A 288,358-nucleotide genomic window follows, 5' to 3' on the forward strand; every position below is an offset into this window, starting at 1 on the left:
ATTTGAATTTCCCGGAAATGTATTCTGTGCCAATTTGGATACAGAACATTCTGTAAATGATGCCACCACAGAGTCCCCTTGAGAACAATGCAAAACAGAGCTTCCTTCCTTAGTGCAGTCTTGAAGATTGCTCTACTCAAGGGAGTGTCTTAAAGAGATGTCCTAGTGCTGGCTGGGGTATCACATGTATTTCCTAGCCTGCTAGCTTGAGGACTAGAATAAAGTTGTTGACTTTCCATGTATAGTGCAAAAGTCTGGCTTCTCCCAGACATTCCTTGACTGGATCACTTGTGAGAGGAAACATGAAAAGCAAAGGGTGTAATAAAAAGAGAAGAGCCAGGAGACTCTTTAAGTCTTCTTTATGGTCTTACCATAATCCGGTAGGAGTCCCTACAGGACTTGCCTCTGGATGTACACAGGAGAAAAGTGAAATAATGTTTATGTAGTAATTATTATGTGATGAGCACGTGTTAGCTACCATATATCTGCTATTCATGTAATCCCTTACAAAGACCCTATAAGCTGTAATTCTCCCACAGTCTACCAGATTTACCAACAGAGATAGACATGAAATCTTTTACTCGGATCATACAGACAGGCAGTGGAGAAATCAAATTTTGAACGCAGTTATGCACGACTCCTAAAGTTATGTTCCGTCATGACACCTCACCAAGATCCCTAGGAGAGCCCAGTGAACCCCGAAAAGCCCATCGGATTGATGGTCCTTCTATTTCTTTGCCATCAGTGAGAACAGAGAAAGCCAGCAATGACCATGGTCTTTGAAATGGGAAAGATGACGAACAATTTTGATAAGACTTTGAACGCAGCTTGAATGTTTCAGGAATTGACAGACCTGTACCTACTGTTAGGACAAAATAAGCTGAAAATTCCCCACGTCTCTTCTTCCACCCTGCCCCCAGCCCCACATATGCATATACCACTCCTTTATTAGGAAAGAAATGTATGTTCCAGAAGGAAACTTGCCTTTGTTGCAGTGATGTCTTCATTGATCAAGGGAATAAGCCTTTTTAATGAAAATCAAGACAGGAAAAGAAAAATGTGTATTTACAGAGCAAGGTGAGCTTTGTCATCTTTGCAGGAAATATATATTAACAGAAAGAATATGGATTCGGCAGTCTTTGAAAGAAAATGAATTCTTGTGTTAACAAAGTGTGCTGCCTTTCTGTATTTCAGGAAGAAACATAGCCACTGAATAACTGAAAGTAAACAGTCAGTAAGAGAGGAACCACCCATGGGTTTACACCTTTCCCCCTTTCCAGGAGATCAGAACTCAAGCTACCCCAGTCCTATGAATCAGTAAAAAGGCTAAGCACAGGAAGACCCTATTATATCTAGCCCAAAATGGTAACAAAAGTGGGAGCCTACCATACTGATTTCATTTCAAAGAAGATAATTCACTTTAGAAATAACAAGATAGTGGTGGTTATGAAGAAAACAGAACTTGGAGTATTTTGAACATTATCTCAGTTTCTATGGACCTCACCTCTGCCCCATCCATAGCCATGTGACTTTTAGGCTGGAATTTAGTTTTTAACTGAGAAACAGGTAAAAAAGGGAGAATCTCTTTTTTTTTTAAGTTTATTTACTTATTTTGGGAGAGAGAGAGAGAGAGAGAGAGAGGACACAAGCAGGGTAGGGCCAGAGGGAAGGAGAGACAGAATCCCAAGCAGGCTCCACACCATCAGGGCTTAAACTCACAAACTGTGAGATCATGACCTGAGCCGAAATCAAGAGTCAGATGCTTAACTGTGCCACCCAGACACCCCTTCTTTTAATTTGTTTTTAAGTTTAGAAAGGGGAGAATCTTTAAGCACCCACTCCTTTTTGGAGGTCAAACTATGGATATGAAATCCTCTTAAGTGGAGTAGTGAGCCCTGGAGAAGAGGAGAATTACCTACTCAGTAGCATTTAAGGACTCCTGGATTTCCTGAGACTGGATAGAATTCCTATCAAGGTTGTTAAGACAGGACTAAAGGGATATTGATGAGTGTGTTGGGCGTTGCTGGTTGGTATCTGTGTTCATTTCAGGTCTCCTCCTTTGGCAGCCACTTTATGATTTGAGCAGTCTTAGATCCCAGTGCAAGCTTTGAGACTGAGAAGTGATATATTTTCATGGCATTTTGCTGTGAAAGGTAACAGGTAAAATACAATGTTTAATTAAGGGAGTCTAAGATTAAGAAGGGTTTTTAATTATTTATTTATTTATTTATTTTTAATTTTTTTAATGTTTATTTTTGAGAGAGAGAGACACACAGAGCACAAACGGGGGGAGTGGCAGAGAGAGAGGGAGACACAGAATCCAAAGCAGGCTCCAGCCTCTGAGCTGTCAGCACAGGGCCCGATGCCAGGCTCTAACTCACAAACCACAAGATCATAACATAAGCTGAAGTCAGATGCTCAACCAACTGAACCACCCAGGTGCCCCAAGAAGGCTTTTTTAATTTAGAAGGAGCATATCAGATTTATGGGAATGACCCAGTATACAGGAAGAAGTTAATGATGAAGGAAAGAGACATTTGTGTGGACAAATCTGTGTTCTTTAATGTGATGACTATCAGCTTTTAGAAAGATGAGTTATTGGGGTGCCTGGGTGGCTCAGTCAGTTGAGCGTGCAACTCCAGCTCAGGTCATGATCTCGTGATTTGTGAGTTCAAGCCCCGTGTTGGGCTCTGTGCTGACAGCTCGGAGCCTGGAGCCTGCTTCAGATTCTGTGTCTCCCTCTCTCTGACCCTCCCCTGCTTGTGCTCTGTCTCTCTATGTCTCTCAAAAATAAATAAACGTTATGGGGCGCCTGGGTGGCGCAGTCGGTTAAGCTTCCGACTTCAGCCAGGTCACGATCTCGCGGTCCGTGAGTTCGAGCCCCCCGTCAGGCTCTGGACTGATGGCTCGGAGCCTGGAGCCTGCTTCCGACTCTGTGTCTCCCTCTCTCTCTGCCCCTCCCCCATTCATGCTCTGTCTCTCTCTGTCCCAAAAATAAATAAACGTTGAAAAAAAAATTTTTTAAATAAACGTTAAAAAAAATATTAAAAAAACAAAGAAAGATGAGTTATCATTCACTGGGACAAGAGGGAAGGTGGGTACCATAGCAGGTTGTTTGGCATATATGATGGAGAAAGAATGTGGAAACTCTCTTCTGATTGTCTCTAATTTCTCAGTAAACTATCATCTGTGAATGAGAAAGTAGGTATTCAAGAGTTAACTAAAGAGGAATAAAGTGTTGCATAGTTGAAAGTCGACTGTATAACAACCATCCATACATATGTACCTAAAAATATGGCTAAAATGGATACAATCTCAATGAGAATGAGAGTTTAACAACTCCACAGCTGTTATCAGAGATATTGGCACACCGCTCTCAGAAACTGATAGAACAATCAGACAAAAGTGGTGAGAGTAACAAAGATTTGAGCAACACTATTAATAACTAATTGGTATCTATTAACCCAATAGGTATAGAGAGCCTCCTATACCATAACCCCGCCAAAAAAGTACTTCAACTCATTGACATGCAAGGTTGCTAATAATGTCTCAGCAAGGCCCAATAATTATTATCATATAGATTGTTCTCTGACCCATCCAAAGAAAATTAGAAGTTAACAATAAGCCACTTCCTCCTCCAAAAACATCCCAAACTAAAAAAGGAAAGGAAAGGAAAGGAAAGGAAAGGAAAGGAAAGGAAAGGAAAGGAAAGAAAAAAAAGAATGTGTGGGTTAAAGAGAAAATAACAATATACAGCACAAAATATTTAGAACTGAACAACACTGAAAGTGGTATATATTCAAAACAGGAGGATGTAGTAAAAAGCAAAACATGCTCCTTATAAAACAGTTTAGAAACAGAGAGAGATGTGAAGAAAAACACTCTTAATCCCATCATCCAAAAATAATCCATTAACATTTGTTGTACAGTCTTCCAGGCTTCTTCCACCCTCAGGAGCCTATTAGCTGGTCTCACTGTGCAGGCTCAACAGAGAAAGGGCTTCAGAGCACCCTCCAAGCAAAGATAAGTTTTTTCCTAAGGAGAATTTTATACAGTAAAAGATTTTTCATTTCATTACTTAGTCAAACATAATCTTTCTCATTATACTACTGTATAATTTACTTTTACTCACTATCCCACTGTAAGGTTGCATTTAGAAAGAATGTTCTCTGAAGTTCCAATATATTCGCTTCATCTCAAATTTAATATAGTTTCTAACAGGAGATGTGCTTCTAATTTGATTGATTGGATTGCCTCTTTATTTGCATCAACCTGTTATCACACATTAGATAATCAATCTCCCCCCCCCCACCACGAAGACCTAAAGTTGTGTCTTTTCTAATATATTAATCCATGTTTAAAATAGCCCTTGTTGTATGAGTAAATACCCCAAACTCAGTGACCTATAACACTAAGAAACGATTATTCCTTACAAGTCTTCAGGTCAGATACATTGCTTTCTGGTTGTGGCTGAGCTTAGTCATGCTGCCATAGTTAGCTTCTAAGTGGTAGAAGACTGGGATTGTAGCTGGACACTCTCACATATTTGGGGTCAGGTGGCTCTAGAATGGTTTGGTGTGGCCTTTGTTGGGACAATTGTGCTCTTCCAGTTGTCGCTCACATGCATATGTGTCTCACATCATTCATGCTGGCCGATGGATGTGTTCATAGCAATCACAGAGAAGCAACAGAGAAAGAGTAGTGATTCAAGAGGGCAAGTCCTCATGTAAGAGCCTCCTGAGTCTGTGCTAGTGTATCACATTGGCTAACTTCTTATTGGCTGAAATGAGACATATGGCTGAGCCAAGAATCAGGTACGCAGGGGACTACTAAATTATGGTGCAAAATACAATGTAGATACGGCGAAGCCATTGATAGGAGCCATTCTTGAAATCTGTCTACCACAATCTGTATTCAGTGATGAAAGCGCTATAAGCAGTTTAATAAAGAGTAGACAAATTTCTTTTAATTTTTTTTTTTACTGTTTATTTTTTATTTTTGAGACAGAGACAGAGCATGAACAGGGGAGGGGCAGAGAGAGGGAGGGAGACACAGAATGTGAAACAGGCTCCAGGCTCCGAGCTGTCAGAACAGAGCCCGATGTGGGGCTCGAACCCACGAACTGTAAGATCATGACCTGAGCTGAAGTCGGACGCTTAACCGACTGAGCCACCCAGGCACCCCAAGAGTAGACAAATTTCAACCTAGTACAAACTTCTTAAAACTTTTATTTCTAAGAAATATATAAAATAGATTGTATTGTGAACACCATCTCTTTCTTCATTCCACATTTTTACCGTTTAATGTTGTCTACAGTTGGCCTTTGAACAGCATGGGTTTGAACTGTGTGGGTTCACTTATATGCAGATTGTTTTCAATAAATACAGTACGGTATTTTCTCTGCCTTATGATTTTTCTTAATAGCATTTTCTTTAGCTTACTTTATTATAAGATCATGGCATATGAGACATGTAGCATACAAAATAGGTGTTTTTGAACTGTTTATCAATAAGGCTTCTGTCAACAGTAGCCTATTAGTTTGGGGAACTTGAAAGTTTTACATGGATTTTTGACTGTGCCGGGGCATAAGGGTTCAGTCCCCAACCCCCATGTTGTCCAAGGGTCAATTGTATTTTCTTTTATATATATCCCTTTTCCAATCAATCAATATTTTTTTGGTTTGGTTATTTTGTACTTTCCATCTATGTTACTATGTTCTCTGAAACTAACCATACTTATTCTCATCTTTTCTATTCTGGTTTTGTTTCCTTGTCTAATTCAATGTGCTATAATTTGTAAAAACATCTCTTGTTCCAAAACTGAATGTAAGCAGCTTCTAGATATCATACACTAAATATAAGAGTATCCATTAATTCAAGATACCTATTTCTTATAATGTGGAGATTTTCTCAGTCTATTTAATAAAGTTTTTTGCTCATTCAGAATGCAGTTGTATTTGACATAGCTTAGTTTATCAAGATGATTGAAAACTTTCCCCTTAGATATGAGTATGATGAACTACGTTAATAAGCTTTGAAGTGTGAAATTACTGAAAAAATCTATTAGAAGTGTTTGATTTACTAACATTTAATACTTTTGCCTATGTTCATAAGTGGGACTCATCTGTAATATGGTTTATATTTGGGGAAAACTGCAGAACTTTTGGTATTAAATCGAATTGGGAAGATTTCTATTTCCTCTTAAGTGTTTAAATAATATAAAAATGATCTATTTCTTTACAGTTTGGAGGATCTGGGACACTTGGGTAGCTCAGTCAGGTGAGCATCTGATTCTTGATTTCTGCTCAGGTCATGATTCCAGGATCATGGGATCCAGGCCCCCATCAGGCTCCATGCTGAGTATGGACCCTGCTTCATGTTCTCTGTTTCTCTCATAAAATAAAATAAAATAAAATAAAATAAAATAAAATAAAATAAAATAAAATAAAATAAAATAAAATAAAATAAAATAAAATAAAATAAAAATAAAAAAAATAAAATTTAAAGGATCTCACCTACCAATTTTTTTCAGCATTCTTTTAATTATCAGAAGCCAAATCTAAACTAGATTAAAAATATACAGACAAAAAGCAGTGTTGGCTTGGAGAACTGACAAGTTCAGGGTTACATATTGGTTTCACACTCTGCTGGCTTCAGGTGCTCAAATGTTGTCTGTAAGACTCTATGCCTTTCTTCACTCCTCAGGTCTACTTTCTCTTGTGATTACTTTTAGGCACATTTAATTCACATACTAGAATATATGGCCAACAGAGGCTCTAGACTTTGATCTTACAACCATAAAGAAAAAAATGAGCCTAATTTCATATACATACATGTAGTAACAGTTATTGGTCTTGTTTGAAGGATACACCAATCACCTATACAATCACCGTAGAAAAGGAAGTTGGGCACTGTAACTGGCCAGACTCAAGGCACAAATCCACTGGTAGACAGAGTTGTTAGTACATTACAGATGATTATAACTTAGTAAATGATGCTCTGCAATGTCCTCTTTATGGAATATTTTAGTTGCCACCATATAGATTATTGTATCTCTATTTTACATATTATTTTTTATCTCCTAGGCTATTATGTATTTTTAGGGAAAAAGATGAACAAATGTATTTAAAGGAAAACAAACCACTATGGTAAAACTAATATAGAAAATTTTAAGGGTGCGTGGGTGGTTCAGTTGGCTGGGCATCCGATTCTTGATTTTGGCTCAGGTCATGATCTCATAGTTGTGGGATCAGGCCCCACGTTGGGCTCTGCACTGACAGCATGGAACCTGCTTGGGATTCTCTCTCTCTCCCCTCTCTGGCTGCCCTCCCAAACTCTCTCTCTCTCTCTATCTCTCCAAATAAATAAATAAACTTAAGAGAAAAGAAAATTTAAAACTAGACTATAATAAACACTGAGAGGATCATCAAACATGTTTTTTAGGGGCGCCTGGGTGGCGCAGTCGGTTAAGCGTCCGACTTCAGCCAGGTCACGATCTCGCGGTCCGCGAGTTCGAGCCCCGCATCAGGCTCTGGGCTGATGGCTCAGAGCCTGGAGCCTGTTTCCGATTCTGTGTCTCCCTCTCTCTCTGCCCCTCCCCCGTTCATGCTCTGTCTCTCTCTGTCCCAAAAATAAATAAAAACGTGGAAAAAAAAAATTAAAAAAAAAAAAACATGTTTTTTAATCAATGATTATTAATGTTCTTATTACTTAGCTAATTCTATTAAGCCCCCTATCTGCTGTAATGCAGTATGCATATTTTATATTAGGCTAACATCATGTTTTATATTAGGCTAACATCATGTTTTACATTACAATATTCTCAAGAATAATCAGAATACTAGAAAATTTATTTTATTTCATAAGCATTTACACCGTGAAAATTCATATGAATGTATACGTTTTCAACAAAATAAAATTATAGGTTTAAAATATAATTTCTTAGGATATAAAATCTTCTGATTTTCTAAAATTCAATCATTGTTTAAGCCCAATGATGATAGAAAAATTTTAGAAACCTAACAATGCTGCTATTTTCTTATGTAAAATATATAAATAGTACATTATAAATATCCTAAATACAATAACTTCAGAACTATGTAGTCTATTGGCTTAATTTATGTCTGAGCAATACAAATTTAGCATAGTTATATGTAAAAATATGTGATTTTTAATTTGAAAATTTAAATCAACCATAACATAAATTGATATAAACTTTGGATGTGGGATAATTGGTAATTTCCCTTTATTTTTTTATAATTTTGTCCACTTTTCAAATTTTACACATGAACATATATTTCAGTTGCATTAGAAAAAAATAACGAAATTCTTTTTTAGCTCTGTACACCTACTAATAATGAAAAATTTCCCTTTCTTTTGTATTGAAAATTAAAATGTAAAAATACTAAATTATATTTTTACTTAAAAGTATTGTATCATTATTACTGCATATATAGAATTTGTTAGCACTGAGTTTATCCTTAATATAAACTTCTTCACTTTCTTATCCTTGATCAGAATTCCCTAATGAATACTCAGTTTTGAATACAGTAATTGTTTTTTAGCATAAATTGAATGTTGGAAAAAGCCCCAAGAGAAATTAGCTTCATGGTCATTTAATTAATTTTAATTGGTCAGGGACTTAGAATTAATTGCTAGGACTTTTAATTACTTTTGAATTTTCATATTTCAGGGCTTTTTCCCACAATTACATGGTAATTAGCCCAGGTTCTTAGAGTGTGTTTTCTTTACCTGAAATGTTTTCTTCTGCTCATGCTGTTTTCTTGGTTTACTCTTTATCTTTCATGGCCCCACCTAGCCATGACGTGGCAGACCTTGAACTGCTAGCCTAGCTAACATTTCCCTGATACATGTGGTCATTGGACTCGACAATTTTTCTCCTAGTATGTGTCTGTTTTTGTAATTTTATATCAACTAGAAATCAATCTTGAGACAGGGATATTACCGTTTTTTCTTTCACTGGTTTATCACTGGCGCCTAAACAGTAATGGATACATAGTAAATATTCAGTGAATATTTACTGAATGGGTTTAAAAAAACTGATTTAAATATTCAGTTAATGTTTCTATCCTCTGAGCTGTGAGTTCAATGAGGGCAGCACAGTGTCTGTCTTGCCTCTACCACAGTCTCAGTTTCACGGACAGTATCTGGCACAGAACAGCATTCAGGGCTCATCTGCTTAACGAAGGTTGGGAAACATCAGCAAAAGTAATTCATTTCTGAGATGGTGCACTGCAGAAGGTCTCGGTAGCATACCTCATGTGGGTGGTGGGCACAGAGGACAGCAGCTACTCTGTGGCCTGCCCTGGAGGCTGGATCAACCCCAGTAAAGAGAGGAGATGACAATTCCACTTGACTGAAGCTTAAACGCACAAGATGCAGGGAGTCCTTGAATGATAAAAGTGCAAATATAGGGCATTTTCTATCCATCCTTCTCATTCCAGCAAAGAAAGAAAAATCAGTGGCTAGAGATGAGAATATTTGCCTTGAAATATTTAATGTCTGTGCATAAATAATACAATGAGTATTTAATCTAAGGTTGAGCTTACCATATCCTATATAAAAGGTGCTAGGAAAATATGTAAAAGTCCCTAGTAACAGTCTGTATACTTAATTACCTGAAGAAATCCGTTTCAAAGTGAATTCGTTTTGGGGTGTCCAACTGGCTCAGTCAGTAGAGTGTGCGACTCTTGATCTCGGGTTGTGAGTTCCAGCCCCATGTTGGGTGTAAAGATTACTTAAAAATAAAATCTTATTGGGGCGCCTGGGTGGCGCAGTCGGTTAAGCGTCCGACTTCAGCCAGGTCACGATCTCGCGGTCCGGGAGTTCGAGCCCCGCGTCAGGCTCTGGGCTGATGGCTCGGAGCCTGGAGCCTGTTTCCGATTCTGTGTCTCCCTCTCTCTCTGCCCTTCCCCCGTTCATGCTCTGTCTCTCTCTGTCCCAAAAATAAATAAACGTTGAAAAAAAAAAATTTAAAAAAAATAAATAAATAAAATCTTATTTAAAAAGGTGACTCGATTCTGTTTGAATTGACTGCCTGGAATTTTGGTCCCTAACTACTGTTATGTGGAAGAAAACATTTCCTCATTATTTGTTTCTGATACCTGAAATGACTTCAAAACTTTGTAGACTAGCAAAGACTAGAATCTCTTATTGAGCAATCCAGATTTGTGTTAAATAGACTCTGTCCAACTTGACCAGGTATTCAAATAGTTTAGTCTATCATTGGTAAGGGAGTAGACTGATACATCGTCTTACTGGTCTTCTAAGTGATAAACTTTTGACTTTGTGGATGGGTGAAAGAGGTAAGTCCCCAGAAAGAAATGAACTGAATAGATATCATCCAAATGTGCCAACTTTAATTTGCTACTTTATTTTCGGACATATTTGTCAGATAGCAGCCTCAGGAGTTCCTTGGGTGAAATTCAAAACTGGCCCCCATACATTGAGGGCAAAAAGAGACAAAGAGGCAGATAACTCCAGATCAGTAGATGGAAGTTTTAAGAAGCCAAGAGAACTTACATTATGAGGCTTGTTTTGGTTAGCTGCAACATGAGTAGATCTTAAATCTATTTAAAATCTTAGAATCTTAAATTTTATATAGATGCTTTACCAGGGTTCAGTCACATACACAGTCCGGATGGTCCCAACAACACATTACTTTCTCAAGGCTGCATTCTTGAAATTAATTCTAATGTCGTGGGCAGAATGTATATTCCAAGGACAGGGGAGGGAGTGAAGAACCTCCAATTATCTGGGTCCAGCTCACAGGTCAACCAGTGGTCACATCCTTTTGATGATACCCTCCAACAATATTAAGGTCCAATCTTTATGAAAGAATATCAAAAGCAATTAAACAACAGCCCCTGATGTTTCCCTAGAGCATCAAGAAGCTTTATGGATTCAGGATTCTGCCAAACTAATCATCATATGGAGATGTGATCCAAATTTTTACTTGTCCAATTTGTCTCAGTCTTTTTTAGCTAAACTCCATAACCAAACTCCTTATGGTGAAATGTTGAAGAGTCCACCTAAGAGTCCTTTGCTTAATGCCTGAAAACTACTTATGTTAAATCTTAGTGAACTCTTGCCAAATACTCCAGCTATCAGGATTAAGCTCATTCACATTGAATTTCATACTTAGAGTCATAGTATTATCTCCTACTTCATAGTCAAACAACTCTTCTCCAACCCTTCCCTTATTCAGAGGGAATCATTTAGAAGGACAGAAATTCTTTCCCAATGAGGATTTAGTCAAGTAGGGTGTCTTAGTATAGATAAACCTGATTTATCAGGTTTACTGAAATCCAGTGATCTATGCAAATCAGAAGGCATGTAAATATAGAATCCAGAAATTGAAAAGTAATTATCTTCATTGACCTTGACTCTTATAACACTTTGGAACAACTTCATTGATAATAATTTTTTTCTTGAAATGTTGCAATAAAGAGACACAAATTCATAAACTTTTTATGGTTGAAAATCACGAGGATTTGGATTTCAGCTACCTCTTCATGTCTAATTATGCAGGTCTAATTCAGTCACCCTGAAGAATCATTTTGGCACATACAATAACAATTTTGCCACAATCATATTTATACAGTTGAGTCATGTGGCACAAGAAAACATATCAGCAATTCCACCCTAACCCCCCCCTCCCACCAAGAATCTGGACTATTGTTCATCCCCACAGCCCAGTAACTTATCTCACAGACTGAACTGAATACACATATCTACAACCAAGCCAATATCTCTTTTCCCATTCAACAACTACCTATAGTTACCAGTACATTGCCTGAAACATTGGATTAAAAAAATGCAAAATGTTTCTAAAAGCTAGAAAACGGGCTTTTCTACAAATGCATTGTTTATTACAATGGTTTTAATTATTTTAAGTAAAAATATTCTGTCACAGAACTATTCCAAACTTGCCTTAGAAAAATTAGAAAATACAGATAGGCAATTTTTTTAGATAGGCAAATTTTTAAAAATCTTACTCTTCTTCCACCCAGAGATAACTACTATTATCATTCTGAGGCATATCCTGATAGATATTTCTCTTTATAAAAATATGTATATTTATTTTCTTTTAGAAAAATGACATTATGCACATTTTTTAACCTAGTTTCTTATTTGGTAGTATATCAGGAACATAAAATGTCAAAAAATTTAATGGCTAATATTTCAGGATATGGATGTGTTAGGAGTTAAACTGAGTTCTCCCCCAACCCACCTCAAAAAACAGTTAAAGTTCTAACCCACTAATCCTCTGAATGTGACCTTATTTGTAAATAGAGTTCTTGTAGATGTAACTGATTCAATGAAGGCATATTGGAGTAGGGTGGGCCCCTAACCTGATGTGACTGGCATCCTTATAAGAAGATGGCCCCGTGAACAGAGACACATCATGTGATGAGGAAGGCAGAGATAAGAGTAATACTATCACAAGTCAAGGAACACCAATGATTTCTGACAAACCACCAGAAGCCAGGAGGAAGCAAGGAAGACTCCACTGCAGATTTGTCAGAGAGCATGGACCTGCCAACACCTCAATTTCAGACTTTTAGCCTCTAGAACTATGAGAGCATAAACTCCTGTTTTGGGGGTAATTTTTTAAATTGTTTTTAATTTGCTTATTTATTTTTGAGAGAGAGAGAGAGAGAGAGAGACTGAGCATGAGCAGGGGAGGGGCAGAGAGAGAGGGAGACAGAATCCGAAGCAGGCTCCAGGCTCTGAGCCATCAGTACAAAGCCTGATCAGGGCTCAAACCCATGAGCCATGAGATTATGACCTGAGCCGACATCACACGCTTAACCAACTGAGCCACCCAGGCGCCCCAATGCTGTTTTAAGTCACCTGGGTGTAAATTGTTATGGCAACCCTAGAAAATGGGTACCATAGGAAAAATTTTAAAACAGTAATGATAATAAATAGTGCCACAAATAGATGTGTGTAACAATATACACTGTAGTTCTTCAACTTTCCAAAAGGATTAGTTGAAATTGTGTAAGCCCAGAGAGTAGCAAGAGAGCTTCATTTAGTCCTAAACTTTAACTTAATAAATAATAAATGATATAAACTATTGTGTGAAGTTCTTATACAAAGAAACATTTTTTTAAAAAGTAATGAAGTTATATGCATCAGCCAGGACACAACTTAGGAGACCAAAGACTCATTCAAATTTGAATTGGGGAAGCAGATTTTCTAACTAGTTAAAATGTGGCTACTAAGGCATACAAGGATAGCATCTACGGGATGGTTGCAGGAGAAGGCAATGAGGGAAGAACTCAGGGACTTGAAGGGGCTGCAGGGCTGAGATTCAGAGCTGGGGGAGTGGATGGTGTAGTTGCTGCATGCCACCTGCCACTGCGATGAGGTCACTCATTGTGAAACAGGGAAACCACCAGAATATCTTCTCATTGTGGTGATCAAGAAGCTTGCTGGAGGATGCCACCACTGGACTGTACAAGCAGTCCATGGTCATAAACAAGCTTGCTAAGAGGTGCCCTCAGTAAGAGGCAAAGGGCATTCAGCTGTGGAACACATTTCTGTGCCCACCTCACACCAGTCTTCTCAGTGCCCTGTGGAAAATGGAACACAGAGGCAGCAAGTCTCTTCCTATTCTTCAGTCCGACAGTGTCCGTCCAGTGTCTTTTCAGGGGAACCTAATATCAAGCCAGATGACAAAGGGTACATATAACTTGCAGAGCCTAATTCCATCATCACAAAGCAGGGCAAACAAGGGTGTGTTTGGAGCTGAGAAGCAATAAATTAATAGCTGGCACAGTCCACCCCTTTGGCCATTCAGTAATCATACACATAGTTCAACCCAACTTTGAGCCTCCATACAATAACACACTTCCTTTCTACCTAACAAGATGGAAATTTCTTTCATACTAGTAAGGAAGCTTTCACTGTCTCCCCAAAATGGAAGTATACCCAGTCTCATCATTGGCTATTCTCATCATTCTACAAATTTAGTTACAGTTACATTAAATATTCTATTACCTAAAGACTACATTATAAAGTTCACTTCCAAGAAAATTCTTTACAACACCGTGAAGGAGACAGACAAAAAATAGGCACTATGTATAAATAGATGCACATAACAATCAAGGAGAAAATATGCAATGCTACTACAGTCTCTCTTTTTTTTTTCCAAAGAAGAAAAGCTTACTACTGTAGCAATAGCAGTAGCCAGATATCAACATGTTTGCACAAGTTTCTTGAGCCCCAATTCTGTAGGGCAACTTGTCTGTGTCCGTGTCCTGGAAACCTTGCATCTGTTCTGCACAGGCCATGTAGGTGACATACCGGCAGAATCTATTCCTCGGTGGAAGGGCTTGTCATCCTCTCAGAACATAAAAAGGGTAGGCAGTCTTTCCTTCTGTATGGCCCTACGGCCGTAGTTGATAGCCATGAGGTCCTCATGTCATTACCCAGTCCATCTTTATTTTGCCCTTAGTCAGTCCTAAGCTATTCTAGGTTCCTTACCCAGAGGAGTAACCACAAAGTTCATTTAAAGGATTTGAGCCTCAGCCAGCCTTTCTTGTTTTGTCTGTGGCAGTTAAGCGTCTGACTTTGGCTCACTCAGGCCATGATCTTGCACTTCATGAGTTCGGGCTCTGTGCTGACACCTCAGAACCTGGAGCCTGCTTCGGATTCCGTGTCTCCCTGTCCCTCTCTGCCCCTCCCCCCGCTCACACTCTGTCTCTCAAATATAAATAAAACATTTTTTAAAAATCTAAAAAAAATAAGAACCCCAGAAAATTCCTTGATTTCTAGATATCATCCTCTTTGCCTCTACTCTATAGTAATAAATAGATTTTCTTTCCCCTTGATAATTGAAATTAATAACTTTGGACATTAGAGGACCCACCCTCCTTATTTTGCCTGTTGTTTCACTGAGCTGAGGAGCCTATGATGATGGCAATCTCACCTTCCAATTCAGTTGAACTATTGTTGTGTCATCTAGTGGAACTTTGCTATATATTCATAAGATTATAAAAGTGTCAGGAACATAAATATTAAAATATATAAGATTATATATATTCAATATATATGCTATATTCGTGTGTGTCCCCCTCATTCATATGTTAAAACCTAATCCCCAGTGTGATACTATTAAGATGTGGAGTCTTTGGGAGATAATTAAGTCATGACAATAGAGCTCTCGTGAATGGGTTTAGTGATTTTACGTAAGAAAGATCCCAGAGAGCTCTCTTGCCCTTTCCACTATGTGAGGACAGAAGAAGTTGGCCATTTATGAACCAGGAAGACACCACATCTGCCAGTACCTTGATCTTGGACTTTCCAGCTTCTCAAACTGCAGGAAGTAAATATTTGTTGTTGAAGCCACCCAGTCTATGGTATTTTTACCTTAGCCTGAACAGACTCAGATAATATGTAATTCATATATTGTTCACTGTAATCTGTATATTCATGTACTGGTCAATGTAATATATGTTATACAGCTATTCCACTATGTTTTTTAACTGTATTTATTTTGAGAGAGTGAGAGGGCATGTGTGTGCAGGCACGCGCATGAACAGGGGAGAGTAGAGAGAGAGAAGGAGAAAGAAAATCCAAGCAGGCTCTGTGCGGTCAGTACAGATCCCAAAGCGGGGCTCACTCTTACAAGCTGTGAGATCATGACCTTAGCAGAAACCAAGAGTCAGAGGCTTAATGGACTGAGCCATACATCTTGATTCTGAGACCCATGTGTTCTGACTGTGAGAGAAAACATGACATGATGTTCTCCCATTGAAACTACACACTGTCTCCTGTAAAATAGAAGTTTCTTTTTTTCAAGGTGTGTTCTTCTAAGTAATACTGTAACTAACACCTCAATTAGCCTTTCCATTTTTGAAATAGACCAGCCACTTCTAGGTAAGGGGGGTGTGTCATCAGACCAGTTAATTCCTTCTGTGTGAGCCAACTACTTCACTTCGCCCTTTGCTACAAAACGAGCTCTTTGATCAGAAGCAATGCTGTGTGGGATATCAGAACTATAGAGAAGGCATTTTGTGAGTCTACAGATCATAGTGCCAGTAGTAGCATCACAGGTAGGGAAGACAAATTCATATCAAGAAAACGTCTTATTCAGTGAAAGTGACTCTTTGCCTCACCCTGTGATGGAAATAGTTTGATGTAACCAATCAGCCGCCATTGCCTCTGGCTGGTCCCTCCAAGCATTAGTGCCACACTGGAAACAGAGTTGTTGTCTGTTGTTGGGAGGTTGGGTACTAAGCAATAAGCAGCAGCAGATCATCTTATGATAAGGGGGAGGAGGGTAGCCCAAGGTGCAGAGTTCATAAAAAGCCTCAATCCTTACCATCATGGTTACTCTGTTCTGGAGCCACTGAACAAGTACCGGGCGTTGGGAAAGAGGCTGACTGGTCTCTACCTAATGGTCATTTTATCTATCTGATTATTGAAACTATTAGAGCTAGCTTCTCCAAAATTCTCTGTAAAATTCAGGATTCCAACTTTACCTCAATTCTAGAATGCTACCTCGGTAGTACCTTTGGACCATCTTTGTGCACTTCTATCATTTCAAGTGTTTCTATTTTCAAAGTGCAGACCTGTTTGCTAAGTGCGAATAGAGGAGAATAACTATTTGTAAGAAGAATAATTTTATTGTTGTTGCCCAACTTAAAATTCAATTTCTCCATTGTGGAAAAAGAAAAACCATAAATGCATGGCACATTATTAGGCATTTCCTATGCCTATAATCATTGAGTATGTATCTTTTTAATTGCGTATCTAAAGTTATGTGAATTATTTTATATGTATGTATACATATGTATGTATATGTATATGTATGTATGTATGTAAATATATATACACACACACCACTATTTTCATCTTTATCCCAATTCCACTTTCTCCTTAGCTTTCAAGATTTATAATCAAATTGAGTTTTCCAGTCGTGTGGTACTCTCCCTAACTTTAAACCTTGTGCCAGCAATATACTCCTCTGTTAATCACTTTCCCAACACTAAGGCTGGCCCGGAGTTAGAGTAGAATTTCTAGTACTTCCCAAACTTTTTTTTTTAAATGTTTATTTATTTATTTTGAGAGAGAGAGAACGTGAGCAGAGGAGAGGTGGAGAAAGAAGGAGAGACAGAATCCCAAGCAGGCGCCACACTGGCAGAGCCTGACATGGGGCTTGAGCTGGGGCTCGATCTCACAAACTGTGAGATCATGACCTGAGCCGAAATTAAGAGTCAGATGCTTAACTGACCAAGCCACCCAGCCACACCTTCCCAGTCTTTAACTTGAGTACAATTTACCCAATGATCTTGTTAAAATAAATAATCTGAGTTGGTAGGCCTGGGATGGGACCGGAGACTTCATTTCTAACAAGTCCCAAGGTGATGTGGATAGAATGCCAATCCATGGGACCGTATTTTTAAAACAAAGAAATAAATACACACAAAAAAATGCTGTGCTGGAGCCTGCTCTCACCAGCTCATGGGAGCCCATTGTTACATTCCGAGGAATTTTGCAAGCCAGTTACTAACATAACCATTGTTAAATTATGGAGATTTTCAATTAAATAAACTATACTAGGTGCCCCTGGGTGGCTCCGTTGGTTGTGCCTGGGACTCTTGATTTCAGCTCAGGTCATGATCTCACGGTTGTGAGATCAGGCTCTGCATGGGGCTCAGCACAGATACCGTGGAGCCTGCTTGGGATTTTCTCTCTCCCCTCTCTCTGCCTCTCTCTCTCTCTCTCTCTATTGCTCTCTCTCTCAAAATAAATAAATAATTTAAAAAAATTATACTTTGGGCTCCTGGGTGGCTCAGCCAGTTAAGCATCCAACTCTTGATCTCAGCTCAGGTTATGATCTCACAGTTGGTGAGATCAAGCCCCATGTCGGGCTCTGCACTGTCAGTGAAGATTCTCTCTCTCCCTCTCTCTCTGCTTGGGATTCTCTCTCTCCCTCTTTCTTTGCTCCTCCCCTACCTATGTTCTCTCTGTCTCGAATAAATAAACATTTAAAAAAATAAATAAACATTTAAAAAATAAATAAATACATAAGTAAAATAAAGGAAAAATAAATATCTAAAATTCACCACTTCATCATTAGTTTTTATCCATGCTCTGGAGGTTGTTCACATCTGTTATGACTATATAATGAAAATACTATAAATGGTGTGCTACTAAACATGCTGCTTTCAGTAGCTCCACACTGGTCACATGAAATGTCCATGGTGGTAGTATTGATAACATGGGAATTTGCAAACACTACAAATCAATTCCTACCCTCCCCCCCACACACTTTTTTTCTTTTTTTCCAAAAGAGCTGGTTGTTAAACACTGCCAGCACACCACTGGTCAATAATGAGATTTTGGTGTCTTTTATCTCAGATATCACCCAAAGCTTAGACCAGGCAGACTCAATGCTCTGTAACTGCACTCAAATCCCAGACTCGAAAGACAGAGAAATAGATATCACTTTACGTCTTTCATATCTGAAAAGAACTATACTCCAAGCACTAAAACACATACTGAAGAGAGCAGAAGGATGCATTTGGGAGTCAAATAAATTTGCAGTGATGAACATGTACTCAACCTGATTGCTAAAAGCAATCTAAGAGCAGTTTAGAGCTCAACATAAATACTTTGATGATTATATTATTTTTGTATCTACACCTTAGGAGAATATTTCTATTTGTTGTTTGTGATAATGTCCTTGCAACATTATAATAAGTCAAAGGGTTTTTGAAATATTTCTTTGAAATTTCTGGTTCTGTTGTTATACAAAGAAAATTATTTTTAGCTTAAAGATTCTTTCTGAAGTAAAATTTTGTGACTACATGGATTAGAATGAATGTAGGTTTTAGAAATCTATACTCATACTCAAAAAAGCTTTGGAGCAAACTAAAGTCCTTTCTAGAATGAGACTTTCCACACTTGCTGGCTTTATTTACACTGTAATTGGACACTTACTCATATATTTACCCTCACAAGGAGTTATCCAGCTTCCAATTTTGTCTTACAATATTTTTTAGCCTTGCTACATATAGAAACACCTAGGTGAAAACTGATATCTGATAAGTATGTAAGTATGTAAAATTTATTCTTCAATCTGTAAACAATTCACTCATTTAAGCTCAGTTCGAATATTTCCCCACTCCATTAGTCTCCATTGACCAGAAGAGGTAGAAATACTCTCTCCTACCTTACCTCTAAATTCCAAGAGTTTATTTCTTACTTGAGGAAGAAAATCAACCAGAGCACTATCTGGATGAGACTATTTGAAAATGCCTAGCATGAGTAGGCTCTGAAGGAGTTAAGGAAATTCTAAATTGGGGAAAGGGGTGGCATGTCTTATGAGGCTTTAGCAGGAGGAAAGAGGTTTGTCAAAGTTCAGCTAGTTCCGGATATGGGAAGAGAGGGATTTTTCACATTGATTAGCAGCCATTGTTTGGACAGCCTGGATTTTATCTAAAGAATGAAGAGGGATAGTTTGGGACTATGTCATTCGCAAGAGTGGGTGGAACGGTGCCAAGGACAAGTGCATGTGAAGACCACAGGGGAAAACTCAGGGGTTTTAAGTCCTTCAGGTTTTTCCACATATTTATCACTCATTTGACATTTTCAAAGTGCCTTGTAGGGAGGGCAATGATAAAAACTATCTTCAACACTAGAGAACTGGAAGAAATGCTACTAATAATTACTCCAGGCAACTGGGCATGAACCATATGGTCATCGTGCATTCAGTTATTTTCAACACTTTTTATTTATTTATTCCGCTCAATTAGATTTTTTTCCTTTTTTTTCTAATTGAAGTATAGTTGACACAGAATGTTACATTAGTTTCCGATGTACAACAGACTCATTCGACAAGTCTATGTGTTATGCTATGCTCACTGCAGCTGTAGCTACCATCTGTCACCATAGGACTCTATTACAATACTGCTGGCTATATTCGCCATGTTGTATCTTTCATCCCCATGACTTGTTCCTTTCATAACTGGAAGCCTACACCTCCCACTTTCCTTCACCTCTTTTGCCCATCCCCCACCCCCCTCCCCTCTGGCAACCATCAGTTTGTTCTCTGTATTTAAGGATCTGCTGTCCTCAGTTCGATTTTAAATCTACATGTATCACAACACAGTACCAAAAAAGCTTTTTAAAAAATCACTTGATTGACCGTAGTAAAATAATAAATAAAAGACTCTTCATGTAGAGGATTCACTAATTATAACTACAAAGCCCCTTCAGGCGGTTTTAATCTAGTTCATGTCTATAATACACTGCCCTAGGCATACCTGCCATATGTGTCCCTATGTCTCAAGGATACCACAGTGTTACTCAACCAGTTTCTATAATACACACTATCCTATTATGTCCCCGCTCTTAGAATTTCAAAGGGAGAAAAGATAATTTCTTTATGGAAAGGAGGAATGCAATATATATGAAAACTAGTAAGATGTACTGACTGTAGACACTTTAATTTGCGGAAATTCATTCATTACAGATTCTGTCAGAACAGTCCTCAACCCAAGCATGCTGGGATTTGAAATATGTGCCCGCAGTATTTGTTAAGTGTTATAAATGTATTCTAAATCTTGTATTTATTTAAAATGTGTTTATAAAAGGTTTCCTATTGGCTATTAAGAAATATATCAGTGGCTATGAAACATAAAAGAAGATTAACAAGATCAGAGCAAATTTCTTAAACACATGAATATTCAAGTTGTCAAGTTAAAAAGATACGAAATTAAAACATACACATTCAAAGTGTTTTTTATTATTGGATAATTTTGTAAAACACTTCCTACTCTTTCTGTAAGTTTCCATCTCTATAATCAAACTAGAGTAAATCCATTCAATAGATATTCAATAAGTATTATCAATATGTTAAAAATACCTTACTAGCTAGGCATTTTATGTTTTTAATGTTAATAAAATAGGATACCTATAACTGAGGGGCTTATAGTGTAAGAGATTTAAAAAAAAACATGTTTACAAAAATTTTAATGTATTTCTTTTATGGATGTCACATTAGAAGGATACATAATTCCTCTGGGGAATCAGAAATAAAATTTTGAAGTAGAAAAATATTCACATGATTCAAGCTAAAGGGGAAAAATTCCCAAATTACTTTTCTTCCAACAGTGCATGTTTTATATCATATTTTATTACACAATTAATGTATTACTATAGTTAATTTTGAAAATATATAAAACAGTAAACTGAAAATCACTGATAAGTCTACCATCCCAAAATACCATTGCTATTTTTTCCTTTTGTTCTCTTTTATTTTCATAAATATACTTTTAAAAAATAGAATTTGAGTAAAGAAACTTTATTAACCTGCTCTTTATTTAATATTGTAACATGGGAATTTTCTGTCATTAGATGTATTTCATAAATGTTAACTTTAATGTCTGCAAAGTATTCCACTCTAAGATTTGTCTTTAGTAAAATACGACAGGAAAAAATAATTTTAGAGCATAAGTACATCTGTGCCAAACCCTCATAACACATTGTTTTGTGAATACTTTTTCCCCTAGAATAAATTCTCAGGAGTGAAATTATTGAATCAAAGGAAATGAATATTTTAAGGCTTTTGATACAAGTTAACACATTGCCTTCAAGAAAGATGGCTAATTTAGATGCCAGAAAGATTGCTAATTTATATGCCAGTCAACAAAGTATGAGAATTTTCAATTACCAGAAAACTTAAAGATGTCATTATTATTTTTAAAACAAAATGGAAAAAAAAAAGACTACTTGTCAATTTAGTAGGTGAAAATCCATGGTTATTTTACTTTGCATTTCTTTTTTTTTTTTTTTTTTTTTTAAATTTTTTTTTTCAATGTTTATTTATTTTTGGGACAGAGAGAGACAGCGCATGAACGGGGGAGGGGCAGAGAGAGAGGGAGACACAGAATCGGAAACAGGCTCCAGGCTCTGAGCCATCAGCCCAGAGCCGGACGCGGGGCTCGAACTCACGGACCGCGAGATCGTGACCTGGCTGAAGTCGGACGCTTAACCGACTGCGCCACCCAGGCGCCCCTACTTTGCATTTCTTTGATCTCTAGTTGGGTTAAACTTTCTCATATTTATGTGCTGCTTCTATTTCTCTTATTCTTTGCCTCATTTTATGGATTTTTCCCTTGAGTTGTACAATTATTTTTATTACTTTTAAGAGTTTAATATTTTTATTAATTTAAATTAATTTAAAATAATTTATTATTGTAAGAGTTTAATATTTTTAAGAGTTTAAGATGCTTCCATCATTTGTCTGTCATTAACATTGCGAATATTTCCCGAGATTGGCTGTTACCTTTTCTTTAAATTTTTTTTAATGTTTTTATTTTATTTTTGAGAGAGACACAGCGCGAGCTAGAAAGGGATGGAGAGAGAGGGAGACGCAGAATCTGAAGCAGGCTCCAGGCTCTGAACTATCAGCACAGAGCCTGACGCAGGGCTGAACTCGCGGACGGTGAGATCGTGGCCTGAGCCGAAGTCTGATGCTCAAACGACTGAGCCAGCCAGGTGCCCCTGGCTGTCACCTTTTTTTTTCTTTTTTTTTAATTTTTTTTTTTTAACGTTTATTTATTTTTGAGACCGAGAGAGACAGAGCATGAACGGGGGAGGGGCAGAGAGAGAGGGAGACACAGAATCGGAAACAGGCTCCAGGCTCTGAGCCATCAGCCCAGAGCCCGACGCGGGGCTCGAACTCACGGACCGTGAGATCGTGACCTGAGCTGAAGTCCGACGCTTAATCGACTGAGCCACCCAGGCGCCCCTGTCACCTTTTAATTGTATTGTTGATTTATTTGTCTATCTCTTCAGACATGTAGAGGGTTGAAATTCTGAGCCTTAATGATCAATTTAGTTTTTCCTTTAAGGTTTTTGTCTTTGCCACAGGCCTAGAGAGGCGTTGCCCCCATTACATAATTGTCTAAAATTTTATTTTAGTACTTTACACTTTTATTTTTATGTTAAAGGCTTTAACTTTTCCTTGTCCCATCTAATGCTTTCCAGCCATTTAATGCTTTTTACCTGGAATTCTACATATGATTCCAATATTATAACTCCTCCATTTCCCTAATAAAACTGCCTGTTTTTTTTATTTGAACTGCTTGTATATGTTTTTATATGACATGTTTTTAATAAACTTGATTTTTGTCTTACCTCACCCAGGAGTTCCATTTTTAAACTTTTTTTTTTTTAATGTTTATTTATTTTTGAGAGAGACAGAGACAGAGTGTGAGCAGGGGAGGGGCAGAGAGAAAGGGAGACCGAATCCTGAGCAGGCTCCAGGCTCCAGGCTCTGAGTAAGCTGTCAACACGGAGCTTGTCGCGGGGCTCGAACTCACAAACCATGAGATCATGACCTGAGTTGAAGTCAGACACTTAACCAACTGAGCCACCCAGGTGCCCCCAGGAGCTCCATTTTTAAATTAAAACTTCCCTTCTCAGTTTTATATGGTTTTCAGATTTTTTTTCGTGATCTTTGTTACTTCAAAAATTGCCACAAGGGGTGCCTGGGTGGCTCAGTCTGTTAAGCGTACGACTTCAGCTCAGGTCATGATGTCACTGATTGTGAGTTTGAGACTTGCATTGGGCTCTGTCCTAACAGCTCAGAGCCTGGAGCCTGCTTAGGAGTCCATGTCTCCCTCCTCTCTCTCTCTCTCTGCCCCTTTCTCTCTCTCTCTCTCTCTCTCTCTCTCAAAAATAAATAAACATTACAAAAAAAAAGTTTAATTGCCACAAAATATCTAGAGCAATGTCATTTAATGATGCTGCTTGTAAAGGCTGATTTGTCTCAAACAGCATATACAAATCTTTTTTCTCATCTCAATTAGAGCTGCAAGGTTTGGTCTGGTTTCTATTATATTATGTTCTTGCTGTTTCCTTTGCTTTCTTAACTATGGACTTTTTAAAAACTTGTATTTTACTTACATAATCTGAAGTATGTTAGAAGACATATATTCCATTTACTAGTGCCAACCTTTTAAGTTTTCAAGTTTTCTCATTTAATATACTGGTCTTTTTCAATATATCTGAGATATTATACAGCAAGTGTTATGTGATCTTTAATATGACATATTTTAAATGCCTTTGTTTTTATTTTTGAATAGAAAATATTTTTACATTATTCTGCTTCCATATTCTTCCTCATTCCACCTAATATTACAATTTACTTACTTTTAGTCTTCTTTTTCTCCTCGACCTGTCATTCAGCTTATGACTTTATCTCATGTCTGTCAACTGGTGTGCTACTGAGGGATTCTTTTTTTCTCAAGAATATTATAGAGGGGTCATCTTTAAAGAATCATTTCTGTATTTCAATATCTTTTTATCTCCCTTTACAAACCAAGGACAAATTAGCTGATCATACAAGAATCACACCAAATTAAAATCATGCAAAATATGTTGAATATCTTTGGTGCTTTGTGTTGTGTTAGATATTTTGGTAGATGATGTCCTTTTTTCCGAGTGGATGTTTACAAAAGACTTGTGGTACTGGAGGGAGTTGTCCATTTTATTTTGTTGTTGTTTCCTTTTGGCGGACCCAGGATATGTTAAGATATAATATGTTCTCAGTGCCTGAAATGTGGTGTCTTCCAATCTGCACACGCAAGATAGATTTGATTGATTTGGGTTTTGATTATTGTCTCCTATTAATTTTTGGTATCTTGTATTCAGCAATGAGATTCGTTCTTTCGTTTCCATCTTTTTATCATTTATCCTTGCATTCTCAAAGAACCTCTGAATTTTCTCCTCAGATCCCTAATCCTGTTCCTTACCCTTTCAGCTCTGACCCTTGCTCAATTCAGGGTGAATTATTAATCAACTATTTTACTTTGAACCATCTCGCCATCCTTCTTTGTCTCAAATATCTCTTTAATCATATCTTATGTAACGACTGCCTAGTCTCTCTTTAGGACTTTCTGATCCTATTTTGTTGGAATGATGTCTTCTTGATTTTTAATGAGATTTTTTTTTTCATTCTCTGTGAGGTTTTCTTTTCAATGACTTAATAACTTCCAGATTTATCCTCTCCACATTTTCACGATGATGCTCCTTTTCCTTGTCCTGCACTGTTTGTCCCCATGACCCCATTCCTCTTCTCCTACTTGAATGAGGCAGAACATATAGAGATGGATGTCGTCCAGCAGACCCTTTTTGTGATTTGTCCACGATGCTCCCAGTCGTGCATGGATGATGGTCCAATTACTTGATTGCGTTTATGTCTAGAGAGCAGATTACTGTGCAGAATCCCATATCCACTCTCCAGTGGTAATTATTCTGGTGCAATTTTGCTTCACTGGGATTGATTCCTTTCTTCCACCCAAGTCTGCTTTCTCTGAGTTGAAAAAGTCCACATCCAAAACCCATTGTTGCTAGGGGTCCTCCAGGGTGCCTTTTGTGTCTTCTTTTCTCCTCTTGGTCTTCTTGATTGTTAGGTTGGTTTTTCACATTGTTTCAGTTTTCATATTTGTCTGTGTCTTCTTAGATAGTGGTAAGAAATTGAGAGATGCTATATTGGGAACTGCAAAGTATAGGTCATTTAAAGCTTAAATATAAATCCTCAAACTCTTAACCCCTGATTCTTCTGGCAGCATATCATACCATATTTCTCTAGTCCATTTCTCTGCATGGAATTGTGTCCCCCCAAAATGTGTATGTTGATGTCCTAACCCCAAGTATCCAGAATATTTGGAAATGGGGTCTTTACAGGGGTGACTAAGTTAAAATGGAGTCATTAAGAGTGGCCCTAATGTAATATTTCTGGAGTCAATATAAAAAGATGAAATTTGGGGGCACCTGGGTGGCTCATTTGGCTAAGCATCCGACTCTCGATCTTGGCTCAGATCATGATCTCACAGCTCATGAGTTCGAGTCCCATGTCAGCCTCTGCTGACTGCTCATAGCCTGGAGCCTGCTTCAGATTCTGTCTCTCTCTGTCTCTCTGTCTCTCTCTCTTTCTCTCTGCCCCTCCCCCACTTGTGTGCTCTCTCTGTCTCTCTCCCTCTCTCCCTCTCTCTCAAAAATAAAATGAAATAAAAGAGGAAATTTGGATACAGATGGTATAGAGGAAAGACCAGGGAGAAAACAGGCATCTCCAAGTCAAGCAGAGAGACCTCAGAAGAAACCAACCCTATCAACACTTAGATCTCAGACTTCTAGAGCCCAGAGCTGTGAGACAATACGTGTGTGTTTTTTAAACCCCGAGTCTGTGACACTTGTTTATGGAAGCTCTACCAAACCAATCCCTCCTTTTACTTTCTCACACCAACATGACTATTCTACCCACTCCCATTGTTCGTCAAGCCTCCTTGTCCTTTTTCATGTTCTCGCTTTCAGTTGATGACTCTGTTTCTTGTTTCACTGGGCAATATAAGCAATCGGAAAAAAAAAAAAACATCCACAGACACTCAGTACCCCTTCAGCCCTCAAGCTTACATGGCACATATGAAGAACAAATATAAAACACATAGAACACCTGAGACTTTGCATTGGATATTCCCACTGAAGAAGTCCTCTTCCCCCAGACACCTCCATGGCTAACTTACTCCCCTCCTTCAAATTATTGGTCAAATAACATCATTTTTCTATGAGTTCTAGCCTGACCAAGCTACTTAAAATGCACTTTCCAATCCTACACTCATCCTTACTCTGATTCTTTTCACAGCACCTACTAATAGCCTGTATGATTTATGAATTTATTACACATGTTATTTATTGCCTGTCCCTATCAGAAGACAGGTTCCAAATATGTAGGAATATATGTCTTTTTGTTTCTCATCTCCCTCAAGCACTTAGATCAGTGTCTGAACACAATAAGCACTGAATAAAAATGTATTAAATTCTTTAGTAAGCTGAATATCTTCAAACAATTACAACTATACTCACCACAACCTCCCTGTCTTGTTTTTGGCATACTTATAAAATTGAAAAAAAAAAAGATTTGATATAGTAGCATATTGTGTATACTGAAGAGTGACAAGTAAACCAGGGTTCTGGCTACACCAATTGATTATCAGGGTCCTAGGGCAATAATTAATGGATCTGGTATTTATAATGGTACCACTTTCTTTACTCATCAGAAGTGTCCTTTTTTTTTTTTTAAGTTATTTTAAGTTTGTTTGTTTGTTTGTTTTGTTTGCTTGTTTAGAGACTGAGCAGGGGAGGGGCAGAGAGAGAGAAGAGGAGAAAGAATCCCAAGCAGTTTCCAAACTATCAGCACGGACCCTGACACGGGGTTCAAACTCATGAACCGTGAGTTCATGACCTGAGGCAAAACCAAGAGCCAGATGCTTAACTGACTGAGCCACCCAGCTGTCCCCACAGAAGTGTCCTTCTGCCCTAACTGATGCCCAGGAGAAGGCAGAGTATTAAGTATCTACAAGAGGATCAAGCTACACTCTCCCCATAAATTCCTGTTCTTAATGAACATTTCCTGGTTTACTGGCTTTCCCCAGAAAGCTCCCCACTCTGCCAGACAAATTCCCCAAGGTGTGATTCTGCTGTAGCTCCCTTAATACTGCTCAGACTTCTCAGATATGAGGCACTGTTACTCAGAGGTCAAGGACATGAGATTTGGAGCCAAGTAGCCTGAGTCTGAGTACTCATTCTACTTCCTGGTGCACTTGGCTTGTCTTACCTACAGTTTTCTCATCTGTAAAATGTAGCAAATAACAGCACATATCTGAAAGAATTTGTGAGGACAGAAATAGCTAATGCATGCAGACTATTTAATAGAGTATCCTCAAAGAGTAAGCACTCAAAAAATGTTATCTATTGTTGTGGCTGTTGTTGTTAACTGGACCTGGCATCCATCTGTTACCAAGGATGATTTTTTTTTTTTTTTGGAAACTCTGCAGAAGCAATGTTTCACTCTGTTCCCTTTAATTCTCACACCAGAATTTTATTTTCTCTATTTCCTTAGGTGTTATCGCTTGGGCTGCAGAATGCAGACATATCTGTAAGTAAAGCTAATTTTTATCTAGCCCTTCCCTCCACTGAATCTCCTTGCTCCCTGTTCTTTGGAGCTTTCAATATACTATGTGGCTATGGATTCAGGGTTATCATGGTTCTCCTGCGATAAAGTGTCAGGCTATCTGGAATTCAGCCTCCCCAGGAGAAAGTTTTCCTGTCCTGTGGGTGCTCATATCTCTAAGACTCCAACGATCTGAATCTGCGCTCAGCTCTGGCTTACTGGAGTTTCATCGTTTTATCTCTAATATACATGCTTGTGAACTTGTAGCACCATACAAAAATTTCCTGAATTGGGGCTCCTGGGTGGCTCGGTCAGTTGAGCGTCCGAATCAGGCTCAGGTCATGATCTCGTGGTTCACGGGTTAAGGTCCCATATCAGACTCTGTGCTGAAGGCTCAGAACCTGGAGCCTGCTTCGGATTCTGTGTCTCCCTCTCTCTCCATCCCTCCCCTACTTCCACTCTGTCTCTCTCTCTCTCAAAAATAAACACTAAAAAAAATTTTACAAAAATTTCCTGACTTGTATAAATTGTCTGCTACTTACACACAAACCATTACTATCTATAGGAATAATACCAAGTCACAAACTAGTTTTCTCAATATATCCCAATGTTTGGTAACTTCACTTGATAAAATTTTACTGTACCTCCCCATTACATATCAGTTCTGACAAAACAATCGTATTTCCTGTGTCAGCATTCTCCGGTATAATAAGGAAACAGATCTTAATCAATTCTCAATGTTGACAAAGCAATGAACGCAATAGCCTGAGATATAACACAATAGGTTATTAGTTTCAGTGTATTAAGTTTAAGTATAGATACTGTTACATCCTAAGAATGCTTAATTGTTTTAATAAGCATTTCAGTGAAATCTGTTAAATGACTTTTTTGTAATCAAAGAAAATTGTGTGAAGGAACAAACCTGCAACTTTTTTTCAGAATTTCTGTTGAGAAATTCTTGTACATGGATAACATTTGATCGATCCATTTTACATGAACACATGTAGCTATATCTATTCTTTAATCAGAAAGAAAGAAACATCATAAACAATGGCTCAACGCTGGAGCTCAGCAGGAGACCCATTTTGAGGTAGCCTCACAATTTACTAGAAAAAAAATTCACTTTTTACCCTAGATATATGAATGTTTGGTCCAGAAACAATTCAGTATGTTTAAGAGTCTCTGTCCAGTACCTATGGCTTTTTGCCCAGTTTCAATCAAAGTAACATTTTTATTACCAGGTGATTTCTTTCTATCCCTTTGATGTAGCTTTAACTTGTTACACTTGTGCTCAGTCCACGCCTTTTCATCAAATTTTGTTCTCAGGTTGATTTCTAAAGGTAGAGAGTATTTTTAGGTTCTATACTAGCTCTTCCACTTGCCTTATCAAATCCCCTAATTACAAGCAGACATTCAGGTAACGATCAGAAGGGAAAAGGGGCCTGCAAGTGTTGATCAAAATCCACACGTTGATTCTGGAATCTGACCACACATTGATTCTGGAACAATGGCCACATTTCTATTTTCTCAGCTGGAAATGAAAAGAAGTTTATGTATCCCATCAAACTCCATGGTACCACTAAGCCTTCAAAAATTAATGGTAGTTTCTCGTTGCAAAATTTAGAGAACCAACGTTATTTATACCTGAATCTTGCTGAGAATGGTATATTACTCAGCTAATTTCTAATTGATGGTTTAGACTTACCATATTCTAATGTATTTATTTCAGGAATGCCAATATTTGTGTTTTTAAAATCTCATAAATTACTTAACTTTAATTGGCCTGGATGGAAACACTAGTCATGGCAAAAATCTGCTGACTTACCTTGATTTGCTTTGGCTCTAACTAAATTTTGGGAAAAACTATTGCCTTTTTAGTTGTCGGGATCTACTTAGATCGTAATGTCTCTATGAACAAAACCTAAATCTGAATTTTCCCCCATTAGATCCCCCGAATTCTCAGTGTAAGCAGCTTTATAGTTACCCAATAAATAGTGGAATTATTTAATAATTTAATGATTATTAACTTAATAATTATTTATTTAATAATGGAATCGTGGAATTAATAAATGGATTAAATAAGTAAATTAACAAATCAACTCTCAAGGAATAATTTTCAGTTTTTGACCCACATCTCCACATGATTTAGAAACATGAAATCTGCACTTGGTTTATTCAATAATGACTATAATCCTGAACCTCTGTATTTTGTTTCGCACCTATGAGTCCATCCCTAATTTGTATTTTTTAGAAATCTTTGCGTTCACACTCATTTTAAACCTTTTGCTGCTGAAGCCCTGCTCCCTCTTCCTCACCATGTAAACCGAGGTGGTAGCCTGGGCTCCATTCGCAACTCGTGGTCACATGACCGCTCTCAGAGACTTTTCCTCCTCTCAAAATCAGGCAGCAGAGAAGCAGGAGAAGCTGCATTTTCAAGATTTCCAGCGAGATACTTTCTTCAAGGCTGACTTTGATGTTTTGAATTTTTTTTAGGTTTTCTCAATTATTCTCTCCCCCCACCGCCACCACTGCACAGACAGAAACTATCAAGCAAACAAAAACAACCTTGGATTTGCCCATGGGAAATATCAGAATTTACTATAGGATCTAAATGTCCCCCTTACTCTGATCTTCCAGAAACTTGCAGGGATTCACATTTCAGAGAAAACGGATGCCTTAATTACATCAGGCTAGGATCTTGTTCTATGTCCTTGATGAAGAATATTAAAAATGTAAGTAGCTTCATGCATATTTCAAAGCACTATAAATATAGCATCCTCACTTCTTTTCTTTTTAATTTGAGGAGAGTTTGTGAGATCTTACCAAAGAGGTGCCAAAAAGTCACTGTCGGTTTTCTGATTCAAGAATACAGACCTAATCCGGTGTTCATCTCCACCCTTCCCAATATCCCCAATGAAACGATGATACATCAATAAAACCATTACATCTGAGAAAATGGTATATCCAAAGATAAGAGATTTTTAACAAATTTCCAAACAACAGAAACAGAATGGAAGCCTGTTGACGGATTAAAACCAGCAGTGCAAAATATGCGGGGGATTTATCTTTCAAGCCATGCTTCGGAGAGCTTCCAGACTCAAGATTGGCCAGGGCAAGATAGAGAAAGGAGTAGGGCATGGAAATATCTTCAGAACTGATGTATTTCTTTTTCGGTTTAATTGACATATAATTGACAAAAAGTGTAAGATATTTAAAGCGTTCAGTGTGATGATCTGATACGCATATACATTGTAAAAGGATTCTTCCATGGAGTTAACACAACGATCACTTCACATTTTTACTGGGGTTTTGTTTGTTTGTTTGGGTGAGAACATTTAAGTTCTACTGTCTTAGCAATTTTAATTATACAACACAATTTTATCAACTATGGTCACTATGTTACAGTTGATCCTCAGACCTTACTCATTTGTAACCAGAACTTTGTACCTTTTACCAGCCTCTTCCTATTTCCTGTGCCACCTTCCTCAGCAACCACTTTCCTACTTTCTGTTTCTATAAAAAAGAAATATTTTAAGCCTGAAATGTCCTTCATTCTCTACTCCCAGGAAGCTGGCAAACATTGGAGAACTTTAAATAAATTGACCAAACTACTGTGGAAATAGAGAGCTGACAGGGTGGCTTTTGGAACTCCAGAAGAAAGCCTTCCCCGTTCTGTATGTTGGGGACCCTAATTTAAAAACTAGCCTCTGTCTTTCTCATCCTCAAGTTGATAAGGGCAGTTGGTAAGCCCTTTCCAAACAGAAAGCTCAGAGTAATACATCCTACTCAGTGAAAAGACCTAGTGGGAAAATGCCTTACACACACAAGAGAGAAGCATAGACTAGTTCTCTTCAATCCTCAATTCATAAACATGAACAAACAACTGAAGATCACCAGACATGTGTAGAAAAACAGCAGGTTAAAGAAAACCTCCAAAGAAATGAACAGAACAGACTCACTAGTAGATTTTAAACTTTTTTGAATCAACCTATGTACACGTATGCAATCTTTCTTGTGGTTGCAGGACACAATATAAACATTATAATGTTAAGAATGTAAAAGAAAAGGAGAAACAGACACAAGGTGCGAGGGGTGAGAAGTAGGGACAAAGGCATGAGTAGAGGTGTCAGCAGCAGCATCTTTCAAGGTGACAGAGGCCATTAAGAGAAAGTGCTCATATTGGAAGGAGTAAGAAAGAACATATCCCTTAAAGACGTAAAGGTAACTAACAGAAGAACAGCATCAAAAATTATGACAAAAGGATAGGAAAAGAGAGTACAGTGTCAATTAAATCCTACTCTTTTAAATCTATGTGAGTAGATGTATCAATAAATAAAGTAATATAAGTAATCACAGAACAAATAAATACCGAAACCATTTCGATTCACTTCTTCTGGCAAATGAAACTGGGCACATGGACAGTGTACAGGAGACTAATGTTTTCCATGATAAGCCTTTCTGTTCCCTTCCATTTTTTATCTAGGTACGTAAATTAATTTTAAAAATCAAAGCTGGAGATTAGTGCAAAAAAGAATTATTTTCTCTCACTTCCAGGGTTTAGAGGTCATGTCCCATAACTTATTGAATTAGTTTCTCAACTAGTGCAGATGTCATCGGATTGGCTAAGTGGTCTTTACGCACACAGAAAGGGCTGGATACGTCTACCCAGAAACTCCTTGTCAGAATCTCACAGGGATTGTCCCAAAGTAATGTGTGTCCCAAAGCAGAGAATCGCCATCTTTGGCATCCAGGCATGGAGAAGGCCCAGATACACACCTCCCTGCCTCTACTGTTGTCTTATCCACTACTCTCCCCCCGTCGTCCTGCCTTTGATCTCCCCAGTTCTCATTTCTTCTTGACACAAGACTGTGGCTCCTTCATTCCTGACTTTACACTCAACTGTGGCTAGCATCTCTGGCTTAATGATTCAATTGTAATTCCTACTTACTCCCTGAATTTATGGTTTGGTTTGGCATTTTGGACCCTAAACTGCTTTGATAACCCCACCATCATCATCCAAGCCTATAGACCAAATCACTTCTACAAGATACCATACAAGCCTGGAGAAATTCTAATGTCACTCGCTGAAGTTCGTGAATCGACACAATAACTTTGGTAGTTCAGATTAAAGAAATATCCCATGGTCAGGAACCTGGGCCATTAAATTCATAGCATTCATCATTCTCTGAAGGGTATTTCAATAGTTTGCCTCTATTTATGCTATATTCTATAATAATTTTCTCTAGAACTTACTGTTAAATATTTAAATCATAGCTTATTTTTATCACTTAACTAAATCAATACTGTAAAGTGCCATCATTTACACTTCACCACTTAACCCTAATTGCACACATTATAATGTAGTTCAAAATTAATTTGTTTCACATCAAGCTTCGCACAACAGTGGGCATTCCAGATGAACAATGACAAACATCAAGATCATAATATTAGGCAGAGCATTTACCAATGAGCATTTACCCATGCCATTAAATATTTCAGGATTCAACTGGCAATTGCCTATGTTGTTCTAAAAAATTTTTTTAAACTTTCCTTTCAAATACCAAAACATTTATTAAACGAATTTATTGATCATTTGATAGAAGACTTAACAAAGCCATAGAGCAAGAATGTTCTATGCTGAATGTCTTTTCTACTGTTCCCTAGCTTCCAGAACGTAAGCAAGACCCATAATCCTTCTGAACCTTTTTCCTAAACATCCAAATGGGGATATGCTAGTCAGAGTTTTGGTTTACAAACAAAGACAAACTCAGACTAACTTACACAGAAAAAGAATGTATTCGAACGTTATTGGATGCTCAAAGCCCAAAGAGTAACTAGCCCATTATAGGCTCCTAAAATGATCAACCATTAGGGAAGGTGAAATAATGAACAGGAACATTCTACTCAAGACATCACTGGAAACTGTGCCATAAACATTTCAGAAGCAGGGAATCATTTCAGACAAATCCCCTGCACCACTGAGTTCCTCCCCAAGCAGAAATGTCTGATCAACTTCGCCTCTCCACCTACCTTGGGAATCCCTGAAAATAAAAATAATAGCTAATATTTTTATAGCATTTATTTTATGGCCGGTACTATTCTGAACCCCACAGGCAATAACACATTTAATCCTCGCAACAAACACATGGGGTTGTTCTTATTTTATCAATTAACTAAAAAGGTTGTTTATTTTTGTCAACCAGCTAAGAAGGTACATATGATAATTATCCCCTATTTCATAGATTAGGAAACTGAGGCACAGGGATGTTAAGTAACTTGCCGAGATCACACAGCTGGTAAGTGATAATAATTCTAGAATTTAAACTTTCTCTTCACACCAATTTGTGTGTCCTCTGTAGTGATTAATATGCCAACCCCATAGATCATCAGGAGCCTGATGTAGGTTCAATAATTATGTGATAATTATCTAATTGTGTGATTGTGCAATAATTCCTCTTTTTTTTTTTTTTTCAACGTTTATTTATTTTTGGGACAGAGAGAGACAGAGCATGAACGGGGGAGGGGCAGAGAGAGAGGGAGACACAGAATCAGAAACAGGCTCCAGGCTCCGAGCCATCAGCCCAGAGCCTGACGCGGGGCTCGAACTCACGGACCGCGAGATCGTGACCTGGCTGAAGTCGGACGCTTAACCGACTGCGCCACCCAGGCGCCCCAACCTCTTAAGTCTTCATGAAACAGCTATCACTAATAATGAAATCTTTTATAATGGCTTGCTAAAATACATATGTGTTAGAAGTAGGGACTGGCTTTCTAGATGGAGTGAGTATAGTCTCTCTTGAGTAGAAGACACATTGGTATCTGAAGATCAAAATTTCAGAGATAATGAGAAAAAACACTGACAATAAAGCCAAGACGAGCACCTCAGCCTAGTGCTTCCCATCCATTTCATGTTGTGACATTCAGAGAAAATGATAGTATTTGCACAGCACAATAGTGTGTGTGCACCACAGCCTGGAAGTTTGCAGCTGGAGAGTCCCTATATCCCACCTGGCCTCTCTTGAGAACAGAAGTGGGGATCTCAGGACACGAATAATGCATTCACAGCATATCAGTATGACTGATGAGCACTGCCTGTCTGCCATAGAGAATGTTCTTGGGATTCATAATTAATATTTGAGATTATGTTTTAATAGGATATTTCCCTTTTTAAAAAATCATTGAAAGATTCCTAACCAAACGTAAATCTTCCACTTACCTCATTTGTACAGACTTTCAAATTTGTGCAAGTAGTAATAGGCCTAAACTACTAAAAGGGTTAAAAAAAAAAGAGTGGGGACATTGCTTAGTTCCTGCTGACCCACTGGGGCGTTGATCTTTGTGGTCAAGTGTTTACCTCTGCCTCCCGTGAAACATCTTTATACGTGTGAAAGGGGCACAGTATTTCATAGAATGCAGCGTGGCAAATGCTGATTTACATAAAGTAGTCCTCTCTCTTCTCCTTACCTCTGAGTCCCACACATGCTGATGTATTTCTATTCCTCCAAATGTACCTTACTTTCTTCACCTCTGGTCTTTGTGTGTGATATTCACACAACCTAAAATGCCCTTCCCTCTTTTCCCCCCATCCCTTTACCTAGTCAGCAATCCCCTTTCAGCAAGATGCCACTGCTCTGACTTCCTGGGGAGTCACCCCCATCATGACCCTCTTTCCATGGCATACCGGTCGATTTTCTTAGTGGCCGCCCTGTAAGAAGAAATAGGGCTACGGTCTTGTTCATGGCTCCCTATACCTCTAGCACCAACCTTAATATTTAGCACCAAATGCTGATGCTTTTCTTCCTTCCTAAGTGGTTCACTGTTCATTTCATATCAATCTATGTCACCCTATATCCCAGGAACTATTGTCACTTTTCCTGATAGATAATGTCCTTTTACATTAATATCACCAATAGAGAAGGAGGGAGTGTGGTAACACTGCATGGCTTATTCTTCCCTCACATCTTTGCTCAAAGGTCACCTTCCCAGGGAGAGCTTCTATAAACAGCATATTTAAAATTGCACCTTCCAAAGAACACTCCTTACTTATTTCTCTCCTTCATACTTACTACCACCTGAAACACCATATGTCTTATTTATTAATGTTTGTTATCCATTTATGACCGCTGCAATACAGATCCCACAAGAGCAGTAATTTTTGTCTCTTTCGTTAGTTGCTGTGTCCCAGAACTTAGAGCAATACCTGCCCGTAGTAGATGCTCAGTAAATATTTGTTGACTATACAAGAATTGAGCAAGTTGATCCCGTAAGATCAACTCAATAATATATTATTGATTTGAGCATACAACAGGCAACTGTGAATGAGCATATGCCTAGGTTTCTATGGGATAAACTGATAGTTTTGGTGGAGAAATGAAGCGATGTTTAAGGAAGGGTGATCATAGAAAAAAATAAGTACACAACTATCCATGGGATACAGGTGTACTTATTTTTTTCTATGATCACCCCTTCCTTAAACAACTATCCATGGGTACAGGTGTACTTATTTTTTTCTATGATCACCCCTTCCTTAAACAACTATCCACGGGTACAGGTGTACTTATTTTTTTCTATGATCATCCCTTCCTTAAACAACTATCCACGGGTACAGGTGTACTTATTTTTTTCTATGATCACCCCTTCCTTAAACAACTATCCACGAGTACAGGTGTACTTATTTTTTTCTATGATCACCCCTTCCTTAAACATCATTTCTCCACCAAAACTATCTTAAACACAGCTTATTTCCACGGACACCCAATAGTTGTATGACAGTCATCTTAGGGTAGGATTGATTATTCTGTTTCCTTTTTTCTTTTAACAAAAAACCATCCACCCCTCATCATCTCATCTCTTCATTTCTGAACAGATTTGTTTAAGAAACACCGTACTAGGGTGTGCCATCTTTCCATATATGAAAGGTGTGTGTTACATTCTATGTGGGATTGGCTTTGAATCCTAGTTCTACATACAACCACTGTGCAACTTTTTAGAAAAATCACCCAATCCCCTTGAGTCTCAAATCCCTCTTCTGTGAAATAAAATAATGGTAACAACAGCAATAAATAATAATACCTGTTTTCCAAGGCCGTTGTAAAGAGCAGAGATAATGCACGTCAAGGATCTAGCACCGAGCCTGGCATATATTAAGTGGTCACTAAGTGGTAACTATTACAATTATTGTTATCACTATTATTTGGGGGGAGGGTGGAATGAATGAGAGACAAATGTCTTGGCAGTGCTTTCTACTTAGAAGCTCATTCTTAACCACTTGGAAACAAAAATAATTTGTCCCCACTTATTTTGTGTGAAATGGGAAAATGTACTCTCTGGAAGGATTTTTAATGTTTTGTGACCCAAAGCAACATTGAAGGTAGAGAGCCAGAACTTCATTTCAATCCTACGTTACACAGTCTGAATGGCAAGGGCAGTAATGGAGGACTGTTGACAATTCGTGTCTTTCTTTGTCACCTGGGGAACCCAATCCCCCTAGAAAACTGTCACACCTGAGAACCTAACCCCACTGAGACTCAGGCACATTCCTGCCCACATCTCCCTTATGGACATTTAAGGGCCCTTTATAATGGCAGAGTGTTCTCATGACTGAATAAAAGAGAGGCCAGGAGAATTAAGCCATACGTTATAAGAGGATACACTGCTCTTAAAGAGACTAGAGCGTGCCAAAATAAAATCATTTCCTAACAATGTAAAATATCACAAAGACAGAAGCAAGCCTGATGGCTTCAAAAATGTATCTCTGCCATTAGTTTGGATATTTTGGGCAAAACACTGAACTGACCTCTTCCAGAAGCTTCTCTTCATGAAAAACTGAAAACCACTGGTAAGTAAGTATTTTCTAATCTTGAGTGCTTTCTTAACACTAAGGGAGAGAGAGGATAGATGTCTAATAGGGAGTCAGCCATGTCTGAGGAGTCCTAAAATCACTTAAACATGCAAATGAAAATGCAAGTGTGTTCCGAAAAGCAAAACACACTGCTTTATTAGAGCCTCAGATGACCTGAGCACAATACTGATTAAATTAAAGTAAGATGCTTCTTTACCAAAGTAAGAGGATTATTAATAATGCAGCAAGAAACACCCTCTGGACAGTCCAGGCTTTCGAGATACAGTTTCTGTACTTGGCTGTGCTTGGAGCCATTTGGATTGACATTTTAGCACATGAGCAAGTGCAGGCCTCCCGATAGATCACAGGTGTGGCTCCTCAACAGAGGTTGTCCAGAGTCAGTGGACTGTGAGTCAGCCATCTGCGAGACATCTGTGTGGGAAGTTCATCCTCCACCCGTTAAGTGCCGAGAGGGAAACTTGCACTCGGTATGAGAAGATGTGAATAAAACAGTATTGATTGCGTGCGTTGCTGTCATTAACATTCACCATGACACCTTTTCTTATACCTTTAATAGGTGCTTTCAGGGATTCAACCCTGATTTAAAAAAATAATAATAATTAATTTAAGAGAGAAAGGTATAGTTGCAACAGCCAAAATTCTGTTGTCAGAACATTCCCCATTCTGGACTACCTCTACCAAAATCCCTGATTCTTCTGCCCCAAGTTCACCATCCCCAGTCTTGTTCAACACCTCACCTGCTGCAGCCACAGCTTCTGTCTCCCCCTCCCTCTCCCACCTCCTCTGCCATGGGACTTCACCCTCCTGGAGGGACCACTGGGTCCTAATATTCCCATTCACACCCGAGCCAGACAGAGTTCTGCTCCTACCAGAGCCCTGGGCTGAGGAGGATGTGAATGCCTTCTCCCACCATCTGCAGCTTGGCATCCTAGAAAGCTAGATTTATGATCCAGCCTTATTTTATAAGGCCAACGGTTCTCCTCCCCACCGACTTTCTACTGTGAACATTGAATTTAAAAGCAAGCAATCAAGTTGAAATTGCTTGTTGTCAAATGAAGCAATGTGCCTTTGGTTCTATAGGCACCACAGGCTCATCGACAGGTTGCTTGGGTTTATAGGACAAACCATATCACGTTTGTTAGAGACAGAGAGGTAGAGAATGATAGCAGATGTCACTCTGACATATGACAGCAATTTACAAACTTCACTAAAAATCATCTAATTTCTGTGTGTTTCTCTAGATGTTTATGTTCACATGCCTCCTCTGCATATGTGTATATGAGTATACATACATGTGCATATATGTGAACTGTACTTTCCTCACCATAAATTCTCTCTGAAAATTCCATCCACACTCATGGCTTCCATTATCATTCATAAAAGGGGACTCACAGGTATGTGTCCAGCCCAGACATCTCTGAACTCTGGCCCTGTCCATTTGATATCTTCTCAAGCTGAACACACATGATTTCATCATCTTGCTTCCCCCTCCCTTGGGACAAGGTGGGCTTAAGAGGAGACTTGGTCCTTTTCATGTGTTTTTTCTCTCACCACCATGCACTGAGCAGTACAAAATAGAAATGTGAGTCACCGTTTTCCCTTCCTTCTCCTTCACCCTGAATGTCCAATCTATCACCAAGTCCTGTGTATTTTATCCTGCATATTTCTGGACTAGCACATCATCTCCACCCCCTTAACTACCACTACAGTCCAAGCCATAGAGCATTCCAAGTATGATATTTCTCTTTGCAGTAGGTCAAAGCAGGAACTAAGTGAGGAATATAAAGTGAAGCCTACCTCACATTCTAAAGGCACCAGAAACATGGAGTGTCCAGATACCTCCTCAGGACTTGTTAAGAAGCATTAAAAACTCCTGGAGCCTCTAGCCCAGATCCTACTGTATCCCTCCAGTCTATAAAAGCATATAGTTAGCCATGAAGGAAGAGGGGTCAGGAGAATAGTAGAAATTACAATTAGAGGAGAGTTCTGTAGTTTGGGGAACCATAGATCATGCCCCCTACCACGGCACCATCATTATCCCCAGAAAGTCAGGTGAAGGGACTGGAGAATGGCTTCTCATTGGCTTCGTTTTTTCTGATAGACTTGTTTATCTGTTGCTTGTGACTATTTGAGTGGGAAAAAAAACAAAAAACAGGAAAGAGATGTCACTTCAGAGATGCAGCCACATTTGTTTTGAATTCCTGCATGTGTTTGAGTAAGGATGAGTAAGTGTCCCATGGGTCCAGCATACACCATGGAAGTTACTTGGGTGAGTCATCCAGCCAGCACCTGATGCAGGGATACTGGAAGCAGGGCAAGGACAAGTCAGCGGCAAGAAGGAAGGAGTGGGACGTGGGAGGTGGGGTAAGGGTAAAGAAGCAACTGGGCATGAAGAGACCCTTCAAAGGCCATGTAAAAAAGCCACATCCACCAATGACAGTGGCAGTTAGAAGTCTGCCACAAAAGGAATGTCTTCAGCCTGCTGAAATTCACCAAATAATGATGGTCAAGAGAGAAGGGCAAGGTCACCAAATAAAAGGAAAGGTATTTGATCCCTTTTCTCTATATCTCCTCTCCAGATCTCAATATACCAAAGGAAGAGGGGATCGCAGAAAGAAGAGAAGGCATGGAAGCACAGGCCACACCCCGTCATTACTGAAGTTTCTTCAGGTCAAAGCCTGGACCAATCTGAGAGGAAGGAGGAAGAGTCTGAAAGAGCGATGTGAGAGGGAAGTTTTAAATGGACCCAGTGTGAACTAGAGCAAGTGACTGAAAGGGTCCAGCAGATATGGGTCTGTTCAGACGTCACTAAAGGATGGAAAAACAAGATCTGATGGGGTATATTTGAAGAGCGTAAGAGGAGAAAACAAAACTGCTACAGTTCATATCTGTGCTTAATGAAGCATAGACCTTTCATTAACTAGATGTAAAAACTACCACCATTTCTCAACTAGACCAATATACTAAATCGCTGACAGGTCTACTGGCATCCACTTTGGTCTCTCTCAAATGTGATCTTGTAAAAAAAAGTATATCTAACCATGCCACACTCCCTTATCTAATTAAAACCTTTCCATTGTAATAGCTATTATTTTTAAGACCAAGACAAAATGTTTTATCTTGAGCTAGGAAGACTTGCAGTATTTGGATCCCACCTAAAATCCCATCATCGAGTTGTTCCAGACTCCCTTCTGTAGCTATTTACTCCAGCCTTCTTTTAATTCCTCCTACTTGCCATGCTACTTCATGCCACAGGACCTTTGTACCTGTTCATCTCTTTGAATTTGTCCCGCGTTTTGCCCAGGTAATGCATAATCTCCCTATAGATCTGAGTTCAAACATCATTTCCCAATGCATCCTTTCTTGTCCCTGCTAACTAGGTCACATCCCATGATTAAAATTCTCATGGTACTGTGGATAACTCCATCTGATATTTGTCAGAGGTGCATTTTTTTATTAGGATGTGTGGTTGTTTGAATTATGTCTCTTTCTGTCCTCTTCATTCTCCCCACCCTGCAACATTATGCTCCGTGATGGCAGAGACCATGTTTGTTAATGCTTGTTTCTGTATGTCCACTGTGTAACACAGTGTTGGACACCATAGTATAAAATAAGTCAATGTTTGATGAATTAATGGGTTATAGAATTTCTTTATATTGTCACAAAAATAATAGCTATTACATTTCAAATCCTGAAGTTCAACAGTGGCTTTTTCCTTAGTTAATCTGGATTGATGTTTTTAATACGCCAGGGGTCATCATCAGTTGGATCAGTTGGTCAAAAGCCATAATAATTTGAAAAGTTGACACTGAAACCCAAAATACAAACAAGATCTCAGGGTGTAAGCCTATGATCCATGTGTCCCAGGTCACGGAGATGCTACTTCCCAAGCATCCTTAGGTTAGAACCAGGAAACACTTGCATTCATCCACTAGGGAACAAAAAGTAGAGAACAGAAGATAAAAATATGCAGACCCACTGGCAGGATCTATCTCCCAGTACTAAATGAAAGGGAAATTATACTAGCAAAGGAAAACACTACAGCAGAGAGTATATAATCAGTCCCCAGTACATGCTAGGGAATTACTGTAATAATTATATATGCATAACATTTTTATTTGCCAATAAAGTATGACCATGTGCAAAGTTCACCTGCAATTTCTTTCATGTTTAATTTTTTAATATATTATAATTTTCAAAATTCAGACCAAACTAATTTCTTATACTTTCAATAGTAGGCTTTTCAAAGGTCCAACTTTCCTTACATTTTTATTTCTATTTTTCTTATATTTTTAAGGCCTTAACAGTACACTATTTTGCTAGAATTCAGAGACAAGGTTAAATTGGCTTAACACACTTAATATTTCAATCTGGACACAGTCGAATTTTATAGACACACAGCAGCCAACCTTCCCAGCACCAGACAACACATGGAAAACTACTTAGATTTCTCCAAAATCATTGGTTAATGGGAACGGGCTCAGTAGCCACGGCTCAATAGGACTTTGTGTTTCTGATACTGAAGCAATGTCAATCCTACAATGGTTATTCTTAATGGGAAATGGGCTGCTTACTTCTGGGAATACCATTTGAAAAATAACCTGATGTTTTTAAGGTTATCCTCAGAGTGATTAAATAATTTCCAAGTGCTGCTCCAGGCTGGAGAATTTTTTCTTTCTAGAAAAAAAAGTCACCATTTTCAACCTCAGAATGCCATCCTCAATCTACAAAACAGATCATAAACTAAAACATTAAAGTGGAAATGAAACCTTATATGTGCATCAAAGGTTCAGACTGGGCCAAATAGTGACAACCTTAAAAAGAAAAGAAAAGAAAAACCCAGCACTCTTTGGAATATAAGTGCTGTAATCCTTTACTAGAAACTCTTTGATTTAAACATGTGGCCTGAACACTGTAAACCCAGAGGTACCATATAATTAAAAACATATTTAAGGCAAGAGTTTCTAAAAGACATATTTATACAATCTCTTATTTTATTTAATCCAAAAAGAATGCATGTAATCTTATTTTAAATATTAATCATCAATATGAAAACTGTGGCTTAGAAATGGTAGCAACAGCTTTTCATTTATTTTTGTTGAGATGAACAAGCTTAATAATTAGGATTTAGCTTAAATGAAAACGCCTGATCCTTCTCAGTTTTTTTTCTTGAATTTCTGGGGGGAGCAATAATCCAAAATGACTATTCCATGTGATTACTCATGATTTTCTTATTTCATGAATTTACCGTTTCATATGTAAAATGAATAGTGTATTCTGTGTAAAAAGTATATACAATGCATAAAGTTGTTAAACATTACTGCAAGCAAAAAAAAAAAAAGATAAATGGCCTTCTTTTTTCTTTACAAGTGAAGTCTGTAAATTAATCCAGATAATATGGGGAGGGCTGAGACTCAGTGGATGGGCGAGAGGGTAGAGAAGTGGTTGAGACCTCTGCGCTTTGTGTAAGAATACGATGTTCATGACTCATTATCAGGAAGCCATGCTCTTTAAATTTCAACGATGGTGATGAGTTTGTCCTCAGTCATCCATGCTCTTGCCCGGATGTTTCTGTGACTAAGTGCTTTATTTTCAACAAGTGCATACCAGCAAAACAAACATATAGCACAAGATATTTATATTAATGTATAATATTCATAAAAATCAACAATGTATCAGGTCACTATAATTTCTAAGCCATCTCCTATAAATATGTACAGATTTTCTCCACATAATGATCGAAGCCATCAATATTTTTCAGCCCTAGTCACTAAAGACTCTCCAGCCGCTCAGCAGGGACACTGTCACCAGCAGTCTTAAAAGACAATTTTGTATTACCAGTCACTGGGGTCATTTTACTGATATTTCAATCTATTCTGGGCCATACAGGTTTTTTTTTTTCTTTTCTGCTTCATTCCACAAGACAGGAAGCAAAAAATATTTTTCAACTCTGCTGCACACTTAGAGAGAGTATGGGCATACAAAGCTTTCTTCTCATTAGGTTGCATGATTTCCTGTTAAAAGCAACCTATTCAAGGCAGCTGGGTGGCTCAGTTGGTTGAGCATCGACTTCAGCTCAGGTCATGATCTCACGGTTCATGAGTTCAAGCCCTGCATGAGGCTCACTGCTGTCAGCACAGAGCCGCTTCAGATCCTCTGTATCCCTCTCTCTCTGCCCCTCCCCTGCTCATGCTCTCTCTCGCAAAAATAAATAAAACATTTTTTTTAAAAAAAGGGTTCTAACCAGTGAAGCCAAGAGACCATGGATTAATTTTTAAATAATCCAAAAATTATAATACTATCTACATAAATCACGAATACAAATTTTATAAATAAAATACTACTTGAGAACAGAGACCAACCCTGTTTCCTTAGGGTGCCATGCAAAAGAACAGAAAGTGAAGTAACCGATCCTTTTTGGGGGAACTGAGGCTTAAGAACAGAGAACACAGTCAGTGCCATATTGTAATAGGATTCTGACCCTTGAATGATGTGGGAGTTAGGGGGGCCGACCCCTGCAATACATACTCAAAAATCTGTGTATAACTTTTGAACTTAACCACCTAATAGCCTACTGTTGACAGAAAGCTTTGTCGATAATATAAACAGTTGATTAACACATATTGTGGATGTGATATATATTGTATACTGTATTCTTACAATAAAGTAAGCTATAGAAAAAAAAATGTTATTAAGAAAGTCATAAGGAAGAGAAATACATTTCCAGTGCTGTATTTATTGAAAAACTCCACACATAAGCGGTGCTAAGTGGTGCTTCACATAAGGTGAACCTGCTAAGTTCAAACCCATGTTGTTCAAGGACCAACTGTATTAGGCAAAGTTAGGCCACATATTTTTGTGATAACCAAAAGAGACTGCCTCTTTTCTAAAAAGTACACCGGGGAAATCTTAGCAGCCTTCAATGTCTCTACAGATCTCACAGTTAGTAGAAGAGACCTACTCTGGAAGGAGAAAGCTAAAAATGACAACAGATGCGGCACCTGGGTGGCTCAGTCAGGTTAGCATCCGATTCTTAATCTTAGCTCAGGTCATGATCTCACAGTTCGCAGGATTGAGCCCCATGCCAGGCTCTGTGCTGACTGTGTGGAGCCTGCTTGGGATTCTCTCTCTCAGTCTTTCTCTCTCTGCCCCTCACCCACTAATGCTCTATTTCTCTCTCTCTCTCTCTCTCAAAATAGATAAACATTTTTAAAAAGTGACAACAGATGTCGAAAACCAAGTGAATCATTTCAGAAATCTTTGTGTTACAAAAAGACATGTATACATTTTAGTAGCCTTATTTGAGTCTCTTCTCTGGAAAGCATACAAGTATGTACAAAGCAAATGATTTTTATTAAAATCAAGTCTTCAGGGTTATAACATGAAATCCTCCTAAAAATTTAAGACCTTCCTCTTGTCCCGCTCTATTTACATTGATTGTCCAATAAGTAGAAGATAGAAATGAGGATAAGTTTAGCAGAGTTGATACTAGTTGTGGATTTATAATAACCTGCATTTCTACATAACTCTTCAGTATAATACGTTAGAAGCAGGAAAGAAAGTGGCTCTGTTTAAGCCACTTGTCGATGGTAAGCACATCGACAGATTAATAATAATAGTAATAGGAGGGGAGCCAAGATGGTGGAACAGCATGGAAGTTTTTTGTGTGTCTCGCGTCCATGAAATACAGCCAGACCAACACTAAACCATCCTACACACCTAGAAAACTGATTGGAGGATTAACACAACAATCTGCACAACCTGAACCACAGAATTCAGCAGGTACGTGGCGCTCAGAGGTGAACTTGGGGAGAGAGAAGCCAGTGGCATGCAGGGAGCTGCTTTTGCAGGCGGAGAGAGGACAGAGACTGGCGGGGGGGGGGGGTGGTCGGGGGGGGGGATGGGGGGGGGAGAATACGGGAAAAGCACTCCTCCCCAAAGCAGCTGGAGAGAAAGTGGAAAATTGGAAATAGCCACAGGGACTAAACTAAAAATGGAGAAAGGAGAAAGGAGAGGGTTTAAATTCCATTAAGACTGTAAACAAGGGGAGTGCAAAGGCTGCAACTCCACAGTTCCATACCTGGCAGTGCTCTGGTGGGAAGGGCAAATCCCCAGGAACAGAGTGGGGTCCAGGAGGTTGTCGGGCCACACGGGGAAAAGCCGTTCCATTGCTGGAAGGACATTTGGTAGAGACTGTTGAAGCCACCTGATCCCAGCAGACCCCAGAAGGCAGCCACATTCGCTGGTGCTGGGGCAAGGTTGTTGAGGGTGAAGCCTGGTGTCAGAGGTGTGTTGCAATTTTCCATGATCCCTGAAACGCTGAGGCTACACTGTCTCATGATTTGGGGGCAGGTGGGGGTGGCGGCGGGCTGGCACTGGCTGCAGTCTCAGGGCACCGGCAACAGCAGGATCCAGCGGGCCTTCCTGGGTGCAGTCGGCATTTGGCCATTGCTCAGTGAGACGCTCCTGCAGAGGGGCGGAGCCGGTCGAAGCAGCAGTCCTTTGGGAGCGAGGGGCCTGGGAAAACAGCTGCATCTGAGACAAAACTCGGGAGAGAGGTATTGCTTGGGGCCTGATCACAGGGAGAGGAAAAGCGGGGAGTGGACGAGAGCTGAAGACGGAGGAACGGGTGCGCCACTGCTGATCCGGGCGAACAGACTGGGTGCCTGGGTGGTGCCATTTTTCACCGCAGCTGCGCCTGCGCATGCGCTCCGACGAGCACCGCAACAATCCACCCCAGTAGGCTAGCAGCGCCATCTAGGGGACAGCGGAGGTGTGACACTGAGCCCTGCCCAACCGGGCCAACTTCGCTCTTCAAGAACACAAACCTCACTGACAGCTTAATCTATGGACTATAAAGAGCTACAGGGACTGACCTTTAGGGGAAAACAAAGCAATTTCAGTCCTACTTCAAACTGTTAGCAGGTTCATCTATTCAATTTTTTTTTCTCTCTTTCTCCTTTTTCTCTTTTACAATTCCTTTCTTTTTCTTGAATACAGGAAGAGAAAACACTCACTTGTATTTTCAATTTTTATTTAAAATATCTGTCTTTAATTTTTATTACTGTATTTTTTATTTTGTGAAAATTTTTGCAAATTCTACTTTACTTCCATCATTTTATTTTAGTCTACTTCAGTGTACTCACCTTTTCAAATTTTCAAACAATTTCCTTTTATTCTTTTTCTTTTTTCTCTTTTTCTTTTTTCTCTTTTTCAGTTCTTTTTCTTGAATGCAGAAAGAGAAAAACTTCATTTTTACTTTCAATTTCTTTTAAAAATATTTTTATTCAATTTTTATTACTATATTTTCTGCTTTATGTAAATTTTTCAAAATTCTATCTTACTCCCATCATTTTGTTTCAGTCTACTACAGTGTATTCACTTTTTCAAATTTTCAAACGATTTCTTTTTTTTGTCTTTTCCTTTTTTCTTTTTTTATCTGTTTCCTCTTTTTCATTTTTTTCTTTTTTCTTAAATACAGAAAATGAAAAAATTCATATTTCTTTTTAATTTTTATTTAAAATATTTTTCTATAATTTTTTCTACTATATTCTCTACTTTTGTGTATTTTAGTCTACTTTAGCGTATTCATTTTTTCAAATTGTCACACGATTTCCTTTTTTTTTCTCTCCCACCTTTTGTTTTGTTTGTTTCTCTAATCTGTCAAACCACTGTCTACACCCAGACCAAAACACACCTAGGATCTAGCATCATCTATTCGATTTTTGTGTGGGTGTGTTTTTAATTTTTAAATATTTTTTAATTTTAATTTTTTTAATTTCAATTTTTCTACCACATTAATTCCTTTTCTCCTTTCAAAATGACAAAACAAAGGAATTCACCCCCAAAAAAAGAGCAGGAAGAAACGACAGCCAGGAATTTAACCAACACAGACACAAGCAAGATGTCTGAACCAGAATTTAGAATCACGATAATAAGAATACTGGCTGGAGTCAAAAATAGATTAGAATCCCTTTCTGCAGAGATAAAAGAAGTAAAAAATAGAATGAAATTAAAAATGCTATAACTGAGCTGCAATCATGGATGGAGGCAGTGACAGCAAGAATGGGTGAGGCAAAACAGAGAATCAGTGATATAGAGGACAAACTTATAGAGAATAATGAAGCAGAAAAAAAGGGAGGTTAAGGCAAAAGAGCACAATTTAAGAATTAGATAAATCAGTGACTCATTAAAAAGGAACAACATCAGAATCATAGGGGTCCCAGAGGAGAAAGAGAGGGAAATAGGGGTAGAAGGGTTATGTGAGCAAATCATAGCGGAAAATTTTCCTAACCTGGGTAAAGACACAGACATCAAAATCCAGGAAGCACAGAGGACCCCCATTAGATTCAACAAAAACTGACCATACCAACAAGGCATATCATAGTCAAATTCACAAAATACTCAGGCAAGGAGAGAATCATGAAAGCAGCAAGGGAAAAAAAAAGGCCCTAACCTACAAGGGAAGACAGATCAGGTTTGCAGCAGACCTATCCAGGGAAACCTGGCAGGCCAGAAAGGAGTGGCAGAATATATTCAGAGTGCTGAATCAGAAAAATATGCAGCCAAGAATTCTTTATCCAGCAAGGCTGTCATTCAAAATAGAAGGAGAGATAAAAAGTTTCCCAGACAAACAAAAATTAAAGGAGTTTGCGACCACTAAACCAGCCCTGCAAGAAATATTAAGGGGGATTCTCTGATTCTCTGAGGGGACAAAAGATGAAAAAAAAAATATATATATATATATACCAAAAGCAACAAAAAATTAGAAAGGACCAGAGAACACGACCAGAAACTCCAACTCTACAGGCAATGAATTCAAATCTTTCAGTACTCACTCTAAACCTCAATGGACTCAATGCTCCAATCAAATGACATAGGGTAACAGAATGGATAAGAAAACAAGACCCATCTATATGCTGTTTACAAGAGACCCACTTTAGACCTAAAGACACCTTCAGATTGAAAATAAGGGGATAGAGAACCATCTATCATGCTAATGGTCAACAAAAGAAAGCTGGAGTAGCCATATTTATATCAGACAATCTAGACTTTAAAATAAAGACTGTATCAAGAGATGCAGAAGGGCATTATATCATAATCAAGGGCTCTATCCACCAAGAAGACCTAACAATTGTAAACATTTATGTGCCAAATGTGGGAGAACCCAAATATATAAATCAATTAATCACAAACAAAAAGAAATTCATCCATAGTAACACCATAATAGTAAGAGACTTCAACACCCCACTCACAACAATGGACAGATCATCTAATCAAAAAATCAACAGGGAAACAATGGCTTTGAATGACACATTGGACCAGGTGGACTTAACAGATATATTCAGAACATTTCATCCTAAAGCAGCAGAATATACATTCTTCTTCAGTGCACAGGGAGTGTTCTCCAGAATAGACCATATACTGGGACACAAATCAGCCCTAAAGTAAGTACAAAAAGATCGAGAACATACCATGCATATTTTCAGAACACAATGCTACGAAACTCGAAATCAACCACAAGAAAAAATTTGGAAAGGTAACAAATACTTGTAGACTGAAGGACATCCTACTAAAGAATGAATGGGCTGGGGCAACCTGGGTGGCTCAGTCGGTTAAGCGGCTGACTTCGGCTCAGGTCATGATCTCGCAGTCCGTGAGTTCGAGCCCCGCGTCGGGCTCTGTGCTGACAGCTCAGAGCCTGGAGCCTGTTTTGGATTCTGTGTCTCCCTCTCTCTGGCCCTCCCCCATTCATGCTCTGTCTCTCTCTGTCTCAAAAATAAATAAACGTTAAAAAAAATTTTTTTTTTTAAAAAGAGAATGAATGGGCTAACCAAGCAGTTAAAGAAGAAATTAAAAAGTATATGGAAGTCAATGAAAATGATAGCACCACAAACCAAAACCTCGGGGACACAGTAAAGGCAGTCGTAAGAGGAAAGTATATAGCAATCCAGGCCTTCCTAAAGAAGGAAGAAAGATCTCAGAGACACAACCTAACCTTACACCTTAAGAAGCTGGAAAAAGAACAGCAAATAAAACCCAAAACCAGCAGAAGACAGGATATAATAAAGATTAGAGCAGATATTAATGCTATCAAAACAAACAAACAAAAAAACACCGTAGAACAGATCAATGAAACCAGAAGCTGGTTCTTTGAAAGAATTAACAAAATTGATAAATCACTAGCCAGTTTGATCAAAAAGAAAAAGGAAAGGACCCAAATAAATAAAATCAAGAGTGAAAGAGGAGATATCACAACCAACAGAGCAGAAATGAAAACAATAATAAGAGAATATTATGAGCAATTATATGCCAACAAAATGGGCTATCTGGAAGAAACAGACAAATTCCTAGAAACATATGCACTACCAAAACTGAAACAGGAAGAAACAGAATATTTGAACAGACCCATAACCTGTAAGGAAATCGAATTAGTAATCAAAAATCTGCCAAAAGACAAGAGTTCAGGGCCAGATGGCTTTCCAGGGGAATTCTACCAAACATTTAAGGAAGAGTTATCACTTATTCTCTTGAAGCTGTTCCAAAAAATAGAAATGGAAGGAAAACTTCCAAACTCTTTCTATGAAGCCAGCATTACCTTGATTCCAAAACCAGACAGAAACTCCACTAAAAAAGGAGAACTATAGACAAATTTCCCCAATGAACATGGATGCAAAAATCCTCAACAAGATATTAGCCAACCGGCTCCAACAATACATTAAAAAAAATTATTCACCACGACCAAGTGGGATTTATACCTGGGATGCAGGGCTGGTTCAATATCCCCAAAACAATTAACGTGATTCATCACATCAATAAAAGAAAGGACAAGAACTATATGATCCTCTCAAAAGATGCAGAGAAAGCATTTGACAAAATACAGCATCCTTTCTTGATAAAAACCCTCAAGAACGTAAGGATAGAAGGAGCATACCTCGAGATGATAACAGCCATATATGAGTGACCCAATGCTAATATCATATCCTCAATGGGGAAAAACTGAGAGCTTTCCCCCTAAGGTCAGGAACAAGACAGGGATGTCCACTCTCGTCACTGTTATTCAACATAGTACTGGAAGTCTTAGCCTCTGCAATCAGGCAGCACAAAGAAATAAAAGCCATCCAAATCGGCCAGGAGGAGGTCAAACTTTCACTCTTCACAGATGACATGATACTCTATGGAAAACCCAAAAGATTCCACCAAAAAACTGCTAGAACTGATTCATGAATTCAGCAAAGTTGCAGGATATAAAATCAGTGCACAGAAATCGGTTGCGTTCCTATACACCAACAATGAAGCAACAGAAAGAGAAATCAAGGAATCGATCCCATTTACAGTTGCACAAAAAAACCATAAAATACCTAGGAATAAATCTAACCAAAGAGGTGGAAAATCTATACACTGAAAACTATAGAAAGCTTATGAAAGAAATTGAAGAAGACACCAAAAAAAATGGAAAAATGATTCCATGCTCCTGGATAGGAAGAACAAATATTGTTAAAATGTCAATACTACCCAAAGCAATCTACATATACGACGCGATCCCTATCAAAGTAACACCAGCATTCTTCACAGAGTTAGCACAAACAATCCTAAAATTTGTATGGAACGAGAAAAGACCCCAAATAACCAAAGTAGTCTTCAAAAAGAAAACCAAACCAGGAGGCATCACAATCCCAGACTTTAAACTATACTACAAAGCTGTAATCATCAAGACAGTATGGTACTGGCACAAGAATAGATACTCAAATCAATGGAACAGAATAGAGAACCCAGAATTGGACCCACAAACATATGGCCAACTAATCTCTGACAAAGCAGGAAACAATATCCAATGGAATAAAGACAGTCTCTTCAGCAAGTGGTGCTGGGCAAACTCGACAGCGACATGCAGAAGAATGAACCTGGACCACTTTCTTACACCAGACACAAAAATAAACTCAAAATGGATGAAAGACCTCAACGTAAGATAGGAATCCATCAAAATCCTCGAGGAGAAAGCAGGCAAAAACCTCTTTGATCTTGCCCGCAGCAGTTTCTTACTCAGTATGTCTCCAGAGGCAAGGGAAACAAAAGCAAAATGAACTATTGGGACCTCATCAAAATAAAAGGCTTCTGCACAGCAAAGGAAACAATCAGCAAAGTGAAAAGGCAACTGACGGAATGGGAGAAGATATTTGCAAATGACCTATCAGATAAAGGGTTGGTATCCAAATTCTATAAATAACTTCTCAAACTCAACACCCAAAAAACAAATAATCCAGTGAAGAAATGGGCAAAAGTCATGAATAGACACTTCTCCAAAGAAGACATCCAAATGGCCAACTGACACATGAAAAAATGCTCCACATCATTCATCATCTCATCATCAGGAAAATACAAATCAAAACCACAATGAGATACCACCTCACACCTGTCAGAATGGCTAACATTAACAATTCAGACAACAACAGATCTTGGCAAGGATGCAGAGAAAGAGGATCTCTTTTGCATTGTTGGTGGGAATGCAAACTGGTGCAGCCACTCTGGAAAACAGTATGGAGGTTCCTCAAAAACTAAAAATAGAACTACCCTATGACCCAGCAATTGCACTATTAGGTGTTTATCCAAGGGATACAGGTGTGCTGTTTCGAAGTGATACATGCACCCCCATGTTTATAGCAGCACTATCAACAATAGCCAAAGTATGGAAAGAGCCCAAATGTCCATCAATGAATGAATGGATAAAGAAAATGTGGTGTGTGTGTGTGTGTGTATATATATATACACACACACACACACACACACACACATACATACACAATGGAGTATTACTCGGCAATCATAAAGAATGAAATCTTGCCATTTGCAACTACATGGATGGAACCGGAGGGTATTATGTTAAGTGAAATTAGTCAGTCAGAGAAAGACAAATATCATATGACTTCACTCATATGAGGACTTTAAGAGACAAAACAGATGAACATAAGGGAAGGGAAACAAAAATAATATAAAAACAGGGAGGGGGACAAAACAGAAGAGACATAAATATGGAGAACAAACAGGGTTGCTGGAGGAGTTGTGGGTGGGGGGGATGGGCTAAATTGGTAAGGGGCATTAAGGAATCTACTGAAATCATTGCTTCAGTATATACTAACTAATTTGGATGTAAATTTTAAAAAATAAAAAATAAAGTTAAAAAAATCAACATTTACAGTGAGGTGCCTAGGTGGTTCAGTTGGTTAGGTGTCCAACTGATGACTGGCTCAGATCATGATCTCACAGTTTGTGGGTTCGAGCCTCCTGTCAGGCTCTGTGTTGACAGCTCAGAGCCTGGAGACTGTTTCAGATTCTGTTTCTCCCTCTCTCTCTGCCCCTCCCTGGCTCACACTGTCTCTCTCTCAAAAATAAATAAACATAAAAAAATTAAAAATAAATAAATAGTAAATAAAAATTAACATTTACAGAAACATTGTAAACATAAAGGTAGAATATACATATGTGCATATATATAGTAGTAAAATATAGCATAATATTTGCCATTCTAACCATTTTTAAACGTACAGTTCAGTGGCATTAATTACTTTCACAATGTTGTGTAACCATCACCACTATCTACTGTTCCCAGAACTTTTCTGTCACTCCATATAGTACTCATTAAACAATAATCCCTATGCTTTCCTCCTCCAACCCCTAGTAACTTCTAATCTACTTTCTGTCTCTATGCAGTTGCCCAATCTAGATATTTCATATAAATGGAATCAGATAATATTTTGTCATTTTGGGTCTGGTTTATTTCACTTAGTATAATGTTTCCAAGATTCACCCATGTTGCAGAATGTATCAAAATTTCATTCATTTTTATGACTGGATAATATTCCACCCTATGTATGTACTAAAATTTTGTTTACCCATTCATCTATTAAGAGACACTTGGCCTGTTTCCACCTTCTGGCTTTTGTGAATAATGCTGCAAATTATGTTGTCATACGAGTTTCTGAGCCCTTGTTTTCAAATCTTTGGGGTATATACACACAAGTGGAATTGCTGGGTCATTTGATAATTCTATATTTAACTTTTTGAGGAACCATCAAATGTTTCCATAGTGGCTGCCTCATTTTTTATTCCCATTAACAATGTATGTGGGTTCCAATTTCTTTATATACTTATCAATGCTTGTTAGTTTATTTATTTACTATTATTTACTCATCCTATTTGGTGTAGTGTTTCATTATGATTTTGATCTGCAATTCCCTAATGACTAATGCTGATTTATTTGTAAAGGCCACATTAAGTAAAAGTGTTAGCATTTCTGTTTCTAAATGCTCATTTCGGGTCTTTTATTTTCTAAAGTGATCTTTAAAACTTTGTATCCTTAGATCAATTTTTTAAATTTTCTTTATAGGAAAGAATAAATTTATTTGCATTTTTTTCCATTTGTAATACATTCTAGAGCTAAATTCAACAATATTTTGATGAAAATGTATGATTTTAATATTTCTTGATGTTTATTTATTTATTTTTAGAGACAGAGAGATAGAAAGAAAGCAGGGGAGGGGCAGAGAGAGAGGGAGACAGAGAATCCCAAGCAGGCCCCATGGCGTCAACACGTAACTCCATTCAGGGTTCAAACTCACATACCATGAGATCATGACCTAAGCCAAAATTAAGATTCAGAGGCTTAACAGACTGAGCCACCCAGGGGCCCCTGTTTTAATTTTTCTAGGTGTGCAAATATTCATGGAGCATTCCAAACCAAACTGGTAGCAGCAGAGAATACAATCAATGTCCAGATATTACAAAGCTCTATTTTTTTAACGAAAGAGAGCAGGGGATGGTAGGGAGAGAGGGAAGGAGAGAATCCCAAGCAGGCCCCATGCTGTCAGTGCAGAGCCCAACTGGGGGCTTGATCTTACGAACCTGGAAATCATGACCTGAGCCGAGATCAAGAGTCAGATGCTTAACAGATTGAACCACCCGGGTGCCCCTGCTAAGCAATTTAATAAAAACTTCTTATTCATCTAATTTAAATAATCTAAAACACTCTTCTAGTTCTATGAGAGACTCTTTAAAAGATTATATAAATTACTTTCTCTGTGTATTGCCTTCTTGATCAAGTACATGCCTGCTTATTAAAAATGTAGCTCTGCTTTAAAATACCTTACGGGGGGCACCTGGGTGGCTCAGTGGGTTAAGCGTCCGACTTCGGCTCAGGTCACGATCTCGCCGTCCGTGAGTTCGAGCCCCACGTCGGGCTCTGTGCTGACTGCTCAGAGCCTGGAGCCTGTTTCCAATTCTGTGTCTCCCTCTCTCTCTGACCCTCCCCCGTTCATGCTCTGTCTCTCTCTGTCTCAAAAATAAATAAACATTAAAAAAATATAAAAAATACCTTATGAATATCATCTGATCCACATAACTCTGTAAGATACAAATAAAAACATTTGTCTATCTTAATATTTAGTCCTTGTTCAAGCTCGTGCCTGTTTTCATATTATTATTTTATTCTTCTCAAAGTGTAAAACTTGGCATTTAATTTTTAAGAGCTGTTGGACATGACAAGAATTAATTATCATACTTTAAACATAAGTGCAGTGCTCTAAAAGTATGATATGTATAGTAGTTGGTAATTAAGCCATAAGTTAGACATCCAGTGGTTTTAAAGCATTAAATGTATTAAATTCTGTACATTGTTTGACATGCAGATTACCTGTTCCTAATAGGTAAAACTCCTTCCAAAGAATTTTTTATTTTCATAATTTATTCTTCATAAAAGTATATGTCAGTTTGGTATTTCCTAATTTAATAATTCATACTAGTATAGAGAGAAAAATAACTCATGTATAAATACACTATGACTAAATTATATTCAATAGTTCAAAGACTTACACAAATATTTCTCCTTTCAATATCATTCTATTAAATGTTCTAAATTTTTTTTTTAACGTTTTTTTTATTTATTTTTGGGACAGAGAGAGACAGAGCATGAACGGGGGAGGGGCAGAGAGAGAGGGAGACACAGAATCGGAAACAGGCTCCAGGCTCTGAGCCATCAGCCCAGAGCCCGACGCGGGGCTCGAACTCACGGACCGCGAGATCGTGACCTGGCTGAAGTCGGACGCCTAACCGACTGCGCCACCCAGGCGCCCCTCTATTAAATGTTCTAGAATTAATGTATGGAGTTGTCAAATCACTATGTAACTAGCATAACTTTTGGTGTCACCTATACTTCAGTTTAAGAAACAGTCTAAAATAAGGAGCAATGGAAGCTGTTCTGTTTTTTCTTCTTAAAATGAGCGTCACTTAGACAAAGGATCGCCACTTTAAGTTTTTTTCTCTTATCTGTTTCCCACAGACATGCTCACCAACAAACCTCTCCCACTCAGAAGCATGGAAATAGACAGGCTGAAGATGTGAAAAGGATGTATGTCTGCGATACGGAAACAGGAGTGGGCTGCTTCATTTCTGTCTCCTTCTGGAGGATCAAACTGATACTAATCCTGCAAAACACACAGAGAAAAATCTCATTTTCCAAAACACACTCACACACAAGTCACTGGAGTAATAGCGGGAGGGATTCTTGAACAGCTCTAACTTCAATAAAGGGGCGAGGAGTCTTAACTGCTAACAGAATAGTCTAAAACATAATCAGTTATCAGTAGGTTGTAAACATTCCTTGTCCAGGGGATCTTAATAATGCCCTTGACGAACAATTCTTCAAGGAATAAGGGGAAGTAACTGAGAGCACATTCACCATAAAGAAAAAAAAATAAGCGTAAATAGGTGACCTAAAGAATAAAATAGGGACAAGCATCGTGATTTTGTGTCAACCAGGCTTATTTCTACAAAAGAGGAGAAAGATGTCTTGAGGCTACGCAAACTTTTGAGTCCCTGGATAACAGGTATGGTCTCATTAACAACAATGTAAATAAAGAACCACAAAAAAACATGAACTTTGAGTAATGTTTGCCTAAAAGAAATGGTTAAATCACGTCTGGATCTGAGGGACCTCATCCACCAAAAGGAATGACAAAACAATCTACAACCAGCTCTTTGGGTTCTTTTAAAGTCTGAGCGCATGAAGCAGAGTGGAATGTACCTAACTGTGCCCAGGAGAACTGTAACACCTAATTGACCTCTAACTGACACTCAGGAAAGGGTGTTCGCAGTCAGGAAGCTCCATCTCAATTCTTTCTGTGAAGTGTGACCACAAGCCCTGCAGAGCAAAAGCAGGAACCTCTCAAGCAAGAGCTCTTCATAATTTACTGCCTGCTAGCTGCAAAGAAGAAAGCGTTTAAGTGATAAAGGGATTCTGCTCCTCAGCCAAGTGCGGTGGGTATCGGAGAAATCGTAAGAAATGTGTGGTTATGCGTGCACACACACACACACACACACACCACATCCTTCAAAAGCATATCTGACAGCAAGTGGCTGTGATAAGGAGTGGGCTGACTGCTAAATGTCTAAACCATTCTCTGCAAAGAGGAGTGCTTGGATTTTTTTTTTTTTATCAATCATAGGACATCTCCTGGAGTTCTCACTGGCCATAAAGAAAGTCAGAATAATGCTGTTTCTAAGCATCCATCATACACAGATACTTGTATCTTCTCTTGATAAATGGGCATAGGTATATTGAACAGGAATGTACCTAAATGTATTGTTGGGGTTTTTTAGATACAACATGAGTGGTAATGAATGTGCTAAGCTATATCTTTTACTGTATCTTATTTAATTTTATTATTTGATATTTCATATAAATACTCCTGGACCTACTATTCAAGGATCTGTTTTCATCCAGCTTCTCCAGCTTCTTGGAAAGAACCCCCCCCTCTTTAAAATATAAATAAAGTGGCTCCCGGGTGGCTCAGTCGGCTGAGCATCCAACTCTTGATTTCAGCTCAGGTCACGATCCCAGGGTGTAGGATTGAGCCTTGCGTTGGGCTACAATGAGCATGGAACCTGCTTAAGATTCACTCTCTTGGGGCAGCTGTGTGGCTCAGTTGGTCAAGCCTCAGACTTCTGCTCAGGTCAGGGTTGGTGGGGGTCCAGCCCCTCATGCTCTGCGGTGATGGCTCGGAACCTGCTTCGGATTCTCTGTCTCCTCTCTGCCCTCCCCCGCTTGTGCGCATGCTCTCCTGTCTCTCTCTCCTCTCTCTCTCTCCTCTCTCTCTCTCTCTCTCTCTCTCACACACACACACACACAAACATTAAAAAAAAAAAAGATTATCTCTCTCTCTGCCCCTTCCCCGCTCTTGCAATGACTCTCTAAAATAATAATAATAATAAATATAAATATAAATGAAAAATGTGTCAACGCTCCTTTCCCATCAGGACAGGAAATGTGATACTTCCACTAGGAATTCAGACTTCCTGGGACCCAAAAGGAAAATCTCACGTTGGTCTTCGTGGTGATTCTCGCTTGAGATGGTTGCTTAGTCACAGCGGCAGGTTTCTCAGCTCTTCATGGTGTCTCAACATAACTTTTTTCAGATTCTTGCATCTCCATTGAGCATAAACGGCTCTCTTAATTCTTCAGTGCAGAGTTAAAATAAGGCTGCGGTTTTAACAAAACCTTATTAATCTGATCCTCTAGCAGAGTCGGTGACCTCAAAACTCAGAGAAGAATGGCCCAGGGAACACTAAACAAATGCCTGGTAATCATTAAAAATGGAATTAATAGTGTACACCTGAAATTAGTATAACCCTGTATGGTAGATATACTGGAATTAAATTTTTAAAAAATTTTCATGTTTATTTTTTTGAGAGAGGGAGAGGGAGACAGAGCATGAGTAGGGGAGAGGCAGAGAATGAGGGAGACACAGAATCCGAAGCAGGCTCCAGGCTCTGAGCTGTCAGCACAGAGCCCGACGCGGGGCTCAAACTCACAAACCGTGAGATCATGACCGGAGCCGAAGTCGTATACTTAACCAACGGAGCCACCCAGGCGACCCTAGAATTAAATTAAGAAAAAAACTAAAAAATTTTAAATTTTAAAAAACAATGAGACTGTGTGTTCAGGAGGCTGAGCTGGAGAGGCTAAAAATAAATAAATAAATAAATTGAATTAAAAGCTGTGCTGCCTCAGGCTTCCCTCTGGATTTAGTTCAGAAAAGGGAATTGTCCTAGACCTCTATCCTTAGTGAAGGCTGAATTAACATTAAATAGTAACAACATAATGGCTATGAAAATCACCGTGGTCCTCTCTAGTTATGACATCAGCTGATGGGAGGAAGAAGCATATACCCCCTCAATAGCTCAGAAAGAGATATGCATGCCAGACGATACATGATGAAGTCTAGGAAAATTTAGGGATCTGCCACCACAGGTTTCTAGGTATCCAATGTTTGCAATACTTCTTTTGGGTCCAAAATGCAATACATGCTGCTTTTATCTTTTATCTCCTACCACTAAGAGAGTCACAACCGTTGGTGGCCTCTTTGGACTTTGGAAGAAACAGGCACTGCAATTTGGTGGCCTTCCCTGCTACGTTTGCCAAGTAACCCATAGAGCTGGCCATGTGGAGTGGGGTCAGTGCAGATGAAAACCCTAGAACTGGATTCAGCTGGGTCAGGCTTCTGGTCAGGCTTCTAAATGGTCTTTACGCGTCATTGTCCATTAACCTATTATGGCATAACCAACCATCCCAAGTCAAATTTGTACAATCACAGCGATCGTTTATTTAACTCACACATGGAAAATTTGAGCAGGACTCCATAGAGATAACGCATCTCTCTTCTTCAATGTCCAGGCCTAAGCTGACATGCCTGGAATGGCTGGGGGATTAGAACATCTGAGGACTCGCCAGGCCATCTCTCCGTGCGGCCTCTTTATAGAATCATTCTATGTAGCCTGAGCTTCCCCCACAGCATGGCAGATCTGGGGTGGCCAAATTTCATGCATGCCTGCTCAGGGTTCCAAGTAGAATCTGTGAGGCCTCCAAGAGGCAAAGCTCAGAGTAGGCTGTGTGTCACTTCCGTCATAGGTTATTGATCAAGCAAGTTACAGATTCAAGGGTAAAGGATTAGAACACTTTTCAGGAAGTGTAGTAAAAAAATATACAGCCATCTTTAACCTACGGCAGTCATGGATCTGACAGTACTCAGATTATCTGTGACTGAACAGATTGCTGAACCAGTCTTACCGTAGGCCTTAAATGTAAAAATCACAATGGGTAAAACCATGCCCCTCCTAACAAGTAACTGTTCACTTTTTGAGAAACAGTTTGGGGCTTGCTGCTAAGCTCTGATAGAGACTGACCACATGAATATGGGACACCAAGTAATCAAGAGACCCGAGCAGAACATCATCAAGTGAGTGACATCTGACCCACCAGCTGAAGAAAGTCATGCCCAACAGACATGCCAAGCAGAAGAGGTCTATACTTTATCAGGCATAGGCAGGTCCCGAGGACACAGTTAGTAACATGGCGGGGGATTCACATCCCAGGATGCCTGTTCTGCTACACATCACTTAGGCTCAGCAAACACCTGGGTCTCATTCAGAATTCCCTCTGACTTGAAAACTGAGAAGGAAAAACCCTAAGCCTGGTTTACAGATGGTTCCTCACGATATCCTGACGTCACACAAAATTGGATTATTATGGCTCTACGTTTTCCACTAAAGGTGGTCCTGAAGGACAGCGGGAATGAAAACTCATCCTCCGAGTGGGAAAAATTTCGAGCAACATATTCATTGTTGTGTGGTCTCAGGTGTGTGATTCTTACTATCAGAGGGAGATCAGAGTGCTGATGTATGGTTGGGGACAAGGAGAAGTATGCATTTTATTTAGGGAATCCTGCTGGATCCCTCCTATTGCACCCCCACGTGGTTGAACAAGAGAAAGAAATAATTCAGCAACCTAGTACAAGCAGGATCATCAAGAGTTCAATCTCCCAGGAACAAAGTTCAAGTCACCCTTCAACTAAAGAAACCATCCAGTGAGGGTATCGGTTAAAAGCAAAGGACATGCTGGGGCGCCTGGGTGGCGCAGTCGGTTAAGCGTCCGACTTCAGCCAGGTCACGATCTCGCGGTCCGGGAGTTCGAGCCCCGCGTCGGGCTCTGGGCTGATGGCTCAGAGCCTGGAGCCTGTTTCCGATTCTGTGTCTCCCTCTCTCTCTGCCCCTCCCCCGTTCATGCTCTGTCTCTCTCTGTCCCAAAAATAAATAAACGTTGAAAAAAAAGTTTAAAAAAAAAAAAGCAAAGGACATGTAAAACGAGCAGTTAAGAAAGAAATTATTATACATCATATATGACCTTGTGAACAGGTTTATAAACGAGGGCTAGTGATCACCCACATTTTTGCATCGTGCTATTATATTTGTATTTGTATCGGATTCTGTTTTTTCTTTCCACTCTCCACTCTCACCAGTGATATTATACAGGACGTGTGGGTAATGATATCTTAGTGCAGAGATTATAGGCTATCAAGATGCTACTGAGTTACGAACTAAAAGAAGAATGAACATAAATCAGAAGTTGATGCAGAAACTGATGAGACTTTATGCTATTGCTTTCAGAGAGAAGGTTGTTTTCGTCTGTGCAGGAATGGATCCATTATGTTAGACAGCAGCACTTTGAAGTTACTATGAGGTTATGTGGAACTTTAAATATCAAAAGATGGGGAGAGGTGAATGTTGAAAAGCCAAAGGGGTGAACCAGGGAGAGAACTTACACAGGCTCACACAACACGAATTCCAGCTCCGCTCCCCCCTGCTTGAGGGTATCTTCCTGCACTACAGTGTCTCGAAGTGAAAGTTGTATATTAACATACCAAAGGAAGAGAAACATTATTTCAATAGATGCAAAGTAACATTCTATAAAAATCAGCTTGTATTCATGATTGTTTCAAAGCTCTTAACAACAAGAAATAAAAGGTGATTCCCTTAACCAGATAAAAGAATTTTCCAGCCATGGTAGCAAAAGTCATCTCATATTGAAATATATGTGCATTTCCACTATCACTTATGATGCTCCAAGCTAACACAATGAAAAGAAAAAACAAATGAAATATAAATATGAAGTAAAACAGAAAAATGTGTCATTGTTTGCAGATAATACATTTGTGTACCAAAAAAAAAAAAGTAACAAAAAAATCCTACAATATATCTAACACTTATTAAGCCCTTACTGTATCAGGCACTTTTCTAAGTTGTTTATTTACAAAAAGTAACTTAATAAAGAAGTTATTAGCAAAAATTATATTCTTTACCAAAAAATAAATACTTTGGATAAAATATTAAAATTTTTAACAGTTCAGCAAGTAGATACATGCATACACAACATACACAATAAAATAATGGTCCTGTAGGGGCACCTGGGTGTCTCAGTCGGTTAAGCTGCTGACTTCGGCTCAGGTCATGATCTTGCAGTCTTGTTAGGTCAAGCCCCGCATCGGGGCTGTGCTGACAGCTCAGAGCCTAGAGCCTGCTTTGGATTCTGTGTCTCCCTCTCTCTGCGCCTCTCCCTTGTCTCGCACTCTGTCTCTGTCTCTCTCTCAAAAATAGTAAACATTAAAAAGATATATTTAAAATAATGGTCCTATAAATATTGGAATCTAAAAACAAAATATGAAATAAAAAAGTCTAGTTCCAATAGAAATAAATGTACAAGTAGACTAGGAATAACCAAATTAATAATGAATAACACTTATAAGGAGAAAATACAAACAGAAAGATATACAAATGTCCTAAAAGAGAAGATCCAATATGGCATATATTTCACGTCTCTCCAAATTTGTCTATAAATCAGTGTAATTAAAGTCAATGTACCAATAAGGTTTTTGCTAAAAATTGACAAGCATTTGATTTGCATTTGAATGCATATTTAAAAGTCGACATATGAAAACAACCAAGAAATTAAAGGATAAACAAAAAAATGAGGAATCGGGGGTTATTTTGAAACTATGGCAACTAAACAAGTATATCAGTGGAGATAGCTTTGGAAACAATAAGAACCAACCGACAAACAAAGAAGTAAATATGCACATAAAGGGAAACTTCATATATGACAGAAGTGGCATCACAAATTAGGTCAGGTAGAAAAATAAATAATATGATACCTAATGAATTTAAATAAGCAAGTATAAAAAAAGCAAAGTAAATACTTAAAAACTCTTTGAAAGAAATATAAGAGAGTATCTTTAGGATATCAAGACCAGAAGATTTTTTTTTTTTTAGAGAGAAAGAGAGAAGAGTGGGAGTGGGGGAGAGGGGCAGAGATAAAGAGAGAGAATCTTAAGCAGGCTCCATGCTCAGCATAGAGCCTGACCCAGGGCTCAGTCCCACAAACCTGGGATCATGGCCTGAGCCCAAATCAAGAGTTGGACACTCAACCAACTGAGCGACCCAGGTACCCCTGAGAAGAAATTTCTTAAACAGGATGTAGAAAGCTCAAATCATAAAGAAAAATACACTACAAAATTAATATATCTCATATGACAAAAGTAACTATAAACAAGGTTAAAAAGCAAGCAATGGACTGTGGAGACATTTGAAACATGTAGAGCATACAAAAAAATTACTAGAGTGTATAAAGAATTTCTACACAAAAAACAGTGAGCACACAGAAAAGTGTTCAAACAGGAATTCACTGAAAGAAAAATCACGTGGGCAGCAAATGAATCTTGCAGCTCATCTGCATTTGTGTTGGGTCCGTGTAACTGAGTTTTGGCAAATACGATGTGAAGAGAAGTGATGGATGGCACTTTCGATGCTAGGGAACAAAAAGAAAATGAAATGGAGAAGGAGGAGGAAAAGAAGCAGTGGAAGAAAAGGAAAGGCAGCGAGGAAAAGAAAAGGGCAGGCAACAGCACCTGTCACCACCCTGTGTGGTCCTCTCTTCCCCCTAACTCGGACGGAAGTGAAGGTAAAATACTCCTGATGGCAGGGCTACAGGATGAAGGAAGTCCGCTTGTTACCATGTTAATCATTATGGAAGAAATGGAGAGTTCAAGGCTTATTACTGCAGCATAGAGTAGCCCTAACCTGACTAATATGACACTCAGTCCGCTGTAGCCACGATTTCTCCATCCCAGTCAATGACAACTACATCCCTCAAAATATCCGACCTCCTCTTTTTAACACCCAATATCCAACCTATCAGTGGATCTCACGGCTCTGCCTTCAGAAAACATCCAGAGCTGAACTTTGATAATCACCACCCAAGTGATCTTCATCTATCACGTGGGTTACTGCAGTGGTCGAGAAATTACTCTCCCTGCGTCCTTATCGTTCTCTGAGAGTCTAGTAACTCTATGCAACACAGTAACTATAGTGGTTCTCTTGGAACTGCTCCTCAGGATTTTCCGTGACATGGTGTCGGCCGTGCAGCTGCTTTAAACTTCCCAAACACCTCCAGAAAACTGGATAGAAACACCAGTACAGGGGCGCCTGGGTGGCGCAGTCGGTTAAGCGTCCGACTTCAGCCAGGTCACGATCTCGCGGTCCGTGAGTTCGAGCCCCGCGTCAGGCTCTGGGCTGATGGCTCGGAGCCTGGAGCCTGTTTCCGATTCTGTGTCTCCCTCTCTCTCTGCCCCTCCCCCGTTCATGCTCTGTCTCTCGCTGTCCCAAAAATAAATAAACGTTGAAAAAAAAATTTTTTTTTAAATAAAAAAAATAAAAAAAAAAGAAACACCAGTACAACTAAAGACAATGGGGATGAGAGACCCAGAAAATGGACAGAAGCTGGGAACAAGCCAGCCCACAGCGGTGGCTGGAAGGCACAAGATAGCTGTGTAAAAGGAGCAAGAAGCTCAAGACAACTAAATAGCTTAAAAGTCATAGATACATACGTTCCCCAAAAGGGAAGGATGTATCCCGAGGGGAAATGTGGGATGGGAAAGATGGGAACAATACATGAAATTAAGAAAAGTCCCGGGGAGCCTGGGTGGCTCAGTCATTTAAGCGTCCTACTACAGCTCAGGTCATGATCTCACTGTTCTCCAGCTCAAGACCTGCTTTGGGCTCTGGGCTGACAGCTTAGATCCTGGAGCCTGTTTTGGATTCTGTGTCTCCCTCTCTGTCTCTGCCCCTCCCCTGCTTGTGCTCTGTCTCTATCTCTCTCTCTCTCAAAAACTAAATAAACATTTAAAAAATAGAAAAAAATAAAAGAGAGAGAAGAAAAGTCCTCACTGGCTCAGAGTTGCAGGTAAGTGCCAAAGCCACACAGGTGGAAAAAACTAAAATGGATGTGAGGATTCAATAAAACTCCACAAATATCCAGAAAAAACTTCCCTCCTCCAGAAAGACAGTGCCTCATTCTGCTGGAAACAACCAAATTGAGCAAGGAAAGAATCATGTGAATCAAAGAGAGAGAGGTGGGCAGTGGGAGGGAGGGATTTTTGAGGGACTCAGAGAAAGGAAAACCCAAGAAATATGAAGTATTTTGGAAAACAAGGCCTATGGACCTCAGGGACAAGAAGCACAAAATCTTTCTAAACCAGACATAGCTGTGCGAAACAAACAAGTGGCTAACAGAGAGGGTATATATTTAATCTTTGCTGGTAAAAACAGAAAGAAATTCTTAGACTGTGATTCAGAGAAAGCCACCCTGGCTGGCTCTTCTCCTAATATCCCAGGAAATCTCATCTTATTTTGTTCCTCATTCAAACATGGGGAATAACATGAACAGAAACTCTTTCTAACATCGTACAAAATCATTACAATCAAAAGATAAATGAGACCTTAACAAATTAAGATAAACAATGAGATCTCACCAGAAAAATGAGGTCACAGCAGATAAAGGCTGCAATGTAATGTTTCAATAGTAGACAACAATTAACGCCTTGATAAGAACACCACAAATGAGAAATAGAAAAGCTCAGAATAGATACCAGTAAAGAATTAAGAAAACAAAGTATATAAGAACACTAAGTAAGAAGAACACAGGAGTAAAGAGACACTATAAAGACACAGGGAAATAGGAATAAGAAAGAAGAAAATCGAGGGGGAAATCAAACAGAAATAAAGTCAACTATTTTTAAAAAGGACTTGAGAAATGTGTGTGCAGGAGACAGAAAAATGCCTCCTACCAACCTAATCCTAGAAACCTGTGAAAATATTGCCTTGCCTAGTAAAAGGATTCTGCAGGTGTGATTAAATTCAGGATGTCGAAATGGGGAGATTATCCTGGATTACTCAGATGGGTACAATACAATCGCAAAGGTAATTATAGGACTGAGGTAATAGTCAGAGTCAGAGGATGTGTGACAACAGAAACAGAAGTCACAGGGATGCGGGACCATGAGCCATAGAATCCAGACAGCTTCCAGAGGCTGGAAAAGGCAAGGAAATAGATTCTCTTTTATAGCTTCCAGATAGAACACAAACCAACCAACCTTGACCTCTGACTTCCAGAACTCTAAGACAATACATTTGTGTAGTTTTAATTCATAAAATTTGTGGTAACAAATATTTAAAAAAAAAATTGTTATAGCTACCATAGGAAACTGATAAAGAAAATGTGATAGACATTGAAGATGTAAAGTGAGAAAACCACATATATATCTTGGAAATCTTCAAAGAAGAAAACCAAAGTAATGGAAAAAGAAAAATACTTAAAAACATGATTGGAAAATATTTCCTGAAATAGAATAGTAAAGAGCAAATCACACTGTGTATCTGGGAAAATTGACCAGAAATGATCAGCCTTGGGCCATATTCTATTTTTTTTAAGGTTATTTTTGAGAGAGAGAGAAAGAGAGAGAGAGAGAGCAGAGAGATGGGCAGAGAGAGAGAGGGAGAGAGAGAATCTCAGGTAGGCTCTGCAACATTGGAGTGGAGTCTGATGTGGGGGCTCAAACCCACAAACCATGAAATCATGACCTGAGCCAAAACCAAGAGTTGGACACTTAACTGACTGAGCCACTCAGACCCCCGGCCGTAGGCCATATTCTAAGCCAAAATTACTATTTTTTTTAATAATGGGGGGGGTATTCCCTTTAGTTTACAGACAAGAAGTCAAAATCATTTATAACAACTATCAAATTAGCATGAGGATCCTTCAAAGCAACATTTATGTTAGAAAAAGCATGTAGCAACTTTTAAAAAGATGTTAAAGAAGAAAAAATGTGAGAAGAATTTTATGGACAGCCAAACTTGTCTTCAACATAAAAGCCACAGACAAGCAACTAAAAATATGGAAGACCTCAAGGAGTATCATTCCCTAATCGCTTTGTGACAAATCTACCAAAGAATGAGCTTCAAACAAAATGTTTGTAGAAAGTTTGGCAAATATTTAAGTTGGTGGAACTAAGGTTGAAAGACAGGGAAAAGGGTGAAAAATAATAGTAGTTTTCACATGTTCAGACATTAATATCAACACAACCTTACAAGTTAGGAATAGTGGACAATGAAATAAGCCTGTGGATTACCACAGATGAATTAATTATATTACCTGAAGCTAACAACTGAAGTAGTAGAAGGTTCAAGTGTATTGAAGACTTGAAATATATCTAAGACTCAACAGTATATTTAGAATAATAAATAAGGTGGTTGAAGCTTAAGTAATTTAGGAAGTAAAGATTAACACTAAAATAATGCTAGAGATCAAATTTAGAAGGTAGAGAGTAACTTTAGTCTCATTTGTGGTAGAAAATCAACAAATAGTATCTAAAAGAAGAGAAGATTAAGAGTAATATAAAAAAATAGTGTAAATAAGGGGCTCCTGGGTGGTTCAGTCAGTCAAGCGTCCAACTTTGGCTCAGGTCATGATCTCACAGTTCGTGGGTTCGAGCCCCTCATTGGGCTCTGTGCTGACAGCTCAGAGCCTGGAGCCTGCTTTGGATTTTGTGTCTCCCTCTCTCTCTGCCCCTCCCCCTGCTCACACTCTGTCTCTGTCTCAAAAATAAATAAACATTAAAAAGAAATTTAAAAAATAGTGCAAATAAAACTACTAGATTGAAGAGTCAAAATTTCCTAAATACCAAAAGAATTATCAACAGAAAAGGTTTAAAAGGACACTTAATTGAAATAATTTTCAATTGAAATGTTGAGCCATACAGAAAATAGACAAGATAGCAAACTGAAACCAAAATATCAGTAAGTAAATGTAAATGCGCTTAAATCACTTACTAAAAAATTCAGATTGCTTATATAGCAAAACCCAATTCTTTGTCATACCTGAAACAGAGGGATTTGGTAAAGTTAAATATTGAAGAATAAACAAAGATATGCAAAGCAATACAAAATAATGCCAAGAATAATATCTTGAGGTAGAATTAAGTAAAAAAAAAATATATTAAACGAGTCAAATAAAGGCCAATTTATAATGTGAAAAGCTACATTTCAAAAAAGAGCGTAACACTAATATGTATCTACTCAAAAAACACAATCTTCAAAATTTTCCAATTTGCTTCAGAGGTAACCACTGTTCTGGAAATTCACAAAAATATAATCACATGAGTCTGGCTTCTTTCATTTGATATGATACTTTTGGAGTTGTATGGTGTTGTATGTATTGCTGTTTTGTACTTAATTTATTAGTGTTCTAGTCTATGAATATACCATTTATCCACTTTTCTACTGAGGAAATATTTTTTCCAGTTTGTGATCATTATGAATAATTCTGCTATGGCATTCATGAAACTTCTTGTGATCACGTTTTTATTTCCCCTGGGTAAATACCCAATATGGAATTGTTGGCTCATAGGGAAGAAGTCTGTTTAACTTTACGAAGAACCATCAGTTTTCCAAAGTGGTTGTACCATTTTACATACAAACAATGTATGAGCGTCCCTATTAGTCAAAATCCTCTTCAAAATTAGATAATTTCAGAGTTGTCTATTTTACCTTAGCAATGATTGCATGGTGGTTTACACTGTGGTTTGTATTGTAAATCCTCTCGTTGTGGTTTCAATTTGCATTTTCCAGGTGACTATTGACATTGAGTACATTTTCATTTGCTTATTGACATTTGTAATATTTCTTTGTGAAGATTTTATTCAAATAACTTGCCCTTTTTTATTTTAAATTTTTTTTAACGTTTATTTATTTTTGAGACAGAGAGAGACAGAGCATGAACGGGGGAGGGTCAGAGAGAGGGAGACACAGAATCTGAAACAGGCTCCAGGCTCTGAGCTGTCAGCACAGAGCCCGACGCGGGGCTCGAACTCACAAACTGCGAGATCATGACCTGAACCGAAGTTGGCTGCTTAACCGACTGAGCCACCCAGGCACCCTTAATTTGCCCATTTTAATTGAGTTGTTCTTTTTACTATAGATTTGTAGGAGTTTTTAATAGATTCTAGATATAAATCTGTGCCAGATATATGTATTTAAATATTTTCTTCCCAACTGTAGCTTGAATTTTCATTTTTTTAACTGTGACTTTTGATAAAAAGTTTTGAGGATGTCCATCAATTTATAATTTCTTTTTTCATATAAAATATTATTAAGTTTTATAAATTCATTAAATTCTAGCAATTGTATAATTCTAAATCTATTTCAAGTAATTTTTTAAAATATGGAGTGATATGGTGGTAAATATTTTTTTTTTCAATATGAATACTTGGCACCACATATTAAAAATATCCCTTCCCCCCCTACTGAATTGCATTGGCAATTCTGTTGAAAATTGTTTGACTGTAAAAATGTGGATCTGTTTTTGATTGTTCGTTCTGTGTCATTGAGTGTTGACTATGCTTAAGCAAATAGCACACTGTCTTGATTATTATACCTTTACAAAAAATTTTAAATCAGGTATTATAAATCTTCTAACTCTTGTTTTTCAAGATTGGTTTGTCTATTCTAGGTTCTCTGTGTTTCCATATGAAATTTATAAAAATTGCACTCACAATACAGTTACTTTTCCAAAAGTGACTTTGTATACTCACACCTTGCTAAACATGCTTATTAATTCTAGTAGGTTTTTACTTTTTTTTCCTCTAGATTTACCACCTATACAATCATGTCATCAGCAAATAAACATAGTATTGTTTTTTCTTTCCAATCCTCCTGCCTTTAGTTTTTTTTTAAATCATTTATTGCCCTAAGTAGAACCTCTAGTGTAATAATGACTAGAACTGGTAGGAGTGAAATTCCTCACTTTATTCCTAGTCTTAGGGGAAAGCATTTGATATTTCATCATTACATATAATATTCACAGTGTTCGTCATAGACTCTCTTTACCAAGTTGAGGAAGTACTTTATTTTTCTTGTTTGCTAAGTTTTTATCATGAACAGGTGTTATATTTTGCCAAATACTTTTTCCCAACTTTTTTAGCTGATTATTTGGTTTTATTCGTCTTTATTCTGATAATATGATGAAATATATTTATTTTTATTTTTTTAATATTTATTTTTGAGAGACAGAGAGAGAGAGAGAGAGAGAGACAGAGAGAACATGGGGGAGGGGAAAGGAGAGCAGGAGACAGAGAATCCCAAGCAGGCTCTGAGCCATCATCACAAGCCTGATGTGGGGCTCAAACCCATGAACCATGAGATCATGACCTGAACTAAAATCAAGAGTCAGATGCTAAACTGACTGAGCCACCCAGGCTTCCCTATATTTATTTTTCTGATGCTAAACCAAACTTGCATTCCTGAGATAAACCCAACATATATTTACAAAAAAAAAAAATTTTAGTGTTTATTTATTTTTGAGAGACAGAGTGTGAGTAGGGGAGTGGCAGAAAGAGAGGGAGACACAGAATCTGAAGCAGGCTCCAGGCTCTGAACTGTTAGCACAGAGCCCGACGCAGGGCTCGAACTTGCAAACTGTGAGATCATGACCTGAGCAAAGTCAGATGTTTGACTGAGCCACCTGGGCACCCCAAACCCAATATTTATAATGTGTGCAATCCTTTTATGTGTTCATGGGTTAGATATATTAGTTACATTTTTAAGAATTTTATTTATGTTTAAATGAGTGCTATTGATATACAATTCTTTTTAATATAATTTTTCTTTTGTGTGGAAAACAGCATTATTCTAGCCTCATAAAAATAGGTGGGAAGTGCTTTGTCTTCCTCTATTTTCTGATAGCACTAATACAAGTTTGGAATTTTTTTTAATGTTTATAAAATTTCCCAATGAGCCATCTGGGCAAAGAGATTTTCTTATGGGAAATGTTTTAATTACAAATTAAATTTCTTCATATAATATTGGAAGATTCAGATTTTCTATTTCTTCTTATGCATGATTAGATATTTTGTGCCTTTCAATGATTTTGTCTATTTTATCTAAGCTATCAAATTTATTGGAAAAAAATCATTCATATTATTTTCTCATTATACTTTTAATTTCTGTAGGATCTGAAATGCTATCCCTGCTTTCTATCTTAATTTTTGTTACTGTGTTTCTTCTCAGTTTTCCTTGTTGAGACTTGGTAGTAGAGGTTTATCAATATTTTTGATGAATTCAAAATACTTGTCTTTGTAGGTCTTCTTTATTTGTTTTCTCTTTCCTAGATTTCCTCTTTAAACTTTATTATTTCTTTTCTCCTTGCTTTTGGTTTATTTTACTCTTCTTTTTCTAGCTTTTTTAAGGGAGAAGCTTATTTCATTGATTTTAAATTATATTTTTTCTTAATAATTTTCTTAACCTGCCAATTCTTCCTGATGACAAAGGAGGGGGGAAAGCTAGGCCTGAAAGGCTGAAAGAACACATGCAACTCTAGACATTTTCACAAAGTCTGGAAACTTGAGCAGTGCAGCACCAGAGTGTGGGCCAAATGACTCTGAATTATGACAAAATCAGCGAGATTTGCCTTTGGTGGAGGGTAGGGATTGGGCTAACAGGAGATAATTCCAATGTTATTAAAGTTAGCTATCCCTGGGAGGAGCCAAGATGGTGGAACAACATGGAAGTTTTTTGTGTGTCTCACATACATGAAATACAACCAGACCAACACTAAACCATCCTGCACACCTGATCTGAGGATTAACACAACAATCTGCACAACCTGAACCACAGAATTCAGCAGGTACATGGCATGGAGAGGTGAACATGGGGAGAGAGAAGCTGCAGAGGGCAGGGAGGTGCTTTTGCATGTGGAGACAGGTGGGGGGAGAATATGGTAAAAGCACCCCACCCAAAATCAGCTAGATAGAAAGTGGAAAATTGGAAACAGCCACAGGGACTGAACTAAAAAGGGAGAAAGGAGAAAGGAGAGGGTTTAAATTCCATTAAGACTGTAAAGAGGGGAAGCACAGAGTCTGAAACTCTGCAGCTCAATACCTGGCAGTACTCTGGTGGGAAGGGCAAATCCCCAGGAGCAGAGTGGGGTCTGGGAGGTTCTCGGGCCACACAGGGAGAAGTGGTTCCACTGCTGGAAGGACATTTGGTACAGGCTGTGAGGCCACCTGTGCCCAACAGACCCCAGAGAATGGCTACATTTGCTCGTGCTGGAACAAGGTCATTGGGAATGAAGGCTGGTGCCAGATGTGTTGTGATTTTCCACATTTCCAGAAGCAGTGCTTCTACACTGTCTCGCAAACTTTTTCTGGAGCAGACTGGCACCTGGTCATTGTCTCTGGGCATCAGCAGCAGCACGTTCCTGCAAGTGTTCCTGGGTGCAGCTGGCACCCAGACATTGATCAATGAGACCCTCTACAAAGGGGAAGAGTGGGTCAAAGCCGCAGTCCCTTAGAAGTGGGGGGCCAGGGAAGGCAGCCACATCTGAGACAAAACTCAGGAGGGTGGTGCTGCTTGGGGCTTGGTCATGGACAGTGTGGAAGCAGGGAGTGGACTGAAGCCCAAGAGGAAGGATGGGTGTGCAATTGCTGATCAGGGAGAAGAGAGTTCCCATACAAGAGACTGGGTAGCTGAGTGATGCCATTTTCTCTGCTCCTGCACATGCGCATACGCACCTACAAGCACCACAACAATCCACCCCAGTAGGCTAGAAGCGCCATCTAGTGGAGAACAGAAACGTTGCACTATGCCCCGCACAAGTGGAACAACCTCGCTCTTCAAGAACATAATTCTCACTGCCTACTTAATTTACGTACTATTAAGCACTTCATAGTCTGACTTCTAGAGAAAAACTAGTAATTTCATTCTGTTAGCCAGTCCATCTATTCCATTTTCTTTCCTTATTTTTTTTTCTCTTCTTCATTTCTTTTTCTTGAAAACAGAAATTAAAAAAAATTCATTTTTATTTTTAATTTTTATTAAAATATTTGTCTTTATTTTTTCTACTATATTTTTTACTTTTATGTAAATTTTTTCAAACTCTATTTTACTTCCATCATTTCATTTTAGTCTACTTCAGTGTATACATTTTTTCAAATTTTCAAATGATTTCCTTTTTTCCCCCTTTTTTCTACAATCTATCAAGCCACTTTCAACACAGACCAAACGCACCTAGGATCTAGCATCACTTATTCATTTGTGTGTGTGTGTTTAATTTTTAATTTTAATATTTTTTAACTTTAAATTGTTTAATTTTAATTTTTCTACCTCATTAATTCATTTTCTCTCTTCAAAATGACAAAACAAAAGAATTCACCCCAAAAGAAAGACACAGAGAAATGACAGTCAGGGACTTAACCAACACAGATACAAGCAAGTAGTCTGAACCAGAATTTAGAATCACAATAATAAAATACTAGCTAGAGTCGAAAACAGACTAGAATCCCTTTCTGCAGAGATAAAAGAAGTAAAAACTAGTCAGAATGAGATTAAAAAAATGCTATAACTGAGCTGCAATCACGGATGGAGGCCATGGCGGCAAGGATGGATGAGGCAGAGCAGAGCAGAGAAACAGTGATACAGAGGACAAACTTATGGAGAATAATGAAATGGAAAAAAAGAGGGAGATTAAGGCAAAAGAGCACGATTTAAGAATTAGAGAAATCAGTGACTCATTAAAAAGGAACAACATCAGAATCATAGGGGTCCCAGAAGAGGAAGAGAGAGAAATATGGGTAGAAGGATTATGTGAGCAAATCATAGAGGAAAACTTTCCTAACCTCGGGAGACACAGACATCAAAATCCAGGAAGTACAGAGGACTCCCATTAGATTCAACAAGAACTGACCATACCAACAAGGTATATCAGAGTCAAATTCACAAAATACTCAGGCAAGGAGAGAATCATGAAAGCAGCAAGGGGAAAAAAAGCCCCTAACCTACAAGAGAAGACAGATCAGGTTTGGAGCAGACCTATCCACAGAAACTTGGCAGGCCATAAAGGAGTGGCAGGATATATTCACTGTGCAGAATCAGAAAAATATGCAGCCAAGAATTCTTTATCCAGCAACGCTGTCATTCAAAATAGAAGGAGATATAAAAATTTTCCCAGACAAACAAAACTTAAGGGAGTTTGTGACCACTAAACCAGCCCTGCAAGAAATTTTAAGGTACACTCTCTGGGGGGAGAAAAGATGAAAAAATAAGTAAGTAAGTAAATAAATAAATAAATATCAAAAGCAACAAAGACTAGCGAGGACCAGAGAACACCACCAGACACTCCAACTCTACAAGCATGATAAAGGCAATAAATTCATATCTTTCAGTAGTCACTCTAAACCTCAATGGACTCAATGCTCCAATCAAATGACATAGGGTAACAGAATGGATAAGAAAACAAGATCCATCTATGTGGTGTTTACAAGAGACACACTTTAGACATAAAGACACCTTCAGATTGAAAACAAGGGGATAGAGAACCATCTATCATGCTAATGGTCAACAAAAGATAGCCAGAGTAGTCATACTTATATCAGACCATCTAGACTTAAGAATAAAGAGATGCATCAAGAGATGCAGAAGGGCATTATATCAAGGCGTCTATCCACCAAGAAGCCCTAACAATTGTAAACATTTATGTACCAAATGTGGAAGAACCCAAATATATAAATCAATTAATCACAAACAAAAAGAAACTCATCCATAGTAATACCATAATAGTAGGAGACTTCAACACCCCACTCACAACAATGGACAGATCATCTAATCAAAAAATCAACAAGGAAACAATGGCTTTGAATGACACACTGAACCAGATGGACTTAACAGATACGTTCAGAACATTTCATCCTAAAGCAGCAGAATATACATTCTTCCCCAGTGCACATGGAATGTTCTCCAGAATAGACCACATACTGGGACATAAATCAGGCCTCAGCAAGTACAAAAAGATCGAGATCCTACCGTGCATATTTTCAGACCGCGATGTTATGAAACTCGAAATCAACCACAAGAAAAAATTTGGAAAGGTAACAAATACGTGGAAACTAAAGAACATCCTACTAAAGAATGAATGGGCCAACCAAGAAATTAAAGAGGAAATTAAAAAAGTATACGGAAGCCAATGAAAATGATATCACCACAACCCAAAACCTCCAGAATGCAGTAAAGGCGGTCATAAGAGGGAAGTATATAGCAATCCAGGCCTTCCTAAAGAAGGAAGAAAGATCTCAGATACACAATCTACTCTTATGCCTTACGAAGCTGGAAAAAGAACAGCAAATAAAACCCAAAACTAGCAGAAGACAGGAAATAATAAAGATTAGAGCAGAAATTAATGCTATCGAAACCAAAAAAAAAACCAGTAGAACAGATCAATGAAACCAGAAGTTGGTTCTTTGAAAGAATTAATAAAATTGATAAACCACTAGCCAGTTTGATCAAGAATAAAAAGGTAAGGACCCAAATAAATAAAATCAAGAGTGAAAGAGGAGATATCACAACCAACACAACAGATATAAAAACAATAAGAGAATATTATGAGCAATTATATGCCAACAAAATGGGCAATCTAGAAGAAATGGACAAATTCCTAGAAACATATACACTACCAAAACTGAAACAAGAAGAAATAGAAAATTTGAATAGACCCATAATCAGTAAGGAAATCGAATTAGTAATCAAAAATCTGCCAAAAGACAAGAGTCCAGGGCCAGATGGCTTTCCAGGGGAATTCTACCAAACATTTAAGTAACAGTTAACACCTATTCTCTTGAAGCTGTTCCATATAATAGAAATGGAGGGAAAACTTCTAAACTCTTTCTATGAGGCCAGCATTACCTTGATTCCAAAACCAGACACAGACCCCACTAAAAGGAGAACTATAGACAAATTTCCCCAATGAACATGGATGCAAAAATCCTCAACAAGATATTAGCCAACCGGCTCCAACAATACATTAAAAAAAATTATTCACCACGACCAAGTGGGATTTATACCTGGGATGCAGGGCTGGTTCAATATCCCCAAAACAATTAACATGATTCGTCACATCAATAAAAGAAAGGACAAGAACTATATGATCCTCTCAAAAGATGCAGAGAAAGCATGTGACAAAATACAGCATCCTTTCTTGATAAAAACCCTCGAGAAAGTAGGGATAGAAAGAGCATACCTTGAGATCATAAAAGCCATACATGAATGACCCAACACTAATATCATCCTCAATGGGGGAAAAACTGAGAGCTTTCCCCCAAAGGTCAGGAACAAGACAGGGATGTCTACTCTCACAACTGTTATTCAACATACTATTGGAAGTCTTAGCCTCTGCAATCAGGCAGCACAAAGAAATAAAAGCCATCCAAATCGGCCAGGAGGAGGTCAAACTTTCACTCTTTGCAGATGATATGATACTCTATATGGAAAACCCAAAAGATCCCACCAAAAAACTGCTAGAACTGATTCATGAATTCAGCAAAGTTGCAGGATATAAAATCAATGCACAGAAATCAATTGCATTCCTATTCACCAACAATGAAGCAACAGAAAGAAAGAGAAATCAAGGAATCGATCCCATTTACAGTTGCACAAAAAAACCATAAAATACCTAGGAATAAAGCTAACCAAAGAGGTGAAAAATCTATACACTGAAAACTATAGAAAGCTTATGAAAGAAATTGAAGAAGACCCCAAAAAAGTGGAAAAAGATTCCATGCTCCTGGGTAGGATTAACAAATATTGTTAAAATGTCGATACTACCCAAAGCAATTTACATATTCAATGCAATCCCTATCAAAATAACACCAGCATTCTTCACAGAGCTAGCACAAACAATCTTAAAATTTGTATGGAACCAGAAAAGACCCCGTATAGCCAAAGCAATCTTGAGAAAGAAAACCAAAGCAGGAGGCATCACAATCCCAGACTTCAAACTATACTACAAAGCTGTAATCATCAAGATGGTATGATACTGGCACAAGAACAGACACTCAGATCAATGGAACAGAATAGAGAACCCAGAAATGGACCCACAAACATATGGCCAACTAATCTTTGACAAAGCAGGAAACAATATCCAATGGAATAAAGACAGTCTCTTCAGCAAGTGGTGCTGGGCAAACTCGACAGCGACATGCAGAAGAATGAACCTGGACCACTTTCTTACACCATACACAAAAATAAAATCAAAGTGGGTGAAAGACTTCAATGTAAGATAGGAAGCCATAAAAATCCTTGAGGAGAAAGCAGGCAAAAACCTCTTTGATCTTGCCCGCAGCAACTTCTTACTCAACACGTCTCAGGAAGCAAGGGAAACAAAAGCAAAAATGAACTACTGGGACCTCAATAAAATAAAAGGCTTCTGCACAGCAAAGGAAACTATCAGCAAAGCTAAAAGGCAACCGACAGAATGGGAGAAGATATTTGCAAACGACCTATCAGATAAAGGGTTGGCATCCAAATTCTATAAAGAACTTCTCAAACTCAACACCCAAAAAACAAATAATCCAGTGAAGAAATGGGCAAAAGACATGAATAGACTCTTCTTCAAAGAAGACATCCAGATGGCCAACCGACATATGAAAAAATGCTCAATGTCACTCATCATCTCATCATCAGGAAAATACAAATCAAAACCACAATGAGATACCACCTTACTCCTGTCAGAATGGCTAACATTAACAACTCAGGCAGCAACAGATGTTGGCAAGGATGCAGAGAAAGGGGATCTCTTTTGCATTGTTGGTGGGAATGCAAACTGGTGCAGCCACCCTGGAAAACAGTATGGAGGTTCCTCAAAAACTAAAAATAGAACTACCCTAGACCCAGCTATTGCACTACTAGGCATTTATACAAGGGATACAGGTGTGCTGTTTTGAAGGGACATATGCACCCCCATGTTTATGTATAGCAGCACTATCAACAATAGCCAAAGTATGGAAAGAGCCCAAGTGTCCATCAATGGATGAATGGATAAAGAAAAGGTGGTATACACACACACACACACACACACACACATACACACACACACACACACACACACACACACACACACACACACAATGGAGTATTACTCGGCAATCATAAAGAATGAAATCATGCCATTTGCAACTACATGGATGGAACTGGAGGGTATTATGCTAAGTGAAATTATTAGGTCAGGGAAAGACAAAAATCATATGACTTCACTCATATGAGGACTTTAAGAGACAAAACAGATGAACATAAGGGAAGGGAAACAAAAATAATATAAAAACAGGGAGGCGGACAAAACATAAGAGACTCTTAAATAGGGAGAACAAACAGAGGGTTACTGGAGGGGTTGTGGGAGGGCGGATGGGCCAAATGCTAAATGGGTAAGGGGCATTAAGGAATCTACTCCTGAAATCATTGTTGCACTATATGCTAACTAATTTGGATGTAAATTAATAAAAATAAAATTTAAAAAAGTTTTTTTTTTAATGTTTTATTTATTTATTTTTTTCAACGTTTATTTATTTTTGGGACAGCGAGAGACAGAGCATGAACGGGGGAGGGGCAGAGAGAGAGGGAGACACAGAATCGGAAACAGGCTCCAGGCTCTGAGCCATCAGCCCAGAGCCTGACGCGGGGCTCGAACTCACAGACCGCGAGATCGTGACCTGGCTGAAGTCGGACGCTCAACCGACTGCGCCACCCAGGCGCCCCTAAAAAAGTTTTTAAAAATATTAAAAAAAAAGTAAAGTTGGCTATCCCCTCACTTCATCTGCCAGATATAGGAAAGAGCTCTCACTGTCTGGAAAAAGTAGTATCAGAAAAAAGTATAACTTAATCTCCACTATTATCTTAAATACTTCTGATATGAAATTAAATATGAAAGTTACAAGGAAGTGAGGAAAAAGAACCCACAATATCAAAATACTGTATCTAGCAGACAGAGACCTTGAAAAAGCTAATACATATAAATTACAGTAAAAGGTAAAGAATGGGTAAAGATATGGTAAATCTCAGCAAGTAAGTGGAAACTACAAGAAAAAAGATACAAATGGAAATTCTGGAGCTGAAACATACACTATTTGAAATCAAAAGTACATTACATAGGCTTAATAGCCTAATGAACACTGCAGAAAAAATAGTGAATTTACAGACAGATTGACTGACATAAATTATCTGGGATAATGATAGAGGAAATAAAAGAATCAAAGAAACTAAAAGAAAATGTAAACAATGTTCACTAACTTTACATACATGAAATTGAGTTTTCAGGAGACTTGGGAAAAAATGAAGGGAGAAAAATTTAAAGAAAGAACAGAAGTTAATCTTTTGTGATTTTACAATCCCTCTGTTTTGTTGGATATTTCCTCCTTGTTATTCCTTATTTTGAGCATTTGCACTTTATTTATATTTATTAATTTTACTGATGGTTTGTTTCTTTTATCAACTTTTTAATTGTTCTATTTTACCATTTTATTTATTCTCTCTCAAATTCATTCTGCTTACATCTTTAGTAATTTCTTCCTCTGCTTGTCTTCAGATTATCTTGTTGGGTTTTCTTTCCCTAACTTTTTGAGGAAATAATTAAGATAACTGTTCTCAGTCTTTCTCAGCTTCATTAATCCAACAAATTCCAAGCATGTAAATAAAAAGAAATCAGTATCAGATCAGTATTGTAGTGAAATTGCAGGAAAACAAAGATAGGAAGAACAGCTTAAAAGGACTCAGAGAGAAAAGATAAGTAACATAAAAGAAAAATAATTACTAGATTGAAAACTGACTTCTCAGGAGCAAACATGGAGAATGAAATATATGAAATACCTTCAATATCACATTGAAATATAACCTAAAGAAATATGTGCTCACACAAATCAGAGGAAGCACTGACAAGAATATTCATATCAGCAATGTTCTTAATAGCCCAAAACTTGCAATGTCCAAAATGTCTATAAATAGTGAGAAGATGTCTAAATGGTACATTTATTCATTATATCACGGCACAGTATATTCATACAATAGAATACTATGGTAGTGATGAAAATAAATACAGCTCATGCATCAATATGGATAAATCAAAATCTAATAGTAAGTGAAAAAAAGCAGTTCACAAAAAGAATGCATACTATTTAATTCTGTTTATGTAAAATGTGAAAGCGAGCAAAGGTATAGAAAATATTTTTAGCAATACATCTGTGTGTTAGGTAGAATAATGCTCCCTCCAAAGATGTCCACATTGTAATCCTCAGACCCTGTGAATATGTTACCTTACATGGCAAGCACACACATATGCGCGCGCGCGCGCGCGCGCAGCGCGCGCGCGCGCGCGCACACACACACACACACACACACACACACACACACACACACAAACTTTGAGGATGTCATCACGGACCTTGAGATGGAAAGACTATCCAGGTGGGTCCAATCTAATTACATGGATCCTTAAAGGCAGAATCTCTTCCAGCTGTGACCAGAGGGAAACTGACAAAGTCACTTAGAAGAAGACAAAGTGTGACCAAAAAAGAAGGGTCAGAGATGTGTGGGGGTGGGGGGAAGTGCTGGGTAGCTCAGTCAGTTAAGCGTCCGACTCTTGATTTCAGCTCGGGTCATGATCTCACTGTTAGTGGGTTCAAGGGATCCTCTCTTTCCCTCCCTCTCTGCCCCTCCCTCACTTGCTCTCTCAAAATAAGTAAATAAGCATTAAAAATAAAAATAAAAAAGAAGGGTCAAATAAATGCAACATTGCTAGCTTTAAAGATGGAAAAACGTGAGCCAAGGAGTATGAGTGGCCTCTGGAAACTAGAAAATGTAAGAAATGGGCTCTCCCTGAGAGCATCTAGAAAGGAATGTAGCCCTGTCATCACCTTGATTTTATAGCTCAGTGACACCCGCGTCAGACTTCAAACCCACAGAACTGTAAGAATAATTCATTTGTATTGTTTTAAGCCACAAGATTGTGGTAATTTATTATGTCAGTAATGGAAAATGAATACAATATGCATGCACTAAAATTCTGTTTTTTAATGTATAAGAATAAATTCACACATAATCCAGAGTTGGAGTATACTCAGGGATTTCTTAGGTACTGGGAAATGTTTTCATTCTCAAAATGACAAATACCTGGTTGTTACTTTTTATTAGTGTTCATTAAACTGTATGTACACTCTTCATTATGAATATTTTATATATAAAATATTTTTAAGACAAAAGCAATAGACTAGGGATGCTTGCTATAAGAGGAGCATCTCCTTCAGTACCCTGAATAGGCATCCATTTGAGTTGTAGATTTACTTATCAGTGCCATGACTGGGTCGATGGAAGGATGGGTGGATGGATGGATGGATGGATGGGTGGGTGGATGGATGGCAGGGCAGAGAGATATGGGTGTCAGGATAGTCTCCTGCACTTTCTACCCTCTGGGATAGCAAGGTTCTGTGACTTTCTCATGACTATGTGAGAAATCATGAAATCTAACCTGTGTTGGAGCCAACTCGCTGGAGTCCCAGCCAAAAGGGCTGCCCACTTATTGAGAAGACTTTAGCAACAAGCGTCTGTGGTGAGACCGCCAGTGACAGAAACCAGTGTGACCACAGTGCTGGGGCAGTAGCTGGATCTCAGGTATAAGAGGCCATACAGTGGGAGTCCCTGCACAGCCATGCTAAGAACCCATGTGTGCGTGTGCTCACCGACAGCCAGCATCTGGATGGGTGCCATACAAATGAAAACGCCAGTCCATTTAGTGTCTGTTTCCAAAGCACAAACAGCCAATGAGGAAATAACTGTGGCCAAAACCAGTTAAATAAAAAGAGATTTGCCCTTTTCTCTACATTTCTCCTCCCCGGCTCCCTCTGACCCAGTGGAGCCAGGGCCTGGCTAGAGGAGGTGGGGGAATGAGTTAACAGAGTGTGCCCAATCTTCATTCCAAGCCCCTTGTGCCAAGAGCCTGTCCTGCAATGGAAAGAAAAAGAATTTTGAAAAAATAAAATAAAAAAATAAAAATAAATAAATAAATAAATAAATAAATAATTTAAACTGGGCTGGAGTGAGTTTAATAATGGAATGTGACCAAATAATTATGGAATCTGCCCAAGATATCATCAAGGAATGGGAAAAAGAGATTTGACACAGAAAGATTTCAAACTGTAACTGAAACATGAAAACTGTGTAATTTAATATTCTATCAGATTGATACTGCTAAAAAAAAGAAAAAAAAGAGTTACATAGACAAGGAAGGGTCATAGGACCCTGTCTAAGCAGTGAAGTGTAATTAATGTTCAAGTTCAAAGATAGTGGGGATTGTAGCCCTTACATTAGGTGTCATATCTCAGCCAGTCTTTAACCCTGGATCATTTAAGCTTTAGTTTGCTCATCTACAAAATGTAAAATAAACCCAAAATAAGAAAGTATATCTGTTTGCTCAATTTAAAAAAGGACAACAGTACCTATTTTATAGGGTTCTTGTAAGGATTAAATCAAATTATAGATACAAAGGGAACAGGGTGCTTGACACCCATTGGATGTGAACTCATTGGATGTGAACTTTAATGACTGGGGAAGCATCCTGCAAGCCAAAAGACTTTCTGGAGTTGGTGACTCTTGGGCCACAGCATGAATAATAAGAGACGGGGGCCCAGTGAGGGCTTTGGTAACAAGAGGGGATGGGAACATTCTAGACGGTGACACAGCATAAGCAAAGAAAGTAAGAAACAGAAGCATGTGATGTTGGAGGGGTGCGAGAGGGGTGGGGTGCAAAACATTTTGGTGCTGCTGGAGTGTAAATTGTTAGTCAAGGAGAGAAGTCTGAAAAGGGGGGTAAGGACCCGATCATGAAAAGCCTCGAGTGCCCTACCTCATAGCATTCTGTGCAGAGAAAGGTCTGAACTCTTGACTTATTATACATACAAAGTCCTTTTTGATCTAGCTCCTGCCCACCTTTCAGAATTCAAGAGCTCATGCGGTGCATAGACAGGCAGATCGATGACGCCAACAGACCTGAGGCTTCCTGAATACATTAAAGGTCTTACGCCTCAGCACACTGCTCACACTTTCCTGAATACTGGAAACGGTCTTATTCTTCCTTCATGTGATGAATTCCTCCTTTCAAGTTTAATTTAATAGGCACCACCACTGGGAAGCCTTGTCATTCTTCTTCTTCTTTTTTTTTTTTTAATATTTATTGGGCACTTCTTCCTACACAGCACTGTGTAAGATGCTGGGGCTGCAGGGTGAGCAGGCAAAGTCCCCGCCCACAAGAGACAATTCTCACGGGGTCGATGATCCAATACCTAGGCAATTATTAAACGATGTTATGACTCAAATCCGTGCGGGGGCTCTGAGAGCCCTGGACTCTGACCCGGGCCCCTGGGATCAGAAAAGTTTCCCCCTCATGCCAAGGATTCTCCTCCTGTGTTCCTGTTGCACCCACTTAGACTGCCAGGGAGGAAGGAGGAGGAAGAGAAGAAAATGAAGACGTGCTAAAACATTACGCCTTGGTATGTGTCAGCAGCAATGATAAAGCACTTTAGATGAATATCTTATGTAGCCCTCACAACAACCCTATAAGACATCTAGTTGTTATTCCCATTTCAAAGACGAAGAAACTGAAGTATCAGAGGTAAATTCACTTGCCAATGTCACTCAGCCAGTGAGTGGGAGAACAGAAACTCCAGCCTCGATCAGATTAATTCCACTTCCAGTCTGTAAAAACACTGCACCATGCTTTTTGTCTAGCCGTAAAATGTCTCCATTTTGAAAAGATGATTAGCGATTGAGAGCAATTATCACAACTCGCTGTAAATATTGTTTCCATGTCTGTGTCCCTCATTAGCCCATGTCCTTCCCCAGATTCTAGAAGCTTCTCTAGGACATGGAGAATAGAGTCTACATATTATTCACCTTTTATCTACAGTCTCAGATAGATGACTCAAAATTAGCACCCAGTAAATGTTCATTTGAATGCATTAATGCAGATAAGAATGAACGGGTCTTTAAATGAATGAATTATCTTAGGAGCTGGAAAGAACCAAACACATAGGAAAGGTCACAGAGCTCTCGGGGTTGATGACAGCCGGTAACAAGAAAAGGGCCAGGCCAAGGTGCAAGTTGTTAGCATTAGAGAGGTCCAACCCACGGCAACGGGCAGATGTCCTGGCCACCGGGCAGATCTCTGTCATCAATAGATTCGGCAACAGGAAAGAGACTGAAAACCCGATGGGCACGTGGCGGGCATCAAAGATTTGGGAAGTGGGTACCGGATAGTGCAGCACTGAAGCAGGACCTCATCACGCTGGAGTAATAGAGTGACAACAAAAGGAGGCATTCAGGGGCAAAGGGAATCAAAAAAAAGGAGGAGTTCTGAAGCATAGGTTCAGGATTCAAGGTTAGAGCTGCACCAGCGTTAAGAGGCTGGTCGATCTCTCTGCACTGCCCCTTTCTGGAATCCCTCTTGTTTTTTGGACCAAGAGGCCCTGCCCAAACTGTTGGTTAAGTCTGTTTATAGTAATTTATTAGTCTCAGCTGTGGGGATAGGCGGGCTCTGGAAGCAGGAAGTCAAGCACATCATTATTAAAGGAAAGTTTCTGTGATCAGGCCAAAACCAGTGGAGACATCCCTGATTTCTCAAATTCTTTTATACCACACATCCAAACAGTCAGCAAATCCTGCAAACTCTACTTTGAAGACGTATCAAGCATCTTTCTACTCGTTCATACTCTCACTGCTGTGACTCTGCTCCACACCCCAGTCATCCTTCCTCCTGGCTAACAGCAGTGGCCTCCAAATCCCACTCCTGGCTTCTGTTCTGCCCCCACTTGGTGTATCCTCAGGTGAGTAGCCAGAATGGGCCTATTTGGTTGTCGTCTTTTTCTTAGCGATCTTTAGCAGTCCTTTATAATCATTGCAAATAACCTTCTCAAAGACTAGAGCTTGTCTTCCATGGCACTCTGTTCAAAACCTTCCGATGGCTCTCCGATTCACCCAGAGTGCACACCAACATCCTGAGCTGCAAGGCAATGCACAAGTACCTTCTCTCCTCTCTCTCACGTCATCTCTTACAACTCCCTCCATTCGTTCACTGATGTCCATTTGTTCCCATGACATGCTCTCACTGAGGGCCCTGCCCATGCACTATCTTTTCCTCTGCTGGGATGTTCTGTCTCCAGATAGCCACGAACTCAACCTCTTGCTTCCTTCACAGATTGACTCACCTTCTCAGTGAGGCCTTCTTTCCTACCCTATGTATAATTTCAGAACCCCTTCCAGCTCACAAGCACACATACTATCCCCTTTTCCTACTTAGTTTTCCCCCTTAGCCCTTATAATGACCTAATTTACTATATTTTACTTATTTACTTTGATATTTGTCTCCATCACTAGACTATAGGCCCCCAATGGCTAGGGATTTCTGTTCGTTTTGTTTCTTGCTGTATCTCCAGTGCCTAGAACACAGCCTGTCAGATAGCCACATAATAGATGCCCAGTATATATTGGCCAAATGAATTAAAAAAATAAATAGAAGTTGGGTACATTTATGTGTGGAAAAGGTCCTGATTAAGACTTTATGACTAACTAGAACTAAAACTAAAGTTAACTTTATTTAAATTTTAGATCAGAGAATCAAAAAAGTTGAGATGACTGATACCACATGTATGTGTGTATGTGTGTAAATAACATGTGTGTGTGGGGGAGCTGTGAAAAAGAAAGAGAATCTTCTCATGTGTTTAGTCACCATTTTAGCTTTTTGTAATCCAGGAGCTTTACAGAGCCTTCAGTATGCCAGTGTATTTATCAAATCCCAAGGAAGAAATTTACAGATCAATTTCCATTATCCCAGTTTATTGACCAAGTGAATTCATTGTTCTCTGAATACCAATTTTGGAGAAAAAATAACAGTTTGAGGGTTCTTCAAGAACTATTATCCTGACTGTATACAACTCCTCTTTTTCAAAATCATTTGACTCCTTATTAACTAGATAGAGGTTTCAAATACTAGATAAATGTACCAACAGCATATCAGACAGTGTTGAAAATTACAATCATCTTTCTTGCTTATCTCAGATTTGGCCTCAGAATCCCGTGCAACACATTAGTAGCAAGTGACTAGACTGGAGATGAAACCAGTCGACCACACCCAACATCTTACCCCCTCCCCACACACCACAATGTAGCCTCGATCTACATTTAAAACTTAGTAACTTTATATAAGTAAGCGATACTAATCAAGTTTTCCCATACATAACCTGTTATTCTGAAACAACACACAATCATGATGCCATATTGATTTGCAACCCAAATGTCCTTCCACACATCTCAGTGTAGATACACAAATGGCTCTCATTCTTTGCCAATCACCCAAAGAGCCACAGTCAGCTATAACCACTGAGCTGAGCATGATCTCTCTAGACTCTGCGCTACTCACTACTTTATTCCTTATGTTCTGACTCATTTTGCAATCTCCCCAGAGCCCTGTACAATGCCGTGCACATTGAAGGTGCTTGGTATTTTCTAAGTGGCTGTCAACTTAAAGTTTAACAAGTAACTTCCTATTTGAATATTGTATTTTAAATCCCTCCTTCCTTGAATTCCTATTTCAAATCTGCAAAGCCATTCAAAATTAGTTCCATGTAATACAAAGAAAGTTTTCAGTGCGTACTTCAACGGGCTACTTTGATCATCTGCAATTTCTATGCTGTGCAGTTGAGAGTTCTGAATATAAAACATGCAATTTCTTTTTTCATCATTCTCTGCCCTACCTCCTGGAAAGAAATAAAATAATAATACCACATTATCTCAAGTGTTCTCATTGATTTCTTCTGGTTCCTTCATGTATGTAAAAGCCTATCTCACTTGGATTATAAATTCATGTCAAGGAGAGGAATATTATTTTCCACTGTATTTCTATTTCCCACAATGCCAGGACAGACATTTCCTAAGAGCCCTTTAAGTGAGTGGGTGAATGAATTAATAGATGGATGAGACTGAATGGGCAATCATGCACAGTATTAGGTAAATTCTACTTAAATTCAAATGTGAAGACTTAAGGTGACACCGTGAAAGACTTGTGTATACTATGAAACTAGTTCACAGGAAATCAAGAAACCATAGAGCCTTTAGCAAAAATTTGACAATGTGAGTACAGGTTTCTGATTTGCAATTTAAGTATGTTGCAATATGGAACTCAAAAATTAGTCACCTGGGCCCTTCTAGATTGTATACGTAATACTCATATACACAAAGATCTTCATTAACTTTCTGCATCTCTGAACTTGCTCTGCCATAAACCAGAACATAGTAAAGACCTGAGAAACTACCGTGAAATCAAACCACTGTCTCTCTCCCCCTGACTTCTGTCAGACCCTGGAGATAGGTCTGACAAAGCAAAAGTCTGTTCCACAATCCAGCTACCATCACCTAGGAGCCCTCAAAGATCTCAAGATAATATAACATAGACCACTAAATTCTGACCTTTTTCTCCATCCACAAAGAATCTGACTGTAATAATGGACCATTATTGTGCTCTCTAGGTGAAATAAACATTTTGTTATTTTTCCATGTAAGGCAGAGTAATATTGTCCAACATTATATGAGTGACCCGTTGAACCAAACAATCTGAACATGCAGGGCCCATCAAATGAGCACTTGTAAAGTACTTGGGGTGACTGACACTTGACTCTATGTTGAGTGAATTTATGATATACAAAATTGAGCATAACTAATAAAAAATGGTCTTTATATCTGCTTCCACAGACCCATCCAATTATGTTGAGGTGTAAATGCACGAATGCCATTCTAACAATAATATTGAGCCTTTTAAAGCTTAATTCTGATAAGTTAAACAATTAAAGAAATTTCAGTAACTCATGATTTATGTTTAAAAAAGTACATATAAAATGTAAAACTGTTAATTATATCTCATTTTACATATTTGGGAATCAGACTGCTTCCATCTAAATAAGTTCCCTGAGAAGAACCTGTCTCTGAGGTTTGATTAGAATCAATTGGAGAAACATGGTAAGTTCTGTTTACCAAAAAGAAAAAAGTGTGTTTGAGGAGTCATATTTTAACTCTCTTTCCAGCTCTACTCTGGAGAAGTTTGCCTAGATGGAGCAGTCAGTGTTTCCTAGATCCAAGCAAATTTCTTCCTTTTCCATCTGCTTTTCAAAGGTAGAACAGTTGATGTTAAATAAATTATCATGTTGGAAAAGAGAGAATAAAATGTAAATATGCTACATAATTTCTTACTGAAATAACCTTCTAAGGTTACCAAACTCACTGAGGTATATTTCAACTCTCCTAATGATGACAAGTACCCCTAATTATGAATAAATGTACTATAAACATTTTGATGCTCTGTCCTTTTCCAATATCTTCTGTCTGCAAATATCTTACTTGCAAATCTCCTGTCTCCCTTACTATGAAGTCATTATACCAAAATCTGCTGCTGTATCCAGATTCTACTTGAAAAATGCATTCGTAATGGTATGGAAATGATCATGATCAAAAAGTGCTTTTCATAGTTACCACACAGCTGCTTGATAATGATAAGCTCAAGGAGTTCTGAAATTCTGCACAAAGAGAAGGCATCCCCATGGCTAAAATAAACTGCAATCCATTTCTGACTCATATATAATAATTTTATATAACATTTACATTTTTTGCAAAAAAAAAAAAACCTCTTGAAGACATAATACCGGGCATATAGCAGACATTAATAAAGTTTATTGAATTGAATTATTCTCCTAGTCATTATTTGATGCATTGGTGTTGCAGGTATTTCCTAAGACCCAGATATGCACATAGACTGCAAGTGGTGAAACTCTGTGAGGTGAAGGTCATTAAACCTGTGGTCACTTCCACCCATCTCTTCAACATTCAGAGCATAGGCAACACATCCAGTTCCTAAAACACCGTCATTGAAGATTCTGGCTAATGCGTAAAGGATTGCACAATAAACTGCAACTGTGAAAGAAAGTCACCAAGAAGTTACATTTGACTTCAGCAAGTAAATTACTGACTGAATAGCCAGCTGGTCACAGGTGCAAAAAATTTCCCAAACAGCCATTATTACATTTTAGAGAAGTTCATGGAAGGAAAAGATCGCGCTCTCTCTCTCTCTCTCTCTCTCTCTCTCTCTCTCTCTCTTTTTGTTGTTGTTGTTGAGCTTGTTATAAAGTTGGTTCTGGGAACACTCCTCTGGCATCTAGTTTACATGTGTGACATTGCAAGGAGTGATCTTTGATAGAGCAGGCAGAGGAAACAAGGTAGACTGTGCACTCGGGGGAAACAACAGATTCTCATATGCAGCAATGAGGATTCAAGAAAAAGAAGCATCAGAAAAAAATACAGAATGCTTTTTTTTAAGCGTGTTATTTATTCATTCAATCATGAATTCATCCGCTAAATCCTGAGCATATACAATGTGCCAAATCTTGTTCTGAGCACTAGAGATAAAAGAGTGAAAAGTGCAGGCAAAGCTCTTGAGGTACATTATTCTAGAGGGGGGAGAAGGAGATAATAAACAAGTCAACATATGCAAGCTGACTCAGATAATGAAAAGTATTTGGAAGAAAATAAAGCAATAAAGCAAGAAGATACAAGAGAGAAGAACTCTGGGGAAGATTACATTGAGTGGCTAGGTAAAGCCTGAGTAGGTGATACCTAAACAGAGACCTGTAGGATATTAAGGAGTCTACTCTAAAGATTTGGGGGCAGAGGATTTCAGCAGAAAGAACAGCAAGTACTATAAGCTAAACTTATTCAAGAAAGTAAAAGAAATAGGCTGATGTGGCTACGCCACACATAGCCGTGGTGTATGGGAACATGGTCTGAGAGAACTAGGCTGGGACAAGATTACATAAAGCCTTCTCGGCAGTGGCAAGGGTTAGAGATTGTATTTAAAGTGCAATGAAAACTCGTTGGAGAGTTTTAAGCAGAAGCATGGCATGATGGGATTATGTTTTTAAAAGATCACTCGTCTGTTGTTCAGAGAATGTGTTGTTTTGGGTTGTGGAGGAGGAACTAATCGGTGGCTTTTGTGGTAGTTCCTGTGAGAGACGATAGAAGCTTGGACCATGGTTGTAGCAAAGGAGAGGGAGTGATGTGGATGAATTGGGGATATATTTTGGAGGTCAAGACGAGGCGACTTGCTAATTAATTAGATGTGGGGTAAAAGAGACAAAACAAAGATAACTTCTAATTTTTTGACAAGAGTAACTAGGTAGAACAATTAGGTACAGGTTTGGAGGGGGTCGATATCTGGAGTTCTGCTTCTAAGATGTCTGTTAAACATAATAATAGCATCTACCTTGTAGAGAAAATAAGAAGCGTATGTAAAACATTTAGGTCAGAACTTAACACACAGTAATGGTTCAATAAATATAAACTAGTATAATTATTCTTCAAATGGAGCCATAAAGGTAGTTAAGAACATAACAGAGTTCCGCAAGATCAGGACTGAAGATATAAATCTGGGAGGGACATAGAATTTGGGGCTGCTCAAACCATGACACTTTATTTTTTTCAACTTTTGTTTTGAAAACAACTTTGCATTTATCTTTTGCATCGTGGACCAATACTTTTGTAAAATCCAACAAAAATGAATTACTTTACAGATAAAATCAGACACAAAGGTACAACGGACTAATATGCTTGGATGCCAAGGCAATGTCAAATTATTGTGAAAGTTTCTAAATGTAACTCTCGATTTCTATACTCCTCTCTCATTACAGACCAATAAGGAACAGCTTGCAGACCAACCCCAGTGGAGGGAATACACTTTGAGAGCACTAACACTCAAAGCTATGATGTAGCTAGAGAAAGGAGGCCCTGGAGCAAACCCTGAGACCTATTTAACTCCTGTAGAGGTGAGGAGGGAGGAGGCCAGGAGGGTGTTCAGTATGGGAGCTTGAAATAACGCTAACACTGTTTGAATGTAGGAGAACACAAGTAATGGGAAATCATATATATTTACAAGTAATCAGTTTTAAGTAGGTATAAGAAAAAAGCCTAATCATTCCAGCCAGGAACTCACTCCTCTTCCCACAGATGTCACGTCTCAAGAGAGACACCCGCTTCCCTAATTCACCCTCACAAACACTTCAATTTAATCATCAGAGATGCAATCTAGCGCTCATGATGCATTAAGCATCCAAAGCTTCTTCACTACCGAGCTGGGCTCCGCTAGCGAATGGAACAATTATCAGACCTGATAGCTACCTAGCTGTCCCCAAAGGATATTCCAAGCCCCTAGCATCAACACCTCTGTTAGTAATTCACGACTCTTGCCTTGTCATCGCCTTCTCTCACTCAAAACTCTGGCTCCAGTGGTCCAGACGCCCGAGACAGAATACATGCCCCAGACCAGATCTGAAATAATTCTTAAAGGCAAAAGGGTCAGATTTCTGGGTGCCGATGTCAACAAAGAACTCTTCATACAGTCGACTCCTTTGGGGCGCAAAACTTCCTTAACCCCCCACTTTCTTGAACCCTCCCGCAGGGACTGCTTCCCCTGGGACCCCACCGTTGCAGCGCTTTTTTCCCCTCCTAAAAGACACGCTTCTGGTTTCCAGCAGTCTCCTAAAGCGCACGAGAAAATAACGCGGGCTGCGGGCGAACGTGAAGTTGAGGGAGCCCAGGAGGCTGAGCCTCTCCAATCAAGGAAGGCTCCCAGGTCCCCGAGGCTCCGGCGAAGCTCCGCGCAGACCCCCGCACCGTGGGCGCGGCGCCGAGGCGAGCGCGGGGGCCGGGCCGCCGGGAGGGGCGGGGCCGTGACTCACGCGGCCGCGCGCCGGGGGAAGAAGCGGCACCTCGGGCCGAGCCGGGCGAGGGGCTGCGCCCGCCCGCGGGGCGCATGCGCGCTGCCGAGCGGCGCCCGCTCCCTCCCCGCCCACCCTCCCTCCTCCCCTTCCCCTCTCCCCTCCATCCTCGCCTCTCTCCCTCTCTCCTCGCCCGCTGGGTGCTGAAGTTGGGCGGATGGCAGCAAACCCGCTCCGCTAGAGGACCGAGCAGCCCAGCCTTGCGCCCCCGGACCCATCGGTGCGCTGCCCACACCTCCAGGCGACGGGGTAAGATGTTGCTTCTGAAACCGAGCGGTGCTAAGTAAATGACATCAAAATGTCTGCTTTGCACCGAGGGATGAATGTTTTAAAAGGTGGAGGCTGGGGGAGGTGAAGGTAAGAGGGGGCGGCGAGTGCAACCGCCGGAGCCCCGGCGGGGGTGGCTGCGGGCGCGGGGGTCTCGGCGCCGGCCGCGGCGCCGCGGGAGGGAGCGGGGGCCGCGCCGCAGGTTTGGGAAGTTGAATCCCGCGTTGCTGCCACCGCGCGGTCCGCTCGCCGCCCTCCAGCTGCTGCGGAGGGGCTGGGCGAGCGTCCGGCCCGCCCGGGGAAGCCTCGGTCGGGTCCGCAGCGGAGGGCTGGGCGCCTTCGGGGAGCCGGCAGAGAGGGCCGGGGGCGGCAGAGACCCCGCGGGGGCGCGAGATCCTGCGGGATTTTTGTGGTCGTTTGTTAGAAAACCGAATGTGAAATTAACAGTGCCCGTTCGACCGATCACCTCGGGGTGGGTTTTTTTTTTTTTTCTTTCTTTCTTTGGGTAAATGCACTAACCAGGTGGGGAAGGTGTAAGCCTAAGGGATTGCAAAAATGCATACCTTGAGCGTCGGTCAGATATCTGAGTGGTGTGTGTGTGTGTGTGTGTATAGGGCGTGGGGGTCTCTTTTGTTCCTCCCCTCCCGTTAGTCGTAGGAAAGGGAGTTCTTGTGTGCACGGTTTAGGGTAGATTTCACAGGCACCGAGGGGACCAGGAGGAGGAACGCCCACCAACCCCTTCGCCTGTGTCCGGGTGGGTGTATCCGAGACTCCCCTGCTGGGGGTGATGGTGATTCTTTTTTTTGGGGATGGAATCACAGTTTAATAGCTATCTTCTCGCCAGCCTCCGTCCTCCTCTCCTCTTCTGGTGCTGCGGCAGAGACTGGATGCAGATACTCGGCCGTTTCCTCTTCTCCCTGCCTCCGGGTCTCCGTGAAAAATGTCGGAGGACTGGAGGATGGCGGAGGGACAGAGCTGGCCTCGGAAGCCGAGGAAGGGGGGATGCTCCCCGGGAGCGGGAGGCTCTTGGCAGTGCGTCCCGGGCAGCCCGCGCCAGCCTCGGGAGTCGCTGGGGTCCTGGAGACTGAGCGGGGGTCGCCTGGCCGAAAAGATGCCCGCTGCGCGGGGACCCGCCCTGCGTCCTCTGCCTCCATCCGGAGTCCCGGACGCTGCTCACCTGGGACGATCTTAGTCGCTCCGGGGAGACTGACCCTGGCTCCTTGGCAGAGTTTTCCTAAACCTCCCTGACCCTTCGAAAAATGCCTCCTTCTAAAAGAGTCTCTGGAAAGGTTTGTCTAGGGAACTTTGCAACCTTCCCATAGTTGTTGTTGTTGTTTTTTCCAATTTCCTTTTGGATTATTTTACAGGGAGATTATTTCCATCATGGGAAGCCTATCATAAATAATAGAGAGAAATCTAATAGTTTAGTTCCCGTTTAGAATAAACATTTCTGAGACTAGATATCATCTGCATTTCCGGCGTTCATACATACCGGTTTTCCGGGTAATGCATCCTTCCGAAATCATTTAATTGGAGAAAAGAGAAACAGTTTTTACTGTTGTAGTGGAAAATAATGTTTTCCTCCTGGTCGCATTATGGGTATTAAATAATTTTGGAAACTGAAACACTTTAATTTGTGTTGCTAAAGTCTCTAAGTAATAATAGCAGGTATCCATGAAATATACATTATAGCACTGATATCTAACACAAAGATGATTTGTACTCAGTTTAAATGAATGAGCAGTTCGACCTCCTTCAGTTAAGTTACTGTTATTAAGCCATTTCTTCTGTTAGCATGAACTAAAACAGTAATTAGTACACTCACTGGAGAGTAGATTTACTCAGTATTTTTGTAATCTTGAAAAACTGTAGTTAGAAAAACCATGGAAGGGTAGTTTACGATTTGTGGAGATGATAAAACAAGTGTTTATTATTATGAAAAGATTGGATGGTATCATGTATTAAATAGGATGAATCTCCATGGCAGTGACAGCTGATCTCAGAACTATGGACCCTTATCCTTCCTCCTAAATTTGTAGCCTTAAAGATTAAGAAAACCACCTAATATACAAACAACATAAGGAATCTATTGTACCAACTTAGACCTTTTTTACTCTGGTTTCTCAATGATTCCTTGGTGTTTAATCTCCATGGAAGAGAATTAACAAGGAGATTTAATTTGCTGTCTGTGTTCAATTCTAAGGCATCCCAGGTTTTCCTTCGCAAATAGGTATCTCTTTGCTTTTAGGGATCTTCGTATAGGGTCTAAATTTATTTGAACTCAGTGTTGAAAATCTAAATTATTGTCATTCCTATGGACTTCCTATACTTTTGCTTAATGACATTCCTTAACATTTCCTACCACTAGGGCTTGGGACTTTGTAGACAAGGAGATATATGTATTTAGTTATAATATATGTATTCTTACTCATTTGATCTTATTATAACAGTCACATAAAAGTAAATAACCTAAGTCTATATCGATAAAAATTCTGATTGACTCATAAATTAAAAAGTCAAAAAACATTTGCCTGTTAATCTACAACTGTAGAGACAGTGGCCTTCACATTAGAAGTCCATTTGCTGAAAGACATTTGCTTTTCCTGAAAAATGGAAGGTGGACATGGACAAAGAAGTATGGAGCCAAGAGGATGGAAATCCATCCAACTGCATTTCTGCTAAGAATCCTTCTGATGGTCCAACTCTGCTTCCTTAAAAATGAAAATACTGTACCACCCAGAAGGGCAAATGTGAGGACTAGTGTATAGCCTGTGGATGAGCATAGTGCTATGTGATATTAAAAACATTTTAGTTCAGGGGCGCCTGGGTGGCTCAGTTGGTTGAGCGTCCGACTTCGGCTCAGGTCACGATCTCGAGGTTTGTGAGTTCGAGCCCCGCGTTGGGCTCTGTGCTGACAGCTTGGAGCCTGGAGCCTGCTTCGGATTCTGTGTGTGTGTGTGTGTGTGTGTGTGTGTGTGTGTGTCCCTCCCCCACTCACACTCTGTCTCTCTCTTTTTCAAAAATAAACAAACATTAAAAACTATATATATATATATAAAACATTTTAGCTTATCTGACTAGTATAATTAGAGTAAAAGTATGAATGCATTGTAGAGCCTTCACATTTTATGACATTTATGGGGGGTGTCCTGGATCCTCAGGAATCCTATATGTTTTTAGGGAAAGATTAAAAAAAAAACCAAAAACCTTAGATGTATGTAGCCAGGACTTCCAGTGTTAAATTGACAGTCTTGCCACCTTCTCTATCTCTTCCCATCTCTACTTATCCCCCAAAGACTTTCCCAGTATCCAAAGAAAGTCCTTCAGCCTGGTCCTCCTACTATTGTGCCAACATCTAGCACAATACCTGGCAAAAGGTATGTGTTAAGCAAGTATTTCTTAAATGAATAAATTTTGCAGAATTGAGATGGCTCACAAAAGTCTTTGGGATTACACTTATTAAAAGGAGTGCTCATGCTCATTACCCCATTAGTTTGAGTTCCTAAAGATCCTGTTCGTGGTCCCACATCTTGGGAGGAAGGAATTTTTAGAATCGTCATTTGTGAATCTGCATCTTTTTAATACAGCAGTTAAACTATGGATTTATTTTCAGATTATAAAAGCATTGTATGCTTATTTTAGATCCCCTAGAACACAGAAAAATATGTGAAACAGAAAATTAAAATTACCTGTGGGCAGAGACATGGACGTGGTGAGCAGGAACTTTGGGTCAAGCTGACCTTAGTTTATGTTCTGGTTTCTCCATGGAAGAGCTTTGTCATTGTGGTAAAGTTGCTTACCTGATCGGGGTCTCGGTTTCCTCAGATATACAACAGGGATAAAACCCATCTCCTAAAATTTTTGCAAGCATAAATTTATTGCATTGTATATAAGGTGCTAAACATATGCCTGGCATGTAGTAAGAACTTATAATTATCCCAATGCCTAAAGAATTGCTGTTGAAAATACGCAGTAGTTTACCACTAGGCATAAGGTGTACTATTTTTTAAAGAAGTAGAATCACCTTGTAGAACTTCATACTTACTTTAAAAAAAAATAATATTACTTTGGTGTTTCCCAGGAAATTAAAAATGGTATTTAAAAAAAAAAACACTGGTATTTTTAATACAATTTAGTGACTCAAAATAATTCAACTTATGGATGTTTTAATTTATTTAGTCATTGTTTTACTTTTAGATTTTTATGTTATTTCCCATATTTTATTGTTGTAACTGAAGTACATCCTTATGCCTGGATTTTGTCTGTATATCTGTGTAGCATTTTTTTTTTTTTTTTGTCTAGGCTTGATGCTTAGAGCAACAACATACTATTACCAACATACTATCGTCTTTTGAAAAATCTTTGCTAACTTGATAAATGAAAATATTTTTCAAACTTTTATTTCTTTTGTTACTAATAATGCTAATAACTTTTTTAACATGTCAAAAAGAAATTATTTTTTTCTTTTGGTCTTTAAGGATAGCTTGTTCAAGTCTTTTGCCTGTTTTTTCTCTTGGTATTCTGGTACATTTTTCTTATTCATTTGAGTGCTAATGTTAATTTTTAAATGTGGCAGAAACACAAAAAAAAGGAAGTGCTTAGTAACCCAGAGGACATTTGGCAAAGACTACTGAGATGGTTGAGGCTGAACCAGACTTCAACTCAGCTTGAGTGGAGGAGACATCACCAAAATCTGGAGATGGATCAGCCACAGGATTCGGGCTGCTGTGGTGTCCATAATGTACGGTCACCTGCCACTGAACCTGGGCTTTCCAAAGTGTACAGTCCCTTTCAGAAGCCCAGAATCACTTAATAGTTAGGATCTGCTGTTTTTCTGCTTGGGCGCTATGCACGCGCGCACGCACACACACACACACATACACGTACACGTACGTACACACACCTTACTACATGATAAGTTCCTGGATTTTCATGCATTGTTTTTGTCAGTTGCCAATGCTGTAGAACTTTTGAGTTTTCCCGAGATAAAGGAAATTAAAGGGAAATATAAGCGTAGCTGGAGGTCATACAGGGCATTAATTGAAGTTTCTCATCAAAATGAAATCAATTAAGTTGAATTATACGACCATATCAGATTGGAATCTTATCTCAAATTTTCAGCTGGAGGTAAAATTTAAATATTTAAAAGGTGAGAATCTAATCTAGTCTCTTAATGAGTTCTATATAGTGTTTCACAAGATTCAGTGCTCTACTGAGCTCCTGGTTTTGACTTTTTAAATCCTATGACTTTTGACAAATTTGGTTTCAAAAACCTGAGTAGTTAGCTTGAAAAATCTGTGAAGTCCCTTAGATATGAAACTACCTGAAAAGGGTAAACTTTTATGTTACTGCTGGTGCCCCTTCATCAAATATAGTAAAACCTCAGTAAAAAAGATTCAACAAACTTGGAATTTATAGAATGGGAGGCCCCAATAGGAAAAGCAGTAAGTTGTGGTAGAACAGGAAATCTTGTTTCAAATAAAACTAGATTTGAATTCTTGCTCTACTCTTTACTAGATGTGCAAGTTTTTTCATGAAATTATATAAATGTTTCATACTTGAAATTCTAGCATGAGTAATAAACATCTAAAATCTCTCTGAATTTCTTAAACTTTGTGTTTGAGATTTTTTTAAAAATATCTGTGTCAATAAATATAATTTTATTACAGACAATGAATGTAGTTCACAAAGCAAATATTTACTTCCTTGTATTAGGTCACAGGCTTTTCATAGTACCGCTGATTGTCTATTGAAATACAAAGGTTAGAATTCAAGAGCCATGACATTACAATAAAACAGACACCACCCAGGGGAAATTATGACATAAATGAAATGAGCAGGTAAGTGTTTATTTCATTTCTTCAATTTTCTCAGGTCTTCCAAATGGTATCGTGAGTTAAATCCAGTGAAAACCCTTCTGTCGAAGTTGACAACACTGTCTCTGTTTCTAGTCTCAGTGAGAGGCTGGGGCTTGGTTTTGGTAAATTATGGAAGGCTATCTGATCTGGAGATTTTAGGAGTCAGTTTTGGTTCTAGGAAAACCAACCCATGTCTCCACCCCATTTCTCTCATGTCTTCCACTTTTTCAGGCTTCAGTTAGTCAAAATCAACAAATATTTGAAAGTCTGCTATCTGAAAAGTGGTAATCTGTGTGATTTAATTTAGAAGATGTAAAAAAGCATGTGGAAACTTGCCCTTGAAAGAAAAGAGACTTGTTTAAAGCAGAGAAGGTAATTCTTTTTGGAATGAGCCCGGATTTGGGATTCAAATAACCAGAGATTTAGCCTTAACCTTGTTGAGCCTTGGTATCATCATCTATAAAATTGAAGACCTGATAGTATATACCTCAGAAATGTGGAAGTATTAAGTGAAATAATGTCTGTAAAAACGTTTCCAATGTTGGCAATGACTATGCAAGTGTTAGATATTGTACTAGAGTTAGATAATTTAAACTAATCCAAGAAGCATCATGTAGATGATGAGTACTTGAAGGGATTTTAATTTCTTGCCAGTATTTGTCTTAACTACTGGGGTCCTTATTAACGTTGAAGTTATTCTCTGTGTTTGCTGTGTTATCCTTTCCTGACCAGCTTGTTTAACCAACCGGTTAAATGAACATCCATATTCATTCATAAACACTGTTGAGTACCTACTACATGCCACACTCTGTGATAAGACTTTTGGATGCAGAAATTAATTAAACATGGCCCCTTTCTATAAGGACTTTATATATAAAATTCTTCAGCTTACTGTTTTGCTTCTATCGAGTGAGCACTGACCATTGTGTTTACAAGGCACAACTAAATACAAGGTGGAAATAATGAGTAAGGATCTCCTTAGGATTTAGCAGTTTTAGGCTAATTGACCTCAAAGTGAAGATTTCTCTACCCCTGATGAAAGCAGAGACTCAGATAAGAGGAAGGGAAAGCAGGAAGTGGTTCTGGCTGGTGGATGATGTAACCACCACCTCCACAATCCAAACAACAAAAGACTGGAAGCTTAATACTCTTTGTGAATCCACCCCAACTCCCATTTCTCCCTCATTAACATAAAAAAATGTCTATACACATCTATACTGTGCCTTTTCCCCTCCTCACTTAAAAATTACCCCGGATGATCATCAAAATATAAATTAAGGTATATTAAAATGTTGGGGGAGGGGTGAGAAAAGGGAATCAGAGACAGTGATACCATAGATCCATATTTCCTGTGCAATAAAAATATCATAAAATTTCTCCTGATACTATTGACATTCCTTCTTTGATAAAATTTTTATAACATAGTTAATTGAAATGAAATCCAGAACACTCTTTTCAGATTAAAAAAAAAAGTTACATTTGATTTTGGAGAAAGAAAACCATCTTCAACACGTACTTACTGAAATTATTAGGGTAATCTCTTCATCTAGCAACTAGATGTATCCTGATCTAGGAAGATTTGATATCATTTATAACATCGGGGTAGAGACTTCAAATCCTCCCTAGAAAAAGATGAAAAGACAGTTAACTTGCCTATGCACAGTAATGAAAGACATTAACATTATGATGAATTAACTTGAAGGTAAGCTAAACCCTCATTTCAGCCACTGAATTTAACTTGCTTGTCACTAAACCTTCATCTGGGCTGCTAATAAGTAACTATATGTGATAATTTGAGATTTGAACTTATTTCTCTCTCAATTTATTTCTACTCAGCACTACCATACCATACACAATTTTCCTGTGCCCTATGAGTTTAGATGATCAAGACTTACCTAAAAGCAAAGGAAAATCCAGTGCTCTTTATGAGGGTATTAAGACAGAGACATGGTATAAAGCAATACAGTGACCTATATAACTCACAAACTTATCCCCAACTAAATGCTATATTTTGAATTGGAGTATTAAATACTCTGATGTAAATTAGAGTATTAGATATTCCAGTGTGAATTGCAGTATTATTTTTTTCCCTACCTACTGTGTGGGTGAAACGTGACGTTTGACTTCCCTTTTTCTCTCTTTTTATTATAATTGGTATGATTGGTAATATAAGTAGTATTTCTAAATAGATAAATTGAAGAGAAAGGAGTAGCAATTCTTTTTGTACACCTAACATTTTATAGAAAATAGGTGTGTACGTTATTTTATATAATTTTAGGATAGTTACATAATTTTTGCCTGAAACTTAAGACCTAGCAAGCACTCAAATATTAAATCTGTCAGGAAAATAAAATAAAACAAAGCCACCCTGCTGTTTTATTCTCTCCTGGTAGTGAGGAATAAACTGGCCTGATTTTCATATCTCTGTTAGTTTATGAGTAAATAATATTGGCAATTTTGATTCAAGCCACTAGAGCCCATGTTTTAACCTGCTCATGTCCAGTAATCTAAGTTTTTGCTGTTGAAGAAATATTTTAGACTAAATTATCTTTAGTAAATCCAATGCCTAATGACCCAACTATAGTTGTATAAATGCTGGATTTAGTTGAAGGTATACTTATATATCATTTTTTAATGCCAATAACCAAGAGGTAGAGAATCCTTACACACGGTATTGTCTTCACAGTTTAATACTTTGAAGAGGTAACTTTCTGTGTCAGTGTCTGACTGTATGTGTGTGTTTCCTCTTTTTGTCTGTGGGTTGATATGAGAAAACAATGGACCTGATGCCTTTGTAATCATAGCCAGGCATTTAGGAAGAAAATATGCACACTGTAGAATACCAAGGGAAGAACCAATGAGATAAGAAGGAAAGTCAGGTAAAAGGAAGACTGGGCTCAGCAAACAAGACTATTAGCTAAAAACTCATTATATCTTAAAGTATAATACCATTCAATACATTATTATGTAATTCCGCTATATTATGTAACCACTTCCAATTTTGTGAATTCATGTGACCTGATCTTAAGAAGGTAATTTTTTTTCATTAATTCAGTAATTTCATTGACTGAACATCTGAGTAATGCAAGTGGTGTTTTATGATGTAGAATTTCATTAAATAAATGTTAATTCCAGGAAGGAAAAAATGTGAAGCACTTTTCTTGACCTGATAAGAGGTTATGTTGAATAGTTAAAAATTCTTCTAGGTAATACCAAAATTCACTCACATTTATAAAAAAAAAAATCTCCAGATTTTTCTTTTTAAATATAGCTACTCCTAAGTCCATCTTATATAAAATCATTTTTATTTTTATGATATAAAGAGACCTTTGCATTTTGGTTGAAAATACCAGCAATGAATAAATACACATGTTCAGCTTTGTTTTATTGAGCAGTAGGGCAATGCAATGACTTCATGACCAAACTATTTAAGATTTTGAAGGGAGTGGCAAGTGTGCTTGGAGAAGATTCTCTGCTCATTATCATTGCAATTATTTTTAAGGGAATGTAGATTTTTTTATGGTTTAGTAGGATCACCAAAGGCGATCAGTGATGCTGCTGGTTACAAACAAAATCAACTTTGACACTTAGTGTGCTGGCCTCTGACCACCAGCCCTGGGAATTCTAGCCTGGTTAAATCTCAGGGAAGAGGAAAGAGTTCTTGTGCTTGAGGGTAGAGCCCACAATTTGAAAAATGTAATTAGAGGCAGGCGGGAATAATGGAGACTGCTCTTTTGGGGCATCTGTAAATATGACGGGTGTGGGTCTGATTTTCCAAGTGTTTGCATTAGATTGCCAAGTTTTCTTCAGGTTCAGCTAGTCATTAGTTTCAGTTTTTGTTGTTGTTTCCTGCCTCCTCATTTGTAATTACTGCAACTAAATTAGAGCCCTATTCTGTATCTGAGAATAGTAAAATGAAATAAGCCATAGCTAAGATGTAAGGAGCTTAAAGAGCAGTTGAAAAAAGAAATATGTATGCATATTGCTATTCCTCTTCTAGGAGAGACACAAAGTGCATGAGAACTCAGGAACTTTAGACTAACTTTTGATGGACAGACCCAGGATCTGGCACAAGTTTCATAGAGGTTGTGACATTTTCTCAAGTTACTGAAAGATAGAATTCTAACAAGCAAACAAAGGCCTTCCAGGCTCAAAGACAATGTAAATAAAGGTGCAGAACTTGAAAAATACTTTGTGGCACAGTTTCCCAGAAGTATATAGTACATGCAGGAAATCATAGGATGATAAGACCAGAAAGGAGACAGATACCGGTGGGCATTGACATCAGTGTGGGGAGGAATGCAGGGTCAGAGCTGTCTTCATCAGGTCTACACAGCGGGGAGCTGGAGGGAAGCAGCTATCCAGGTGAGAAAAGCTGAACCTAGACTGGGAAACAGAGAAAGGCCCAGCCTGAGGCAGTAGGAAGATGACATTGTGAGAACATGTTCAACTCCCAGCCTTCACGACTTGGTCACCAATGACATTTAGAAGATGTAAAAGGAACCTCAAGGCCAACGTGAAGGATTTGAGCCTATGTGTCTGGGTAGTACAGGTACAATTAAGAAATAGTTTGTTGTACCCATCAGAATTCTAGGAGCTGTTGAGTAGGCTGTTGGTTAAAAGCCTGGTTGATTCTGTAGGCAGGTCTCCTCTTAGGCTAGGTCAGCACAGGCCCATAGTATGTAGAATGAAGCTGGTGACAGTTCTGTTCTGCATATTCAAACCACAACTGGAATGTTATTTTGAATTTCTTTCCTCTGGACACCATAGTTAAAGGTTTGCAATACAGATGGTAAAATTAACAAAATCTGTTGTTCATGTGAGAAGTGATTGGAGGAGGGGCACCTGGGTAGCTCAGTTGGTTAAGCATCTGACTCTTGGTTTCAGCTCAGGTCTTGATCTCAGGGTCATGAGATCAAACCCTACATTGGGCTCAGCACAGAGTATGGAGGTTGCTTGGGATTCTCTCTCTCTCTGCCCCTCCCTGCTCATTCTTTCTCTTTTTCTCCCTCTCTCTCTCTTTCTCTCTCTCTCAAAATAAATAAATAAATAAATAATTTATTTATAATAAATAAATACACTTAAAAAGTGTATAAAAATAAATACACTTAAAAAGCCTGGGTGGCTTAGTCAGTTAAGCATCCAACTTTGGCTCAGGCCACAACCTCACGGCTCATGAGTTCAAGCCCTATGTCGGGCTCTGCATTGTGGAGCCTGCTTGGAATTCTCTCTCCTCTCTCCTCTCTCTCTCTCTCTCTCTCCCTCTCCCTCTCCCTCCCTCAAAATAAATGAATAAACTTAAAGAAAGTGATTGGAGGCACTTTTACTTTCTGAACCTGAAACAGAGTAGCTCCCCTAGAGAATATGTGTATGTCACCATTTGGAGGAGACTCATGTGAATAATTAGATTAATTAAAAATTGCCCCAGTGATATAATGTGAATAATAAAGCCACATGGCAGAGTTGTAAAGAGATAATATGTGCAGTGGCCCTGGCACATGTTTGGTATTCAGTCCATCTTAGCTCTTAATGTTACACTTAAGAATGGCATCAGCGGGGCACCTGGACGGCTCGGTCTGCTGAGCTTCTGACTCTTGGTTTCAGCTCAGGTCATGATCTCACAGTTCATGAGTTTGAGCCTCTCATTGGGCTCTCAGTGCAGAGCCTGCTTGGGATTTGCTCTCTCCCTGTCTCTTTCTGTTCCTCCCCCGCTTGTGCGTACTCTCTCTCTCTCTCTCCCTCAAAATGAGTAAATTTAAAATAAAGAATAGTATTAGAACCGGCAGGCACATGTCATAGAAATAGATTTTTCCATCCTACTGGAAACAATAAAAAAAAATTTATGTTTATTTATTTTGAGAGAGACAGAGAGAGAGCAGGAGAGGGGCAGAGAGAGAGGGAGAGAGAATCCAAGCAGGCTCTGCACTGTCAGTGTGGAGCCCAGAGCAGGGCTTGAACTCAGGAACTGTCAGATCATGACCTGAGCTGAAACCAAGAGTCGGACGCTCAACTGACCAAGCCACCCAGGCGTCCCTTGGAAACAACTTTTTAATGGTCAAAACCGGCTTAGTTAGATGGGCTGCTTTGAAAGGCGATAAGGTTGCCATCAAATGCTTGGTGGAAGCATTTGCAAAGATGGCAAATCTTGCCAAAGGTGGCGCCCTTGGCCTAGATGTTATGGAGGAGATTTAAGGGTTGGGAGGGTAAAAGAACCACAGGGCCTCCTTCTGACTCCGATGTTCAAGTGGTTCCAGGGAGTTTGGAATGTGAACTCAGGAGAGAGGCTGAGGCTAGAAGTACAATTTGAAAATCTTTTACTTAGAAGCAGCAATGGTAGGTGATTGCCAAGAAAAAAAGTGTAGACAGGAGTGAAAGCCTGGAGGAGAATCCTGAAGTATATCTGCATTGAGTGGGCAGGAGGGAAAAGGAGGAAACTGAAGTGCACACACATGTACACACACATACACATGTACACACACATGAACATACATACACGTGCACACATGCACACAAACACATTCATACATAAGATGGTCAGAATAAAAAAAAATGTGTTAAAAGGAAAATGAAGGCACTGTAGTCTGCCAGGAAACCAACTTTCTTTAACCAACTTTCTTCATATTTATAGTAATCTTCCCAAAAGAGATTGGAAAAGGGAGACAGGTTCATAAGGGACGAGCAACTGGGTTATGTCTTGTGGCAGAGACGGTAAGACTAGGACCAAGGCAACACGTGAGATTTTGCAATGAGGAAGTTGCTTGTGAGTGTCCAGAAGGCACTGGTGATTAATAACTTATACATCATCTATTTCCGAAAGGTCTGAGGCAGCTTAAATAAAAGCACTTTCACAAAGGGGAACGAAAATGAAACAAAATAAAGATAAGAGGCCACAAAGAGAAATAAATGGGGAGGGGGTGAACATGCCACAAAACACGGACAGGGCTGTTATTGTAACAGGGACACTAGGTTTTAACTCTGAGATTCCAGCAGCCAAAACGAAAGGGTTGAAGGACAGGTTACCTATAACTCATTGCTTAATGAAAGGAAACCATTATTCGGAAGAAGTTTTATTTCCTGGCATTAAATCCTATGAAGGGTATATATTCCACAATGAAGAGTATAATGTATGAAGAGTATATTCTTAGATAAGGAAAAGTGACACACTTCACTATGAGGTCATCAGTGTTTCTGCTCAAAGATGATGCAGGCTTGCTTTGAATTGCTGTTTCTCTTTTAAACCCTTGAAGGTCACATAGATAGCATTAAGTCTGTGAAAGACTAGTTGGACATCTAAATACTCCTGGGTCTGAAAACAGCATTTAGGACAGCATTCGAGAGGAGGACATCCTAGATGAGGGGAAGCAGAGTAGTTCCGGGGACGTGAGGGCAAAGAGGGCACTAAGCGCCTTACAACCTCACGTCCTTTGCATTTGCCATTCCCTCTGCCTGAAAAACTCTCCCCTGATCCTTCCCATCATTTAGGTTTCAGTTCACAGGTCAGCTCTCCAAAGAGACCTTTTCTGGACTCTGCCTGATGTTACTGTTCTCATAAATTATCAGTCTCCTTCGTCCCATATGGCAGAATCTAAGCTAGTACCCTGAACAATGCCAGTAACAGAACAGGTGCTCAGCATGTTGAAGGGATGAATGTTTTGTGGATGGGGAAATTCATTGATCAGGTTTCTAAGAGGTGGAGCCTAAGAGGGAAGAACACAGAGTTGTGGATAATTCCCTTTTCTCTCTCTTTGGATAAGATTATTTACTGTTGTTACCCATTTACATTATGAAGAGTGTCTTCCAAAAAGTGTCTTATGCTATGTTAGCATAAATAGTGTAGCAGGAATCTTTCAAAGAGTAATTAGCTATTAGGTACAATTCCTTCCATGATCCCTCCTGACAGCTGTCCTGTTAAATGTGTGTGTGTGCACGTGTGTAAGGAATGCATGGTGTGTGTGGCAAAAAGAATGCATCAAAATTGTCTAAAACGTAAATCAAGTCACAGACACACAAATAGAAAAGTAGAGGTGCCCAGTGAGAGAAGACCCTTAGTATTGGGGAGGAAATTGGAAGCAACTCTTGGGAGACTGGAACCAGCATAGGAGGGGAGCAGCGAATGCTTCCAGTCAGAACTAGTTGTTTGAGAGAACTGTGGAGAGAACTAAGTGGGGGAGGGGAGCAGCCTCAGGTGGGAAGCTGAGCCAACATTTATTTTGGCTATGGAGAGGACTACATTTGTTGGCAGTGAGAAGCAAAATTATCAATGGAGAAGTTTTTTTTTTTTTAAACATTTATTTATTTTTGAGACAGAGAGAGACAGAGCATGAATGGGGGAGGGTCAGAGAGAGAGGGAGACACAGAATCTGAAACAGGCTCCAGACTCTGAGCTGTCAGCACAGAGCCCGACGCGAGGCTCAAACTCACGGACTGCAAGATCATGACCTGAGCCGGAGTCGGATGCTTAACCGACGGAGCCACCCAGGTGCCCCATCAATGGAGAAGTTTGAGGGAAAAGGCCATAGACTTTTCTGGAGCACTAATTTCATTCGTTCTTGAGAAATTTAAAGTATTTCTATATCAAAATAAAAACAAATATATAATATTATTTATTCATTCAAGATCAACTATGGTGGTTGGAAGAAATTTTGATTATTTAGCCCTATTTTGAGCTTTGCCTCCAGAATCCAAGGTAAAGTTAGTAGTTCGAAGGTATAGTGGAATTTCCCCAAGGTTATGGGCAGGCAAGGGATTTTAGAACCGTGGAGCATCAAAGCTCAAAAGTCACCTTGAAACCACCTGAGTCTACAGAATTAATGGGTTCTTTTTCCCGTCTCCTCATCACTAATATTTTAACTCGTAGCCAGAAGAAAGATGTTGTGGGACAACGCTTACAAATTGGGTTTTCTCTAATGGCTTTACTGGAGGCATCCAAAATGACAAAAAAAAAAAAAAAAAAAAAATGTTTGCAGCCTAGAATAAAAAATTCTCCATCTAGTTTTCCTTCTATGCTGAATGAGGAGTTTTAATCGTAATATTGTGTATTAGTCAATTAATGAAATGTTTGGTTGTTAAAACAAGCAAGTAAACAGAGACTTTCCTAATTATTATTTGTTAAATCATTCCACATGGGGATGTCCAGTCTAGTAAGTATTGCCTTTGGGTAATGAGCAAAAGTAAATTCTCATAGTTTCAACTGAGTAAGAATGCAAGTTTAAAAAATGAAATTAGTGTTAAAAAAAAATAATCACCTCAAAACCTCGTTGGGAAAGCTAGTCTTTTGAATGCAAAATGAAATAAGGTGGGCTTTCATATATGTGCATTCTTTTATTTGAAGGCAGAACAGTGAACTGTCATTCAAAAGTAGGGAATAAACAGGAAATTGAAGCTCAGATAATAAAAATGAAAGGAAGAAATCATTGTTTAACTGCAAACCTTTCAAACTACAAAGCAGCAGCTATATTCATAATCTGAAATATATTGTTGTTTGTAACACTGCACTGCATTTGGCTTTTTATTTTTTTTTATAATTTGTTTTAATTTTAAAGAGAGAGAATGTGTGGGTGCATGGGGGAGGGGCAGAGGGAGAGAGGGAGAATCTTACACAGGGCTTGGTCTCAGGACCCTGAGATCATCACCTGAGCTGATCAAGAGCCAGATACTCAACCAATGGAGCCACCCAGGGACCCCTGCATGTTGGCTTTTATAGGAATAATCTGAGAATGAAGAATAAGTGATTTGGGGATAAAGGTTGTAAGTAAAAATATATCGTGAATGATTGAGAAGCAAATTTTGTGCATGGCGCCACCCAGTAAAGTTTCTCTTCTAACAAATACTTACTGAGCACGTACTATGTTCCAGGTACTGTTCTGGGAGATTCAGATTTGTTAGAGAACAAAGCATACAAAAAACTGCCTGCCTCCATGAGCCATATATGTTTGATCTTTGATTTTTTTTAATAGACTCAGAGGGAATCATTTGTAAAGCACTTGGGATCCTTTATAAAGCAGGGCTATCAAGAAATATATATGTATTTTCTTTACATGTATATATTCCTTATATATGTATATATTCTCTACATATATGTTCTTAACTCCTCTATTCTGTGCAAATGCTTGAGGCTAAATGGGGGTGTACCAAAGATTGGAATATAATGTGAATTTTCTAGACCTTAATTCTTTTGAAAATTAACATGACTTGATATCAGTTTATTTCAAACCAGTATATTGTACCACTACAAATGTCGTCATCGCAGGCCAGAAAATACTGGAACGAGAGGTCAGAGGAAGGAGATTGCGTTCTCTTGGCTTCTCTCATCCAAGGTAGTATATGATAGAACTGATAGCATCCAAAGTTCTGGCACAAGGGGGAGAAGTGAGCTCATTTTTCTTAGACTATCAATCTGACTTCCCTCCAGGATTTTCCCAGGAATGAGCTGCCAGTTTTGTCTTCATCCCTTAGCTGGTCCTTGCATTTGTCTGCCAAACTTGCTTCCCAATGCTCTATGCTCTGAGGTACATTTCAGAGACTTTAGAGCTTAATTAACTGAAGTAGAAGAATTCTGAGGTACGTCAGAAAATTCAGATCACATTTAACAGAGGTGGAAAGCCAAAAGGAATACGTTCCTGAAATCATATTTAGGCAATAAGATAGGAATGCAGTTTTATTGTGTCAAGCTCTTGGAAAAATTATGTATGGAAGCTGTATAATGTGTAGAGCCAGGATGGGAGTGAAATGAATGAAAATGAATAAAGCTGTAAAAGAGAAAAGGCGGAGGCAGCTTAAAATTTTAAGGAAGGATGTGGTCCTTTCTTTTTTTTTTTTTTTCCTCTGGATAGGTGTTATCCTATGACTGACATGTACTCAAAGTTTCCAGTTATGTTATAGGAGAAGCAGTATTTCCTAGAAGAAATGGTCTGGAGCAACCTGAGTGCCTGTGATTTGTCTCGGTTCATAAGGACACATACAGAATCACAGGATGGCTTTGTTTTCAAGGATGACACTGAAGCAAGAAATGATGAATTATCAGGAGCTGTTAGGGATTTGATTGTTGTCAGGGGGAAATGAAGGAAAGAAGTCTGAATGTGTTCCTGGAAGAATAAGTAAGTGTAGCTAATGCTCTGATTGCTATTTTATTTGTATTTCAATGATGGACTTGTGGAGACATTATGAATATTCCACTTGTGATAATTTAAGGCTAAACAAAGCGAGTGATATTTTTACAGCTGAGACTTTAAAAATATTTTTTTAAAGTTATGTGTTGTCTGGATGGGATGAAAATTTGATTATCCGAGTGCCTGATGATAGAAAATATAGACTTTAGGAAGCTTATTTTGTACTTGTAATTTGGCTTATGCAAATAGGACGAAAAATTCACTATAGAATTTATTTAGTTTCACTTCAAAGAACAATTAAAGGCTTCATGGTGAAATGAAATCAATTTAAATAAAGTGTTAAACTTGCTATTGACACTTCAAATATAATTATAATATCAGGTGTTGGGAGGAAAACATGGCACCCGTGACTCCGAACCATAAATTGCTACAATGTCCATTTAATCTTTAGATGGGATTCAGGAGAGCCAAGTTCTAACTAGAGCTACATAGGGGCTCAGTGAGCTCATGAATCCTAGCACGACAAAGAATTGTCACGTTCATGTAGGATCGCCATCGGTATCATCACGGTGTTTCTGGTGGCTACCGTTAATCATCTAGGATTGCTCATCCACTGTGGACCCGGATGTCTCCCACAATAGTAAATTCTCTCCCCTGAAAGGAGATTTTTGGATGCAGACTCCACATCATTTGAAGACCCACCTTTTCCTCCCCTTTCTCTTACCACTCTTCTACTCACAAAGACCAGTATACTTAACCTGCAGAAAAAGGCCTATGTTGCCACTTCTGTACCTTTGTTCCGACTTTTTTCTGTCTGGAATGCTGTACGTGTTTCCCTCCATTTTACTAAACCCTGACCATCTTTTAAGGTCTGTACAGGGGCGCCTGGGTGGCTCGGTCGGTTAAGCGTCTGACTTCGGTTCAGGTCATGATCTCACGGTCTGTGAGTTCAAGCCCCACGTCGGGCTCTGTGCTGACAGCTCGGAGGCTGGAGCCTGTTTCAGATTCTGTGTCTCCCTCTCTCTCTGCCCCTCCCCTGTTCACGCTCTGTCTCTCTCTGTCTCAAAAATAAATAAACGTTAAAAAAAAATTAAAAGAAAAAAAAAAAAAGGTCTGTACATGTTTCCCTCCACTTTACTAAATCCTGACCATCTGTTAAGGTCTAAGCTAAAGTCCTGAGACCTTCATGAATCCTTGTCTGGCCACCTCGTAGTGACTTGTGTCTCCACTGAAACTGCCTGCATCGTAACAGTGACACTTGTATTCTTATCTTCTCCATGAGCAACCTTTTTCCTTCCCATATTCTTTTTTTTTTTTTTTTTTTTTTTTTTTTTTGAGAGAGAGCAAGCAAGCAGGTGTGGGAGGGGCAGAGAGAGAGGGAGAGAGAGAATCTTATGCAGGCTCCATGCCCAGTGCAGGACCCGATGCAGGGCTCTATCTCATGACCATAAGATCATGAACTAAGCCAAAATTAAGAGTCAGATGCTTAACTGACAGAGCCACCAAGCACCCCTCCTTCCCATATTCTTATCAGAGTGTGGCATCTACACAGTCATCCATGCTGGTACAGCAGGAGTTGACCTTGAACCCCCTCTTACACCCTGCTCATGACTAATCTGGCCTCAAGCTAGGCTTAATTTACCTCGAGGGCTTCCTACCTGTGTCCCATTTCTCTATTTCTATTCTCCCCATTCACCATCATCATCTTGCCTGGACTGTTGCAATAGCCTCCTGTCTGCATTCTCACATCATTCCACGGTCCTGCACAATGGTGCCAGGATGACCAACATAGGCCTTCCGTTGCTACCTCACGCGCAGAAAGCATGCTGTGTCTCCCCATCACCTACGGATAAAATCCAAATACTACGCATGGCCCTCTCCATGATTCCTTCTGGCCTGTCTTTCCCCAATTGCTGTTAGTTCTCAGGTACCTTATTCCCCAGTCACACTGGATGAATGAATAGGTGGATGGATGAATGAATGAATGAATCCTTAAAAAATAAGCCATGCTATTATAAGCCTCCTTGTTTTTGCTCAGGCTGTTACCTCTGTACAAATGTTTTACCTGCCTTTATTTAGAAAACCTCACCTTACACACTGCTTTCAGTAAAACTGTCTCCGGCTATCCCTGGCATAATTCCACGCTTGCTCCTCCATAAGTGAACACTTGGTATAGACTTGAATCATCTCACAGCGTAGTGCTAAGCTTGCTGAAAGTGGGGACTAATTTTTTGTCGGGGTTAGAAAGGAGGAGGTGAGGAGAGCTTTTCTTTAAATGCCCAGCACAGATAATAGGTCTCTAATAAATATCTATTTATTAGCTATCCATAAAGCTGAAATCTTATCTGTCAACACTCTGTAGGATAGGCAATGCTCTATAATATAAGATGGAGCCAGAGTGACATCTGTTTGCCAGGTAGCCCAGGACATACTTGGGATGCCTCAGACAGAGTCATTGAAATTGACCAGACTCCAGATTCCGTGAGGCTACTCTGACTCAGGTTATCATTTTGCTCTGAGTAAAATCCCAAGTCCCTAAAATGCCCTGCAGGACCTATGTGATGTGTCCACGGTCCCCTCTCCACCTTCTGTCCCTCATCACCCCTCTGAACTCATCACCTACACTCCCCCCTTGCTACTATGCCCCAGCCATACAGCCTCTTCAGAACACTCTTAACTCAAGCCCTTTGTTCCTCCTGCCTGGAATCATCTTCCCACAGATATCCATATGGCTCACTTCTTTATCTCCCTTATCCTTGTCAGATGTCACCTTTTCAAGGACACCTTCCTTGACCACTATTTAAAATTGCAGGCTCCCCCTCCCTTGTTACCCTCCACCTTGTTTTTCTCAATAGCACTTAGAAGTCTTATGTGATTTTTATGCCTTTTATTCATTTCGGTATTCCCAGTACTAAAACAGCCTAGCTCAAAGTAGCCATTCAATAAATATTTGTTGAATAAATCAATGCGTCCATCTAACATGTGTGACAGCTCTTCTTGTACATTTCTCTTTGAATAATCTTTATGTCCATGAACTAATTTCAGGTCCAGTAGTTGGTTAATGTCTGATCTTAGTCAAACATGTTCTGGGTTAAGAGGCATTTATCTTAGGTTTCACGCCTGGCTCTGCCACTTACTAATTATGTGACCTTGAGTGAGTCATTCCATCTTTCTGGGTCTGGTTTTTCTCATTTGTAAAACAGGGCTAATGACACCTAGTGAATTACCAGAAGTATGACAAACACTTCAACAGCTATGAAGTTCCATAAGCATGTTGTTATTTTTATTTATTATCTATGCAAGGAACTTAAGAGGCAACCCGGCATAATGAATAGTCAAACAGATGTAGATTTGACGTCTGTCTCTACTGCTTATTAGCTATGATTCCAAGAAACTTCACTTCCTTTTCTGTGAATAAGGAGGATATTTTATCTCAGAATTGATTGAAATACCAAATGAAGTAATATACAATGTTTCAACAGTTCTATATACTGGTGGTTTTTTTGTTTTTCGTATTTTAACATTTTCAGAACCCAGTATGCATTTTATAATCAGTGATGTCTTAGGTTCAGTGAAATGTGGCATCTACTTGAAAACTCTTATATGTTAAACAGGATGGTAATTATAGTTCAGAATAGTTTAGGTCACTCTGACAATTTTAAAATATTTGTCTCTCTTCCCTTACTGGGAAGAAGTGGCTTTCAGTGAATAATGATAAAGCAGTGAATTTTGTCTTAAAATGTTTGGTGGCCATTATTTTGCAGGTTGTCTTTAAAATCTGTTAATTTTTTTTTCTGATTTTACCCAAAAGAAAATAAACTGCATATTTATCATTTTATGTTTGTTTTTCTGGGCCCCTCTCACCCGTATCTTCACCGTTCGTTTGGTTTACGCGTTGTCCTCCCTTTGGTTTGGTCATGGAGAACAAGAATAGAAGAATATCCTGGCAACCTCAGCAACCGTACTTTAACATAATACGGTTGCTAGGAGAAGAGGGTAGTAGCAGCACTTGAGAGGACAGGACGTGTGGTGCTGCTGGCCTGTAGGAGCCGGTGGGCTATGGCATACGCCAACAGCCGAAGCAGCCTTCTTCCCCCTGCCTTCTTCAGGAAGGCGTGGAAATACAACTGTCCTGTCAGGCCCTCCGTCAACGAGTGGTAATATTTTATGACCTGTTTTAAATAAAATATAAACCCAAAGGGAATTAAAAAAGTTATAACTACCAGTAAAGATGCTGTCGTAAAGCACTGCCATATTTCAGCCCATTATTCCTAAGACATTCTCCTGTTAACATGAGACTACTAACACAGTGTTCTGACGGACAGTAGGTCATTCCTCAGATGGCATAGCCTCCTGTCTGTTTTGTGGTTTGTTGTAATGCCCTGGCTTTCAGTTTACAGCACTGGAAGAGAATAACTGCCGAGTCCTACGTGCATGTACTGCAAGAAACTCTACACACGCTAACCATGCCCCTGGTTCTCCGGACTGTAACAATTCCGAGATGGGCATACTCTTCCACAATGACTTGCAGTGAGGAAGCTCATGGCACAGTTCGTTTTATTCATTCAGCAATTGTGGCTGAGATTCTACCAAGGGCCAGCCACTGAGTGTCAGGGCAGTGGCCAAAAATAAATATTTTAAGATAGAATACATAAAGCAAGACACGTGCACAATGAAAATAGAATGCCTAATGTTTGCATTGTGCTTTTGCTTTCTATGAGGAAGGCACCAAAATGTTTGAGGCTTAGCCCTCATTAGCATTTGAAAGAAAGTAAAATTGAGAAAAAGAAACATTTCTGGATCCATCCACATAGGCCAGCCCTCAGATAAGATTTCTCCATATGCACAGGGGGCCTGGAGGAACTCTCAGTAACCACCCCTGCCTATGCCATTGTCTATGTTGCAGCCACAATGAGGTGGGCTGACAAAAGCCAGTGAACTATCCCTGGATAATTTTAAGAAAACTCAGATAGTAGCCTCTCCTACCAGTTTTCATTATCTGCTTGGTGGGTTCTGGACAAAGTCTGACTCCAGTATACGTCTATTACATTCTGTGTCTGCGTTTCTTAGACTAAGGTACATGTGATTCAGTTCATTGGGTTGTAAGGCCTGTGTCATTCAGCTACCCTCATTTTTTCCTTCTCTGAAGAATTGATTAACCAGATTGGCATGTAAGAAATTCTTCGAACTCATGAGCCTATGCCAACTAATTCTTCGATTCTTTTTTCCCTTTGATCTGCACATTAAAAAATGAGAATGTTAGCTTCCATTTAGGTATGCTTCAATCCAAAATAAAACTGAAAATAGGTTACAGAGTGATGTGGCTATGACTTCAGTATGGAAACTTAGAAACATTTTTTTTTCTTTACAAAGACTAAAGATTTATATCAAAAAGAAGTTCTAGGACAGAGAATTATTCTATTCCTTTCTAGTCCAAATCACATTTCTGGGAATATAAGGACTCTAGAACTAGTCTTTCTGTATGTTCCCATATGTTTGTGTACATATACATGTTCTATCCATGATTTTACTTAACTTGAAAGATGTATGAGTTTTGCCAGTTTTACCCCTAGAGAAAACCAAAGACAAAGGACAAAGGCAGGCTGCTTGTCCTGTCCTTCCTACTGGGGTCCCATCTGACTGTCACAGCATCACCTGGTGTCTGCTGTTTGGACTTATGGATAGAGTGAGTGATAAAGGCTTATCACTTTCCTTAATAGAAGGCTGTGAAGGACCAAAAATGCCTTTGAAGTACAGAGACAGGTCACTACATCTGATGGAATGCCAGGCAATGAATCTGATATCTTGGTGGTAGGTACCACTGCATAACCACCTAACATAGTCACCCAGGGTAGCATATACTGTTAACTGCCAAGGTCAATCCTGCCAGCCTCCATTTTCATTTTATGAAGGAATTCTGCTTTAAACAGAAAAGGTATCTGTCGTAGCTTTGAATCAATAGGATATAATGTGGTCGCTAATAGAATACGGAGTAGTAGAATGATTGTGAACTTTGAAGTCTATCAGATTAGGTTCAAATCTTAATTCCAATGCTTAGAGTATAAGCAATTGCTTAAATTATTGAAAACTTGGGTTTTTACTTGTACTGTGAGAGGATATTTCCCTGACAGAATTCTAAAGAATAAACTAGGGTAAATTAAAACATCTAGCAATAATCTCTACTATATATATTAATACTTAAGCCATTATTCCCAGACTTCAACAATCCTTTGACCACTCAGGGACCTAAACTCCATTAACTGTCCCTCATCCCCTTGATGTCCTCTTATTCCTGGATGTGAAAACTTTTTAAAAGATTTCCAGATTGCTATTGGCTACACCCTTCTAGGCATAATAGTTGTTCAATAAACATTTGTTGGATTAAAGAATAAATGTGTGTAATGAATATTTAAACCCACAGGTCCTTTTTCCTTTTATTCTTAAGAAATATTTGCCCATTTTCTCATGCAGTCGCACTACATATTTTATCAAGAGCCACAAATTACAGCTGACTAGTTCACTGCTTTTTCCATTATTTGTCAAGGAACAAATAAGTCAAAGTGCTTAAGCTATTACATTTCATTCTTAAGTTACAATCTAATAAGACACTGAGTTAAAACATCTATAAAACAAATAGGTTCTAGGTCGTTCCACTATCACCAATGTTATTTTTAGAGGAAGAGGTCCTTTTATAAAGAAGGGGCAGTCTCTTGGGGGCACCTGGGTTGCAGTCAGTTAAGCGTCCGACTTTGGCCTAGATCATGAGGTCTCCATTCCAGACTTCGAGCCCCGCATCAGCCTCAGAGCCTGGAGCCCGCTTCAGATTCTGTGTCTCCCTCTCTCTCTGCCCCTCCCCCATTCACGCTCTGTCTCTCTCTGTCCCTCAGAAATAAACATTAAAGAAGGGGCAGTCTCTACCTTTGGCCATGTTTTTTATATGCTTTCTACCATCTTTCTGAAAACCTTCAAGAAAAGTTAATTTATCTGAAATAAACATGAAAATCAGAGATTTTCAGTTTATTTTTAATTTTATTTTTATTTTGAGAGAGAGATTGAGATTGAGATTGAGATTGAGATTGAGATTGAGATTGAGATTGAAGGAGCATGAGCAAAGGAGAGGTACAGAGGGAGAAAGAGAATCCCAAGTAGGCTCCATGCCAAACAGGGCTCGGTCCCACAACCCTGGGATCATGACCTGAGCTGAAACCAAGAGTCAGATGCTTAACTGACCGAGCCACCCAGGCACCCTGATATTTTCAGTTTTAAATGAGGCATTCAACCTGACGACACGAAGGCCAGTTCTGTGACCCCTTTGTTCATCAAATTTGACAGCTCAAGTTTTTTAATGGGACATTTTCCTTATGGAGAAAAAATACCCTACATTTTAGAGGTGAATATGAACTATTATTTATGTGGCAGTGGCCATATAGCTATAATATAATCTGTAAGCTGAAAGAGACTTGAGATCACTGTCTAGTTTGATGCTCCTCCTATTAGGGAAAAGGGAGAGCAAACTCAATGAGATTAAACGGCTGCCTTACTGTGATAAGGAAACGATCCCAGCTTGACACCCAGGATCTCTGTTTTGCAGCAGCTCTTGCTTACTGAGCATTTCAGAGTGGAGCAAACACACTGCCAGGCCTTTTACATGCATCACAGAGCCTCACAATAAGGAAGTGAGGGAAGTCTTATTATCATTCCTTATTTTTCTTTTTTTTCAGATGAGGAAACTGTCCAGAGAGGCTAAGTAATATTTCTACATTACACAGCAAGTAAGACTCAGAGCCTGTCTTCAGCCTCATTGAATCACCTTTCCCCAACACTTAATGGCCTTTCCTACCCTATGCCTTCGCTTATGATGCCTCCCTTACCTGTCAGACTTCTTCCCCATTCTTAACAGACAACAGAAATGTCACAACTTTGGGAGCCACTCCAACCCTGTCTTCTGGATTCCAGAAACGCTTTGTTCATTCCCCCATCAAAGTCCTTATATTGTAACATTATGAAGGATCTATTCCCATCCTCCTTCCCGTAGGATGTTACCTCCCTGAAGACTGTCTTATTTTTCCTTTACATTTCTTAGACTTAGCATTTATCCAGGACATGGAAGATGCTTATCAAGTGTTAGTTGGATGACTATATTATAAGACAGACTCTGTGTTGTAGAGAACTGAAACTGATACATTCACATTTTCAGAGCTGAAAACAGTGTGGCACCTAAGTATTATTTGTAATTATTTGCGAAGCAAGCTACAACTATTTCTTATAGGCTCTAAGTAATCAAGTGCCTTCCCATATGGAGAGTTATGCATCCTTTTTACGATTCAGCCAATATGAATAATATAGAATTAGATCATTTTTTCATAATCTGCCAAAACTTGGAGAAATGGCATTCTGGTACATGCCTTCCTCTTAAAATATTTATTTGAGAATTATTTGTGAAGTACTTTTAGAAATAGAATTCTGTGTCTCTATAGAATAGCATATATAATTCAAAACCCTGCTGTACCTCAGATTCAATGATTAAATGGATAGATTTTCCTAGAGTAAATACATCTGGCATTCAATTTCAAAAATAATTTATTAAATTGCAGCATTCTACCAAAACACAAAGTAGAAATATTTAAAATTGTGAACAGAACACGACCCCTTCAGAAATGTTTCTCCTGTTTTATTCTTGTATTCCCTTTGCTGCTGCTTTTTTTTTTTGTATCTGTCACATGGTGGCCAAGATGTACACCCTTAAATTACTTTTAACAGACTCTCTTTAATATCAAAGTATATTTCATTATGAAACATAATGATTTTGTCTCTCTGCTACTCAGAATCTTTGATTTGCCAGTGATTGGACAAAGCTGAATTTTGAAAATATTGTTTATGTACCCTTAGAAAATGGCACTTAAATTTGTATTTTCCCCAAATTATCTTTTTAATTTTTTTAATGTTTATTCATTTTTGACAGAGTGTGAGCAGGGGAGGGGCAGAGAGAGAAGAAGACACAGAATCGGAAGCAGGCACCAGGCCCTGAACTGTCAGCACAGAGCCCAACATGGGGCTCGAACTCACAAACTGCAAGATCATGACCTGAGCTGAAGTCAGACGCTTAACCGACTGAGCCACCCAGGCGCCCCTTCCCCAAATTATTTTAATTTTTCCCAAAAACAAATATATATATGAGGTTTACTAGTAGCCAGGATCAGAGAGGCCGAAAGTGGGATGGTGGTTGTCAGGGCCTGGGAGGAAAGGTAGAATCGGGCGTTGTTATTTAATGGGCATAGAGTTGCAGGTTTACAAGGTGAAAATAGTTCTAGAGATGGATGGTGGTGAGGGCAGCACATCCTGCATGTATTTCATACCACTGAACTCTACACTTGGAAAAATGGTTTAGGGTTGCCTGGGTAGCTCAGTCGGTTAAGCATCCAACTATTTTAAGTTCGTGTATTGATTTCGAGAGAGAGTGAGTGGGGAGGGGCAGAGAAAGAGGGAGAGAGAGAATCCCAAGCAGGCTCCATACTATCAATGCAGGGCTCAAACTCATGAACTGTGATTGCACAGACTGAGCCACAACCAAGAGTTGGGTGCTTAACTCAGCCACCCAGGCGCCCCAAGCAACCAGCCTTTGATTTCAGCTCAGGTCTTGATTTCACGGTTTGTGAGTTCAAACCCCACTTTGGGCTCTGCTGCACTGACAACACAAAGCCTGCTTGGGATTCTCTGTTTCCCTCTCTCTGCCCTACCGCTACTCACCCTCTCTCAAAAAGAAACATTTTAAAAAAAAGGTTTAGAATGGTAAATTTTTATGTTTGTATATTTTATCACAATAAAATTTTAGAAAAAAAAAGTTATGATAGTCACCTCAAAGTCTTTTTATCCTGGAAAAAAATGTTAATGTGAATGAAATAAGAGTTCAATGAAATTTTACCAAAATTTTGTCAGAAATCCATCAAAAACAATTCAAGAGCATGGTGCTCTAATTTCAGTACTGGCATCATTAACTCAATGTATTTATTGAGTAATTGATCCAGCTTTCAACTTAGATCTTCGATCATAGTGTAATCAAAAATAATTATTTTCACACTCCATGACAGACATATTAATATGAATGTAGAAATCCATACACACAAAAAAATAGCATATCCATGATGAATAAAAATGATAGGCATATTCTAGAAAAATATAATGACTCTTTCAGAAATTTTCACAAACCAGACCTAACAAATATTAAACTCTTAACGGATGCATCTGAGGTTTTGCATTATTATTAAAATTGTTTTTTGGATATAAGTGTTTATCTTATTTAGTTTATGAAGATTATGTTAGCTACAAGATTATACATGAATGTAGTAACTATAAAAATTACCTTTTGAATATGGTAATTATAAAAAAAGATTATTTTTTTAAATTGAACATTCTAATTCATAAATGTTTTATGGAGAATAAACTGATAGCAAAACGGGATATTCCATTTGGAAGAAGGTATAAAACTTCTCCACTGAAAATATATGCCTGGGGATGGATGAGGAGGGGAAAAGAAAAGGGGCTGGAAAATTATTTTGAGACTTTTGTCCTTCTCCCATTTGTTTGCTTGTGCAGTTTTCAGTTTATCGATATATTGAAAACATCTCAAAAAACTACAAGAAAACCAACCTGAGAATTAAAATTATTAAGTTGAAGCTCATCTATTTCCTCATGATACAGAACCAGACTTCCTAAAATTGTTCAGTGCTCTGAATTTTCTGTATTTTATTTTTTTTAATATTGATACTGACCAATATTTTTTGTAAGTTTATTTATTTATTGTGTGTGTGTGTGTGTGTGTGTGTGTGTGTGTGTGTGTGTGAGAGAGAGAGAGAGAGAGAGAGAGAGAGAGAGAGAGAGAGAATCTGAAGCAGGTTCCCTGCTGTCAGCACAGAGCCCGTTGGAGGGATCGAACTCACAGACTGTGAGAACATAAACTGAGCTGAAATCAAGAGTTGGACTCTTAACCAATTGAGCCACCCAGGTGTCCCAAGAGTACTACTGATCTTTTTGCTAGAACACTTTGAGTTTGTCTCCAGAAAGCTAAATGGAAACATGTTGTATATTTATCCTCTTATCTATTAGAACAAGATTGTGTTGAGTAGGTACCCTTTTAATGTTTATTTGTTTTTGAGAGAGACAGAGAGACAGAGCAGGGGAAGGCATAGAGAGAGGGAGACACAGATATCTGAAGCAGGCTCCAGGCTCTGAGCTGCCGACACAGAGCCCGAAGCAGGGCTCAAAGTCACAAACCGTGAGATCATGACCTGAGCCAAAGTCGGATGCTCAACCAACTGAGCCACCCAGGCATCCTGAGTAGGTGCACTTTTGGGCCTCTCTCTGTTCTCCCTATCTCTGTGGACTCTAAAAAATATGTAGCATTTATCCTATCATTTAATTATCTTACCCAGATGTGTTGCAGTATCCCCATCACCTGTCCCCTTGTTTACTCCTCATCCTTGAAGGAGGCAAGGAATGGTCATGATTAATCAAGAGTTAGGTCCCTTGCTGGTAGTTAAGGGGTTTGTGGAAGATAAAGTGAGCTTTCTCCTTGTGGAAAAAAAAAAGATGAACCAAACCAATACTAAAGTCACAAGTGCTTCACTGACTTACAGAAATGATCACAGTATTAGGTACCAGTGAAAAGAGATCCCTGGAAAACAGGGAGTTTCAGAGGCACAGAAAGAATCAGGTCGAATTACCCTGTGATCCAAAATGCAGTTCATCTGCCTGTAGACAGCATGAATGTACCATTAAAAATATCCGTGTTGAACAACACCAAGCTAAAATCTGGAATCAAGAGGCGCCTGGGTAGCTCAGTCAGTTAAGCGTCCAGCTTTGGCTCAGGTCATGATCTCACAGTTTGTGAGTTCATGACCCACATCAGTCTCTGTGCTGACAGCTCAGAGCCTAGAGCCTGCTTCGGATTCTGTGTCTCCCTCTCTCTTCCTACCCCGGTCACACTCCGTCTCTGTCTCTTATAAATAAGTAAATGTTAAATTTTAAAAAAATAAATAAATAAAATCTGGAATCAAATAAGACACCACATGTGCAATATTTTTTTTAATTAAAAAAAAAAAGGGGCGCCTGGGTGGCGCAGTCGGTTAAGCGTCCGACTTCAGCCAGGTCACGATCTCGCGGTCCGTGAGTTCGAGCCCCGCGTCAGGCTCTGGGCTGATGGCTCAGAGCCTGGAGCCTGCTTTCGATTCTGTGTCTCCCTCTCTCTCTGCCCCTCCCCCATTCATGCTCTGTCTCTCTCTGTCCCAAAAATAAATAAACGTTGAAAAAAAAATTAAAAAAAAAAAAGTTTCAAGTACACAGTACCTGGTTGTGAGACTAATTAATTGCTGCTGATGACAACATTTCCTGAGTAACATCTTCATAGGAGAATGAAAATTTAGTATTCTGAAGCCCTGATAATGTCAGGAATTAGTCAGTCCATGTCCCCCCTTTTACTGCTTTTCAAATGAAAGCAAATCATAGAAGGAAATTGAAACTATAACTGCTTCTGCAACACTTAGTTCCTCAGGGGGTACTTGGACTAAAAGGAGTGCACAACAGCAAAACACAGTTAAGGTACAAGTTCTATGAGTCATCAAATGCTGTTTGTATAATTCCAAAACATTCATAAGCTAAATTGTACTGGGATAATTTGTGAGCAATGTTCTGACCTCTAGCATTTCCAAGTCCCACTTGACTTTGTAGCTTAGGGGTATTTTTTTTTTTTTTAAGCAGACTGTGTCACTTTAATTTTGTGATTCCCAAGTCCATTCTGCTCCAAGCCATGTATAATTGTACATTCTTTATTCCAAAGGCAGAGCAACTAAAGATGGAGAGTTGGAGGTGGGTGAAGACAAGAAACACTGTATGACAAAACAGAACCAAATTAATGGATATTAATTTTTAGAATACATATACCAAAATATTCTGGTTTCCTAGAGAGATCTTAATAAAACAGATACTGATAAAAGCTTTAGCGTCAAAAACCAAACCTCAAGAACATTTTGGCTGTCCTAAAGAAATGCTACCTACGTCTTCAACTGCTTGCCATGAACATTATGAGGTTAAAATTGCACCTCAGTATTTAGGTATATCAACAAAACAGCACTTTCTTCAGGCAGAGAAGACTTCTCCAAAGTGGACAGTCATAAACCTTGTAAAATTCTAACATAGAGCTTATATAGATGGGTTAAAAGATTAAGTATGTCTACATTTTTTAAAAGAAAAGAGTACAAAAAGGTAAATTCAGTAATCTTTTGAAAAATGTTTAAATTAAGCTTTTCATGGAGTGGTAAATATCGGTCTCATGATATTCCCAGCTGAATCTGGACATCATATTTCCATCAATATCCCTCATGTACTGTTTTTCATGTAAGAAGCTCATGGTTTGATCTAAATATGTGTTTTGCCAAATACCTATTGAAAAGTGATTCAGGTTTTTAATTTCCCCAAATTTACAGAATATTATTCAGTGGAAACAGTATTTTGGACTCAAATATTTGTACTACAAACTTTATACTTAAATTATGGATTTTAAGTGTTGTATCTTTGCAGAATACATACCTATGGGAACATTAGCTCAACAACCATTAATATATTTCCTGTAAAATATTCAAGGGTTTACACTTGACAAAGTTATATGAGACAGTTCTCCAGAATAGCCACATTTTTCATGTTGAAGAGGTAAATTCAGTATCTCAATACACCAGTAGGAGACATTTACAATCAGTTGTGCTTTTAGACAGTTGTATTACTAGGCAGCCTCAACATGTGAATAACTAATTAGATTATTTTCATGCTGTTTCTAAACCAAGCTCCTTTTTCCTTATATCTTTCTGATCTATAGAATTAGGTAATTCTAAATACTGAAGTATCTTTAAAATATTTTTAAAATGTTTACATTATTTAATCTTCATAAATTCTTTTATCCTTGCCTAAATCTTGTATTTATTATTGTATTAATTGTTAAATGGTGTTATAACTTGGGGGTGAAATGTTTATTTTTACCTCTGTCTATTGTAGAGTAAATACCCTTAATAATGAAGTTTTCAGCATCCCGGTTTTTCCCTTTTTATAAATTGATAATAATTTTTCTTTTACCTAAATTAATTTCTCTTGCACTATAGGACAAATAATATTTGTGAAAAGGAAAATTTAAACTAGAAATAACATGATTATTCTGAAAGCTTCATATACTTTTCCATTCTTTTTTTTTTAATTTTTTTTAATGTTTATTTATTTTTGAGACAGAGAGAGACAGAGCATGAACAGGGGAGGGAGACACAGAATCTGAAACAGGCTCCAGGCTCTGAGCTGTCAGCACAGAGCCCGATGCGAGGCTCGAACTCACAGACCGCGAGATCATGACCTGAGCCGAAGTCGGCTGCTTAACCGACTGAGCCACCCAGGCGCCCCATATACTTTTCCATTCTTAAAGAAAAGGTCAGTGGTAGGATTGTACCTGCCAAGACAATCTTCTATTAAAGATTCTATGGGGGCAACCTGGGTGCCTAATAAGGCATCGGGCTCTTGATTTCGGCTCAGGCCATCATCTTGAGGTTTGTGAGATCAAGCCCTGCATTGGGCTCTGTGCTGATAGTGCAGAGTCTCCTTGGGATTCTCTGTCTCCTCTCTCTCTCTCTTCCCCTCATGCACACTCTTTCTGCCCCCCTCCCTCCCTCCCTCTCTCTCTGACTCTCAAAATAAACATTAAAAAAAAAAGATTGTGTGGACTATATATTGATATCTGGAAAAGATTTATTAACACTTTATCTTTTACCTGAAAAAAGGGTTTCATCACACATTTAATAGACTCAGCCTAGACATATTAACCAGAATGATATAAAAATTATAAAATGAATGCTTGAATTATATATACATATATATAATTATACATATATAAAATTATACATATATATATAAAATACTGAGATTTTTTTTCTTTAGCAGACTGTAGAATGGACAGCAAAAGAAAAACCAAGTTTAAACAGATCATTAATGTGGGTAATTGCCTTGAAAAAAAGATGGTGTAATCATCTGTATCAGTTTCAGAATCACACCTTTTTGTATGCATCTACCCAGATTTTCTTAATATCACTTTTTTACACAAAGGTACCATACCTCTTTAATGTGTTGATGGCAGAATCAACATTCACCAAATGGCTGGACCATTTCCAAACTGTTCCTTTCAACCACTTAATCACCAACATTATAGTTAGTTTAGACCCATTATTTTCAGTTTTATTAAAAATGGACTTTCTGTTTCTAGATGAAACCTTATTTAGAATTCTAATTTTGAGAATATAAATGTTTTTACTAATTGGATTCAGTTGGCAAGATGAGCACATAAATCTATTTCTGCCTACCCAGATCCCTTAAGAAAGAAATAGATGTATGCATATTTAAATATAAATATGTGTTTTATGATACATCCTTAACAATAATGAGGGAGGGGGAAAAAAAGGAGACAATTGGCCAGATCTCTGATTTTGAGGCATTCCTGAAGGAAATAAGACAAGAGGAAATCACAATCCAAAAAATGTTTGAGAAAACTCTTTCTAGGGGCGCCTGGGTGGTTCAGTCTGTGAAGCGTCCGACTTCGGTTCAGGTCCTGATCTCATGGCTCGTGGGTGCGAGCCCCGCGTCGGGCTCTGTGCTGACGGCTCAGAGCCTGGAGCCTGCTTTGGATTCTGTGTGTGTGTGTGTCTCTCTCTGCCCCTCCCTGGCTCGCGCTCTGTCTCTTTTTCTCCCTCAAAAATCAATACACATTAAAAAAAAATTAAAGAAAACTCTCTTATAGGTGGAAGTAGTTCTAGAGATTCTGTAAATACATAGTCAAAATACATAAGGTAGTACATGTTTCTGGGAAAATCACTGGATGAGCAGTGGGAACCATGTGTGGAACGGTTGAATTATTCCTCGTTCTTCTTCCCCTCACAGTAATCTGTGGGCAGCTGCAGTTTTTACCCCAGGCTAAAGTAGCAAATATGGCTTACAAAGACATGGTACTATCCCAGATGGCTTATAATCTGAAATAGAAATGGGTAAGCCACATACTCCGAAGAGAAGCTACCTGCAGGCACCTTACCCCAGCATGGCACCCTCTGCACCCCACAGTCAGCAGACGCACCTGCAGATGGGCAAGCAGATGGGAGTCTCACCTACCAAGATGAGTAGACAGCCAAGGAAGACCAAGAAAGACAGATATCGTGAAAGAAATTCAATAATGCCAAAATTGAAGGCCTAACAACTGAGAAAACAAAGTAAAAACTTTAAAATAAGAATAATGATGTCCTCAGGAGTTCATATACGACATGAAATATTCATAAAACAAAAATAAATGGATGAAAAGGAAACAATTAGAGATTGGAAATAAAAAATACCTTTACTTATAAACTTAATAAGAATGATAGGTCAGGTTTAATACATATGAAATGTTTACTGAAAACAATAAAACATGAGTTTAGTTTTATATTGTACTAGGCATCTGTACTAGTTATTTATTGTTACGTAAAACTTCTCTCCCCAAAACTTAGTAAAGAGTGCAACCAGCACGTATTATCTCATAGTTTCTGGAGGTCAGGAATCTGGGCACAGTTTATCTGAATGTTTCTGGCATAAATGCTCTCACAGGGCTGCAAAGGGGGCCACCTGGGGCTTCAGTCATCTCAAGGCTCAGCTTGGGAAAAATCTACTTCCAAACTCAGTCATGTGGGTGTTGGCAGAAGCCTTCTAGTCTTTTCTGGCTGTTGGCTGGACACATCAGTTCCTTACCACATGGGTGTGCCACAAATGGTAGAGTGAGGGATGAGAGAGAGGGCCAAGACAAGCCACAGTCTTTTCATAACCTAATCTCAGAAGTGACACCTCATCACTGTTGCCTTATTCTCTTCCTTAACGGTGAGTCAGTGAGTCCAACCCATATTCCAGAAGAGAGAATTGCACATTTGTGTGACTATAGGGAGGCAGGGCTCATTGGGGGCCATCTCAGGATTCTCAAAAGTGTCCTCCCCTCACATCATAGGCTCAAAGCTCAGAATCTCCTCTAAACCAGATCCAGGTGTGGTGCTGCTTAGGCATAGTTCCTTAATTAGAGCTCACTGAGTACTCCATCTGTAAGCTGAAGAGACAGGTTACCTATCTCCCATACATCCAACATCCAGTGGTGGGACAGGCAAAGGAGAACCACTGTAGACATCTCTCCTCAAAAGGTGTTGAGGAATGGGAAACTCAAAAAGTCACTCCTACACAGAAATTCTGGAAAATGTTGGAAGCTGGGAAAATGTTGGTAGTTTTTGCTTAAGTCTCAAGGGCTAGGACTAATTCCCCGTGCCTCTCAGCTCCGCATCTGGGTCATCTTTCCTTTTCTTTGAAAGGTAGCATGTGTTTGCTGCTGAGTAGCATGTGTGAATGTTTACATTATGAAAGACTAGAGGATACGCATATGTGTGGACACACACAAAAATAGTTAAGAGTTGTTTCTAGGTTATGGAATATTTTTCGTTACTGTGAATATCTGTGTTTCCTAAATTTTCTACAGTAAACATCTTCAATTTTTGTAACAGACACACACACATAAAACGTTTTTAAGCATGGAAGAAAATCACTTAATTCAATACCCAAAGGTAATCTAATGAATTCACTTTTACTACCAGATCACAAGACGCAAAATGTATAAATCACATTGCCGGTTTATTAATTCATGTTAAGAAATAGTAGCTAGCAAAAACTAAGTCAGAATGAGAGGGTTGCCTGGTGAACACTCAATCGGAGCAAAAGATAAAAGGAGTAACTATATCCACACGCTGTATGTTGATCGATGTTTCCACTGTGGTACAAACGGTGACACTGAGTCCGTCTGTCAAGTGATACATGGACTTGAGCTGAGCCGGGTTTGCCTTTCAAACCTGCTTCTATGGTGTGAAAAGATCATCCCTCTTCTGTTATCCCAGTTTTCCACACGGAGTACAATTCAGCAGCTTAGATTTCAGTCTTTTAAAACACAGTTGCATTTGTATTAAGTCTCCCAAACCACTCCAAACCAAATAAATCTCTGTATTTATAAAAAAAAAAAAAACAAAACTGGGGGGTCATTCTTGCAAATGATGAGCACCTTTATGTTTGAACTCTTGCTGATTTTACTCTCAGAGTTCTGAATTACTTCTTTATTACTTCAGGTACTGACTAAAAATATTTTGGGTGCACTTTCTAAATTAGTTTTTTAAGATGTAGTCACTTCAACACTGGTAGACTTTTCTTCTTCTAGAAACCTACCTACCACCTAAATAATAAATAGTGCCTGCCTCCCAATGAAATGATTTCACATATTTAGTGTGTTTAGCATATTGCCTGCAGGCATTAACTGTGGTAATAAGAATGCTGAAGCATTCTAAATTATTCTGGAAGGGGCATTCTAGGAGTTCACCCTCCTTCAGGGCAGCTAGAAATATGGTATCCATCACAGTGAATGTGGCATCGCCGCTTCTTCTGGAGCTCCTTCAAAACAGGATTCATAATTTCAGCATAATTGATGTGCAGGCTGATTTTTTGCAAAGTGAGAAATAAAATCAGTGACCGCTAGTGTTCTGTTTTACCCTGTTGATTCAGTGGCCATTTTTCTCATGCTTAGGATTAACTTTCAGATAGCTTGTAAATTATAGTGTATTTTTTAAAGCACTATGTCCAAATTTGTCATTTGTTCTGAAAATCAATCCATACTGAATATGATGAATCATGACATCGTGCTGTCATATTATATATACATAGTCATTTCCTCCTTTTTGGAAGTGGGGGTGGGGAGTAGCATGATCCTATTGCCATGGTGCATTTAGTGATTAAATCCATCAAAGAATTCTTGAAACAATTATTTTCGTGTAGTGGTCAGGAACAACTAAAGGCTGTGAGTTAGCAGGCATATAATTATCCTTCAGGGGTTGAATCTCTTAGACCAGCGCAGGAGAACATGGATCCCAAGAGCTCTACCGGATTATCAAACAATAAAATTGACCAGATGAAAAGGACAGCCCACCTCCTTACTCTCCATTTTCATGTGTGAATCCCTCTAAATAAAGTCATGTAAACCTGCACAGTAAGCATATAATTCTCATGCTTGCAGATTCAGTATGAGTGCCTTTTTTCAGAAGGTCGATCTCCTGGGCACTTATGTGATTTTGTTAGAGAAGGAAATGTAAGAGTAGTGAAGTAAACATGGCTATGAAAATCCAACATACTAATAACATAGCCATTGATAGGTAGAGAGAGAACCAGACATTTTGTGAGTGATTTTTTTTTTCTTTCACTTAGAGCGGTACTACTCAAAGCATAACCTGTGGACTGATGCCAATAGGTGAGCTGAAACTACTGATCAGTCACAGAATATAAATCAGCGCACTGTTTTCCTTATTCTTTTGCAAAACCTTGTCTCAGTGTGGACCGGTAATAAACATTTGAGACTAGAATTTTGAGAAGCAGTCAGCTAGAGTAGTAGTTCCAGTCAGTTCTGCTAGCCTGCTGCCCGTGTCATGGCCTAGGTGCGTGGTCTGGACTCTGCTGCTCATCTACTATGTGATTCTGATTGGTTTCACTTAGCTGTTTTGCCTCTGGGTTTTGCCCTCTTTGTGAAGGATGTGGCACCGATAATCCCTGAGCTCCTTGTCAGAGATGTAATTCAAATTTATGCAGTGATTGAGTTTGAGTATAGAGAAAAGGCTAGGTAAATAATGGCAATTAAAAATTATACTATTAAAATGGTGTCTGTGAATGCTGCGTAAGATAACATGATTATGAAAAGTGAAACAGTCTGCCCTATAGTATTTGCATACATACTGTATTTCAACTATGTAAAAACATACACAAAAAAGGATGAGCATTATTTAAAAAAAAAAAATTAAAGCATTGGGAAACTCTGAAGCCTAGGTATTTCTTTCTCTGTTACCTAAATTTTGATAACATGGTTATATCCTTCACAAATAGAAGTGAAGAAATAGCATACAAATGTATTCAGTTCAACAGAGTACACCTCCACTTTTGGGGCTTTTTCTATATTCCTTAATGAATGTAACTGCTCTGTTTCCACCATTTGGGATATCCATCCTATGGCATTTCTCAGTTCCTTCTTCCTACACCAGGCAAGGCTCTTCAGTGCAAATATTTGCATACTTCCAGCCAGTCTAGAGTCAAAGAAGCTGTTCATTGGACAGTACCTACGTAACCTATTACATTAAAAGAGACATAGCTTCTAGCTAAAGCATTCTCCACCTGTCCTTTGTATTACCTTCCAGTCTTCTCCGGAACCTTAAATCACTTCTGTCTTTAAAAATGAAAGTTTCCTCCCTTGACTCTACACCCTTTTCCAGCACTTCTTTACCATTCCTCTCCCTTTCACAACCAAACTTTTGAAAGAGTTGTTGGAGCTAGTTGGCCTTCTTGTCTCTCCTTTGTACCTCACCCCTTCCGATCAGTCTGATGTCTTAGACTATATATATGACCATCTTCTGATGGTCCTTGACCCCCATGTATTTAAATCCAGTAAATTTTCTTGATTTCTGTGTCAATCAGATACAGAATCCACTCTACAATAAAACAGAAAACAAATTTGCTAAGGGGTCTTACATAGCTCACAGAACTCTAAGAGTGCCCGTGAGACAGGCTCGGTGGCTAAATGTCGAGGAGCAAGGCTCACCTGGGACAGCTGGAGAGAAAATATCATTGCTGCTTCTGGTCAGCCTTGATAAGACTCCGGGCTGGATGACAGAACCTCTGCTGCTCCCCTCCATGAATAGCCAAACGCTTCTCCCACCTGACATGCAGAAAACTTACTCTCTGCAGTGTGGCCCTCTTTTCCCTCTTATACGTAAATAAATCTGTCATTCATCTAAATTCCAGTGAGTTATTCATCACTACATTCCCACAGCCTAAGATCATATATCATACCTGAATGTCATACATCAATATTATCAACATTCCTATTTCATGATAATGCGGTTTACAATGATATTTTCAATATTTGCATGTGTGTGTGTCTTTAAAAGTAACCCCTTAATCTGGAAAGCTATCTTATAGTTTTTAGTTATGGGAAAGCTAACATTGTCTCCTCAAGAAAAGCATGCCAGGGGCGCCTGGATGGCTCATTCGGTTAAGCGTCTGACTTTGGCTCAGGTCATGATCTCACAGTTGATGTGTTCGAGCCCCACGTCAGGCTCTGTGCTGACATCTCAGAGCCTGGAGCCTGCTTGGGATTCTGTGTCTCCCTCTCTCTCTGCCCTTCCCCACTCAAGCTCTCTCTCTGTCTCAAAAATAAATAAACATTTAAAAAAAAGTTTTAAAACAATTTAAAAAAAGAAAAGCATGCCATTTTATAGTTTGTAGCATTAACAAATTCAAGCAATTATAACTTAGGATCTTACAATGTTAGCTTAGAAGTCTTTAGGTTTTTGTTGAAATGCAGCTCTTTGGGCTTAAATTCAATTTATGTTGTAGCAGTTCTTACATTTCAATTCCAAGATCTAACCCTAGAGTAATATTTACTGGTTCTGTTTCTTGTTTGTTTCCCCTTCTCTGCTCCCTGATCAGTATTGTCCAAGAATTAATGAATCGTGTCCATCAAAGATTAGTACTAATGATCTTATTTCCATAAAAACAGACTCACCACTCTGCCAGCTTTTTCTTCTGCAAGCTTGCTTGTAGGAAATGATCCATTAGTTAACAATTTAAAATAAACTAGAAAATGTTTGTCTTCCATAAATCTATGACCTAGGCCTTAATGTGTTTCAGTATTTTCCTAAAAGATAAATTTTGTAAAAATCTGTAATGAAAGCTATAATGACTACTTTTTAATCTATGCTCTAAAAACTGATGAAGAAAACTAGCTTTCTTAGTTTCATGAGATACTCGCTATAAATGAGACAAGATATTTCCTCACCACCAGAATTCAGGTAAACATTTAATTAGAGATACAGTCCTTATCTTGGAGGAGATGCAGACGGAATTTGTGGGGGAGAGTCTAGAGAGGAGGTAAGTTTTCAGATAAAGAGCTGCGCAAATCGGCACAGGATCTACTTGAATTTTTGCTAGATGCTAGGCCATGAATGCATAATGTAAAATTCCACAAAGTCAAGCAAAGAAGAAGGCAAGAGCGCAAAAAGCAGTATGCAAAAAAAGCAGTATGCAAAACAGTTCCCAGGGCTCATAGTTAGGCGGGAACCATTCAAGCTCCAACTAGCCAGAGTAGATGGATAGTCCATGGTAATCACCTGGTGCATCTAGTGGGGATCCTGGTGGGGTCAGGCCCTAGTAGCAGAGCTGGACCGCATTTGGAGTGATGGCTACTCTAGACCCACACTAGCAAAGCTTGAAAAAGGGCCTTAAACGGATCATGCCAGTCTGCAGGTGGCTCAGTGGCCTGCCAGAACAAAGTCCAACTACCATGAAGAGAAGAAAACGAAATTTCTTATTTAAATATGTGAGTGGATTAAGCAGCTATTTGGGCCTTATTTGGGAGCAGTTTTAAAGTTATAAATTCAGGGGCACTTAGGTAGCTCAGTCAGTTAGGTGTCCTACTGTTGATTTTGGCTCAGGTCATGTTCTCAGGGTTGGTGAGATCAAGCCGCACCAGGCTCTGTGCTGACAGCTTGGAGCCTGCTTGGGATTCTCTCTTTCCTTCTCTCTGCCCCTCCCTCCTCCTCTCTCTCTCTCTCTCTCTCTCTCTCTCTCTCTCTCTCAAAATAAATAAAGAATCTTTAAAAAAAAAGTAAAAAATAAAGTTATGAATTCCATGCTTTCATAATTATGGGAACATTTAGATTTCCTGTTTCTTGTTCTTTTGAGGAATTAGTCCATTTGACCTGAGCTGTCCATCATTGGCATAAAGTTGGTGCTAACATTCCCTTATTCTTTTAATGTCTATAGGACCTGTCAGGGTACCCGTTTTTTTCATTCTTCATATTGGTTATTTGTCTTCTCTTTCTTCCTTGGCTTGAATTACTTCAGTTAACCATCCCCCACATTCATGGATGTTTGGGTCATGCCCAATTTTTTCTTACTATAAATTGTGTGTTACTGTATAACCATGTGCACATACCGTTGCATATTTGCAGAGCTGAATCTTCATGGTAGATACTTGGAAGTGAGATTGGCTAGATCCCAAAATACCTATATACTTCTATTAGATATTGCCAAATTCCCCTGCATCATGGTTGAACAATTTTGTTTCCCTTCCAGTAGTATATGGAAAGTAGCTCTTTCTCCACAGCTTTTCTGACAGGATATGTTGTCAAGCTTTTGATTCATAAATCTGATACTTGAATGATGGTATATCAGTGTAATGTAATTTGGGCTTATTTATGCATAAGGTTAAAACGTCTTCTTAAAGTGCAATTATGTGTTTCCTTTTAGTGAATCTGTATACATTTTTTGTCCATTTTTTATTAGGTTTTTGGTTTTTTCTTCTGTTTAAAAGAGCTCTTTAGATCAGCAAACTGTAGCCTTGCCCAGACTGAATACTCTGATCATCTTCACAACTCAGTATTTGTACCTTACATGTCCTCTTGGTACAGTTGTACCTTCCTGTGGAAATTAACCCTCTAAAGTTTAGCATTTGCTTAAACATTTGTCTAAACATTTGTCTGTTGACTCTGCTTATGCTTATTGATTATGATTGTTATTTTTGTTTTGTTCTGTTTCTCGCCATGCAAAGTCATTTATTTTTTCTAAAAGTTGATCGTGGCTGGCAAGATTTACCCTTCTCCCAGGTTATAAAGAAATCCACCCACATTGTCCTGTAATACTTGCATATTTTCAACATTTGCTTCTATGTCTGGAATGTGTTTAGAGTATATTCTGATGTATAATTGGAAGATTCGAGGAATATTATCCCTTTCTAAATAACTATTCATTTTTTATAACACTACCTTTTCATGTTTATTCTGTACTAAATTTCCATTCTTCTCCTCTGTAAATAGCATCAATATTGAATAGGTTCATCAAAGAAGAATGGAATTTGCAAAATAAGGAGTCAAATTATTTTCAGTTTATTTAAAGCTAGGTTACCTAATTTGAACTATGTAAATAACTTTTGGATTTTTTTTTGAACTGTGTAAATAATTTTTTTGTTTTTTTGGAACTACGTAAATAATTTTTAATACAGCACAGGGGTGCCTGAGTGGCTCAGTCAGTTAAGAGGCTGACTTTCGGCTCAGGTCGTGATCTCACAGTTTGTGAGTTCGAGCCCCGCGTCGGGCTCTGTGCTGACAGCCCAGAGCCTGGAGCCTGCTTCAGATTCTGTGTCTCCCTCTCTCTCTGCCCCTCCCCTGCTTGTGCTCTGTCTTTCTCTCTCAAAAATAAACATTAAAAAAAAAATTTAAATACAGCACAGAATAAAATGTATGAACTCATTTATTTATATTGTTACTTATTCATCGTTTTGTAAGTTCATGTTGTTGAAATAATCAGCCCAGTTTTGCTCTCTATTCTGTTCAGCACCCAGGTCAGGACAGGACGTGGTTTCCCACTAATGTGGGATCAGATGATGGCCCCTACCTCGCCAGGCTTCTTCTCTCTTAACTGTACTTCAAAATGAAAGCTCAAAGAATGGATTTTAGTTCTTTTCCCAAACTGAGGTTTCCTTATGAAAGGCAAACAATCAATCAACTAGTAAACAATCTATCTTTGATACCAACCATGGATTGCTGTATATACAAAAATCCTTTTTAAAGTATCACCAACCCAATTAGTGATAAGACTATAAATTGCTGACAACATCCAATTAACTAAGGCTAAGGAGGAATTTCTAATAAATTATATCCTGTTTGTAACATCTATACACCTAGACTGGGAAGGCAGCCTTTTTCCTGCCAATTACAGAACTAAGGAAACATTTTTTTTTGTTCCATTCTACTCTACAGTCATTTCAAAATGGTAACTGGAGAGTTCCAAATATTTCTGTAATCCATTCTGCTTTGACAGGGACTTCTGTAATGAGGAAGCTGTTGAGAATGAATAGTGTTCTGAATAACCTATTTTATGTGACCAGTTAAAACAAGGGGTGTAGAGCCAAACACAATGAAGGGGATGGGTTACCAGGAGAAATGCTCATGTGGAATCAATTTTGTCTGCCTGTTGAAACTCAGAAACACTGACTTGAGACCAACGGAACACTGCTGACTTCTGGTTGTGCTGACTTGTGTGTGAATGAACCGCCAAAAGTTAGTTATTATCCAACAAGCCCCAGAAAACATGATCGCTTGGGAAATGGAAGAGATTGTGTAAATTTGCATCACAAACAGGGACAGCTCTTTTCTTAAGGATAATAACATTCATTTCCTACTTAAGAATTCTTTTAAATGTTGAAAAAAAAGTCCTTCTGTTTATATTTCAGGAGTGACAAGAAACACTCATCTGAATAATCTTTTAAGCTATATTTTAATATATCTCAATTCTAACTCACCTCTTGAGGTGGGTCTGAGTTTCATCTCTGTCTTAGTTTAGGTCTGAATGTCGTCCTTAGCAATGTTCAGTAAGTGTCATTGAACGGAACGCCTTTCAGTACCTGTTGTCGTCAATCAGTGAGTATACAGAACACACATGAACACGGAGCAAGAGAACAGCCCTCGATGCTGGATGACTACCATTTGTCCCTCTAGAATATTCTCCTCTCTTCTTTAGCCTCTTTGTCCCAAGAGACTGATCTGTTTGGCCTACATTGATGAGTTTGGCCAACATGGAGCATGGCAGGAGGGCAGAGGGGGTGATTGGGATATTTGCTTCCTGCACAGTCACCTGAGCTGCCTGCCTCACTGGGTCTGCCTCAGATCACAGCTTTGCTCAGAAGACCTCTCCCCACATAACCCCCTGTGTCCCTACGTCCTGATGACCTGCATGACTAGGAGAGGTAGCATCACCTGTAATACCTACACCTATCACCTGTTCCTTAAGGTACCGCCTCGTGCCTTGGGGCTTCCCCACTTTCCCCCACACCCTTTTTAAACAGCCCATTGTGAAACACTCTTTAAACCTGACTGTGCCATCAGTTACCTCCCGGGACCCTGACTTCTAAAGCCTCTTTGGAAATTTTACGGAATATCCTCAAACTGTCACAGACATGCCTGGGGCACCTCAAGCTAAGTCTGGAAAAGTAGCAGATGCTAATAAGACTTTCTTAAGGGGAGTGAGCCTGTTTGGATAAAAAGCAAGTCACTGCCTTTTCTGGGCAGGGCTTGAGGAGGAACTGGAAAAGAGGTCTGGAGCAGAAGGAGATCGTTGCATAGGAGACTAGTGATACCTTTACTTATGGTAATTCTAGTAACATTTTAGTGAAGTATTTTAGAAGCCCCTTGGGCGATGTATTTGCAGTGAAGGGGATGCCCTTTTATTGCAAACCAACCTACAAACTTTCACTGCAAACCAATATAATGAAAACTGATGGGCCATTAAGATGAAAAACAAGACACTTATCTTTAGACTGATACATAACAGGAGCTGTACATAATAGGAATGTAATGTATGCATGTTCATTGATTTTTCTGGATTTGTAAACCTTCAGTTGCAAGTCACAATTTTATATATTTTAAATGTTTATTTATTTGAAATCGAGAGAGAGAGAGAGAGAGAGAGAGAATGTGTGCAAGTAGGGGAGAGGCAGAGAGAGAGAGAGAGAGAGAAAGAGACCTAAGGAGGCTCCATGCTGTCAGCACTGAGCCCAACGAGGGGCTCGATCTCACAAACCGTAAGGTCATGACCAGAGCTGAAATCAAGAGTTGGATGCTTAATCGACTGAGCCACCCAGGTGCCCCAATAATCTTTATATTTTAAATTTTGAATCAAATATTTCACAGCTCACATGAAATGGAAACCAAGTATTCTAAATGTATTTGTATAATGAACAGTATTCCAAACTGATATTTAAAATAAATGCTGACTTTTATAGGCTTTCTCACTGAATAAAACTGATTATTTCAAGTTAATGGGGAAAAAACAGAAGTCGAGATAATGACAAGAGATCGACAAAATCATGCATCATGGATGGACTGAGCTATCCAGCCTTTCTGGAACATCTGGGATATGCCCATGCCATAGGCTGGCAGAGAGATTGGCATGAGGGCTACTACTGCAGGTTATGATCACTTCTTGGGTCCTAACAGAGCTTTGCCCTAGAAGTCTGTGCTAGAGCACATTGCCAGGAATTATTAACAGAGAAAGAAGGAAAGACTCTGGAGATAGGCAGTCTTAAGTTTAGACCTTTACTGAGTATTAGGTGGATACCAGGGGCTAATCTCTCTGGTTTCAGTTTCCCTATATATAAAATGGCAGTATCTACATCATAGGTTTATTGTGAGGGTTGCATGAGAATGTACATAAAAGCTCAAAAATAATGATCTGATTGAGTGTATGATGGCACAGCCATTTTGGAAGATACTTCAGCAGCTTCTAAGTAAACTAAACATATTCTTACCCCATGATGCAGCAATCACACTTGGCATTTATCCAAAGGAGTTGAAAACTTATATATATATATATATATATATATATATATATATATATATATATATATGTAAAAACCTGCGCACAATGTTTAGAGTAGCTTTATTCATAATTGCCAAAACTTGGAAGCAACTGAGATGTCCTTCGGTAGGTGAATGGATAAACATTCACCTATCCATTCAGTAGGTGAATGTATAAATCCAGACAATGGAATATTATTCAGCTCTAAAAAGAAATGAGCCACTAAGCCATGAAAAGACATGGAGGAACCTTAAACGCATATCACTAAGTCAAAGAAGCCAATCTGAAAAGGCTACACACTGTATGATTTGCGCTATAAAACATACTGCAAGAGGCAAAACTATGGAGACGATAAGAAGAGTAGTAGAGGTTGCCAGAGGCGGGGGGTGAGGGGAGAGATGAATAGGCAAAGCACAGAGGATTTTAGGGTAATGAAAATTCTCTTACGATATTACAATGATGGATATATGTCATTCATTACACATTTGTCCAAATCCATAGAATGTGCAACACAGAGAGTAAACCCTGAAGGTAAACAATGGACTTTGAGTAACCATGATGTGTCGTCAGTGTAAGTTCATCATTCTGGTGGATGATGATGGTGGGAAAGATGTGCATGTGTATTGGGAGTGGTGGTATTTGGGAAGTCTCTGTACCTCCCTCTCAGTTCTGTTGTAAACCTAAAACTCCTCTCAAAAAAATAGTCATCTAGCAAATTAAAAAAAAAATAATAATTGTCTCATCCCACTTCTATCTAATTATATGATCCATTTCTCCCTAAGTCAGTAACACAATGTCAGAAGCCCTGTTTCATGAGGCTGACTTTTGCTGAGACCTGAAATGTGTGTTTTGTTTTGTTTTGTTTTTTTAGTATTTTAATGCCTTATGAATTGTATGGAATAGAGCAGTGTAGGAGCATTTTTTTTCCCAACAGTATGTGAATTGCTTCTACTTTTCACACTCCTACGTATACTAATATTTTCTGTTCCTACACGACGAATCATTATCATCAGTATTACCTGAGCAGCTAGTGACAGTCGAGCACTGCCTTAGATGCTGAAGATACATATAATAATTTGGCAGTTCCCTTATCTTCAAAACATTCGTATAGAAAGGACAAAAGCATACAAATCAGTTCAAGTACTGTAAATTGAATGCTCACCGTGTGCCCAGCACTTTGCTTATTACAAAGATCTTTTCATTTAATCTCACACCTTTTGGTAAATTATTAGGTAATGTTATTGATTTCATTGTTGCGTGACCTAGAGCTCAAAACAGTTAGGTAACTTGCTCATACAGTAAGAGAGCAGTAATCTGAATTTTCAGCTACTGCCATAGAGTATATACTCCCTGACAATGCTAATTCTGACATCGGGTACAGACAGTTAAGTTTTCGAACATTGTTACTCGATGTGTGATTGTGTGTGAAAACCTTTCTTATCGGTCCATAACAAGCTAAATAATGAAATCGAGAGTAAGCTTTTACAAAAGTTTACAGCAAATTTGACAGAGTGATTTTTTATGTCTATTAAATCTAATAGTAAAAACTAATTGGTGTTTTGTATTGCATCTTTCCTCCATCTTATTATTTATTTTTATTGTATTTGACCAAAGTACTGCTCCGTGGCTGATTGGAACGTTACAAACCAAAAAATAAAACAACAGCACCCTAGTCCTTTGCTACCAATAGTGTGAGTCACTCTTCTAATCCAGAGGATTAGTGGCATGGGAAAGGATCAGACATGAAGTAGAAATGATGATGACAGTGAGAACAGCTAATGATAATTGAGTACTTATTAGGTGCCAAAAATTGTGCTTCGTTTCTCTCTCTCTCCACGCTACATATGCACACAAACCATATAAACCACATGTATGCCATACACGTGATATATACATACCTGTGTGTAAACATATATATGCATACATGTATAAGTATGCGCATACAGTACCATATATAGGTACATGCATATATTTCTTTGTACAGAGAGAGTTCTCATTTAATACCTGCACAACAACCCTAAAACATGGAAGTAGATATCTACCATGGCCATTTTACTTGATTATGTTCTGGATATTACTGCAAACATCTGCTTCTCCCCCGAGTTATTCTTAGCTAAAACCAAATGAATGGAGTTCCTTTCATTACCAGTGCTTTTCTGTGAATATATGAGGATGGAGAATAATTATGCTTCCCCACCTCTCCTGTCCCCCTAAAAGTAAAACCAATCACTTTCCTTCTTATCTCTTTTCTATATTTCAGGGGGTACTTAGTGGGAGATTGGAAGGAGCTGTGTCAGGGGCTTCAGAAGAGCATGTATTCCTTCACCATGCTTAGCTTTTCTAGTAGCTGCTACTCACTCTTCCTGGAATGAGTAAGAATGTTCTGCTGTGTGAGTGAATGGTGCTGACTGAATTGATTCCATCACTCGTGTACTTCCTGGAGTTTGGTGTATTTGTTAAAAAAACAAAACCAGGGTGCCTGGGTGGCTCAGTTGGTCGAGTGTCTGACTTCGGCTCAGGTCATGATCTCACCGTTCCCGAGTTCGAGCCCCACATGGGGCTCTGTGCTGACAGCTCTCTCTGTGCTCTCTCTCCCTGTGCTGACAGGTTCTCAGAGCCTGGAACCTGCTTCGGATTATGCTCGCACCCTGACTCTCTGTCCCTCTCAAGAATAAATAAATGTTAAAAAGACCTTATAAAAAAACAAAACAAGAAGACTGAGGTGGTATGAACTTTATAATGGGACCAGTTTGCTGAAAATGGTTACATTAAAGGCAGAGTAGAAAACACACGGGCTTTTGAACATTTCCTGGTTACTAGATTGTGTCTTTTTTTTTTTTTAAGTTTTATTTATTTATTTTGAGAGACAGCATCAGTCGGGGAGAGGCAGAGAGAGAGAGAGAGAGAGAGAGAGAGAGAATCCCATGTAGGCTCTATAATGTCAGCGGCAACTCAAGGTGAGACTCAAACTCATGAACCATGAGATCATGACCTGAGTGGAAACCAGGAGTCGATGCTTAACCAGCTGAGCCACTCGGGTGCCCCTATATTGTGTCTTTAAATGTTCTTTGTTGGGGCGCCTGGGTGGCTCGGTCGGTTAAGCGTCCGACGTCGGCTCAGGTCATGATCTCACGGTCTGTGAGTTCGAGCCCCGCCTCAGGCTCTGGGCTGATGGCTCAGAGCCTGGAGCCTGTTTCCTATTCTGTGTCTCCCTCTCTCTCTGACCCTCCCCTGTTCATGCTCTGTCTCTCTCTGTCTCAAAAATAAATAAGCATTAAAAAAAAATGTTCTTTGTTTAGATGTCTATTAGTGTGAGACAATATACTGAATGTAACTTTGGAAAGAATAGATAGGATATTACCTCATATACTGAATATATCTGAGGAGGTGGCAGAGTTAAGCTGTTATACAATATAGAAAGTATTGGGAAATGCAAGAGAGAATCAGAGACAACCTACACTGGCTTAGTTGTAGAAAAAAGATTTGAGTAGCCTATAGGGATATTACATTAACAGAAATGTGGATGGGGTATATTTTGCATTGTAGCTGTCTTCTGGAGATGCTGGAACATAATATTAATCCCTTTATTCCCATTTAATGTGTTTATATAGACATTGATCTGTATTGAATTTCCATAGCAATTATCCCTGTTTGTGGAACTATCTCAAATAATCATTTGAGTAATTACAGTTAGGAGAAACGGTCTCTGGCATACCCTTTTTCAAATGTTGTGGTTTTGTTTTCTCTACTGACCTTTTTTCCCTATTTACAGTTTGTCTTTTTTTTTTCTTATGTTAACTTGCTTATCTTTTTTATATGAATTGAAATAATAAGTATATCTGCTCTCTGGAAAGCAGTTCAGTGATTCTCAAAATGAATATGCCACATACATTAAAGTGCTGTCTTTACTTCCCTAAGTCAACACATGATGATTCCATATTAATCAGTGGAATTTTCTAGAATGGCACGATGAAAGTAATAGAACCATGTGAAGGATTCTCCTTGTCACCATGTGGTGTTTAGGGCAAAGATTTAGTTCCATTTCTAAAACATTCACCCTAAGCTGATGCTGTTGTTCTAAACTAAGGCCAAGCCTGAATACGTCAGGTAAAGAGTGGAGTTTTTTTTTAAGGCTCTACTTTACTGTATTGGTATTTTAGCTTTCTGATATTGCCAGGTAATTGAATGACCTTCCTCTTCACCTTAACAGAGCAAATCTGGTTTCTGTTGGGGAACCTGTCTGCTCACCTATGCTAGAAGGACACCTTCTCCTTGTCTTGTGTCACTTACTTGACACACGCTGACTGAGCTCCCTGGTTCTCAAGCTTATTCATATGTGATGCAGTTCCTGGAAAACATGGTGCTTTTCACCACATATCATTCTGATGATGTTAACATTGAAATAATTAATTTTTAAATTCGTGTGTAAAGTTAAATACTGGCTTATATTAGATTCCATAACACACAAACATTAGTAGACACCAACATTTTAAGAAGGAAAAAAAAAGGGATAAACTTTATGAGACATTTCTCCTCCTTACATTAACTTTTCTCCTCTGACCAAAAGAAAGAGATGGTTGTCTGTGGTTGGAATAACTTTCTCCCGCTCACAAAATTTCAGTTCTTGGTGGGAGCTTAATTGAGACACATAATTACTGTTTCGTGTGTTTCGAAATTACTAAGATGAATGGCCCGGCCTCTGCCCTCAAAGAGCTCATACTCCCGTAGGAAAAACTCACAAAAGGCAAAACTATAAAACAGTATGAAATCTGAGCTACACTAGGTACTTTCCCGTAGGCTGGTCGGGCAAAGACGGCCAAGTTTAGGAAGCTCCTCTGCGAGGGGCTAGTGACACCTGAAGGGAATGAGACTCTTGAGGGTGTCAGAGTCCAGTAATGTACCAGACTTGGGCACAAATTACAAGTCAGAGGGGTAGGTTCACAGTACTGTGTCAGCACTGAGAGGGGAGTGCTTATTTCTGCCCCAAGGAGGTAGAAGGCAGAGGGCATAAGCGAGGTGAGCACCAAAGGGGTAGAACTTCAACAAGCTCTTTGTGATTCTTTCCTCCCACTTGGTAGTTAACTAGAACGTACCACGTCTTTCTGACTCGTGGACATAGCTCCTTTACATGCCAGTCACAATGCCCCACGTTCACAACTTAGTGTGGCCTGAGCCAGTGTTTCTCAGACTTTGCTAGTTATGCAGATAACCAAGGAATCTTGTTAAAATGCAAAATCAGATCCAGTGAGTCTGAGGTGGAGCCTGAGATCCTCATTTCTAAAGACCTCCCAGGGGATGTGGTTCTGCTGGTCCATGCACCACACTGTGAATGGCAAAGGCCTGAGTTTTAACTCTTTTAATTTTTTTAATGTTTATTTTTGAGAGAAAGAAAGAGACAGAGTGTGAGTGGAGAGGGGCAGAGAGCAAGGGAGACACAGAATCCGAAGCAAGCTCCAGGCTCCGAGCTGTCAGCACGGAGCCTGACGTGGGGCTTGAACTCACGGACCGCGAAACCGTGACCTGAGCTGAAGTCGGATGCTTAACCAACTGAGCCACCCAGGAGCCCCCTGAGTTTTAACTCTTAACGTGAGAACTGAAAAGTGGAAAGTTGGTAGAAGAGCAGAATCATAAGAGAAATTGTGATGTTCTGTGGAATAAAACGGCAGAATGCTCTGAGGACAGAAACTAGCAGCAAACTGTCCACGGTGCCCTTATCAAACAGCCCTGTTAAATAATGCTTTCACATGCGTCCAGTGGGTGCACATGAGCCAGAGCAAAAAGAGGGCCTGACTCTGATCCGCTTCTATACTTTAAAGGTAGAGGAAGACACAGCAGTAATTATATTTTAGTCTTACATATTTATATACTTATAAATATGCATGCAAATATTACCAACGTGAAGAGAGAACTGCAGCCTCAACATAGTGACATTTTAGCAAGCTTTATATATCACCTAGGAAAAGAAACACATGGACATATTCACTGATGGACTCAGACCTAACCATTCCAAGTATGCACCAGAATCACATTCTTAGCATTATTCATTCTGAGTGCACAGACATTATTTCTTGAGTTCTTCGTCGTTTTAATGTAATCATAAAAATGGTGTTTTTGAAAACAGCATGCTAAAAAATAGCCTCCCTCCCCCCCACACACACAAAAGGCAAAAACTAGTTTAGATGCAACTCCTTTTAGATAAACATGTCATGAGACGAGAAATGACTTTGAAAGCTTGCTCCATTACACAAATAAATGTAGGCTTAGCTGAAGCAGAGTGGTTATCAGAAATTTTAAATTGAAGAGTGAGTTGTTTTCCTTCACGGGGAAAATACATCACAACCAGGAATAAATGTCTGTCCATGTTGAATTGCTTCCTTGTCCACCCCAGTGCTAAAGAAGGCCTCATAACTTTGGCTTATTTAGCAAATACCTTTTTGGGGCTAAACACTGAATCAACAACTATATGGCAAATCTGAATGCTTTCACTAAACATGAGAAGATGGCTGCAATTATAATGAAGTTTGATTGTTGGATAAGGAGTTGATTGTGGGGACTCTGAGTCACTTGAGACTCCGTTCATTTACATGTGATAAAAATTACAGTGTTAATGGTGAAATGGAAAACTAGACTATTCGTCTTCTTTCTTCACTGAGTAAGCCTTTATGCAGATCCCTGAGATAGGAAGATTCTACCCAATGGATACAAAAACTTTACCACCCACCCTGTAAGAAATGATCTCTCAGCAAGAAGATAGTGATGGAAATCGTCAACATCTGTAGCCTGAAAACATCATACCACACCAGCTCTCTGGCAACACTGGAACAGCCCTCTCCAGTATTATCTTGAGAGTAGCTGTCACTTATTGAGTGCTGGCTATATGTATAAAAATTTGTTCCAAGTTATTTTACATAGTCAATCTGTTTGACCTTTACAGAATAATGATATACTATTCTATTATTGTCGATCCCGAAGGGATACTATGTGAAAGGATAAAGAGCACTGTTCAAGCATGACAGTATGTCTTAGAGCTATACGAATTGTATGTAAAAATGTGAAATCTCTGCTTTGGGAAAAATATTTTTTTAATCTGAGGAGTCTCCCATATTCACCATCAAAATATGCAATATTTTGCATGTACTATGGATAGAAATTACCGCTAGATTCCCAGGAAACCAATATATATGAGATTTTTTTTTCTCTTTCCTCTTAAGAGTTTTACAATTCTAAAGGGAAACAATATATAAATTAAAAAGATGAAGAATAATATTAATATAATATAATATTAATCAATGCTCATGGACAGTAGGATCTATAAGAGTGTAGAAATTGAAGGGGCGCCTGGGTGGCGCAGTCGGTTGAGCGTCCAACTTCAGCCAGGTCACGATCTCGCGGTCCGTGAGTTCGAGCCCCGCGTCAGGCTCTGGGCTGATGGCTCAGAGCCTGGAGCCTGTTTCCGATTCTGTGTCTCCCTCTCTCTCTGCCCCTCCCCCGTTCATGCTCTGTCTCTCTCTGTCCCAAAAATAAATAAACGTTGAAAAAAAAATTAAAAAAAAAAAGAAATTGATAACAACAAGGGCTCCCCTCTGTTTCCCAAATGTATTTTGAAGAGAGTAGTTAGCATGGGCAGCCCATTTCAGGAACAATAATCTCATAATTAAGATATCTTCTGTCTAACCATCCAGGTAAAATTGAAGCCTCTGTAAAGCAACCTCTTTCAAAGGATTCTCCAGCCTCCATTTGAATGCTGAAGAATACTTGGCTTGATACTAACCTCACAAGTAAATGAAGGTCTCATCTGACCATCAGACAGACTTTCCATATATGGAAGCAAGAGTCTCTTAATTGCTCGCATTCGTCAGTCCATCTTCTAACATTTGGGATCTTACAAAGCAGATCTATATTCTTTCCCACATGACGTCACTTTGGATATTCGAAAAGTGTGATTCTGATGGTCTTTTCTTCATTAGAGCAAACACCTTTGCTCTAAAAGTAGTATTCTTATGAGACATTTATGAGGGTTTTTATTTCTGTCCTCTTTCTAGTCTTCTGAGCATATTTCAATTTCTTTCTTAACTTCTGTTGATCAGAATTAAACATAACCATTTAACCAGCCCAGAGAAGACCTGTCACCAGCTTGTTTTAGAAAGCATGCTTCTATTAATACATTCTAAGTTTTCATTAACTATTTTGTTTACATAGTACTGTTGATTAATACCGAATTTATTGTCCAGTTGAAATCACCTGGAATTTTTCATAAGCTCCTTTTAAGCCATGTTTCTTCCCTCCTAGTCTTACGAAGTTTTTCTGTATCCAAGTTCATATCCTTATATTTACCTTTTAAATTCCATCTTGTTTTATTTTGTTCATTGCTCAAATTGTAAAGATTTTTTTTCCATTGAGCTATAATTGGTGTATATACATTGTGTAATTTTAAAGTGTACAAGTATTGGTTTGATATATTTACATACTGTACTATGATTAGCACCATGGCATTAGCTATCACCTCCATCATGTCACATAATTATCATTTCTTTTATATGGTGAGAATATTTAAGGTCTAGTCTCTTAGCGACTTTAAAGTATATAATACAGTGTTGTTAACTGTTAGCACAACACGATAGCCTCCAGATTTTATTCATCTTCTAACTGCAGGTTTTATCTTTGACTAGCATCTCCCCTGTCCCTCCAGCCTCAGCCCCTGAACCACCACTCTACGGTGTTTCTACAAGTTCAGCTTTTTAGATTCCACATATAAGTGATAGAATACAATATTTGTCTTTCTCTGTCTGCCTTGTCTCACTTATGTTGCCCTTGAGGTCCATCCATGCTGTTGCAAATGGCAGGATTTCCTTCTTTCTCATGGCTGAATAACATTCCATTTTATATATAAACCACAGCTCCTTTATCCATTCATTTGTTGACACATAGATTGTTTCCATATCTTGGCTAGTGTGAATAATGCAACTACAGTGACCATGGGAGTTCATATATCTTTCCTATATCCTTTTTTATTTGCTTTGGACATATACTCAGAAGGGAGATTGCTGGATCATATGGTAAGTCTATTTTTAATTTCTTGAGGAACCTCCACACTTGTTTTCCATAGTGGCTAAACCAGTTACGTTCCCACCTACAGTACATGAGTGTTCCCTTTTCTCCACATCCTCAACAATAGTTGTTATTTTCTTGTCCTTTTTTTAATAGACAGTCTAACAGTTGTGAGGTGATACCTCATTGTAGTTAAGATTTACATTTCCCTGATAATTAGTGATGTTGAGTATCTTTTCATGTACCTGCTGGCATTCAAATGAATCTCTTCTTAGGAAAAATGCCTATTCAGTTCCTCTGCCCATTTTTTTATTGGGTTGTTATTTTTTGTTATTCAGTTATATGAGATCTTTATATATTTTGGAAATTAACTCCTTATCAGATATATGGTTTGCAAATATTTTCTCCCATTTTGTAGGTTGCCTTTTCATTTTGGTGATTATTTCTATTGCTGTGCAGAAGCTTTTATAGTTGGATGTAATCCACTCATTGAGTTTTACTTTGTTTTGTAAAAATGGTTTTGATCACTGCATGTGATCCTGGAAAAGGGAAAAAGCAACATGAAGTAAAACTGTGATCAGGAGGAAATGAGATCAGAATTTCCTCCCTGTTTTTATTTATTTTTATTTATTTTATTATTGTTTTATAAAATTTTTCAATGTGTATTTATTTTCGAGAGAGAGAGAGACAGAGCTTGAGCAGGGGAGTGGCTCTGTATTTATTTTCGAGAGAGAGAGGGAGACACAGAATGTAAAGCAGCCTCTAGGCTCTGAGCTGTCGGCACAGAGCCTGACACGGGTCTCAAACCCTTGAACTGAGAGATCATGACCTGAGCCGAAGTCGGACGCTTAACTAACTGAACCACCTGGGCGTCTCTGTTCCTTGTTTTTAGAAGATACAAGTAATGCCCAACAACAACTCCAAAAAGCCTTCCTTCATCACTACCTCAGATTTATGGGTTTTCCTTGCTAGCAAATTTGCCTAAGCTTTGAGGGAGCATGAGCGTGATGTTCAAAGTTAATCTTTATTCATAACAGCTTTCCCAGAACCTCTAAGAACTAAATGAAGTGTTTTCCAAGGTGGCCACTGTGAGAGGAGCAGTCTGGGCTGCCACTGTACATGCTCCCAGCCCTCCAGGGCCTCACAGCTCAGTCTCAAGTCCCAATTTCAAGCACAGGTATGTGCTTCCCTGCAAAGGAGAAACCAATTTCCCCCATCTCATTCTCCTCTACCCTGTGAAATTAAATGGTTTCTTGACAGTCCCTGGGAGGTCGAGTGGAGGAAAAAAAAAATGGCCTCCAGATATTCAAAAGTATTTGAGAGTTTTCATCCTTGGTTATGCTCCCTGTGCAAAACTTTTTCTTCCCTTTTTTCCTTAATGCTATTAAGAAAATTTGTTTTGCTTAAAACTAGAATCAGCCGGGGGGCCTGGGTGGCTCAGCCTCTGACTTCGGCTCAGGTCATGATTTCGCCATTCCTGAGTTCAAGCCCCATGTCCGGGCTCTGTGCTGACAGCTCAGAGCCTGGAGACTGGTTCAGATGCTGTGTCTCCCTCTCTCTCTGCCCCTCCCCTGCTCATGCTCATGCTCTGTCTCTCAAAAATATATAAGCATTAAAAAAAACCCCAAAAACTAGAATCAGCAAACTCTAGAAAAGAAAAATGTAACAGTTATGCAGATTATCCCTTCTGTATGTACAGATAAACCCCCAGGGAATTCTCTTAAGCACCGCAGTTTAGAAGGGCCCACAGGAAGTAGATGAGAGGGTTCCAGGACGTGAGTGGTCACTATTTGCCTGTTCACCCAGAGAGAGCCCTGTCACTAAGTAGGTCTCTAGATTGTTTTTCTTCCCCTTCTCTGTGGTGTAATTCTTTGAACAATGCTGCTATGTAGCAAAATATGACAACAGACTGTTTTTCTTATATATAGCTGTATGCCAGGCAGCCCAGGAGAAGTTCAGACTCTGAACACAGTTGATATAATACTGAATATAAATACCAAACTGCTGATATTCAGGGACACATACAGACCGGTCAGAAAAAATAGAAGCCACCTGCTCCAAATAGTAGGGGTGCTTACACAAGAGAAATCAGTGAGTAGGAAATTTATTTTTGCCGGAAGGAAAATGTTTATGACACAACACACACAATTACCTCAGAAAAGCACAAAGAAGGCATTCACCTGTGATTTTTTTTTTCTAATGAACCAAAGGACTTAGAAGACAGTGAAAGGCTGTGCAAATCTAACATAATATTTGAACCTCTTTTCAGTGGTTTTAAACCACAACATTGCACCCAACATGGCATTTCTCTATGAAGTTTCCAAAATTAAATGTTTAACAGTGAGAAAATTAAGAATTAAATTAAATTAAATGTAAATTTGGGATAAGATGTAGGTAAGGACCTCTGGTATAAAGATGTATTGTGTTTATGTGTGTATGTGTGGGGGGTGTTTCTGAAGAAAACAGTTAAGTATAGATAAGTGCAAGAGATAATAAAATAAATACTCTTTTGCACAATACTCCAGTTAGACAAATATTATTATTTTGTTATTGCTTCACATCTTTGTAAAATAAATAATCAGATAAAATTAAAAACCTCTTCTTTTCCAATCACATTCCCATGCAAAGTCATGGATCTAGTTCATACTTTTATTACTTTACTATATATGTTACCCAGAAAAAAATAAAAGGTATTGCTTTCTATACTTATGAAAATTATGTTAATATTAATAAATATGCTAATAATATGTTACTATTAGGTCAATAATAGTTATATTAATAATAATACATAATAATAATATGTTAATATTTTGCAGCTATTTTTTCCATTCAGTGTTATTTTACGATCTCCCTGTTGAATCATATAGATCTAAGTTGTTCATTTTAAGTGTGGTTTTACAGATCATCATATAAGGAGATTGCCATTTTTATTCACTCCTGAAAAGATGAAAATGAATGTTTCCCATTTAAGGTACCAAAAATACTGTAATTAATGCCTTCATATGTGTGTGTGAAAGTTTCTCCAGTGTATTCACGTGAGACTAGAATTTGTTAGCTCTGTAGCCAATATTATTCTTCAACATGATTGTATGAGAGCTTCTGTTTACCACATCTTCTCTCAAAATTGGTGCCCTGTGACTTTTTAACTGTGGGAAAATTGATTAGGGAATCATTGAAATTTTATTTGAATTTCTCTGATTACTGCTTGTGAGCATTTGTTAATCTAATTCAGGATCTTTATATTTTCCTCTTCTGTAAACTGCCGGCACATCTCCTTTGCCCATTTTTCTCTTAGGTTATTAGTATTTTTCAATTGTGACATGTTACTTACATATTACAGACAATAATCCTTTGTATCCTCTAGTCTGGTTCTCATTTTTAACTCTATTTATGTTATCCTTATTTCTTCAAAGGTTTTTGATAAATTAGACTATATCAAAAATAATGTTTTCCTTTTTGCTTGGTCTTCTAAGAAATCCTTTTCTGGCCTGAAAACTATAAAAGCTATTTTTGATGTTTTCTTGTCATAGTTTTATCTTTGTGTGACACCTATTCATCTGAAGTTTATTTGTGTGTGTGTGCTCTAGCTTAGAAATGTAATTGTTTTTCATATGTAAATCTAAGTGTATCAACACTACATACTGAATTCTTTGCTGAATGGTGATGGAAGCATCCTTTAATCATGGAAGCCACGATTGCAAATATGCCTGAGTCTGTGTCTCAGCTGTGTACACATTCCATTCTCCTGGTCTACTTGTGTATTCCCATGCTAATGACATATTGTCATAATTATTGATTTATATTACTGATATGATACCCCCACTTGTTCTTGTTTTCAGAAATAGGTTGGTCGTTTTCAGCTCTTTATTCTTCCACATAAATTTCAGAGTCCCTATGTTGAGTTCTATGAATGATTAAATTAGAATTTGTATTACACTCATTGAATTTATAGAATAATTTGGGACAATTAACATTTTGAAGATATTCCATTTTCCTGCTTGAGAAAATAACCTATCTCTGTATCCAGGTTTATTTTCTGTTTTTTGATAAGGCTTTATAATATTTTCATAAAGTTCTTACACAACTTTTGTTAAAAATACTACCAGTTGCTTTTTCATTTTTTAACTCATTTGCAGGTTGCCTTTCTTTCTTTGATATATTATAATTAGTTATTGGTGGTGTAATCGAAGTATATTGATTTTTGAAGCTTAACCTGGTATTCGTCTTGAACTATCTCTAATAACTTTGTTGAATCTCTTGGAATTTCTTTGTAGACAACCATGTCACTTGTAAATATTAACACTTGTGGTTTCCTTTCCAATCCTTATTTGCTTTTTCTTATTGTATTGCATTGGCTAGGAAATGAATAATTTTCAGTGTTGGATGTGATAGAGTTTGTTGTCTTTTTCTTGTCACTAATGAAATTGCTTGTAAAATTCACCACTCAACAAACATTTCTCTGTTATCTACTGTGTGCCAGGCATTGTTACAACGAACAAAACAGACAAAAATCTCTACCTTTCTGGAAGTTATTTTCTAGTTAGTTAGACAAACAAGGGTGGATAGGTCATGCTGGGGGTGGAGTAAGGGAGGTGTAATTTTAAATAAAGAGCAAGGAAAGTTCCCCTGAAAACGTAATGTATGAGTAAGGATGAAGTTAAGCACTGAGTGCAGAACAGCCAGTGCAAAGGCCCTGACACAGGATTGTACCAGGCATGGTTGAGGGGCAGCAAGGAGGCCATTGTGGTTAAACAGAGTGAGTGAGGAGGAGAGAAAAGGACATTCACTCAGACAAGTGGTGAAGGACCAGATTGCAAAAATGCTGGCTTTTACTCTGAGTAAAATGGGAAGCACTGAAATATTTAGAGTGGATTAAGGTGGAAGAACCCTTGCTGAAATCATCTACTTAGGTTTTAAAAGACTCACTTTGGCTGCTGTGTTGAGACTAGAATGGATTGGAATAGGAAAAGAAAAGATGAGGAATAGTAAAAACAGAAGAGGGGTGGGTGGAAGGGAACAGTGAAGAGGGCTTACATTTGCTGATCTGCTGATGTGGGGGTCTGAATGAAAGAGAGGAGTCCAGGATGATTCCACAGGTCCCCCCCCCCCGACTCTTGGTCTGAATAATTAGAAAAATAAATCTTTTCATTTACTGAAAGTGGGAGAATTGTGGGAGGAACAGGTTGGTGGGGGAGGAAGGCGTCAGATTGGAACATGTTGTGACTGAGATGGCAAGTTGAGAAAACCAAGTGGAGACATCAGGTAGGTAGTTGGATATATGAGTCCTGAATTCAGGAAAGTCATCTTTACTGGACTTGTAAATTTGAGAATTCTGAACTGGAAACAGGTAGATCCTGTAAAAGTTCATCCCAAAAAATGACAGAGAAGAGTTCTAGGGACCGAATACTGTGGCCAACCAAAATTTGGAGGTGAGGGAGATGAAAAGGAAATAACAAAATAGACTGAGAAGTGACTAGTAAGATAGAAAGCAAACTGGTGAGGGGCGCTCAGTTGGTTGGGTGACCGACTTCGGCTCAGGTCACGATCTCACAGTTTGTGAGTTCGAGCCCTGCATTGGGCTCTGTGCTGACGGCTCAGAGCCTGGAGCCTATTTCAGATTCTGTGTCTCCCCCTCTTTCTGCCCCTCCCCTGCTTACACTCTGTGTCTCTGTCTCTCAATAATAAGTAAACGTTAAAAAAAATTAAAAAAAAAAAAGAAAAAAAAAGAAAGCCAACAGGTGAGTGTGGTACCCAAGAAGGCAAGAGAAGAAAGCATTCCAAAGAGGATGGAGTGGTCGCTGTGTCACAGGTGCTGATAGGCCCAGAGATTATTATAAAAGGACTCTTAGATTGAACAATTTGGGGACATTATTACACATATAAAAACAGTGTTAGTGGAGGGAAGAGCAACCCTTCCATTTCCCTAGTTTATGTAGTCTTAAATTTAGTTCTTGACTATTCTAAACAGAGAAACATGGGTTTTTTTTTACTTGAGATAGTCAATAAGTTCAACATCAGAGTTTATCAATTTCAGTACTTAATTGCTTCTTATATTTCATTCCTTCCCTCTGACTTTGTTCTCTTCTGACCGAAGTAGATTATATACCTGTTAACCGTTTAACTGGAAATGCTATAAGAATACATAAGCATTGACCCATGAAAATTTTTTAGCTCCACCTCTTACATGAACATAGAAAAACATTTTTAATATGTATTTTATTCTCCAATTTAAAAAAAAATCAATGCATGAAAACATAATTTTGAATGCATAAGCTCACAATGCCAAAATAAAGTACATTATGGTTTTAATAAGTATTGCTGTCAGTCATACATGACATTGTATGTATATGATTTACATACACTGCATATTATGAATAACATCATGCATCTTTTCTTTTTCTATTAGTTCATGCTATATTTGATATTATTCTACTAAAACAAAGCTTTATTTTTTTTATTTTTTTATACTCAACAAAGTGGTAGGTCAGGATTGGTCTTATAAATAGGTGACAAGCAATTTGGCCTGCTCTGTAAGGTCACAGGTAGTGTGCATCCTGTATCCTGATGTTTTTCTCATTCGACATGATATATACATTCCACCAAAGTAATTTCCCTGGATTTGAGGACTTTTCATCTTTCCACAGTTGTCTACTGACTGAACACAAATCTAGGTGGTGGAGGAAAGGGTGGTGTTGCCTTTGCAACATGGACTCCTAACAGAGAAAAAGGCACTTTGCCAATATTATCAAGATTAGGCCCCCACAGGGTGAGTCAGATGTATCAAAAAGGAAAGGAGATGCAGTGTTCTGTTTTTTGTTTTTTTTTTTTAAGTTTATTTATTTATTTTGAGAGAGCGCAAGCACGGGAGGGGCAGAGAGAGAGGGAGACAGAGCATCTAAAGCAAGCTCTGTATTGACAGCAGAGAGCCCGATGCAGGGCTCCAACTCACTGACTGTGAGATCATGACCTGAGCTGAAGTCGGATGCTTAACTGCCTGACCAACTGAGCCACCCAGGCGCCTGCCCCCAGATTCAGTGTTTTAGAAGAAGCTGAGAGAAGACCAAAAACAAACTTGATCTTCCTCACAATGTTACATAGTTAGAAACCCCGCAACCTGATTTGGAAATCTCAGTTAACCTTACTGTAAACATCAGTGGAGAAACAAGTTATGTACACCTGCCACAATCATTTAAAGGTGTTCAGGAAGGGAAGCAGATGAAATCATTCTTTAGTAAAAAAAGAAGTTGAATTTTCAAACTTTATCATATTTACCTTACCAGTTGATTTTGATTATGTGGCAACATTGTGATAATAATTTATGTAGCAGACAACAGTGGGTAGAAGTTTGTCCCAAAAAGTGTTTAAGATATTCTCTTAAAAATGTGTTCTTGGGAATTTTTATTTGACTGCTAAAGCTTATTCATTTTTACCTTTTCTTTTTTTTTTTTTTTGAGTTTATTCATTTATTTTGAGAGAGAGAGAGAGAGCAAGCACGAGTAGGGGACGGGCAGAGACAGAGAGGGAGAGAGAGAGAATCTCAAGCTGGCTCCATGCCAGGCTCCAGCGCAAAGCCTGATGCGGGGCTTGAACTCACAAACCATGAGATGTGACCTGAGCCGAAACCAAGAGTCAGATGCTTAATCAACTGAGCCACCCAGACGCCCTGTTTTTATCTTTCCTTATCTGCTCCCCCTAATTAAATTATGTTCCCTTCAGCATAGGCAACTTCTCTTTCCCTTACGTATTTCATACCTTAATGTCTTCTCTCTTCTTTCAGCCAGTTGGGTACTGAAGCAGCTGAAATGCGAAAAAGACAGCAGTCACAAAATGAAGGAACACCTGCTGTGTCTCAAGCGCCTGGAAACCAGAGGCCCAACAACACATGTTGCTTTTGCTGGTGCTGTTGCTGCAGCTGCTCCTGGTATGTGGCTTTCTCTGTATGACACTCCCCTGAGCTGGGTCCTAACTGGAATGGATACGCATGTTCATTCTTGGTGTCATAGAAACTTCTCAGTCTGTCTCCTTTTCCTCCTTTACAAGTAGGGATTACTGGAGACCATCACTGGAAATAGAATATTTCCCCAGAACCTGCACTTAAGTTGATAGTAAGGTAAAGAATGAAAACTTATTTTATATCCTGTTTTTCTCCATCCATGCTTCTTAAAGATGTGGGTAAAAATAAGATTATGGGTATGTATTTGTTTAACCGTAAAGAATGTTCTCCAGTGTTCCAGAAGGTGCGAGACTGTTAAGACAGTACCTAGCAGTACTGTACATCATATTCGATGTTGTGTTTTAGTTATATGGTATGTCACAGAGTGTTGATCATTCATTCACAGAGCCACAAAACCATGAGTCAGTGTGGCACTCGCAGCTACAGACTCCTGATACAGGACAGAGTATGAAGTCTAAGTCAGTCAACTAAAAGCCAGAGAACCTGCTTTCCTTTGTGATTTTATCACTGACAGGTTCTGTGACCTCATACAAATGTTTCATTTCTGCTTTTTGGTTTCTTCATTGGCAAAATGATGGAGAGTTAGCCAAACTGATTCCCAGAGTCCTGTCTAGTGCTAAATTTCCATGATTCAGGCACCTCAAAACACCTGCTCCAGTTCCAAATTCTCAAAGTGCCTTCAAACAAGAAACTCAGCAAGACCCAGAGTCCTAAGATTTAAGCACATGAGACTCCCCAGGGGATGCTAGACTTAATGGAACTTTCCATAGAACTGTAAGTTTTGGGGCCCTTAAGATCCAATTTACAAGTGGATCTTCTGGATCTCCCTGCTTATTTCAAAACTCTGAAGAAATGCCCAAATGCTTGTACCATCTTCTTGTGTATGATTACTACAGTTTCCTGACATCCATTGAGGTTATTGTTATGATATGGTGGCATAATATTCAGTCATTATGGCCAAAATAGAAGATGAAATGTATTAAACTTCACTAGTAGCCATGGTGTTGAAAAAGCTCTGTCCCCTCTACTAAACTTCATTTCCAGAAAACCATCAGACATTTCAGTAATTTGGAAGGTTTTAAAGTAGTTTTTATAAATATCAAAATTGCTCCGCAGATGATGATTCTTTGTTAGGGAAAGTCCTATCTGACTCCTTCCCTTTCATTTTTAAGCCTTAACTATTTCAGATGGAGGAAATAGAGTTCTAGAGGAGGGAGCTATTTCAATAAAATTGTATATATTTTTTTCCTTTATTACTCCTAAAAAATATTTTTTTTCCCTTTATTACTCTTAAAGAGATCATCTAGCTCTGGCCTGAATCCATGAAGTAAAGGGTAGTGATTTAATATGGTGTTTCAGAAGTCAGACTGCCTGGGTTCAAATCTTATCCTCATCATCACTGTCTGTTGACCTTCAACAAGTTACATTATTAATGTCCTAAATTCTTCATACATCAAATTACAGTAATAAGAATCCCTACTTCATAAGGTTGTTGTAAACATTGAATGAAAGAACAGTGCCTAACACATAAGTATGTGCTTAAGAATTAGCTTGCTGGGTTATAGCACACTTCATATTGGAAGACTAATATTTGAAATAATGTATACATGTCTTTAAAAGATCAGCTTATGGATATAATATAAAAAATAATCTTGGAAAAGGAAAGGAATTTTATTGTAGATTCTGCATAAGACATCACAAATACATTGTTACGTAGTGTTGACGATTATACTTATATTTCTTATTTATACTATGCTGTGTTCTAGAAATCATATATGATTTTATTTGCCTGATAAAACTTATTTCTGAATTGTTTCAGGATTAAAACACCAAAACAGATAAGAGTACTGAAGTTTTGTTGTGCTATATTTGTTTGCTGCCAAACATATTTGGTTATATTTGCTTTTATCTGGCTTACATATATTTAGTGAGACTTGCTTTTCTTCATTCTTAAAGGGCACATTGAATAACAAAACATTCAATATGAGCTTATGAACATCAAATTGTCACAGACCACAGACTATGGATGGAGAACAAAACAGCTTTTGGAAGCTGCCTTAACTCTCCGCACCTCTAAGGTGACGTGTATTTCAAGTCATGCACTTGGCGCATTGGATGAGCGCTCCGTGAGGCTCTATGAGTTCTGGACTAACGTGTAATTGTCAAGAATTGTGTTTGTGAGTAATAAGTCGCGGATGCCTCAGTCTAAGCCATAAAACACACAGTCTACAAATTTATAAGTCTTCCGTATGTGATAAATGATAGGTAATTTCTAACATAAACAACTTGAAAAAAATGAAAGTTAAATTGCTTTGAATTATGAGTTTTAATTGTGACAATGTTATCTCATTGCAAATGAGAATTTCCTTAATATGTGCATTTAAAAAATATCATTATTTTTATATTTTGAGTTTAAGGAAAGAAAATGTTAAAGCCTTCTTAGAGTGGAAAACAAAAGAAAGAAATGTTCTTCAAAATTTCCAGGCTAGGTCAGAGGAGCAGAACAGAAAGAAACACTAAAAAATGTTAATTTAGGGACCAAAATAAAGTTAGAAATCAAAATATGAAGGAACTGTCGTTTGTAAATAGGAGCAGTTGTCATGTAGCTGGTTTTACCTCCTTTTAAGGAAATAGAATGCTAGGAAAATAAATTTCTGCATCTAGTAATAAATACAAATACCTCACCCTAGCCTTACATATTATGAGTTTTTTAAGCAACACAGTATTTCCCTCAAATTTGTATTTCTCTTTCATATGTCAGTGTCAGCTCCTCTCCCATTTTTAAACTTATTCCTGTCTTAATAAAATTACCACTGTGCTTTATGTTGGGGGATGATACAGAGATCAAGTACAACATTGATGAATATTTCCAGTTTCCTTCCAAAACCTAAAAAGTTGGGACTTAATTCATAATGACTTGTTAAGCTGATCTGTTCTCTGTCGCTTTTAAGAAACCACTTCTGTCCCCAAATCAGTCTGTTTCCCTTCTCTCCCCACGGCCTTACATTGCAAGAGGAGAAAACAAGGGAATGTGGTTTAGAGCATGTAAGCTGTGTTACGTAAAGAATCATGGACGTCTAGTCTTGGCCATAAAATGAACAGCATATAAATTTGCAAGTCTTTCCATGCATGGGACTAAGTTGTTCCTGACCAGGAGGAGAGAGAGTTTTGTCAAGACTTCCTGTCTAAAGGTTCAAGGCTACCACTGTGAAAACTGAATTTATATCAAGATTCAGACAGAGGTCGTTTACTCTCTTCCCTTTTCTTGATGGGAAAGAAACCTTTGAAAGATATGGGCTCCTCCCCCACAGAACTGCTGTCTCCAGGACAGTAGGGGGCAGTGAGGGCTTTCACACACATATGCACTGGAGACAACACCTGTGAAGGTGCATTGCAAAGTACAACCTGCTGTGGGCTCACGAAAGCAAGGTGCCTCAAGAAGGAGATGGAAAGGTAGAGCTTTCAAAATGTATTTTGAGCTTAAAGCTAATGTCCAAATTGTCCCACAGACCCTCTCCTAACATCAGAGGTTATGGTAAAATAACCTCGACTGTTTTTTCCAAAGAAGTCTTTAATTTTTTTTTAACATTTATTCATTTTTGAGAGACAGAGAGAAACAGAGTGTGTGAGTGGGGGAGAGATAGAGAGAGAGGGAGACACAGAATCCGAGGCAGGCTCCAGGGTCTGAGCTGTCAGCACAGAGCCCGATGCAGGGCTTGAACTCACGGACCGCAAGATCATGACCTGAGCTGAAGTCAGACACTTAACCGACTGAGCCACCCAGGTGCCCCGCAAAGAAGTCTTTAGGTGTGAATCCATCCCTGTTTTAATTCCTTGTTGCTCCTGGTGGTGTCCTATCAAGCAGGACAGATTTCCATGTTCAATCATAAAAAATCAGAACTCAAGAGACTTCAGCTCTTATCTCTCCAAAGTTTCCTAATGACTTCTCATGCTGTTTGGTAGAAGTAAGGGGATAGCTCCAGGGGAGTTGGCGGCCACAGTATTTCTGGCCACAGCCCTGGGCTCCCCTCTTGGCAGTTTCCAAGGGGATGGTTCTGTCTTTAGCTGTTTTACATATTAGACTTAGGTATAAGCTTTTGTTTGAAAGAAAAAAACGGCCGTGTTAAAAAAAAAAAAAACTGTCTGGAAAATGCTGTCTCTAAGGTTCCACCTAAGGAAACTGAAGGCTTGCCTACTCTCACAAAGCTCATTAGTTAACGAAAGGCTAAAATTCAAGTCATTTAACATCCAGTCTGTTGTTTCGTCCACTTGAAGCTGACACTTCCAAACTTTTCATTTCCAGGTTTGATATGAACCGTTTCCAAAGCTTTTTAGTTTCCAAGTCGAATTCAGAATCTCATGCACTACTGTCAAAATCAAATTCACAATCTCATGCACTACTATGTATTGCCTACAAGATTTGGGCCACTGCATCAGATACTCTTCATTCTTCTCAGGAGAAACTGTCCCTCAGACTGAAATTAGTGAGCCCTGTGAAAGCTAAAATCATCTTCCTTTTGGACACGTGATTTCCCAGAGTTCCCAGACCATGGGCTACATCTAAGCAAATGTTAAGCACTTCATAAACATGTTTTCAGTTGCCCCTCCCTCCATTTTTAGCTAGTACCACAGTCTCTGTAATTCAGAACGGTCCAAAAATAATGTCCTGTTTTATACTCTGTTGCTGTCACACGTTAGCTCTCTGCAATGAAAATACTACGGTGCATGCTTTAAAAGCCAGAGGTTATTTTTCAAAAGGAAAAACAAAATCCATGTCTGCTCCATGGTAAAGAAACCACCCCCTGGAAATAAATCTGCTAACACATGTAAGGTGAATCATTTCATCTGAGGCACCAGTGAATAAACACTTTTACCTGTCACCCTCGCAGACCTGATTCATGGTACGTGGGAGCTTGAGTTATGTGCCTAGGATTTCCAAAGTACTTGTAACCAGTCCCCAAAGTATCGCTTACAAACACTTCTACAGTTTTGAAACTCCATCTCCCCATGGCGTAGTGAATTTCCTCAACAGTTTCTAGACTTACATAAACCTTAAACTTGCACCATCAAAAGATATCTACTGAAATGAACCCAGGTTTCCCAGGCCATAGCCACAAAAAACCCAAAAGTGGACATTAGGACCATGGACCATCTATATGTCACACATTTGTGAATTCTCTCATTTACAATTTAGTGAATGCCTATTATTGCCCCGTACAGTTGTACTTCTTTAAATTTTTTTTTCAACGTTTTTTATTTATTTTTGGGACAGAGAGAGACAGAGCATGAACAGGGGAGGGGCAGAGAGAGAGGGACACAGAATCGGAAACAGGCTCCAGGCTCTGAGCCATCAGCCCAGAGCCCGACGCGGGGCTCGAACCCACGGACCGCGAGATCGTGACCTGGCTGAAGTCGGACGCCTAACCGACTGCGCCACCCAGGCGCCCCACAGTTGCACTTCTTTAGCTTTCGCCACATTCTCCCTGCCTCTTCATCAACAGAGAATAAATTCTCAAGAAGCAGTTGAACCTGGAAGGTCACCCTCTAGAAAGCTTGGTATTCAAACTGCCTCCGCCAGGTCTGTGTGACATATGACCAGAAGGCTACGTATTGGAAAAGTGCCAGAATTAGAATACCTCGATCCTTTTCCATTGAAGGCATACCATTGGTACTCTTTTTGACTCTGTGTTTACTATAAAGGCATATTTTTTGAGTATCACATAGCAGTGTTTAGATCAGCAGTGGAAAGATGGATGTGTATAAGACAAAATAATAGATGACAATGTTATGCCCAGTCTCATTTAGAAGAATAGAAAGAATGAGCCAGAAAAGGGCTGGAGAAAGGTTAAATTAAGTCAGAAGGAGGCAAGAGCCAGCTTAAAAGGATAGCCGATTCAGTGAGGAACAAAGGAAGTGTCCTCCTGAGTGCTGGGGACACCTGTGAGGACACCTGTGGCATGATTTCCCTGAAGGGGTGGGTAAGTAAGAAGGAGAGTCTATGGTGTGAGGAGCCTGGTAAGGAACCACAGAGCTTTTAAGAGGATACAGACAGGTGAGGAAGGGGAAAGTCAGGTGGCATAAACCTCAGAGAATGCAGAAGAGGAATGCCAGCACCCCCCACACCGCGTCTTGCCCTGTGGGAAATGGGCTACGGAAGGAGAACACAGGAGAGTGTGTGGGACATGGAAAGGAAGTTCCAAAGAAAACAAGTATCCTCAGAATGAGAGAGAGAGAAGCCTCACTCTGGTGAAGAAACCCAGGGGCTGACAGGAGAAAAGATACTCTAGGTACAGAGGTTGGGAGTGCGTTCTGGGACAGGGCCCTGCAAGGACATGAGTGGGGTACGCTGGCCCAGATACCCCAGTTGACTTCAAGTCGTTTTAGGTTCAGACTCGGGGAGAATCTCTTGAATCTCAGCTGACTTACTATATATATGTGGTGATGTGGTGAGAGCCATCTGGGTCTGGATGGGCCAGGATGTGGCAGACTTCTGGGATGACCTTGGCATTGGGTCAGTGCTGTTAATACCTATGGCCATGCCTCCCACCGCCCTGAACAAAGCTGAACACACGGAGGGCCAGGTAGACTCCCCAGCTCATTCTGCTGGTTTTCCTACTAGTGATTCTCCTGTTTAACATGTGTTTTGTTGTTGTTGTTGTTTTAGGTTAATAACTTTAAAATTTATTATGTGGATATATATAGTTGAATTCATAAAAGCTCACATTAGTCAGTTGGCACGGAACATTTTTGTAAACATATACACTGTTTCATACTTGAAAACAGCCAAAAATAAATTGGCTTGTAGCATGTTATTTGACACATAGTAGGTGTTTAATTAATACTAGGATGTGAAATGCAGGATTGAATTTGGACTTATGAAAATGTGTCACAAAAATTATTTTTAAAAACTATAGGCATAATCTCTCAGGCCTTTGTGTAATCGTGGGGCAGGTAATGCTTATTAGATTTCTATCACGTTTCTTCTTACGCACCATTTTCCTTCATTCTCTCTTGCACACGTGCATGTGTGTGTTAGGAGTAATAGTGGTAGCATACTAGTAGTAATTGGTAGTAGAGAGGGGTAAGGGTTCTGGAACAGAGCATGAATACTCTAGTATTCCTAGGGTCTAAAGTGAAGAGGACAAAACAGAAGGCTGAAGCGATAGGCAGTGACAAGCAATAAAATGCCTTTAGTGTCATATTAAGGAGTTAGGACTTGATACTTTTTTGGATATAAGACGTGATTGAAGTTTATTAAGTAAGGAGGAGACGCAGTCTATTGCATGTGTTAAGTATACCCTTCCGGAGGCAGTGGAAATATATGGAAGAACAAGACAAAAAAACCAAGGAGAATATTAGGAGATTTTGTAATAGCCTCAGTGAGAGATGTTGGGAGCCCAAAATAAAGAGATGATTTTAAAAAGGGACACCTGGGTGGGTCTGTTGGTTAAGCCTCAGACTCTTTTTTGTTTTTTAATTTTATTTAAATCCAAGTTAGTTAACATATAGTGTAATAATGATTTCAGGGGTAGAATTTAGTGATTCATCCCTTATATATAAGCCCCGTGCTCATCCCAACAAGTGCCCTCCTTAATGTCCATCACCAGTTTAGCCCTTCCCCCCACCCGACACCCCTGCAGCCAACCTCAGTTTGTTCTCTGTATTCAAGGGAATCACCATCTCTCTTTTTCTCTTACAGCCTCCGATTCTTGATTTCAGCTCAGGTCATGATTTCAGGGTCGTGAGATGGAGTCCCACATCAGGCTCCCTGTTGAATGTGGAGCCTGCTTGGGATTCTCTCTCTCCCCTCTGCCCCTTCCACACTTGCATGTGCATTCTCTGTCTCTCTCAGAAATAATAATAATGATGATGATAATAATAATAATAATAATAATATAAAGTAAAAGGACTGGAGAGCTTACCAATTCAAGAGACACTGGATGTACTGCCAAGAATTTACACTAGACGAGGGGCACCTGGTTGACTCAGTCCGTTAAGTGTCCAGCTACAGCCTAGGTTATGATCTCAAGATTCACAAGTTCGAGGCCCGTGTTGAGCTCTGTGCTGACAGCTCAGAGCCTGGAGCCTGCTTCAGATTCTGTGTCTCCCTCTCTCTCTCTGCCTTTCCGCTGCTCATGCTCTCTCTCTCTCTCTCTCTCTCAAAAATAAATAAACATAAAAAAAAAAGAATTTGCAATAGATGAGAAACAGGAGGGACAGATAACTCCACTTGCTCCAGGGGCTGGGTTGATGGGGGCCCCATCAGATGAGAGGACACACGAATAGGAGGGTGGTTAGGGCAGGGCATGTGATGAGCGAGCCCAGCTCTGTGTAAGGCACCCCAGGAGTTGGCTGTGGAATGAAGCTGTGAGGTAGGGAGGGCCACCTCGGGGAGTTCCAACACTGAAAGAGAAAGCAGTGGCACTCTGCATGCACAGAGCGCAGAGAAGAGACTGTCTGAGGGTGGCACAAAACACACAGCTCTAAGCTGGCACAGAAGCCACGAGACGAGTCGCACAGACAAGACACTGACCGATGTTGCTGATGCACAGCACACCGGGGAGGTCCAGTGGGATAAGACTCGTGGAGTATCTTGTCACCTGGCCAGCTGGGAGTGGGTCCGTGAGCTCTGTGAGGATCCTGCTTCTCTTGAAGGTGCACGAGGAGGAAGGATTTAGAGAGAAGAGCTGCAGACGGAGAAAGGAGTACACTCCTCTTCAAAGGCCCGGAGGCACCTTCATCTTTCAAGGTGAAGGTTCAATTTGAAGGAAGCTGGGATTCCCTTCTTGACTCAAAGCACAATTATTCAGTTTCTAAAACATTAGGGAATTCAGCACTTTCAAATCCAGACAAAATTTATTAACTCTCTGGACAATATTTAAGAATTCCCCCTCCAGGGGCGCCTGAGTGGCTCAGTCGGTTGGGCGTCTGACTTTGGCTCAGGTCATGATCTCGCGGTCTGTGAGTTCGAGCCCCGCGTCGGGCTCTGTGCTGACAGCTCAGAGCCTGGAGCCTATTTCAGATTCTGTTCTCCCCCTCTCTCTACCCCTCCCCTGCTCACGCTCTGTGTCTCTCAATAATAATAAATAAACGTTAAAAAAATTTTTTTAAAGAACTTCTCCTCCAGCCTCCCCAGAGCAATAATACAAAACACACAGTTACATGTTTGCTACCCCTACCCTATCCACAAAATGCGGTAGCTATTACATCTGATTGAAATAAGTATTCACTCTTTATTTTTGTTCCTCTCATTAAAACCCTTTATTATTTCTTGTAGATCTGGTTCACTTTTTCATGGTGTTGGCATGGTAGACCTATTAAAATATGCCTGCTATTTTAGGATGTCATTCAGGAATTACTTGTTCCTTGTCAGATACAACAATAAAATCCACTTCTTGTGAATATGAAATTTATTGTATCATAGTCTGCTTAATTGGGTTATATAAATATTATAAGTTCCAATGCTATGAAATTCATATCTCTGTATCAGATGTCAGTACACTATGTATCAATGTTCACTTCATGCCTGGAAGCATGGATTCCTAACTAGAAAGCAAATTTCTGCCATTGCTACTTTTTCTATAAAGCAACATAGATTATTTAAAAGTACAGGGCTATTTTAATCGACTAATTCTGTAAGAGTGGAAAGATAATTCCATGTGTTTTTTTCTAAACAGATGTTGTCTTGCCATATTTAAAGATTACATACAAATTCTAACGTGTCTTCCTCATATGAAGCCTACTAACAAGAGACCGCATGGGGTAGGGAAGCAACGAGCAATGCTGGAATTAGACCGAGATGGGTCCTGGTTCCATGACATACAACTGTGAAACCTTTGGCAAGTGACTTGTCTGAGCCTCAGTTTCTTCATCTGTAAGATGTAATGAATAACACACATAAATCAGTGAGTTTAGGTTTCAGTACGTTCTAGGGGCCTCCTGAATAATCCTTTATTGATATGTTTTACTTCTGTCCCCCTTGCAAGTCTCAGTCTGAAAGGAAATTAACAGACTTTGTAGGATTTGAACGCTGTATGCCTCGTGACTTCTATTCACATACTGTCAGCAAATGTAAGAGAACCTGTTCCTGCATTCTGTATCCCTGGTTCTTTTTCCCCAAATGTCACTCACATTCACCAGCACAGGTACAACTCAGCATTCCTGGAGCATGCACTACACAGCCATAGGATTCCCAGACAGTGGGATATCCTATTCTGGAGCTAAATTTCCCCACAGATCAGGATTATTGCCTTCAGTCATAATTGTTCTCAAGGATGCTTCCCACCTCATCCCATACATATTCATGCACACAGTAACTAGAACATACCAGGGGAGGGATGAATGGAGGATTGTAAGTGACCCTCTCAGCCATCAGATGTCTTTCTGAGTAGCAACTACTAGAGTTCTAACTCTTTCACTCTTCTTTGGATGACAGGCACACAAGTTAACTAAAACCAGAAGCTTGAGCTCCAACTCAACTGATGCTTTCAAGGACTTAGATGACTGCGTGCCATTTTAATAACAGCGTCTACTAACTAAATAGGGGTCCATTTGGCCTTTTCACACCCAAGACTATTTGCTTTACCACAGAAGCATCAACTAACTTAATTGTGGCTTACAGGAAAAATTACAGTGGGTGGAAGGAAGAGCTTAAAATAGGATTTCAATCAACCTGAGAACTGAAATGGAAGAGAGATATTATATAAAGAACATCTAAATATTCGGTGCTGTACTTCTCATTTTTTTATAAAGCAAAGTGCCTTTTTTTTTTAAGTTTATTTATTTATCATAAGAGAGACAGAGACAGTGTGAGTGGGGGAGGGACAGAGAGAGGAAAACAGAAAATTCCAACCAGGCTCCATGCTGCCAGTACAGAGCCTGACGTGGGGCTTGCTCATGAACTGCAAGATCACAACCTGAGCCAAAACCAAGAGTTGGATGCTTAACCTACTGAGCTACCCAGGTGCCCCAGTCCTGTACTTCTCTTAATTTTAAGGCGGGGGGGGGGGGGGGAGCGGGGAGAGACCTGTTTATACCAAATAAGAAACTTTGGTTATTTAAGCTGAACGCAAACTTTATGTAATGGATCCAGACTTTAACCATGTAATAGCTTGTCAGCAGTCGGCCTTCTAAATCAAACTGGTGTGTCAATGAACCTAAAAATAATTGGCTTGGAGTTTGAAATAAAAATTTAATACCAAAGGAAAAAGGGGATCTTTCAAACCCATTTTCAAACAGAAGCATGTATAGTGAGAAATTGGTAGCAAAGAGAGAGGGGATGAGTAGATAAAGAGATTTCTCTTCAGTTTCCATGCATCAAAAGAAGAAATGATTGTTTACATATAACCCAAACTTGAAATAAAATAGTTTGGAGAGTCTTCTCTCACAATGGCTCCTTTAAAGAATATTAAATTAAAAAAAAAAAAAAAAGAAAGAAAGAAATTTCCTGCCTGTTGCTAGTTAGAAACCTTGTCACGTTAATTTGTTCCAAGAATGTATGACCTCAGTTCCATATTACTGCAGCCAGAGACATTAGAGTTTCAAACAATTTATTGGGATGGATATCTATAATGTTAATAGGATTATGCCTGCCTTTTTTTTTTTTTTTTTTAAGACTAAAGTGTTCCTAAGTCAAATGACTTAAGGCTGGGGAATATCCAGAACGTTTTCTAAATGCCAAAAAGGAAAACTTGGTGCCATTATGCACACCTCCCGAGATTAAATTTATCCCCTTCAAGTTTGATTATTTCACTCCCAGAAAACTTGAATGACTCTTCTCCAATTCCTTAGAAATATATAATTATCAAAACTCCATCAACTCCTTTTTTTTTCCCAAATAAGGGGTAATTACTCCCAGAAACTTTTTTCATTTTCTTTTATTCAGATTTGATTAAAAATTACATTTATAAAGGCAACACAGCCATCTAGTGGACAGATTTTTAACAGCTGATTATTTTACCTTTGAGAGGTTTAAGTTTGTGAAAGAAAAACTTAAGCCAAATAAAATACTTGTTTTATGACACATGATTATATTTCTCATGTGTCATAGGATTTATAGACATGATTATAAGAAGCAGGGGGGATATTTATAGAGGCAATGGTGTTTTTTTAGACAACTGTTGTATAACATTTCCAGACACAAATTTTTAACCACCATTGCCATCCCCACATACCCATTCAAAAAACCAACTTGTTTTACCAAAATGTATACATAAAAGTGATAAGGTTGAAGTCAAGGGTTTGACTCTAACTGGATTTTTCTATGTGAGAAATTATGCATGGCATATGGTTGCTTCCCCACCTTCTGGGGCCTTTTTTTCTTCCGTTTCTTGTCTTTTCTAAGCAACGCATCACTGCTCTTCTCCTTTCTGCACTCCCTTCTCAAAGTTTCTCTGCCGATGTGAGCAAGGTGTAGCCCCAGGGGGCTCTTTGCAATAGCAAACCTAGTTCGCGGTCATGAGTGGAATCTCCTCATGGAGATTCTCCTCGTGGAGGCTTTGCTGTGAAAATGCTCTGTAACAACTCCTTCCTGGTAATCTCCAATTCCAGGGAATTGAGAAGTTGCTTCCTGCCAGTATCTACCATATATTTAGCCCTCTGGGCAATAACCCCGACAGCCCGATAGCGGTGGACGGTGCTTATGGAGGAGGCGTGTGAACTCAGTCAACTGGTTTGTGATAAGAGTTCTACCTTTTCCAAACACGTAAGAGCAAACAGTCTTTGTAAATAACTAAAAAGGCAAAAATACCACAATTAATTCTTTTATATAAAGAGAAGTGGCATTGAATAGTGAAGACGAACATGAGAGACCAGAAGTCAAAAGACATGAGTTCAACGCCAGCCCTGATGTGGCTTACTCGTGGGAATGGTGTAAATCAACCCTGGGGACTGTTTGCTCTTAAATAAGATGGGAATGATTAATAACAAATCCCCTGCTTACCTTACAGGACTATTGTGAGGAAGAAGTAGTCAGGTCATGTATGAGGAAGTGTTTTACAATAATGGCAAAGTATAAGGCTTTATTTCCTCAAGTTGAAATTAAAAGCTCTTGGTAAACTTGGGTTTGTCATTTTAATATGCAGCTAATTTGCCCTTCCATTTAATAATTAAGCACGTGTGATAATTTGCCTTTTTGTCTCAAGTTTTTAGTCTTTGCTGTACAACCTTGTATAGTGGCTCTTAACCCTATCCCCATTACGAGTGAAGGAAAATAAAGCATGGAAAACCAAAATCATTGTAAAGGAGGTATAGCCTACATTCGGAGAGCACGTCATTGCCTTCTTGCCCCATTCCATAAGCACACCTCACTGCCTGTTCTGATTTATCACTCCCACCCTGAAACATCTAATCTGCCCATTTGGGCCCTTCATCCATATCATGACTTTTTTACAGCTCTCAGCCTCGCAGGTGTGACAGTCCTCCTCTGGTTGGAATTAATTCCCTTTGCCCAGGTCTCCCTCTGAAACACCTGCTCTTTGGTCAGCTCAGTCTAATCATTACCTCCTCTGCAAAGCCTCTCTGCATTCTCTCCTGCAGGAGTGTGCAGATACTGTAACTACCTAAGGACCAGTGGATGCATACCACTATTTTAGCTCTCACTGCAGCGCTGTGTTGCTTATTTACCTGTCAGAACCTTTCAGTTTCAGAGACTCTGTCTTATTCATCTTGAATTTCCAACCCAGGCAACATTGCATGGACCAGCTGTCTCATACATATTTATAAATTGTTGTTGATTCCCAAATAGAGCTGTACTATTATTTTACCATGGTATTTTTATGGAGAGAGAAAAAAAATGAAGCATTTAAAGAATAACCTACCAATTCTTTTTCAGAGTCCAAAGGATATTGGTTCCATTTTGCACTGGCAAATGTGAGGCAGAAGCTGTTAAATAAAAAAGAAAAATGGATTTAATGTAAGAATATTAAAATATTGAGTAGTATCTGCAGTTACCAATTACACTGGATCTTTCTTGAGCCTTGATGTCATAGTGAATTAAATTCAAGCATCAAATTGATTGCTCAGTTGAGTTTTTGTGTAAATATATGTGGTTTTGTGATCAGCCTCTATCCTAGAGTTACCATGGCTACTGCAAAGTTTTCATCTTATTTGCAGTCATTTCAAGGGCTCTCCCTAAGAACCAATTGTTTTTCTTACAAAAGTAGACTGTCTTCCAAAATAGGCCCTGCACATATCCATGATGATGAATCAGTAGGTAGGCTCTACAATGGGCAGCTGGTAATGTTTTCTGCACCCCACTAGCCCAACTCCCCTGGAAACAAAAACCCCACACACAAAGAAGGTATACATCCTTATTTTCTGAAATATACCACATGTATTTCTCGCTTCTCAAAAATCACCATTCTAGAAAATTTCTAATGGGATTTTAAATGCTTATTTTAGTGGGGTGTCTGGGTGGCTCAGTCGGTTAAGTGTCCGACTTGCGCTCAGATCATGATCTTGTGGATCCTGAGTTCCAGCCCTGCATCGGTGTCTGTGCTGAGCGCTCAGAGCCCGGAGCCTGCTTTGGATTCTGTGTCTCCCTCTCTCTCTGCCCCTCCTCTGCTTGCATCTCTCTCAAAAATAAACATTAAAAAATTTTTTTAATTCAATGCTAATTTTAGTATACTTAGCCTAGATTATTGGCACTATCTTCTATAAAATACTTCAACTTTGACCAAGACCCCCCCCCCCCGGTGAGCATTGTACATGCATTCTGTTATCTTTATGGCTTTAGTTGTTTAAAAAGCTGAAATGTTAGTTAAGAATGTTACAGACATTGTCAAAGTGAAAAAAACATGTCTCCACATGACCCCTCACAACTGTTAAGCTTGATTTACTTTTAGAGCTTTTCTCAAGCACATGTACTATATGTTGATGTAGAGCAAATATTTCCTGTCCTTTATCACCTTAAAAAAAAAACCCTCTACTATGCTACTTAGAGCAAGATCAAGTAAGTCAGGACAGACGTTAGTCATTCCTAAGGCATAGATGGTAAACAGTCTAGTACCTGCTCCTTTATCATTTTATCCATTTCTCTTCATCATAAAGTGGCATTATCAGTGGTTCTTGATAACTGGGACTTTGAAGCCAACTTTTTTTTTTTTTTTCAACGATTATTTTTATTTTTGACAGAGAGAGACAGAGCATGAACGGGGGAGGGGCAGAGAGAGAGGGAGACACAGAATCGGAAACAGGCTCCAGGCTCTGAGCCATCAGCCCAGAGCCTGACGCGGGGCTCGAACTCACGGACCGCGAGATCGTGACCTGGCTGAAGTCGGACGCTTAACCGACTGCGCCACCCAGGCGCCCCGAAGCCAACTTTTTAAGAATGGTTGTAAAGCAAAGTCAATTAAAAGGACACGTGACGATTGCTAAATGTCAGTTTCTTTCTCCAGGGCAGTGTTGTATCCGATATCAGATCAAGAAACAGAGCAAACAGTGAACAGTTAAGCACTTATTGAATATCTATTATAAGCAGTTTTAGTACAAATGTGTGTCCATATTTTACCATCTGCAGAAATGAAAAATGTAAACAACCCAATATTTCAGGATGATCACTCTAATATGGTGGCATTTGGGATGTTTGTAAATATCACAGAAACAGATAGAAGAGCCAGAATTCATGTTCAGAAACTTGTGAGTCATGCATGCAGATTCCAGATTTGTTACTCTTACAGCAAAGAGACCATGGAGAACATTTTTTTTTCCCCTGAGATGTTGTGTCAAGTATAGCTGCATTTGTGTGGCACACTCTGTGGGACACTGTGGAAATGTAACAGAAATACATTCTCAGGTGGGTTATTATTGAATCAGTGAAAGCATGCTCATTTTCTGGTCTGTTTATGGTGTGTGTACGCATACATATATAAGCTCAGTAAAGCTTGGCAGAATGAGTATTAATCTATTTAAATACGGTCTTTTTAGAATTTACAAAAATCTTGTATATTTTATATATTTGGCATCATGAATTTCTCCCAGGAAATTTCACAGGATATTGTCAAGTGTATTCCTACCTCCTCCCACCCAATTTCCCATAATTACTAGAAGTATGTCAAATTCCAGAGAAGCAAAGATGCTTTGAGAAGTTAATGGATTTCCTCTCAAATGCATCCCTGACCTACGCATGTTGCCACATGGAGGGCTGAGGGTTCTAGGCTACCTCAAGCTGCAGACACATTCACAGATCCCACAGGCAGAGACCTAAATGACTGTGCCGCTCTCTCTGATTCCCACCTCACTGTTTTCTCCGTGGCTGCTCCACACTGAAGGCTTTGAGGGTTCTAACCCTGGCACCGCTTCCTCCCTGTGGAGCACTAGTCAGTTTGCTGTGTGTTTAAGTAACAATCAGCTCTAGTTTCTGCTCCCCAGAATCCTTTGCAGTTCCCACTGCATTCTCTTTTCTCCAGGTAGTCCGCTTTCCCCTTCCCATCTAGTCTCTTTCAGTTCCACATTGGCCCCTCTGCCATAGATTCTGCCCTTTGCAACATTCTCTCTTTCCTTACCCTTGCCCAGGCAGAATGAATGAATTAATGAGACAATGTCTCCACTTCTGTTACCAGACTTTCCAGATTAAGACTAACGGTTTGTTGTAATCCTTCTCCCACGAACCTCCTTATTTCCACCACAACCATATTTAGTGCCCCTTTTCTGCATTCACACAAATAGTATATTGCCTCAGTGCCTATCAGAAAGCATGTTTTTAAAAAAAAGTTTTAAATGTTTATTTTTGAGAGAGAGCGAGAGCGAGCACAAGTGGGGGAGGGGCAGAGAGAGAGGGAGACACAGAATCTGAAGCAGGCTCCAGGCTCTGAGCTGTCAGCTTAGAGCCCCATGTGGGGCTTGAACTCACGAACCGCGAGACCATGACCTGAGCCAAAGTCGGATGCTTAATCATGACCTGAGTCAGAGTCCAACGCTTAACCAACTGAGCCACGCAGGCATCCCGAGCATGGTTTTTAATAGGTACTCAATAAGGATTACAGAGTTGTGTGTGGGAATTGGGTTCAAATCCCAACCATACAACATATTTAGTGTCCGACGTTGAGCCAACCTAGGAGACAGTTCTGTGGCTCACTTTGCTCATCTATAAAATGGGGACAATAAAACCAAAGAGACAAAGACAGTGCCTGGCACATAATAGGCACTAGGAAATAATAGTTCCCATTACTCCTCGTGGAATAAATGTATGAACAAATGAAAGACCTATTGTCTGAACTTTTACTCTCTGACGGGCTCCCATGAGGCTTCCTGGGTTTCAGACAGAGGGATCAGTTTAATTCAGTGGGTTGACTTTCCGAGGACTCTGAGTCATCCCAACCATCCTGCCTCTTAGTATCACCGATAACCTCCCTTGTTATGTCTGGTCTACACCAAGAACCTTGAGTGTTCTACCCTATAGTGCTGCTTAGCTGCAGTTTATCTGAATCCTCTTGTTCTGGGTTACTAAAGCCCATGGGATTATCCTAGCTCCTGCAATCCTGCAATATTTTCAAATTGACATCCCAGAGACCCAGAGGCCCAGTGCTCTCTGGCCCAAACCCTCAGAGTGACTGCCCTGTCCCTCCCAAGACATTGAAGATTGACTAAATGGGAGGAAAGGGCAAAGACAAAGTCAAATACAAACCCAGTGGTTCAAACTTGAGTGGATAGAGGATTGACAGTGTCAGGGACAGAAAACCCGGGGTGCAGAAAATGACAATGTGATTTTAGCAAATTTTGTTTTAGAATCTGAAACATTTTATATTTTTAGCTATCAGTGGGGGAAAATAAATGGAAAACAAACTAGGAATAGAACCAAGCAAAAGTCAAAATGATGTTACTCCAAAGAGTAACATCATGATATCTATCGAATATTAAAGCATATAATCACGTGAGTACCTTAGAGATGTTAAGTAATTCAAATTATGTAAGGATGAAGTCAGAATGTAGAACAGAATCCATTTTTGAGATTATTATTTACTTCATTATTTTATTAAATCATTTTGATTCCTTTCGTCGACATAGGCTCACCCATCATTTCAAAATGGTATCACTCTTCTTGTGCTTTATATATTCTCACATTGTTGAGGATAAAATTCTGCAAAATCCTTTCCTGGAATTGTTTTTTCTTTTCTTTAACTAACTGGTTTTCCCTAGACACACTAAAGTGTTATACTACCTTGCAGCCTCACTGTTAGGAATGAAGAAAGAGGAGAAAATGCAGGAAGACCCACACATACCACCAAAATGGAGAGCATCCAGGTCCTAGAGGAAAGGTGAGTGGGGTTCACCTGGTAATTGTGTCTTGTTTTGGTACACTGTACACATCTACTCAGTGCTGAGGTGTGAGCTCTTGAGTCCTGGTACTCCTCCAGATGGTTTTGTGGAATGCACACCATCTCAGCCTGGGAGATCTTATTTTGTGATGGTAATTGCTTTTAATCAGGTTTTTCTATTATCAGTGTTAAGCTATCAGTGAACACACTGCCTCAGTTTATCTTTCTCTTTCAAAAAGTAATGATTATTAACATGCAATAGCCCCCGTTGGCCCTAATTCTTTACCTGCCTTTTCTACGGATATTTTTTCTAAGTTTTTCTCTCTATCAGGGAAGAGTCTAAAACAGACACAAAAACATATGTAACTACCTAAGTTGGTCAGAAAGGGCACCCAGTTAGTCCCTGGTCCCATTTCCATCAGAACAGACTCTAACCAAGTATTTTCTCCAAAATGAGAATCAACTTCTCATTGCAGTATCTACAGAATAAAATTAAAATCTAAGCAGATTAGTCATATAATTATAGGTGCTTTCTTTTTCTGCTTCTTAGAAAATTTTAATGTTGATGCTCCATGGTAATTTTAACACCTTTAAATTAAAAAAATAATTTTTTTAATGTTTATTTATTCTTGAGAGAGAGAGAAAGAGAGACACAGCATGAGTGGAGGAGAGTCAGAGAGAGAGAGAGAGAAGGAGACACAGAATCCAAAGCAGACTCCAGGCTCTGAGCTGTCAGCACAGAGCCTGACGCGGGGCTCAAACCCTGGAACTGTGAGATCATGGCCTGAGCCGAAGTCGGATGCCCAACCAACTGAGCCACCCAGGCGCGCCCCCACCTTTAAATTTCTTTTAAATAAAAGAGGAACTTCAGACATTTTGGAATAGTAGCAAATCTACTTAAAATACTTGATCAGAAAAAAATAAGAAAAAATAAAATACAGGTACTTCTCTGACCAAATTATTTCAGGTTGGAAAATTCTTTTTTTTTTTCTTTTTTTTCCTTGAAGTTTTTATTTAAATTCCAGTTGGTTAACATATAGTGTAATATTAGTTTCAGGTATACAATATAATGCCCATCATGATTAGTGCATTCCTTAATCCCACCACCTACTTAAGCCATCCCCCCGCCACCAACCTTCCTTCTGGTAACCATCAATTCGTTCTCCATAGTTAAGAGTCTGTGTCTTAGTTTGCCTGTCTCTCCCCCCCCCTTTCTCATTTGTTTTGTTTCTTAAATTCCATATTATGAGTTGAATTATATCATTTTTATATTTCTCTGACTTATTTCACTTAGCATAATACTCTCTAGCTCTGTCCATGTCATTGCAGAATGGCAAGATTTCATCCTTTTTATGGCTGAGTCAAATTCCATTATATATATGTATACCACATCTTCCTTACCCATTCTTCAGGTGATGGACAGTTGGGTTGTTTCCATAACTTGGCCATTGTAGATAATCCTGCTATAAATATCAGGGTGCATGTATCCCTTTGAATTAGTATTTTTGTATTCTTTGGGTAAATACCTAGTAGTGCAATTGCTGGATCTTAGGGTAGTTCTATTTCTAACTTTCTGAGGTTAGAAAATTCTTAAATAAACCAATGGATAAGAAAGCAAGATCAGGATCAAGTTAACCATAAGAATCTCCCAAGCTGCTTCTTTCCATTTCTTTGATGTATACCAAAGGAGTGATAAGTGGTGGTTTCTGAATGAACACGGCCACTGAAAACTTGAATATAAATATCTAGAAAGCCCTCAGTGTCATTATAAAGGCCCTGTCCTTTTTAACTCTAATAACTCCATTCATGGTAATAATTCATTCATAACATTTCATAGAGTAACTATTAAAGCTTAGGAAAATGTGTGACTAGTGCACACGATATATTCTTACTTTAGATTTAGTGACAAATGAAAAAGTAGCTACCAGAAGGGAAAAGAGAAACTATACCTTATGGCTTTAAAATTAAAATCTATTATCAGATGCAAACAAAAAATTCAACTTGCCCTTCAAAGTAACACATAGGCTGTCTTTATCAATTTGTAATGCATTAAGATTTGAACATTTCCAGGCTTCCTTAGGAATTTATGATGATAATGTGCATAGTGTGTGTTGCCCCTTGCTATTTAAATGCTTAGCTCCCTAACACACACTTGTGCCTAAATGAATTTTTCTTAATACCCAGAAATAACTAGCCTAGTCCTGGCGGGTGATTCCCAGACCAGGCCGAACTGATGGGAAATGAGCACTAGATGGCAGCAAGTGAATAGTAATTTCTATCTTCCTAGGCTAAGCATTCTTCGGTCAAAGCTGCCTTTGATAATGGCCCAATTCTGTCTTTGCAGCCAAAACCCCACTTCAGATGAAGTGTTGTCCTGGTCTCAAAATTTTGACAAGATGATGAAGGCCCCAGCAGGAAGAAACCTTTTCAGAGAGTTCCTCCGAACAGAATACAGCGAAGAGAACCTACTTTTCTGGCTTGCGTGTGAAGACTTAAAGAAAGAGCAGAACAAAAAAGTAATTGAAGAAAAGGCCAGAATGATATATGAAGATTACATTTCTATACTATCACCAAAAGAGGTAAACATCTGGAAAATAATTGATGTGGGCTTCCTAAAACCAAGGATGAACCCGAGGGGACCTCTGTCCAAGTTGGGTGATGCATGGGGTGTGGACAGGCTCCAAGGCTTCCCTGGACACATAATTTAGATTCCACTCCGAGAATCTACCTGAATAGGTTTGAAGACTATGTTTCCCCTCTATGCTTTGATCATTTATCTCTGGCTGAATCGTGTGGTAGGCTACTTGCTTTTCAGAACTAACATTAGGAAGCCTGTCAGACACAATTTGCTTTATATAGTGACTTATGCTAAAGTGGAAAAGAAGAGTTTACTGTGGGGAAGTCTTTCTCAAAGTGTGGTCCCCAGATCTCCTGTATGAGAATCACCTGGAGCATTTGTTTGAAAAGCAAATAACTCGAGGCCTACCCAGGTCTATATTTTTGGATATAGAGCCCAGGAATCTGGACTTTTAACAAGCTTTCCACACGCATACTAGTTTGAAGACTTCTGTAATAGGAGCTGTAAAAACAAAACAAAACAAAAGCTGCCATGTTTGTTGATGTTTATGATAGAATTGTTGCAGAATTGAAGAATGGGCCTTTATGACCCTTTAATATTCTTAGGGGAGAGATGGTAATAGCAATTCTTTTACTTATTCTAGTTATCCTAGTTTTGCCATTGCCAAAATGTACCTAATAGAGGGGACATTTCAGGCAACCAAATGAACACTTTTCCGTTAACTCTGTAAAAAATCAATTTGCTCCTGAGAAATGTTCCAGCTTCCAGAGTTTAAAGCAGGGAGGGATTGATGAGGGAGGGGTTAGTAGTGTAGCCAGGCCTCAGGAGTATGGGGTGACAGACTTCCGAGGTGCGCATTTGAATTGAGAGGTTCCCAGAAGGCCTTCTTTTCTCCACACCACCTTCTGTCTTTTCTGTCTCTGTGCATTTAAACATCCTGACCTGGTACCTTCTGCTCCACACTCCTCTCCTATGCACACAGACATTTATAGAGTCCCCTAGAAATTGTGCTTATCGATGCCTCACCCAACCTGGGATGTGGCCCCCACCTGCCTTCCACTCCTCACCTTGAAATCTATAAAATGAATCAGTGTCTACTTTATAATCTCTATGTTTGGAGTGCTATATAAACCATTTCACTTCTAATGAGGTATATACCTAAGTCAGTTTTAAAAATTTGTTAGTTAGGTTATAATTGCCATTGGTATTCCAGACTACTCCAATAGTATTGTCTCTATAAAATGAGGAACCTGGAATTGGATACACAAAGATTTTCCTACATTTTTTCTTTATTTCCTGCATCAACATAGAAAAAGTATTCAGAGAAACAAGGTGGCGAGAATTTTTTCTGTAGCCTCAATACATTTATTACTGATGCCACATTGTGGTTCTAACACCATTATACTTCTATATCCCAGAAGTACATTCTTCAGGTTTCTGGTCTATCTAGAACCTCAGCATCTAACCAGTTCTATGTGGATTTTATTAGCATATTAATTTCATTCTCATTTTTATTTTAATATTGCATTACATGGCAGATATATCAAAGGATCCAAATGTGCCTGAAAATGTGCTTCTCTTGCCTGTAATTAGTGTTTGGGAAGATTATCTAGCCCATTTCTCTCCCCAAAATATATAATATGTATCATCTGAAAATGCTAAATGTCTTGATTATCTGGTTCATTCTTTGCACTATCTATGATGGTGTTCTATTTTTTGTTTAAAATTTTTTTGAATATTTATTCATTTTTGAGAGAGAGAGACAGAGCACAAGCAGGGGAGGGGCAGAGAGAGAGGGAGACACAGAATCCAAAGCAGGCTCCAGGCTCCGAGCTGTCAGCACAGAGCCCGACATGGGGCTTGAACTCACGAGCCATGAGATCATGACCTGAGCTGAAGTCAGACGCTCAACCGACTGAGCCACCCAGGCGCCCCCAATGGTGTTCTATTTTAAAATAATGTTGGTAGAAAAAAATATTCTCAGTTATTAAGTACATATAATTCCTTTACTTTACAGTCTCAATTGGCTAGCTTTTAATTTTTATAGGAAACACTTGCCCATTGTCTTCACAGTCCTGATTTTCAGATGTCACTGATTAATGGAGTTTTGTAAAATACACAATTTTCACAAAATTAATTCTTCTTTGGGCTATAGTTTAAAGCTATCTTAGTTGTTGATTACTCACATATAAACTATTCAGTTTTCATTCTTTTTTCAAAAATAATGGAATTTTGTTTAACCCTAGTATCTTCATTTTAAATATGAGTTTCACAAAAGTCATTAAAATATTATTTCCTGATCAAGATAATTTTCCTAAATTACATGGACTAATATTTAGTATAACAGCCATGTATTTTTTTCTCCTTTGTCTATCTATATTTGGGCCATTATCCACTCTTGAATATCCCCTAAACACTACACAGAAAGGCAGAAGCGAAATTCAAATTTTTATCATTTTGGTACTTATGTGCTGACTTCTAAATGACTCTTGACACAGGATCTAAATTATTGGAGAGTGTGCAGTACCTCATTTAGCCAACAGACTGTTCTTCTCTCGACATAATAATTACACTTGATCATTGTTTAGCAGCAAAAACAAACCAAAAGTAGGTATTTGCAGTTATAAAAGATAATTGTTTAAAGGTTATATTTCAAGCCAAGGTATAGATATATTTATTCTTGAACCATGACCTGAGTCACTGATACACTTAGAGTATGACGTGCACTTTCTAGCTACTGCAGAACCATTTCTAAACTCTTATGTCTCACTGACCTTTCTGTGCAAAAACTTCTCAATCTCTAATCAGCCACAATACATTAATAACTGATGATACTGAGCTATCACCCTTTGAGTTTTGTTTTCCAACCCTGGAGAGAACACATGCCACATCAAGGGAGCCCTGACTATATAGCAGTAAGGACACTGAACTCCTCATTCAAGTGCATGGGATTCTGGTTCTGACTCTGCTTCATCCTAATTGTGCGGCCTGGGATAAATTAGTTCACTTCAATGATTCATTAATCAGTTGATTTGTTTACAAAAATAAAAATAAAAAGGGACACAGAGAATAGTAAACCAAATCCAGAATGACAGCTGGGAAGCTCTTACACCACTACTTCATTCTCTCCACCAAATGACACGGCTAATCGATCCTGGTTCTTACTGTTAAAGCCAGATTCAACCTGAGAATCCCCTCAACACAATATTCAAAGCAGCCATAACTGACCAATTGGAGTTGGGATCTATTTCCCATTTGGGGGCTAGATAACCAGGCTGTTCCACCTCTGGAATTCTGTAACTGTTTGTACTTATTCAAACTATGTTTTTTATTTATTTTGAGAGCGAGAGAGACATCACATGTGAGGGGGGAAGGGAGCAGAGGAGACAGAATCCCAAGCAGGCTCCGTGCTGTCAGCGCAGAGCTCAATGCCGGGCTCGATCCCACGAACGGCACGCGAGATCATGTCCTGAGCAGAAATTGAATTGGATGCTTAACCGACTGAGCTACACCCAAGCGCCCCTCAAAATATTCTTAAATAACATGAATATTTGAATCATTTATAAAATAATGACTAAATAACTAAAAATTGTTAGGATTCGATTCTTAACTAGAAACTCATTTTTCTTCACTAGACTCTCATTTAACCTTAATTTGATTGAGTTATCATGCTCCTCTTTGTTAAATGTAGAGAAATCTACATTCTTCGGGGGGGGGGATATATATATATATATTTTTTTCTTAAGCCAGTGTGCTTGAAATTACATTTTTTATTTTAATAAAAATTACATTTTTATGCATTTTTAATGATTTGAGCATTATGTTTTAAGTAGACGTTTGCAATCAGGAGACAATATAACTCCCATTTCTTGGTATAGCATACATCTCAAGAGGGGAAAGGGCTAAATTTTTAAATTAAAAAAAATGAGTAAATAGCATTTTTCAACAGTAAATTTTTAATGTGATGTTCTCAAAGAAAAAATAAATGGGAGCAGTAAGGAAGAATTTAATATTAACCTTGCTGCAGATTGCAGATACTTATAGCAGCTTATATTTATTAAACATCAAACCCAGCAAAATAAACAACTTTAATAAAAAGTCTATTTGGGGTGCCTGGCTTGCTCAGTTGGTAGATACACCTGCAACTCTTGATCTCGAGGTTATGAGTTTGAGCCCCATATTGGGTGTGGATGTTACTCAAAAAATAAAATCTTTTTTTAAAAGTCTATTTGAAAGCTATTACCTACCATAAACAGCATTGAGCTATTGAATGAGTACATAACTATAAATCGTCAACACATGTAAGACATCTGAACTGAAGAAAACTATGTGCCATCAGTTTTTTACCAATCTCTTTAGTGATGGCATTATCCTTAACCTGGGCCGTAATCCAGGTCTGCTACTACTTACCATCCTTGTGACACTAAGCAACTCACTTCAGTGATCTCTGACCTCATCTTCCTCATTTTGTAGAAAAATGGCATAGAAAAAGTTCAGAAACTGGCTAAATCTCTGACTTTCTGGCTCTCTCCCACGGGCATCTGACTAGTGGTAGGGGTTATTTGCTGCTTCTGATTTCATCCTGAATTTCCAGTTGCTCTCTGAGAGAAAAAAAGCAGTAAACCTATTTAAATTCCTAAACTATCTAAAAATGATGCACATGTGATAGATATGTGGATTCTCTGTGTGCAGGTATATGCCTCTTCAAGCAAAATTATGTGAATTTAGAACTTTTCAGTGAATTAGTTTTTCTAAACAGGACTCATTTTGTATTTTCCTAGATTCATTTCTTTGGGCATGAATATTATCATTCAGAACATATTTAACTTTTCCCTATGAGCCAGGTACTGGGCTAGATGTTGGGAATATGTTAGTGAATGAGGAAAACATTGGCCTGTCCTATATATGGAGCTTACATTTTAGGAAGACAGACAGACAAATCATGTCAAAAGCAAGTAACTAAAAACTGTAATAAACATTATGATGGGTGTGGAGGTCAATAGTATAGTTTAGAATAGGGGTTGTAAGGTAAGGTCACTCTGAGGAGGTAAAATTCAAGTTGATACAAAGTCTGAAGACACTGATCAAAAAAGTGCCATGATATGGTCCATTATTATTATTACTAATATCACTTTACATTGGGCTTACATTTTGTTATTGACAAAATGGTCTCACATACATAATTGAATGAGTCTCACAAGAATCCTTTAGCCCCTAGGACAGAGGGTGCCATCTTACCGCAAAAGAAATGGACTCTCAAAGAGAGGAACAACTGTTGTAGGGCATCAGAACTATATCTATCTGATCCCAAAGGTCTTCTGATCCCAAAGGTGTTGCCCTTTCAACTGTAATATGCTGACTAGTAGTCCCATTGCTTAGTATTTTCTTCATGACACTAACTGTAGATTTCTATAAACCCAGCTAGAGAATTTGAGACAGAATGAGAAACAGTAACCATTACCATATGCCTGAATTTTCCCCCAGAAAAGCAAGATAACTTCCCCATCATTTGGGCCCTACCAGGAATATGGTTTTTGCACTGTATCCTACCAATGATCTTTGTTCCAAGAACAAAATTCCAGTAGTCTTATTTGCAACTTATAACCATTTTCAGTAGAAACAGTCAACACAAAATAATATGACTAAAAGTACACATGGTTTTAATTTATTAAAACTGATGGGAAAACAGATATTCTTTATAAAATTTGATACGAGAAAACCAAATTTAGTTAAAATTAAAAAGAACATTTCCAGTAGCAGAAGCTATCACTGGTAAAATTTAATACGAATTTATAAGGTAAAAAGAAAAAAATCAGAATTATACTTAGAAAAGTATCCTAAATAAAGCAGCTTTGGTAAAATTAAAAATAAAATGGGGGAAAAAATGGAGGAAAAAACTTAATCATGATATCTAAAAAACTGTTCAAGGAATTAACCTGATTGATATAAGCGGGGTCTCCGCAAGGGAAAAAGACTTCAGTGAAAATTCATCATTTTCAGTATGATTCTGCCCAAAACTTCCACAGAGTCAAAATTTCCATTGCATCTTGATGTCTGGAACGGAAAGGCAGGGTCAAAAGTTAGTATGCAATCTTCTGGCAATATTCACCTGCCTCGATGCTCTCCTCCACTGGGTAGGAAATCTGGCAAGATTAAGCAGGTATATATATATCACTGAGTTGGGTCCAGGTTTTCCCAGACTACACTGGCAAGATTTCTGTCTTAACTCTCTCCGCTTTACCTCCACACTCTTGTGGAACCTGTAGCTCTCATGGCATTTTCCTCCCAACTGATTTGTGGAGTTGCCAGCAGACATTTTTCTGTTTGCCAGCCACTTGCTTTTCCTCTTCCTGTCTCCTGCTCCCAGTGCGAGCGAATGCCTCCAAGTTCCCCCAGGCCTATCACCAAGTTACCTAACCTCTGTAACTGCAGTTGCCACCTCTCAACACTGCCAGTGTTTCAGCTAAAACTGCTGGTTGAATGTCGCCAAGTCCATAGGTGCCGTCCTGTGCCCCAGCCACAGGAGTAGTTCTTTTTAACTCCATTACTGCTGCACTGCACCCTTCCTTCCCCTACCTACACGTGAGTCTGTGAGGACTGAGTAACAAAAGACTTCCCGTTGCCTTCGGGTAGCTCTCGTCTTGTGCTACTCAACTTTCTCTTCCCTTAGGTTGAGTTCTTTACAGGAAACTCCTCAATCCCTTAGACTTTGGACCCCAGAGTAGATGGGATCACGAGCCATCCAGTTGTGCCTGAATCCTAGGGTGACTATGGCTCGGGCCCATGCTGGGATCCACCTCCACTAACTTGTATTATAGATGTTCCACAATCTGAAGCACAAAGATGCCACCAGATGAAACTATAGATTGTTATACCTGTGGGGTTTATCCTTGTTATTTGACCTCTCTACACCTCTTTTGACTGACAACCTTTCCAAACAAGCACATATCAAGGTAAATATTTTATTTTTTAAATAGAAATAGCAAATGAGTTTTTGTTACCGATTACTAAATGTTGAATGTATGGTACTACTTTCTCTATGATCTTTCACTACTGTTTTCAGTTTGCAAAAAAATAAAACGATGCAACGAAAACTTAAGACCTTTAATAATTCAAGGTATTTTATTTCTCTGTCTTAAGATTAATGTTTCCAGCTGCAATCAAACTATATTTAATTATGCTGTTATTTAAGAAATAAATGATCTTCTTTATCACTAATATTTCCCTCTCCATTGAAACAAAAAGTTCTTAAGTTTGAAAGGAAGAGCAAAAACATTTACAAAACCAGTTGAGTGTATTTGGTTAAGATTTCACCTTACCATAACACCACTTTTCAGTATAAGATCAGTTTAAATAGTGTCAACATATTACTATTGAGTAGAAAGACCAACGATATTTTTAAACAAAAGCTTAGAAAAAAAAATCTATTTTTTATTACTCTGTACTTGATGATAACCTTAGAAGGCAATAACACAGAGAATAAAACCTAAATGATCCATTTCCAGAACATTTTTTTTTTAAGAATTCCTTTAAGACAATAAATATAGTTCAGCCAAGAGATGTCTAATTTTTTTCTGTAATGCCACCGAAATTATACCGGATCACCATTTCCTGACAAATCCTCCCATAGCAACCATTTTTGGGGTGTATCAATCAACCCAATTTCACATGGGCCATAGAGCTCAAGAATCTGAGGACACCAGATGGAAATATAAGTTACTTCAGTCACCAGGACTATCTCAGACCGCAGGCTTAATCCCAAGAGTGGGTGGGAAAAGAAGCCTGACCAAAAAGTCTTTTGCAAAATGCTTGGGACAAAACATTTAAATATCATTATAAAAGGTTTGTATAGACTTGTCACGAGACAAGTAATATGGATCACAATGTTCTAGTCCGTGTACAACTATGAGGACTGAGGAAACCAATCAGGACAAGTCTATGATGGTTTGCCTCTCAGATTTTGCTAATGTCATTTCAGAGCAGAGTTTACTTCTATTCCCCAAACATGCCCTTATTGCCATTTATTTGTCCTCAGTTCCCTTTCCAGCACATCCTACCAGCTCCAACAGACAGGATCAGCATATAGTGAGGAAAAATAACAACAACCACCACAACAACTATCATTTGCAGAATTTAATTTATTTACACTTCAAAAACAATGCTGTACTGATTACTTGTATGGGTATTCCGAATCCTACTTGTGTTTCTCCTTTTAAAGACTCTATTTCAAGCAATTGTTCTACTTAATCTTTAGTAAAGAGATCTTCAGATGTATTTCTACATAAGGACTATATAGTTCCCTGTGCCTTGCCAGGTACACTAAGACATGAAGAATACTTGGTGTAGTTTTGCTCCACTACAGCCTTCCACATTCCGGGTTTCTTACTTTGCCACAGTAGGACTTGTTGGGATGTAATACGATCAGGAATCAGCACTCGATATACATGCTAATATTTGCCAGAGAACTACTCTCTGCCAGATTTTTACCTTGTCCCATTAAGAGAGTTACCCCCGGCAGTCACATAGTAGGAGATAAATCCTTGTTCTGGCTAGAGAATTCTCCAGGGCCTCAACAATGAATAGAAATGGTCAAAAAAACCCAGAGTGAAATGCATAGAAAAGATAAATCCAAGTAAGCCAAGATATCTGTGAACTAAATTTCTGGTTTAAAGACAAGTTGTTTTTTGTTTGTTTGTTTTAGTTCAACTTTTGAAGAAAAGTATGTGAGGTGATGTAGCCTTTGAGAAGGTAACCTCAAGATTTTAGGTAGTTAGATTTAACTCTTTGAAGTTTCTCTGAAATGTCACACACCTGTATTTACTTAATTGAGATCTTTTGAAAAAAATTTTTATTTAATGTATCTGCTCTTATTTCTTTTTAGGTCAGTCTCGATTCTCGAGTTAGAGAGGTGATCAATAGAAATCTGTTGGATCCTAATCCTCACATGTATGAAGATGCCCAACTTCAGATATATACCTTAATGCACAGAGATTCTTTTCCAAGGTTTTTGAACTCTCAAATTTATAAGTCATTTGTTGAAAGTACTGCCAGTTCTACTTCTGAATCTTAATTTTCATTAAAAAAAAAAATCATTTTGGAGGGCTGGGATGGGAAATAAAAGTAGTTCACTAACACCAGAAGCTGAGTTCCTGGAGAACTACAGTTTAGCATTCCTCAGGCTACTGTGAAAATACAACCATATGGTCTTTGTCTCCATTTTTATCAAGGTTATCCATGGTTAAGTTTGGAGAAAATACCACATAAGACAATGAATTGCCAAATTGTTTGTTTTATTCAACACTCATTCTACTTGCAAGCAAACTGTATTTGTAGTCCTGTGAACAGTCTCCTAGTGTATCCCCCGAGGCTGCATGTACAAAGTAGAGCTGCTTCATTTGCCACGTAGCTGTTGTAATATTTAATCCAATGGCATAACTTATATCCGTGTTTAAGGACTTTTGTGCAATATGGTCTTATAGAAATAATTGCCAAAAAATTGGCTGTGGTTTGCATTTTTAAATATAATCTAAGACAGAAAAAGCCAATTTTTTAGTTGTAACAATGGTATTAAACATGCTCTATACTGTGTTCAGTACACTCATTTTGAAGCCAATATTTCTGTACTTGGAAAAAGAGCTATTTATCTATGTTTGTTGGGAAATCCTGATGGGGGATTCCTCTGGTTGTTCACTGCCAAAACTGTGGCATTTTCTTTACAGAATAGTTTGCTATGTAAACAAAACAAAACAAAACAAAACAAAAATTTAAAAAAACCCAACAAACAACAAATAATAAGAAGAAAAGAGAAAAAAGCACAAAACAATTTGAAGATATTCTATCTCAATGACAAATCAGAGTGATAATTGTTTTTAATTGTAATAGAACACAATCTATGTATATATCAGATGTCCAATACTGTAATTAATTTATTAAAGACTGGCTCTCCAGTTCTAAAATGGTTGTGTAAAGTATGTACTTCAGCAAGAAAAAAAATACTAAGCTCAATAACTTAGTTTTGGAATATAAAAAAAAGATTTAATAAAGGAATGCCTACATGTAGCATCATAAAATATTTTGATGAGTAGCATCTGTCCTGTGGCATATTTTCCTTGAAAGCAAAGTCTAATGAAAAGCTAAGTTTTTAACTGAGAAAAGTTTTGTAAGGGTTACGCAGAAGATAATTCTCTACTTCAGACCTTAACTGTTTTCATAGTATCTTCAGAATGACTTATTTTAAAAATGTTAAAACCAAACTATTAATACTCATCCATAATTGAAAGGCAGGACAGTGCTCAAATCTTCTAGCTGCCATATTATTTTTTATAAGTACCACTAAATCTTTAAGACAAAATACTTGCCTGACATTGGCATATACTTTTGACATTCAAGAAAACAGTATCCTATCATGCACACACACAAAAAGTCAGTGTCATATTTATATCAAGGTGTTACATTTGAATATTAATATCCCCTGGAGGCTATTTTTTTAATCTTAAACTTAATAAATATAATATTGAGTAACCTAACATGAAAGTTTTAAAAATATTTATATCCACTGAGAATACTGGGCCTTATATTAAGGATGATATTAAAATTATAGGTTTTCTTTGCCATTTTTTAACTACCTCTCATTTTTTAATTTATTAAACATTTTTAAAATAAACAAGTTTGGGGTTTTCTTTTTAAATTTTATTTTACTTGAAAAGCTGGCATCGTAAGTTTCTTTTTCCATAAACTTAAAACATTTCAAGAATTGTTTTTTTAAGTGAATTTGATTTTCTAATTTATATAGAATTCAGGAGATATGGTTAAAAGGGCTATTATCTATTCCCTATGCAAATATTTTAACTGTTGCAGTGTTTGACAAAATGGGATTAAAAAAAAAGTTTGCAGAGTAGAAAACAAAATGTTCTGTTTACACTGGCGTTGCTGACTATCCTATCATATTCAGCACTTTTAAATACATTATTTATGAAAATGTAGTTAAAATACAAGATAGGAAATATTTATAATAATCATTTCTTTTAACAAATGCCTGTTTTTGTCTGAAAGTGTTAGTGTGTTAAGACATACTTTATCAATGTCAGTAGATATTTACTATTTGAATAGTTTTCAGTAATATGTTAAAGAAAGATAGCTATGAAGATGTTTACAAAAAGTCCTATTTTTTCCAAAAGAGTGAAGAAAAACCTAAAAGAATCATCACTTCTATTGTGAAGTTCTATTGTTCCTAAATTATTTAATTTTTTCTTGATTAGAATTGAGTTTATTATGCTTCTATGATGTATACACATATATGTTGTAATATCATACTTGTTGCTATGTTTGAGGCACAATAAATTGGTGCACATGACTAGAAAATATGTAATATACTATGATACACAGCATGCGTCAATCTTTTTAAATGTAGACTTTATATTCTTGTTGTTACTATATATGATGGTGACCTGCTAGTCATAAGTTATCTTTATAAGATACTTTGGACTATTAGATGAATTGTCTGTTTGACAATACCTTTAATATTTTACCAAATGTAAAAGATAAGGACCCTTCTAAAGAGTCCTAATCTCTAACCTGGGCATTTGTAGAATACAGACTTTGAAGTTAGTGTATCCTTTTGAAACCTGATTAGGAAGTTGCATTGAGAATGATTCTAGACGAGATTTACACATTGGATATTGGTAACCATGTTATGTGAGCATTTCTGCGCTAAATTCCTATGGAGGGGGGACGGTTTCTCATTTAATTTCAAATCGTTCAAAGTTTCTATCTAAGAGTATGTGTATTTGCAACTCTACCAATTTTTAAAATATGGTATAACTCCTTCTGTTTTAAATACAGAGCTATAATAAACAAAAATCCCCCAACTGGTGTCTATGCTACCATTCCAAGAGCACAATATTTGTTATGGTAGAATTTGATTTTTCCTAGTGAATATATTCCTCCCAGGGGAAAAATTAGCACTTTAGAAGGTACACTTTGTGTTTCAGATCGTCAGGACATCTTTGTGTACTGTTAAAATCTGCTAATGCACACAGAAAGAGCTTAATGCTCTTTCTATAGTGCCTAAATTCAGATGTGTCTATAATGGAAAGAAAAGTAGAGGATATAGATCATATATAAATACATGTAACTAAATTGGAGAGCCAGACTTCTTCAGAGATGGATCTTGTAACATAGATCACACTAATAATGGCCAGATGACGCTTCTTCTTTACTCTGGATAATTGTTATTATGTTACCCGAAGGTAATAAAGATGCCCCGACAGAGTTAGAGGGCAGCTCTAAGCACAATGGGTGCGCTGGCATATGAACAATAGCAAAACACAATTTTGATATCAACGTTATGGAGCGCAAAAATCAAGACCATAATATGGTCTTTTTTTTTTTTATCTTAAAATATGTACATAGGATGACCAGTTCTGATATTTGGTCATGGTGCATGGGTGTTTATTAGTATCCTTTAATGCTGCCTAGGTTCTTACTTACAGAATGAAATGTATATCATATATTCACCTGATAGTTCAGTTTTGCAAAAGGACTATAGAAATAGGTAAATAATATTTATATATTAGGGGCAAAAATACATTTTCACCCCATTAAGCTGATTTAAAATAAAACCCAATTCTTAATTTTGAACTTACCCATTTGTTTCTATACACTTTTAACATATTGAAAAAATGTCATATCATAACTGTGACAAATTATATTTGCAAAAAATACAACATATCAGATGCTTTGAGGAATAAATATACAAGAAAGAAATTTTAAATACAATCAGAAATAGGAAAATAAGAACTCTTTCAAAAGCCACCTACAGTTTCTTAGATCTTAAAATGCCTATATAGAACCCTATCAAACATTAATTTTAAAAACTTTGCACTGGATACATTGGCAAATTATTTTGAAAGGTAGTAAAGATTATTTTCTTGTCTGTGTATTTATATTGACAGCTTATGACCGTAATTTTCAAAATAATATTAAGCATTTATATTTGCATGCTCTTTTCAATTCTTTTTAAATTTCTGACCAATATAAAATGCTTATTCTTCTGAGAAAACAGTATTTAATCTGTAGAAATTTTAGTTATTCCTCACTTGCTACAACTGCAAATATTTATCAATAAAACTGATAACCAAAAACTTGACTTCTCATCTCCCTGTAACATTCTTAATAGTATCCTTGCAACACACGATTGTGCACAGATTGATCTTTTTGTTCCCAAATGCCAGACTTTAATTTTAAATTTGATTTCGAGTGACATGTCTGTGTCATATGACTTTGGGCAAATATTCTATTGAACCTCTCTGAGCCTGTTCCCTCATCTTCAAATGAGAAACAGAATACTTTATTTACAGGGTAGGCATGAGAATTAAATAATGTAAACATGGAAAGAATGAAGTGTTACATATAACATTATTATTTTATCAGTGTTCTCCAGCTCAATAATTATTCCTATTTCAAGAATGTTATGAATTAGATGCCACTGTAATGCACTTTTCCCATATTCTTTTGAAACCATACTTTAAAATCTGATTTAATTATTCATCCAAAAAAAACACAAAAAACCAACCTGGACGCCTGGGTGGCTCAGTCAGTTAAGCGTCCGACTTTGGCTCAAGTCATGATCTTGTGGTTCATGAATGTAAGCCCCGCTTCGGGCTGTGTGCTGACAGCTCAGAGCCTGGAGCCTGCTTCAGATTCTATGTCTCCTCTCTCTCTGCCCCTCCCTTGCTCACACTATCTCTCTCTCTCTCTCTCAAAAATAAGTAGACATTAAAAAAAAAAAATCACAAAGAAAGAAAAAAATGCAACCAAGCTGATTTTAAGATGGAAGATTATATGAATTTGTTCCTGCTTTTTTCAATAATATGATTCACGCTCAGTTTTCAGTTCATGAACATCACACTGAATCTACAATCAAGAAGTAGGTTTCTTTCAATGATACACATACACAGATACATGTATGTAGATGTGTGTATGTGTATAAATTGTATGCTTAAAATAAATGCTTAAATAAATCATTTGAAAATTTTATTTCCAAAGGGAAAAAACAGTATTCCCAAGGACAGGAAGAATATAAACATCAAATAATTCGCCAAATAAATATGTGGAAGTAAAGCTAAAAACTAAGTTATGAGAGATGGGCCATTAGAAAACATAGATACTGTCACTGGAATAGAAAGCATTCTAGTATGATTTTGTAACTAATTTTACCATGAAAATATGAAAATTAAAAAAATGGTTGTGTGTTCATAAAATTTTTCATTAAACCTTTTATTTTAGAATAGTTTTAGAGTCACTGAAAAGTTGCAAAGATAGCACAGAGAAGTTCTATATACTGCACATCTATTGAGACCTTTGTCACACCTCATGAAATATTGATGCATTAAGTCACGCTTATTCAGATTTCCTTAGCTTTTACCTAATATCTTCTTTCTGTTCCAAGATCTCATTCAATATACCCATTTACTTATCATGTCTCCTTAAATTCCTCTAAGCTCAAACATTTTTTGTTGTTGACCTTGACAGTAGTGAAGAGTACTGGTCTAGTACTTTGTAAAATGTCCCTTAACTGGAATTTGTTGATGTTTTTCCCATGATTAGACAGGTGTTACCAGTTTTTGCAAGACCACAGAAGTAAAATGCCATATTACTATCATCAAGACTCATCACTGTTCATATTGACCTTGATCATTCAGTTGAGGTAGTGTTTGTTAGGTTTCACTGCCACAGAGCAATACATTATTTAATAAGTTATGTTAGAGGTAATTTCACTGGACATTAACGCTGAGCTTAAAAAAAATTCTGAGCAGATTTTTCAGCACTGCTATTAGGTTCCATTAAATACTATGAAGAAATTATAATAACCTGGAAAGTGAAATGGAAAAATGAAACTCTGAAACTGTTAGCTTGAACATTCACTTAATGGAGGTGAAAGTGATTTTTTTCCCTTGAACTACCTTCACCTTATCCTCTACATCTTTGGGTAGTAAAGATTTTAGTTTAATCTTCAGAAGAGGTAATTTAAATTAATAATCATTTTGCTGAGTGTTTTTCTATATTGCCCTGAGTTGAATAATGAACACTGATTATTGAAACATTGTAAAAGACTTGATTTTTTCCCCCTTTGCTTTAACCGATTTGTCACACAGTTTCTTGTATATGGTTTTAGGATGTTTGCTAAATATAAAAAAAAAAAATTCAGTGTGCTTGGTTCTGTAAAATTTATCATATCGAATGTGTGCAATTTTTTACTACCATGTTCATTGTACTTAATAATTTATATCCACATTTTGTACTTCACTAATATTAGTGGACCATGAAGAAGTTTTGAATGCATGAATGCAACTTGAGACACCATACTTGGTTATTTTGCAATGTCAGAATAATTGTAGGTACTTATAAATTGAATAGATAATCCAGATTATTTTCCTCCAATTTAAGTTGTTTTGGGTTTTTATTCCCCCCGTCTTTGAATTTATTTTATCATTTTACCTATGTACAAATAATAGACTTCCTGAAAATGCTAGAATCTTCAACATGTAATAATAGAATTTGAGCATGACAATAATGTAAGAAAATTCAAAAGTTTCAACCTTTTCTTTTTGAGTTTTCTAAGTAAATCAAACTACAGCTGTTTTCATTTGATTATTATTGTGGAAACCTATGGATATTATTGTAAAATACACATGCATCACACTTTTTAAAAATGTTTTGAATTAATAAAGAATTCACCAATGTATCCTTAGACAAGTTACTGTTTCCTCATTGGTGTAACACTATAGGAGTAAAAGGTACACTTATTTATATTACCTAAATTGCTTATGCTTATGAGGGAATATAATAATTTCGGGCTGGATTCTTTACAGTGTTCCATAAGGTTATTGCTTATTACATTTTTTCACCTTTTATAAATAATAAAGTATATTCTTGAAATGACTTGTTTCGAGAATTCAGCTGAGAGATTTATCACATTGAGTTCAAATGACTTCCACCATTTGTGTTTTTTTTTTTTTAATTCAAAGTTGAGTTTAGATTTGGGAAATAATTATTTCTAATAAAGATTAAAAAATGACCTGATCGGTCCTGTTCTATACTCGGATCAGAATTAAAATAAAATGGGTTTCAACCCACTATCTTAAAGAACACTTTTATAAAGTAATGTGGCTTGAATACACCAAGTGAAACGAATAACTGAGATGATTAGTTGGAGTTTTTAAGTAGCAAAACCTATTTCTGGTCTGTATTATTTGGAGAGACATCTCATCCCTCCACTTCACTTTATATTTGTATGTGGAGCTCCGGAATGAATAGAGGCAATGCAAACGCATTCTACAAAAATTTTATACTTCATCTCAGTAGTGTTGAGTAGACGACTTAAGAATGACTTAACCTTGTCAAGGGCTCCTGTATTTACCTTTTTTTTTTTTTTTATAAATCAATTGCAATTTTCAGTATTTCAGCTCTCTCAACAGTGAACACAGTAGACCCTGAGCAAGCCAGTTAGTGGGAATTCCCAGTGAGTCAGCCCTTGTATCCCTAGGACTGTCTTGATTATACTTATTCCCTCATATCCATCCCACTGGTGGGTTGTAAAAAGATCTTTAGAGAAATGCAGAGCATTACGCCAATAAACCTCAGTATCCCTGGCACCAATCCGCTATCTTAAGGTTTTTGGAGAGAGAGAGATGGAGGCTGGGCTATCGAAGGTGGGACTATTAAGGCTTTGCTGCGCTGTGGTTTATAGGAACGTAGAATCGCTCAATCTCTTTTAAAAGTAGCTAGCGATAACTAGGAGTGAGACCGGACTGGCAGGAGACTCCGGTGAGGAAGGAAGTTGTTTGAAAGCAAGTTACATGGCAGATAGAGGACAGGAAAGCAGATTTTGAGAAATCACTCTCACAGGTTGCTTTTGAGTACACTGTCCTCATTAATACGAGCCTTTACCCACCGCCGGAAAGAGAAACTTAAGCAGAAACGAAGGAAGAGGAGTAAGCACACATACACACACCGATGCCCATCCTACAATTCACTCTTGGAGACGAAAGGCCTGTGTTCTCAGCCCCGGTAGCGGACTACACTGCCCTCCGCTGCGGTACTCGAAATCCTCATTCAGTGCTTGGAAAATAAATCCTCGACGTCAGAAAACCGGGTGGCAACCTGCAACATCCCCCTTCCTGTCCAACACACCGCCCTGGTACATCCGAGACAATTCCGACCGCGCTTCTTGGAGGGGTCTCCCAGACTCACTCCGATCGCACCCCGCCCTGCCCCCTTCCGGCCGGCGCGCGCCTGGCGACATTTAAACGCTTGCCTGGAAGTTCCCACCGAGGCTTTCGGGAGGCCCTTTAAAACTGGCGCGTGCGCTGGGGTAGGTACGATCAGTTCTCGCCGGGTTTCCAAACTCCGTGCAGTGTCGCGAGATTCGCTATCCGAAACTTCCGGTTCTGGTCCGCCTCGGTGATTGCAACTTGGCTATGCGGTCTCGGCTTCTGCTTAGTGCTGCCCGGTGTCTTCGGGCGCTCCGGGCTATTAGCCCAGCCCGTCGGCACCTAAAGTGCGGCAGCCTGCCGCTGGAGGAGCTGTTCGCCCCCGGCGGACCTTTGCGGACCTTCCTGGAGCGCCGGGCAAGGTGTGAAGCCCAGTTGCAGTTCGGGGGGTCTGAGCTGCTGGCGGTGGCCAAACTGCTGAGCGAGAAGGAGCAGGAGCTGCAGGAGACCGAGCATTTGCTACACGGTGAGGGCCGGGCCTAGGGGAACGGGATTCAAAGCCGATTCTTGACTCTTAGTTTGCCTCGTCAACTAAGCCGCTGGTCAGGTGTCCATACCTCCCCAAGTTAGAAGTTCTTTACTCCGTTGCAACCCTTTTTGGCTTGGGTCGGAGGTCAAGGCATCACTGTGTGCGCTCTGACTCCATCCTCTCCCTTTTGAGCCCCTGTGCTCCCTGGACAGGATGCTCCGCCCCCTTTTACAAAATTTAAATTTATCGATTGTCTACTGGCCGAAGATCTTTAGCTTACCAGGGACAAATAAGGGACCATCCCTGTTACGTGCTTGACAGCAGGGTTTCTCAAAGGGACCAACTGGGATAGTGTCAAGAGAGGTGCATGCTAAAACTAGACTTTGGACTCAGAATCTGAGACCTAGAAATATGCGGTTTTTTTTTTAATTTTTTTTCAACGTTTATTTATTTTTGGGACAGAGAGAGACAGAGCATGAACGGGGGAGGGGCAGAGAGAGAGGGAGACACAGAATCGGAAACAGGCTCCAGGCTCTAAGCCATCAGCCCAGAGCCTGACGCGGGGCTCGAACTCACAGACCGCGAGATCGTGACCTGGCTGAAGTCGGACGCTTAACCGACTGCGCCACCCAGGCGTCCCGAAATATGCGTTTTTAACAAGTTTCCCAAGTGATTAGTGTGCATTCGAATCTGGATGGGTCCTAAGTTTCTGCATTTCTACAAGCCCCCCCCCCCCCCCGCCATGAACCACACTTTGGCTAGCTTGACTCTAGAGAAGATGTATTCAAGGAGAGAAAATTAATACTACAGCTGAAAAGTGAGAACAGATAACTGAATAAACACCTAGGGAAAGCAAGGAGAACTTGTTGGGAAGGTCTTGTGCAGTGATAAAGTTCCACCCTTAGAATCCTCTAAGGTTAATAATGGTTTAACCTTTATCATTTTACCGTACTTCAGGCTTTGCTTAACTATTTTTATGTATTAAATCACCCAGTTCACATATCAAACTGTGAAGTAGGTACTGTTAGCCTCATGTGACATAAGAGGAACATGAGGCATGGAGGTAAAATAACTGCTCAGGCTAAACAGCTTTTAAGGAATGGAGTTTGGATTGGACTGACTCCAGATCTCATGTTTTTAATCCCTGTACTCTTTGTTAACCAAGAAAAAAGAGAAGTTACGGGGAGTGGCAGGTTGAAACATTTTGTAAAGGTATGAAATACTAACCTAAAAAGGTTGATTTTTATCCTGTTGGCAGAAGGGAGCCAGCTGAAGCTTTTAGATTGGGGAGTGAATGCCAGAAATGGCTTACTTGCTTAGAAAGTTTTCTGTCTGGTAATCTGGAAGTCAGCCTGGAACGAGATTGCAGATGCTTGGAAAACAGAAGACTGAAGTCTAGTTGAGACTTAAGGAGAGTCTAAATCAGGTGATTTAAGAGAAAATGTGGCTTCCCAGAGTGGGGTTAAAAAAAGGATTACTTAACCATACTAGGAAAAATACTTTGCAAGAAAAATAAAATTGATTTCATAGCTTAAGCCAAGCTTAAAAACCAAATGGATATACGGGTTAAATATTTTAAAAACCTAGCTGTAAAGAAGTAAACAGAATGTTAGAAAATTGTTACTGGCAGAACACAACTCAGCTTAATGATAGAAAATATCATTTAGCAACTCCTGAATTCTTACTTTATGTCAGACACTACTAATTACCCAGAAAATACAGAACTAGTTTTTAGGAGCTTGCAGTCTAGTGAAGAAGTAAAAATATATGTGAACAAGTGCTCGTTTTAATTTCTGCAATAAAGAGCAGTTATAAAAAGCAAAAGGAGGCATTTAAGTGGATTTCAAAGAGAATGCAGGAGGTTGCCAAACAGTACGAGAAGGGGATTGAAGGCAGAGGTGGCCAGCAAGAAGAAGAAAGTACCAAATTGGAAGACATGATATAGCAGGAGCATAGAGTAGGCATGGGAGTTGATAATGTAACAGAAACTTGAAACCAGAAACACAGTTCAGAACGCTGCATGACAAAGAAACTGGATTTGTTCCTACAGACTGTGAGAAGTTAGCACGTTTTTAAGCAGAGAAGTGACTTTTTTTTTTTATATCATTTTTGAGAGAGAGAGACAGCACGAGTTGGGAGGGGCAGAGAGAAAGGGGGACACAGGATCTGAGCAGGCTCCAAGCTTTCAGCACAGAGCCCGATGTAGGGCTCGAACTCACGAACTATAAGAGCATGACCTAAGCTGAAGTGGGATGCTAAACCGACAGAGCCACCCAGGCACTGCGAGAAATGACATCTTTTGAAAGATTAATGTTGGTGTCAGTGTTTGAGAATGAACTGGAGTATTCTCCAGGGACCCTGGTGGCTGAAAGGCCAGTGAGAAGGTAGTTGAAACCGTGCAAGAAAGAGGTGGTGATAGGCATGGGCCACACTCACAAGACATTCTAATAATAGTCAGGATTTGGTGGCTTACGTCCCGAGAAGAGTGAAGGAGAGAATTCTAAGAAAAGTCCTAGGCTTCTGGGTTCAGAACATGAATGGTACTGTTAACTAAGATGAAAATATAAAAGCTGGATAAATTTTAGGAAAAAAAGATGTTTTGTGCCAAACAGGCAGCCATATTAAGCCAGGAGTACCTGTAAGGACATTCAGATGAAGAAATTCAGATAAAGATAATGGTCTAGAGAAAACACTACTGGCAGAGGAGAAAAACTGAGCCTGAATAATCGTATGAGAACTCAGCATGTATTTGACAAAGTAAAGCTTAGAAGCAGATGAGAATACTCAGGAAGAAGTGGTTGAGAAAGAAACCAGACACTAACAAAGGTAGAAATACACAGTATTGGAGGAGCAGGCAGGACAAAGCTATAAAAGATCGAGAAAGAAAAGGCAGAGCTTTGGGACCCTGAACAAGATAAATGAAGCTGTAAACACCAATTAAAATGTCAAGGGATTGTTGATACTGGACTTAGAAAGGGCTCACCTTTTCAGCTCACACTGAAATAAGCCTTTATGTTTGGCAATTTTATCATGGGTGATTTTAATAAAAACGATGTCGGGGCACCTGGGTGGCTCAGTCAGTTAAGTGTCCGATTCTTGGTTTGGGCTCAAGTCATGATCTCATGGTTTGTGAGTTCAAGCCCTGCATCAGGCTCTGTACTGACAGCCTGGAACCTGCTTTGGATTCTGTGTTTCTCTCTCTCTCTCCCCCTCCCTAACTCATGCTGTCTTTGTCTCTCTCAAAATAAATAAATAAAACGTAAAAACAAGATGTTATTAATATGATTATGAAATCCAGTGTGACAACTAGAGAACTAAATGAGAATTAACATGAGAAATCGTAAACCTGGCATTGAATCTCCAGGAGTTTGGGACGGAAAAGCGGGGGATGACAAGTGTTCACTTGAAGGGTTGAAGAGAACAAGAACCTTTACAGCAGGGAAAACATAAACATATTGGTAGACAGAGGAGAAGGCAGGCATGTGATAGGTGCCGAGTGAACATGTTGATTAATAACAGTGAATGAGAAAGAACTAGTATATTTCCACTGCCTATGAATAACCCCAGTCTAAACCCTCCAGAGCTATGCTGTCTGGTAATAGTAGCCAGTGGCCACACAAGGCTACTAAGCACCAGTAATGTAGTTAGTCTGAATTGAGATATGCTGTTAAGGATAACAGATTTCAAACACCTAATATAAAAAATAATTTTTGATATTTTAAGGTACATGTTGAAATGATAATGTTTTACACATACTGGGTTAAATAAAATGTAGTATTAAAATTAAATTACTTCAAGACCTTATTTCTAATCCCCTTAGCCTTACAGAAGATGCAGAACTGAAAGTCACCTTAGAGGTCATCCAGCCTAGCTCCTTCACTGTTGCTGAGATAATGGAGATTCAGAGAAGTTGGATATGTTGCCCTGAGAGAATCCTAGCAGTTGAACTAGGACTAGAATTCATTTTTCCTTTGTGTAATTCAACACATTTGCCATTCCACCACATTTTTCTGTGCAGAATTCCTGCCAAAATAATTTCCTGCCTTTCCACCAACACTCCGAATAGTTGCTTATCTCATTATTGCTGTTGCCATTTTCTCTCCTTGAGTTAATGCTTCTTTCCTTTTTCTGCCCATCCCAAAAATAAATGCAAAAACAGTCCTTTAGTGTGCTACCATTTTAATATTTAATCACAAAGTGTTTTAGATTGTAATTCTGTGTGAGTTTTCTCCCCTAGAAAAATATAAAGAAACTAAAATTATCTAAAATCCTGCCTTGAGGGCAGGTCTTACATATTATTATCTCCACTTCCTAGTATAGCTGGTACTTAATCAGTGAACAAACATACAAACTGATACTTTGGAAGAGCCTGATCTTTCAACAAAGAAAGCTATTTGTAATAACTAAAGAAATTTCCCTTCTCTCCTTTCTATAGGTCGCATATTGTCCATAGGATAGAGAAATGAGAAAATATATTTTGTAAGGTAAAAATGAAAACTCAGACAAAATAAGAAAGTAAAAGCAAGTTGGGTGGGGGAGTACTTCATATAAACCTTCTGTAAACATTAGGGAAGATCTAAATGTTTGGTGGATATTTTATATTAATGAAATATTAGGTAAAGAGATAATAAATTTCTATTTTTTTATACAATTTTTTAATGTTTATTTTCAAGAGAGAGAGCGAGCATGAGCAGGGGAAGGGAAGAGAGAGAAGGAGACACAGAATCCAAAGCAGGCTCCATCCAGGCTCTGAGCTGTCAGCACAGAGCCCGACATGGGGCTCAAACTCATGAACCATGAGCTCATGACCTGAGCCAAAGTCGGACGCTTAAGTGACTGAGCCACCCAGGCACTCCTCTATTTTTTAATTCAGTTTGGTTTAACTGATGGAAACTTTAATTCCCCTTCTGGTCTGACGACTCAGTGAATTTGTTGTTGTGTAGTCTAAGTTGGAAAACTAAAACCATATTTGTTAACATGAATATTTCATGGGGGTAGAATTATAGGATAGTTCAATAGGTTCTTTATATTTTTCTGTAGATTCTTTTTTTTTTTTTTTAACGTTTATTTAACATTAGAAAGAGCATGAACGGGGGAGGGTCAGAGAGAGAGGGAGACACAGAATTTGAAACAGGCTCCAGGCTCTGAGCTGTCAGCACAGAGCCTGATGCGGGGCTTGATCTCACGGACCGCGAGATCATGACCTGAGCCGAAGTCAGATGCTTAACCAACTGAGCCACCCAGGCGCCCCATCTGTAGATTCTTTTTAATCTTATGCTTCTGTCATCAGCAAAAAAGTTTGTTGTTTTTTCTTTTAAGCTACATGCTAATGAAAACTAATGCATACAGTGCTACTTTTAATTAATGGCAGTTATGAAAAGGACAAGAAAGACATTTTTCCCTTTGGCTACAATAATAAAATGAAGACCTTGAATTCTGTTTAATTCCTTAATTAAGAAAAACTTAACCTACTGCCTTATTTCCATAGATGAAAATGAAGACTTAAGGAAACTTGCAGAGAACGAAATAACTTTATGCCAAAAACAAATAACTCAGCTGAAGCATCAGGTATGGTATCTGCAAAGAATAAAGATTTTGTGCTATTACTTCTAATGAATTTTATTGTAAGTTGGTAAAAACAACTCAAGAAGTAACTAGCTTGTTAGTACTTAGAATTATAAACTTTTCTAAAGCAGGAAAAAGTATACTCCGGGTGGTGCTATTTTTATCATAATAAAAGGATCGGACAGCTGTGGAAAGAAAGGTGACTGCCATATTGATACGAGTTTTCCAAAAAGCAGTGGGATAAATATCAGTATTCTACTTCCCCTCTTTTGGTTTCTTAAAAGAGGTGAGGGGTAGATGGTGAGTAGAAACAGTTACAGAGCGGTGGTAGATTGTGAGCTCCTTGGCAGCAGAAATATTTTTCCTATCTTTGGCGCTATGAAAGTGCCAGACCTAGGATCGACCCTCAGCTTTTAGAATTGAATTATACTGCTTTGGTTTTACATATGGGAGAATATATAGGCATTAGATGAAGAGTAATCATTATTTTAATGTTTATGTATTTTGAGAGAGTATGAGCAGGTGAGGGGCAGAGAGAGAGAGAGACACAGAATCTGAAGCAGGCTCCAGGCTCCGAGCTGTCAGCACAGAGCCCGTCTCAAACTGGGGAACAGTGAGATCATGACCTGAGTGAAGTCAACGCTTAACCAACTGAGCCACCCAGGCGCCCCAATGTAATCATTATTTTAAATTAGACCTAGTCTTTTATGCAGATTCTGTAAAGCAGAGCTTAAAGATTTATAGTAGTTATCTCTGAGGATGTAAGTAAAAGAGCATGCTATGGTGAGGAAGGAGCCCAGGAAAAGGGGGTGCTTCATTTAAAGATTACATTTCTTCTCTAGTCAAAAGTGGAACTCATCAAAAGTTAATGTCCTTACCACCCATTCCAGAGGGAAAGTTCCACCATGAAGTGAAGTCTCATATAATTTGCCTTCTTCCCATTTTCTAATATTTTTGTGAAATACAAGGGCATATGTATTAAAGGTTTCTGTTCATTGACTAGTAGTTAACAAACACATAAATTCAACTAGTTACTCAAGATTTGAATGACCATGATGTACTGGCATAGGCTAGAGAGATGGAAAAGTAGTAACAACTATAGCTCCCAACCAACACAAAGTATGATACTTTACAATTCAGGCAGATCTGGGTTCAAATTCTAGTTCTTCCACTTTCTAGTTGTATGTTCTTGGGCAATGAGATTATTCAACTAAATTAAGCTTAAACTTAGTTTTAACATCTTAACTAGAGCAAGAAACTATCTTCCCAAGACTGATTTCAGAATTAAAGTATATAAAGTGCTTAACAGAGTGCTTGTCACATACTAAGAGACCAGTAATTGTTGGTAGCTTTTCTTATTTAACTCACCTAACGAAAGAAGCTTTTATTCTGCGTCCTCTTAATTAGTACATACTGAAGTGTGAAAGGTATATTGTCAGGGAAGGAGGACTGATCTAGGCACCCTGATTTGAGTTCTTCTGCCTGCTCTGCCAGAAGCTAACCTTTTTCTGTTTTGCAAGTCATTTAGTCTCTACAGCCTCACTTTACTTTACATGCAAAAGGACCAGATCACACATCATCTCTAAGGGCCTTTTCAGTTCCAAAATTACAAATTTCTCTTCCAAAGTAAAGAAACTTAAAAAAATAGAAACATACAATTTTAGTCTTTTTTTTTTCTTTTCTGCCATACTAGGCTATAGATTTCAAAATGATAAGAGTTAGGATCTTCTTTTGCATCCTGCACACAGTATAGTGTCCCACTCACAACAAGCTCTGAATTATTTTTTTTTTTTTAATTTTTTTTTTTTCAACATTTATTTATTTTTGGGACAGAGAGAGACAGAGCATGAACGGGGGAGGGGCAGAGAGAGAGGGAGACACAGAATCGGAAACCAGACTCCAGGCTCTGAGCCATCAGCCCAGAGCCCGACGCGGGGCTCGAACTCACGGACCGCGAGATCGTGACCTGGCTGAAGTCGGACGCTTAACCGACTGCGCCATCCAGGCGCCCCAACAAGCTCTGAATTATTAACCAGACAGAACTGACATAAAGTTTTACATAAACACCCAAAATAAACAAATTAGACCCATAAGTTTTATCTGGACCTTATAGCATTTATAATATAGTTGTAACATTATATTTTTTAGAAGTTATGCATTACTATATGGTTCTAATTGGCAAGATGGTTGAAGAGTAATCAGCAATATTTGTTTAGAGAAACTTTAAGTAATTCACTATTTAAATCCTGTTGCATCTTGGGGCGCCTGGGTGCCTCAGTCGGTTGAGCATCTGACTTTGGCTCAGGTCATGACTTCACGGTTCGGGAGTTCGAGCCCTGCATCGGGCTCTGCTGAAAGCTCAGAGCCTGGAGCCTGCTTTGGATTCTGCGTCTCCCTCTCTCTCTCTCTCAAAAATAAACATTAAAAAAAATTTTTTTAAATCCTGCATCTAATCATTTAGTGTTGTTTTTTTTTTAAGTTTTAAATAATTCCTAATTATAGGAGGGGTGATATTTTTGTATTTACAGATTATCTTACTTTTGGTTCCCTCAGAAGAAACAGATGAAAATGATTTGATCCTGGAGGTAACTGCAGGAGTTGGGGGTCAGGAGGCAATGTTGTTTACATCAGAGATGTTCGATATGTATCAGCAATATGCTGCATTTAAAAGATGGCATTTTGAAACCCTGGAATATTTTCCAAGTGAAATAGGTAAGTACACTGTTTAATTGATTTGGGGGAAAGAACAGATTTAATCTATCTACATGTGTCATATGATGATGTTTGGAGAGACCATAACTAAGCTTTAGAATTTATTGGTAAGGAAGCTTACCTGATTTTATGTTTACCATTCACTTAATAATTTTGAATGCAAATATACCTGTTTTCAGTGGGCCTATAAAATACTAGTCATTCACTACTCACCACTGAATGATTAATGATCTTTTAAAAGTGCTCTTTTACATGTTATTGAATCAATTCATTAATACCATAAATACTTTATGTTTAGTGATTATTAGCAATAAAGGTATTAAGTGTTAAAACACTGGATATCTAGACTTGCTAAAGTATTTCAATGCTTTTATATTCTGTATGCTTATATTGGTTTGTAGCTCTTTTAAGTATATTTCAAGATGGTGGAAATGATGATCAGTTGTTTATAAATGGCAATAATAATTGTTCATATTTTCAATATTTTCAAGGTGGCCTTAGACATGCGTCTGCCAGCATTGGGGGTGTAGAGGCCTATAAGCACCTGAAATTTGAAGGTGGTGTACACAGAGTACAAAGAGTGCCAAAAACAGAGAAGCAAGGTCGCATCCATACCAGCACCATGACTGTGGCAATCTTACCCCAACCGACCGAGGTAAGGCATCAGTCTCCTCTCCTTGGAATCCTGCGCTCAGCACAGTGCCTTGCCCCCAGAGTAACAACTCACTTCACTGAACTGAATAACTCCTTTGCTCATCTTTGGCCTTTATCATGTATTTTGAGGGTTTAATAATCTCTTATCTCAGTCCAAAAAAATATCTTACAATAGATAGTAACAGTTAAAGATATATAAATGATCTAATGTTGCACTATTTATTAATTTTTGTCCGCCACTAAGTTAAGACCATCTCAGTAGGAGAAACAGTATTACCCTACTTTAAATAGGATTTAATACTGATTACCCTTCATAATGATTTTTGTTTTGTCTGACTTTCCCAGAGTGTAAATAGAAGAATTCTATTTTAACAAGGGTTAACAGAACTGCTACTTCATAACCCAGTTGCATTAAAATGCAAATACAATGGTCTGTAGTTCATGAAATAGAGCTTTTTAAAATCTGGTGCTTCTAATGGCAACTTCCAGGACAGAGCATTATGCTGATGTCAGATCCCAGCTATGTATGACTTCTTGGCTTTTTTGCCTTTTGCTGTTTCCATCTGCCTGTCCTAAGTCCCCCTTTATTTAAAATTAAACAAAATAAGCCTTCCCATAATTCTTAAGCTAGCAGTGGTTTTTTTTTCCTGTGTTAAAGTCTTTTTTAACTCAGAAATAACCCACAGAAGCTCACTTTAATTCCTATATTCACATTTCTAGTATTAGCTAAGTTCTTCTGTTCATGTATTAAGGAAGAGGGTAATTAACAGAGAAGTCCAGTTTTTGAGGATTAGGGAGGGTTTGTTTTTGTTTTGTATTATATTTTGATCTACTTTTCCAAAAAAGAGATGTTTTAAAAAATGGTATCCTTCCAACTTTTCTATCCTTAAAATTAAAACTTCTCAATCTTATAATTCTATGACATGTAATTATACACATAAATGGATAGTTCTTGCCCTTGAACAGTTCACATACATGTGATATTTTTAAATCCCAACTTTGCCTCTTATGTATAGATCAATCTGGTAATTAATCCCAAAGATTTGAGAATTGATACTAAACGAGCCAGTGGAGCTGGAGGACAGCATGTAAATACCACGGACAGTGCTGTCCGGATAGTTCATCTTCCAACAGGTATGTCCTTATTTCTTCAACATAAAACTTTGAAGAAAGAAAACAAATTCTGATTAACTTGACTGATTTTCCATTGTAATAGATCCTCAGTTACCAGAATATATACTACTCAAGATTATTATTAAATACTTTATTTAGATTAGAATCCTTAGATGAAACTCTGCAGGATAATTGCAAAAGCCAGGAAGACGGAGGGGCCTAAGCCCAGAGAATTTCCGTACAGGTGACGATGAGGAAAAGGTGTGGACAGTCTTGCAGGTAGCTTCCTCATTAAAAGAAAATCCAGGGTGCTTGGCTGGCTCCATCTGTAGAGCATGCGACTCTTGATAGCAGGGTCATGTGTTCAAGCCCCATATTGGGTGTGGAGCCTATTTAAAATTTTTAAAATTTAAATAAATAAAAAAAATCCTCAGAATGAAGTCACTGTCATGGGTTCTTCTTTATCAGAAAATGCTCAAAATCACTAGTTCCTAGCTTTCTTTGAAGAGAGGAGGACATGGACTTCCTTGCGAAAATGAAAGCTTGGACTTGCTTTCTCAGAAACATGCTCACATGCAGAGTTCTGCCCATAACTTCCAGGGCTGCTGCTCCATGAAGTCCATCCACAAACCTCCAGCAGTTCTACTGGAGATACACAGGGGAATTGTGTCTAAATATTTCTTAAGTCTTCAATATACTCTTAAGTGGAACTAAATGTGATTTACAATTATTACTGCAGTGATTTACATGTGATAAAGAGCAGATGGATAGCAAACTTCAGATACCTAGAAAGAATACACTGTGACTGATCTCAAATAGGCATAATTCCCATGGATCAGTAGTGTTGAACAGGAGTGATTGGTAGGTTTTTCCTTTTTAAAATTTGAGGAAGGCCTCAAGTTAAACTTTAAGATGATGTCTTATATAATATATACTATATAAACAGGAATAGGAAAACTAGATGAAACTCCTCACAAAAATATTAATTGTGCCTATCTCTATTAGGACTAACTTTTTTTTGTTTTGGTGATGACAAATAGCTACTTAAAAAAACATATGGTTGCTAGTTAAGGGTGTGGAAAAACAATCCTTATTAAATGAGTAATGATTTTTGTTTAGTATGTATGCCTTCAATATGAATGTATTTGCACTATAGCTCAAGCTTCAATTTTTAGTTTTCTGAGAACTCTGTAAAAGTTATTTGTTTAGTTTATAGTCTTCCTTTATTAGAGTTGTTTTTTTTCCTCATAAAGGAAGAAGAAAAAGAAGGAAAAAGTATTTCTTGATAATAAATGAAGAAGATTTTCCTATTAAAACTGTTCAATTCTCATGACACTATTCAGGTGTTGTTTCTGAATGCCAACAAGAGAGATCTCAACTGAAAAATAGAGAGATGGCTATGAAAAAGCTACGTGCAAAACTGTACAGCATGCATCTAGAAGAAGAAACAAATAAAAGATACAGTGCTAGAAAGATTCAGGTAAAACTTAATTTAAAACATGCTCTGAAGGGGGTGCCTAGGTGGCTCAGTCTATTGAGCGTCTCTTGATTTAAGCTCAGGTCATGAACCCAGGGTTTTGGGATTGAGCCCTGTGTCGAGCTCTGCACTGAGCTTGGAGCCTGCTTCGGATTCTCTCCCTCTGCCTCTTGCCCCTTCCCCGCTTGCACACTCTCATGTGCTCTCCCTAAAATAATTTTAAAAATGCTCTGAAGGATAAAAATATAAAAATAAGATAACCCAGTTTTTATATATGCTGAAATTGTTTCAGTGTATTTGTTAAAATAAGGAAAGAATTCAAGTAGCTCAACAGAGGGTTATAGGTGTTTCATAATAATCTTAAACCTCTGCCCTCGTTTCTATATTCAAGGGCTTTGTTTCCTCAGATTTTTTTTTAATGTTTTATTATTTATTTTTGAGAGAGACAGAGTGAGAGTGGGGGAGGGGCGAAGAGAGAGGAAAACACAGAATCTGAAGCAGGCTCTAGGCCCTGAGCTGTCAGCACAGAGCATGACCTGGGGCTCGAACTCACGAACTGCAAGATCATGACCTGAGCCGAAGTCAGACACTTAAATGACTGAGCCACCTACCCAGGCGCCTCTGTTTTTCTCACATTTTTAACCAAAGTTACTAAAAGAGGATATATGGAATCCCCATTTTGAATCCTTTGAAAATTATGGGAGTTGGAAAGCAAACTGAATTTATTTTCTTCCTGTTTGGCATTTAATTTTACAACCACCTTGCCCTTTATTAATTCCTTTTTCTGGGAATTCATCACTGTCCTCATTGAAAATGACCAGATTAATTCACAGATATATATGGCTACCATTTGAATGCTAACTCTGTGCTAGGCTGTATGTATATATCATCACTGTGTTGTAGGTATTATTTGTATTTTATGGATGGGGAAACTAAAGTTTAAAGTTTAAATAAATGTCTGAAGTAGTAAGGCACTGAAATGGCAGAGAGAAGATCAAATGCTATAAATCTGTCTCACTTTAAAGCCAGTACTCTTTTCTTTTTCTATTACGTCCCATGTTATTTGAGGATTCAAAATGTTTGAAACTTGGTTCTTATATTGTGTTTCAGATTATAAACAAAGAGCTTAATCTCCAGGTAACTTAAATTTGTAGGTTTAGTTGCTTCGAATCTAACTGTATCTTATGTCTTCATATATATCTGTATAGGTTGGAACCAAAGGAAGGTCAGAGAAAATAAGAACATATAATTTTCCACAGAACCGGGTCACAGATCACAGAATAAATAAGTCACTTCATGATCTTGAAACTTTTATGCAAGGGGAATATCTACTGGATGAACTTGTAAGGTCACTGAAGGACTACGCTGATTATGAATCTTTAGTAGAAATTATTTCCAAAATGTAAATTAATTTATTATTAAAGACTTATAGCTTATAAAAATTCTACCACAGCAGATTACATTGTGTGTAAATACTAGTATTCTCTTAAAAAACATGAGTTAATACATTTGGAAGTAATGTGTGTATTTTAAAGACATAATTTATATAAATCTCTCAATATATTAGTAAAAAAATGTACAATACAATCATGACTCTGCTTATATATTTTGGACTCTTATGTGAAGTATACAAACAAAGCAAAAACAGTATTTTGTTTTCTTCAGTGTAAAATGTTTAGCAAATGATCAAACATAAAAGAAATATAATAAATATTGTATTAGTCAAAGTCCAGTTAAGAGACAGAAACCAGACCATGATTTGAACAGGGATAATTTGGGTACAAAGAATTTTTAACTGGTAATAGGATAAGTTATAAGGGGATAAGCGAGAACTCATGCACTGTGAATGAGAGAGAGTCCCCAAGGAAAGAACACCCTTCGAAGGAGCTTCCCTTCCCCCAGGGTAGAGTCAGGACTACTGGAGAGAGCATGGCTTTGGCCTACTTGATGACAGAAAGGTTCCCTGGGCTGCCCTGAGCCAGAGCTGGTCTGCAGGTGGTGGTGGATCAGGCCTTGAAAACAGGACCTCAAACCCTCTAGAATGATAAACAAGCAGTCTCCCACCAAGGTGTCAGAGAAACTTGTTGGACGGTTAAGTATCAGTTTGTGTCTGCATTAGTCGGGGTTCTCCAGAGAAACCGAACCAGTAGGATGTGGGAGATTTATTAGGAGGAACTGGCTCATGTGATTATGGCAGGTGGCAAGTCCAAAACCTGCAATGTGACTTAGCAGGCTGCAGACAGCCACAGGAACTGATGCTGTGTTCCAGTCCAAAAGCAGTCTGCTGGAGAAGTCTCTCTTGCCCAAGGGAGGCCAGTCTTTTTTTTCTTTTCAGGCCTTCAACTGATTGGATGCAGCCATCCACCTTATGGAGGACATTCTGCTTTGCTCAAAGTTCATTGATTTAAATGTTAATTTCATGTAAAAACACCTTACAGAAACCCAGGGTAATGTGGACTAAGTATCCTGGCACCCTGTTGACACATGGGCCAAGAGCACCCCCCCCGCCCCCCGCTGGCAGCTGTGCCCTAGATGAGAAACGAGAGAAGCCTGTCCCTCCACCACCCCCTAGTGACAAAACTTGGTACCAAACAGGTCCAGCTGCAGTATTCGGAAGTGGGGTGATGAAGGGTAAATTTGTTGCTGAGAGGCAACAATTTGGTAACTGACCTAAATACCCATATGCATTACCTAGTTTCAACAATTGATACGTTTTCATATATTCTTGGTGTTAGAAGTTACAAGTATTGTTACATAGTTAAATATTTCCACTTGGATTGTTAAAAATAAGGATATTATATTCTATTATTAATATGTATTCTATAATATATTCTACTTAATCATTTATTATCACATGTAACAAAATTCTCAGTAGTTCCCTAAAATCTTCAAATACCCAATTCAAATCCTCCCAATTTTCCCCCAAATGCCTTAACTGGCTTCTTCAGACCAGGATCCAACTAAGGATCCCACATGGAATCTGCTGGTTACATTGTCTAAGTTTAGAATAGCCCTGCCAACTGCTGCCCCCTCTTTTTTTCATGACATTGCAATGAATTTGCATTTGAGAAGATCAGGCTACTACAGTGTCATTTAACTAATTCCTCAAGTCACAGTATTTCCTACAAACTGGAAGTTGGAGCTTAACACTCAGCTAGTTTTGCATACTCTCTCCCTTTCCTCTGATTTAGCATTTTTGTCATTAAAATATATACCAAATAAGCCAAGTTTGAATGCTCTGATGTGCTGAGATGTATTTGATTCTCTAAAATACATGGACAGATGAGAAAAATGACTTCACCCTTGTGAAAGGAGAAGAATTTATTGTTGAAAGTGAGCTTAAAGCTAAATCAGTATAATATTTTTTTTATAATTAAAGTTTATTTACTGTGAGTGAGCACATGTGCAAGCAGGGGAGGGGCAGAGAAAGAAGGAGAGAGAGAATCCCAAGCAGGCTCTGTGCTGTTAGCCTGACTCTCGAGGCTCGATCTCAAGAACCATGAGATCATGATGTGAGCCAAACAGTCCAGTGCTCAACCAACCGACTGAGCCACCCAGGTGTCCCTAAATCAGTAGAATCTTTATCAGTATTTTTTCACATAAGATTTAAAAGAAGTTTAGTGGCTCTTATTTTCCATAGGAGTCCTGGTTATGATCAGCTCTTTTCTGAGAAGACAGACTCCAGAGAATTGGGGTCTAAAAGGGAAGAAAGCCTGGGAATGTCTGTTTGAGGCTACACAGCTGTGAAAGACCTCCTGGTGTTGAGGGCAACAGAGATTAAAAAGTGCTTACTGTGCTTGATAAAGAAATACGAGGGGTGCCTGGGTGGCTCAGTCGGTTAAGCGTCCGACTTTGGCTCAGGTCATTATCTCACAGTTCGCAGGCTCGAGCCCCACATCGGGCTCTGTGCTGACAGTTCAGATTCTGTATCTCCCCCTCTCTCCACCCCTCCCCAGCTCATGCTCTTTCTCTGTCTCAAATATAAATAAATGTTAAAAAAAAGAAACAAACAAACAGGAGGGGCGCCTGAGTGACTCGGTCGGTTAAGCATCTGACTTCAGCTCAGGTCATGATCCCACAGTTCGTGGGTTCAAGCTCTGTGCGTCGGGCTCTGTGCTGACAGTGTGGAGCCTGGAGCCTGCTTCAGATTCTTTGTCTCCCTCCCTCTCTCTTGTGTGCACATGCTCACTCTCTCCCTGAAAAATAAACATTAAAAAAAAAACAAAAAACAGGAGACATCCCCATGGTTCTTCCATGGTGTATGTGCTCCTTATTGCAAGGAAGAGTAGTAAATTCAATGTGTTTAACTACAAGGAGTGGAAGGGAGAGTAGGGGAGGGGAAAGAACTACAGGAAAGGTCAGTTATCCATAAAGAGAGAAGGCTGGAAATGCTGATTCTAGTTTTTGAAAACATGAAATTAACTAAGGAGTACAATTATGAGAATAGCTCTATCTTGTAGATAATGTTAATTTTATAGTAGTTACAACAAAGTAGAATTTCCAGAGAAATAAAATGACTTAATTATTAAGGTTATATGATGAAAGGGTTAAAGAATTAGAAGACATTCCATTAATTCCCAAACTGCAAGCTTTTCTCTATTTGTTGAACCTACAGTAATCTAAATTCTTATAAGCATATGTTCTACACAAATTTAAAAGTATATCATTGTGAGGTAATGTGTTTCCTCTTTCTTAAGTCAACCTGTATTAATTAGCCAGATTTCCTCTAGAGCCCTAGCTTGTACTATCCTTCAGAGTAATTTGTTTCACCTTATTCTTTAAGAAATAGCAGGTTTACTATTTACTGAGAAAACTCAGTAAAGACAGGTATTAATTTTAAAACTGGCCAAAGGTTATCAAAATACATCAGAGAATTTGAATTTTCCTTGTAACATTCTGTTCATGAAGGACACTCTACCTTCCCAAGCACATTTGATGAAAATAGCTTTCCATGACCTATGCAACTCAAGAATACACCAAGACTTGTTAATTAGACCACAGGCAATTCCTGCATAAGGTCCATGTAAGATGTGTTTCCCAGTTTGTGTCTTTTAGGTCTTTCAGGTTTCCTTTTTGAATGAAAGGGATATATCTATGTTAACTGAATATTACAACATATTATTACTTAATTTCTCTTTACCTCTTCTAATAGGCGATAATTAGAAAAGTTGGACTGAGATTGTGAAGAGTCTTGACTATTGAATTTCATTCTGTAAACAAGAGAAGCTCTGAAAAGTTTAGTTATCCGCACCCCCCCATCCCACTCCACTTCCTCACTCCCTGCCCCATGGGAAAAGGTCTGATAGCTGTATTAATGAAGGTGGAAAAGAACTTTTGATCAATTTTTAAACTTCCTGTCCATTAGAACATCACGGTTGGTTGGTTAGAGAAGAAATCATAATACCTAGGTAATTCTAACAATGTTACGTTTAATACATGCATCAGTAGGTGTATTATAAACACATGCAGATTAATTGACAAATTCTGGTATGAATGGACACTGGCTTCCACTTCACTCACTAAGATAGCTACTACCAGAATAACAAATGTAATTTTTGGAACCCAAGGAAGGATCAGGGTAGAGCAACAGTCGTGGCATGAGGCCAACTGGAACCCTAAGTCTAATATTTAAGGGCTTCCAAATCTGTAGCTGTTCGTATAAACAATGCATCTATACAGCTATCTTCACTATAAACCATGCATTTTGTTGCTCCCTCTCCCTTTGCATGTGCTGTGCTCTCCACCTGGAACAGACTCTTGGCTTACCTCAGCAGAAAGATTTCGAAGTCCAACCTAAAGGGCACCTTAGCCTCTAGGAATTGCCTTCATTGGCAATTCCACAGTACTTTACCATACCAGGATGACAACATTTATGGCAAGGTAATACCAGTCTCAGGACTGTGTGTTTAATAAGGACACGGGAAAGAGTGGGTCAGGGACTAGAATAAGCGTGTGTCGCTAGACCTCTCACATTGTCTCATGAATGGACAAAAATATGTTTTCTTCATTCTTGTCTCCTCAGGACCAAACATTACGCTACAACAGGCACGAAACAGGTGTGTAAAAGGCAGTTATAGCGAAAATATTTGTCCAGAAATCTGATGTGTTATTCAGAAAAAAAACAATTTCAGAGTGGCCTAGAAGAGCAGTTAATCAAAACTTACTCAGCTGTAATAGCAATTTTGAAGATGCATAACCAATCACTATGTTTAAAATTCAACGTCATATTCCTCCATAACCCATTTCTCAGTTTTTTTAATGGCACTACCATTCTCCCTCTCTCTCAAATTTAAAATGTAGTCATCTTTGATTCCTCTTCCTCACATACACTTCATTGCTAAATCCTACTCTCCTCAACGCTCTAATCCTCACGGATTCTATTACCACTGCTCTTGCCCACAATTACTTTTCTCCTGGACTACTTTTATGGTCCCCTGACTTCTCCCTCCATCCTAGCTGCTCTCTAGTTCAGGTAACACAACAGCCAGATTCATCTTCCTAAAAAACAAGGCTCTGATTTTGTCACTCTTTGGCTCAAATGCACTGCTTTTGCTTATTAAGTAGGAACTTAGTAAGTTCCTACTGCCTTCCAAATAAAACTCCATGTCTTAAGTGTGTATACAATACATCCATATCCACATCCAGCGTTATTTCATATTGGCCCGTTTTACTCACTACCCCCATTAGGTCACATCAAATTCATTTTTTCTGATAACTGCACTTGCATTTAAGTTTTCCCCCATCATGTTCTTTATGCCAGGCCACCCTCCTCCCCAGTCCTTCAAAAGACATCCCCAGCAGCAGTGGTTTTCACCTAGAGGCAAGCTTGCCCATAGGGGACATTTGGCAGTATTTGGAGGCTAAAGATGCTACAGTGCACAGGACAGCCCCCAAGAAATAAGTACCTGGGCCAAAAAGTAAACAGTGCTGAGGTTGAGAAACCTGTCTAACAGATTACTCCCTATCTTAGTATATAAAAGTAAATTCTCTGTCCTCTAAAAATTCTCAGTGTAACCAGATGTATCTGACTTATCCAGTGTTGCATTATAGCTATATCTTATACACCTTATCTCCTTCCCTCCATGCTCATGATGCTTTTAATCATTTACTGAGCATCTGTTATGTCTATTAGGTGGCAGGCCCAGATAATAAGAACAAGGGCAGGTACCATGTCCCAATTATTTCCAGATACTCCATAATATCTTGCATGTTGTAGGTCTGCAAATAAGAATTTGCTGAGGGGCACCTCAGTGGCTCAGTTGGTTAAGCTTCAGCTCAGGTCATGATCTAATGGTTCTTGAGTTCAAGCCCCACGCTGGGCTCTGTGCTGACAGTGTGGAGCCTGCTTGGGATTCATATTCTCTCTCTCTCTCTCTCCCTCTCCCTCTCTCTGTCCCTCCCCCATGTGCATGCACATGCTCTCTCTCAAATAAACTTAAAAAAAAAAAAAAATTGCTGAAAGAGGGCAACTCTCTCTATGCTTCATTTTGTACCTAAAACCTCAATAATTCTGAAATTGAAGTGCAGGAAGAAAGAGGTACATACATCTGTTGATATCTAGTAAAATTCAAAATGGCCCTTCCTACGTTTCTCACTAAAAATGAAATTAACAGATGCTCATGAACCTACTGAACAAATTATTTGTCAGTTAAAAATATTTCAAAATAATCAATATTTCAGTAGTAGTCTAATAGTTCAAATCAACATTAAATAATAGGCTGAGAAAGAATGTAATAAACTATTCCAGTATACAATAAAATATGCTTAGCTATGTATATTGCTTTTTATTGCTACAGTAATTTTAATTTTCCTAATAACAGATCTTAGCCTTTTCCTGAAAAGATCAATAACTGCTGGAGAATACCTTTTAAACAGTAGTTAAGGTCCAATATAGTACAGGTGCTCAATTAATTTAATGAAAACCCTTTCTCCCCTCAAATTTCATACATTTGTCCACATCTGAAAACAAAACAGGAGTAAAGATCTCAAAGGTCAAATGGGGAAGTAATGTGAAAATGTACTATAAAATCAGGCCTACCCAGCAAAGGAGTAAAGTACAAGGACTTATCCAGCAGAACAGGATTGCAGGGGCACCTCAGTGGTTCAGCTGGTTGAGGGTCTGACTTCGGCTCAGGTCATGACCTCACGGTTCATGAGTTCAAACTCATCGGGCTAGCTGTTGTCAGCCAAGAGTCCGCTTCTGATTCTCTATCCCCTTCTCTCTACCCCTGCTCCACTTGTGCCTTCTGAAAAATAAACGTTAAAAAAAGACAGAAAAAGAACAGGATCGGAATTTTTGCTTATGAGCTGTGTAGTTCTCTGAGAATTAACTTCCACTTCCGAAAAATTAAATAGTGCCAAGGTTATTGTCAGAATTAAAGACTAACATTTACAAAATGCCTAGAAGACAAAAAGCTACTATAGTTTTAACACCCATTCAACAAATAACTCACTCCCCTGCTGAAATCCCTCCAACAACTACCACTGCAATCGGAAGAAACTCTAAAGTCCACATGTAAACCTACAAAATCCTACAGGATCTGGCTGCCACCTCTCTGACCTAATCTCCTCTAGCACTTGCTCAATGTGCTCTAGACATCCTTATCTCCTTGGAACAGCCACGCACTTTCCATCTCTACCCTCTGCTTATTAAGCCGATCTTTGCAGTGCCTACCCAACAGATCTTGGTCCAAAGCCTCCCAAACCCTCCTGACCACCCAGAGTCATTAATCTATGCCCCTACTGCCCACTCCCTGCCCCATAATCTAGTTTTATATTGCTCTTTCCTGAACTACAATTGTTAACTGTCAGTTTCTTTCCCATTAGCATGAAAACTCCTTGAAAATCAGGGCTTTTGTTTTTCCAACCATGTATCTCCAGGACCTAGCTCCAAGACGGGGCTAAGGCAGGCGAGTGGGACACATCACTCAGATGCAAAATTTAAGAGGATGCCCAAATGCCAGTAATCCAGAAAAATATGAATTTAAAGCAACATTCTTAAAGATGAAAAGTAATGTAAAACACCATGACGAACTATCATAATTATGCATAACGACGGGATCCAACCAGCCTGTGCAAAATTCACCCCAGTCCCCGCCCTGCCTCACTAGGACTTGCCACCGATATAACTGAGCGATTACCGTAAATCGAGTATTAACTCTCTCTAAAGCTGCAGAAAAGCAAGAGGGAGAACCCAGAAGAACCAGAAGGCAAGGAATTGGACTTTTTGGAGCTTACACCCTGTAGCTTCACCGCGCTGTGGCCAAAAGGCTGACGGCAAGGCACGCACTGTCACCAGTTAAATGCACACTCGGGCTGAAAAGTTCAGCAGGGCTAATACTGTGGTGCCAGTTGTCAACGAAAGCTTAATAAATACTTCAACCCATTCCTGACATCACTAGAAAATCATTCCCTTGGCCCGAGGCTTCCAGCCCTAGAGTGTGGGGACTGAAGCTCTCACGGCAAGACGTTTTATAAACATCTATTTTTGGAGGAGGACTGCTGTCTCTCGCGCTTGGCCCCTGAGGTAAATAAACAAAAACCCAGGAAAGCGTAGATACAAGTCTAATAAACTTAACGTCCGTACAAAGTAGCGGTGGCTGGAGCACTCTGGTTGAAAAGACAAATAAATACGCTTACAAGAAAGAAGCGACTGTCCCACCGCGGGAAGGCCACGAGGACACGCAGCCCCAGGTCTTCAGCCAGGGCAGGTGCGAGACCGACGGTGCGCGCGCCACCGCGGCCCGCCCCTGCGCCTGAGAGAATCGCGCAAGCGCCAACCCGCCAACTCTGCAGCTACCGCCCGCCAAAGGCGCCTGCGCAAACACTGAGGGCAGAGGGAGGGGCGAAAGTGAGAGGGAGAGAGGAGCGCGCCTAAATCCTAGAGAGGCGGGCTAAGCGGCTACGGAGGGCTGGGGGCAGGGCTTGTCTTCCGGAAAGTCTGGATTCCCGGACGACCGGAGTCGCCGCTCACCAAACACCCACTTGTGTGCTGCTCGAAGAAAGTCGGCCACGCTATATAACCATGGGAAATCTTCGGACAGAAGCCGGAGCTGCCTTCAGGATGAAATTAGGACTCGGAGAAGACCCGCTCGCAAGACGGAAGGAAGCGTGGCGGGTGCACGCATGCGTGGTAGGCTACCTCCACGTGCGGCCGGGCCCGGGCCTCCCCGCGCTCAGAGGCCCCGCCCCCAAGCCCGTCCCCAGCCGGAGCATCTTTCCGGACGCGCGGAGCCGGCTGGAAGGAGGAAGGTTGGGCCTCGGAGCTCGGCCCCGCCTCTGCCGCCTCTAATTGGGCGTGGGTGAGGGCGCCCCCTCCCACCGCCTTCCTACTGGAGCGCGCGTGCGAGCAACGCACCCCATTGGGCCGTACGGATTTGGGCACCAAATTCAAAGATTTTAAAAGTACCAGCTGGCGCCTTTTAGGAGATACAGCTCTGTGAAGCGGGCGGCCTGGTCCTCTCCTGCGGCAGCTGTTCCCTCACCTGAGGCAGGCCCCCGACTTCCACTGGCATGAGCCAGCGCCCCTGCCGCTGCTCTCCACGGCCCCCCTGCAGCTCCTGCCGCTGCAGCTACAGCGACCTGACAGCCGCCGGGCGCCCTCGGCCCTCAGACAGTGAGTGTGAGGAGAGGGTGCGGGAGCCCGCCTTCCAGGAAGGGTATGCGGGGTTAGGGGGCGGCTGCTTCCGAACCCGACACCCTCCCGAGTCCGAGCGTGCGCCTCACGCCAGGCCGTGCCGGGCCCGGCCGGGGCGGGCGGCGGCGGCGGTTCCTGCGGCCCCGGGGAAAGAAGCCTGGGGCTCGGGGAGGGGAGGCCAGATGTGCCGAGGCGGGTGGCGGGCCCGGGTCCCGCCTTCTTGGACGCCAGCGCCCAGGGAGGTGAAGGTCTCGGCCTTTGAGGGCGCCCTTCTCCTCTTGCAGGATCTACCTATTCTCGTCCCCACCCGGCATGAAGAGGCGCCAAATGCCCCTCCCCTCCCCCACCCCGGGGCCCGGGGGCTCTGACAGGGCTCGCGAGCCGGCGGCCCCCGGGGTCTGGCCGGGCGCCTCAGCCCCACTTCCTGCGCCCCTTTTCCGTATTCAGCCCGTAGCCTCGGGGCCGCAGTCCAGTGCCCCGGATTTTCGCCGCCTCACCCTTGCTGGCGGGCGCGGGAGATCCTGCTGGCTTATCTCCCGCCTCCGCACGGCCCGCGCCCTGAGGGGCCACCTCCCGACCCCCCAAGGCTTCGCCTGGGCTTCCCCCCTGCCCGCTCCCGCCAAATGTAGGGACCCCCTCGCCGGGCCGGGCTGTACCGGGACGTCCGAACAAAACCTTTTTCTTTTTGTCTCGGTTTTCCCCTCTGCCCGGTAACCCGTTCCCCAGGCCTGGCTGGGGTCCGGGCGGGAAGCACTTTTTACTGCAAAACCGTGAATTTGCCCTCCGGTACCTGATTACCTGAGAAATGAAGAATTGGTTCTTTTTTCTTTTTTTTTTCTGCGCTCCTGAAGCCCTGGACAGCCCTTGATTCCAAAATTCGGATAGAGTGGAAGGCCCTCGAACGGTTATTTTTACCCTCTTTGTGGCTATCTGAAAAGAGATCCAAAGGCATTTATTTTTGCCTCAGAAATTACCCCCAATTTTTTTTTAATTGGTTCGACTTTGTGAGATTGGGCAATCCCTGCAAGATGCCGCTTTCATTAGAAAAGGAACTTAGAAGACTGGAAGAAAAAATAATACCTGGCTTTTAACAGGGTTAGGTCTATTTCTAGAAGATCCTCCCTCCTCCGTCTCCCTGTGAACTTCTGAAGCTTGATGGCTTTAAGAAGTGTTTTTTTGTTTCTTCCAGTTTGCCTGGTATTATCACTTGGCTCCTCAGAATATTTGCCGTCTCCAAGAGTTTGATCTCCTGTTTACAGATTTGAGAAAATGAGATTAAAAATTTAACGCAGCCAAGTATTTTTGAAGGCAGGCTTTTCTAAAATTTTCTTTTAGAGATTACGGCTGATTCCCCGTTTGTGGCTGCAAGCCTTGGGGGTCTCAGATTCTTAAGGAATAGCCATGCTTAACATCGCGCACGTGTGATTATTTTCTAGGTATTGGGATCGTAGAACTTAATCATTTAACGTTGGGATAGTTGTAAAACTTTTTAAGCATTGTAGCCTATTTATGGTATTTTCGTATGGAGTGTCACTTCTGCCTTAGAAAGTTAAAACGGAAGGTCAAACTTTGTGCAGTTAACTACAATACCACCTTTGCACGATTGGACAGTGAGTGAGTAAATGATGTTTAAAAAATGCAGTATATCGAGTCTTCAACGACATGAGGCAGATATTAGTACCTCCATTTTAGAAAAAAATGAAATGTCACAAATCTAGTCAAGGCTGAGGAAGTATTTTTACTTGAAGATGGATCTGATTCCTAGGAAAAGTATGTAATCTGTAATACATAGTGTGGAACGTATTTTGCTACTTTTAAAACATTCATGATTTTCAATAAAAGGATTACAAAGGGATTTGGCTTAAAAATGTGATAAGAATACCATATGTGATGGGACTCTGCCATACATGTAGTCCAGTTTTACATTCTTAACCCCATTTTATAGATGAGAATACAGAGGCTTTAGAAGTTAACTGCCTCCCTTTTCACCAATTCAGCAAATGATACTTTATAGCTTAGATGCTCAAGACTTAAACCCCAGGGTACTTTTTTACTCCACTTTCCTTCATTCACATCCAAAGCATCCACAATTTCTGTTGACTGTATTCTCCTAAATACATCTCACATCCACCCAATTATCTTCATTTCCACTGCAGTCATCCCAGTATCAGTTACCCAAACTGCCTGGACTCCTGTGATCTACACTTCTAACTAGCTTTCCTCTTTCCGCTTGTACCTTCCTACAGTCCATTCTCTACAGCTGCCAATCTTTTGACAATGTAAACCAGATATCTGAACTCAGAACCCCTCAGTGCTCTTTATTACACAATGAATAAGATCCGGTCTGCCCTAAAATTGTACAGGCCATTCTACTCTCCCAACCTTACAGTATATTATATGATTTCACATTTTAAAACTAAACCTACAACCAGCATCCAGATTTTGGAACCAATAAAAGGAACTAGAGTTCCGTGGAGAAACAAGTGATTCTATGGCTGGAACAGGGAAAATAGAAGATGAGCCTGGAGCATCTTGTGCCAGAAAGTAAGAAATGCTCCAAAAACAAAATAATGGAAGTATTTCAAGTGGGTATGAACTTACACAGTGGTGAAAGCTGAAACAATTTGAGCAATAACCTAATGTAGTATTTGGATTATAACCCAAAGTCTATGAGCCTATATGTATACTTTATTTATACACACACACACACTTTTATCTCACTTTCCAGGATAAGGTAATGGAATGAACACTAAATTTATAGTCAGGAATGGTAATCTGTCTCTCTTAACTACCTGCGAAATTGTGGGCAAGCTACTTAGCTGAGCTTCAGTTGTCCTTATTTGTAAAACTAAGATAATAACCTCTTCACCCTACATCAGAAGGTTGTGAGGATTGAATGTTTGAAAACAAATTGGAATTGTAAACCTCTAAACAACTATAAGATGCTTGGTACCTGGGTGGCTCAGTCAGTTGAGCCTGAGGCTTTGGCTTAGATCATGATCTCATGGTTCCTGAGTTCAAGTCCCGTGTCCAGCTTTGTGCTGACAGCGCAGAGCCTGCTTTGGATTCTCTGTCTCTCTCTTCCCTTCCCCCACTTGGGCTCTCTCAAAAGTAAATAAGCATTTAAAAACAATTGGAGTGCCTGGGTGGCTCAGTCGCTTGAGCATCTGGCTCTTTGTTTTGGCTTAGGTCATGATCTCACAGTTTGTGCGTTGTAGCCCCACATCGGGCTTTGCGCTGATAGCTTGCAGCCTGCTTGGGATTCTCTCTTCTCTCTCAAGTAAATAAACTTAAAAAAAAATTTAAAACAATTAGAAGATGAGTGAATCATCATTAGCTCTAAATTTTAAAGAACTTCATGTTCAAACAGTGGTGTGGAATGAAGGGTTCTATGGGATAGTTCAGTAACAACTCTGCTAAGTAAAATGAACACGAAGAATGCTTTTGAAAAGAATTAAGAGTTTCTGACGTACGTTTTTCAGGCCTCTTCCTTTTAGGCAGCTAAACAAAATAAAAGGTTTGTCTTTGTAGGTGTCTTTGCCCTCAGATAAAATGTGGTCCTATGTAAATCATACTTCATTCTTGAGGCAAAATTTAAAACAATCTGTCTTGGAATATTTTAATCTTCCAGGTGAAAGAGAACCCCTCAATAATTTATTCTAGCATTATGATTAATGTTGGTGTTAGTAAATGTCGTTTATTCTTTATTTGCTTTTTGTATACTTGAACTTAGTTTGAAATGAGTTTTTAGGGCTAGTCCAAGTTTTAGTGGTGTTCTGAAGTATATACTGTGTGTCCTTCACTGTGTTAAACATTGGGAATTTCAAGAGACTACCTCCCTACAGGTGTTCTTTTAGTACTTAAAGGTTTTGCTCTAAATAAAAGCTGTAAAATTTAACATGGACAGATTACCAATACTTAGTACAGACTAAACAATCTGACTGGTACATACACTTAAAAGATAGATTGTTACCTACCTATGATTGGTTTGCAGGGGTAATATTAGGTGTAGAATACATTTGAAGCATAATACTATTCATATACTCAGACTTCAATAATGTTAAGTAATGTTCCTGAATCAATCTAGTGTATTCCTTCCCAGAATTGTGCTTTTGTTCAGGTTACCTTCAGTGAATGCTTTCTCCAGCCTCTACTGCCTGACAGAATCCTAGCTATCCTTTAAAGCAGTAGTTCTCAACTGAGAAATCAGACATTTTGACACCACTGCCTCTCCCCACCCAATATTTGTCAGCAACTGGTGATTGGAGACATTTTTTATTGTGCCACAGGGAGTAGAGGCTGCTAATGACATCAAATGGGTAAAGCCTGCTAAACATCCTAAAATGTAGAGGGCAGCCCCCAACAACAGAACTATCCAATCCAAAATGTTAGTAATGCAGAGATTGAGAAATGCTGATGTAAAGATATTAAGTGCTGCCTGTTCATTTGTAGCTTAGCTGGTTTCTTAGTTGAACAATTAGTTGAACTAATTGCATAGTTTGTTAATAGTATCATAATTTGTTGTTTTTCCCTCTTATGCTACTTATAAATAACAAGCACATTGTCTTCTCCAGTTATTTAAGACAGCTGAACAGTAGTGCACACCTGGTTCCCTACCACCCTCACATTCTTATATCTTGTCTTACACCAATTATAGTGTCACTCTTATTTACCAGATCTTCTGATTGGTAGCTGAACTATTAATTCTTCTGACTCTTTGGTTAATTAGTTATGAGAAATTTTCATTCAATAATTGAAGATTGCAGTCTCTAGTACATACTAGGCAAGATAAAGGGAGATGTCCCTGTGCGTGAGTTCACTATCCAGTAGGGCGGACAAACATCTTAAATATATCAGACTGTCACCCTTACCACTGATCCAAATAAAACTTAAGAGATGAGAGCTCTGGGACTTCAAGGAGATTTTAAATTAAGGGTATTTAAATTTATTGACTTTAGTTCTTTCTTGAGTAATTATTGTAAGGCTTATAATAATTGCTAGTGTTTCACTCTTTTTTTTTTTTTTTAATTTTTTTTTTCAACGTTTATTTATTTTTGGGACAGAGAGAGACAGAGCATGAACGGGGGAGGGGCAGAGAGAGAGGGAGACACAGAATCGGAAACAGGCTCCAGGCTCTGAGCCATCAGCCCAGAGCCCGACGCGGGGCTCGAACTCACGGACCGCGAGATTGTGACCTGGCTGAAGTCGGATGCTTAACCGACTGCGCCACCCAGGCGCCCCTAGTGTTTCACTCTTATATAAAATTATTTTGATTCTTACACACTTCCCCTCTCCATTGGTCTTAAACATATTTACTGTCATTGGTTTGGGTTATGCTTAAGTCAGAGCTGATTTTAATGCCATTTCAAGTTCAGGGATTGTAGAAGTGTTTGTGATTACTATAAGGATTTCTCTGACTTCAGACCCCACTCGATGCATCACATTTCCTTATTTGTTCCATAAGCACAGATACTTATTAAATAGTCCCCTTTTCCAGTATTTTTTACTCAGATAACAGACTCGAAAAGCCAAATATTACAATTATACAATTGTACAATTATACTGCTTTTAGCAGTCTTCCGAGGTACCCTTTTAAGAATAAAATACATGTACTTACTAAAAGATTTAAGTAGTATTCATTGTCACATCTCAGTAATTAAACTTGGATTCCTTCACAGGTATATAGTGCTGAGAGAATGCAAAGTAATTAAACCTCTGTATATCCCAATATAAGAAGTAGAAATGTATGAAAATTTTGTCATTTAGTAAGTGCTTTGTTTTGTTTCTTGTAGGTTGTAAAGAAGAAAGTTCCACTCTTTCTGTCAAAATGAAATGTGATTTTAGCTATAACCATATTCATTCTGGACTTAAGTTAGTGAAGCCTGATGATAGTGGAAGACAAGGTTCCTGTACTCCTGCATATTTGGAAGGTTCTTATAAAGATTGCATTAAAGACTATGTGAGGTTATCAGATATTGGGTCACCAATCGTGAGCCCCAGGATTGTAGAACTTGAATCTGAAAACGAAAACAAGCTCTTTCATAACAAGGAAAATCAGCATGTGCAACAAATCCTTGATAGTTCAAATGAGATCGAAGAACTAGAGACCAGTGGACCTTATGAAGACAGTGGCTATACTTCATTTTCCCAGCAAAGTGGCTTCAATGAACATGAAGAGAGTAGCCTTCCCTTGGAAAATTTCAGTGACAGTCCACAGTCCTGCCTGCTTCAGATGCAAAGCCCAGAGCAATATCCCAGCAAAAACTTGCTGCCGGCTCTTCACTTTGCCAAAATGGTTTGTTCAACGTTAAAAAAGAATGCCAAACGAAATCCTAAAATAGATTGGGAGAAACTGAAAGAATTTATATTCAGTGGAAATTTTGGACTGCAGAACATAATTGGAAGGAAAATGGGCCTAGAATATGTAGATATTCTCAGTGAACTCTTTCGAAGGGGACTCAGACATCTCCTAGCAAACATTTTAACACAGCTCAATGATATGGACTTAATCAAGTAAGTATGGTTGCTTTGAGTGTTAGTATAATCCACTGAACATTTTTGTTAAGATGGCTCAGCACTACCAGCTCATACAAAGACATAAGAGGGAAGTCTTTTACGTTGTTTGAGGTAATGACTGCCTGATAGCTGGTATTTGACCACTTGTATGCCACTAAGATGAAAGAAGATTTTTAAAGTAAGCATTTAATCCAGTTATTTCAAATTTCATATTTATACTATTAGCAAACTATTTTTGTTAAATTGGGATTTTTGTTTCTGAAAATTACTAATACTTAAACTACATCATACCTACTTAACTATAAAACAACAGCCTAGTTCTGGTGTATAGATCCAGTAGGCTTTATGAGTTCTGTCACACTTGAAAATATGAAATAGTTCCTGGTGTTTTTAGGCCATTTTTAATGTAGGGCTCCCCTAGGTTTGACAGTGATAAAAATAGGGAAACCCACAAGTAGATCTGATTGTGACTGTTTCCTTAGAAACCTCATATTTCCCTTTCTTCCTCATTCTACCAAATATGAGTTAGGATGAGGTGACAGAATTAAGATAATTATAATATAGACTATTGGATTAGATCCCACTCAAACAGGTGTGTTTTTGGCATTTTTGGAAAAGTTGTTAGAGGTACTTATCACTGGTCTTTATGAAAAATAGCTAAAGCAAAATAGAAGTATTAATTTTTATAGTTGGCTACCTTCTTGAGGGATAATTGGCATCACAGCTTCTTTGTTAACAAAAATGGATTTTTGAAATTGATGTCTACTAATAGCAATATGTCCTAGAATACTTTGAAATTTGTCTACAACTTTTATTGATATCGAATAGCTAACATAGTGTCATATATATATACTAGGGGCTACTTATTTGATGTTTGCAGATATTGTGAAAAAATGAAGTATCAAGGAATGATTGCATTGGTTCTTAAGCCCAGATGTACTTAGAATGACTTGATAGGGAGCTTTTAAAAACAGGGCTCTGGCCCCCATTTTAAGCCAGTTAAACCCAAATGCCTAGGCATGGGACATCCTTAAATCTTAAGTGCTGTAGGCAATTCTAATGTATAACCAAGTTTGAGAAGCGCTGCTAATAGAAATTTCTTTTTTGCATTGTTAGTATTTCTGTAGTATGTTCATTCCTCTTACCTCTTTGTGATGCCTTGTTTCCTTTATAACCTTTTACTTTTCCAGTGTGTCTAAAGTGAGCACAACTTGGAAGAAGATCCTAGATGATGATAAGAGAGCATTGCAGTTGTACAATAAAGCAATAGAGAGAGTTAATGTAAGTCTTTGCAGTTGATGTTTTCATTTTAAAAATATCTTAGAACATTACATTAAAATATAAAAGCTCGTGCTCTTTACCTTTACAAATGGGGGAAATAGGACAGATAACAGGTAATCTGGAAATCCTTTACATTCACAAGGCATTTCAGCTTTTCACTAGAACTCATTAAGCAAAATTCAAAGACAAGGGAAAAGGAATTCCACGTAAGCCATTATTTCTTGGATTCTTTCTAGAAATGGAATGTCCAAAAAGGGAAAATTGGTCACTTCTCTAATGAGAGTTGACCATATAGCTAATTTTCATTGCCATTTGTATTTTTTCAGTTATCAACATATTGAGCATTCTTAATGCAGAAGAGAATTTATCTGCCTTCCAAAATACTTGGTAAATTTCAAGATGTTTCTGAGAAAATCTGTACATGATTGAAATTTCAGGCCTAGCAGTTGGCAGACTTGGGTCTAAATTTTGGTGCTGCTACTTACTAGCTGTATAACTTTAGACAAGTATTGCTTAAATTCTCCAAGTTCAGTTTCTTTATTGATAAGGTTAGTATTAATGAGAAGTTTTCTAATCTAAAAGGTTGTTTTGAATCCATGCATGACATTGAAGTGATACTTAAACATGACTATTGTCATTTATTGATGATAAAAGCAATGACTTTTTGTTTTGGCATCAGTACTTTATAAATCATGTATCTGGGGTACCTGGGTGGCGCAGTCGTTCAAGTGTCTGACCTTGGCTCAGGCCATGATCTCGCGGTTCATGAGTTCCAGCCCCGAGTCATCAGGCTGTGTGCTGACAACTCAGAGCCTAGAGCCTGCTCCAGATTCTGTATCTCCCCTTCTCTCTTCCCCACCCCTGCTCACTAGCTCGCATGCTCTCTCGCTCAAAAATAAACATTAAAAAAATTTAAATACATCATGTATTAAATGCTATATAGACTCTAAGTAGTGCTTTCTCACAATTTCTGGTTTGCAGTTTCTGTCAGTATTATCTGTGCGAATAGTTGTATGTGGCTATATTTAAGCATATGCAGGTAAATTGGGTATAGGGATAAATCTTTTACATTCTCATTTGCCCTTTTTTTTTACATGTACAAACAATAAAAATGCCTGATTGTTAAGAATATAGGAGGATATTTTTAAGTCCTATTAAAATATTTTTTTTAATTAGGAAAAGAACATTAAGTTTTCACCACATGCTTCAACCAGAGAATATGTTATGTTCAGAACCGCTTTAGCTTCTGTTCAAAAATCAGCAGCCCAGGCTCACCCCAAAAAAGATGCTCAAACCAAGTTATCCCATCCAGGTGATCAGAAAGGTTCTACTTACAGTCGACACAATGAATTCTCTGAGGTAATTTTTTGTTTTGTCAATAAACTAGAAACTTATGGGGCCTTTATTGTTAAAAGGATTTAGAGTAAGAAATGGAGAACTTTAAATTTAATTATAGCGTAAGTAGAACTAGGGAATTATTAATGGAGATGTTATCTTCTGTCCCCCTTCATTCTGGTCTCAAAAATGTTAGAAACTGAAACAATTTATAACTCAAGTAATCAAGTTAGGAAAGTACACAGAGATGTCTTTCTATGCAAAAAGTAATAGCTACCATTTGACATTGTTTATGACCACTCAGTGATGTTGAGATCTAATTTGGAAATGCTAAGGAAACGTTGATTTTCAAATTTCTTACCAAACTTGTTCAATACTACATTTTGCAATTGCTGCCTTTTATATCTACGGACCAGAACTAAACTGGAAAAGACCAGCTTTCAGAAATTGAAGCCCTCCTATTGTACCTTCAAATCATTGGGTAATGTGTATTGTAAGTTCTACTGAACACATGGAAAATATGGCAAGCTTAATTTAAAAAACCATAACGTCACCTAAGTGCATCTTTGAAATGTTGACTGCCTTCATGCTGGTCAATAAGTATAAATTATAGTTAAGTTTAATTTTCTAAGTGTTCGTTACATAATGACTAATACAACGTGTAACGATTCAAACAGCAGTTATTGAGCATCTGCCATCAGGTAATCCATGGATAAGAAAACATGGTACCCTTCATAGCCTTGTAATCTAGAATGGAAAATGGCTACATAAAAATAAATGCCATATAACGTGATAGGTGCCTTAAAAAAGCTAGAAGTGAAAGAGCAACCAACTCCTAGTAACACTAGAAAGACTTCACAGTAAAGGTGACATTTAAGTCAGGCATTGACATGTAAGTAGCATTCATGAAATAAAAGGACATGTTTAAAGGTAGGATTAGGAAATAGCCACTGGACCAGTTGACAAGTGATATTATCTCATTGAACAGTGAGCTCCTTAAAGGCAGGAATTGACTTATGTGTGACATTGGTCCTTTATTCATGTTTTGGGGAAGCCTCAGAAATGCCCTTCTTGTTTTTACCAACTAAATTACATTCAATTCTTAACTAAAATTTGTTTATGGATTTTCTTCTTTCTAGGTTGCCAAAACTTTGAAAGAGAATGAAAGCCTCAAAGCCTGTATTCGCTGTAATTCACCTGCGAAATATGATTGCTATTTACAACGGGCAATCTGCAAACGAGAAGGCTGTGGGTTTGATTATTGTACAAGGTGTCTGTGTAACTATCATACCACCAACGAATGTTCAAATGGCAAACCCCTAAAAGCCAATTATAAAACAGGTCCTCTGCCCGGTACCAAAACAAGCAAGAAGAATTTACGACGATTGTGATCTCTTGTTAACAATCAGTTGTACCTGATTATGAAGGTTAGTTAGAAAATGTTAGGTTTTAATTTAAGAAAAGTAAAATGTATTGTAATTTCCAATTTTGTGTTGAAATCAATGTAGTACGTGGGATTTTCTCCCCTTGAGTAAAGACAATATACAACTTAAAATATTTTACAATTTAATTTGAAAAAGTTTAAAATTATCAGTATAAATCAGAAAATTTAACTATTTTAAGAAAAAAGGAAAAGTGGCTATCTGATGTTTGTAATTCAGGGATAAAATAAAATTGATTCAATTTTATGGTAAAGGAAGACCATGTAATTTTACCTAGATAATCTTAAATAGATATCTTGTTTACCATCTATTAGCATTTGAGACATTTTATTTGCCCTACCAAATTAATTCCTATTGCAGTAACTTCTGGAGTCTGTTAATTTAAGTGTTTTGTCATCTTTCTTTAACCTCTTTTTCAGTGTGTACATTTCCCAAAAAAGTACCCTTTGTGAAATCTTGCTTTTTCCTATTTGTGAAGTCTGTATGTTTTAATATTTTTGTACATAATGTAAATATTTCTGTATTTTTTATGTCAAAGTAAAAAAATAAAGATCTCTTTTGTATACATATACATCTAAATGTAAATTTTGTACCTGTTATGAATAAAATTGTTATAAGCTTAATAAATAATGTGAACCTTTTATTTTGATAAACATTTTAATCTTAGAAACAGCTAAATTAGGAAGCTATAGGAGACTGCATTGTAAAGTAAAAATGTTATCTTTGACTGCATTCAGAACACTTGTTCTAATAAGAGCCCAAGATAAAGATACATATTTTTTTATTCCTTAATTCTAAAGTTGAATATATTTTGGTTTCAGTTATGGATATGGTGAAATCTAGGAGTTTGAACTCAGACAAAAAGTCCTAAAGATTTAAGGGTGGGCCTCAGATTCTCAATAGAGCTTCAAAGACCCTCAAGGCCTTTGCCTTGCATCTCTGCAGAAGCCTAAGGTAGAGGATTTATCTTAAATGGGTTTATGGGTGTGTCTTCTCTAATAAAATAAAGCCTCCAATGAAATTAGCAGTGACTTAAGCAGCTTTATTGAGGAAAATTGACAAAATAGACAACATTCAAAGTATAATTTGACATTTTGATATATGTATATAAATGTGTGTGTATGTATATACATATATTTGACATATGTCTATACACACATGAAGCCATCACTACAATTAATGAATGTAAGTATAACCAAATTTCTTTCTGCCTATTTTTTTTTAATGTTCATGTTTTGAGAGAGCACAAGCAGGGGAGGGGCAGAGACAGGAGACAGAATCTGAAGCAGGCTCTAGGCTCTGATCTGTCAGCACAGAGCCCAAGGCAAGGGTCAAAATGAACCCTGAGAGTCTACAGTCATACCATCCTGAACGTGCCCGATCTCGTCGGAAATGAGCCCTGAGATCATGAGACCTGAGCTGAGGTCAGATGCTTAACCAACTGAGCCACTAGGCACCCCCTCTTTCTGCACATTTGTAATCCCTCCTGTCAGTCCCCAGGTAATCGCTGATCTGTCAATGTTGATTAGTTTGCCTTTCCTAGCATTTTATATAAATGGAGTCAAAGTGTGTACTCTAATTTCACCAGACATTAGAGATTCATCCATTTCGTGTGTACCAGTAGTTAATTCATTTTTCTTACTAAGCAGTATCCTGTTGGATATACCAGTTTGTTCATACGTTCACCTTTTAATGGACATTAGCTTCCAACCACCCCCCACCCCCTTGTTTTTTTGCTATTAGAAATGAAGATCTCGGGGCCCCTGGGTGGCTCAGTCAGTTAAGCATCCGACTTCTGCTCAGGTCATGATCTCGCAGTTCATGAATTCCAGCCCCGTGTCGGGCTGTGTGACGACAGCTCAGAGCCTGGAGCCTGCTTTGGCTTCTGTGTCTCCCTCTCTGCCCCTCCCCTGCTCATACTCTCTGTCTCTCTCTCAAAAATAAACATTAAAGATCTTGTAAACGGTATACAAGTCTTTGTAAGATAGGTAGTATGCTTTCATTAAATAGTGAAATGCTTGGATTATATAAGTAAGTGTATGTTTAACTTTTTAAGAAAATATCAGAATGCTTTCCAAAGTAGCTATAGCATTTTACCTTCACCAGCAGTGTATGGGAGTTCCATTTACTTCATGTTCTCAGTAATACTTGGTATAATCAGTCTTTGTAGCTTTAGCCATTGTAATACAGGTGTAGTAGTATATCATGGTTTTAATTTACATTTCCCTCATAACTAATTATGTTTAACATCTTTTCATGTTATTTGCTAACCATAAACTTTCTTTGGTAAACAAATGACTTGAGTTTATATTAATATTGGTATTTGAGGGTATATATTCTGGATAGGAGTGCTATATCAGGGTATAGCTTATCTTTCATTTTCTTAGCTGTGTCTTAGAGTTTTTATTTTGATGAAGTCCAAGTTATCAATTATTTGTCTTTTATGGATCATATTTTCGGTGTTATATCTAAAACCTGCCTAACCTAAGAGCATACCGATCTCCTATACTCTCTTCTAAAAGTTTATAGTTTTTAATTTCACATTTAGGTCTATGATCCACTTGAGTTAAATTTTGAATATGGTATAAGAGGTATGGACCAAAGTAAGTATCCATTTGTTGACAAGACTATCCTTTCTCTACTGAAATGCCTTACGTCTTGGTAGCAATCCATTTTACATAAATATGAACTATTTCAGGACTCTCTTCTGTTTAATTGAGCTTTGTCTTTTGAGTTCCAATCCACACTGCCTTGATAACTAGCTTTAAAATAAGTTTGAAATCAGGTAGTGACATTATTTTTTTTCTTTCTCAAAAAAAATTAATTTTTAAGTTGTCTATTCTAGGGTCCTTTGCATTCCTACATATATTTTATAATTAGCCTGCCAGTTTCTACAAAAATACCTAATGGAATTTTTACTGGGATTGTAATGAATATTATTCTATTGGGTTAGATAAGGAGAGAATTGACATCTTAACATTGAGTTTTTCAGCCCTTGAACATAGTACTATTTATATCTTTAAAACCTCTCTTAGCAGTGTTTTATCTTTTAATTATGTATGTCTTTCACATCTTGTGTCATATTTATTACTGGGTATTTTATATTTTAATACTGTTATGAGTATTTGTTTTTTAAGTTTATTTACTTATTTTGAGAGAGAGCAGGGGAGGAGCAGAGAGAGAGAATCCCAAGCAGGCTCTGTACTGACAGCAGGTCTCAGTCTTCATGAACTGAGATCATGACCTGAGCCAAAATAAAGAATCAGACACTTAACCGACTGAGCCACCCAGGAGCCCTGTAAGTGGTATTTTTAATTTCAGTTTTCAGTTGTTCATTGTTAATATACTGAGATGCAGTTGGTTGATTTTGTAGCCTACAACCTTGATAAACTCAGTTATAACTGAGAGTCCATTAGATTTGCAATGTAGATGATTTTGTCTTCTGAATATAGTCTGTACTGTAGACTTCCATTATTATCTATAGGTTTTTTATTTCTTTTTCTTGCCATATTATATTATACTGGCTAAAACCTCCAGTAAAATATTCAATAGAAATAAAGGAGACATCCTTAACCTTGTTCCAGATGTTAGGGGAAAAGCATTCATTCAGACTGATGTTAGTTGTAGGGTTTTTATAGGTCTTCCTTAGTAAGTTGAGGAAGTTCCTTTCTATTCCTAATTTGTTGAAAGTTTTTAGGAAGATTGGATGTTGGATTTTGCCAAATGTTTTTCCTCCACCTATTGATATGCTCATATCATTATTCTTTTTGAGTTTCTTAACATGAATTTTACTGATTGATTTTCAATTGTTAAAGCAACCATGCATTCCTGCAATTAACTTCACTTGTTCATGATGTATTATCCTTTTTAGATATTGTTGGAATCAGTTTGCTACATATTAATACTTTTTGCGTTATATTCATGAGGGATGTTGAGCTGTAGCTTTCTTACAATGTCTTTGGGATATATTCTCTGCTTTTCAATTTTCTGGATGTTTGTGTAAATTTCATGCTATTTCTTCTTTTACTGTTTGCTAGAATTCTCCAAGGAAGCAATCTGAGTCTGTAGGTGTTTTTTGTTTTTTTTATGGGAAGGTGTTTAAAATATAATTTTTTCAGTAGATAAAGGACTATTCAGTTTATCCATTTCTTCCTGGATGAGCTTTAGAAATTTATGTCTTTCAAGGAATTTTCCTATTAATCTAATTTACTGAATTTATTGGAATAAATTGGTCGCAATATTACCATATTATCCTTTACTATTTGTAAAATATGTAGTGATGTCCATTTCTTTCATTGCTGATATTGGTTGTGTCTTATTCCTTTTACTCATCAGTTTAATGAGAGGTTTATCACTTAGATTGATCTTTTCAAATAATCAGGTTTAAAAAAAATTTTTTTTAATTTATTTTGAGAAAAAAAGAGAACAAGAGTGAGTGAGGGGCAGAGAGAGAGAGGGAATACCATGAGGTACAGAGATAGAGTGTGTGGAGCCTGGGGCAGGGCTCTAGCTCACCTGAAGTGGGACTCGAACTCACTTGAAGCAGGGCTCTCACTCACGAATTGTGAGATCATGACTAAGCCAAAGTCAGATGCTTACCTGACTGAGCCACCCAAGTGCCCCTCAGATAATCAGTTTTTTATTTCATAGATTTCTCTCTCTCCTTTCCATATCATTGTTTCTTGTTCATTTGTTTTTGTTTACTTTCTTCTGTAAGTAGTAATTAATTTACTCTTAATTTGCTAGATTCTTAAGATGGCAGCTAAGGCCATTGATACGATCTTTTCTTATACAGGTGTTTAGTGCTATGAATTTCCCTTTAAGTTTTGTTTGAGCAACATATCACAAATTTGGACATGTTATTTTTGTTCATTTATAAATGCATTATAATTTTCTTTTTTATTTATTTTTTTGATCCACAGGTTATTTAAAAGTATGCTGTTTACTTTCTCAATATTTTAGAATTTTCTAGATATCTTTCTTTTATTGATTTCTGATTTCATTGTGGTCAAAGTTACTTTATTTGACTTGAATCCTTAATTTATTGGCAAACATGGCCTAGAATATGCTCTATCTAGGTAAATGTTTCATGTCTATTTGAAAAGATGATAAAATTTGCTGTTCTTTGGTATAATGCCTTAATTTCTTTTTAAAGTGTATTTATTTTGAGAGAGAGCATGTGCGCACATGAGCAGGGGAGGAGCAGAGAGAGAGGATCCTAAGTAGGCTCTGGAGCAGAGATTGAGGATCCCAAGCGGGCTCTGCACTGTCAGCAGGGAGCCTGACACAGGGCTTGCACCCACAAACCATGAGATCATGACCTGAGCCAAAACCAAGAGCTACCCAAGCACCCCTGGTGTAATGTCTTATAAATGTCAATCAGTGTTTTTCTATTTTATATATCCTTTCTGATTTCTATTTACTTGTACTATCATTGAGAGATGGGTATTGAAATCTCCAATTGTAATTGTGGATTTGTCTATTTCTTTTTGCAAATCTTTTTTTTTTTCTTTATGTATTTTGCAGCTTTCTGATTAGCTACATAGACACTTAGAATTGGTATGCCTTCTTGGTAAAATACTCCCTTTGCTGGGGCACCTGAGTGGCTCAGTTGATTAAGGTTAAGGCACCTGGTTTCAGCTCAGGTCATGATCTCAAGGCTTATGGGTTCAAGCCCCATGCCAGGCTCTGCACTGATAGTGCAGAGATTGCTTGGAATTGTCTCCCTCTGTATCTGACCCTCCCCTGCTAGCATTCACTCTCTCTTTCTCTCTCTCAAAATAAATAAACATAAAAAAATATATTCCCTGGGGCACCTGGGAATATATTAAAAATATAGGTATATATTAAATTAAAAATATATATCTGTAAATTAAATTTAAAAAAATATTCCCTGGGGCACCTGTGTGGCTCAGTCGGTTGAGCATTCGACTTCGGCTCAGGTCATGATCTCCTGGTTCATGGGTTTGAGCCCCATGTCAGGCTCTGTGCTAACTCAGAGCCTGGAGCCTGCTTCAGATTCTGTGCCTCCCTCTCTCTCTCTCTGCCCCTCCCCTGCTTGTGCACTCTCTCTCTCAAAAATAAGTAAGTAAGTACCTAAATAAATAAATAAATAAATAAGAAAAAATGTATACTCCCCTTTTCATTTTAAAATGACTTTTTAAATCCTTGGTAATATCTTTATTGTGGAGTCTACATTGTCTAGTATTAAATAGGCACTCCAGATTTTTGTTGCTGTGTTGTTTTAACTAATGTTGGTCTAGTATATCTTTTCTATCCATTTACTTTAACTTATTTTTGTCTTTGTATTTGAAGTATGTTTCTTCTGGGCATCATATAATCAAGTATTAGTTTTTTAAGAAATCAATAATCTCTGCCTTTTAATTGGAATAATTAGACCATTTTCATTTAATGTGATTATGATATGGTTAGATTTTACCAGTTTGATATTTGTTTTCTAGTTTTCTCATCTGTTCTTTGTTTATATTTTTCTGCTTTCTTTTGGGTTGAGTATGTTTATGATTTTATTTTATCCCAACTTGTTACTTAATTAGCTATAATTATATTTTGTTTAATATTCCACTATAAGGATATACCACATTTTGTTTATCCATTCACCAATTGATAGACATTTGGGTTGTTTTCACTTTTTGGCTATTATGAATAGTGCTTCTATGAACATTTATATATAAGTTTTTATCTGACCATATGTTTTTGATTACCTTGGGTTTACTTAGGGTTGGAATTGCTGAATCACATGGTAACTCTGTATCTAATTTTTAAGACTTTTTTTTAAGTTTATTTATTTATTTTTGAGAAACAGAGAGCACAAATAGGGGAGAAGCAGAGAGAGAGGGGGAAAGTGAGAATCCCAAGTGGGTTCCATGCTGTCAGTGTGGAACCCGATGTGGGGGCTCCATCTCAGAAACTGTGAGATCTTGACGTGAGCTGGAATCAAGAGTCAGGCACCTAAACCGACTGAGCCACTCAGGTACCCCCTGTGTCTAATTTTTTTAAAGAACTGCCAAACTATTTTTCATAACAGCTGGCTGCATGATTGTAAATTCCCACCAGCAATAGATGAAGGATCTAATTCTTTTTTTTCTATAGTCTGGGTGATTTCTATTCATTTTTCTTGTCTAATTGCCATGGCTAGAATCTCCAGTGCAGTGTTGAATAGAAATAACAAAAAATGGACCTCTTTGACTTCTTCATGAACTGAAGACATTCCTCTCCCTGTGTCACCATTCTGTACTGGGGGTTTAGGAGACAGATAAGTTATCCCTTTAGTTCACAGATGCTTAGATTGAAAAAGAAAAACTGTACTGTATTTCAGGAATATGCCTAAGGGGCCTCATCTACACCAAGACCAGAGTTAGGTAATAAGATTCTGGATTTTCAGCTGAAGCTATAATAGATTTTTGAGAGTTTGTGGAGAGGACTAAGTGTTAATTTTCGTGTAAAATGGATGGGACTGTTTTAGTCAGCCCTAAAATGTTCCCCAGTGATTCCAGCTTCTTGATATTTGTACCTTTGCTTTACTATACTAGATCAGGTTTTGTCACTGTGACTAATAGAAAACAGCAGAAGAGATGGCATGTCACTTCTGAGACTAGGTTGTAAAAGACATTGTGATTTTTTTACCTCTCTCTCTCTCTCTCTCTCTCTCAGGTCACTCACTAGGGGAAGGTCAAGTGCGAGCAGCTTCCATAAAGGCCCACACTCTGAGACACTTAGGTCTTTGGAAAGTCCCAAGTGAAGAACTGAGGCTTCCTGCCAATTGTTAAGGTTGAGTCTTCTTGAAAGCAAGTCCTCCAGTTCCAATCAAGCCTTCAGACAACTTTAGTCCCTGCCAACATGCTGAGTGCAACCTGAATCATGTACTAAACTTCTCCCAAGTTCTTGACTCCCCCCCAAACTGTGGGGTAAGAAATGTTTGTTGTTTTATGCCTGTAAAATTGGGGATGATTCGTTATGTAGTCATAGATAACTATAGGGAGTGGGCAAACCCTTTTAGGAGCACTGGGCAAGAGAAAGATGAAAAAAAGTCTTTTCTCACACCCTTTTTTAGACATGTAATTACATGGTCTAAAATCAATACTGGTTCAAACATAGGATGATAGGCCACCTTGCAGCTGTGTAGAATATTCCCTAAGGAAGGAAGCCATGCTCTCAGGCCAAAATAGGTTTGGGACTGGTATGATCACAAAAATGGACTATTGTAAGTCTGCTACAAAAGGGAGAATGAACACACTTTAATATGTAGTATTTTCATGGTTATTGTGATATATATATATATGTATATATATATGTGTGTATATATATATACATATATATATATATATATAGTGATATATTGTGATATACACATTGTGATATTGTGATATATATAGCACATCAGCACTGAATCCTAGTTTGCCTTTAGCCAAGGTTCATGTTGCACTGATGTGGTACCCAGCGTTTAGCATTTCTAAGTCCTCTGACTGGGAAGTCTGTTATGCCCAGTTCACATATCTTGAGGACCTGCCAAAAAGACTGCATATGAAAGGAAATAATGATAGTTCCTTGATATCGCCGAGTAGTTTCTGAAACTCATAATCTTACCCAGATTGTTTGGTACTGTTCCCTTTTCCCCAGATTCTGTTTCAACAACGTAAACAACACACCGCCACAAGATGGTGCTCTTTTAACACCACACTTTTGAGTTTGTTCATTCACGTGAAGTTTAATATAAAAATGCATGAAATAATATGACTGTCCTTCTGTGCAATTTGTATTGTCAAATTAAAAAATAAAGTCCACAACATAGTGTTAAGCAAGGATAGGTAGATATAAACTCTTTACTTTTTGGTCTCGAGTCATAAGAACAGGTCTTGCTTATCTTCAGCATCTTTATCCATTGTTGATATCGAAAGCCTAGATCAGTACTGTTCAGTGCAGTAGCAATGTGTGGCTATTGAACACTGAAATGTGGCCCATCCAAATCCAAATTGAGATTTACTGTAAATGTAGAATATTCACCAGATATTGACGACTTGGTATGAGGAAAAGCAAAATCTCCTTAATAATTTTTACTTTGACTACTTATTGAAATAATGATATATTGGACACACTGGGTTAAATAAAATTCTGTGAAAAGAAATGTTTAGTGTGGCATCTAGAACATTTTAAATGACATATGTGGCTCTCAATACATTTCTATTGAACAGTGTTGCTCTAAGATCACATAACAATTAAGTATCAGAGGAGTCTTTTCTGGCCCATGACCTAAACAGGTCACGGTATAGTACCCTAATACCCAGATCCACCATACATTCTAATAAGTTAAGTTCTAGATATGGAGATGAGAGGGCATTTACTAGAAAAAGAAAGACTAGAGGTCTAAATCGACATGGATCATTTTTTTTAGAATGCCTTCCACTCATGGGTTTGTGGTAAGTTGCTCCTCATCTCAACCTCTGTCCCCATCCTTACTCCCAAGTACCTGGTTACCTGTCAGGTGCCAACACAGGTCAGATCTTTGTATTCCCATCACCCAGAAAACGCTTAATTCATATTTGTGGAATGGATGAATTGCAGGAACCACTGGATGGATTCAGGCTTAGTCAAGGGAATGCCGTGGAACTTGTACTTTGCCTCCACATCAACAGTAGCACCTGCGGTGACCCTTTTCAGAAGCGTCCCTGCTCACTTTCCTCAGGACAAAGCTTTTCCTTTCTCCCTGAACTTTGACAGGACCTATCCTCTGAGGTTTGTAAAATACTGTTCTGCTAATGCCTTTTTTGTTTTGGTTATTGGGGTTTATTTTTTGGCCCCAAATCCCTTTACATATTGGACACAGATGAGAATGAAAAAAAGAGCACAAGAGTCCAGCTGTACCTTGTCATTGGATTTCAAAAGGATTATAGAATAGACAGTGAAAAGAAGTTACTGTCATTCAGGTAAAAGTGGAAAGGAAGGAACCATCCCCTTTCTTGTAAGTGCTGATGGCTGAACACCCACTGTATTTTGTTACTATAGTTCTTGCTATGCTGCCAATATGCAGAAGAAAGCTCCACCTATAAGCAGAAGAGGCCACATTGTCATATAGTAGATAAACCTGAACTTTTATTTGTCCAAAGCACCCATGGGATAGCTGTGTCCCAAAATGTGGAAAGCACAATAACAGACATTTTTGGTTTAGAATCCTGACTCTCCACTTACTTTTAACATTGGGCAAGTTTTTAACATCTATGAGCTTTAGTTTTCATATTTATAGAGAGGTAATAATGCTTACCTGATATTGTTAACATAATGATTACATTAGAGAATGTAGGTAAAGTTCTAATACAATATCTGGTACATAATAAATAAATGTAGTTGTAATTTGGGCCAAATGTAGTTTTTTTATTTGGGCCAAAATATTAATACTGGATGTTTATGATAGTCTAAATAAAGAAGGTCCTTCCTAAATCATTCTATAATTTTGATAAGGTGAGAATAATCTCATGTTAAATTTTCCATCACCTATAGTTTTTACTCTTGAGAATTTAGGTTTCTTTTGTCTTCAGTAGATAAGCAGACAAAGTCACCTTATTGGTAGAAAATAATTTTGTTAAAGCATGGATTGAATAAAATTTCATATGACTTCAAAGCTCACAGAAGTTTACAGTTATTCATTTACTTGTTTATTAAAAAACATTTATTGAGTACCTTCTATGTGCAAGGCAGTATGCTGGGTGAGGTCAAATTCAGTCTTTCTCAACTAGGGTTCCAGGGGAGAATTGAGTTTTAATAACCTAAGGCATCTATTGTATATAATAAATTAACATTCCTCCTAGGCATTTAGAATGGCACCAGTTATGTATGAATCTTCCTTGTAGAAATTAAGAAAATAATCACTCAAATAATTCATGTTCTGTGACTCCAACACAAAGTCCAGTTGAGAAAGTCAAAGGGGTAAGAAGAAAAAGAAATACTAAATTAACTATAGTTGAAACAAAAAAATACAAAGTAAGCAAAATATAGCAAGAGAATGGAAGGAAAATTACTTCTAACAAAAGCATCAGAACAAAGGAAATACTGAAAAAATCTTGGATGATAATAAGAATTACCTTTTTTTCTTGTTCCTCCCCTTCCCCCCTTTTCTTTTTCCAAAGGTGAAAAGGTGAAAATATTTGCCATGCCCTGTGATGAATTCAGAAAAGAACTGGTCACGGGGCTTATGTGGTTTCAGGAGCAGAGGTAAGCTCTGTAGGAGAGGTACAATAACAAATCACTGTATGGATTCCAAGCCGGAATGCGGGACAGCCTTAGAAGTCCCTTTACTATAAAGTCACCCTTATCCCCTGTTTTCTTCACACAATAGGAAAAAGTGATAGAGCTGGGAAAAATCCGGTGGAAGCTGTTATTTTGTTTTTGTTTTTTTTCTTTGTTTTGTTTTTGAGAGGGAGGTAGAGGGCCCAAGTTGAGCCAGTGGCAGAGAGAGACAGAGACAGAGACAGAGAGAGAGAGAAGCGGGGCTCAAGCTGGGCTCCTGTTCACCGGATGCGGGGCTCAAGCTCACGTGAAACAGGAGTCATGCTCACCCGAAGAGGGACTGGAACTCCAGAACTGTGAGATCCTGACCTGAGCCGAGCCAAAGTCAGATGTTGGCTCAACCAACTGAGCCACCCAGGTGCTCTAGAAGCTGTTTTTTAAAGACGTCAGAATAGGGCGGCAGAAGAGGAGAGTACGAAGTGATATTAGAGATTTTGACAACTCGAAGAAACACGTGCTTTGTTGTCCTCAGTTCATGAAACATTATTTTTAAGGAATAGTACTAAGTTATTATTTTTTTAAGTAAACGTTTTTTTTTTTTTAATTTTGAGTAAAAATACTTCAGGATATTTAAGGACGATTTTTTTTTCTTCCCAGAGGAGGAGTTAAAAGCTCTCTAAGTGAGAGGTAAATGGATCATAGGAAAATAAAAAGGGTAGATAGCGGTAATGTCAGTGGGTCAGCCTACTAAAGGATCAATTTTTTAGTCTTAGAGCATATTAGATCATATTCTCTCTCTCTAGATAAATTAATATCCACGCAAAGTCCCAGATTCTCAGAATGTGGACGCACAATTACTCATTTAATACTATCACCTTCTTCCTGAGAGAACCCATAAGGAGCAGAGAGCATGGTTGAGGGCGGTGGTTTCTCACCACTCCAGAGAATACCAGGAATTAAGAGTCTTTCTGAGCATCTCCTGGCCTCCAGCAACAAGGTGCTTATCGCTGCTGGGACTGAAGGAAGGGAGAATAAGAGGGCGACACTCCCCACCCTCTTCTGCTGCCTGAGCACAGCAAAGGTGTCAACATCTCTGAATGCATATTAAATGCCATGTGGTTGGCAATTTGCACCAGTCAGCTTACGTTTAAGGCCTACTGGCTTTGACTACTTGAGTGTATAGTCTGATAAGCAAAGAAATAACATTTATTCTGCACCTGCATTTGCTTGGGGAATGAGGGGTATGGGATGCAAAGGCAGCCTTGAGGCACCTTAGGAGACCATGACCCAGGAATTCACAAATACTGAAAATTCTAGTGGTCCAGTAAAGGAAATGCCACATTTCCCATTAGCAATTCATTCCTGACAAGATAGTGTGCAATAGCCTCAGGTTCATGTTTTTTGACCTGTCTACAAATACTTTTTTTAACTGAAATTATTTCTAGTAAAATTGATAATTCTGCTGTTTATCTCTTGAAATTTTATCTCCCAATTTTTTTGGACACTTGTCACTCTGGAGACTTATTTGTGTGTAGCCAGGATGGGAGGGATCTGCATCGTGTTCACTACTCAGAGTCTTACTCAGCATTCTTGTCTTGTTCCTACAAGATTTTCTTGCCATTTTCATAAGCCTGTAAACTTTTCAAGAGCCAAGAAGGTCAGTAAACTTGCTACTTTCTCCTCCTGCAGCACTTAATGCTCCTTTTCTTTCCTTTCTTTGGTCTTCCGCCAGAGGGCATAATAAACCTATCTAATACACAGCTAGACATGGACGTTTTTTAATGCATGAAGTGAAACTTTTTGAATTAGTTTTAAATGGCTCTAATTTCATTATTCTAAGGCATTGTGGTGAAGAGTAGGGTCTCTGCAACCAAACTCTCTGAGTTCAGATCCCAGTCCTGCTACTTACCAGCTCTGGGGCCTGGGAAATGCCTTCATTTCCTCTCTAAACGTCAGGGTTCTCATCCTTGTAAAGTGAGAGCAGCCTGCCTCACAGGCTTGTGGTGAGGATTACGTGAGTATAGACACCTGCATAAAGCACTCAGCACCCTGCCTGGCTTTGGTTAAGTGTTATGGAAGTGACAGATGTTAGGAAAGTGTATGCAAATGGAAGCTCTCCTGATCTAGAGCTCCTGGAGATCTCTAGACAGTAACTAAATAAAGCTAACTATTCCCATTTTAGAGTGTCAGGTCGTGTGTGCCAGGCCCTACTTATATGCATTATTTCCACCCAACAGACAGATGAAGGAGAAGTCTATGTCCATTTGTTCAGTGATCCACCCCCAGGGCTACAACAGTGCCTGCACATTGGAGGTGTTCGATACATATGTTTTAAATGAGTGCAAGATATTTTTGTTACCCCATGATCATAGGTAAGAAACCAGGCTCAGGAGTTGATGTATATCCTCTACCATCACACAAGTAAGTGGGATATGTATATAAACCCCAATTCTATCCAAAGCCTATCCTCTTTCCATGGGGTTTTCTTTAAGAAAAGATGAGAGGATTCAAGTCTTGAGGAAAATGAACTTTGGTGGAATATCATAACTGAACTGCCAGGCTGTGCTTTTATACCATTTTAGCAGGGAAAATGGAAGACATTATTTTTAGTAACACTTTATGAGGACTGTTTCCTCCAGAATTTAAATGGTGCTTAGCAAAAAGTCAACTTACCGACCATTACTTATTCCCAAGCACGTCTAGCAAATATTCCTAACTCATGTTTTCCCTAAGGCATTTTCAACCTATTTTCCATAACTGATACAGAATAAACAAAATACAAAGGAAAAAGAACTTCAAAAGCCTGATTACACTTAAATTTTACTATAAAAATTGTTATTTCTTTTATTGAGATATAATTGACATGTCATTATATTAGTTTCATGTGTACAACATGATTCGATGTCTGTATATATTGCACAGTGATCACCCACAGTAGGTCTAGTTAACTTCCATCACCACAGTTGCAGTTTTTTTTCTTCTGAGGAGAACTTTTAAGATTTACCCTCTTAACAACTTTTAAATATACAATACAGTATTATTAATTATGGTCACCATGCTATACAGTACATCCCCATGACTTATTTATTTTATAACTGGAGGTTTGGGCATTTAAAAAAATTTTTTTAATGTTTATTTCTTTTTTGAGAGAGAGAGAGAACATGAGCAGAGGAGGGGCAGAGAGAGAGGGAGACACAGAATCCAAATCAGGCTCCAGGCTCTGAGCTGTCAGGGCTCGAACCCCCAAACTGTGAGATCTGACCTGAGCTGAAGTCGGATGCTCAACTGACTGAGCCATCTAGGTGCCCCAAGAAATTTGTGCCTTTTAATCCCCTTCACCCATTTTTTCCACACCCTTCCTGTCTACCTCTGGCAACCACCAATCTCTTCTCTGTATCTAAAGCTTGTTTCTGGTTTTGGTTTTGGTTTTTGTGTGTTTTTTCTTTGTTTTGTTTTGGGTTTTCTTGGTTTTGTTGTTGTTTTTTTAAGATTCCACATTGAAGTGAGATTATACAATATGTATCTTTCTCCCCCTGGTTTATTTCACATAACATAATGCCCTCAGGCTTAATCCATGTTGAGGCTAATGGGAAGATTTCCTTCCTTTCATGGCTGAATAATACTGCATTTTATACATACATTTCATTGTACCTATAATTTCTTTATTTTTTATATATATTATTTATATTTCTTTATGAAGAAATATACTCATTGATAAACACTTGGGTTGTTTCCGTGCCTTGTCTATCGTAAATAATGCTGCAAGAAATTTGTAAATGCTGAATTTATACTTAAATTTACCTTTTGGAGGGCACAGTGGCTGGTTCACAGTTCATGCTCACTTTGTGTTTGTCGAGTGCCTGTGTGTGGGAGGGAACAGAAACAAATAACTATGACTCAGTATTCTAGTCCCTTGGTATACCACGAGTGGTCTGCTGGCCAGCAGCACCCAGAAACTTGGAGAAATGTAGAGTCTTTATATGTGCCTGTGAATGTCTGAGCCACATCCTTCACTAACCCCACCAAACTGAGTCCCAGGGAAAGGAGAGGCAGAACCTTGCTTTGCCTATCAGAAAGGCAAACAAACACTTCCTTCTTGAGATGTTTGTCAAGGACAAGCTTGACATTAAGAAATATGGGAAGTGATTTCCTTTGTCCTTCAACATTTTCATTCTACATTGAATGGACTCCAGAACTCAGACCTCAAGCTGGCACATGAAGCCCTATTTTTAAGCTGCACTTAAAAAACAAACCACACAAGTGTTTATGGTTAGCCATGGAACATGAGTGCCATTTAGATGCTTTGTCTCTTGGAAAGTATATTCCAAGGTTTTGAATAGCCAGCTCAGAAACTCCTATAACATAGTCCTCTGTAAGTCGGGAAGGGTGGGGAAGTGAAACAAGAATATTGTAGAGATGGGAATAAGTCTTCTTTTCCTGAAGTGTTTAGAAGAATATATTTCAGCTATCCCTAGTCCTATATTAGATTTTATGTAAGCCTTTATGTTTCTCCTTGTCTCCTTACAGTTCCTATCTTTAGCGCTATTAAAAGTTATCTTGTAATTTGAAAAAAAAAAAAGAAATGTAGAGTCTTTGTTCAGACCTACTGAATCAGAATCAATATTTTAATTAGATTCCCAGGTGATTTATATACACATTAAGTTTTGAGAAGTGTTGCTCTAGCCAATATGGTTAATTGTGGAAAACAAATGATTGATTCCCATTAACTAATTAATTAATCACATCTTATTGAGTATGTTTCAAAATGCAAGGAACTGGAAGAAAACTTATGCCAGGCACTATAAAACTTCAAAATATTTTTTGAGGTGAGGAGGGAGAACTCTGTGTAAATGTGTTAAAAAATGGAAACTACAAACATTTATTTTTCCTTTTATGGGAATTGTACCCATCATACCAATTTAGGGTAAGTTTCTGCAATTTTACTAAATGATTTCTTATGTGGATTACTTCTATGAAAGTTTTCATTTCCTTTTATTTATGGGCTTCTATAGCCTGAAGTCACGTTATCATCCATATTATGCTTACACTCTACGTATGAATCATCAAAATGTGTTCTTAAATCCAAGGTAGAGATGGATAGCCAAGCTTAAATTCATGGAACTGTCATTCTTTGTAACAGATATCTCATGTTAGGTTATACAACTTTTCTGCCTTTCTGAAAAGGCAAGGAAATCTGCAGTGATTATATATAGATTTCAGCTATATGTAAATATATTATAAAAACATCTCTGCCTAGTATGCTATATAATACACAAATGCACATATTATATATATTATACATGTATACATCTATAAATATCACTTTAGTGGTATTTAATATACACAGTATATTTTATATGTAGCACCACTAAATGTGGACAGTTTTTAGAAAGTTTGTAGTATCATCTTAAATCTTTTCATAAGTTTGTAGGCACAATAATTTGTCATAGTAAAAATAGATATTTGTCTTTATAAATACTTTAAAAAGCTGTAACACAGTAACAGCTCTGAAATATTTTTGTAGATTTTTTTTCCTGTTTAGTATTTAACCATCTGTATAGTCCAGTACTATTAAAAATTGTTAATGAACTAGGAATAGTAATAGTAATAAAGCATGATTAACAACTTCTTTCATTAAATTATCCATACATATATTTTTCATCTGCAAAATTGAGCACTTTCTTTTTTAAAAAATGAACTTGATCACTATCCTTCCATAAGTCACTAGCTCCTCTCTGATGTGAAATGAACTCGTTTGTTATATAGAATGCTTTGATTAGATATCTCTGAAATTATCTCGAGTTCAAAACCCAAATGATAGCATTTCTTTCCCTTTAAGTCTCTATGAATTTGCACAGAAGCATAGATTTTATATCTCTAGCGTTCTCTCCTTACTTCAAAATCTAATTGAATAAAACACCAGCATTGGTTAGCTCATTGTTTGCTTGAGGACTCTTTCGCTTCTACTAAAAGGGAAGGACACAGAGCAGCAGCTGCTGCAATGTGTTCACCTGAAAAATACTGGCTTTGACCTTCTATTTTATATTTACTTCCATAAAGCGGGGGCTTTATTCTGCAGGAAATAGTTTTGTGCTTGTTTATGAAGACAGCTGTGCCCATTTGCTCTTCCTCTCTCCCTCGTGTATACTATTATAGATGCCGAGTCCGTAGAAACTAAAAGGGATCTTTGGCAGTGTTTGGTGCTTATTGAAGCCATTTGGAAATGTAGTCAAATTGGAGCATTTCCTCAATAGCCATGGAAAATATTTAGGAAGCAATATTTCTGTTATATATATGTTTAATATATTCCTGTTTTATTTTAGTTGAAAGTGGTTTCAGTGAAGCATGGAATTCATATTCAAGGAGCTCATCTTATTATTCAATATCTGTAAGAAAAGGGAACACCACACACAAGAAAAGGCACACTTAGATGTTATTTTTGTCAGTGAAAAATATTCCGTGGGAATTTGATCTCTCAGGATTGGTAAGCAAAGCATTTTCAAGGGATTTCTAGTAACAAATTTTTCATGATATTCAAATCAATAGCAGAGCAGAATGAACATTTTCACTAACGGTAAGACCATTTTAAGAACTTCTTGGGGCGCCTGCGTGGCTCAGTAGGTTAAGCGTCCAACTTCGGCTCAGGTCATGGTTTCACGGATTGTGGGTTTGAGCCTCACATGTGGCTCTGTGCTGACAGCTCAGAGCCTGGAGCCTGTTTCAGATTCTGTGTCTCCCTCTCTCTCTGCCTCTCCTCCTCTCTCACTCTGTCTCTCTCTCTCTCTCTCTCCCTCTCTCTCAAAAATAAATAAACATTTAAAAAAAATTTTTTAAAGAGAGCTTCTTAACTAGACTCTCTGTTACCACTTGCATCAAATTTCCACCAAGTGTAAAAAGTGAAGTTTACAAAAAGCAAATCAGATTATGTGCTATATTCTCCCAAGGAACAAAAATCTTCGAAAAAAAGTGATCTCATCCTCAAGGAGGTTTCAATTTACTGATTGCCTTGAGAGGGACTCTGTAGTTGTGGCTACATGGTTCATGGGTGTTGTTGATCTGTGCATTCATGTAGGGCTCAGCACTCAGGAGATCTAGAATGTCTTAATGCTCTGTTCTCAACCCCTTTAAATCCTTAGTAATTTTGCCTTTGAATTTACTTGTTGAACTGAAGTCTAATGGGACAATTCTGTCTTATTTCTTTAAACTGGTTACAAAAATATCTTCTGCACCTTTTTTTACTTGTTTTCAGTGGGCAAGAATATCTAAATTACTAATGTGCCATTATCTGCCATCAAAGTCTTGCTGGATAGATATTTGAGCTCAGATTTGGTTTCAGTAGGACTTAGATATTTATTTGTTCTAAGTTTATTGTTTTGAACCAATTTTATAGTATGTATTTTATTTGTTTTAAAATCCATTGTCATATGGGGTGCCTGGGTGGCTCAGTAGGTTAAGTGTCTGACTCTTGATTTCGGCTCAGGTCATGATCTCACAATTCGTGAGTTCGAGCCTTGCGTCAGGTTCTACGCTGAGAATGTGGAGCCTGCTTGAGATTCTCTCTTGCTCTCTCTCTGTCCCTACCCTGCTTGCATTCTCTCTCTCTCAGAATAAAAAAATAAACTTTAAAATAAAATTCATTGTCATAAAGGGAGTCATGATGTGCTCTTTTAATTTTTTTAAGCTTTATCTACAGTTCTTTTGCTTTTCCAGTCCTGACATAATTTATTTGAGAACTCCCTTTTGTCTTTAAGAATCCTGTTGAAAACAAATTTTTAATCATTTAATCACCCTTTGCAAATAATCAGCTTTTAACTTTGGGAGCTTTTCCTTTTATTTCTATCTTAATTTCTGCTCCTGTCCTTACAATTTCCATTCTTTTATGTCTTTGCATCTCTGCCACTATTCTGGTTCTATATTCTTGAGTTAAATAAATAAATAAATTTCAATCTTGTTTTTTTGCTTTTTTTTTTTTTACCATATGCAATGAGGGCAATATATTTTCTTCTCACTATCACATCAGCTATAGGCCAAAAGTTTTCATATATATTATTGTCACTCTTGTTTCATTCTAAATGTTTTATTATTCACATTACTATTTATTTTTAGACCCACAAATTATTTACAAATAAATACATTAACATTTCTAAATGAATAGAATTTTGAGTCTAACTTTTTGCTCATGTTTAACTTTATTTTACAATAGAAAATATAGTGAAAAGGTACATATGTGAGATGAGACTGATTTTTTTGAGATTTGCTTTGAGGACTAGTATGTAATCCAATTTTATAACTCATCAATGTTTCTTGTGAGTCTCCTTTTATTGCCGATTGTTTTTATTTTTATCACCTAGTGACTGATGGGATTAGAAGCTGAGTGTTAATTTTTCTTAATTCCAGTCTATTTCTGGTTTATCTTTACACATAGGATATAGGTCCCCTGACTCTACAAGTCCCAAGCTTCTTTCGCAGAACTTGAGCACCAACTACTGACCCTATCTCTTTAAGTTTGCCAAAATCTCTAGTCAGTTTTTCAACCTCTCAGTAACCTCTTCTGGAACCAGTAAATAATACTAGAATCAAATCATGAATGTTCAAGTACTCATGATCCCTTGAAACCTTTTAAAATCTCAAAGGATAAAATGTGTTTGCACCCAAATATTAAAGTTGCATTATTTCGTTATTTAGTTATATACAAACACTGGAAAATTCTGTATGTGCAGGGATAGAATCGAGATATTGAGATTTATTTAAAAGTGCCTATTTTTAATCCTCACAAATGGACCAGTTCTTTGTTTGCTATATTACTTGGGGTAAAAAAGAAAACTTCAATAGTTGAGCGTCTCTAGATGTTTAAATAAGGCTTGTAGAATAGTTTTAAAAATATATGTCACCTCGAGAAGGTGGAAAATCCTACCTATAAGTATGAAATGCTTGTGCATATATACATATATATTACTAATATTAGTTCTAATATATGTTCCAGTATAGTTAAAATACACAGTTCTAATGACGATTCTGTAGAAAGACTCCTCCTCTAAGTAAGTCCCCACGATGTTGTCCTTAAAGGTGTCTCTCTTTATTAGAGTTAAGTACAGGAGGGCGCAAGGTAGAGGGAGCCAACCCTGTAGCAACTCAAGAAGGTCTAAGGACAATGATAACAGTGTGAAATGCCTGCCTGGGGAGCCTGATATCCAAGAAGAAAAAAACAATGAAAACATTATCTCAGATATTACCATAACCCACTGTACCATCTGATTCAATTAAATTGTACCTGAGAGGAATAGAACAAAAAAAAATTGATTATCATGTGAACACCACAATCTTATTTACCTTAGAATTAACCAAAAAATTCTGTATAGACTACAATTATTTCTCAGCAATTACTTTCTCATATTCTTTTCCTCCTTTTATTTACTGTAGGAAAGTAGTAATTTCAAGACTTGGGTTTGGAATTTGGGCTGGAGAAGGGAGTGGGAGACGGATCAGTCTTCTCTATTTTGGTTTTAAGTATGTAGGTTTCCTGATGTAGCAATCATGTACTTTCCTTATAGTCTAGTTAACTTCATAGATGTCTAGGTTTGGGGAATCAAGACTCAACTAAAGACAAATTGTGGTTTGTTTTCCTTTCATTTATAATGTGTTTTCTTGAGGTGAGTTGGGTGTGAATATTTTCACTTCACTTAAAAAAGAAACTGTTAACTGAATTAAATACTTTTTTCCTTAGTTATTACATTCCTCCAAGGTAGGAAAACCTTCTAGAGAAACCAAATTATTTTCAAAAGAGTGCTTGTGGGGGGACCTGGCTTGCTCAGTTGGTAAAGCATGTGATTCTTGATCTCAAGGTTGTGAGTTCAAGCCCCACACTGGGCATAGAACTTGGTTAAAAAAAGAGGGGTGGTGGTGGTGCTTGTGATTATTTTAAGTTTGGTATTAAGCTGTGAGGGCATGATTCATGCTTTTACACTGTTGGGAAGTTGGGTGCTTTTTCCATGGACGTGGAAAATACCTAATGGTCTAATTCTTATTGTTTGGATATTTTCCTATATTTCATGCAGCCTATTTCCTGAACTAATTGGCATTATGTATCACAGTTTACCTCATGGTAGTTCCCTTCCTATGGCTCTCTGAGAGGGCTTCTGTCACATTAGTTACACGTGTACTGGCGTCTCTAAGAGTGAATTATTTTTTCTGTCTTTCAGTGTTCTCTTTACATATGTTATTTCAGGATTTATTCCCCCAATTCTAGCCTAAGGTATGATTTATTTAATTAAAAGCTTTATTCCTATGGACTTATCAATGAAAGCACTACTTATTGGGATCTAGCATAATCTGCCTGATAATCTGTACCTGGTGTCAAACATAACTTTCATTGAATTGAATTGCTGTAAGAATAAAACTTTCTGCAGGTTACATAAAAAGTCACTTTCTCCACAGAATAGATGTGGAGTAGATATGTGAACAGAGGTATCAGCAGGTGAAGAGCTAGTTGAACAATCATCATAGAACCAGAGTTTCTTACAGGATGCAATCTTTAATGCTCTCGAGTCTGATTAACCTTCCTTCATGATTCTTCTAGGTATATAGCCATTTATACCTGATGTATCTGCCATGAGAATTTTTCTATTTTACTTTAAGAAATGAGAATAATTATGGCAACTGACATAATTGAGTGCCTTCTGTGTGTTAGGCAGTAAACTAAGCATTTTACATGGTATAGACTCATTTGAACCATTTAACCCCCTTTTCCCCTCCAAAAGCCCCTCAAAAACTGGTACTTTTTTGACACTCATTTTTAAAAAAAATATTTATTTTTGGGAGAGCACAGGCAGGGGAGGGGCAGAAAGAGGGGGACAGAAGATGGGAAGTTGGCTCTGTGCTGTCAGGCTGACAGCAGCAAGCCTGATGTGGAGCTGAACTCACAAACTGGGAGATCATGACCTGAGCCGAAGTTGGACGCTCAACCAAATAGCCACCCAGGTGCCCCTTGACTCTCATTTTAAAAATGTTTTTCTTGGGACTCACAGAGGCTAGGTCACTTAAACCCAGGTGTGTCTGATTCCCAGACAGTACCGTTAGGTTTGATACCCTCCGACCAGCTCTATCCATGTCAGGTACCCACAATCTTTATATCCTGCTCCCTCTCTTCTCTGCCTTTCCTAATACAAACTATCTACATCTATCCAGAAGGGTTCACTTTGACAGTAAACATCAATTTAAGTCAAAGTGTCTTGTCTTTGGAGAACTCACACTTTTGGTCTTAACCCTAACTGAAATAATAGATCTTGTGGAATACATTTTTGGAATTGATGAGAAGATATTTTAGGAACAGGAACCTTGCTTGATGCCTCTGAAATCATACCCCACGGATGTCCATCTCCTTTGTCTATGACTAAGACTGACCTTTAATAAAGACTATTGGTTTCTTTGCTTTCCACTCCTGGGGCTATGAGTGCCATCTCAGTTGAAAAAAGAAAATAAAAGAACTCAGGCCACATATGACGCAGAAGTGAGTCATAGGAAGAAAATGATAATGTATCTATTCCCAGATGACAATTATATTTAGGATAATCTACTTTTCATCAAAATACAGGGTGCAGACAGAGTTATTTTTTATTGCTTTTTCAAATACTTCATAATGTACTTCAGAAATTTTTTATGATAGCTTTTTAACAAAATTTTAAGAGAAATAGCCATGTCAGATAAAATTGTATTTTAAAATGTGATTTAGGGGGCGCCTGGGTGGCGCAGTCGGTTAAGCGTCCGACTTCAGCCAGGTCACGATCTCGCGGTTCGTGAGTTCGAGCCCCGCGTCGGGCTCTGGGCTGATGGCTCAGAGCCTGGAGCCTGTTTCCGATTCTGTGTCTCCCTCTCTCTCTGCCCCTCCCCCGCTCATGCTGTGTCTCTCTCTGTCCCACAAAAAATAAATAAATAAATAAATAAAATAAAATGTGATTTAGCATCATGTAATTGGTTTCCATACTGGTAACTCTTTTTTCACATATGTACACATAAGAACTATGTGTCAATTTAGGAGAAATAATGTCTATTTTTCATTTTTTCTGGAGTTTTCGTTTTATACTAAGTCTATCTCATATTTTTAAGTGCTTTCCCAGTTTTTCTTAAAATTCATTCAAAATGTGTTTAGTATAATCTTTTGCTGCAAGACACTATTGATTTAATAACTTACAGGGCAAAAGACTACTAGGTGGAAATAATTGAAGATGCTGAAATATTGAGCATATTATTAAAAGTGACAGATTAATTCAGGCAGATTGAATAATGCAAGCATGAATGAGATCTGTGCATATTATTATGAGATAATACATCTGAATAATTCAGACCTTAGTTATCATTAAAGTTGAAAGAAAAATAAAATTATGTTAACATCCTAGAATACTCTTAATTAGCCTGATTTTCTCTTATGATTATAATGTAATAACAAAAATACATTATTAAATACTTTCATTTATTATTTTTAAGTGTTCATTAAGATCACATCATTAATCACAAAAGTCAGAATTGGAAAGTAATAAATAAGTAGATAGACCAAATATTATCCACAAGCATTATTTAAACAGATGGAGTCTAGTAATCTAATAATCTACCAAATTGTGTTATTTTTTTTCTTCCTGAATTTTGAGTATACATTTATTTTTAAAGCATATGTTTCTAGTTGTTAGAAGTGACCACATATTTCTGTTTTGAAATGTTCTTCTAATATTAAAATTAGTTTAAAAGATAAAGACCATAAAAAGCTTTAAATATAATAATAAGCACTAGAGTGTCCGGTTAGATGGTTACAGGGAAGATTATTAACTTGATACAAATTGACCTTTACAAAATATTTGGCTTCAAAATACAGAGGGCTGGGGAAAAAGTAGGCAGAATAGAGGTTGGGAGAATGCAGCCCCAGTGATGTCACACATCAATCATTCATTTATTCAGGAGTTTATTTTATACAAGTTGCCCGATTCTATTAGGCACAGGGGAGTCATCTATGAAGAAGGCAGATAGAGGCCTTCCTCTTATGGCACCTACAGTACCAAGTCGGTGGGGGAAACAGAGAATTAAACAAGAATAATCAAGTGTGATGTATTTTATAGATCATTATCCCCACCATACCTGACCATGAGTAGAAATATCAAGGAAGCTGCTATAGACTGAATTTTTGTGTCTTCTAAAATTGATATATTGGAATCTAAACCCCAGTGTGATGATATTTGGAGATGGAGCGTTTGTGAGGTGATTTGGTCAGGAAGGCAGAGTCCTTGTGAATGAAATTAGTGCCCTTATAAAAGAGGCCCCAGGGAGCTCCCTAGGCCCTTCTGCCGTGTGAGAAGAGGCGTCTGTAAACCAGGGAGTGGGCTCTCACCAGACTCCAAATCTGCCAGCTCCTCGATCTTGGAACTTTCAACCTCCAGAACTGTACGAAATAAACTTCTATTGTTCACAAGCCACCCAGTCTATGGTATTTTTGTTATAACAGTGAAAACAGACTAAGATAGAGACATAACCTAGTGTAGGGGAGAGTCTAGAAAGGCCTTCCCTTCATCTGAGATTGAAGAGCATATAGGAGTTTGGTAGATGGAAAAGAAAGAGGAAATGTTGTCTAGACAGAATATGTTCAAAGGTCAGAGGAAAGAAAGAGCACAATGGTAAAAGGAACCAAGAGTGGTAGGTAAGGCTGGGCACTCATTCTCCATTTCCGGGGTGGGAGGTGGGGGTTTCTGGTTTCTGCATATGGGATGCATTCAAATGCCAATGGTAACCTTTTACAGAAGGGTTTAAACAGGAAAATGGTGAGGTTAGATTTGCTCTTTTGGTAGATTTGTACTGACTGCTTTATGTAGAGTAGATTAGATTTTTTTATTGTAAAAATGAGAATAAAAAGAAGCCAAAAGAATAGGCAAAAAAACAAAACAAAACAATTTTTTTTCTCTTCTAAGAGGAAAAGATGCCAGGAACGTACGTCTCTAGGATGATCGGAAATTGGATCTACTTGAAATGTTAGCATTGGCTTCAGAAAAACAACTATATGCTGTGTGTAACCAGTCACCATATACTAAACTTAAAGCTTTTTGATACCCAATGCAATATGAGTACAAAGAAAACTAGAGTTGAATTAATCAGTGATTATTAACAGTTGGTTATTTATTCCTTTAACAAATATTTATTTAATGTCTTCTCTGTACCTAGCATTGTTCTGGGCGTGGGATGCACAGTGAACAAAATGGATGTGGTATCTGCCCTCATGGAATTTGTAGACTATACATTCTGAATCAAGAGGTTTATAATTTAAAAATGTTAAACTCAGCCATATAACTTTGTTTATTGCAATGGCCTGCCCAACTTGCCATTCTTCACAGTTCTAAAACTTTTGGCCACTGAGCCTATTTAACCTCCAACCCCATGTCTGCATTCCCTTCTTCCCACAGAATTAATCATGCCATGTGTTGCTACAGGAGGGACCCTCGTGCTGGGCATGGAGGACCCCTGGGTCAGTAACTCTATCTTGCTGTGGCTCTTGCTCTGTCCTTGGTACCGTGAGTCCTGGTGAAGGGATTTCCTGGTTTGTACTTGAAGAATTGGACCCCCAACCTTCCCAGTGCCTTGGTTTTCTGTCAGTGGTCAGTTGTCCACCACTTAGATAGACACTATGGTTGATAACCACGTGGTAATGATATTGATGATGGTGGTAGCTGGAGGAGCAATTATATACTGCAAGCTTATCCTTATCAGCTGCTATTACCTTTACTCGTACCACTTGGCTCATATCACTTACATTTTTAACGTTCTGTCCTTGAACACATCTCTTAATTTTGGTTCTGCCTCCCAGGCTTATGGATTGACATGTCCATTCTGGAGTAACAGTACCATAGGCTCAAGTTATTGTCCAGTGTTAAATGATAATGAGTTACTATTTCTTCTAACGGAAACTTTGTTTGTTTGCTCTCTCTGCCCCTCCCCCACTCTTGCTCTCTCTGTCTCAAAAATAAAATGAACATTAAAAAATAAATAAATAAAACAAAAAAATAAATAAAATTAAGCCTAAATAGCTAGCACCAATTCAGTATCAATGCTCCTAGTTTAAATATTTAGAAATTCATTAGTTGATTAATTCACTAAGTACTTATTAGACAATAACTGTGTGACAGGCTCTGGCTGGGCTGTGTTCAGGAGATGCTAGTCCTTCTGGTAAGAACTAATATCCAACATTTCATCTCATGGCCGGACAAACCACGTACCATTGGCTTGCAGGCTTATAAATGGCTTGTGGAGGTGATTTATACCAGTCACTAAATGTTTCTAAACAGATAATATAGCGCATTATATACTTGCAAATACTTGCAAAAATTATTAAGCCCCCAAAATTGCTACTTTGGGCTTCTGTATTTTTGCCATGTCCTTGTCCAAAGTACTGTGTCCCCTCTCTCCACACCATTGTTGTCATTTCTTTTCATCACTTAAAACATAATAATTTTTTTTAATGTTTAATTTATTTTTGACAGAGACAGAGACAAAGCATGAGCACAGGAGGGGCAGAGAGAGAGGGAGACCCAGAATCCGAAGCAGGCTCCAGGCTCTGAACTGTCAGCACAGAGCCCGACGCGGGGCTCAAACTCACAGACTGCGAGATCATGACCTGAGCCGAAGTTGGACGCTCAACCGACTGAGCCACCCAGGTGCCCCTAAAACATAATAATTTAAGGGGTGCCTGGGTGGCTCAGTGGGTTAAGCGTGTGACTCTTGATTTCCACTCATGTCATGATCTCACATTTCATGGGATCGAGCCCCATATCAGGCTCTGTGCTGAGTGTATGGCCTGTTGAGGATTTTCTCTCTCTCTCTGCCCCTCCCCCACTCACACATGCACTCTCTCAAAATAAGTAAACATTAAAAATGTAATAATTTAAAATGTACTTACAACAAATCCATCAACAGATGCATTCTTTACCACCAACTCTCTATATAGTGCTAATAAGCTTGAGAGATGCTTGGAATCCCCCTTCTATACATTCCAGGCCAAAAGCCATCCTGTGTTGTGTGTTTTGGAAGAGAAAAAGTTTAAGACATGGTGTTTTGATTTTTAGGAATTTATAGATAAATTTGAGGGATATGAATAATATGAATAGTATGTATGAAATAATGTACCTAAATGCTGAATTTTAAACTATTCTGAGATTCTAGGAAGAGGAAAACTAACAGGGACTTGATCTGGGTAGAGGATGTTGGGTTACTAGGAGTGAGAAGGATGCAAATCAGGGAAGAAATGAAACATGGCCTGGAATTTGAGGGATGGGAACTGTGATGGGAAGGAGACATTTTCTAGGCAAGAGGGGGAAGCATATATAAGAGAGCAGGGGAGAAAGAAGGAGTAAGAAGTATGTTCATAGGAATGACCACCTCAGGGTGCAGCACACTACTGGAGAATATGTATTGTGAGTTTATTGGAAAATTAAATTTGGATACTTTAAGGCCCAAGTATGAAAGACTCTGGAAACCAAGTAAATAAATGGTTTAGCTAGACACAGAGGGCGTGAGACGGATTAATGTTGATGGCTGTGTTCAAACAAGGTGGATCATGCAATGGTAGTTCAAATAAATACAACCAGGAAGATTGCATTTGGGAGCCATTCTCTTTTCTCATTTGAATCTGCTCAGAAATCCTGTGTACACACACACACACACACACACACACACACACAGCCTCCATGTAAACAAAGAAAAAGAGGAAAGATGTCATTAAATAATAATCATGTATTAAGATGCATCAGTGATAGTCATTTTTTTTTTTTTTTTGCATAATGGGAAGATTTCTCTCTCTGCCTTATATACTTTTTACCCATAAGTCTTCAGATACTGGTCGCTTAAAAAGTGTTATACAGTAAAGACTGATAAAAATATAAAAGGCAGGACAGATACTCATTTTCAACAAAAAAAAATGGGACAAATGAAATACCATTCTCAGAAAACCTTTCACTCTTTTCTATGCAATCTATTTAGTATCAGAAAGAATGTGGCTACTATCAGAGGTCTTGTTACTACATGATGATATTCTTTCCACATGCAGAGCAAATAACTTTCTAACCATATTCATGAACAGAGACTTTAATCTCTTTTGGATTCTTTAAGAGACTGTGCTCCAAAGGTGATGTGGAGTCTAGCTTGCCACAAGCATCTCTAGAATGTCAAATGCTGTTGATTGGATTTGTGCAGCCCAGATGACGGACACCATTCAACAAATTGAACATAATATTGTTGAAGCTCATGACAAAGAAGGAAGGACAAAAGGGGATTAATTGTCAATTAGGATCTGAAGAAAACATTTGTTTATGGTTACTCACATTTTTAAAGGTTACTTAGTTATATTCTAAAAGTCTGGAAATATTAAGCATTCCTTATTTCTTTTAAAAAATGAGGACAATAGGAAATATGACTATAAGGAATACAACTTTAATTTAATATTTTGACATGAAAGTATGCTGTAGTAATAAATTCTAATTTTTACTAGAAAAAGATGAAGGAAACAAATTGCTATTAGATAGCAGTCTACCCCTTTTGTGTATTAAATGACAATTCGTATGCATTCAACACTGGTCAGAACATTATTCATATAATGGCTAGTTTTACAGGCTTCTAAATTTTAAAGCAAGATATAAAACTTGAATAGGATTCGGGGGAGAACAGACATCTGCATTGTTAGAATATTAATGCATAAATCCCAAGAGAGGAGACTAAAGAAACTAAAATTACTTAATCTGGGAAAAAATTTTTCAGATATGTGATATTTTCTCTAAGAACAGAATAAGAAAAAAAAAGCAATAACTAAAAAGATTTTGAAATAGGTATTGGGAAAAAACAAAAACAAAAAAACCTTCCTGGGGCGCCTGGGTGGCCCAACTGGTTGAGTGCCTGACTCTTGGTTCTGGCTGGGATCATGATATCCCAGGTTATGAGTTGGAGCCCCCTGTCAGGCTCTGTGCTGATAGTGCAGAGCCTGCTTGGGATTCCCTCTCCCTCTCTCTCTGCCCTTCCACCTGCTTGTGCACGTGCACGCTCTCTCTCTCTCTCTCTCTCTCTTTCAGAATAAATAAATAAATAAATAAATAAACTTAAAAAAATTGTTTTAAAAAAACTTCCTTACAATTAGTGCAACTAGACAGTTAAAATGTTATCTTTTTTTGGAGATATTTTAAAGTAAGATGGAATCATGTTCATTCATTCATCCATTCAACAAGTATTTATTGAAAAGCAACTAATGTACAAGATAGACAAGATCCTTGGTCTCTTAGATCTTATATTATAGCAGGGGAAATAGTAAATAAAGTAATATGCTAAGAATTTCAGATCTTGGGAAGTATCATGAAGAGAACAAAACAAAGCAATGGAAAGAAAGTGGCCACATTGGGAGTTTGTACTACAGACTGGCAAGTTAGGGATGACTCTTCTGAGGTGGCAACATTGGCACTGGGACTTGATGACAGGGAAACAGACGTGCAAAATCTAGAAGAAAAGCGTGTAGGCAGGGTGAATGGCAAATGCAAAGGCCCTGAGGTGGGCTTAAACACAGGAGACTCTTGGGAGGCAGAAGGCCTGCGTGTGCTGAGAACAGGTGAGGAGGAGGAGGGGAGGCGAGGAAGGAAGGGTGAGGTGGTTGAGGCTGACTCTGTAACCTGTCTGCAATTCCAAGCCCAGAGGAGCGCTACAGGGCAGCTGCGGGGCAAAGAAGTAGGATAGGCAGGCTCTTCAGTTGGCTTTACCACTGTGACTTGAGAATAGCAACCCAAAGGCTGGTTTTTAAAAAAAAGTTGTTTTTCTTCCATAGAAAAGAAGTTATTCTAAATTTAGATGTAGAAGCATTTAGTTGTCCCCAACTAAATTCAGTATCCTAAAAACAATATCTTAGTCTATTAAAGAAATGTTGTGTCTGAAAAGACTACAGGAATCTGGCTATCTTGTGAGCCTAGTTAGATATCCTTTCTAAATACCATTCCCAGACAGTGTTTTCCATCTATTTCCCATTGCTTTAAGATAAGAGAGAATATGATTTGGGCGTTGAATTTTCCCTTGTGAGTAATACTAAACATTACATTGAGTAAAACTACTGTATTTTATTTTCAGTGTAAATCTGTTTTCTAACATCAGGTATTGAATCTGTACTTCTTTTGTAGGAAAGTATGGATATGAAATAATCATTTAATATTTAGTAAGGTAGGGAAAGAAGAAGGGGGTTACCAAATATTAGTGCTTACAATCTCTTTTGCACATTGTCTACAGCTTCACATAAAATACCAAGAAAGAGTGACTCTTCTGAGGTCATGGGGGGTACATGGACTGGAACCCTGGAATCATGAATTCCTGGATATCTTCTAGATTTTCTGGAGCCAGTCAAACCTAGTGCCTGAATAAAGACTTTCTACATGATCCCTAATAACTTTGGCTTTAGTTTCATAAGCCTCTTACTATCAAAATGAGGTTGTTGTTGTTGTTTTTATTATGGGAAATAGATTTGTGCTTTACTCCAACCTTCACCTCTATTTACCTAAATGGCATTTATTTCCAGGCCTCCTTTGGGTGCTTGAAGAGATTCAGTTAAAGGACAAAGAATGTGACCATATTCACTACCATTCTTCTGATTTATCATACTCTGAGGAGGCACAGGAAAGTCAAAGCCAATCAATAGACTCCTGATATGATCAATTATTTCTTTCTCACTATTCCTTAAGCTTTTGTCATATTTATCGTTTCCCCCTAGTACTTACAATAGTCATTTATAAATAGTAGATTTTCAGCACATTTTGTTGAGGGAATGAGTATGTATTGACATTTAGTATTCTTTATGAAATTCTTAGTTATAAAAAATAGTATAGGCTCCTATGTTCTACTAGAAGAAGGATAGTAAAATATTTATTCTACTACTTATGTTTTATATAACTTACTACCAAAAAGGACTTGAGGAAGCTTTACAACAATTCACTGAAGCAAATCAGTAAAAATATATTGGTAGCTTGTGTGTGCCTGGCTCAGCAGGATGTGATAGGGATCCCAGAATGGATGTGGTCTTCTCTGCACCCAAGGAGCCCACTGCCTTCTGGAGGTAGCAATTAACTATAACTCATGCGATCAGTACTGCAGAGGTAATCTGAGCAAAGTGCTCTGATGCAATAAGACAAATGCAGTAAGACCAGAAGATCATTACAATTCTGATAAAACAACAAGAGTCCTGCATTGGGTGGTGGCAGATATTTGAAAAACCTGGCCTTGGTGTGCCTAGGTGGCTCAGTTGGTTGAACGTTAGACTTCAGCTCAGGTCATGATGTCACGATTCGTGGGTTCGAGCCCCACATGGAGCTTTGTGCTGACAGATCAGAGCCTGCTTTGGATCTTCTGTCACTCTCTGCCCCTCCCCTGCTTGTGCTCTCTCGCTCTCAAAAATAAACAAACATTTAAAAATTAATTAATTAATTAATTAATTTAAAAAACCCAAAAACCTGGGCTAATAGAACACTGGTATAAATGAGCTCTCCTCTAATAAGGGGAATCATAAGATTTTCTTGGGAGAATTATTTTTATGGCACTAAATTTATCATGCTTGTCTTTCTATGAGTGCAATGCAAAACAAAACTGGTACTACTTATGTAGTTATACCAATAAATATACAAAAATTTTTAAATAGTGTGTTTTTCTAAAATCAATGCTTGACAATAGTTGATAATACAATCATATATTGTGTTGTATCTCCATGAAGATGTTGCTGCAGGAAATAAAGACGTATAGTCAGGCTGAGAGTTTTTTTGGTTATCTGATTTGATGTAGAGTTTAACTTACAAGTTATAGACAAGTAAAGAGCATATTCCATATCCCAATTGGACAGACTACTGCTAGTCACTTTTGTCACACACAAGAGACCTTCACCTTCAGATGTGACACATACCATTGTCTTCCTGTCAATGCTCCAGAGTCATTTTTCCAACGGTGTCAGCAATTTCTTCCTCAGAGGCTGGCCGCTCAAACTCCCACCAATCTAAAAGGCAAGTCATTAAAAGCAGAAATTAGATTTCTTGCAAGTAAGATTTTTAACAGCGCTAAACTGATAGTGCGTGTCAGGGTTTAAAAGACTTGGGGACTAATCCAAGGAAAAAGATATGCCTACACAACAAAATTGGGCAGAGCTTGGACAAGGTTTCCTGAGAGGGGAAAGTGCCTCACAGTGGGAGGCTGTCCAGAGGCTCACAGAGGGGGCCACTATCTAGGAGAGAGGAGGGAAGGGAACTCCTGGAGGTGGGGCCGAGGAGGGATCAGAGAAAGGACTTCTTGCTTTCAGGTGCTATCACTCAGGAGCACCGTTTGGAGTCCCTGGGTCAGAAGGGCTACAGCATGTGGGGTCTTATCATCATGTGGCTATATCTTAATGGCCAGCAGATGCCTGGTGAAGTTTTGCAATGATATAACGTAGAAGGGTTCTAAATGACTCAAATCTGCTTTTTTGGTGCCATTTTTAAAATAATTGAATGTGGAAAAGTTTACATTTTGTGCTTTGTGAATTTTTGAAATAACAGGTCTCAGTCTGCAGTGAAGATATAAACAATCTAGGAGTCAATATGCCGAGGCCATCTTTGGCTCATTTATGAAGAAATGAATTTTTTCCCCCTTGCTCAGGGTTTGGTTCTTTGTAAAAAACAAAACATTTCATTGCTTAAGAAGTAGCAGTAAACAGAAGTTTATGAAAGTTATGGAAAATACTTTAGTTATTGTCTAAGGTTAAGAATTTGAAATGGGATAGAGGCAGATATATTCTGCAGAGCTTTTTAAGAACTAATATAGATCTCATGATTCACAAGTTGGATGAAATACAGCTTGATGCATTTTATGAGTCACTTAAACTCAATCAATTAAATTAAGTGTTTGAAGAATTTAGAGACCCACCAGATCTATTTGTGACAATGGAAATACACAACAAAGTGGTTGCTTGTCTTCCGATTTAACCTCCCCTCAAGATTCTTTACTGTCCCCCCTTACCAGAAGAGTCATTGGATAACTTAAGTGATTTGTAACTTGCTCCTGTCTGCAGTAATAACTGAACTTCCCTTTGCTGCTTTAAAATCATTTGCAGGTGTGTTTTTCTATTTATGTTCAAACAGTATTTGGTTGTATGTATTATTTAGCAACTAATCAAAATAGTTCATACAAATTTTACAAAACTTCAAGGAATAATTTTCCATAAAATTTTTGGAGTAAACATTTACTCAGTGTTGAATGGTTTTATTATGGTAATAAGCATTTATCAAGTACACATTTATATGTAAGGAAGTCTAGATCATTTCTTTTCAATGGTCTTGATTCTCATATATATATATATATATATATATATATATATATATATATATATATATATTTTGCCAGGAAGTAGGATTTATTGGTAAGCATGAATAGCATGTTAATAATTTAACAAGCATGAACCTCATGCTGAGGTTCTCATCAGTTCAGAGACTGCTCTATTCATCCAAGGGGCTACGATTAGGGATGTATTTGACCCCACAGCCATCTGGGATGAGCCGCTTTTCAGCCACCATGTCTTCAAATTCATTTGCATTAAATGGGCTTAGTAAAGCCCTACTTCTTGGAAATGTGGATCATCTGGTGGCCATGGAACTTGAATTTGGCCCTGTGTAGGGTGTCAATCACATGCTCCTTGTTCTGCAACTTGGTACAGATGGACATGATGCTTGGCCAATGTGGACCCTGGCCATCGTGCCCTGGGGCTTTCCAAAGGCACCCCATGTGCCTGTCTGGAGCCTAGATTGGAGATATCATGAGGTCAAACATCAATGTCCACTGGAAAGGGCTGTTTCCAAGGTCCCTTAGGGCAACCAGACAATCAATAGACTGCATACACTACCAAGGAGGCTGCTGTTTGCAGCCATTGCACACTGGGCCCCCATGGGGAAAGAGCACAGTTTAATTGGCTGCAGATTGTATATTCTTAATAGCTTATCTTTAAGTTCTTGACTTAGTAGTAAATACACTACTGCTATACTTTAAAAATTCTTTTTCTGAGTTCTAACCTTATTTTTTTAATGTTATGATGAATTATTTATCTTTTTAAACTATTGAGAATTGTGATGCATCAGATAATATCATAATATTCTTTCATTTAGAAAATGCAAATTATTCCTTTTAATATATTAAAGCATTCAAATTCAAAATGTAATTATAATTAAAGAAAGTATGTCATTTTTTTTAAAGCCACTGAGAGCCTTGTGCAGTGGTGTTCTAATTCCTCATTCAAGGCAGGTATAATCCAGTTGGGAAGAAAGATGTCTGGACTAGAAACCATCTAAAACAAATTCACTGAAATACATGTCCAAGATTTTATATACAAAAGTTTTAGAGCAGTTTTTAAGGTTAGTTAATATCTTTTATCTGTAAAATTCCAAATTGAGCCCATTTACTATGGACCGTGGGCTGCCTATAGTCATAGAAATGCCCTGTACATTTTCTGATGTTCTTCAGGAAAAATAACTTCTATTTGATATGCACATAATTCTGGAAAAATGTGGCATAATTCATTGACACTAGTGTCAGAGAAAGTAAGCCAAGAATGAAAATTTTTGCAGACACCTCTTCAATAACTCTGGGTTGATCAGCTACCGTCTGTGGTATGGGTTCTGTTGCAATGTAACATCTCCTCTTTGAATGAAGAAATTACAGTGAAAGAAGAAGAATTTTCTATAAGATACATGAAGGAGTAATGTGTTTTTAGAAGGGAGAGATGCAAGGCAGAAAATAACAGATGTTGACTAAAAAAGGAAAAGGAAGACACAAAATAAAACAAACACAAACAAAAAACCCAAGATATCATGGATGCAGAAATAACAAAATAGAATTTTTGGAGATATGAGTCAAATTTTCAAAAGTTTAAGTAAGAGAAAAAAACCTAATCAACATAAGTAAGTTGTAAACAGATGCAAATAAATGATTCTTTTCATATATATCTAAATATAATATATAAGTAGATATATCTATGTATCTATAATCCATAGTAATTTATCTACATTTATATAACTATATATGATTTATAGAATGAAGTCTTACTAGAGAATTCTCTGTTTAATTATAAAATGTATTTGAAAAAATCTATAAAACTCTTCTGAGCATCCTTAAAGAACCCTTATATATCTGGAGAAACCCACACCATATTTTTTAAGTCTTTTTTTTAATTTACTTTTATTTTTATATATATAGAGAGAGTGAGTTGGGGAGAGGGACTGAAGGAGAGAGAAAGAGAACCTTAAGCAGGCTCCATGCTCAGCACAGAGCCCGACATGGGGCTTGATCCTGTGACCCTGGGATCATGACCTGAGCTGAAATCAAGAGTTGTTTTCCTTCTTCCTACCCCTCAAGTGAGACAGGAAGGCTGGAAAGTACCAGGCTTGGGCACTTCCCCTCCCCCATGTTGGTTAGGCTCTGGTCAAACAGTTTCCCCGGAGGACACGCCTTTGTTAAGGAAAACAGAATGCTCTGGGCATATTCCAAGATGGTTACTTTTCTTCTTCCCCCTGCTGGAAGTACAGGGGGTTTTCTTCCAATTTTCACAAGGAAAATCTGGTGAAGCCCCAGGAGGCAAAACTCATGAAAGGGTGGAGACCCTCTTAAGACAAGCCACCAGAGCTTTTAGCTCTCAAGGCATCGACTCTGACCCTCCAGCAATCCCTCCACTGCGGTTTAGAGCTCCTGCTGTTAGCTCGTGCAGCAGGTGATACTCTAGGTGATTCTCTTTGTTCATCTCCCTCAAATTGTTACGGCAGTGGCCATCCCTGTGACCTCAATTCTCTCATGAATCTAAGAGGAGGGTCTTTTGTTTTGTTTTGTTTTGTTTTTTTAAGCATTTGTTTTCATCCCCAGTTTCCTTGTGGGAGGAGAGTGATGACCTCCAAGCTCTTTACATGTCAGAATGGAAACCACAAGTCTCCAGAGATAAACTTTCTAAATGTTACAGTGCTAAAAATTCACTGAACTGGTTTCCAATTCAGGAAGAATCTTAAAATCTACACGCTAAACTATTATGTGTATGTAAATAAATCTTCCTGTTCATTGAGAGGTCTAGATGCTCAACATTCCTTACATTTTCTCTAACTATCTTTCTTTTCTGTGACTTGTAGCAAGAGTGACGGAAATAAATATAAGGCCACCTCCGTGACAAGCTTCTGCATACCCCATATGTTTTATTTGCAGACTCTTTTTTTTTTTTAATTTAGATAAATTTGCCTTTATTATTTAGGTGATTATTGATGTTTTTAGTATTCTTGGGTTTCCTTAGCCAATATTTCCATCCTTAGTATTTCCATTCCATCTGTCACTGTCTCTTTCATCAGTTTTTGCCCCCTTTTCTTTATGTTCTTAAAGAGCAAATTTGTTTGTTTTCCTGGTCACTGGTTTTGCAGGGTCAGTGGCAAACATTACAGCTTTACTTCTTCTCTTACAGTTTGGATTTTCTTTAATTCTCTTCTGACGTCAGTCATTTTTTACTTGATCTCACACTATTTTTGATTTTCTGCTTCTGTCTCAATGCATCATTCTTGAGCTTACCAAGGAAATCTTTTTGAAAACATTCCCCTGGTTCTTTCTGAAAACTGTTTTTAGAGATACTTTTCCCTGTGTTTTTAGGAAACGTCATGATGCAAGACCTTTGTGTCTACAGCACTCAGATCTGACTCGTGCTTTTGCTCAGCTTTTAAATAATGTGTGAGAAATGTCCTTGGTTTTCTCGCCACCACCTGAGGGGTCCAGCTTCTTACTCAGATCTGTACCAGAATTGCAGGTTGATTATGCAAATTGAAGACTTTCCTTTTTAAAAAAAATTTTTTAATGTTAAATTTTTGAGAGAGAGAGAGAGCGAGCGCTTGAGTGAGCGTGGGAGCATGAGTGGGGGAGGGGCAGAAGGAGAGGGAGACAATCTGAAGGCTCCAGGCTTTGAGCCGTCAGCACAGAGCCCGACTTGGAGTCCAAACTCAGGAACTCACAAGCTGCAATCATGACCTGAGCCAAAGTTGGATGCTTAACCGACTGAGCCACCCAGTGCAGTGCCCTAGACTTTCAACTTCTCAGTAGATTTTCATCTCCTGTGACTAATCTGATATATGCCTTTCCTTTTGGGTCACTGTACTGCTCTAGAGAATCAGCTGCAGTCCTGACGGTTTTATTTTTTTAAGGGTAAAGCATTTGGTTATTTTATTTCCCTATGTGGTTACCTCTCCTTTCGCCTTTGTAACTTGTCGACATATACATTCCAAGGAGCACGGTGTTACTGCAGTCACATTGTGTTCTGCCCAGGTCATGGACTAGGAGTTGTAGTGTCTAAAACAATTTTTGAAAAAATAAAAATAAAAAAGAAATAAAGATAGAAATGGGGGGTGGGTAGTGAGAGGACATAGCTCTGCCTCCTGGAAAAAGAATCCTCATGAGGTTGGATGTCTGTTCCTGATTAGGTTTGGTAATAGAATAAAATGGAGTAAGCATTGCTAAGAGGATTATTTAAAAGAGCCAGGAGGACATTGAGGAAGTGAGGCTTATGTACATCTTCTGTGTTAAATTCTCAAAATTTTTGCTGCACTCAGGCTTCTGTTATGTGTTAAACTGGACATAAATGGACTTTCCGCCTGTCCCTAGCCCTAGCAATCAATCACATATAGGTTAGCGTAAATATAGCTATACCAGCACCAATCCGATCTTGTTCACAACAATTTAGGGGCGCCTGGGTGGCTCAGTCGGTTAACCGTTCAACTCACGATTTCTGCTCAGGTCATGATGTTACGGTTCCTGAGATCGAGCCCCATGTTCTGCTATCAGTGCAGAGGCTGCTTGGGATTCTCTCTCTCCCTCTGTCTCTGCCCCTCCCCTGCTCCCTCTCTCTTTCTCTCAAAATCAATAAATTAACCATTAAAAAGGGGGAAAAAGCAATTTATGTAAATCCCCTCTTTCCTATTAAAAAACTCTAACCTTTTTTCCTCTCAGGAGCACACTCAATTTCAATCTAACCTTAGGGATTGCAATCCCTAAGACCCCAAATAAATGCACCCACTTTATTTTGCAATTTTGTCTTTCATCGGTTGACAGGTTTTGTTTTGAAGTTATCGGTAAATCCTCAGAAGTCCAGCTTCACAGAAAAACGAGTCAGCGTTAATGCAGTTTAACTGAAACTAAGATAATGTTTTCTCAAGGTGTTTCGTAGAGTTAAAATGATTAAAAAACAATTAAAATTATTTTGACAAGTAATTATTAACAACATTTTTTTAATAATCAGGTTATTGAACTCCCTAGTGCCCCAAATAGCTACTTTTCTGAATTGCTTTTTTCCAGGAGATGCTTATAGTAGACTCTGTTATGACCACGTGGGTCCCCCCTTCAGGATCGGGTCCTCGCTCCTCAGAGGCCACCCGTGTTGACTGCCAGAGGGCTCCTAGCCTGAGAACTCTCTACCTGAGAACTGCCCCTGGCTGAAGGGAGCTGCCTCACCTGAGATGCCCTCTCCTCAGGGGCAGACAGCATCCAAAGATTGGTAAAGCTGAGAACAAAAGCCCAGGCCACTTGTCCCAATTCAGGACATCTCCAAAGACCTGTCTCAGCAGCAGACACTTGCAGGAATCAGCTGGGGCATTTGTTGCCGCTGCATTACAGCTCAAGTTTTGCTCTGTCCAATCACAGTTCCTTTGAGAGTACCTTCCTATTTTGCCCGCACTCCTATCTGTTTGCGGGAATCTGTTTCCCAGGAGCCCAACTGGAGACAATACTTCCATTTGCCCTCTCAGATCTTCTCTGCCAATCTCTGTCCTGGGAGGCTCACCTCTTAATTCTGCTTCATTGGGCTACCTTGCCTTCTGGTATCCCATCATCTTCAGCCATCAGTAGATAAAGGCAGGGGATCAGAGGGTAGGAGGACAGTGGGACCTGGATATTTAAGCCCCATCCTCCTCCCTGCCTCATGGTTTTCATAGGAGCTGGGTTACTCCGTGGTCAAGATTCTGTCAGCCTCTTATCCATGTCTCTGGGCCTTGGGTTAGTAAGGGCTTCCTTTTATTGCTGGTTTAATACCATCCTCTGCCCACATTTCTGTAAATAGTCATTTCATTAAAATTCTTTTCCATTCAGTCTTTTAAGTGTGCTGGCTATTTCTTCCTGGGCCCCTGACTGAAGTCATTTTGAAAACATCTTTCTTCATTTACTGGTTCTAATTTCTATCATCAACCATTCAACAACACAAGGTTTAAAAACTGCCATACAGCACATATCATCCTCTTGTACAACAGAACAGAAACGATGTTTGAGAACCAGTTCGTCATTAGCATAAGCCTTTATTACAAAATGCTGGATGTGAGAAGGCTCCAAAGGAGCATTCTAATATGGGCAACCATGGCGACAAATTTTTTTTTTAATTTTTTTTTAACGTTTATTCATTTTTGAGAGACAGAGAGAGACAGAGCATGAGCGGGGAAGGGGCAGAGAGAGGGAGACACAGAATCTGAAACAGGCTCCAGGCTCTGAGCTGTCAGCACAGAGCCCAACGCGGGGCTCGAACTCACAAACTGCAAGATCCCGACCTGAGCCAAAGTCAGACGCTCAACTGACTGAGCCACCCAGGTGCCCCAAACATGATGGAAATTTTAATCAGATTTTACCTGAAAGGGTCAGCCAAAGTTCAGCTGGTTTGGGGAATATAGTGGTCCCCCCTTATCAGTGGGAGGATATGTTTCACAACCCTCTGAAGCCAGATAGTACCAAGCCCTAAATGGATTATATTGTTTCCTATACATACATACCTATGATAAAGTTTAGCTTATAAATTAGGCATAGTAAGAGAATAATAGCATTAATTAATAATAAACCCTTCTTGTGACAGTGTGAGATGACAAAATGCCTGTGTGGTGCAATGAAGGGAGGTGAATGAGGTAGGCATTGTCACATAACATTAGGCTACTACTACTGGTCATCTGACACTGTATTAGGAGGAGTATCATCTGCATCCAGACCGAGGTTGACTGCCAAAACCATGAAAAACAAAACCCAGTTAAGGGCAGGGGCCACTGTAGCTGGTCAAAGATAGTTCTCTTGAAGTATAAAGGATTTTTCTTACAAATCCAAAGCCATTGTTTGCACAATTTGGATTTGGTCAAAAGGAGTAGAGAAGAGCAGTTAGGGGTAAGGTTGTGGGCTCCAGGAGTGGAGGGACGTGGGGCTGTGTGGGCAGGGTCGTGTGAGAGGCACATTCTCAGTCCTTCTCTGTGTCTCAGAGTGAGGACATGACTTTATCCTCAAGATGGGTAAATCATAACCAAAATAATTTAAGACCTTAAGAATATGTAGGGGAAGGGAGATAGAATTTTTCTTTTAGATTTGTTTACGCTTTTTAGAGGATGAAACCCAAAGTATGGAAATGGATTAAAATAACTCAGCACACCTCTGAGATATTTACATTCATTTCTCAAAGTGAAAAAATATTCCCTGTTAAAACAATGAACTAGATACATCTTAGGAAAAAAATGAGAACCTGTTTGTTTTTCAATTTAGATAATAGAGCCCCTAAGCAAGGAAGTTTGGTTGAGGAAGATAATCTGCCTGAATCATTGTGATTGCAATTTAAATTAGAGAACCTAACAAAATACCTAATATAATTACTGAGGTGCGAAAATCCTTTTCTCTCTCCTTTCTCCTTCCTTCCTTGTCATTTGCCATCTGACCTCTCATTGAGTAAAAGGAAAAGGAGCCTATCACTCCAGGGAAAAAGGCAGCACCACTTTCAGGAAACCACTAATTCTTTCTCCTCCTTCCCTCAGCCCCCTCTGCGATTCACACTGCTAGCAGAAAAGCTCAGTGTTGGGATAACTCAACTCTAAGAGGAACAAACATTTACAAGGGATTGTTGTGAGTGGGCAGTGTAAATTTGCTTCCTTTCAAGTCAACACTAGTGCCAGCGGGAACAACCATGGTCTCCACATCATTTGAGATTTCGTTGAGGCAGGAACTGCCTGTCAGTTTCACATATTTTGTAAAACTCTGACTTACAACACTGGATACGTTCTGTTCTCAAGCAACCACACTCAGTTGTTCTCACTGTGATTTCTTCTCTGCTGCCTTTGAAGTTAATATGAATATAATTTTCAAGTAGCCAAGCATGTGTTGATTATTTCATTTGTCTTCTAGATGGCCAGAGGATAGTGTCTTGTGAGGACTGCTTAAAAACTCATAAAAACAATTTGGAAAGGGCCCTTTTTAAGCGAATGAAATAGAACAACCGGGTTTTAATTCCAGGAACTCATAAAACTATATTAGCAATCTCTATGAGTGGTCTGTTGAGGTGCCTGGGAACAATTGGATACAGCTCACTGTTTCTTATCTTACTAACTTGTACTTTCCTATCCTATAGGATTCCCTTTTGAGATTGTTCTCACCTGTATCTTAGGCTTACCTCCTTTCTTTCTGTCTTTGTCTTATTCCGTGCCTTCATCCCTTCTCATCTCACTCATCTGTGATAGCTGATTTCCCACCTCTAAATTAACCCCATAATGGCACCTGCTGTATAAAAATTCTTAGTTTGCAGGACAAAAGTCAAGCAATAAGATTGGCTTCAAATTGTAAAGGGCCAACTCATTCTGAAATCTTACTTCCTTGTCACTTAGTTAAAGAAAAAGTATTCGTGACATCCATGACACTCGTTAGAGATGGTATAGAAGACTCTGTTTAAGAGGGACCACTGCAGAGTGTTTGGGAGTGGGGAAGAGAGATATGGCTCACCTACCAAACACAAGGACAAGCAGGGATTTATAGCCAAGGAGCGGGGTGGGGGTCAGTGAATAGAAAATTACTAAGAGGAAACGTCAAGTCTTCAAGGATTCTTGCTAGACTGGCTCAACTGGATTCTTGCTGAAGGCAGGCCAGGATGAAGATGGAACTGAGGTGGGAGATGAGGAATTTGATCAGGTGTAGAGGGTGGTCAGGCCTGAGGGTGGAGGTTTACATTAAATTGACTATGCAGAATCCTTGCTAAAACTGGACTAAGTGAGCCAAGGACAGAGCTCAAGGTCAACAGCTAATCAAGAAGAGACCCATTGTCACTCATTCCTTTTTCACTCTCACACTGGTATTCTTTGCAGCACAAAATTCCTTCATTGTATTCTGATGATTCCTACCTTATTGTCATAAAGCATGCTATTTCCTCAGCGTGAAGTTTTCTTCCTGCCTACAGATAGTTTACTCCTAGTCATCTTTTAAAATTCAGCTCAAATGTCGCCTTCTCTTGGAAGTCCTCTCTGACCCACAAGTCCAATTTGGATGCTCCTCCTCTGGGCATCCCTTCGTTCATTCAACAAGTGTTATTTAGTGATGATTCTGGATCATTCCCGGAGCAAAGCACTGAAGATGTGGTGGAAAATGCTGTGAATGAAACTTGCAGCTTCGTATTGTCTTTAGCTCTGTGGGAAAGGCCATGTTTTATTAGACACTGCATCCCTAGAACTTAGCCCAGAACATGATGTGTACTAATACTCCATGTTCAGTAAATATTTGTGGAAGGCAACAATTAACAAGGGCAGGAAGTAAGAATGGAAGGTGTTGGGGAAATAGAGTTAAAAACAACAGAAATTTATTGAGTCTCAGTTCTTAGAGGATGGAAATCTGACATCAAGGTACTAGCAGGTTGAGGCTTTTCTCCTTGGCTTGTAGATGGCCATCTTATTCCCTGTGCCTTCACATGGTCTAACCTCTGTGTGTGTGTCCAAATTTCCTCTTCTTATAAGGATATCAGGAAAATTGGATTAGACCCCCCTAAATGACCTCATTTTAAATTAATTACTACTTAAAAAATCCATATCAGAATATAGTCACTTTGCGAAGTACTGAGGGTTGGGACTTAAAAATAGAAGTCTTGGAGGACATAATTCAGCTGATAATACCTGTCTCCCTTGATGAAAGTAGAAGAGATAGAAGAAGAGAGCAGCTTTATCATTGAATACATATTAAACCAGAATTTGATGCACATCACATGTAATCCACTACAGAGATGGCAAAGACAGGACTACACTTCCCCTTTTATATGGTCAAGCAGATACAACACATTCGATACATATTCTTTTTTTTTTTATTTTTTTTAACGTTTATTTATTTTTGAGACAGAGAGAGACAGAGCATGAACTGGGGAGGGTCAGAGAGAGGGAGACACAGAATCTGAAACAGGCTCCAGGCTCCGAGCTGTCAGCACAGAGCCCGACGCGGGGCTCGAACTCACAGACCTCGAGATCATGACCTGAGCCGAAGTCGGCCGCTTAACCGACTGAGCCACCCAGGTGCCCCTCGATACATATTCTTAAGAGAAGCAACAGCCAGCCCTCAGCAGAGAGGGGGGACCACACCATTTGGCACAGAGTCCATCCTAAATCCCCTTGGTGAAGTGGCCATCTGTGCTTGCTAATTCCTTTTTCTAAAGAAAAGATACATTTTTCTTACCTTTACAACAGGAGGTACTTTTGCAACTTGGAGTAAGACACCCGTTGGAAGTTAGGCTCCTACCCTCCCAAAGCAACTGAGACACGGGAGCTCTGTCTTCCTTGATGGTTGTGTTTTGAAAAGATGATTTTCAGGTCCATAAGAAAAACATCCCTGGGCTGTAAAACTGGACAGAGGCTTATTTAACCTTTTAAAAAGATTTGTGTACATCTCAAAGGAGCAAAAAACAAATTTACAGTAAGATTTCTAAAGTAAATGCTGAAAGAAAAGGTTGGGGGGGGGAGTCTCTTTCTTATTTTCCACTGGTATAATTAAACCTTTTATTTTAAATTTCTACTTGCCCTTGCAAGGACAGAAGGGGAGGATGTCAGACACCAGGTGTTTCCTTCTCTCCTCTGAGGTGATACTCATGTTGTGGGACATTTGTACACATGGCACCATTCACAGGTATGTTCAGGGGTCTGTTCAAATCCACCGCACGCATTTCCACTCAGTCCTTCCATCTCTACTGTTTAGAGAGCACAAGAGGACTCAAATTGATGGCAAGCATAGTTTATCCATTCTGACTTATTAAAATGGGAGTCACTTACATACACTCATAATTTAACCACCAATAGCAACAATTCACTTGCTTTTCCCTTTTAAACTACCTACTGTACTTGGTGTGATACTTGAGAACTACTAAAAATGACACAAAATAAAAAAAGGAAAAGAAGAAGTTGTATTTGTCATTAAAATTCATTTAGAATGTGGGGGCGCCTGGGTGGCGCAGTCGGTTAAGCGTCCGACTTCAGCCAGGTCACGATCTCGCGGTCCGTGAGTTCGAGCCCCGCGTCGGGCTCTGGGCTGATGGCTCAGAGCCTGGAGCCTGTTTCCCATTCTGTGTCTCCCTCTCTCTCTGGCCCTCCCCCGTTCATGCTCTGTCTCTCTCTCTGTCCCAAAAATAAATAAACGTTGAAAAAAAAAAATTTAAAAAAAAAAAAATTCATTTAGAATGTGCATTACTAACCCCCTCTTTCCTCTAAAAACAAGAGGAAGGAAAATGAGGAATTATGTAGATAAATCATCTCACTGATAAGGTACCTATGCATCTACCACTGCCTCAGATAAGCTCTGAATTTCTCCAGCCTTCTGTTCCCCAAAGGCCATGCTGTTTTGGTCACAGTAACAAAGAATGGCAAGAAGCATGTAAAGATACACACTTTTTTTCTTGGAACCAGATACGTATGCAAATACAGTAAACATTTTTGTTTTTAATTTAAATCCAAGTTAGTTAACATAGAGTGTAATAATGATTTCAGGAATAGAATTTAGTGATTCATCTCTTACATATGACACCCAGTGCTCATTCCAACAAGTGCCCTTCTTAAAGCCCATCCCCCATCTAGCCCATCTACCCACCCAACACCCCCTCCAGCAACCCTCTGTTTGTTCTCCGTATTTCAGTCTCTTATGCAAATGAAGTAAACAGTTTTAAAAAATGATTTGAATTATGCACAAAAGGAAAGTAGTAGGAAATATACAACACATGGTGATTAGTCAATGATAGGATGATAGACAATCTTTTTCTAATACTCTTACTTTCTAAATTTTCTACAATAATATGCAAAATAATTATAGCAATAATTTTGTTAACATTCGAACAATGAAAATTACTAATTCCATGATTTTCTGGGTTGTTTCCCCTAATTCTATGTGCTGGGAAAAATAAGTATACATAGAATTGTTTATCTCCACTCCGATATCTGTTGTCTTTTGGCAACACGAAACATCCAGTTCTAAAGAGCAGCTGCTGAAGAGAGTAAATAGTCATTAGCAGGGTTGTACTTATTCTTCATGATTTCCTCCGTGATCTTGAAGGCAGTCTTATTTACCCCCAAGATAGCATTTGGACGCACACATCTGGATTTTGTCATTTCCCATGTAGCTGCATTGGAGTATTATATCACTGAGTTCTAATTACATATTTTAGCTGTGATGCAAATAAGTCTTCGGGGTTCTTTTTCAGTTATTTACTAATGTTCTTATATAATTCAGATAGACGGAACTCCAGTAGGATGTAAGATTCGGGAGAGCATTTTGAAAACTGTCCTAGAAGAGTAGCATCATGGATGGCCTACATGTCATCTAAATCTGTGTTTGGACTGTGTGTTCATTAGGCATTTCTGAAAACAGATGGAAGGCTAGACCAAACTGCAAGGCCATTTGCAAAAGTCCAGGAATCTGCAAATGTGGATCTTCGAAAGACTCTTTCTTACGGGCTGGTTGAACAGCTACAGGTCCACCAGTTGGGCTGAGCTGGGAGCACCCTTCTGTCAGAGAGGTGCCTGAGACCAGCAGAGTGCTGCACCCCTCCAGTGACTTGCATTGTTTATGATGCTGGCACTGCCATCAGTGAAGAACACTGAATCCTTGTCCATCTCAGACAGTTGGTCCCAAGGGGCTCACCATGTAGCCAGAGGAGGAAGAAGTGGGGGTACCATTCCCAATTCCACATGGCTCTCAGGCAAGGGGCTGAGCATGGCAGAAGTCACACCCTCCCGTAATTTAGAAAGACATTTGATGTCAGGTTGAGTCCTCTCCCAAAGGCAAAACAAGGGCATCAGAGGCTTTGCTGAGCTTCTGCTGGCAGGCATGTCTAGCCCAGGGCACTAGTACTAAATGGGGGCCCATTAAGACCTTGGTTCCTAAAAAAGCCCAATAGGATGCAAAAAGGTGGCACTCAAAATAAATATACTGGGCTGCCCCTGAGGTGGGTGCTTTGCCTAAAACCCCATAGGAAGTCAGGTAGACTCATGTTTGGTCCAGAGACTCCAGGAGGTATAGTCAGGTGTGGCCAAGGACTCAACTCAGGTTGTAAAGCCAACTGGGAGTAAAGGTGAGGCTTGTTGGAATATCCATTGAGCAGCTTCTAAAGTGCACTGTTGGGCCTCACCCCCATGGAAGCTGGCAGACTTGCATACGGTTGCATATATAGGCAAAGAATTAGGAGAAAACGTGAAAAGTATGTGTTGTGCCTGTCTGAGAATAGTGGGTGGTTCAGTAGTGAGCAATTGATGTTTGATGGCTCAGGGAATCTTTCAGTGCTTAGAGAAGCTGATGCTGATAAACTTGACAGGTGAGTCTGTCCCTTGGATCTTATAGGGGGAAGTTTCCTAGCCACACTGATGTAAGTGCTGAGTAAGGGTGTGCAAATCTGTCTGTACCACTTCCTCAGAGGGTCCCCTCAGCATAATGTCGTCTATATATCATCTATATGTCATCATTAAATGGCCCCAAATGGCCATTTCCCGACTGTAAGCTATTGAAATCCTGGCAACAGAGGCTACGTGCTATGGCAAGGTTGTTTAAATGTCTCGTTATGAGCTGCCTAAATGTGTACTGAGCACCCTCAAAAGTGAAATCAAATTGGGATTTCTCTGTGATGGGAACAGAATCAAACACGTTAGCTAGATTAGTGACCACACAGGACACTCCTTGGGCCTACTCTAGCTCTTCAATCAATTCTATAACATGAGGAATTGGAGATTTAATAGGTGGAACATGAGCACTGAGGTTCCCATAATCAATGGTGAGGTACCACTCAGTGCCTGGCCAAATGGGGCTGTTGAAAGAGGAGATTGTGGGCTTAATGATTTTGTCTCAAGCATTTGTTTAATAACAGGGCGTAGGTCTTCAGTGCTCTGTTTAAGTTGGTATTAGAGGGTGTTTACCATCCTGACTGGAGGAGAAAGAGGCATCAGTGCTCATTTGGTGGGTTCTACCAGGAAGGCCAAGGACTGGGGCTTGTTCCATAAAGTGTCGTGTCCGTGACTCCATGCCTGTAATAGGGAAGAAAGAGCCAAGGGGGCCCCACCGGAGGAAGCTATTTGAGGCAAGTGGTATCAACAATTGCATCAAAATGGATTCGTACACCTGTGGTTACTTTAGTGTCAATGCCCTGTATGTAGGACTCCCTCTTTAGGGATGAATTCAGAGGGACTTCCTGGAATAGCAGTGACTTGGATCCCCAAATCTAATAGGGCCAAAAGGACTGTATTTTTATTGTTCCAATGGACCACCAGAGTGGTATAGGGGAGATTGTTGCCAGGAGATGGGATAAGCCCTGAAGAGCCACCAATTCCCTAGGGTAGGTGTTTAGGTGGCTACCAGTCCCAGGGGTTACGGAAGGGGGCAGAGGAGTATCGAGGACTGAACTGGGGTCAGAGGAGGTGGAAGGTGGATAGGCTGTAGAAGGGGGCTGTAGCTGGGAGAATGCTAGTTTTAGGACCTGCAGTTTAGATACTAGGTGTCCAGAGATCAAGTAGCCAAGAACTCTGAGATTTCATAATTCCCTGTAGAGGTTTGCCTATGTATTTTCATAGAGAGAAAAATTAAGCCAGGGATTTATTATAAAGGGAGTAGGGATCCTTCTTTATTAGGGGAAATTTGTGTAATGGCAACCCTTCTGGTGCAACAGAAGCAGAGGGGCATAAATGCAGTATCTGGGTACTTTGGTGGAATTTCTTCCATGTCAAAACCATGTCGATGACCCCTTGTACATTTTAAATGGTTTTAGCAGTTCCAATATAATGTAGCACCACCCTGTAACTAGGAAGAGTACTTTGTAAAAATAATGATCTGGACTCAGAAGTCAAATGGGGCCCCTTCAGGAACAGAAATGAAGAGGGGGTCATTTGGGTTAGGATGGTTATCAAGAAGATGAGAAGTAACAAGTCTTGGCAAGGATATGGAGAAAAGGGAACCCTTGTGCACTGTTGATGGGAAAATAAATTGGTTCAGCCACTGTGGAAAACATTTTGGAGATTATTCAAAAAATTGAAATTAGAACTATCATATAGTCCAGCAATCTCACTTCTGGGTATACATCTGAAGGAAATGAAATCACTATCTCAAAGAGCTTTCTGCAGTCCCACACTCATTGTTCACTGCAGCATTATTCACAATAGCTGAGACATGGAAATAACCTAAACATCCATCGATAGATAAATGGATAAAGAAAATGTGCTATATAGATGCAATGGAATATTACTCAGCCATAAAGAAGAAAAAATCCTACAATTTGCAATAGCATGGATTCACCTTGAAGGCATTACGTTAAGGGAAATGGGTCAGAAAAAGGCAAATTCTGTGTGTTGTTCACTTATATGTGGAATCTTAAAAAGTTAAATAATAGAAGTACACGGTAGAATGGTGGTTGCTAGGGGCTGGGGGGAGGGAGGTGGGAGAGATGTTAAAACATACAAATTTCTAGGTATAAGATGAGTAAGAACTGGGAATCTACTGTGCAGCATAGTGAGACTGTATTACATACTTGAAAGTTACAGAGAGTAGACCTTAAATTTTCTCACCGCACACACAAAAAGTAATTATGTGAGACAATGGAGGTGTTAAAACTAAGCCTATTGTGGTAATCCTTTCATAATATATAGGTGTATCATATCATAACTTTGTACGCCTTAAACTCATACAATGTAATGATGCAATTAGAGCTCAATAAAGTTGGTTGGAAAAGAGACTAAAGAAAAAAAAAGATCCAACTCCACACACTGATTTATTTTTTAATTAATTAATTAGTTAATTAATTATTATTTTTGTGTGTGTGTGAGTAATCTCTACACTCAACGGGGGGCTGGAACTCAGGACTCTGAGATCAAGAGTTGCTTCTACTGACTGACCCAGCCAGTCACCCTTCCATATATTGATTTAAAGTTGAATTTTTCACTTAATACAAAATTTTGAACATCTTCCTAATTCAATAAATATAGAATTCATTATTACTTTTAATGGTACTTCATTGTATGAACGTACCACAATATATTTAATTTTCTTATTGTACATGTAGTTAATTTTCATTTTTTGAAGCAAAACAACACTGTGGTGAACATCCTTCTAAGTAAATCTTTCTATTTATCCTGTATGATTTCCTTTAGATAAATTTTTAGAGAAAGATTCCTGAATCAAAAGCTATAATATGTTGTACTGAGGTGTGTATACATATGAAGAATATATTCTTCATGAAGAATGAAGGAGAAATGCACCGTGGTACGCAGAGTCAGAAAGGCAGGAGTTAGCACCTAAAATACCTGCTGTGTGACCTTGGGGAATTTTCTTAACTCACTGTGCTTTGGGTTCTTCATCTATAATAATGAGAATAAATAACTCCCTGCCACATAGGTTGGCATGAGAAAATGCATGTGAAGGGCTCAGTGCAGTGCCAGTATATGAGTCCTTGTTGAAATGTGTGTTAATACGTTTAAAATGCAGATATTCTTGGGTATAAACCACCATAGATACTGCAATACAAACACTCTCCGAAATAGCAGAGAGGCCCCTTTCCTACTGAGTTGCACTGACAAAGGCAACACACAATGGATGAACTCAGATATAGGCAGATATCACAAGAGAAAGAGTGTCTTCTAGAGTAAAAGTTTGAAGAGAGTACAAGACTGAAGCCTAACCGATGGTAGTAGCAAGGCTAAAGATTCTGTTAACACAAGAGCGGTGGTCAGTTTTGAATTATGAATATCGGGAAAGGGTACGAGAGAGACTCAATCCAGGAAGAAAGGTAGCTGTGGACCAACGTGGATGTTGGCTCAGTAGCTCCATCTGTCCTGAAGAAGTGGGTGCACCACTCTCCCCGCTGGCTGCCAGTAGGAATGAAAACCATCCATTCGCTCCCCTCGCTCTATCCTCAGGTTTATTTAATCACCTTCTGATTAAAGTCTCCCTTCCCAAGCAAACTGTATTGTAGAGAAGAGAATGCACTCACGGAATCTAAGTATTCCAGCCCATGTAACAGTTATATTTTAGGAATAAATTAATAAATCGGTGTTCTATGTTGTTAAAAAACTCATCATAAAATGTATATTTACAAACGTGCATGGAAATACATTGATAAACATGAAAGCCCTTTATGAATGTTCACTAATACAATGCAAAAGCTCACCATATTCCGAGAAAAACCTGCATAACAGGGAAATACCTTCCTGCCTTCCTTCCTCTCACATGTGTTCACGGACTGGTGAAACTGAGGCAGGCATGGCTATAGGTACTTAGCATTCAACAACATGTAAGTGTTATCCAAGGACAACAACCACAAAAGAAGCCATACATAATAATAAATCCAAATAAATCTCTCTAGAGCTGAACTCATAGTTTAATGGCCACTTACAACATAAAAACTAATTGAATTTCAGTTTTCTCATAGATGCATTAAAAAACAATTTATCAACAAAAAAAGGCAATCTATCATGGCTTTTAAATGAGCTTTCAAGTGGAAATTTGAGGAGCACAGTAACAGATGCTGAATGAATTTTATTCTGGTTCCAGTGTGATAATTCTGTATTTTACTTCTCCAAAGGAGAAATTAACATTAATTAGAATGAATTAATTAATTATAACAAAAATTAAAAGTTTTCATTTTAAAATATTTAAGGATTATAAATGCAGATCTTACCTTCCATCTCACCCAACATTAATTTGGCCAGAATAGAACATTTGAGCATTTGATTCAAACTCATCGAAAGATCTCAATGACTTTATTACAGACACAATTACCTCAAAACCATTTTTGGGAGACACTAACGGAGGGTGGGTAGTAAAGGCCAATTTGTCTACCCAAGAATTAGGGCAGGTGAAATATGTGAAATAATGAAGCAAATGGAAAAGAATCAGAGTTTAAATCAAGCAGAAAGATTTTCAGAAGAATAAGAAGTAATTGGACCATCAGTAAGAAGAAATTAAAATGTTGGTTGGAAATAAAGAGTAAACTATACAAGAGTTCATCAAAATTTGGCAAAATTTGTTCATAATTTAAATGCACTTCTTACAGAGGTGCCTGGGTAGGTCAATCAGTTAAGCATCTAACTTGATTTCGGCTCAGGTCATGATCTCATGGTTGGTGAGCCCCACGTTGGGCTTTGTGTGGATGGTGCAGAGCCTGCTTGGAATTCTTTCTCTCCCCCTCTCTCTCTGCCCCTCCCCCACTCACTATCACTCTCTCTCTCAAGATAAATAAACATTAAATGAACGTGTTATATAAACTCAAGCATTGTCTTTATTAGTTTTATAAAAACTACAAGATCCAGGTGTAAATTCATATAAATATGAATGTCCTTAAAAATTTTTTAAAGCAAGGGCACCTGGGTGGCTCAGTCGGTTGAGCATCCGACTTAGGCCCAGCTCATGATCTCATGGGGTTTGTGGGTTTGAGCCCCACGTTGGGCTCTCTGCTGACAGCTCAGAGCCTGGAGCCTGCTTCGGATTCTAGGTCTCCCTCACTCCCTTCCCCTCCCCCACTAAAGCTCTCTCTCTCTCTCTCTCACTTACATTACCTATTCATTCACTTTCTCCACTATCCCCGAAAGTATACCACTTGAAAAGGAATCTGAGTTCACCTTCCCCCAAACCTGTTTATTTGTCTCTTTCAAGGTCATGGCATTTGGTGGTAAAAGATTTACTTTAGGGGCTCAGCCAGTTAAGTGTCCAACTTCGGCTTGGGTCATGATCTCAAGGTTCAGTCTGTGAGTTCGAGCCCCTTCTTGGCTCTCGGCTCTCAGCACAGAGCCTGCTTCAGACTCTCCATCTCCCTCTCTCTCTGCCCCTTCCCCTGCCTCTCTCAAATAAATAAACATTAAGAAAAAAAAAAAGATTTGCTTCCATCATCATCTGGAGTCATCTAGGATCAAATTCTTAGAGAAAGTAAGTCTTGGTTGACACCTTAGTTGTCACCTTAGAGCTTTTTAGTGAACATGAGAACTATAGTGTTTGTTGATTTTTTCTAATCTTTTTTCTTTTTTAAATTTATTCATTTATTTTGAGAGAGAGAGAGAGTACAAGTGGGGGAGGGCCAGAGAGAGAGAGGTAGAGAGAGAGAGAGAGAGAGAGAGAGAGAGAGAGAGAGAGAATCCCAAGCAGGCTCCATGCTGTCAGTACAGAGCCCAACGTAGGGCCAAACCCACGAACTGTGAGATCATGGCCTGAGCCAAAACCAAGAGTCGAACACTCAACTGTCTGAGCCACCCAGGTGCCCCTGTTGGTTGTTTCTAAAGGGAACCAACTTAGAGAAAGAAAATTTGAGTTCAGGATCAAGTCTAAGTAAAAGGCCAGAGCTTCCATGATTGCCATAAAAGAAATCTCTATTTACTAGACCTGTAGGATCAGGATTTCTGAAAACCAAACCCGAAGTCTAAATAATAATTCAAGATGAATACCCACTCTCATGGAGTCTCTTAGGTCAACAATTAGGTCACTGGTTATGAAAGATTGGGTTCCCAAAAAATTGGGATGATAAAACTCGAGAAGGTTCTGACTAAGCTGAGAAAATCAAACCCTAAATTCTGTCAAGCCACTTTTGCCAGTTTAAGCATCCCTTTCTCACCTGTTTTTTAAAGGTAGTGTGCCCTTGCCTGTAGAAACAGTACAGGTCTCCTGTGAGGTAGATGTCTTGCACAGACTTCTAATTCCCTTAAGACTTCCTTCCACCAGAGCCCAGACTGAGTGAAGTCCATAGTGAAAGCTCCATTCCTGTGCAAAATGCCCACTCTGCTCCTTTTGTTCTGCGTTTATATATGACCTGAAACCCAGATCACCAGACAGCTTAAGAAAGACCCTATATGAAAGACAAAACTAGGGACGCCTGGGTAGCTCAGTCAGTTAAGCATCTGGCTTAGGCTCAGGTCAGGCTCAGGTTCTTGGGTTCGAGCCCCACATCAGGCTCTGCACTGACAGCTCAGAGCCTAGAACCTGTCTCAGATTCTGTGGCTCCTTCTCTCTCTGCTCCTCTCCTGCTTGCACTCTGTCTCTCTCTCTCTCTCTGTCTCTCTCTCTCTCTCTCAAAAATAAATATTAAATAAAAAATTTAAAAAAGAAAAAAACTAAACAATAAGAAATCAAACCAACATTAGCAACAAAAACAAAACATAAATGAAAACAATTTGAAAAAAAACAAATGATGGAAGAGAGTAGAAAAACAAAAAGATAATGTATCCATGGAGCAAGAATGGAGTACTATACAAGGAGCAGTCAGAGATTAAGAAAGAGCTCATGAGAATTAAGCACATAATAGCAGAAATGGAAAATTATAAAATATTTTGAAAGATAAAATAATATCCCACAAAACAGACAAAAAAGGCCAACATATTATACACGAGCAAAAATATAAAACTAGAGGATTAGGTCTGTAGGACAAATTTCCATATAATAGGAAATTAGAAAGAGACAATAAAGAAAACAAAAGGGAGAAATTGTCAAAACTAGTTCAAGAAAATTTTCCAGACCTGAATGACCTAAGTGTCCATATTGAAAATGCCCACAGAGATGCCCTGTAAAATAAATGAAACAAAACCACAGGAATATATATCATTGTGGCATTTCAGAACACTTAGGACAAGAAATTCTAATTATCACCAAGAAAAAAGAAAACAGTTTAAAATGATCAAAAGACAAAATGGAATTGATTTCTCATTAGAAACACTTGAAGCAAGGCAACAATGAATCAAGCTCCATGCATCCTTTATCTGGATTCCACTAAAATGAGAGGACATCCACTAAAATGAGAGGACATCCAAGAAAAAGAGACAGGAAATACACAAGAGACATTTAGGGAGTCCTCAGGATTATGGTCCAAAAGATTTTAGGATGATGACATGGTCAGCGGACCCAGAGGGGAAGCAGTTCATATGGGACGAGGTCAGGAAACTTCAGGAAAGTTTCTTCCAAAAGATGAAATTAATAGAATCTATCTAATGTGTTTCAACCTAATGACAAAAGAGTTACACAAATAGGGGACATAGGGGAGTTGAACTAATTATAAGTACATAGTAAACTAAGTAACCAAGTAATAGAAAATTCCATGGAGAAAAAATTACAAGTCACCATAGTATACTGCATGGCTTGGTACTAAATATCCACCGACCACAGTGTTGATGTACAATATTGGGATAATTGAGAATAAGTATGCCTGCAGGGTAGGTAATGGTAAAGAAAAAGAAATCAGTCCTCAGCTTTCATACTGCCAAATTTATAGATTAGGCCTAAAACTGAAAATTTAGGGACTGCCAGTCTAAATAGATTGCACAGAGGTGAAAAAAACAGATGAATTAAAATTTTTGCCTGGAAGGTGAGATGGAAGGGAAGGGTATAAGGGAGACTTTTTTTTTTTTTTTCTGGTAAGCCATGTAGAACTATCTGCTTAAATATGTACTTGAATAACTTTCTAGAACTGTTGGACTCAATATGTGCGTATATAGCTTTGGGAAAAGTTTAAAAATTAAAAACACAATTTATTCATAAATGATTAAACATTTCTGATCATGCCTAAGTGAAGATTTAGGAGATTAACCACACACCAGGAAAAGTGAGTGGATAATTGCAATCAAATATATTATGGTTCACATACTTTAACCTAAATGCTATTCATCTTAAACTCAGTAGTTTGAGTGAATCATTAATAATGTACAGATGACACCAAGAGAGGAAAAATTATTTTGAGTCATCCATCTTTTTTTTTTTTTTTTTTTGTCAAAATACTCAGGGAATGATTTTTCCAGATATCATCATTTGCTGTAGTCTGATGGGGGGGGGCTTCCCCCTACATCTTGACACTCATAATTTATCTTATAATGCTCCAGGTCAGAGTTGGATATCCCCAATGCTCTAATATAGATGTGTGAATTTCACCGTACTTTTATAAATTATTCTTCCCTCTCAATGAGTGGGGTTTGTGACCAGTCATTGCAGCCTTTCTTTTTTTGTCACTATAAATGTTGGCCAGCTTGAAAGTCTAACATCAAAACATAATGAGTATAATCAAGTGTTGGAAAGAAAAGCCATCTGAAAATTCCCTCCCACCCCCAACTAATGTATAGGTTCTGGCAAAAATGTTCCTTCTGTTATTTTTAAGACGGCCCAGGACTGAATACTTTCCTCATTGAACAAACTATGGAGAATGAATACATCCAGTTCCCAGTCAACCTGGTCTTCAAAGACCTCCTCGTTTATTTGATTAACTTCGGCCAAAAGCTAAATTATATAGTTATGTGACATCTGAAAGTGACTTTGATAAAACTGGTACATGGTGACCTAGAAACCTTCAGACTTTGTCAGATAGGAGTAAGTTTAACAATATAAATAAATCCCTTTTCTCCCTGTGCTCAACGCTCACTGGATCAAAAAGCCATTATGTTATCCTGTGTAGTTCTGTCTGCTCTGGCTCCTTTCATTTAATCAGATGTCCCTTTGGAAATTCCATTTTTCCCTTCTTCAGCTTTGTTTCCTAGAAAGAACTTTTTTTTTTTTTTTCTTTTTTGGCCTAGAGCATCTTGCATGTATTCAATCCTTCCATTTGGCAATAGAAGAAACAAAGAACTTTGGACATGTAACCACTCATGGTTCCCACAGGTGTGATTTATAAACACGATGTTGATTAACTCAGCAGAATTAGGATTTATAGTCCTCTTTTCTGAGATGTCTTAAAATAGTATACAGGAAAGTAAAAAAGTTTATCCACTCTAAATATTAGTTTTTCTTAACGTTCATTTACTTTTGAGCAAGAGAGACAGCATGATCAGGGAAGGGGCAGAGAGAGAAAGAGACAAAGAATCCGAAGCAGGCTCCAGGCTTTGAAGGCCAGCACAGAGCGCATTGTGGATCTTGAACCTATGAACTGTGAGATCTTGACCAGAGCCTAAGTTGGACGCTTAACCTACCGAGCCACCCAGGGGCCCTTCTAAATATTAGTTTCTTAACAAGCAACATATTTAATCATTTGAACCTCATATGCAGACTGTGCAAATCCATTAGGGTGAAGGAATCCTTTTATTCACCTTTTCTTTCCTTTTATTCGCCAATATTTTTTCCTGTATGCATTTTCTGGCTGGTAGAAAGAGGACAGGGAGGAGAGTGTAGCTTCCTCCTCTCACAAGTATATTTACTGTCTCCAAAGACCATGGTTATAACAATTCCTATTGCATCATCTAATGTCTAATTAGCCCATTCATGGAGGTAAAATCCCAAACTTCTTTCTAAGTAGATTTAGAGTCTTGACTAATACATCACAAATAGAACAATTCACTTAATAAATGGGTATCTAAGAATAAAGAAAATTGTGTTACATCAAAGGTTTGGCTATTGTTTCTCTAATTTTGTCTGTTTCTGTTGGATATACTTTTCGTAGTGTTTTGGTAACTTTTGTTAGAGAAATGAATCCTGTGGGTTATTTGAAGTATGGTAAGAAAATCGCTTTTCTGCTTTCCTAAAGTTGGTCAGAATGAAAAAATTAAGAATAAAAGAATAAGTTGAAAATATTCCATTTTTTTACTATCCAAAATTAAATATTGGTACAATATTTGGAATAATGAAGGAATTTATTCCATCCACATATGAACAATTGGGACGGATGAAAATAATGCAGTGTTTTGCTTGATTTATTGCCTGTGCATCAGCTTTTTAACAAAAAGACAATGAAATTGCATTTGTCATTGTACTTGATGCAAACAACTCAAGCAAAAGTTACCAGCTGACAGTCTCATGAATACTAATATCATGAATACATAACATGTCTTAAGCAAGGATGAGTTCAGGGAAAGGGACAATAATATAATTTACAGTTCACTGAGTGAACTAATCTTTTGAATTTTACTCCATGGTCCCCAGTGTTCTATGAAGTCTTCTCCGCGCCCCCACCCCCCCGCCCCCCGTTCACATAACTGAAACTTAGGGCAGTTTAGAATCTACTTGTCAAATCAATCCCGGCACAATGCTCTATTACCTGTCATGATGCCAGTGGAGAGTACATCTCCTTGCCCTGAAGATTCTGGAAAGTCTGAGAGGCAACTCAGGAACCCAAAGCCTTTAAGAAGCTTCTCATTGGCATTTTTCTCAGGCATACGACCATTCCCCTATTTGAACACTGACCAAAAAAACCAAAAACAAAAACAAAACACTCATAAAATTCTTCCTTTTATTCAGTAAATGATCCATTAGAATAATTTTCTAAATTTAAGATTTTTTACCTTCAACTTCATCATTAATGGGTGTTACATAAAAAGCAAGCCTTTGTATTTAACGGCAAGTCACAAATTTAGTATACTTTGGTTTATTATAAGAAAATATTCAGCATTTACTATGGGGCGACCTGATCAGGTGGAGACTGGAAGTGTGGGCAGTGAAAGGATTCGCCCAAATCAGAACAAAGGAGATAGAAATTTATTGAATACACTGTGAGGGACCAGCGGGCAGAACAGCAAAACAGAGACTGTCTGCCAGGAGGAAGTGGGAGGGGGTTGTTGTTAAGGAGGGGAAGTGAGGAGGTATGGGAAGGTATGGAATTTTCCTTTTTTGATAACTGTGCCTGCTTGTAAGAAGCCCATTGGTCAGCTAAGGCTTATGGGTTTTTGAGATGGATCGCCTAATTAGCCTGTTTGTGATCAGCCTGAGGGCCCCTTTACCTTACTCAGGTTTCCATTGTTCAACTCTGTTGCCTAAAAGTGGCCTCTACACCTACTGTACTGAGGTCCTGTTCTAGTACCATAGAGTGAGTGATAGGTCTGGCACAACTGTCATCCCCCAGAATTTAGGGTTCCAGGGCTTGCTACTGATGTGGGTCCTAAATTTGCCATTCTACAAATTAAATGCAACAAGATTGGCTTAGAGGTGTTAAAAAAAAAAGCAGAAATCAACTTGGTAAATTTAGAGATCTAATTGGCTTTATTCAGCTCTTCAGGGATTGGACAACGTCCCATCTAGCAAATAGAAGGGAGCTCGTGGGGAGTGGTACAAATGGAAGATTTTTATAAGCAGAAGGAAAGGAACAAGGGGGTTATTAGGAAAAGAAAAGAAAGAATGGTTTCAGGCAAGGTCACCTTCCCTGAGAGTAGGGCGGAGGTCTTACCATGCAGACTACCTCATTAGTGCTGATCAGGAAGACTGATTGGTTTAAAATTCTGCTTCTAGGAGAGCTGAAACTGCAATGACATTAGGATTAAGTCTTGGTGGAACATAGCATCGGTGACTCCATTTGGGGCTTGTTGTTTCTTTTTAACATGCCTCCAATGAGACTCGGGGGGAGAGAAGCCCCTTCAATGCGCTGAGGGATGCTCTGACATTTACCGAGGCTTCACAGAGGTGATATTGGAGTAGGGTCTGGAGGGATGCAATTTATATGCAGAGAAAACTATATAAAATTTCTGTACTGACCCTTTAAGGTATTCATCTTTTTTTTTTTTTTAAGGTTTATTTATTTTGAGAGAGAGAGAGAGAGCATGAGCAGGGGAGGGGCAGAGAGAGGAGAGAGAGAATCCCTAGCAGTCCCTGTACTGTCCATGAACGCAGAGCCTGGTAAGGCTCAATCCCATGAACCATGAGATCATGACCTGAACCGAAATCAAGAGTCAGACGCTCAACTGACTGAGACACCCAGGTGCCCCTCATCTTATTTCTTATATCAGCTAATATGTCAATAATTTGGGAGAACTTCTAAGTTGCTCCTCTATTATTTATGAGCAAATATTATATTGTTATTTTGTATTGAATAAAATATACTTATGTAATAGAGGCATTTTCATTGATTTTTTTTTTTAGGAAAAATCATCTTCATCTACCTAACGCCCAAGTATTTCACCAACTTCAATATAATTCAAATTAAATAAATTATTTCCCATGAAATGTCAGGCAATCTCTGTCTTTGCAGACTAATGTAATGGACAAATGGCAGTGCTACAGGATTTATTTTATTTTTTTTACCTCAATCCCCAGGATTGGTTGTCTCGCAGCTTCCAGAATGAAAAGGTGGACACAGAATAAAATGAGCAGCAGTTAAAAGTTTATTAGAGTTTAAGATCAGAAAGTAAGAATAGTATGAAAGTTCTCTTTACAGAGGGCTCTTTACATTTGAAAGTGAATGCCTGGAACTATACACATTGGCCTTTGGTTTATAAGGTTCTGGTCAGGCATCCCGCTTCCCCTTTCCCCCTTGTTCCTTCTCAGGTCCTTCACTTATTGGCTTCATAACTCTAGGTGCTGGGTTGTCCATTCCTGATTGGCCCGATTCCATTGTGTAAAGAGTCAGCCGCCTTGATGGTGACACTTTGCTAGGGGCAAAAGAGAACCTTGGCTTAACATTGTCCCAGAGGATACTATAAATCTACTTCCTTTATCTCAACTGCCCCAAGATACATGCTGGCAATCGTACTCCAAGCTTATGCCCCACCCCCATATACATCTGAAGGGTCTCATAACTGGGGTTTTATTAAACAGTAATAAGTGGTATTTCCCTGGCAACAGCTAGCCCCTCAAGGTCCTGGAAACCTTGCTTCCAAAATACCTTAGAGACTTAGTCTATCCCTGACCCCCTCCCAACCTGAGGGTATATAATGAGTTACCCATCACAACCCCAGTGCAGTTCTTCCTGCCCATGGGTCCTGTCCCCATCCTTTCATACAATCACCATTTGCACCAAAGATGTCTTCAAGAATTCTTTCTTGGCCGTCAGCTCCAGACCACCCCACCCTCACCCCAAAACTTCATCACAGGGACCCCAGTTCCTAATCTTTCCCTCTTTGCCTATTTTATCCTATCTTTCCCTATCAGAGCATCTAGGAAAGGACGTCAGTAATTAATAATGGAGTAAGTATGTAATTATGGAAATGCAATCTTGAAGTATTCGCTTGTGTGGGAGTGCAATATATCATATGAATCTTCATTTGGAGTGGCAAAGGTACAATAGATTTTGGAAACTAACTTTTTTACACAAGTGATTTCAGGTAAGTCATCCTCTTGATCTTTGTGAGCTGCATAGAGTCTTAAATCATATGCTTACTCTAACTGCTAAATCACAGGAAACTCTTGCTTGACTTGATAAATTATCTGGATCTATACATACCTTCATTGCTTATATGTGAGCCAAGATGGAGTGGAGTCTCTGAAAACCAACCACACTGCTGCCATTATCCAATTTCCTTCCAATGATGATTCATACAGTTTCACAATTCCAAAGGTCACTGAAGGTTGTGTTTGTGCAAATTTGGGAAGGCCGTGGGAATCAGAAGATAACTCGAGGCCAGGTTCTGTCATCATCATGTGCTATCAAAGGTTCTGATAAGCCTTAAACATGAAACTACCCATTCTCCCCAAATGATTTCTTCAAGGGGGAAAAAAAAAACAGTAGCTGGGAAAATAAAACCTAAAGCAACGTTGGTAGTTTGAAAAAAATACATGCAGGTGATTTCAGCAAAGAGAGACCAGAGATGAATATGCTATTCATTAAAAATTTGGTGTTTTTCCCCCCTAATATTAAGTATTTACATTCAACTTGTCTTTCCTTTGAAGAAACAGGACCTAGTGAAAGACACAAATTCGGAATATTTCAGATGGTAAGGAAATAAGGCCATAGTGTAGACAATGTTAAAAGAGAAAAACAAGCCCAAATTGGAATCATTTGTCCCCAAAGACAAACCAAGGCTCAATTACAATTTCATCCTATTCCAGGAATGTAACCTTTTACAAGTCAATCTGAATTTTCTGATCAGCATTAGTGAGGTCATCTTCATGATAAAAGCTCTGCCTTTCCTTCCCAGACAAGAGATGTCTTTTCTTTTGTTTTGCTAATAACTTCTTGCTCCAAACTCTTCCTATAAAAACCTTCTATTTTGTATGACTCCTTGGAGCATCCCTGTCTTTACCATGTCTCTTTTTGCCATTTTTGGAAATTCTTTTTCTTCTACACAGTATTTCTACACCAATACAGAATTAGAAGCAAGTACTTCAATTACTGTTCTTGATTTTAATATTGACAAACAAATAAAACAAAGCAAAACCATAAAGTAATCTTGTATTGACCACATTCGCACTGAATGAAGTTTTAAATTTCCTCTAGAGGGTGATGGAAAGGCTTTCTTCAGTGGGCCAGAATTCCTGGTGCATTGTGGTAATAATGCAAGGTACTAAACTGAAATTTGACCCCAGGAATAGCTTGATCACTCTTATCCTATGTTTTAAAATAAACCTTTACTCCTTTGTTTCCTCCTTGCTTCCTAATTTTTCCTTCTTTGTGGATTTGTGTGTGTGTGTTTACTCTTCAAAATGTACTTCAGGAACCCGCAGGGTGTCTGGGTGGTTCAATCGATTAACCCTCCGACTCTTGATTTTGGCTCCGGTCATGATCTCTGTGTTCATAAGTTCGAGCCCCAGGTCAGGCTCTGGGTGCTGACCATGCGGAGTCCACTTAGGATTCTCTCCCTCCCTCTCTCCCTCTCTCTCTCTGGCCTTCCCCGGCTCCCCCCCGCCCCCCTCTCTCTCTCTCAAAATAAATAAATAAACATTAAAAAAAAAAAAAAAGAGTGGAGCCATGGTGGACCAGTAGCACAAGGGACATGTGGCCAGGGTCAGCCTTGGCTTACTTATACTGCTTTGTTGACCAGCTTATTAAGCCTGGTGATGCTACTCCCACATTTCACATCAACATACTTAGATACCCTTCCAATGTTTCTGGCATCCACTTAACTACAGTCTTGAAGAGAAAATAATGGCATTTGCAAAACTCTTTTTCTTATTTTTTATTTTTTAAGCTTATTTATTTATTTTTAAGAGAGAAAGAGTGTGTGTGAGTGGGGCAGGAGCAGAGAGAGAGGGAGACAGAGGATCTGAAGCAGGCTCCATGCTGACAGCAGAGAGCCCGACGTGGGGCTCAAACTCACAAACTGTGAGATCATGACCCGAGGCAGACACTTAACTGACTGAGCCACTCAGGCACCCCCTAACAAAAACCTTTAAAAAATATTTAAAGGGGTGCCTGGGTGGCTCAGTTTGTTAAGTTTCTGACTTTGGCTCAGGTCATGATCTCGCGGTTTATGGTTTGGAGCCCCGTGTCAGGCTCTGTGCTGACAGCTCAGAGCCTGGAGCCTGTTTCGGATTCTGTGTCTCCCTCTATCTCTGCCCCTCCCTGCTCGTGCTCTGTGTGTCTACCTCTCTCTCAAAAATAAATAAACATTAAAAACAATTTTTTTAATTAAAAATATTTAAACATAATAAATATTCTTTCCTTTAATGTATACCACAATTTCTCTTAAGTTTATGAAACATACATTTTATGCTTGGTTTGACTCTATTTTATGTCTCATATCCTCTGGTATTATTTCCACATGTTTTAAGCCTCTTTGTTTCTTAAAGATAAATTTAGAAAGTAATCTCACTGCTACTTCAACCTCATTGTATTAGTCACTTCACCTTTCTCTCAAGAGCCATGGAAAACTTGTGTCAAAGCTTTGCTCAGGAGAAACAAATCACAATGACAGCTGATGTTCCAGAGTACAGCAAAGAAAGAAAGAAAGAAAGAAAGAAAGAAAGAAAGAAAGAAAGAAAGAAAGGGGCGCCTGGGTGGCTCAGTCGGTTAAGCATCCGACTTTGGCTCAGGTCACAATCTCACGATCTGTGAGTTCGAGCCCCACGTCGGGCTCTGTGCTGACAGCTCAGAGCCTGGAGCCTGCTTCGAATTCTGTGTCTCCCTCTCTGTCTGCCCTCCCCCGTTCATGCTCTGTGTCTCTCTGTTTCAAAAATAAAATAAAAAAATAAAAAAAAATAATGAAAGAAAGAAACGAAAGAAAGGAAGAAAGAAAGAGAAAAAGCATAAAATGATGAAAACTGCCAAATAGAGGCGTGGAGTCAGTCGTATATAAATCTTGGTTCTGCCACTCACTATTTGTGTCAGCTTGGGTAAGTTACTAAAGAGAGGAGCCTAAGATTCCTCATCTTTCATTAAGACAATAAAAACTATTTTTTTTTCCATTGTGACATAACTTCGTAAAATTTCTTACACTGTACTTGGCACTTA

At 38.7% G+C, this 288,358-nt stretch overlaps 3 protein-coding genes, 2 long non-coding RNA genes and 1 other non-coding gene across 16 annotated transcripts; 3 read left to right on the top strand and 3 right to left on the bottom strand.

The window, feature by feature from the left end:
* Window positions 1–55,143: 55,143 nt before the first annotated feature.
* On the bottom strand, window positions 55,144–67,955 carry LOC124527911 (uncharacterized). The gene is made up of 4 exons (XR_006966035.1): window positions 67,904–67,955; window positions 61,507–61,576; window positions 56,200–56,334; window positions 55,144–55,183 (listed from the first exon to the last, which is right to left on the bottom strand). It is a non-coding gene; the product is annotated as an uncharacterized LOC124527911 (long non-coding RNA).
* A 23,798-nt stretch (window positions 67,956–91,753) lies between these two features.
* Window positions 91,754–183,696, top strand: RGS17 (regulator of G protein signaling 17). 2 transcript variants are annotated; one of them, XM_047101708.1, is made up of 5 exons: window positions 91,754–91,992; window positions 153,315–153,458; window positions 171,656–171,745; window positions 174,090–174,324; window positions 183,205–183,696. In XM_047101708.1, the coding sequence occupies exons 2-5, from the start codon at window positions 153,340–153,342 to the stop codon at window positions 183,391–183,393; spliced, it is 633 nt and encodes a 210-aa protein (XP_046957664.1). In that variant the 5' UTR covers window positions 91,754–91,992; window positions 153,315–153,339; the 3' UTR covers window positions 183,394–183,696. The 2 variants fall into 2 exon arrangements, with proteins under 2 accessions (XP_046957664.1, XP_046957665.1); XM_047101709.1 differs by having other exon boundaries at window positions 153,319–153,458.
* On the bottom strand, window positions 95,718–213,334 carry LOC124528227 (uncharacterized). Of its 7 annotated transcripts, XR_006966118.1 has the most exons (8): window positions 213,226–213,334; window positions 211,625–211,832; window positions 208,727–208,796; window positions 180,260–180,377; window positions 167,309–167,372; window positions 153,290–153,334; window positions 99,389–99,490; window positions 95,718–95,862 (listed from the first exon to the last, which is right to left on the bottom strand). It is a non-coding gene; the product is annotated as an uncharacterized LOC124528227 (long non-coding RNA). The 7 variants fall into 7 exon arrangements; XR_006966116.1 differs by lacking the exon at window positions 95,718–95,862 and having other exon boundaries at window positions 98,530–99,490; XR_006966119.1 differs by lacking the exons at window positions 95,718–95,862; window positions 99,389–99,490 and adding an exon at window positions 126,685–127,046.
* Window positions 191,729–205,245, top strand: MTRF1L (mitochondrial translation release factor 1 like). Of its 3 annotated transcripts, none has more exons than XM_047101705.1 (7): window positions 191,754–192,062; window positions 197,554–197,633; window positions 200,159–200,342; window positions 200,834–200,997; window positions 202,013–202,130; window positions 203,453–203,589; window positions 204,795–205,245. In XM_047101705.1, exons 1-7 carry the CDS (start codon window positions 191,804–191,806, stop codon window positions 204,990–204,992), a joined length of 1,140 nt encoding a protein of 379 aa, XP_046957661.1. In that variant the 5' UTR covers window positions 191,754–191,803; the 3' UTR covers window positions 204,993–205,245. The 3 variants fall into 3 exon arrangements, with proteins under 3 accessions (XP_046957663.1, XP_046957661.1, XP_046957662.1); XM_047101706.1 differs by having other exon boundaries at window positions 191,981–192,062; window positions 200,184–200,342; XM_047101707.1 differs by lacking the exons at window positions 200,834–200,997; window positions 202,013–202,130; window positions 203,453–203,589; window positions 204,795–205,245 and having other exon boundaries at window positions 191,729–192,062; window positions 200,184–200,297.
* A 229-nt stretch (window positions 213,335–213,563) lies between the features above and the next one.
* FBXO5 (F-box protein 5) lies at window positions 213,564–225,419 on the top strand. 2 transcript variants are annotated; one of them, XM_047101703.1, is made up of 5 exons: window positions 213,567–214,201; window positions 220,015–220,735; window positions 221,929–222,019; window positions 223,196–223,378; window positions 224,494–225,419. In XM_047101703.1, the coding sequence occupies exons 1-5, from the start codon at window positions 214,099–214,101 to the stop codon at window positions 224,743–224,745; spliced, it is 1,350 nt and encodes a 449-aa protein (XP_046957659.1). In that variant the 5' UTR covers window positions 213,567–214,098; the 3' UTR covers window positions 224,746–225,419. The 2 variants fall into 2 exon arrangements, with proteins under 2 accessions (XP_046957660.1, XP_046957659.1); XM_047101704.1 differs by lacking the exon at window positions 223,196–223,378 and having other exon boundaries at window positions 213,564–214,201.
* Window positions 225,420–258,878: 33,459 nt separating this feature from the next.
* Window positions 258,879–259,007, bottom strand: LOC124529509 (small nucleolar RNA SNORA70). The gene has a single exon (XR_006966395.1). It is a non-coding gene; the product is annotated as a small nucleolar RNA SNORA70 (small nucleolar RNA).
* Window positions 259,008–288,358: the final 29,351 nt, after the last annotated feature.

The sequence above is a fragment of the Lynx rufus genome, unplaced genomic scaffold (genome assembly GCF_022079265.1).
Source record: "Lynx rufus isolate CCGP_SWC_20201006 ecotype Redwood Valley unplaced genomic scaffold, mLynRuf1.p SCAF_6, whole genome shotgun sequence".
NCBI lineage: Eukaryota > Metazoa > Chordata > Mammalia > Carnivora > Felidae > Lynx > Lynx rufus.

Coding starts and splice junctions, on each gene's coding strand:
- FBXO5 (XM_047101703.1), top strand. CDS start 214,099: ATGAGCCAGCGCCCCTGCCGCTGCTCTCCACGGCCCCCCTGCAGCTCC. Junction 214,202..220,014: donor GCGCCCTCGGCCCTCAGACA/GTGAGTGTGAGG, acceptor TGTTTCTTGTAG/GTTGTAAAGAAGAAAGTTCC. Junction 220,736..221,928: donor AATGATATGGACTTAATCAA/GTAAGTATGGTT, acceptor TTACTTTTCCAG/TGTGTCTAAAGTGAGCACAA.
- RGS17 (XM_047101708.1), top strand. CDS start 153,340: ATGCGAAAAAGACAGCAGTCACAAAATGAAGGAACACCTGCTGTGTCT. Junction 171,746..174,089: donor ATCCAGGTCCTAGAGGAAAG/GTGAGTGGGGTT, acceptor CTGTCTTTGCAG/CCAAAACCCCACTTCAGATG. Junction 174,325..183,204: donor CTATACTATCACCAAAAGAG/GTAAACATCTGG, acceptor ATTTCTTTTTAG/GTCAGTCTCGATTCTCGAGT.
- MTRF1L (XM_047101705.1), top strand. CDS start 191,804: ATGCGGTCTCGGCTTCTGCTTAGTGCTGCCCGGTGTCTTCGGGCGCTC. Junction 200,343..200,833: donor ATATTTTCCAAGTGAAATAG/GTAAGTACACTG, acceptor AATATTTTCAAG/GTGGCCTTAGACATGCGTCT. Junction 202,131..203,452: donor GATAGTTCATCTTCCAACAG/GTATGTCCTTAT, acceptor GACACTATTCAG/GTGTTGTTTCTGAATGCCAA.